The 287306-nt window shown below is 52.0% G+C and overlaps 1 protein-coding gene across 2 annotated transcripts; it reads left to right on the forward strand.

Annotated features, from left to right (window-relative positions):
- The first annotated feature begins 8608 nt into the window (after nucleotides 1-8608).
- On the forward strand, nucleotides 8609-174035 carry THOP1 (thimet oligopeptidase 1). Of its 2 annotated transcripts, none has more exons than XM_086947950.1 (13): nucleotides 8609-8783; nucleotides 14229-14432; nucleotides 52278-52426; nucleotides 91517-91624; nucleotides 111693-111795; nucleotides 113332-113492; nucleotides 113816-113951; nucleotides 120816-121182; nucleotides 126161-126362; nucleotides 140595-140781; nucleotides 141543-141671; nucleotides 160191-160327; nucleotides 173136-174035. In XM_086947950.1, the coding sequence occupies exons 2-13, from the start codon at nucleotides 14237-14239 to the stop codon at nucleotides 173292-173294; spliced, it is 2034 nt and encodes a 677-aa protein (XP_086804076.1). In that variant the 5' UTR covers nucleotides 8609-8783; nucleotides 14229-14236; the 3' UTR covers nucleotides 173295-174035. The 2 variants fall into 2 exon arrangements, with proteins under 2 accessions (XP_086804076.1, XP_086804075.1); XM_086947949.1 differs by lacking the exon at nucleotides 8609-8783 and adding an exon at nucleotides 9665-10459.
- The last annotated feature ends 113271 nt before the right edge of the window (nucleotides 174036-287306 follow it).

Below are 287306 nucleotides of genomic sequence, written 5' to 3' on the forward strand. Positions count from 1 at the left end.
AAGTACAGGAGAATTAGTGGCCGCGTACGCCGTGACCACTGAAACTGAAATTAAAGAAACACATCGTATTGACACCCTGTCTGCTCAAGCAGCAGAGCTCATCGCTCTGACCCGAGCTTGTATTCTAGCCAAGAACAGAAATGTTAACATATACACAGATTCCCGCTATGCCTTCGGAGTTGTACACGACTTCGGAGTCCTCTGGCAAGAACGAGGTTTTCTGACTTCTCATGGGGCCAAGATACAACATGGCCCCCTTATTCAAGCACTGTTAGAAGCAATACATTTGCCCTCGGGCATATCAGTCATGAAATGTAAGGCACATACCAAAGTCACAGATTCCGTTTCCCAGGGTAACGACCTGGCAGACCAGACAGCAAAACATACAGCATTGACTCACACCCAGACTACTGATGTGACAAAGACAATAGTACAAACACAGTGTATGACAGTTAGAGATCCCGCCCTAGACGTAATTGACATCCAGACACATGCTACTCCAGAGGAGATAAAGAAATGGACTGAACTAGGAGGGATTCAGACAGACCAAGGTTGGGTGACAAAGGGAAAATCTATATGGTTTCTCCCCGACTCAATGGTTCAAGTCATGATAAATACAGCACATAGTCCTGCCCATCTTGGAGAGAAAGCCATGTTAGACAGTTTACAGAATCTCTGGTACAACAAACACTTACGAGCAGCAGCAAAACAGAAAGTGCGTACTTGCATGATCTGTTGTCAGTTCAATCCAGGTAAAAGCGTCCCTGTTGAGCAAGGTGGATTTCATCCTCCCGATCACCCTTTTGAAGTCCTCCAGATGGATTATATCCAGATGAATAGCTGTAGAGGATTTAAGTATGTTCTTGTAATCGTTTGTGCTCTGTCCCGCTGGACCGAAGCATACCCAGTCCCAGACTACACTGCTCCGACCACTGCCAGACAGTTGGTTCGTGAATTCTTCCCACGGTACGGTTTGCCCCGTGTCGTGTATTCAGACAACGGACAGCCGTTCTCGTCCGAGCTGATGAGACAAGTTTCCCTCTTGCTAGGATATCAGTGGAGGTTCCACTGTGTCCGACATCCCGAAGCAGCTGGCCTTGTAGAAAGGCATAATCAGACACTAAAAATCCGTCTTGCCAAGATCTGTCAGGAAAAAGGGGTCGACTGGATAGTCGCCCTGCCCGTGGCACTATTCTACATGAGGATGGTCGCCCACTCAAGATCAGGGCTATCCCCGTACGAAGTGGTCTTTGGCAGACCGCCGAATATGTGGGGGACGCCCGTTCCGAAAAAGATCACTGATATTGATTGTAACATGTTGACAGATTACCTTGCCTCCTTGATGTCTGCACTCCAATCATGTCGTTCACAGGTTGCCGCAGCCTTCCCTGACAACACCGATGTAAAGGCGCATGAGGTCCGCCCAGGTGACCTGGTAGTCGTCCGGAATTTCGACCGGAAAAGTCCGCTGGAGCCCCGCTGGAAGTCTCCGAAGACCGTTCTGCTTACCACCAGGACCGCCGTGAAAATCGAGGGGAGAAAGGGGTGGGTCCACACGAGTCACATCAAGCTATGCAATGAACTAAAAAACGGACTGAAACAGGACTCTGACTCGTCCACCCCCACCAAAGACTGTGTTGAAGCACAAGACGTTACTGTGCCTAAAAGAGAAAAGACTCCTCAAGAACTTTACCGAATGAAGCTTCGATCTAGCAAGTCAGACAGTTTAATTGTTTAAGTCCTCCCTTAGGTGAATCGGTTAAATAGTTTCTGACATGTATCCCCTAGATCGAGTTAGAGAGAGAGAGGAAAAGAGAAGAACATATTGCAAATCACTTCGTAGTCACTGCATAGTGACACTAATAATAATGTTTATTCTGAGTATTCTAATTATTATTGCCAGCATTCTGCTTCCTATGTACTGGCCTATTTTCAGGCGTAAACAATCTGCTTACAATGTCTCTGCTGAACACACTTTTAGTGAACTTCCTGCACATGAACTCTCTTACAGACTTGCGCTGCGCAACAATACATTCATTAGTATGTTACACCATTCCCATCAGACAAATAATGCTACAGACTGTTGGATATGTGGCCGACTCCCTCCCTACCAGAATTACAAGGGAGCTCTGCCTCTCTTTCCGTACCCATTCACTCACAATGGCTCCTGTGGAGCATGGTTTAAAATAATTAATTCTTTAGATCCTGATATTGCTGTTTTCGATGGGGGCTGGGTTTGGGGAAACTTGAACTTAGTCCTGCTCAACGTCTGTTATCCTGATCAAGAAGGACTTCCCACTCGAATAGGAACTGATCTAGAAAATGAAGTATATGGATTAGGTAATTACACAATTAGCCTTATGATCCTCACTGTTGAATCTGAAACTGCTCCAGTTCTGCCCCATATGTTAGTGTTACCAGTCACAGGTGAATTATGTGTTAGCAAGAAAGGTTCAGTACACGTAGGTCATAGTAAATGCACTACTGTGGTCGAGTTCAGTGACCATGGTAAATCGTCCTTTAAAGCTATCAGTCATTCCTACTTTGTTTGTGGTCATACCGCATACATACGTTTGCCTCCAGATTGGGACGGTACCTGTTACATTGCATTCCTTCTGCCACCTGTTTTCCTAGCTCCTCCTGATTACCATAGAAACACGAATCTAGCACCGAATAGACCCAAAAGAGATATTCCCCTTGTCGACTACACAGAAACGGCATGGGAACAGTACACTGATTTCAATAAAGGATTCTTTTTCTTCCTAGGACCTGTCCAAAACAGTAAATTAATACGCAGATTAACGAGAACACTTGAAGCAGTAGTGAACGAAACTGCCTCCGCTCTAGGTAACCTAACAGAGGAGCAGTCCGCTATACGGACTGTTGTCCTTCAAAATCGTCTTGTGATTGACGTCATCTTGGCAGATAGAGGTGGAGCTTGTAAGGTCATCGGGTCAAGTTGCTGTGTTTTCATCCCACAAAACGCACCATCTGTCTATCAAGCTATCACCCGTTTACATAAAATTGCAAATCAGATACATCAGAATCCAGGCACCTGGACTTGGTCCGGTTGGTTCTGGACTACGTTGACAGCTTGGGGATGGAAGATCTTATCCTTCCTAGGCATTGGTCTTGTTATAGTATTCAGTTGTTGCCTATGCCTGCAGTGTGGGCCAGCGATATGTGGACTGTGTGCCACATCCTGCATTGAGCATTCCAGTTGCCTCTCAAACAGTCAAAGAAAGAAAGACGAACATATAATGTTACAAGAACAAACCGATCGATTTATGAGGATCGATATATCATGAAGGGTCCGTAGGGAACAAGGAGGGAATGAGGTAATATAAATTTTATGGTCATGTTGTGTTCCCTAGCGAGTACCCCACCGACTCCATGTACGAGTTAAAAGTGCATGTAACTTCCCTCCTGTACCAGCTATGAAGACGCAAATACATTTGCGTCCAACGTTAACTTGTCCTCTTTCAGACCCACCATGAATGGGTTTGATGGTCCGTTCCTAAGTATGCTATGCCAACGTCTTTTTGAAGTGTACTCCTACGTTTTTCAGCCTGGCTGAAAGTAGGCCCTGAATCTCTGCCACCGAGCCTCTTTTCTGGCTTCTGACTGCGAGGGCCTCTGCCCAAGCAGCCCCCGTACCCGTGAACTCTGACTTACTTCTAGCGCGGCCCTCCGTGCTCAGCTCAGCCTGCTGCCTGCCAAGATTGACTATAACCTTCGAGTTATCTGTTTTCCTCCCCGAAGATACATTCCAGCCTACTAGCTTCAGTAAACATCCTTCCTCAGCTACAGGGCTAAAGGGCCGACCTGTCTTTATGCAAGTAATTCATAGCCTCTGTTGCCATGCTTCCATGGAAGGCCCCATGCCCCCATGCTTCTCATACAGACACTCAGGCGCTTATACACGCACTCACAGCAAGTATAGAATAGCTTCTGCTCTAGAGACCTTTCTGCCCAGATAGCTTAGTTCCTAAACACCAGATATCAGATATGATAGAAGCACAAGTTGATCTGACATGCCAGACTTCTGTCTCTTTCCGCCAGTGTAAATGTCAAGTCCCCTGCACCCCGTCTATCACACGTCATGCAGCTGCGCGCGCATCCAAGCTTCCGGTTTCCGCTGACATTGCAACATTCTGTTAGCACCACCCCTTGGTGCCACCCACTTGCGTCACCTATCAGTGACGTTTCTAGCACACACGCCTAGTTACGCCTAGTTTACGCCTCTTGATGATGTACTAGCACCACGTGTATACTGTTATCTTGTCTTCTCTCAGCTGTCACGCCTCTTACATTGAACATTATGATGTAAATCAAGTATATAAGCTATGTATTGTCAATAAACGACGGCGCGCTCATCTATCCCTTCTGACACCCTGTGTGGTGGTCAGAACATGATATCCTGATTCCTTTATGAGGAATAAAACCCTTAGAAACTCTTACACCACGGACTCTGTTTTCCTTCATTTCGATTGAGTTATTATTGATTAAGTACTTACCTGCATAGAAATTAAGAGAGTAAATTAATTATTTACATCAGGGGGGGGGTGTCTGACCCTGGTCAGGGGGGTGTCTGACCCTGGTCAGGTGTCTGACCCTGGTGGGGGGGTGTCTGACCCTGGTGTCTGACCCTGGTGGGGGGTGTCGGACTCTGGTGTGGTGTCTGACCCTGGTGGGGGGGGTCTGACCCTGGTGTGGTGTCTGACCTGGGTGGGGGGGGGGTCTGACTCTGGTGTGGTGTCTTACCCTGGTGGGGGGGGGGTGTCTGACTCTGGTGGGGGGTGTCTGACTCTGGTGGGGGGTGTCTGACTCTGGTGGGGGGTGTCTGACTCTGGTGGGGGGTGTCTGACTCTGGTGGGGGGTGTCTGACTCTGGTGGGGGGTGTCTGACCAGGCTGGTCGGGGGGGGGGTGTCTGACCAGGCTGGTCGGGGGGGGGGTGTCTGACCAGGCTGGTCGGGTGGGGGTGTCTGACCAGGCTGGTCGGGTGGGGGTGTCTGACCAGGCTGGTCGGGTGGGGGTGTCTGACCAGGCTGGTCGGGTGGGGGTGTCTGACCAGGCTGGTCGGGGGGGGGGGGGGTGTCTGACCAGGCTGGTCGGGGGGGGGGGTGTCTGACCAGGCTGGTCGGGGGGGGGGGGGTGTCTGACCAGGCTGGTCGGGGGGGGGGGGGTGTCTGACCAGGCTGGTCGGGGGGGGGGGTGTCTGACCAGGCTGGTCGGGGGGGGTGTCTGACCAGGCTGGTCGGGGGGGGTGTCTGACCAGGCTGGTCGGGGGGGGTGTCTGACCAGGCTGGTCGGGGGGGGGGTGTCTGACCAGGCTGGTCGGGGGGGGGGGGGTGTCTGACCAGGCTGGTCGGGGGGGGGGGGTGTCTGACCAGGCTGGTCGGGGGGGGGGGGGTGTCTGACCAGGCTGGTCGGGGGGGGTGTCTGACCAGGCTGGTCGGGGGGGGGTGTCTGACCAGGCTGGTCGGGGGGGGTGTCTGACCCTGGTCAGGGGGGTGTCTGACCCTGGGGGGTGTCTGACTCTGGTGTCTGACCCTGGTGGGGGGTGTCGGACCCTGGTGTGGTGTCTGACCCTGGTGGGGGGGGGTCTGACCCTGGTGTGGTGTCTGACCCGGGTGGGGGGGGGGTCTGACTCTGGTGTGGTGTCTTACCCTGGTGGGGGGGGGGGTGTCTTACCCTGGTGGGGGGTGTCTTACCCTGGTGGGGGGGGGTGTCTGACTCTGGTGGGGGGTGTCGGACTCTGGTGGGGGGTGTCGGACTCTGGTGGGGGGTGTCGGACTCTGGTGGGGGGTGTCGGACTCTGGTGGGGGGTGTCGGACTCTGGTGGGGGGTGTCGGACTCTGGTGGGGGGTGTCGGACTCTGGTGGGGGGTGTCGGACTCTGGTGGGGGGTGTCGGACTCTGGTGGGGGGTGTCGGACCCTGGTGGGGGGTGTCGGACCCTGGTGGGGGGTGTCGGACTCTGGTGTGGTGTCTGACCCTGGTGGGGGGGGGGTCTGACCCTGGTGTGGTGTCTGACCCGGGTGGGGAGGGGTCTGACTCTGGTGTGGTGTCTTACCCTGGTGGGGGGGGGTGTCTGACCCTGGTGTGGTGTCTGACCCGGGTGGGGAGGGGTCTGACTCTGGTGTGGTGTCTTACCCTGGTGGGGGGGGGGTGTCTTACCTGGTGGGGGGGGGTGTCTTACCCTGGTGGGGGGGGGTGTCTTACCCTGGTGGGGGGGGGTGTCTTACCCTGGTGGGGGGGGTGTCTGACTCTGGTGGGGGGTGTCTGACTCTGGTGGGGGGTGTCTGACTCTGGTGGGGGGTGTCTGACTCTGGTGGGGGGTGTCTGACTCTGGTGGGGGGTGTCTGACTCTGGTGGGGGGTGTCTGACTCTGGTGGGGGGTGTCTGACTCTGGTGGGGGGGGGTGTCTGACTCTGGTGGGGGGGGGTGTCTGACTCTGGTGGGGGGGGTGTCTGACTCTGGTGGGGGGGGTGTCTGACTCTGGTGGGGGGGGGGTGTCTGACTCTGGTGGGGGGGGGTGTCTGACTCTGGTGGGGGGGGGGTGTCTGACTCTGGTGGGGGGGGGTGTCTGACTCTGGTGGGGGGGGGTGTCTGACTCTGGTGGGGGGGGGGTGTCTGACTCTGGTGGGGGGGGGGTGTCTGACTCTGGTGGGGGGGGGTGTCTGACTCTGGTGGGGGGGGGGTGTCTGACTCTGGTGGGGGGGGGGTGTCTGACTCTGGTGGGGGGGGGTGTCTGACTCTGGTGGGGGGGGGGGGTGTCTGACTCTGGTGGGGGGGGGTCTGACTCTGGTGGGGGGGGGTGTCTGACTCTGGTGGGGGGGGGGTGTCTGACTCTGGTGGTGGGGGGGGTGTCTGACTCTGGTGGGGGGGGGTGTCTGACTCTGGTGGGGGGGGGGGTGTCTGACTCTGGTGGGGGGGGTGTCTGACTCTGGTGGGGGGGGGTGTCTGACTCTGGTGGGGGGGGGTGTCTGACTCTGGTGGGGGGGGGGTGTCTGACTCTGGTGGGGGGGGGTGTCTGACTCTGGTGGGGGGGGGGGGGTGTCTGACTCTGGTGGGGGGGGTGTCTGACTCTGGTGGGGGGGGTGTCTGACTCTGGTGTGGGGGGTGTCTGACTCTGGTGGGGGGTGTCTGACTCTGGTGGGGGGTGTCTGACTCTGGTGGTGGTGGGGGGTCTGACTCTGGTGGTGGTGGGGGGTCTGACCCTGGTGGGGGGGGGGTCTGACCCTGGTGGGGGGGGGGTCTGACCCTGGTGGGGGGGGGGGTTCTGACTCTGGTGGGGGGGGGGTTCTGACTCTGGTGGGGTGTCTGACCCTGGTGGGGGGTGTCTGACTCTGGTGTGGTGTCTGACCCTGGTGGGGGGGGGGTGTCTGACCCTGGTGGTGGTGGGGGGTCTGACCCTGGTGGGGGGGGGGGTCTGACCCTGGTGGTGGTGGGGGGGTCTGACCCTGATGGGGGGGTCTGACCCTGGTGGTGGTGGGGGGTCTGACCCTGGTGGTGGTGGGGGGTCTGACCCTGGTGGGGGGGGGTCTGACCCTGGTGGGGGGGTCTGACTCTGGTGGGGGGGGGTCTGACCCTGGTGGTGGTGGGGGGTCTGACCTGGTGGTGGGGGGTCTGACCTGGTGGGGGGGGGTCTGACTCTGGTGTGGTGTCTGACCCTGGTGGGGGGGTGTCTGACTCTGGTGTCTGACCCTGGTGGGGGGTGTCTGACTCTGGTGTCTGACCCTGGTGGGGGGGGGGTCTGACTCTGGTGTGGTATCTGATCCAGGTGGGGGGGGTCTGACTCTGGTGTGGTGTCTTACCCTGGTGGGGGGGGGTGTCTGACTCTGGTGGGGTGTCTGACCCTGGTGGGGGGTGTCTGACTCTGGTGGGGGGTGTCTGACCCTGGTGGGGGGGGGGGTGTCTGACCCTGGTGTGGTGTCTGACCCTGGTGGGGGGGTCTGACCCTGGTGGTGGTGGGGGGTCTGACCCTGGTGGTGGTGGGGGGTCTGACCCTGGGGGGGGGGTCTGACCCTGGGGGTGGGGGGGGGTTCTGACCCTGGTGGGGGGGGGGGGGTTCTGACTCTGGTGGGGGGGGGTTCTGACTCTGGTGGGGTGTCTGACCCTGGTGTGGGGGGGGGTGTCTGACCCTGGTGGTGGTGGGGGGTCTGACCCTGGTGACCCTGGTGGTGGTGGGGGGTCTGACCCTGGTGGGGGGGTCTGACCTGGTGGGGGGGGGTCTGACCCTGGTGGGGGGGGGGGGTCTGACCCTGGTGGGGGGGGGGTCTGACCCTGGTGGGGGGGGTCTGACCCTGGTGGGGGGGGGTCTGACCCTGGTGGGGGGGGGGGGGTCTGACCCTGCTGGGGATCAGTGAAGGTCTGTTTTGGGCTCTGCCTGGAGCTGCAGGGGGGTCGGTGTACACACGAGGGCTGTCTATAGCCCCTCACCACATGGGAATCTTCATTAAGGCGCTAGAGGGGGCTCAGACTCCTCCACATACCCTCCCCCTGAAGCTCCCTCCTCCCCCCAGACCCCAGCCCCTCACCAGAGTCCTCCGCACGGTCCACGCTCCTTCTGATCTGCGCCTGCGCACAACCAACCGACGTGCTGCATCACCGGAAGGGTGCGTCACCGGCCCGGACGGTCACGTGATCTTCTCGACACAGAGCAGAAGTGAGCAGGACACTGACGAAGGACCACTCTACTGCGGCCGCCATTGAACAGTGGATGACCCGGCATGACAGATCGGAACTGGAAAATACTTATTTTTATTTACTAAAAGTACGGTAGGTCGATGGCAAAGACGCGTGGATTAAGAGTAGTTTGATCCCCGTGCGTCAACAGTTCTTATAGTTAAAAGAAAAGAACTGAGAGCTAAAAGACAGGAACTGACACCTTGCGGCGGCCATGTTGGATCGGGTTCTCATTGTGCGCATGCACGCCTGTGGGTCTCGTGGCGGCCATGATGGATCGGGAACCCGGAAAGGGGAAAGTGTTCCTGTTTATTTGGGATTGCACTCAAACCATACCTTGCCACGTTAGGAAACCACCCCAAGCGTCTGCCGTACGAAGAACTGCCCCCCCCCCCGGGAGGTGGGGGGCTGAGAGTGGGATTAGATGGAGGGAGGGCAATAAACAATGTATCTGTCAGCAGAGGACAGCTCCACTATCCCAGCGTGCCCCGCGCGGGGAGGGCCGGCTCATTGTTTTCATTCCGGCAGAGGGCGCGTGCGGGGCCGAGGAGAGAGAGAGAGAGAGAAAGAGACAGACAGACAGGTGAGGAGAGGGACAGAGGGGGGAGAGCCAGATCCAGAGGAGAGAGAGACAGGGGAGGAGAGAGAGAGAGCCAGGTGAGGAGAGGGACAGAGCCAGGTGAGGAGAGGGACAGAGGGGAGAGAGAGAGAGAGAGAGAGACAGGTGAGGAGAGGGACAGAGGGGAGAGAGCCAGATCCAGGGGAGAGAGAGAGAGAGCAGAGGAAAGAGAGAGAGACAGACAGGTGAGGAGAGGGACAGAGGGGAGAGAGAAAGAGAGAGAGAGAGAGACAGACAGTTGAGGGGAGGGACAGAGGGGGGAGAGCCAGATCCAGAGGAGAGAGAGAGAGACAGCAGAGGAGAGAGAGAGACAGACAGGGGAGGAGAGGGACAGAGGGGAGAGGGCCAGATCCAGAGGAGAGAGAGAGAGAGAGAGAGACAGACAGGGGAGGAGAGGGACAAAGGGGAGAGGGCCAGATCCAGAGACAGAGGGGGAGAGGAGAGAGAGAGAGACGGGAGGAGAGCGAGAGAGAGAGACAGAGGAGGGAGCGATCCTATAAAGGAGGCACATAGGAGAGGGGGACTAAGGAGAGAGAGAGCCAGGGGAGAGGGACAGATCCAGAAGAGAGAGAGAGACTGGGTGACTGAGGAGAGAGATCTAGAGGGACAGAGGGAGAGTAAAAGAGGGCCAAAGGAAAGCGAGATCTAGGGGAAGAGAGGGACAGAGGAGAGAGATCTAGAGGAAGAGGGACTGAGGAGAGAGTAAAAGAGGGTCAGGAAAGAGAGATCTAGAGGAAGAGAGGGACAGAGGAGGAAGAGGGACTGAGGAGAGAGAGATCTAGAGGAACAGAGGAGGAAGAGGGACTGAGGAGAGAGATCTAGAGGGACAGGAAAGAGAGATCTAGAGGAACAGAGGGACAGAGGAGGAAGAGGGACTGAGGAGAGAGATCTAGAGGGACAGGAAAGAGAGATCTAGAGGAACAGAGGGACAGAGGAGGAAGAGGGACTGAGGAGAGGGGTGCGAGAGGCAGGCGTCCACCCGGCTGTGGTGCTGAGAGCAGGGGAGAGTGACAGCAGCAGGACAGGACCAAGAGAGACACCAGTGGAAAGGATCGGGCAGAGGGAGACTGATCCATAGTGACCCTGACCGCAGCACGGACACTGGACGTGACTGAGTGCAGGAGCTCCAGGCAGCGGATGGCACCCACAGGTACCCGGGGAGGGCATGCCAGCTGGGAGGAATGGTGATGGGTGAGACACTACATTTGGGCTGGGGAGTCAGAGCCATAGTGGAGATTCGAGGTGGTGCGAGGGGCCAGGGATTCCCTGCTTGCCAAGCTCCTGGTCCTGCACACTGATGCAGCCTACAAATGACCTCCAAGCAAACCAGGATAGTCTTTGAAGACTATGGGGTGTGAGCTACTTACAGGGCTTCAGCTTTCCCCTGTCCACCCACAGGGCTCTGATAGCATGAGAGGGGCATGCTGGATGTGCAGGGCTATATAAAACGGATTTATATAGGCTTGGTCTAGTCGGGTGATCATTGGGCCACGAAGCGCGTGGGGTATTTCTATGAGGAGCGGTCATGAATCCGCGACTGATCTCCCGAGCATTCAGGCCTTGCTCTGGGCATTGTGCTAAGATGGAAAGCTCACCATGGCACAGGAGGGCAATGGTTGTAAATGGCAGATTGGCCTGTGACTCCTTTCTCAGACACCTCTGCAGTTGTCGAGGTTGAAAGGATCTAGTCCAGCAGGTTGTTGAAATATTAGCCACGCCGTGGTGGTCCTGTCCATTTGTCCTCCCTACCTAGAGTTCACCCCTGCCATATGTTTCCTCTGTGTATCTATTATATCTCCTTCAATGCACTTACAGGTCTGTTAAAATGTATACTACAGTATTCAGAGCTGATATGTTTCCAAATGTTACCGCCTGACTGAGGGCTAGATGTGTGGAATAGATATTCACTTAAAGTGGCCGAAAAGTGCACACCAACTTTTATTAAATCCATTCTGTTTTTGAGAACCAACATAAATAGGTTGAATTGCAAAATCCCAATTTGTACTCGCTGTAGTAGTAGTAATTCTTTATTTAGATATAAAACATATCTTTAAAAGATTGTGCAAATCACAGTATGTACAGCTTTATAAATAAAACATGATAAAAGAATAAAATGTGACCGTAAGCATGCTAGTTAAAACATTTCAGTTCATGAGTTGGCCCACCCGGGCATTGCACGTTCTATTAAAGTGCATGTTCGATCTTGGCACTCGGCAGTACAGTCTCAGCAATGTCCATTTTATCTAGGGTGCGATAAGCGTGCTGAATGAATTTGGACAAGTTTATGTTTAAGACAGTATTATCTGGAGACAGAGCGGCGATGAAAGCATGCCTACAGGTCCGAATTCCCACTCGCTGAAAATGTTACCTTCCTCGTGAAAATGTGGTAGGTTGCCAATTGTGACCCAACGTGAATCATAGCCACCAAAAGTCTGCAGTACACCTCATCTGTGTTTACTTTTAAATAAAGCATAACAAAATATAACCTGTTTTTCTTAAAAAGAGCCAGGTTCTGTCTGCTCTACCTTTTGGACCCAGCCTTTGGAATTCAGTTCCACCAGAAATAAGCAAGCCATTGCGTCTGAAATTTAAAACAGCTTTAGAAATTGCTGCATACTACTGGAACGAACCAAACAAGACCTGCTTTATTTGTCCCTCAAATCCCCTAATATGCATATTTAGGGTCATATATGCTTTGCTGCCTTTTGTTTTGTTTATTTACATTCAAGATGAACTCCCTGCTGTCCTTTTCACAATATGGTGTCTGGATCTATGTTACAATTACTTACTTTTGTTTACGATAACTGCTGTTCTGTGCATTATGCTATCGCTGAAAACTGTCCTTTTGCACTGCATTGTTTTTCAAAATGTCATACTTGTTAAATAGAAAAAAATAGTTGATCACAGCCACCACCCTCACTTGCAAAACGCTGCTCTACGAGAAGATTCGTACAACGCTCTCTGTGACCTGCCCCTAGTAACTCTTCAATGATCAGACTAGAACATTTGCATCACCCATCTCTCCTAACAAACAAGTTAGTTCTTCAGTAATGCCTTATCTGGTAGAGACAGAATCTAGTCCCACATTCCTTACCTTTGAATTTACCAGGTGTCAGACTGAATCTGAAAGATTTTTCTTCAAGCAATTCCCTTGTATGCCGGTAGGGGGTCAGTCAGCTCTGTGTGATGTCGTCGGTGTTGTCCCCAGCATTGTGTCGTCCACATCACCTATACAGATGCCACCTCGGCACGCTGACAGCAGTTACTTTTCACATTCGCGACTTTCCATGCCAGGAGCATGAAGTGCACTAACATTAGTGTGTTTCCAAACAACTAAGGCCCTGAAGGTAACATCCCTGACCCTCTGAACCTGTTTGCAGTGCGGGACCCCTTTCAGACTATCTGAAGAACCCAGCAGTCTGATGTGATGTTTTGCCAGTGGTGTAGGAGATGGCTGATCCTGCCACTAACTAGTTTCCCGTGATCTTGAAGGGACAGACTAGGAGGCTCAGGCGCCAAGGGGGTGGTGGGCTAGCCCGACCTCTGGCTGCCCAACCCACAGGGTCGGGACGAGCTGTGCCCTCAACAGTGCAGAGGTTGCTGAATTTACGCCGCCTTGTAGCTGGGGTATGGGTGGCGCGGCTGAAAGCCCCTTCCCTAGCCATGAAATGTGCGAAAAGCAGACAGGGGACGTATGGCCATTGAGAGACCCAAGGACTTGGCCATAGCCTGTGAATCCTTAAAGTGATCTAGGGCCATGTCTAATTTGTCTCTGAAGACACAGGTGCCATCAAAGGGCATGTCCACGCCGGAAGCCTGGACATCCCCTGAAAAGCCAGTCGTTCTTTGGCAGGTGTGGCGTCAAACAGCCACCGTCTATGACATCGCTCTGCACAGCGAGTCGGTTGTGACAAGACCACAACAAATGGCGAATTTTGCCTCATCCCATTTGTCTGAGACTGCTTGGGAGAGGATGGCCCAGGCCTCCTCCGCAACCTGTGGTGGCATTTGCACAGCCGTTTCCCACAGGGGGTGGGAATAACTGCTCATTAGGCATGCAGTGTTCACCGACCACAATGCAAAGCTGGCGGAAGAAACACATTCTTACCCTATTATCCAGCCTCTTGGATTCCCTGTCCGGGGGTGCCGAAGTGAACGCGTCTTATGAGGTAGAGGTTTGGACAACCGAGATCTTGGGGGGTAGGGTGGTTAGTGAGGAAATTTGTGTCACCCGGTGCAGGAATCGTGGAGGGCAATTGTCCTATTCACCGGAGCGTCTGGCTGGGATTGGACCAAGTTCCCAGAAGGACATCAGCCAGGCCTCATTAAATGGCAGGAGAGGTTCCGAGGAGGAGACACCCAGCTGCAGGACCTTCGTCAAGATGTTCGTCTTTACTTCCACCGAAGGGAGCTGAAGGTCCAGGACCTCAGCTGCCATTCTCACCACCATAGCACATGAAGCTTCCTCCTCCATAGCCACAGTAGGGGGAGAAAGTAGACCAGAATCTGAAGAGGTATCTAGGCCACTGGCTTCACCCAGTTCCTGATAAGTCCATTTAATGACATACTCATTTGGTGTTTTTTTTTTCTCATACATGAACTTTGCCTAACCCTGATGTATGCTTTGTGTCAAATACGATCATTATCTTTATGGCGCAGATGCCACTGTAAGGGGTTAGCGAGTGGAGAAGAGGACTTAGCAAGTCCCAAGCAATCGGGCCATTGTCACGAGAAGGAGGACTGTGACATGATCTTTCTAAATGTTAAGATTTGGTGGGTCGGTCACGTCAGTCCTTACCATTGACCCACTGAATATGGGAGCAAGCACTTGAAACATGTGTTCAGTGTTCCTTGGGTTTCATCTTCAGTGGTGTATAACCTTCTTGTTTGCAGCCTCCTCATTTATTTGTTGTCCACAGGTGACGCCATGAATAACCAGGCTGCTAAGGGGCAAGTGAATCGCCTGCGCTGGGACTTGACGACCGAGCAGATCACCGCTATGACTGCTGACCTTATTGAGAAAACAAAGAGCGTCTACGACACAGTGGGTTCGCAGGATCTGGAGGCCGTCTCGGTGGAGAGCACTCTGAAGGTGCTGGCTGACGTGGAGGCGGAGTACACAGGTAGGGTTCTGACAGCTTCTGGTTCAAGCTTCAGACCTTGTCGGGTATGTGTTGGGTTTAAAGAGGACAGTGGTGGTTGTGTGGCATTTTAAGGTGCTGGCTGATGCGGTGGTGTAGTAAGAGCGTAGTTTTTCAATTCAATTTCAATTTCAAAGTTACTTTATTCGAGTTTTTCTCATAAAAGCACTTACAATCACAAATATAAAAACATTCATCAAGAAAGCACTTCAGTTAAATAAAACTTTGATAACAATCTGATAGTTTAAAACGTAAATATCGTTTACAGAATGTAAATTTACACATAAAAATACAGATAAAAATTATCAAGTAAAAAACGAGCATTTGATACAATAAAATACAATCAATTGCCTAAAAACCTCTGTCTGATGGCCCATGCCCATCCCAGGAATTTTGCTGTAGCTATTACTAAAGGCAATAAAGTGCTAGTACGTATGATTCTTAGAGCTACAACACTACTGGTGGTGCCTAGGTTCTTGCACAGTGGTGATAGCCAAATACGCCTGGGTTCTGCGTAGGTCTGCAAGCAAATAAGAAGTGACCAGTTGTTTATGGGTTTGGTTGGGGGTGCACGTAGTAAAAAGAGTCCAGAGAGAATGATGTTTGTGTGCAAAAAGTGTCTTCTTTATTCAAGTTTTCTTATCAAAAAGCTCCACATTTATCAACATACATCAGCCTGATGTATGTTGATAAATGTGGAGCATTTTGATAGCCCATAAACATTTGAGTGATCTGGAGCTCTGTCGCGTCACTCAGCAGCTGACGCAGGGGTTGCTTGCACGAAATTCTTTAATTACTGCTGAACTGGGACTACGGTGCGGCATCTGAGGACCCGCTGCTGCTTTTTGCTCTTGGTGGAAGAAGTGACCAGTTGTTTCCTTGAGAGCTCCACAGGCTGGACAATTGCTGATAAAGGAATCCCCCCCCCCCCACCCCCACCTGCCTGTCAGAGATCTAAGGGGAAGGGCACCCGCTCTGAGCTGGAAAAGGAGCTTCCTGTCCCTTGGTGTAGATCTGGCGTCCCAGTAAAGTTCTAGGCTAGGATTTAGCTTCGCTTCTAGGAAGCCTCCAGCCATGGACGCTGCTACTGATACCTCTCCAATTCTGAGCGGCCACCCTCTCCTAGTAGATCTCTTTTAGGACTTTTTTAGTTGGAATTGAGGCTCCCATCGAGCCTTCCCAAAGCATTTGAAGACCAAGATCACCCAGCATTACTCTAAAAACATTCAGCCAGGCAATTTTGTGGAACACGTTCGCTTTAATTATGTCTAGAAACCCCTCAGCATAATGTAAAAGCTCAGGTGTAGTCCAGAGCCTCCGCCAATATAAAATTGGACGGAGCCTGACCAGATCTACAACAGCCTTCCTACCCAGATCGTACCTGAGTGGAAGCAATGGAGTACTTTTAGGGACACCAGTAATAGAGCGGTAGAACTTATTTTCCGATAGCTGTAATGACTGGATCTTCTCAAAGCCCCACAGCTCAGCACCGTATAGTGCAGAGCCGAGGACCTTGGCCTCATACACCTGCAGTGCCGGTTTAATTGGTTTAGTCTTAGATTTTCTGTGCTCTGAACCAAGAACACCAGCCAATTGTCTATGTCTTAAAACTACGGTGTCTATATGCTGGGACCACCTAAGACCATTAGTTACATGGATACCCAGATACGTAAAGGCATTAACTATCTCTAGTGGGCGATCATTCATGACTAGCTTAGATCTAAAACTTCGATGGGGATAAAAAACCATAAGCTTAGTTTTGGCCACATTAACTTCTAAGCCGTGCTCCCCACAAAATTGGTCAAAAATAGATAGTGCACGCTGTAGACCACTCGGGGTCTTTGATAAAATCAGAGTGTCGTCTGCAAACATTAAAATCGGTATCTTAGTACCAGCTAATGAAGGTGCATCCGCATTTGCAGACAACATGCGAGCCACGACTCCGTTAATGTACAGAGTAAAGAGCGTGGGAGCCATTGAACACCCTTGCCGAACTCCCCGCTCCACCGGGAAGTCTGCGGTAACCATTCACTGCCCCCCCCCCACTGAATCTTGGCAAAGTTTGCTTCATGGAGGCGCATTAACATTGTCAAGAGTTCTTCTGGTAGACCCAGGTTCTTCAATACCGACCGCAGCTTAGACCTAGGAACCAGGTCAAAGGCAGCCCGCAAATCTACAAAAGCCGCGTACAGGCTGCCCTTGCCCAGCAACACAGTTCTCCACTGTAATAAAGTAAATCGGAAAACCTGGTCCACCGTACTGGTGGATTTGGGAAACCCCGCTTGAAATGGAGACGGGGCGTTCTTCTCCTCAGCCCAGTCCAGAAGCCTATTGACAACCATCCTCCCAACCACCTTTTGAATGGTGTCAATTAGGCTTATGAGCCTATAGTTCCCTGGTTGAGAACGGTCTCCTTTCTGAAATACGGGTATTATAACTGCTCCTTGCCAAGATGTCGGTATATGTGCACCCTGTGCCACTGCATCAACAAAGAGAGAGATATACTTACTCCAGCGTGCTTTATCATTAGTAAAGAATAAAGAGATCCGCCGGCACCCCGTCTAAACCTGGGGCTCTACCACCAGTCACTGTACTAAGGGCTATCATTACTTCCTTACTACTGAAAGAGTTTTCTTTATAATAAACAGGGCTGAAGTCAGCCATCAAGATGCCAGACTGACTTTCAGCATACTGGGGCTTAAAATAGTTAACCCAGCCCTCCTCCGGTACATTGTTATTGGGAGGGTCGGGTACCCCCCCCCCCGCCCCACATTACAATATTCCAAAAGGGCCTGGAGTCTTTTTTTTCCACTTGCATCCTTTAGCTCTTGCCAGTGGAGCTCGTCCCACAATTTCTTAGCTTTAGATATACTATCCTTATATTCTTTTCTGGCGATGCGAATAGCCGTCAATTCTCTCCCCTTGATCGCAATACCTAGAGCTAGACAGGCTTTCCTACACTGGGTATTATACCACTTTGCCGGCCTGGGGATTTCCTTTCTACTCCTCTTTACCGATTTCAAAAAATGATTCCTGATAACAGAGAAAAGGTTGTCATGGATTTTAGTTACATTGTTCATACCTGGTACGGTAGTATTAGCTTGTTCCATAGCCGTTATGGCTCTATCCACCTCAGCATTAATATTATCCATAGACTGTTGGTTGGTCACAACATGTGGCCATTTTAACCTACGCATATCGTTTGTCGGAACAATCAAAGGGACGCTAACCACCTCGATAATCAGGGTCGCATTATCAGATGTCCACCATTTGTGCTCTACACACAGCGGATTGTGATCACTTTCGATCCTCCATTTGACTTCCATGTCACAGACTAATTTCCAAAGGTTCATACTGCACAAAACATAATCAATTCTGCTCCTATGGCGCCCATTGTCGAAAGTACATGCCCCGGTCTTGTCGCTCATGGTCCTCCCGTTTAGTGCCCTTAAACCCCTTTCATAGCAAATAGCATTTAAACAGATAATATCCCCGGACCAGCGAGTAACAGGCTTCAAATCTAGTTTGGGGACTCCCCATTGCCTGTCCTCTTCGTCCTCAGCAAAATCGTCACAGATGGCCAAAGGTTCGAAGGTGAGGTTCAAGTCACCAGCTATAATAATATTGTTATCCAAAGAATGGGTTTCAAGAAGGGAACCCAGAGCCGCTAGAACTTCTGACCTCCCTCCCTTGTTACCCCTGGCATAGACATTGTAGATATCAAACCAACCCAGAGGGCCCAAGTCCACTCTGATAAGTTGGATATCATTACTTCCAATGTCTACCGCCTTGACAGTTGGTGACAAACTCTGCCGGACCCATATGGTCAAGCCACCCATGGGTCGCCCCTTGGGACCTTTTATTGCTGGAACAAAATAGTTCAAGTATCCCTGAGCAAAAGAGGGTGGGCACAGCCACGTCTCCTGGAAAATGCACACGACAAAGCTATTAACAAAGTTGAGCCAATCCTGGGATTCCTGCTTGGATTCCATGAGACTAACTTGCCCACACATCCCTAATGCTGTCAAATGATCTTGGGGGAGTGACTACTGGGGGAATAGTAAGAGCAATGGTATTAGAGATGGCTGCTACAGAGTCAATGTTACCATTCGCCATGTCAGCCAGAGGTAAAGGATAAACAGGCCAGGTGTCGATTCCGTCCTGTAGTTGACAACTAGGTGAGTCGCAGTCGTTGAGGCCCGAAAGAGCATTAAATCTGTTTGTGACCTCAACATCTGGGATATCTCCTGGGCCACCTCTCACCCAGGATCCATTAGGTTTCATAGGTATGGTGTTCCACCCGCCTGTTCCCCTGGGAAACCAAGGGTTATTAACAGGAATCCTATTCATATGATTCCTGTTGCTAGAGGTACCCTGGTTTCCTGGTCTGTAAAAAAACCCAAGGGGCAATATTTCAATGCCATGTCCCCCCATCATTGTGCTTCGCTCTGCCTCCCTAAGGATCCTAGCTACTGGTCGCCCTCTCTAGTCTTCCTAGAGTGTCCCAACCATGCAACTCGGCGGGCCATAATTATGTTATGACCTACCATATGGCCACCTTCAGTGTTTTGTGAAAGCCAGTATGTGACCTTGTTTTTCAGTTGGAGAAAGTCCTCTCTTTCTCCTTGGCGGAGAGGGGGGACATTGCTTAAAATTATCACTAGAGGAGTACTTTGTGGGGGTAAATCTAGGACGGATCGATTACCTGTACCCCGGGTCAACTTGTTGGAATGAATAGGGCCAGTCGCCAGTAGAGCTGGTTGTACACCAATCTCCTAGTGCGACTGCTGATTCCCCGTGAGGCACTGACTTCCCTCAGTGCCCAGGGCTATAACCTTTGGGTCTGTCGGTCTGTTATCACTATTAATCACGGGGCCTTTGACTGTTGGAAATGTAGATTCAGATGAAACTAATTCTGGGGGATCGTTATTATCTAACTGTTCACTTGCATGTATAGTGTCAACTCCCACCTTTTTGTTATCAGTTAGAGAATGTAACATTTTAGAATTGTTAGCGGTGATTTGTTCAAGCTTACCTAAATTGGCGTTGATTGTTTTCAATCTCTCTATAAGAGGGAGTATTAGGGAATCTAATTATCTGTTCTACCTGCCCTATCAATGTCCCCTCTCCTTGTGCGGCAGTTGTCGGTCTTATCATAGGATGTAATTGGCCGGTTTTTGGCAGGAAGGCTATACATTTATTCTTCTGTGCAAGAGTGTCGGTGTGTATATGGGTCTGAACACCCAGAGGTTTGGCCCTTTATTCACTAATTTGGGAATTTTTGCTCGTTTACCTTTCTGTCCCCCACCCCCCCCTCGCTTTCTTTTTCCTGTCGGTATATTACTTAGGGATGTCAAATCAGTTATATGACAAGCGGGTTTAATCGGGGGGGGGGGTATCTTGCAAGGGACAGGTTCCTCCTGGATAGCACTACCTATCTTTCAGTTCTGTGTGCTATTCCCCAGAGAGATGTTACTAAGTGAATCAGGCCCTATACTAACCTCTGGTAGTCCCAAGTCACTTAGACGTTGACTTAAACGGTTCTCAGGGGTTGTACAGAGCTGGATTAATCCCAGGGAGGACCGTTTAGAGAATATTTCAGTCGAGAGTCTTTTTTCAACGTCAACTATCTCTTGGTCCAGGGCAGCTGAGACCCGAGTGATGTAATTGTCTAGGGTTCCCATAAGACTTCCACTGATGGATTTAGAACCTGGCTTCCCCATTTTATCCAGCTGTGCGGCCATGTTTTAAGAACAATTCTCTAAGGGATAAAAAAGACAAAATGCAAAAATAATAAATGAAACAACAAGTGTGAGAAGTTGGCCTGATATGTAGTGTTTCCAATTCTGGAACCACTGGGTATCAGTCCAAACAAACCCCAAAGATGTCTGGTTGTAAGTCAACCTTGTTAGACAAGCTATCCTAGTGGTAGCATGGACTAAGCAGCCTAAAGGCTAAACTTAAGAGGTCGTGTTAAGCGAGCTGTTTTACCACATACAATCCTGTAATCAAATGAAAGGACACCACACAAGTATATATTGTAAAAATATATGTATTTATTTCTAAATTACTCCCCAGTACTCTTTATGAGGAAAGGGGCACAAGCGTTAAATCAAAAGCACTGTTAAACATATAAAGTTGGCACAATTATGGCTGAGGGCGGGGGGCCACTCAGACCATATACTAAAAAAATGGTATAAGTAACACTTATCGAATATTGGTTAGGCCTAGGGCCTAGAGATTCGCTGGGAGCAGTCAGGACAAGCAATGAAGAAGTCGGGAGTAGCCCACAGGATACGGGTGCAGCACGGAAAGTGCGGCGCGCACCAATGTAAAGTCAATGGTGCGTAAAAGTTAGTTAAAGTGAATTAAATGATACTTCCGCTGAACCTAGGAACACAAAACTTCAGACACAGACCCTAGAGGTGTGTGCCAGTGTAAGGACACCGGCGTTGCAAAGTTACCTCACCCACAGGCCGTGGATGCAGAGGGTCGAAGTGGCGTCGGGTTCTGTCACGCAGGTTCTTGGTGCTTGGAGCTGTTGCAGCTGCAGGCGCTGTGAAGCAGAAGTGTCCGGTGCGATCCAAGGGTGGATCGAAGTAGAAAGGTACCTGAAAGCAGAGGGGACAGAGCCTGGGTCACTCAGCAGTGACCAGGGTGGAACCAGGACGGAACCAGGCAATGTCGGGCGCAATCAGGCGGTTGTCGATAGGCTTCTCTCCGCTGTCACGTGGGCTCTGGGGCATCTGCGACGTCCAGGAGCAGGTCACGATCTGTCCCACGTAGGCTCTCGCCGTCAGCACCGTCGGCTTGAAGATTGTAGCAAACAGCACTTGGCAAAAGCAATCCACGCGGAACCGGGAGATTGCTTATCACTCGAACCAGGAGGGTCAGAGTGGGTGCTCCTTTTCACGGGAGCTGGTGCAGATCTGGAGCAACCAGAAAAGCAGGTCGGATTTCAAGTTTCGTCGGCCCAGGGGCCACAAGCCAGCTGGCAAGTGACCGGGCCAACGCGTCGAGCACACACAGGCAGAAGGGCCCCACGCAGCACTCGTCGAGTGTGGAGGGGTGAGCTTTGGTGCAAGTGGAGCTCGGGGCTGGGGCTTCTCAAACCCCGGTGTACAGCTTCGAGGGTCACTCGTGGGCTGCACGGTCAGCGTCTCGTGGCCTTTTCAAGATGGCGTGCCCCACGCTTCCGGTCGCCTCCACGGGTCTCAGCTCTGCAGGGACTGTGGATCGGGCAGGTAGAAGGCAGGCAAGCTTGATCTCGTCGATCTCTGTCGCTCGAGTTCCGGCGGGAACTGCAACAAAGCAAGGGTCGAGGGCTGGATGGTGCCTGTTTGCACAGGGTGGTCACTCCTTGACCACAAGGGAGATTCTTCAGTCTTCTCACGTCGTGTAGAAAGTCGAAGGGTCCAGATTTCGTTTCTTATGTTTCTTCAGGATGATCTGAAGTCCGTTGGGACTGCTCCCCCTCTTATTCGAATCTAGGGGGTTGGACATCCTGCTAGGTCCCCTCCTATGGGTGGGACCCAGGAAGGGGGTGGTTACACCCCTCTCCTTTGATCCTGGCCGCGCTGGGACAGGGGCTGGGAGGCCCCAGAACCGGTTTGGCCGGATCCTGCAAGGGGCAGCCTTGTGCTCCCCAGGCAGTGTCTGGTTTCTTTGAAACCTCCCTACTCCAATCCACTATCTCCTGTCTGGGGTGGTTTGACACCGCCCTGTGACAGGAAACTCTTTGTCCAGGCCTCCTCTGCCGGGTTTCGGTCAGCAGCAGGAGGCCAGACCCGTGTCTGTGGCAGGGGCATCCATTTTGTGGATCTGAGGCTCATTTTAAATCAACCGCGTTTCAGTAAAGTAACATGTCTTCTCCCTCTAGAAGGGTGGAATGCTATCCCCGTCGCCAGAACTGGCGAGGGGATAGTATTCCAATTCGTATGACACCTTACACGACATGTTTTGATAAAGCCAAACCAAAGTTGCTATATAACCGCGAGGATTATAATGCGCTTAAGAGTATATGGTATGGCATTATCCCGGATCAGCTTAGGGAGTTGTTCCCGACAGCTGCAGACAGGCTCAGCTCATGCCAGAGCACCATCTCACATAAAACCACGCACTCTGCCTCCAGGATTGATGAGGCCTTCCATAGGAGTGACTCACAGGCTATATATGTGTCCAGATATAGGTTTAGATATAGGTATACTATATCTAAGCAAGGGGTGAATACACCCACTTGCCCCAGCTGAGTGTTCAGCCAGTTGTGTCAATTTAGATAGCCAGCCAGGGGTGGCAAAAGATATGCTGCAGCCCCTGGTAGGCCTTGGATGCACCTATGCCCTGGGCACCTATAGTGCACTGTACAGGGGCTGATAAGGTGACCCAAGCCAATCTAGTTATGCACCTAGGGTACATGGAGTCCATTTTACAGAGAGAGCAGATAGCCTGGGGCCCTGATTAGCAGGGACCCAGGCCAACTAAGTCGAAAACCAGCTAAACACAGGGCAAAAAAATCTGGGGTAACCATAGTCAGGTAGCCACCTTCCTACATAACCCCCCCCCAAACGAAAGGAGATAAGGCTATCCTTGGCCAGGTAAGCCTTTATTGCCTGAGTGGCCATATAAGGAAGTACCTGCACTAGCATGGGTACCCCCTGTCTCATGGTCCACTAAGCAGTCCCTCACCCTAGGGGTATTAGAGGGTCTCCACCATAGGGAATCACTACCTTGGGTGTGTTTATGCAAAGTTAAAGGCTGGTTTGGATATGGAGTATTGAAGGGAGGCTCCACTATTTTTGGGCTCAACTTCCTCCAATTATCTTCCACCATATGTGCCTTTCTTTCTTCAACTGAGTTGCACTGAGCTCTCAGGGTCAACCTCTGGCTACCTAAAGCTGGAGGCTGGGTCCCTCTGTTTGGCTTGCTGGAGGGACAGTTCAGGTTTGGGCCCTTTGGGTCCCAGGTTTGGCTGTGCCCAACAGAATCCATCTGTGGGAGGTCCCTAACTATTTTTAAGGGGGCTCCCTCAGGAGTTTTTAAAGTTTTCACCTTACTAGGCCTACTAGTTTTGGTGCCCCTAATCTGTTGATGGGGGTGCTTTATTTGACAGGGGGCCCTCTGGGTCTCACTGTCCTTCTTGTCCTCTGCAGCCCTGGGCTGACTAAGGCAAGGTAGAGAGGGGCAGGTTACCTGCTCCAGACTGGATCCCACCTGAGAAGGGTCCACTGCCATCAGAGGCTCTGTCAGGCCAGGCCTAACAACCTCTGGGGCAGTTCCTTCATCAGGGGTAAGATCAGTTCCCTGAGGAGGCTGATCCTGTCCTACTGTCTGGTGAGGGGGAGATTTCTCTTCCTCCTCCATGCTCTCAGTTTGGGTGGAGTGATCCATCATTTCAGGCTTCACAACACACATATCTGTTTGAGTTTGGGCTGTGGCCATCACAGCCCCACCAACCTTTTCAGGAGGAGACTCAGTTTGGGTTTCTGCTGTTATCATAACAGCTTTGCTATTCTGTTTGGGAAGAGCTTCTGGTAAAGATGGGGCAGAGAGTTGCTCAGCCCTACCAACCTTTTCAGGGAGGACATCTTGGATTGGGGCCATAGCCAGTACAGCCCCACTAACCTTTCCATTGGAATTTACCATTCTAGAATGGATTTCCTGTTCAACCTCAGCCCAGGCTGAGATTTCCAAATCATTACCCAGTAGACAGTCTACAGGCAAGTTTGGTGACACTGCCACTCTCTTTGGGCCAATGACACCTCCCCAGCTGAGACTTACTACTGCCATGGGATGATTGGTTTGGATGCCATCAATGTTTGTTACCTGGTATGTGGCACCTGGTAAAAGTTGCTTAGAGGGGACTATACAGTCAGCCACCATGGTGATGCTAGCCCCTGTGTCTCTAAAAGCTTCAACTTTCAAACCATTGATGATGGGTTCCTGTCTATATTTGCTCAAGGTATTTGGGCAAACAGAGAAGTTGGCAAACCCCATGCCAGTCTCGTAGACAAGATCATTTGGGGATGGAGACCTGGATAGGCCAGGGTCCCCTTGGGCTCCAAAAGTAAACCCACCCAGATTCCTGGGTGTGCTCCCACTTCCTGGGGGATTACTGCTGACAGTAACAGGAGGTGTTGGAGCTGGCTTTGGAGGTATGTTTTCTTTATTGCCATTCTTGGGACAACAGCTGTCTGTTTTGTAATGCCCAACCTGTTTACAGGCATGGCAATAAGGCTTTTTCTCTGTTGAAGAAGTGTCTTGGGACCCACCCCCCTTCTTGGAGTTTTGGGGCCCTGGGGAAGTGTTTTCTTTACTTTTATCCCCACCCTTATCTTGAGGCTTGGTAGACTCCTTCTTCTGGTTATTGTCCTGATTCTTAGGCCTAATCCTGGTTCTGACCCACTTATCTGCCCTCTTTCCCAATTCTTGGGGAGAGGTCAAATCTGAGTCCACCAGGTGCTGGTGTAAGAGCTGGTTCTGACAATTACTAAGGATCTGCTCCCTCATAATCAAATTATACAATCCTGTGAAGTCATGTACTTTGCTGCCATTCAGCCAACCCTCCAGAGCCTTAGTTGCACAATCAACAAAATCAGTCCAGTCCTGAGTCTGTGTCTTCTGGGTATCTCTGAACTTTAACCTGTACTGTTCAGTGGTTAAGCCAAACCCATCTATCAGAACACTCTTCAGGACTTTGTAATTGCTGGCATCCTCATGTCTGACAGTGAGGAGCCTATCCCTCCCTTTCTCTGAAAAGGAGTACCATAAGATTGCTGCCCACTGTTCCTCAGGAACCTGCTGTACCATGCAGGCTCTCTCCAGAGCAGTCATCCATTTGTGGATGTCATCCCCTTCCTGATAGGGGGGCACAATCTTTGTCAGGTTTCTACTATCATAGGACCTGGGTTTCTCTTTAGGAATTTTGCTGCCACCAGTGGCATCTAAGCCACTTATTTTTTTCTCCCTTGCCAAGGTAAGTTTAGCTTGTTCCAAGGTAAGCTTAGCTTGAGCCAGGGCTACCTCTTCCCTCTCTATCTGGAGTTGGACAGCCCTCATTCTGGCCCTATGCTCTTTTCTCTGGGAGGAAGTCATTCCTCTTTGAGATTCTCTTGAGGCACTAGAAAGGTGAGAGTCCCCTGATAGAGATCTCTCCCTTCTATTACCTGGGAGAATTAGGTTATGAGATCTGGGGTGGTGCTGGCCCCCCCCATTCCCATGTAGGTCCAAGTTGGCCTGGTTAAGGCTGGCAACCTGTACCTGGTTTCCCCTCTGATCCTGATCTTCAGGCTCTTCTAAATCAGAGCCTTCCTCTTCCTCTTCCTCCTCTACTACATCATCATCTGGAAGACCCTCATTCTCAGGGGAGTTTATCCCTTCACCTGATTCTAAGGGAGCCTGACTCACCTTATCTAGGTCATCCTTTTCTAGGAGAGCTATTAGGGAAGGAATGGTAGGGCCTCTGCCCTTTTTTAGCCCCCTGGCTGTGCACAAGGCACTCAGGTCTTTGTGGCTAAGGTTGTCATATCTGGATGTTGTCCCTATAGGATCAACTTCTACAGGAGCAGAGCCTGAGGCTCTACCTGTATCAGACATGACTGCTAGTGAGGTGTAAGTGGTGCACTTACCTACACTAAGTGGTTTCCTACTGTACCTTGCTAGTGAGTTGTAGTCAGGGTGTGCTACTCCCTTTAATCTACAACTACTAAGTTCAGTAGAACTTAATATGCTAAGCTTTTGATTTATATGTACCTAGAGGTACTTGATGTGATCTTTCAATTTGATAAAGATTGCAATGGTAAAACAAACAGCAAGCTCAAATCCGCACCGCTGCACACCAATGTGAGAAGTTGGCCTGATATGTAGTGTTTCCAATTCTGGAACCACTGGGTATCAGTCCAAACAAACCCCAAAGATGTCTGGTTGTAAGTCAACCTTGTTAGACAAGCTATCCTAGTGGTAGCATGGACTAAGCAGCCTAAAGGCTAAACTTAAGAGGTCGTGTTAAGCGAGCTGTTTTACCACATACAATCCTGTAATCAAATGAAAGGACACCACACAAGTATATATTGTAAAAATATATGTATTTATTTCTAAATTACTCCCCAGTACTCTTTATGAGGAAAGGGGCACAAGCGTTAAATCAAAAGCACTGTTAAACATATAAAGTTGGCACAATTATGGCTGAGGGCGGGGGGCCACTCAGACCATATACTAAAAAAATGGTATAAGTAACACTTATCGAATATTGGTTAGGCCTAGGGCCTAGAGATTCGCTGGGAGCAGTCAGGACAAGCAATGAAGAAGTCGGGAGTAGCCCACAGGATACGGGTGCAGCACGGAAAGTGCGGCGCGCACCAATGTAAAGTCAATGGTGCGTAAAAGTTAGTTAAAGTGAATTAAATGATACTTCCGCTGAACCTAGGAACACAAAACTTCAGACACAGACCCTAGAGGTGTGTGCCAGTGTAAGGACACCGGCGTTGCAAAGTTACCTCACCCACAGGCCGTGGATGCAGAGGGTCGAAGTGGCGTCGGGTTCTGTCACGCAGGTTCTTGGTGCTTGGAGCTGTTGCAGCTGCAGGCGCTGTGAAGCAGAAGTGTCCGGTGCGATCCAAGGGTGGATCGAAGTAGAAAGGTACCTGAAAGCAGAGGGGACAGAGCCTGGGTCACTCAGCAGTGACCAGGGTGGAACCAGGACGGAACCAGGCAATGTCGGGCGCAATCAGGCGGTTGTCGATAGGCTTCTCTCCGCTGTCACGTGGGCTCTGGGGCATCTGCGACGTCCAGGAGCAGGTCACGATCTGTCCCACGTAGGCTCTCGCCGTCAGCACCGTCGGCTTGAAGATTGTAGCAAACAGCACTTGGCAAAAGCAATCCACGCGGAACCGGGAGATTGCTTATCACTCGAACCAGGAGGGTCAGAGTGGGTGCTCCTTTTCACGGGAGCTGGTGCAGATCTGGAGCAACCAGAAAAGCAGGTCGGATTTCAAGTTTCGTCGGCCCAGGGGCCACAAGCCAGCTGGCAAGTGACCGGGCCAACGCGTCGAGCACACACAGGCAGAAGGGCCCCACGCAGCACTCGTCGAGTGTGGAGGGGTGAGCTTTGGTGCAAGTGGAGCTCGGGGCTGGGGCTTCTCAAACCCCGGTGTACAGCTTCGAGGGTCACTCGTGGGCTGCACGGTCAGCGTCTCGTGGCCTTTTCAAGATGGCGTGCCCCACGCTTCCGGTCGCCTCCACGGGTCTCAGCTCTGCAGGGACTGTGGATCGGGCAGGTAGAAGGCAGGCAAGCTTGATCTCGTCGATCTCTGTCGCTCGAGTTCCGGCGGGAACTGCAACAAAGCAAGGGTCGAGGGCTGGATGGTGCCTGTTTGCACAGGGTGGTCACTCCTTGACCACAAGGGAGATTCTTCAGTCTTCTCACGTCGTGTAGAAAGTCGAAGGGTCCAGATTTCGTTTCTTATGTTTCTTCAGGATGATCTGAAGTCCGTTGGGACTGCTCCCCCTCTTATTCGAATCTAGGGGGTTGGACATCCTGCTAGGTCCCCTCCTATGGGTGGGACCCAGGAAGGGGGTGGTTACACCCCTCTCCTTTGATCCTGGCCGCGCTGGGACAGGGGCTGGGAGGCCCCAGAACCGGTTTGGCCGGATCCTGCAAGGGGCAGCCTTGTGCTCCCCAGGCAGTGTCTGGTTTCTTTGAAACCTCCCTACTCCAATCCACTATCTCCTGTCTGGGGTGGTTTGACACCGCCCTGTGACAGGAAACTCTTTGTCCAGGCCTCCTCTGCCGGGTTTCGGTCAGCAGCAGGAGGCCAGACCCGTGTCTGTGGCAGGGGCATCCATTTTGTGGATCTGAGGCTCATTTTAAATCAACCGCGTTTCAGTAAAGTAACATGTCTTCTCCCTCTAGAAGGGTGGAATGCTATCCCCGTCGCCAGAACTGGCGAGGGGATAGTATTCCAATTCGTATGACACCTTACACGACATGTTTTGATAAAGCCAAACCAAAGTTGCTATATAACCGCGAGGATTATAATGCGCTTAAGAGTATATGGTATGGCATTATCCCGGATCAGCTTAGGGAGTTGTTCCCGACAGCTGCAGACAGGCTCAGCTCATGCCAGAGCACCATCTCACATAAAACCACGCACTCTGCCTCCAGGATTGATGAGGCCTTCCATAGGAGTGACTCACAGGCTATATATGTGTCCAGATATAGGTTTAGATATAGGTATACTATATCTAAGCAAGGGGTGAATACACCCACTTGCCCCAGCTGAGTGTTCAGCCAGTTGTGTCAATTTAGATAGCCAGCCAGGGGTGGCAAAAGATATGCTGCAGCCCCTGGTAGGCCTTGGATGCACCTATGCCCTGGGCACCTATAGTGCACTGTACAGGGGCTGATAAGGTGACCCAAGCCAATCTAGTTATGCACCTAGGGTACATGGAGTCCATTTTACAGAGAGAGCAGATAGCCTGGGGCCCTGATTAGCAGGGACCCAGGCCAACTAAGTCGAAAACCAGCTAAACACAGGGCAAAAAAATCTGGGGTAACCATAGTCAGGTAGCCACCTTCCTACAACAAGTTAGCCCTTAGTGATTGACAAGATGCCCAGTTCACCTATGAGTAGAAACGGGACCTTATGCAAGATCTTAGGGGGGTGGCCCAGCCCGGCCTCGTCAGGCCCCGGACGGCCCGCCCTTTGCCCGGGCTTCGTCCCGTGCTTCGTCCCGCGGTAGCGTTAGGGGCGTACCTCAAGTAGGAGGAGGAAGGGTCGGGAAGAGGCACCAGGTGCGCGAGGTTGACACAGCGCAAAGACCTCTGGGCCTCGCAGTCCCGCACCCCCGTGAGTGTCCAGATGGAGATAAGACAATAGGCAAACCAAACAGCAGCTCCAGGTATCGAAGTACAATGTAGACTTGTAATTCAGCTACAGTCCCGGTTGATGCAGGAGTGAGGGCTTTAAAAACACCAGTCAAAATTAATGCAAGTTCCACGACTACGTGCGGCTCCTGTGTAGCGGGGGCCGCAAGTCGTATTTAAGTTCGGCACGGAACCGCCAGTAAGAGCGTGGTGTTCTGCTAGAGCCCTGGTCAAGCTTCGGAAAGCATAGGACATGTGTTTTACACAAGAGGATGGCATTTGTGTGTGGCAACTGAAGGTGATGTCGAACATGAAATTAGATTACTCTAGTAGGATTCTTCTTGGCTTACAACCTCACTACAGAAGATTACTGGAGGTCCAGGGCTTGTGTGTTGCAGCTTTGATACAGGTGACATTGAAGGGGAGTAAACGGGTAGGGTTCTTCCAAGCGCTGGTTCGAGCTTCAGAATGCAGTGTGTGTATTTTAAAGGGACACGCATGAGCACTTGTTTGTATGTGTATGTGTCGGCGGAAGGTGCTGAAACTCCATGTTCTACTTGCATCCATTCCAACGCTGCTGTTTCGGCTAGGACCTAATTGCAGCAAGGGAAGGGTCCTTTTATGAAACTTACATTGACATCTTTATTAACTTTTGGAAAACAATTAAAATGAACTTTAAAAAAAAAACTTGCTGTGTCTACTGCATGGGCTTTCAGCACGCCCATTCGTTTTGATTAGTTCCTTTGTTTTCGTTGGTGGATAGTGTACATTTGTCTATCCTTTTGCTGTTTTGGTCACGCCCTTGAGACTGGCCCTGTTACATGCATCACTTCACTATCGGCTATATAGGTTAGTTTAGCCTGGGCTCGAGGACTGCAAATCATGTACTTGCAAGAGGGGATGCTGTTTTTCATCCTATAACATTTTTGGTTTCATTCGCTCAAATGTCCAAACCTCAAATAATATATTTACTTAATGGAGTGTAGTTTAATAAGACGGCAGATAGTAAGATCAACCTATTTACATTGTGCACAGCACCACCTGAGCACCAGCGCAGCACCACCACGCCATCACTCAGCATCAGTGCAGCAAGCACCACCTCGCCCTCAGGGCAGCACCACCTCTGCATCAGCACAGCACCGCCAGTGCAGCATCAGTGCAGTAGCACCTCAGCATCAGTGCACCACCACCTCGGCACCAGCGCAACACCACACCGCCAATAAAGCGACACCTCAACATCCGCACAGCACCATCTGAGCATCAGCATAGCCCCACCTCTGCATCAGCACAGCACCGCCAGTGCAGCATCAGTGCAGTAGCACCTCGGCATCAGTGCACCACCACCTCAGCACCAGCGCAACACCACACCGCCAATGCAGCGACACCTCAACATCAGCACAGCACCATCTGAGCATCAGCATAGCCCCACCTCTGCATCAGCACAGCACCGCCAGTGCAGCATCAGTGCAGTAGCACCTCAGCATCAGTGCACCACCACCTCGGCACCAGCGCAACACCACACCGCCAATGCAGCGACACCTCAACATCAGCACAGCACCATCTGAGCATCAGCATAGCCCCACCTCTGCATCAGCACAGCACCGCCAGTGCAGCATCAGTGCAGTAGCACCTCAGCATCAGTGCACCACCACCTCGGCACCAGCGCAACACCACACCGCCAATGCAGCGACACCTCAACATCAGCACAGCACCATCTGAGCATCAGCATAGCCCCACCTCTGCATCAGCACAGCACCGCCAGTGCAGCATCAGTGCACCACCACCTCAGCACCAGCGCAACACCACACCGCCAATGCAGCGACACCTCAACATCAGCACAGCACCATCTGAGCATCAGCATAGCCCCACCTCTGCATCAGCACAACACCGCCAGTGCAGCATCAGTGCAGTAGCACCTCAGCATCAGTGCACCACCACCTCGGCACCAGCGCAACACCACACCGCCAATGCAGCGACACCTCAACATCAGCACAGCACCATCTGAGCATCAGCATAGCCCCACCTCTGCATCAGCACAGCACCGCCAGTGCAGCATCAGTGCAGTAGCACCTCAGCATCAGTGCACCACCACCTCGGCACCAGCGCAACACCACACCGCCAATGCAGCGACACCTCAACATCAGCACAGCACCATCTGAGCATCAGCATAGCCCCACCTCTGCATCAGCACAGCACCGCCAGTGCAGCATCAGTGCAGTAGCACCTCCGCATCAGTGCACCACCACCTCGGCACCAGCGCAACACCACACCGCCAATAAAGCGACACCTCAACATCCGCACAGCACCACCTCTGCATCAGCACAGCACCGCCAGTGCAGCATCAGTGCAGAAGCACCTCCGCATCAGTGCACCACCACCTCAGCACCAGCGCAACACCACACCGCCAATGCAGCGACACCTCAACATCAGCACAGCACCATCTGAGCATCAGCATAGCCCCACCTCTGCATCAGCACAGCACCGCCAGTGCAGCATCAGTGCAGTAGCACCTCCGCATCAGTGCACCACCACCTCGGCACCAGTGCAACACCACACCGCCAATGCAGCGACACCTCAACATCAGCACAGCACCATCTGAGCATCAGCATAGCCCCACCTCTGCATCAGCACAGCACCGCCAGTGCAGCATCAGTGCAGTAGCACCTCAGCATCAGTGCACCACCACCTCGGCACCAGCGCAACACCACACCGCCAATGCAGCGACACCTCAACATCAGCACAGCACCATCTGAGCATCAGCATAGCCCCACCTCTGCATCAGCACAGCACCGCCAGTGCAGCATCAGTGCAGTAGCACCTCCGCATCAGTGCACCACCACCTCGGCACCAGCGCAACACCACACCGCCAATAAAGCGACACCTCAACATCCGCACAGCACCACCTCTGCATCAGCACAGCACCGCCAGTGCAGCATCAGTGCAGAAGCACCTCCGCATCAGTGCACCACCACCTCAGCACCAGCGCAACACCACACCGCCAATGCAGCGACACCTCAACATCAGCACAGCACCATCTGAGCATCAGCATAGCCCCACCTCTGCATCAGCACAGCACCGCCAGTGCAGCATCAGTGCAGTAGCACCTCCGCATCAGTGCACCACCACCTCGGCACCAGTGCAACACCACACCGCCAATGCAGCGACACCTCAACATCAGCACAGCACCATCTGAGCATCAGCATAGCCCCACCTCTGCATCAGCACAGCACCGCCAGTGCAGCATCAGTGCAGTAGCACCTCCGCATCAGTGCACCACCACCTCAGCACCAGCGCAACACCACACCGCCAATAAAGCGACACCTCAACATCCGCACAGCACCACCTCTGCATCAGCACAGCACCGCCAGTGCAGCATCAGTGCAGAAGCACCTCCGCATCAGTGCACCACCACCTCAGCACCAGCGCAACACCACACCGCCAATGCAGCGACACCTCAACATCAGCACAGCACCATCTGAGCATCAGCATAGCCCCACCTCTGCATCAGCACAGCACCGCCAGTGCAGCATCAGTGCAGTAGCACCTCCGCATCAGTGCACCACCACCTCAGCACCAGCGCAACACCACACCGCCAATAAAGCGACACCTCAACATCCGCACAGCACCACCTCTGCATCAGCACAGCACCGCCAGTGCAGCATCAGTGCAGAAGCACCTCCGCATCAGTGCACCACCACCTCAGCACCAGCGCAACACCACACCGCCAATGCAGCGACACCTCAACATCAGCACAGCACCATCTGAGCATCAGCATAGCCCCACCTCTGCATCAGACACACCACTAGTGCAGCCCCATTTCAGCACCAGAGCAGCCCAACCTCAGCAGCAACTCGGCACCAACGCAGCACTATTTTAGCATCAGCATGGCATCGCCTCAGCACAGCACCAACTCAGAATCACTCGGCACACCTAGCTCGGCAGCCGCTGAGCACCAGTGCAGCACTACAACCTCAGCATGACTTGGCACCAGCACAGCATCACTCATCACAGCATCACTCAGCATCACTCCGCATCAGCTCTGTATCACTCCGCATCAGCTGAGCACCACCACAGCATCAGCACAGTACCAGCTGCTCATCAGAGCAGCACCACCAGTGCACCAGAGCAGCACAGCCTCAACATCAGCACAGCACCCCCTCCGCATCAGTGCACCTCAGCAGAAATTCAGCACTAACGCAGCACCAGTTCGTCATTAGTGCACCACCACTGCAGCATCTCCTCCACACAGCTGCAGCTGAGCATCACTGGGCATTTTTCAGTCCTCTTCTTAGGAATCTCTGAAGTTTCATTCATATGACAAACCAGAAGGACCTTTCATCTGAGACCAAGATGTCTATAGAATGAGGAGAAACCGACAGAAACCTCAGCAGACTTCCATCACCTGCTCAGCTGTCATCACACCAAGTTTCTGGGTTTATACAAGTGCGGTCTGAGGGCCCGAGGTGGGCAGTACCCATGCGGTGTAAATGCACCAGCCCGAGTTGCTGTGCGAGCTGTTGTGCCTCAGCATCTCTTGCTCGCTAGGTTAGTTGAAAGTGCACCTGGGGCGGCCGCGTATGACAATTCACTTTCATCCTGGGGCAAATTCTCGGAGTCTAATGATGTGCGGTTCTAATGGAAGTTTAGGAGAAATGGGTGTGGTGAAACTGGATTTGTGGACGACTTTCCATCAAGCCAGTTGACCCTTGTTTTTCGCTTTCGATGGCATTCACCAGGCTAGTGAACCGATCCTGATGAAATCTCTTCATGCTGAAAAACGCTGTGCATCAAGTTTGGTTTTATCCGATTTCTGCCACCCTCTCATCTTCTGGACTACCCCCCTTTCCTCTAGGTAGGGCTTGAAATCCATGCACAGCGGATTATGATCGCTTTCCATTCTTTTCACTACGGACATGTCTACCAGTTTGCTCCAAACCCTGATATCTATCAGGAAATAATCAATTCTACTGGATGCCCGCCCATTATCAAACGTGTTATTTCCAGCACGATCAGAGAATGCGCGACCATTTGCGGCTCTGAGCCCTCTAGCTAAACAGAGGCTCTTCACTTGAATAGCAACCGTACTCCATTTTTTAACTGCAGTAGTCTCAAGCTGGGGATACCCCATTTACAGTCCTCTTCCTCGGCAAGAAATTTATCCTCCTGGCCCAGGGGTTCAAAAGTAGTATTTAAATCCCCCCCAATGATAATGAACTGTTCTATGGGCAGGGATTCTAGCTCCTGTTCAAGGACCGTTACTACTTCTGAGGACTTTCCCCCTTTAACCTCCCTGGCATATATATTAACAAGCATTTACAATGCAATGGTTTCGCCTTTGGAAAAGTTTGAGCTATTGGCATTGTAAATGACAAAGTTTGTATTTATGTGTTGGTTTAAGAAATAGAGAAGTAAATGGCATTGTTATTTACATTGCCATTTGATTAATTTCTCTCAAATGTGAGACTTATTGTATCCTACGGACGAGTTTAGCAGACAGCAATTACTACCACACACACACCTAGAGCCACACACACACAATGCGGCCACACATACACACACACACACACACACTCAGATTTACACACACACAGACACCCAGAGAAACACACACACACCCAGAGTCTCCCCCCCACACACACACCTAGAGCCACATACACACACACACACCCAGAGCCACACACATACAGACACACATCCAGAGCCGCACAAACACACACCCCGAGAGCCATACACACACTCAGTCACACATAGACCCAGAGCTACACACACCCAGAGCCACACAAACACACACACCCAGAGCCACACAGACATCTAGAGCCACACATACACTTAGAGCCACATACACACACTCAGAGCTAGCCACACATACACACCCATAGCCAGCCACACACACACTCTAAGACTCACACACTCACCCAGAGCCACACACACACACATACACTCAGAGCCACACACACACACCCAGAGCCACACACACACCGATAGCCACACACACACCCACCCAGAGCCACACAGACTCACACACCTAGAGCCACACATGCGCCACATACACACACATTCAGAGCTACACAGACATACTCACACTAATAGCAAGCCATACACACCCAGAGCTACAAACACACACCTAGAGCCACACACACACCAGAGGCACACACACACCTCTAGAGTCACACACACAGACACACACCCAGAGCCACACACATATACACACCGAGAGCCACACACACACCCAGAGCCACACACACACACATACACCCAGAGCCATACAAACACACATACTCAGAGCTACACACTTACACCTAGAGCCACACTTACACCTAGAGCCGCACACACACTCAGAGCCACACACACACACTCAGAGCCAGCCACACACACACACCCAGAGCTAGCTACACACACACACACACTAAGAGCCACACACACACACCTAGAGACACACACACACACCCAGAGACAGCCACACACATACACACATACTAAGACCCACACATACCCCCAGAGCTACACACACACACACACACCCATAGCCACACATACAACCAGAGTCACACACACATACCCAGAGCCACACATACACATACCCCGAGCCAGCCACAAACACACACCTAGAGCCATACACACCCAGAGCTACACATACACTCAGAGCCACACACACACTCAGAGCCACACACACACCAAATGTGCAGCACGTATCGTTTTATAACTGCAGGGTGTTTGTGGAATGGTTGCACGTGTTCGAAGATTCTTCTTTATGTATTAATTGGCCGTCTTATCTAGCGCGAGCGGGACCCAGTAGGCCAGGGCTGAGCGCTGGACGTAGACTCACCCGGAGTCTGTGAGCGCTACAGGGGCGTGTGAGGGGAGGTGTGCGTGACGGGGCTCTCAGGGATTACACAACGGGGTACCTAAGAGAGAGGCCCACCAGAAGGGCCATCTGTGAGTGGGAAGATGGCTCTGAGATGTGGGAGGTGAGTGGTGCACTCGAGAGAGAATTCGTCTGGGTGGCTGAGACAGATGGACTGGGTCTTAATACTTCTCTCTGAAGTGGGCAATACAATAATAATCAGGATTTGGTAGCTCCTCTGGGCCCTGGTGCCACTGCCCCTGCTGCACAAACTAAAGCTGCACCCTATTGAGTGGAGTTCACGAGATGGGATTTCTTAGCGTGAAAATGTACCATTTGTCCACTCATTCAATTCATTCAAAATCTTTATTCGGTTATTTACAGAGAACAACCATAAAAGCACAATTTAATAGACATCATAAAAACTAAATGATTAAAAGCCACATTGTCCCTAGATGTAAAACACAATTAATCTAATATAGAATATATACAACAATATCAGACATTAACCCTCCACACTGATTCTAAATTTTAGGGCTAATTTTAAAAAACTGATCACAAATAAAGTGCATTCATTATTTAACAGCTGACGATAAAAAACTGCGGGTTTGATTTGGATAAAATTCAATCTTTTAAGAAGAGGCTTGAGGTAGACCCTCCGGGGAATATCATAAAAAGGGCAAAAAAATAAAAAGTGCACCAAATCCTGCGGAGACACACAGTCGCAGCCGCAGCAAGGTAGCACTTGGCCTTTATGGCTGCGTCTTGGGACAGCTAGCAGTAAATGAAAGAGGTCCAGCCGGAACCTAGTTAGCAAAAAGCGGTCAAAACTCGACATTGGCCAAGACAAGTAAGGTTCCATGCTTAGTGTGATTTGTAGAACAACATAATTTCTATTACTGCTTTTCTTTAGATCCGCCTCCTCCTGCTGGTGGAAGGGAGTCTTGCCGGTGGCAGTGGCAGGCTCTTTCCGCTCGCGCTGGCAACTTTTACAGCTCTCCCTGTTTAGCGCTGATTACAGCGTCTTTTAATGTTTAGGCACTAGCCTTTTTTAAAAACGTTTAAAACTGTTCTGTTGGACTGTAATTGCACTCACCTATCTGCCGACTCCCGCCCCGGTCCGCCGCGTCCATTTCTGGGCGTTTTTTTGCGGAGGGTGAGGAGGAGCCTAGCACTTCCGGGCTCGGGCGGATGGTCAGCGCTCTAGTTGCGCTGTAGGCTAATTGCATATAAACTTCCTGTTTGTTCAGTCGCGTTGTGGAAGGGAGTCTTGCCGGTGGCAGTGGCAGGCTCTTTCCGCTCGCGCTGGCAACTTTTACAGCTCTCCCTGTTTAGCGCTGATTACAGCGTCTTTTAATGTTTAGGCACTAGCCTTTTTTAAAAACGTTTAAAACTGTTCTGTTGGACTGTAATTGCACTCACCTATCTGCCGACTCCCGCCCCGGTCCGCCGCGTCCATTTCTGGGCGTTTGTTTGCGGAGGGTGAGGAGGAGCCTAGCACTTCCGGGCTCGGGCGGATGGTCAGCGCTCTAGTTGCGCTGTAGGCTAATTGCATATAAACTTCCTGTTTGTTCAGTCGCGTTGTGGAAGGGAGTCTTGCCGGTGGCAGTGGCAGGCTCTTTCCGCTCGCGCTGGCAACTTTTACAGCTCTCCCTGTTTAGCGCTGATTACAGCGTCTTTTAATGTTTAGGCACTAGCCTTTTTTAAAAACGTTTAAAACTGTTCTGTTGAACTGTAATTGCACTCACCTATCTGCCGACTCCCGCCCCGGTCCGCCGCGTCCATTTCTGGGCGTTTGTTTGCGGAGGGTGAGGAGGAGCCTAGCACTTCCGGGCTCGGGCGGATGGTCAGCGCTCTAGTTGCGCTGTAGGCTAATTGCATATAAACTTCCTGTTTGTTCAGTCGCGTTGTGGAAGGGAGTCTTGCCGGTGGCAGTGGCAGGCTCTTTCCGCTCGCGCTGGCAACTTTTACAGCTCTCCCTGTTTAGCGCTGATTACAGCGTCTTTTAATGTTTAGGCACTAGCCTTTTTTAAAAACGTTTAAAACTGTTCTGTTGGACTGTAATTGCACTCACCTATCTGCCGACTCCCGCCCCGGTCCGCCGAGTCCATTTCTGGGCGTTTGTTTGCGGAGGGTGAGGAGGAGCCTAGCACTTCCGGGCTCGGGCGGATGGTCAGCGCTCTAGTTGCCCCTACAGCCTATAAATGTGTATTGGTCAGCGACCGCGCAGCGGACGCGTGCAGCGGGCGCGCCGGAAGTGCGCCGAAGTCGAGCCAAAGTCAAGCCCGTCTGCGCCCGTCCGCGGCCGGACGGGGCGCGGGGCCAGATACCCTGGTCAAGCACAGCCCCCACCATTACGGTATGACAAACATACTCTGCTCAGTCTACGCCCTGCCCATATGTCATCTTGTTTACACACCATGGAGGCGCTATCAGTACACGATTGTTCAGTGTGCCATTTTACACCTAGCACCGGCTCTTCTGACACCCCCCATAAAAGTGTTTTAAAAGCTGCACTACTTAACTGTCGATCTCTAAGCAAACATAACATCCAAATTTATCACCTCCTTGAGGATGAAGCTCTTGAGATCCTATTTCTGACCGAAACCTGGCTTGGTGAGCACTCTGATCCCGATATCATCGAGGCGATGCCTCCAGGATACTCCCTCGCCAGGCTCGATAGGCAGGATGGTAGGGGAGGCGGAATAGCCATTGCCGTCAGAGCCCCCTTGGAATGCTCTTTATCGCCGGTGAATATTGATCACTGCGAAGCTGGATCTTTCACTATTATAGTGAGTCCTAAATATTCCCTATCTGGCATTCTTCTATACAGACCCCCGGGAAGACTGTTTGATTTTACGTGCAGCCTTATAGAGGCCAGAGCCCATCCTGCTTTAAGGAAATCTAGACTTTTGGTGCTAGGTGATATGAATATACACTTTGATGATGCTGGGGACAAAGACGCCATCAGCATACAAGCAGAATTACTGTCTCTGCAGCTAGATCTTAAACATCAAAGCCCCACTCATAGACAGGGTCACCTGCTCGATCCAGTATTTAGCAACTGGAACGGAGTAAAAGTGCTTCCTCCTGTTCCCGTGCCTTGGTCTGACCATTTTGTGATTCCCTTACACATATCAGCAACTGAAACTGCAGTCAAGAATGAAAACCTGCAGACCTATCGCTGTCGCAAATGGAAAAATTTTAATCCTAATACGTTTGCTGACAAGCTTGAACTGGCTGGACCCCCCAAAGGCTCCGACTGTGAGACCGCCTATACTTGTCTAAAAAATACTATCCTCACTGCCCTCGATGATACTGCTCCCATCCGAAGATCAGTGACCAACAAGAAATTGAGGAAACCTTCCCCATGGTTTACATCTGAACTTCAAGATGCCAAAACCGCCTGTAAAAAACTGGAACGAGATTGGCGTGTCAACTTCTGTCCCACTGCTAAAGACCACTATAAAAAAGAGCAAGCAAGATATTATAAATTAATCCGTTCCGCTAAAGCTCTACACTATAAGACCCGTATAGGTGAAGCAGAAAACTCCTCTAAGGAGCTTTTTAAAATTTTTAAGGAAATCTCGGTAGTCACCAACGAGAGCAATGCCCTTAATGACTCGGTGGCGAAATGCAATGATATTGCCAAATACTTTGCTAATAAAATCACTACCATCTACTCTAATTTCTCCACCGACATGCCATCAGGATCTGACTTTACTAAATCTGGAGCTCATCCATACTAAAAAATGCCTGACCAGTTTCTCTGTTCCTCACACTACTGCTCTTACCAGCATCTGTAGGAGCATTAAGTCTGGCTCTCCCCGGGACCCTGCCCCCCCCAGGATACTTACAGCCAGTCTGGAGGTCCTTGAGTGTCACTTCAGGCACATCCTCCAACTTTCCTTCTCTACGGCCACCCTACCTATGGAATGGAAAAAAGCTATTGTGCTGCCGATAAAGAAAAAACCCAACATCAGTCAGGACACTCTGGAAAACCTTCGGCCCATCTCGCTGCTACCTTACTTAGCGAAGGTGGCTGAGAAAATAGCTAATAGCCAACTTATGGCCCATCTAGAATCAAATGGTGCTTTTCACAGCTCCCAATCAGGATTCAGGGCAGGTTATTCTACCGAAACCGCCCTACTGAGAGCGACAGAAACCCTACGGGCAGGTGTAGATGCAGGACAGACCATGGCACTTATAATGCTAGACCTGAGTGTGGCGTTCGACACTGTAGCACACTCCATCTTGCTACAGTGTCTGAACAAAGCCGGGGTCACCAAGGAAGCATTGGGCTGGCTAAAGGCTTTTCTCACCAGCCGCTGCTTTCAGGTTCAGAGAGGTGCTTTTCTCTCTGACAGCATTGCCTTGGAACAGGGGGTGCCTCAGGGCTCTGCCCTGAGCCCCACCCTGTTCAACCTGTATATGGCCCCTCTGGCTGAAGTGGTTCAATCGTTCGGCATTGAATTAGTCTCATATGCCGACGATACCCAACTTCTCATCTCCCTATCCCAAGCCCCCTCTGTCTCTCCAGACAACTTCAAATCCTGCATGCAAGCTCTGGCAGGTTGGATGACCCAACACTGCCTGAAGCTCAATGGCTCGAAAACAGAGGTTCTTGTTATGGGAGGTAGGGATTCGAGCTGGACCAAGGAGTGGTGGCCTTCATGTCTGGGGCCGCTACCCACCCCCTGTGAAGCAGCCAAAAATCTGGGGATTTGGGTTGATCCTAAACTCTCCTACGACTGCCACGTGAACAGGGTGGTCGGTAAATGCTATGGGGTCTTGAAGACCCTTAACCGTACCCTGGATCTCCTCCCTCTTGAAGCAAGGCGCACTATGACACAGGCGCTCGTGACTTCTAGAATAGACTATGGGAATGTGCTTCTGCTCGGAACATCGCAAAATAACATCAGGAGACTTCAAGTCCTGCAGAACACAGCAGCACGTCTAGTCCTTAGACTTCCCAAGAGAGCTCCTTCCAAACCTTCTTTAGACACCCTCCACTGGCTACCCATAAAAAAGAGAATTCTCTTTAAAGCACTACTAATATGCTATAGGATCATCTCCCAAAAAGCTCCTTCCTATATGAAAGACTTAGCCATTCCTTATGAGCCCAATAGAACTCTTCGCTCCAGGGGAACTGGCTTGCTCACAGTACCCCGTATCAGGAAGGCCAGAATGGGTGGCCGCTCTTTTCGGGTTATGGCCGCCAGGGAATGGAATGCTCTCCCTATGGAGATCAGACTGGCGGACTCAGAGACTGCCTTCAGGAAAAGCTTAAAAACTCACCTGTTCTCCCTGTAACTCCATCTTGCACCTGACTTCTTTCCACAGCGCGGGGACACGCCGTGATGGCGTCACCAGGCGCTTTATAAACTCCTTTGTTGTTGTTGTAAGAGCTGCGAAAGAGAAAAGGTGTTTTTCACAGACTCTACATCAGTTACAGTGATGAAGTCGGGGTTTGAGAAAAGTTCAGGTCGTCCCAGTGCAGTGAAGCATTTTTTCTGGTATTTTAGCAACGGGATTTTTAACATGTTATCCCATGTCCATGCTTCTCTCAGGAGCTGGTGGTTTAACGCGAGGTCCTTATTTAGCCAGCATTTCAGCCAGAATGTTAAAGGCCGAAGTGCAATGATGTCACCTAAGTAATGGGAACCCAACTCTTCATGCACTATGAAATTAGCAGTTCCTCTCGGGACCCCCAGGAGCTGTTTCAGGAAATTATTTTCTGCTACCACCAGGTCCTTAACAGTTGTGTGCCCCCATAGCCCGCTTTCATAACAGCCTATTGCCACACTCTTAGCCTGATATACTTTTAACAGTGCGGCAATTGGCCGTTTCCACGTTTTCCTCGCAAAGTTAAAAATTGCCGCATTTGCCCGTGTTATCTCCTCTTTTTTCTTCTGTACAGCGGGCCCCAGTTCAGTTGGTTATCAAACATGACCCCTAAATATAAAAATGTTTTTGTCGTGGGAATCTTCTCCCCATTTACATGAAATGGGAACTCCTTGTATGTACTGTGCCTAAGTTCATGACAAAGGATTTTGAGTTATTAATGGATAGATCCCGGGTTTTCATAAAAGTAAAGAAGGTGTTGAGCAGCAGTTGGAGCCCTTTTCAATCAATCAATCAATCACAGCATTTATATAGCGCACCACTCACCCAAGAGGGTCTCAGGCGCTAGGGAAGGGGGGGTCCGCTACTGCTCGAACAGCCAGGTCTTGAGTTGCTTCCTGAAGGCGAGGTGGTCCTGGGTCAGGCGGAGGTGGGTCGGGAGGGAGTTCCATGTTTTGGCGGCGAGGTAGGAGAAGGACCGTCCTCCTGTGGTGGCTCTTCGGATGCGGGGGACGGCAGCGAGGGCGTGGCCGGTCGATCGAAGCTGGCGTTTGGGAGCGTAGAAGTTGAGGCGGCTGTTGAGGTATCCCGGGCCTTGGTTGTGTAGGGCTTTGTGTGCGTGGGTGAGGAGTCGGAAGGTGATTCTCTTGTTGACCGGGAGCCAGTGCAGGTCTCTCAGGTGTCCGGAGATGTGGCTGCGACGGGGGATGTCCAGGATGAGACGTGCTGAGGCGTTCTGGACCCGCTGGAGTCTCTTCTGGAGCTTGGCGGTGGTTCCGGCGTAGAGGGAGTTACCGTAGTCCAGACGGCTGGTGACGAGGGCCTGGGTGACCGTCTTCCTGGTCTCAGTGGGGATCCACCGGAAGATCTTACGTAGCATGCACAGGATGTTGAAGCACGACGAGGAGACGGCGTTGACTTGTCTGGTCATGGAGAGGGAGGAGTCCAGGATGAAGCCCAGGTTGCGTGCGTGGCCCGTTGGTTGGGGTGCGCTGTCCAGGGCGGGGGGCCACCAGGAATCGTCCCAGGCGGAGGGTGAGGATCCCAGGATGAGGACTTCCGTCTTGTCCGAGTTCAGTTTCAGGCGGCTGTTCTTCATCCATTCGGCTACCTCTTTCATCCCTTCGTGTAGGTTGTCTCTGGCGGTGGCAGGGTCGTTGGTGAGGGAGAGGATCAGCTGGGTGTCGTCGGCGTAGGAAATGATGTTGAGGTTGTGCTGGCGTGCGATGTCTGCGAGGGGGCCCATGAAGACGTTGAAGAGGGTTGGACTGAGCGATGACCCTTGTGGAACGCCGCAGATGACTTCGGTGGCTTCTGATCTGAACGGAGGGAGGCGGACTCTCTGTGTCCTTCCAGCGAGGAAGGAGATGATCCACTCCAGTGCCTTCTCCTGGACTCCGACGTTGCTGAGGCGCTGTACTAGGGTACGGTGGCAGACAGTGTCGAAGGCCGCGGAGAGGTCTAGGAGGACGAGGGCCGCTGTTTCTCCGTTGTCGAGCAGGGCTCGGATGTCATCGGTGGCTGCGATCAGGGCGGTCTCAGTGCTGTGGTTTGCCCGGAAGCCAGACTGCGAGGGGGTCGAGGGATCCGTTCGTCTCGAGGAAGGCGGCCAGTTGCTTGTTGACGGTCTTCTCGATGACTTTTGCAGGAAACGGGAGCAGCGAGATGGGGCGGTAGTTCTTGAGGTCGGTGGGGTCGGCTGAAGGCTTCTTGAGTAGGGCGCTGAGTTAGGCGTGCTTCCAGCTCTCCGGGAAGGTAGCGGTGTCGAAGGAGGTGTTGATGATGTCCCGCAGGTGGGGTGCGATGACAGCGTCGGCCTTGTAGAAGACGTGGTGAGGGTAGGGGTCGGTCGGAGATCCGGAGTGGATGGAGTTCATCGTGCGGATGGTGTCTTCGGTGTTGATCGGAGTCCAGGCGCGGAGGGTGGTGGTGGGGGGCGGGGGTTCGGTTGTGGCGTGCGTCGGTTGAGTGCTGAAGCTGTTGTGTATGTCTGCGATCTTGTTGTGGAAGTAGGAGGCGAGGGAGTTGCAGAGGTCTTGCGAAGGTGGATGTCGTGTTTCCGGCGTTGGGGTTTGAGAGCTCTTTGACGATGTTGAAAAGTTCCTTGTTGTTGTGTGCGTTGTTATCCAGTCGTTCCTTGAATGCGGTTTTCTTGGTGGCGCGGATGAGTTGGTGGTGCTTTCGGGTGGCGAGCTTGAGGGCAGCCATGTTGTCCGGAGTTGGGTCTCTGCGCCAGGTTCTCTCGAGGGCTCGGCAGTTCTTCTTGGAGTTTTTGAGTTCGTCGGTGAACCATAGGGCTTTCTTGCTGCCGGGTCTGCTTGGCCGGGTCTTCAGGGGGCCGAGGTCGTCTGCGCAATCGCTGATCCACTTGGTGAGGTTGGTGGCCGCCTGGCTTGGGTTCGGTGTGCTGGTGGGGGGGTTCAAGCTCAGGGAGGTCGCGAGTTGGTCGGCTGTGATCTTGTTCCAGCTTCTGCGTACAACCTGGTTCTGGTGGTGGTGGATCGTGGTCCTTCTGAAGCTGAAGTGGACGCAGCTGTGGTCCGACCAGTGGAGTCCGGTGGCGTGGCTGAAGGCGATGTCCTTGCTGGATGAGAAGACGGGGTCGAGTGTGTGACCGGCGTAGTGGGTGGGGGTGGTGACCAGCTGCTTGAGTCCCAGGTTTGCGAGGTTGTCCAGCAGGGTGGCAGTGTTGCGGTCGTTGTTGTTATCCAGGTGGAATTTGAGGTCCCCGAGGAGGATGTAGTCAGCGGAGCAGAGGGCGTGCGGGCTGATGAAGTCGGCGATGTCTTCGCTGAATTGTGTGCGTGGTCCTGGGGGTCTGTAGATGAGGGTGCCTCTGAGGGTGGTCTTGGGGTTGATGTGGACCTGGAAGTGCAGGTGTTCGGCGGTTGTGAGGGTGTCGTCGGTGTTGGTCGTGATGCGGATGGTGTTCCTGTGGATGATGGCGATGCCTCCTCCTGTGTTGTTGATGCGGTCCTTCGGATGATCTTGTAGCCGTCTGGGATGGCGATGGCGATGTCGGGCGCTGAAGAGGCGTTCATCCAGGTTTCCGTGAAGAAGGCGACGTCTGGGGCTGTGGTGTTGAGTAGGTTCCAGAGCTTGACGGCGTGTCTGTGGACGGAGCGGGTGTTGAGCAGGATGCATTTCAGGTGGCTGCTGCTGTTGCTCGTCTTGGTCTTGGTTGGTGCTGGAGTAGTGCAGGTCCGGATGCAGGTGAACTTGCAGGAGTTGCAGCGGAAGGGTCCGTGGGTGCGTCTCGGGGTGGCTCGGTAGCAACCCGAGATTCGGCCGGCGTTGAGTGTGTTGAGGGCGGCGTCGTCGTACGTCCGTCGGGTGGGATGGGGTCTGCGAGGGCCAGGACCCCTGGCCCTGGGCACGGTCCAGGCGCGGACGGGCGCAGACGGGCTTACCTTTGGCGCACCTTAGGTGCTCAGTCGGTGCTCCCGCTGCGCGCGGTCGCTGAGGGGGCGTCATAAGTGAGGAGCCGGGCGGGCGGGTCAGCTGGGTGGCGGGAGCGGGGCGGCCAATGGGCAGGAGGGGGGCGGAGACGCCGGGGGGGTAGTGGCGGGAAGGAGGGCGGCTTGAGGGAGCGCACAGGAGGGGGAGGGCAGCACAAGGGGTACAGAAGGAAAAAGGGGGTGGCAAGTTTAGCAGATGCGAGGGGGGGGAAAGGTTAAGAACCGGGGGGAAACAAAACGGCATCGTCCGCATAAAGTAAGACAGGTAACCCTTTACGTCCGACAAAGGGGTAATCAGCTCATGTTTTTAAAAGAGTGTTTTCCAGATTGTTGATGTATAGATTAAAAATAAACGGGGCCAGGATTCAGCCCTGTCTTACGCCCCGGTGCACTCCGAGTCCCCTGGTCACCTTCAGGTCCTGGGTGTATCGCTCATTAGCTCGAGTGTCCTGGTGTAAATCCGCCAGGAAATTGACCAGGGTCTGCTCCACCCCCATATCTCTCATGGCTTCCCATAGTTTGGCCCTGTTGACACAGTCGAAGGCTGAAGAGAGGTCCATAAAAGCCATGTGGACTGTGCCCTGACGTGCCATCGTATATTTTCCTAACACCATGTATAAGTTGAGACGCTGAGAGATGGTAGAGTGGCCTGGTCTAAAGCCATACTGAATTGGGGAGATTGTTATTTTCGTAACCTATTCAGGATTACACCACCTACTACTTTTACGACCGAGTCGATTAAGGATATTAGCCTGTAGAAGGATGTGCTGTTACGGTCCCCTTTTTTAAAAACGGGGACTATTGTTGACAACCTCCAGGACTTTGGGCATCCATGGTCAGCGGCTGCATTAAATACAGCAGAGAGAACGGGTGCCCAAAGTGATGTCCTTGATTTAAAAAGGTCCGGGGGCAGACTATCGGGCCCGGGTGCTTTCTTGCTGGTTAGGCCCATGATGCCCTTCTCCACCTCACAAGTGGTGAAGCGCAGGGGATTGATCCCTGGGACACCTTTGTCATATATAGGCTGTGGTATATCGCTATGAAACATACAGCTACAATGGGAGACCCAATCATCTTCTGATATGTTGGTGCCTAAAGGGGAGTCACCTGGGGAAACCCCAAAATTTGGTACTATTACCAAGTGTTTCGGGGTCTAGCAGATTTTCTCAAATGGACGCTTTTACTTCTGCTTTACGTTTAACCAAAGCCCTTTTATAGGCGAGCCGGGCTGCCCTAATGTTTACCGGGTCCCTTGGTCTGGTCTTTATGGCTGACTTTAGATCACAGCTTGCCTTAGAGCAAGCATGATCAAACCACTTTGGCACATTACAGATCCGGCCTGTACAGGGTGCTGTTAACATTCCCCCGACTTTAGTAACTATACCATTGAAGGCTAATAGAATTTCCTGTGCTGATGGTACGGGAGAAACACAGGTAGATAATTCAATGTTACATGTCCTATTAATCTTTCCATAAAGTTGGGCCGAGTTCACCGTTACCCACTTTGAAGGTCTATTATTGTCCGTGCATTTTAAAACTCCACTGTCTGGCCTTTCTTCTTGTACATTAAGGAGCGTCCCTCCTAAATAAATGCAAATAGGATTGTGGTCACTCAATGAGTTCTCTAGAATTTTAAAGCCAGATATACAGGGACTAAGATTGCTGGAGTGAAGTATGTGGACGATGTAAGAACCCCCCACACTGCCTTCAAAGGTGGGGATTTCATAGAAAGTGTGATCATCCACCTGGGCCATGGCAGTAAGTAAATCAAAATTGTCCATAAACGCATTCAACAAATTACCACGAGGGGTATGATCGAAGTGAAAGCCTTTGAGACTGTTACAACCCAGTAGACCTATTGGGGTGGATGCTGGGTTCCCACAGGGGTGTACATTTAAATCTCCTACGATGACAACCTGAGGTGGGAGTCTCACCATACTATCCCTAAAAAAGCAGTCTAAATCCGTGATCTTACAGCCCCCTTTAAGGTTAACAGCATTATAAAAATGAATCGGTGCTAGTGATTCTTTCCCTTTTTTGATTGTCACTATTTGAATGTCATTATCACTAATAGCAAATCTATTAACAGAGCATGTTAGTGCTAAATCAATATACACAACAAGACCCCCTTTAGCTCTACCACTCCTTGAGGGCTCGGCTGGCACAAAGAAGCTTTTGTATCCTTCTATAAATGCGTTGTTTCCTACCAGCCAAGTTTCTTGTAGGCAAATTATTGGATACGATTTTATAAAGGACACCCAAGATGGATCGTTGATTTTACTAGCTGTTCCATGAAATTACATTGTGCCTCGCTACTGTTGTTTCCTGTGGGGCAGGAGCTTCGCCCCTTAAGGCTTTGCTGTTGGAATTAACAGGGCTTGACTCCAGACTATCCACTACCACTGATCTTAGATCCATATTGCAGTTCCTGTTGCTTATGTGATTTTGAGTGTGTTTGTGGGAGCAGGGTGTTGACTGGTTCGTTATGTATCGGCAAGCCATTGGTTAACAACAGGTGAATGTAAATGTAAATGTCAAGGTACTTGTAGAGCGCACTGTCACCAAGCGGTTTCCTGGCGCTATTACTCATACCGCTGAGGAACCCATCCTGGCTTTCCCTGTGAAGTGTCCACTCCTGGGCACCCCCAGGGTGAAGCCAGGCATCCTAGCGCTGTTAGGGCCGGTGTGGAGGTTAAGCAAGCTATTGCCCAGAGTTGCAGCGTGGGGCCCATGATTAGAATAGGCACCGAGGCGAGAATTGCCAGGTCCGAGGAAATTGAGCCCAAGACCCGCCGAGGCGGGAATTGAACCCTGGTCCCGGGCCAGAGCTCTGCATCAGGGTCTGCCGCTCTAACCATTGAGCCACACTCCTCCACCAGGTGACCCTCGGTGACAATTATTTCTGTGAGTGTGTCCTTCGTCAGTTGGTTGGTAGTATCCCCTATGGCTGGGTTAGGTACCTCATTTTCCGGAGCCAACCCACTGATCTCTACACTTTGTCGGGGGTGTGGGAGGATATCTTTTACAGGTGTTAAGGGTATTTCATGAAGTCAATCCACTCCCTCGAGGCCTTCCTGCTGATAAAGGTGGGTACCCTGTACTGTTACTCTGCAGTAGACAGGCGGAGGGTTGACAGGCGGCAGTCCGTGTACAGGAGGTGAGCGGAGGGCTGCCATGGGCTAGATACTCTGCAGTAGACAGGCGGAGGGTTGACAGGCGGCAGTCCGTGTACAGGAGGTGAGCGGAGGACTGCCATGGGGCAGAGACTCTGCAGTAGACAGGCGGAGGGTTGAGAGGCGGCAGTCCGTGTACAGGAGGTGAGCGGAGGGCTGCCATGGGGCAGAGACTCTGCAGTAGACAGGCGGAGGGTTGACAGGCGGCGGTCCGTGTACAGGAGGTGAGCGGAGGGCTGCCATGGGGCAGAGACTCTGCAGTAGGCAGGCGGAGGGTTGACAGGCGGCAGTCCGTGTACAGGAGGTGAGCGGAGGGCTGCCATGGGCCAGATACTCTGCAGTAGGCAGGCGGAGGGTTGACAGGCGGCAGTCTGTGTACAGGAGGTGAGCGGAGGGCTGCCATGGGCCAGATACTCTGCAGTAGACAGGCGGAGGGTTGACAGGCGGCAGTCCGTGTACAGGAGGTGAGCGGAGGACTGCCATGGGGCAGAGACTCTGCAGTGGACAGGTGGAGGGTTGAGAGGCGGCAGTCCGTATACAGGAGGTGAGCGGAGGGCTGCCATGGGGCAGATACTCTGCAGTAGGCAGGCGGAGGGTTGACAGGCGGCAGTCCGTGTACAGGAGGTGAGCGGAGGGCTGCCATGGGGCAGAGACTCTGCAGTAGACAGGCGGAGGGTTGACAGGCGGCAGTCCGTGTACAGGAGGTGAGCGGAGGGCTGCCATGGGCCAGATACTCTGCAGTAGACAGGCGGAGGGTTGACAGGCGGCAGTCCGTATACAGGAGGCGAGCGGAGGGCTGCCATGGGGCAGAGACTCTGCAGTAGACAGGCGGAGGGTTGACAGGCGGCAGTCCGTGTACAGGAGGTGAGCGGAGGGCTGCCATGGGGCAGAGACTCTGCAGTAGACAGGCGGAGGGTTGACAGGCGGCAGTACGTGTACAGGAGGTGAGCGGAGGGCTGCCATGGGCCAGATACTCTGCAGTAGACAGGCGGAGGGTTGACAGGCGGCAGTCCGTGTACAGGAGGTGAGCGGAGGGCTGCCATGGGCCAGATACTCTGCAGTAGACAGGCGGAGGGTTGACAGGCGGCAGTCCGTATACAGGAGGCGAGCGGAGGGCTGCCATGGGGCAGAGACTCTGCAGTAGACAGGCGGAGGGTTGAGAGGCGGCAGTCCGTGTACAGGAGGTGAGCGGAGGGCTGCCATGGGGCAGAGACTCTGCAGTGGACAGGCGGAGGGTTGACAGGCGGCAGTCCGTGTACAGGAGGTGAGCGGAGGGCTGCCATGGGGCAGAGACTCTGCAGTAGACAGGCGGAGGGTTGACAGGCGGCAGTCCGTGTACAGGAGGCGAGCGGAGGTCTGCCATGGGGCAGAGACTCTGCAGTAGACAGGCGGAGGGTTGACAGGCGGCAGTCCGTGTACAGGAGGTGAGCGGAGGGCTGCCATGGGCCAGATACTCTGCAGTAGACAGGCGGAGGGTTGACAGGCGGCAGTCCGTATACAGGAGGTGAGCGGAGGGCTGCCATGGGGCAGAGACTCTGCAGTAGACAGGCGGAGGGTTGACAGGCGGCAGTCCGTGTACAGGAGGTGAGCGGAGGACTGCCATGGGGCAGAGACTCTGCAGTGGACAGGCGGAGGGTCGACAGGCGGCAGTCCGTGTACAGGAGGTGAGCGGAGGGCTGCCATGGGGCAGAGACTCTGCAGTAGACAGGCGGAGGGTTGACAGGCGGCAGTCCGTGTACAGGAGGTGAGCGGAGGGCTGCCATGGGGCAGAGACTCTGCAGTAGACAGGCGGAGGGTTGACAGGCGGCAGTCTGTGTACAGGAGGTGAGCGGAGGGCTGCCATGGGGCAGATACTCTGCAGTAGACAGGCGGAGGGTTGACAGGCGGCAGTACGTGTACAGGAGGTGAGCGGAGGGCTGCCATGGGGCAGAGACTCTGCAGTAGACAGGCGGAGGGTTGACAGGCGGCAGTCCGTGTACAGGAGGTGAGCGGAGGGCTGCCATGGGGCAGAAACTCTGCAGTAGACAGGCGGAGGGTTGACAGGCGGCAGTCCGTGTACAGGAGGTGAGCGGAGGGCTGCCATGGGGCAGAGACTCTGCCGTAGACAGGCGGAGGGTTGACAGGCGGCAGTCCGTATACAGGAGGTGAGCGGAGGGCTGCCATGGGCAGAGACTCTGCAGTAGACAGGCGGAGGGTTGACAGGCGGCAGTCCGTGTACAGGAGGTGAGCGGAGGGCTGCCATGGGGCAGAGACTCTGCCGTAGACAGGCGGAGGGTTGACAGGCGGCAGTCCGTGTACAGGAGGTGAGCGGAGGGCTGCCATGGGGCAGAGACTCTGCCGTAGACAGGCGGAGGGTTGACAGGCGGCAGTCCGTGTACAGGAGGTGAGCGGAGGGCTGCCATGGGGCCTCGAGGCCTTCCTGCTGATAAAGGTGGGTACCCTGTGCTGGGTGTCATAGTAATCAAGGTGCCCTTGTCCAGAGATGTAATGTAGGTACTTACTATCATATGCCATTTGATGTTGATCATGTGGGGTGCAGTACCTAGTTCTATGTGGGTATTATCGGTTAGGGATCCTTTGGGGCTTTGAGGAGGGATGATAAAAGTAGCTGAGATCTACAGTTTGTGTTCTACTTTCTAGATCACCGTCCCTCCATTCAATGATGTAGTCAACCACCCGCCGATCTTTGAAGTTTATAACGATGCAGTCACCCTCATAATCCTTTTTCCCCTGTCCCACCCAATTTATTCTTCTTACCTGCAGAATTTGAACACTTAGGGCTTGAGGGATAGGTCTATGTCTGGTTAGCCAATGACTAACTTTGTTTTTTAACTCTAGTTGGCCCTCTAGTTTCCCTATACCTAGAGTTGGAACTCCGAACATGATCACGGTGTAGGATAGGATTCCGGTGGCAGGTCAATACGTGGGAGTTTACTGCCTGGGACTGAGTTAGTGGGGTGATCCTGTCTACTGTTACTGCTGTCATTATTTAGGACCTCTGCAGCCCACTCGCTCTCACCCCCCCCCCAACTGTGGTGTCTGGCCCGATGTTACTTGGCTGCTCACTTGCAGTGGCTGTCACACCTGGGCTCAAACCCGGTGTCGCTGATAAGACCTTGGGTTTCTCCATGTGTCCCTTAACTGTTGTTTTCGATAGCTGTGAGGGTTTAGGCAATTTGCTCTTTTTTCAAACTTCTCTCGGGGGGCGGGGGGGGGGGAGCCCCGTGGTGGTTCAGGCTTTCTCGTTCGCCATAGTGAAGTACGACAATTGGTTTACGCCTCACCAGTTTCAAATGTCACCATCCGCCACTGGTAGGTATGCATGATTGGAGTAGAGTTGAACAGAATACATGTTCGGTTGGAGAGTGGGATTTACACACGATTGGCGGAGAGTGGAAGAGTACATGGTAAGGGTGGCATGGTCAGGGAGAGTAGCTGAGGGCTGAAGAGCTGCACTAGGACCACTGATCAGTGCAGACGTGTGGGCCTTCAGCTTTACTGCTGAATCCTCTGTGAATCTACTTCCTAGAAGCTTGTCGGTGGTAGGGGTGTTGGTGGCTTTCATTGGTGCACAGAAGGGATCTGCTAAGTGTTTGAGGCTTGAAAACGAGCCTGTGCATAACTTGGACCTCTGGCATTGTTTTGCAGTTCAGAGGAATATGTTGGATTTCCCTCAGCATGTCTCTCCCAAGAAGGACGTGCGTGCGGCGAGTACAGAGGCCGACAAAAGGCTCTCCGAGTTTGATGTGGAGATGAGTATGAGACCAGACGTATTCCAGCGGCTTGAGCGACTGCAAGTGAGTATAATCCATTCAAAGATCAAGAATAGGGAAAGCAGCAGCATAAGGCCTACAGCAGGTGAGCACAGGGAACACATCATGCGGGAGAGCACTCCTTGCAGGGATCACGCACATGGCATAGAGCAACCAGAGGGCCTGCAGAGAAGGAGCATAGAACCTATTCTAGGCATAATGCCCTCACGCTGCATAGTGTATAGGCCAATCAAGTAAGGCTTGCACAGTAAACACATGACCTTAACATGATGACAGGGCTTGTAAGGAATACTGGGCCTGCTGCAGCCACAAGGGAGCAAACACAAGGAGAGGATGGGCGGAGCGCTGAAACTTTTCAGACTCTCACCCCAGTCACAGATCTGGGTTTAATCCATCACCGTTCTTTAGCCCACTCTGCCACCTCAGTTCAGACACAGCAATATGCAAATCAGTCTGACCCTGTGCCTCATGGGAACAGTCCAGCCCGAACTGCCAAGCCAGGTCTTCCCTGGACCGGAAAACCACAAGGGACACAGATTTTTCTGAGGTTGCTGATCACAGGATCTGCAGACGGTGAGCTAAAGTGTACCTGTACGGGTGAGTGCTGTAGAAAAGGCTGAAACTGGTCTGGGGTTGTCTGTTCTCTTACAGAGGGGATTTTGCCTCACAGTTCAAAACTAACTATTCTATGAGAAACAATTTATTACTGAATAACGTAAAGGGGGGTGGGGCACTTTCTAGAATCGTGTAATGGGTGAAAAATAATTGTTTGGAATGCTACAAATAGTGATTGCCAGTAGTTTTGTTTATTTACAAGTATTTTTCTTATCACCCTTTGTGTGTTTGCTGTCACACCCACATGTGCCCGGGACTGTCCAGGTGTGGGCTCCTTGTTTGCTGTGCTGCTGCTTTCAGACTATGCCCAACGGATGAAACCTAACAAGGTCTGAACAGGTTCCTTTCTTCAGTGGGCCTTCCTCCCAGTTCGGGGCGAGCTGTTATCCACTGGTACAGTCAGTACCGATTGCCTTAGGTGGGTCCCTGTCCAGAGTGGCAGAGGATGAAAAATGCTGAATTCAAATGCTCCACCGAGCGATTGCCAGTGGCTTAGACTGTCTGCAAGCATTCTTCCCATTACCTTCCGTGCGCTTCATAGAACAGATGGACACGTGCTGCAGCAGGTGTGGGACCTCTACCAAGTGAGCATTGAGCCGGCTGGAGCTTAGCATAGGGCATGCATGTTGCACAGAACAATACAGGAGGTAGGTAAGAAGTACGGCCTACAGGAGCTAAGCATTGGGCTGGCAGAGGGCACAGCTGCTGCAGATGGTGAGAGGAGAGCCAGCATGGGGCAGAGACCCTGCAGTAGACAGGCGGAGGGTTGACAGGCGGCAGTCCGTGTACAGGAGGTGAGCGGAGGACTGCCATGGGCCAGAGACTCTGCAGTAGACAGGCGGAGGGTTGACAGGCGGCAGTCCGTGTACAGGAGGTGAGCGGAGGGCTGCCATGGGGCAGAGACTCTGCAGTAGACAGGCGAAGGGTTGACAGGTGGCAGTACGCGTACAGGAGGTGAGCGGAGGGCTGCCATGGGGCAGAGACTCTGCAGTAGACAGGCGGAGGGTTGACAGGCGGCAGTACGTGTACAGGAGGTGAGCGGAGGACTGCCATGGGGCAGAGACTCTGCAGTGGACAGGCGGAGGGTTGACAGGCGGCAGTCTGTGTACAGGAGGTGAGCGGAGGGCTGCCATGGGGCAGAGACTCTGCAGTAGACAGGCGGAGGGTTGACAGGCGGCAGTCCGTGTACAGGAGGTGAGCGGAGGACTGCCATGGGGCAGAGACTCTGCAGTGGACAGGCGGAGGGTTGACAGGCGGTAGTCCGTGTACAGGAGGTGAGCGGAGGGCTGCCATGGGGCAGAGACTCTGCAGTAGACAGGCGGAGGGTTGACAGGCGGCAGTCCGTGTACAGGAGGAGAGCGGAGGGCTGCCATGGGCCAGATACTCTGCAGTAGACAGGCGGAGGGTTGACAGGCGGCAGTCCGTGTACAGGAGGTGAGCGGAGGGCTGCCATGGGGCAGAGACTCTGCAGTAGACAGGCGGAGGGTTGACAGGCGGCAGTCCGTGTACAGGAGGTGAGCGGAGGGCTGCCATGGGGCAGAGACTCTGCAGTAGACAGGCGGAGGGTTGACAGGCGGCAGTCCGTATACAGGAGGTGAGCGGAGGGCTGCCATGGGGCAGATACTCTGCAGTAGGCAGGCGGAGGGTTGACAGGCGGCAGTCCGTGTACAGGAGGTGAGCGGAGGACTGCCATGGGGCAGAGACTCTGCAGTAGGCAGGCGGAGGGTTCACAGGCGGCAGTCCGTGTACAGGAGGCGAGCGCAGGGCTGCCATGTGGCAGAGACTCTGCAGTAGACAGGCGGAGGGTTGACAGGCGGCAGTCTGTGTACAGGAGGTGAGCGGAGGACTGCCATGTGGCAGAGACTCTGCAGTAGACAGGCGGAGGGTTGACAGGTGGCAGTCCATGTACAGGAGGTGAGCGGAGGGCTGCCATGGGGCAGATACTCTGCAGTAGACAGGCGGAGGGTTGACAGGCGGCAGTACGTGTACAGGAGGTGAGCGGAGGACTGCCATGGGCCAGATACTCTGCAGTAGACAGGCGGAGGGTTGACAGGCGGCAGTCTGTGTACAGGAGGTGAGCGGAGGGCTGCCATGGGCCAGATACTCTGCAGTAGACAGGCGGAGGGTTGACAGGCGGCAGTCTGTGTACAGGAGGTGAGTGGAGGGCTGCCATGGGGCAGATACTCTGCAGTAGGCAGGCGGAGGGTTCACAGGCGGCAGTCAGTATACAGGAGGTGAGCGGAGGGCTGTCATGGGGCAGAGACTCTGCAGTAGACAGGCGGAGGGTTGACAGGCGGCAGTCTGTGTACAGGAGGTGAGCGGAGGGCTGCCATGGGCAGAGACTCTGCAGTAGACAGGCGGAAGGTTGACAGGCGGCAGTCCGTGTACAGGAGGTGAGCGGAGGGCTGCCATGGGGCAGAGACTCTGCAGTAGACAGGCGGAGGGTTGACAGGCGGCAGTCCGTGTACAGGAGGTGAGCGGAGGACTGCCATGGGGCAGAGACTCTGCAGTAGACAGGCGGAGGGTTGACAGGCGGCAGTCCATGTACAGGAGGTGAGCGGAGGGCTGCCATGGGGCAGATACTCTGCAGTAGACAGGCGGAGGGTTGACAGGCGGCAGTACGTGTACAGGAGGTGAGCGGAGGACTGCCATGGGCCAGATACTCTGCAGTAGACAGGCGGAGGGTTGACAGGCGGCAGTCTGTGTACAGGAGGTGAGCGGAGGGCTGCCATGGGGCAGAGACTCTGCAGTAGACAGGCGGAGGGTTGACAGGCGGCAGTCCGTATACAGGAGGTGAGCGGAGGGCTGCCATGGGCCAGATACTCTGCAGTAGATAGGCGGAGGGTTGACAGGCGGCAGTCCATGTACAGGAGGTGAGGGGAGGGCTGCCATGGGCCAGATACTCTGCAGTAGACAGGCGGAGGGTTGACAGGCGGCAGTCTGTGTACAGGAGGTGAGCGGAGGGCTGCCATGGGGCAGATACTCTGCAGTAGGCAGGCGGAGGGTTGACAGGCGGCAGTCCGTATACAGGAGGTGAGCGGAGGGCTGCCATGGGGCAGCGACTCTGCAGTAGACAGGCGGAGGGTTGACAGGCGGCAGTCCGTGTACAGGAGGTGAGCGGAGGGCTGCCATGGGGCAGAGACTCTGCAGTAGACAGGCGGAGGGTTGACAGGCGGCAGTCCGTGTACAGGAGGTGAGCGGAGGGCTGCCATGGGGCAGAGACTCTGCAGTAGACAGGCGGAGGGTTGACAGGCGGCAGTCCGTGTACAGGAGGTGAGCGGAGGGCTGCCATGGGGCAGAGACTCTGCAGTAGGCAGGCGGAGGGTTCACAGGCGGCAGTCCGTGTACAGGAGGCGAGCGCAGGGCTGCCATGGGGCAGAGACTCTGCAGTAGACAGGCGGAGGGTTGACAGGCGGCAGTCCGTGTACAGGAGGCGAGCGGAGGTCTGCCATGGGGCAGAGACTCTGCAGTAGACAGTCGGAGGGTTGACAGGCGGCAGTCCGTGTACAGGAGGTGAGCGGAGGGCTGCCATGGGGCAGAGACTCTGCAGTAGACAGGCGGAGGGTTGACAGGCGGCAGTCCGTGTACAGTAGGTGAGCGGAGGGCTGCCATGGGGCAGAGACTCTGCAGTGGACAGGCGGAGGGTTGACAGGCGGCAGTTCGTGTACAGGAGGTGAGTGGAGGGCTGCCATGGGCCAGAGACTCTGCAGTGGACAGGGGGGGGGGGGTTGACAGGCGGCAGTCTGTGTTCAGGAGGTGAGCGGAGGGCTGCCATGGGGCAGAGACTCTGCAGTAGACAGGCGGAGGGTTGACAGGCGGCAGTCCGTGTACAGGAGGTGAGCGGAGGGCTGCCATGGGCCAGATACTCTGCAGTAGACAGGCGGAGGGTTGACAGGCGGCAGTCCGTGTACAGGAGGTGAGCGGAGGGCTGCCATGGGCCAGATACTCTGCAGTAGACAGGCGGAGGGTTGACAGGCAGCAGTCCGTGTACAGGAGGTGAGCGCAGGGCTGCCATGGGGCAGAGACTCTGCAGTAGACAGGCGGAGGGTTGACAGGCGGCAGTCCGTGTATAGGAGGTGAGCGGAGGGCTGCCATGGGGCAGAGACTCTGCAGTAGACAGGCGGAGGGTTGACAGGCGGCAGTACGCGTACAGGAGGTGAGCGGAGGGCTGCCATGGGGCAGAGACTCTGCAGTAGACAGGCGGAGGGTTGACAGGCGGCAGTCCGTGTACAGGAGGTGAGCGGAGGGCTGCCATGGGGCAGAGACTCTGCAGTAGACAGGCGGAGGGTTGACAGGCGGCAGTCCTTGTACAGGAGGTGAGCGGAGGGCTGCCATGGGGCAGAGACTCTGCAGTAGACAGGCGGAGGGTTGACAGGCAGCAGTCCGTGTACAGGAGGTGAGCGGAGGGCTGCCATGGGGCAGAGACTCTGCAGTAGACAGGCGGAGGGTTGACAGGCAGCAGTCCGTGTACAGGAGGTGAGCGGAGGGCTGCCATGGGCCAGATACTCTGCAGTAGACAGGCGGAGGGTTGACAGGCAGCAGTCTGTGTACAGGAGGTGAGCGGAGGGCTGCCATGGGCCAGATACTCTGCAGTAGACAGGCGGAGGGTTGACAGGCGGCAGTCTGTGTACAGGAGGTGAGCGGAGGGCTGCCATGGGGCAGAGACTCTGCAGTAGACAAGCGGAGGGTTGACAGGCGGCAGTCCATGTACAGGAGGTGAGCGGAGGGCTGCCATGGGGCAGAGACTCTGCAGTAGACAGGCAGAGGGTTGACAGGCGGCAGTCCGTGTACAGGAGGTGAGCGGAGGGCTGCCATGGGGCAGAGACTCTGCCGTAGACAGGCGGAGGGTTGACAGGCGGCAGTCTGTGTACAGGAGGTGAGCGGAGGGCTGCCATGGGCCAGATACTCTGCAGTAGACAGGCGGAGGGTTGACAGGCGGCAGTCCGTGTACAGGAGGTGAGCGGAGGGCTGCCATGGGCCAGATACTCTGCAGTAGACAGGCGGAGGGTTGACAGGCGGCAGTCCGCGTACAGGAGGTGAGCGGAGGGCTGCCATGGGGCAGAGACTCTGCAGTGGACAGGCGGAGGGTTGACAGGCGGCAGTCCATGTACAGGAGGTGAGCAGAGGGCTGCCATGGGGCAGAGACTCTGCAGTAGACAAGCGGAGGGTTGACAGGCGGCAGTCCGTGTACAGGAGGTGAGCGGAGGTCTGCCATGGGGCAGAGACTCTGCAGTAGACAGGCGGAGGGTTGAGAGGCGGCAGTCCGTATACAGGAGGTGAGCAGAGGGCTGCCATGGAGCAGAGACTCTGCAGTAGAGAGGCGGAGGGTTGACAGGCGGCAGTCCGTATACAGGAGATGAGCGGAGGGCTGCCATGGGGGCAGAGACTCTGCAGTAGACAGGCGGAGGGTTGACAGGCGGCAGTCCGTGTACAGGAGGTGAGCGGAGGGCTGCCATGGGGCAGAGACTCTGCAGTAGACAGGCGGAGGGTTGACAGGCGGCAGTCCGTGTACAGGAGGTGAGCGGAGGGCTGCCATGGGGCAGAGACTCTGCAGTGGACAGGCGGAGGGTTGACAGGCGGCAGTACGTGTACAGGAGGTGAGCGGAGGGCTGCCATGGGCCAGATACTCAGCAGTAGATAGGCGGAGGGTTGACAGGCGGCAGTCCGTGTACAGGTGGTGAGCGGAGGGCTGCCATGGGCCAGAGACTCTGCAGTAGACAGGCGGAGGGTTGACAGGCGGCAGTCCGTGTACAGGAGGTGAGCGGAGGACTGCCATGGGCCAGAGACTCTGCAGTAGACAGGCGGAGGGTTGACAGGCGGCAGTCCATGTACAGGAGGTGAGCGGAGGGCTGCCATGGGGCTGATACTCTGCAGTGGACAGGCGGGGGGTTGACAGGCGGCAGTCCGTGTACAGGAGGTGAGCGGAGGACTGCCATGTGGCAGAGACTCTGCAGTAGACAGGCGGAGGGTTGACAGGCGGCAGCCCGTGTACAGGAGGTGAGCGGAGGACTGCCATGTGGCAGAGACTCTGCAGTAGGCAGGCCGAGGGTTGACAGGCGGCAGTCTGTGTACAGGAGGTGAGCGCAGGGCTGCCATGGGGCAGAGACTCTGCAGTAGACAGGCGGAGGGTTGACAGGCGGCAGTCCGTGTACAGGAGGTGAGCGGAGGGCTGCCATGGGCCAGATACTCTGCAGTAGACAGGCGGAGGGTTGACAGGCGGCAGTCCGTGTACAGGAGGTGAGCGGAGGGCTGCCATGGGGCAGAGACTCTGCAGTAGACAGGCGGAGGGTTGACAGGCGGCAGTCCGTATACAGGAGGTGAGCGGAGGGCTGCCATGGGGCAGAGACTCTGCAGTAGACAGGCGGAGGGTTGACAGGCGGCAGTCCGTATACAGGAGGTGAGCGGAGGGCTGCCATGGGGCAGAGACTCTGCAGTAGACAGGCGGAGGGTTGACAGGCAGCAGTCCGTGTACAGGAGGTGAGCGCAGGGCTGCCATGGGGCAGAGACTCTGCAGTAGACAGGCGGAGGGTTGACAGGCGGCAGTCCGTGTACAGGAGGTGAGCGGAGGGCTGCCATGGGGCAGAGACTCTGCAGTAGACAGGCGGAGGGTTGACAGGCGGCAGTACGCGTACAGGAGGTGAGCGGAGGGCTGCCATGGGGCAGAGACTCTGCAGTAGACAGGCGGAGGGTTGACAGGCGGCAGTCCGTATACAGGAGGTGAGCGGAGGGCTGCCATGGGGCAGAGACTCTGCAGTAGACAGGCGGAGGGTTGACAGGCGGCAGTCCTTGTACAGGAGGTGAGCGGAGGGCTGCCATGGGGCAGAGACTCTGCAGTAGACAGGCGGAGGGTTGACAGGCAGCAGTCCGTGTACAGGAGGTGAGCGGAGGGCTGCCATGGGGCAGAGACTCTGCAGTAGACAGGCGGAGGGTTGACAGGCGGCAGTCCGTGTACAGGAGGTGAGCGGAGGGCTGCCATGGGCCAGATACTCTGCAGTAGACAGGCGGAGGGTTGACAGGCAGCAGTCTGTGTACAGGAGGTGAGCGGAGGGCTGCCATGGGCCAGATACTCTGCAGTAGACAGGCGGAGGGTTGACAGGCGGCAGTCTGTGTACAGGAGGTGAGCGGAGGGCTGCCATGGGGCAGAGACTCTGCAGTAGACAAGCGGAGGGTTGACAGGCGGCAGTCCATGTACAGGAGGTGAGCGGAGGGCTGCCATGGGGCAGAGACTCTGCAGTAGACAGGCAGAGGGTTGACAGGCGGCAGTCCGTGTACAGGAGGTGAGCGGAGGGCTGCCATGGGGCAGAGACTCTGCCGTAGACAGGCGGAGGGTTGACAGGCGGCAGTCTGTGTACAGGAGGTGAGCGGAGGGCTGCCATGGGCCAGATACTCTGCAGTAGACAGGCGGAGGGTTGACAGGCGGCAGTCCGTGTACAGGAGGTGAGCGGAGGGCTGCCATGGGCCAGATACTCTGCAGTAGACAGGCGGAAGGTTGAGAGGCGGCAGTCCGTATACAGGAGGTGAGCAGAGGGCTGCCATGGAGCAGAGACTCTGCAGTAGAGAGGCGGAGGGTTGACAGGCGGCAGTCCGTATACAGGAGATGAGCGGAGGGCTGCCATGGGGGCAGAGACTCTGCAGTAGACAGGCGGAGGGTTGACAGGCGGCAGTCCGTGTACAGGAGGTGAGCGGAGGGCTGCCATGGGGCAGAGACTCTGCAGTAGACAGGCGGAGGGTTGACAGGCGGCAGTCCGTGTACAGGAGGTGAGCGGAGGGCTGCCATGGGGCAGAGACTCTGCAGTGGACAGGCGGAGGGTTGACAGGCGGCAGTACGTGTACAGGAGGTGAGCGGAGGGCTGCCATGGGCCAGATACTCAGCAGTAGATAGGCGGAGGGTTGACAGGCGGCAGTCCGTGTACAGGAGGTGAGCGGAGGGCTGCCATGGGCCAGAGACTCTGCAGTAGACAGGCGGAGGGTTGACAGGCGGCAGTCCGTGTACAGGAGGTGAGCGGAGGACTGCCATGGGCCAGAGACTCTGCAGTAGACAGGCGGAGGGTTGACAGGCGGCAGTCCGTGTACAGGAGGTGAGCGGAGGACTGCCATGGGGCAGAGACTCTGCAGTGGACAGGCGGAGGGTTGACAGGCGGCAGTCCGTATACATGAGGTGAGCGGAGGGCTGCCATGGGGCAGAGACTCTGCAGTAGACAGGCGGAGGGTTGACAGGCGGCAGTACGCGTACAGGAGGTGAGCGGAGGGCTGCCAAGGGGCAGAGACTCTGCAGTGGACAGGCGGAGGGTTGACAGGCGGCAGTCTGTGTACAGGAGGTGAGCGGAGGACTGCCATGGGGCAGAGACTCTGCAGTGGACAGGCGGAGGGTTGACAGGCGGCAGTCCGTATACAGGAGGTGAGCGGAGGGCTGCCATGGGGCAGATACTCTGCAGTAGACAGGGGGAGGGTTGACAGGTGGCAGTACGTGTACAGGAGGTGAGCAGAGGACTGCCATGGGGCTGATACTCTGCAGTGGACAGGCGGGGGGTTGACAGGCGGCAGTCCGTGTACAGGAGGTGAGCGGAGGACTGCCATGTGGCAGAGACTCTGCAGTAGACAGGCGGAGGGTTGACAGGCGGCAGTACGTGTACAGGTGGTGAACCGAGGGCTGCCATGGGGCTGATACTCTGCAGTGGGCAGGCGGAGGGTTGACAGGCGGCAGCCCGTGTACAGGAGGTGAGCGGAGGACTGCCATGTGGCAGAGACTCTGCAGAAGGCAGGCCGAGGGTTGACAGGCGGCAGTCTGTGTACAGGAGGTGAGCGCAGGGCTGCCATGGGGCAGAGACTCTGCAGTAGACAGGCGGAGGGTTGACAGGCGGCAGTCCGTGTACAGGAGGTGAGCGGAGGGCTGCCATGGGCCAGATACTCTGCAGTAGACAGGCGGAGGGTTGACAGGCGGCAGTCCGTGTACAGGAGGTGAGCGGAGGGCTGCCATGGGGCAGAGACTCTGCAGTAGACAGGCGGAGGGTTGACAGGCGGCAGTCCGTATACAGGAGGTGAGCGGAGGGCTGCCATGGGGCAGAGACTCTGCAGTAGACAGGCGGAGGGTTGACAGGCGGCAGTCCGTATACAGGAGGTGAGCGGAGGGCTGCCATGGGGCAGAGACTCTGCAGTAGACAGGCGGAGGGTTGACAGGCAGCAGTCCGTGTACAGGAGGTGAGCGCAGGGCTGCCATGGGGCAGAGATTCTGCAGTAGACAGGCGGAGGGTTGACAGGCGGCAGTCCGTGTACAGGAGGTGAGCGGAGGGCTGCCATGGGGCAGAGACTCTGCAGTAGACAGGCGGAGGGTTGACAGGCGGCAGTACGCGTACAGGAGGTGAGCGGAGGGCTGCCATGGGGCAGAGACTCTGCAGTAGACAGGCGGAGGGTTGACAGGCGGCAGTCCGTATACAGGAGGTGAGCGGAGGGCTGCCATGGGGCAGAGACTCTGCAGTAGACAGGCGGAGGGTTGACAGGCGGCAGTCCTTGTACAGGAGGTGAGCGGAGGGCTGCCATGGGGCAGAGACTCTGCAGTAGACAGGCGGAGGGTTGACAGGCAGCAGTCCGTGTACAGGAGGTGAGCGGAGGGCTGCCATGGGGCAGAGACTCTGCAGTAGACAGGCGGAGGGTTGACAGGCGGCAGTCCGTGTACAGGAGGTGAGCGGAGGGCTGCCATGGGCCAGATACTCTGCAGTAGACAGGCGGAGGGTTGACAGGCAGCAGTCTGTGTACAGGAGGTGAGCGGAGGGCTGCCATGGGCCAGATACTCTGCAGTAGACAGGCGGAGGGTTGACAGGCGGCAGTCTGTGTACAGGAGGTGAGCGGAGGGCTGCCATGGGGCAGAGACTCTGCAGTAGACAAGCGGAGGGTTGACAGGCGGCAGTCCATGTACAGGAGGTGAGCGGAGGGCTGCCATGGGGCAGAGACTCTGCAGTAGACAGGCAGAGGGTTGACAGGCGGCAGTCCGTGTACAGGAGGTGAGCGGAGGGCTGCCATGGGGCAGAGACTCTGCCGTAGACAGGCGGAGGGTTGACAGGCGGCAGTCTGTGTACAGGAGGTGAGCGGAGGGCTGCCATGGGCCAGATACTCTGCAGTAGACAGGCGGAGGGTTGACAGGCGGCAGTCCGTGTACAGGAGGTGAGCGGAGGGCTGCCATGGGGCAGAGACTCTGCAGTGGACAGGCGGAGGGTTGAGAGGCGGCAGTACGTGTACAGGAGGTGAGCGGAGGGCTGCCATGGGCCAGATACTCAGCAGTAGATAGGCGGAGGGTTGACAGGCGGCAGTCCGTGTACAGGAGGTGAGCGGAGGGCTGCCATGGGCCAGAGACTCTGCAGTAGACAGGCGGAGGGTTGACAGGCGGCAGTCCGTGTACAGGAGGTGAGCGGAGGACTGCCATGGGCCAGAGACTCTGCAGTAGACAGGCGGAGGGTTGACAGGCGGCAGTCGTGTACAGGAGGTGAGCGGAGGACTGCCATGGGGCAGAGACTCTGCAGTGGACAGGCGGAGGGTTGACAGGCGGCAGTCCGTATACAGGAGGTGAGCGGAGGGCTGCCATGGGGCAGAGACTCTGCAGTAGACAGGCGGAGGGTTGACAGGCGGCAGTACGCGTACAGGAGGTGAGCGGAGGGCTGCCAAGGGGCAGAGACTCTGCAGTGGACAGGCGGAGGGTTGACAGGCGGCAGTCTGTGTACAGGAGGTGAGCGGAGGACTGCCATGGGGCAGAGACTCTGCATTAGACAGACGGAGGGTTGACAGGCGGCAGTCCGTGTACAGGAGGTGAGCGGAAGGCTGCCATGGGGCAGATACTCTGCAGTAGACAGGGGGAGGGTTGACAGGTGGCAGTACGTGTACAGGAGGTGAGCAGAGGACTGCCATGGGGCTGATACTCTGCAGTGGACAGGCGGGGGGTTGACAGGCGGCAGTCCGTGTACAGGAGGTGAGCGGAGGACTGCCATGTGGCAGAGACTCTGCAGTAGACAGGCGGAGGGTTGACAGGCGGCAGTACGTGTACAGGTGGTGAACCGAGGGCTGCCATGGGGCTGATACTCTGCAGTGGGCAGGCGGAGGGTTGACAGGCGGCAGCCCGTGTACAGGAGGTGAGCGGAGGACTGCCATGTGGCAGAGACTCTGCAGTAGGCAGGCCGAGGGTTGACAGGCGGCAGTCTGTGTACAGGAGGTGAGCGCAGGGCTGCCATGGGGCAGAGACTCTGCAGTAGACAGGCGGAGGGTTGACAGGCGGCAGTCCGTGTACAGGAGGTGAGCGGAGGGCTGCCATGGGCCAGATACTCTGCAGTAGACAGGCGGAGGGTTGACAGGCGGCAGTCCGTGTACAGGAGGTGAGCGGAGGGCTGCCATGGGGCAGAGACTCTGCAGTAGACAGGCGGAGGGTTGACAGGCGGCAGTCCGTATACAGGAGGTGAGCGGAGGGCTGCCATGGGGCAGAGACTCTGCAGTAGACAGGCGGAGGGTTGACAGGCGGCAGTCCGTATACAGGAGGTGAGCGGAGGGCTGCCATGGGGCAGAGACTCTGCAGTAGACAGGCGGAGGGTTGACAGGCGGCAGTCCGTGTACAGGAGGTGAGCGGAGGGCTGCCATGGGCTAGATTCTCTGCAGTAGACAGGCGGAGGGTTGACAGGCGGCAGTCCGTATACAGGAGGTGAGCGGAGAGCTGCCATGGGGCAGAGACTCTGCAGTAGACAGGCGGAGGGTTGACAGGCGGCAGTCCGTATACAGGAGGTGAGCGGAGGGCTGCCATGGGCAGAGACTCTGCAGTAGACAGGCGGAGGGTTGACAGGCGGCAGTCCGTGTACAGTAGGTGAGCGGAGGGCTGCCATGGGCCAGAGACTCTGCAGTGGACAGGCGGAGGGTTGACAGGCGGCAGTCCGTGTATAGGAGATGAGCGGAGGGCTGCCATGGGGCAGAGACTCTGCAGTAGACAGGCGGAGGGTTGACAGGCGGCAGTCCGTGTACAGGAGGTGAGCGGAGGGCTGCCATGGGGCTGATACTCTGCAGTAGACAGGCGGAGGGTTGACAGGCGGCAGTCCTTGTACAGGAGGTTAGCGGAGGACTGCCATGTGGCAGATACTCTGCAGTAGACAAGCGGAGGGTTGACAGGCGGCAGTCCGTATATAGGAGGTGAGCGGAGGGCTGCCATGGGGCAGAGACTCTGCAGTAGACAGGCGGAGGGTTGACAGGCGGCAGTCTGTATACAGGAGGTGAGCGGAGGGCTGCCATGGGCCAGATACTCTGCAGTAGACAGGCGGAGGGTTGACAGGCGGCAGTCCGTGTACAGTAGGTGAGCGGAGGGCTGCCATGGGCCAGAGACTCTGCAGTAGACAGGCGGAGAGTTGACAGGCGGCAGTCCGTGTACAAGAGGTGAGCGGAGGACTGCCATGGGGCAGAGACTCTGCAGTGGACAGGCGGAGGGTTGACAGGCGGCAGTCCGTATACAGGAGGTGAGCGGAGGGCTGCCATGGGGCAGAGACTCTGCAGTGGACAGGCGGAGGGTTGACAGGCGGCAGTCTGTGTACAGGAGGTGAGCAGAGGTCTGCCATGGGGCTGATACTCTGCAGTAGACAGACGGAGGGTTGACAGGCCGCAGTCCGTGTACAGGAGGTGAGCGGAGGACTGCCATGGGGCAGATACTCTGCAGTAGACAGGGGGAGGGTTGACAGGTGGCAGTACGTGTACAGGAGGTGAGCGGAGGACTGCCTTGGGGCAGATACTCTGCAGTGGACAGGCGGGGGGTTGACAGGCGGCAGTCCGTGTACAGGAGGTGAGCGGAGGACTGCCATGTGGCAGAGACTCTGCAGTAGACAGGCGGAGGGTTGACAGGCGGCAGTACGTGTACAGGTGGTGAACGGAGGGCTGCCATGGGGCTGATACTCTGCAGTGGGCAGGCGGAGGGTTGACAGGCGGCAGTCCGTGTACAGGAGGTGAGCGGAGGACTGCCACGTGGCAGAGACTCTGCAGTAGGCAGGCGGAGGGTTGACAGGCGGCAGTCTGTGTACAGGAGGTGAGCGCAGGGCTGCCATGGGGCAGAGACTCTGAAGTAGACAGGCGGAGGGTTGACAGGCGGCAGTCCGTGTACAGGAGGTGAGCGGAGGGCTGCCATGGGCCAGATACTCTGCAGTAGACAGGCGGAGGGTTGACAGGCGGCAGTCCGTGTACAGGAGGTGAGCGGAGGGCTGCCATGGGGCAGAGACTCTGAAGTAGACAGGCGGAGGGTTGACAGGCGGCAGTCCGTGTACAGGAGGTGAGCGGAGGACTGCCATGGGGCAGAGACTCTGCAGTGGACAGGCGGAGGGTTGACAGGCGGCAGTCTGTGTACAGGAGGTGAGCAGAGGGCTGCCATGGGGCAGAGACTCTGCAGTAGACAGGCGGAGGGTTGACCGGCGGCAGTCCGTATACAGGAGGTGAGCGGAGGGCTGCCATGGGGCAGAGACTCTGCAGTAGACAGGCGGAGGGTTGACAGGCGGCAGTCCGTGTACAGTAGGTGAGCGGAGGGCTGCCATGGGCCAGATACTCTGCAGTAGACAGGCGGAGGGTTGACAGGCGGCAGTCCGTGTACAGGAGGTGAGCGGAGGGCTGCTATGGGGCAGAGACTCTGCAGTAGACAGGCGGAGGGTTGACAGGCGGCAGTCTGTGTATAGGAGGTGAGCGGAGGGCTGCCATGGGGCAGAGACTCTGCAGTAGACAGGCGGAGGGTTGACAGGCGGCAGTCCGTGTACAGGAGGTGAGCGGAGCGCTGCCATGGGCCAGATACTCTGCAGTAGGCAGGCGGAGGGTTGACAGGCGGCAGTCCGTGTACAGGAGGTGAGCGGAGGGCTGCCATGGGCTAGATACTCTGCAGTGGATAGGCGGAGGGTTGACAGGCGGCAGTCCATGTACAGGAGGTGAGCGGAGGGCTGCCATGGGCCAGATACTCTGCAGTAGACAGGCGGAGGGTTGACAGGCGGCAGTCCGTGTACAGGAGGTGAGCGGAGGGCTGCCATGGGGCAGAGACTCTGCAGTAGACAGGCTGAGGGTTGACAGGCAGCAGTACGTGTACAGGAGGTGAGCGGAGGGCTGCCATGGTGGCAGAGACTCTGCAGTAGACAGGCTGAGGGTTGACAGGCGGCAGTCCGTGTACAGGAGGTGAGCGGAGGGCTGCCATGGGGCAGATACTCTGCAGTGGACAGGCGGGGGGTTGACAGGCGGCAGTCCGTGTACAGGAGGTGAGCGGAGGACTGCCATGTGGCAGAGACTCTGCAGTAGACAGGCGGAGGGTTGACAGGCGGCAGTACGTGTACAGGTGGTGAACCGAGGGCTGCCATGGGGCTGATACTCTGCAGTGGGCAGGCGGAGGGTTGACAGGCGGCAGCCCGTGTACAGGAGGTGAGCGGAGGACTGCCATGTGGCAGAGACTCTGCAGTAGGCAGGCCGAGGGTTGACAGGCGGCAGTCTGTGTACAGGAGGTGAGCGCAGGGCTGCCATGGGGCAGAGACTCTGCAGTAGACAGGCGGAGGGTTGACAGGCGGCAGTCCGTGTACAGGAGGTGAGCGGAGGGCTGCCATGGGCCAGATACTCTGCAGTAGACAGGCGGAGGGTTGACAGGCGGCAGTCCGTGTACAGGAGGTGAGCGGAGGGCTGCCATGGGGCAGAGACTCTGCAGTAGACAGGCGGAGGGTTGACAGGCGGCAGTCCGTATACAGGAGGTGAGCGGAGGGCTGCCATGGGGCAGAGACTCTGCAGTAGACAGGCGGAGGGTTGACAGGCGGCAGTCCGTATACAGGAGGTGAGCGGAGGGCTGCCATGGGGCAGAGACTCTGCAGTAGACAGGCGGAGGGTTGACAGGCGGCAGTCCGTGTACAGGAGGTGAGCGGAGGGCTGCCATGGGCTAGATTCTCTGCAGTAGACAGGCGGAGGGTTGACAGGCGGCAGTCCGTATACAGGAGGTGAGCGGAGAGCTGCCATGGGGCAGAGACTCTGCAGTAGACAGGCGGAGGGTTGACAGGCGGCAGTCCGTATACAGGAGGTGAGCGGAGGGCTGCCATGGGCAGAGACTCTGCAGTAGACAGGCGGAGGGTTGACAGGCGGCAGTCCGTGTACAGTAGGTGAGCGGAGGGCTGCCATGGGCCAGAGACTCTGCAGTGGACAGGCGGAGGGTTGACAGGCGGCAGTCCGTGTATAGGAGATGAGCGGAGGGCTGCCATGGGGCAGAGACTCTGCAGTAGACAGGCGGAGGGTTGACAGGCGGCAGTCCGTGTACAGGAGGTGAGCGGAGGGCTGCCATGGGGCTGATACTCTGCAGTAGACAGGCGGAGGGTTGACAGGCGGCAGTCCTTGTACAGGAGGTTAGCGGAGGACTGCCATGTGGCAGATACTCTGCAGTAGACAAGCGGAGGGTTGACAGGCGGCAGTCCGTATATAGGAGGTGAGCGGAGGGCTGCCATGGGGCAGAGACTCTGCAGTAGACAGGCGGAGGGTTGACAGGCGGCAGTCTGTATACAGGAGGTGAGCGGAGGGCTGCCATGGGCCAGATACTCTGCAGTAGACAGGCGGAGGGTTGACAGGCGGCAGTCCGTGTACAGTAGGTGAGCGGAGGGCTGCCATGGGCCAGAGACTCTGCAGTAGACAGGCGGAGAGTTGACAGGCGGCAGTCCGTGTACAAGAGGTGAGCGGAGGACTGCCATGGGGCAGAGACTCTGCAGTGGACAGGCGGAGGGTTGACAGGCGGCAGTCCGTATACAGGAGGTGAGCGGAGGGCTGCCATGGGGCAGAGACTCTGCAGTGGACAGGCGGAGGGTTGACAGGCGGCAGTCTGTGTACAGGAGGTGAGCAGAGGTCTGCCATGGGGCTGATACTCTGCAGTAGACAGACGGAGGGTTGACAGGCCGCAGTCCGTGTACAGGAGGTGAGCGGAGGACTGCCATGGGGCAGATACTCTGCAGTAGACAGGGGGAGGGTTGACAGGTGGCAGTACGTGTACAGGAGGTGAGCGGAGGACTGCCTTGGGGCAGATACTCTGCAGTGGACAGGCGGGGGGTTGACAGGCGGCAGTCCGTGTACAGGAGGTGAGCGGAGGACTGCCATGTGGCAGAGACTCTGCAGTAGACAGGCGGAGGGTTGACAGGCGGCAGTACGTGTACAGGTGGTGAACGGAGGGCTGCCATGGGGCTGATACTCTGCAGTGGGCAGGCGGAGGGTTGACAGGCGGCAGTCCGTGTACAGGAGGTGAGCGGAGGACTGCCACGTGGCAGAGACTCTGCAGTAGGCAGGCGGAGGGTTGACAGGCGGCAGTCTGTGTACAGGAGGTGAGCGCAGGGCTGCCATGGGGCAGAGACTCTGAAGTAGACAGGCGGAGGGTTGACAGGCGGCAGTCCGTGTACAGGAGGTGAGCGGAGGGCTGCCATGGGCCAGATACTCTGCAGTAGACAGGCGGAGGGTTGACAGGCGGCAGTCCGTGTACAGGAGGTGAGCGGAGGGCTGCCATGGGGCAGAGACTCTGAAGTAGACAGGCGGAGGGTTGACAGGCGGCAGTCCGTGTACAGGAGGTGAGCGGAGGACTGCCATGGGGCAGAGACTCTGCAGTGGACAGGCGGAGGGTTGACAGGCGGCAGTCTGTGTACAGGAGGTGAGCAGAGGGCTGCCATGGGGCAGAGACTCTGCAGTAGACAGGCGGAGGGTTGACCGGCGGCAGTCCGTATACAGGAGGTGAGCGGAGGGCTGCCATGGGGCAGAGACTCTGCAGTAGACAGGCGGAGGGTTGACAGGCGGCAGTCCGTGTACAGTAGGTGAGCGGAGGGCTGCCATGGGCCAGATACTCTGCAGTAGACAGGCGGAGGGTTGACAGGCGGCAGTCCGTGTACAGGAGGTGAGCGGAGGGCTGCTATGGGGCAGAGACTCTGCAGTAGACAGGCGGAGGGTTGACAGGCGGCAGTCTGTGTATAGGAGGTGAGCGGAGGGCTGCCATGGGGCAGAGACTCTGCAGTAGACAGGCGGAGGGTTGACAGGCGGCAGTCCGTGTACAGGAGGTGAGCGGAGCGCTGCCATGGGCCAGATACTCTGCAGTAGGCAGGCGGAGGGTTGACAGGCGGCAGTCCGTGTACAGGAGGTGAGCGGAGGGCTGCCATGGGCTAGATACTCTGCAGTGGATAGGCGGAGGGTTGACAGGCGGCAGTCCATGTACAGGAGGTGAGCGGAGGGCTGCCATGGGCCAGATACTCTGCAGTAGACAGGCGGAGGGTTGACAGGCGGCAGTCTGTGTACAGGAGGTGAGCGGAGGGCTGCCATGGGGCAGAGACTCTGCAGTAGACAGGCGGAGGGTTGACAGGCGGCAGTCCGTATACAGGAGGTGAGCGGAGGGCTGCCATGGGGCAGAGACTCTGCAGTAGACAGGCGGAGGGTTGACAGGCGGCAGCCCGTGTACAGGAGGTGAGCGTAGGGCTGCCATGGGGCAGAGACTCTGCAGTAGACAGGCGGAGGGTTGACAGGCAGCAGTCTGTGTACAGGAGGTGAGCGGAGGGCTGCCATGGGGCAGAGACTCTGCAGTGGACAGGCGGAGGGTTGACAGGTGGCAGTCCGTGTACAGGAGGTGAGCGGAGGGCTGCCATGGGCCAGATACTCTGCAGTAGACAGGCGGAGGGTTGACAGGCGGCAGTCCGTGTACAGGAGGTGAGCGGAGGGCTGCCATGGGGCAGAGACTCTGCAGTAGACAGGCTGAGGGTTGACAGGCAGCAGTACGTGTACAGGAGGTGAGCGGAGGGCTGCCATGGTGGCAGAGACTCTGCAGTAGACAGGCTGAGGGTTGACAGGCGGCAGTCCGTGTACAGGAGGTGAGCGGAGGGCTGCCATGGGGCAGATACTCTGCAGTAGACAGGCGGAGGGTTGACAGGCGGCAGTCCGTGTACAGGAGGTGAGCGCAGGGCTGCCATGGGGCAGAGACTCTGCAGTAGACAGGCGGATGGTTGACAGGCGGCAGTCCGTGTACAGGAGGTGAGCGGAGGGCTGCCATGGGGCAGAGACTCTGCAGTAGACAGGCGGAGGGTTGACAGGCGGCAGTCCTTGTACAGGAGGTGAGCGGAGGGCTGCCATGGGCCAGATACTCTGCAGTAGACAGGCGGAGGGTTGACAGGCGGCAGTCTGTGTACAGGAGGTGAGCGGAGGGCTGCCATGGGGCAGAGACTCTGCAGTAGACAGGCGGAGGGTTGACAGGCGGCAGTCCGTATACAGGAGGTGAGCGGAGGGCTGCCATGGGGCAGAGACTCTGCAGTAGACAGGCGGAGGGTTGACAGGCGGCAGCCCGTGTACAGGAGGTGAGCGGAGGGCTGCCATGGGGCAGAGACTCTGCAGTAGACAGGCGGAGGGTTGACAGGCAGCAGTCTGTGTACAGGAGGTGAGCGGAGGGCTGCCATGGGGCAGAGACTCTGCAGTGGACAGGCGGAGGGTTGACAGGTGGCAGTCCGTGTACAGGAGGTGAGCGGAGGGCTGCCATGGGCCAGATACTCTGCAGTAGACAGGCGGAGGGTTGACAGGCGGCAGTCCGTGTACAGGAGGTGAGCGGAGGGCTGCCATGGGGCAGAGACTCTGCAGTAGACAGGCGGAGGGTTGACAGGCGGCAGTCCATGTACAGGAGGTGAGCGGAGGGCTGCCATGGGCCAGATACTCTGCAGTAGACAGGCGGAGGGTTGACAGGTGGCAGTCCGTGTACAGGAGGTGAGCGGAGGGCTGCCATGGGGCAGAGACTCTGCAGTAGACAGGCGGAGGGTTGACAGGCGGCAGTCCGTGTACAGGAGGTGAGCGGAGGGCTGCCATGGAGCAGAGACTCTGCAGTAGACAGGCGGAGGGTTGACAGGCGGCAGTCCGTGTATAGGAGGTGAGCGGAGGGCTGCCATGGGGCAGAGACTCTGCAGTAGACAGGCGGAGGGTTGACAGGCGGCAGTCCGTGTACAGGAGGTGAGCAGAGGGCTGCCATGGGGCAGAGACTCTGCAGTAGACAGGCTGAGGGTTGACAGGCAGCAGTCCGTGTACAGGAGGTGAGCGGAGGGCTGCCATGGTGGCAGAGACTCTGCAGTAGACAGGCTGAGGGTTGACAGGCGGCAGTCCGTGTACAGGAGGTGAGTGGAGGGCTGCCATGGGGCAGAGACTCTGCAGTGGAGAGGCGGAGGGTTGACAGGCGGCAGTCCGTGTACAGGAGGTGAGCGGAGGGCTGCCATGGGGCAGAGACTCTGCAGTAGACAGGCGGAGAGTTGACAGGCGGCAGTCCGTGTACAGGAGGTGAGCGGAGGGCTGCCATGGGGCAGAGACTCTGCAGTAGACAGGCGGAGGGTTGACAGGCGGCAGTCCGTGTACAGGAGGTGAGCGGAGGGCTGCCATGGGGCAGAGACTCTGCAGTAGACAGGCGGAGGGTTGACAGGCGGCAGTCTGTGTACAGGAGGTGAGCAGAGGGCTGCCATGGGGCAGAGACTCTGCAGTAGACAGGCTGAGGGTTGACAGGCAGCAGTACGTGTACAGGAGGTGAGCGGAGGGCTGCCATGGTGGCAGAGACTCTGCAGTAGACAGGCTGAGGGTTGACAGGCGGCAGTCCGTGTACAGGAGGTGAGCGGAGGGCTGCCATGGGGCAGATACTCTGCAGTAGACAGGCGGAGGGTTGACAGGCGGCAGTCCGTGTACAGGAGGTGAGCGCAGGGCTGCCATGGGGCAGAGACTCTGCAGTAGACAGGCGGAGGGTTGACAGGCGGCAGTCCGTGTACAGGAGGTGAGCGGAGGGCTGCCATGGGGCAGAGACTCTGCAGTAGACAGGCGGAGGGTTGACAGGCGGCAGTCCTTGTACAGGAGGTGAGCGGAGGGCTGCCATGGGCCAGATACTCTGCAGTAGACAGGCGGAGGGTTGACAGGCGGCAGTCCGTGTACAGGAGGTGAGCGGAGGGCTGCCATGGGGCAGATACTCTGCAGTAGACAGGCGGAGGGTTGACAGGCAGCAGTCCGTGTACAGGAGGTGAGTGGAGGGCTGCCATGGGGCAGAGACTCTGCAGTGGACAGGCGGAGGGTTGACAGGCGGCAGTCCGTGTACAGGAGGTGAGCGGAGGGCTGCCATGGGGCAGAGACTCTGCAGTAGACAGGCGGAGGGTTGACAGGCGGCAGTCCGTGTACAGGAGGTGAGCGGAGGGCTGCCATGGGGCAGAGACTCTGCAGTAGACAGGCGGAGGGTTGACAGGCGGCAGTCCGTGTACAGGAGGTGAGCGGAGGGCTGCCATGGGGCAGAGACTCTGCAGTAGACAGGCGGAGGGTTGACAGGCGGCAGTCCTTGTACAGGAGGTGAGCGGAGGGCTGCCATGGGCCAGATACTCTGCAGTAGACAGGCGGAGGGTTGACAGGCGGCAGTCCGTGTACAGGAGGTGAGCGGAGGGCTGCCATGGGGCAGATACTCTGCAGTAGACAGGCGGAGGGTTGACAGGCAGCAGTCCATGTACAGGAGGTGAGTGGAGGGCTGCCATGGGGCAGAGACTCTGCAGTGGAGAGGCGGAGGGTTGACAGGCGGCAGTCCGTGTACAGGAGGTGAGCGGAGGGCTGCCATGGGGCAGAGACTCTGCAGTAGACAGGCGGAGAGTTGACAGGCGGCAGTCCGTGTACAGGAGGTGAGCGGAGGGCTGCCATGGGGCAGAGACTCTGCAGTAGACAGGCGGAGGGTTGACAGGCGGCAGTCCGTGTACAGGAGGTGAGCGGAGGGCTGCCATGGGCCATATACTCAGCAGTAGACAGGCGGAGGGTTGACAGGCGGCAGTCCGTGTACAGGAGGTGAGCGGAGGGCTGCCATGGGGCAGAGACTCTGCCGTGGACAGGCGGAGGGTTGACAGGCGGCAGTCCGTGTACAGTAGGTGAGCGGAGGGCTACCATGGGGCAGAGACTCTGCAGTAGACAAACGGAGGGTTGACAGGCGGCAGTCTGTGTACAGGAGGTGAGCAGAGGGCTGCCATGGGGCAGAGACTCTGCAGTAGACAGGCGGTGGGTTGACAGGCGGCAGTCCTTGTACAGGAGGTGAGCGGAGGGCTGCCATGGGGCAGAGACTCTGCAGTAGACAGGCGGAGGGTTGACAGGCGGCAGTCTGTGTACAGGAGGTGAGCGGAGGGCTGCCATGGGGCAGAGACTCTGCAGTAGACAAGCGATGGGTTGACAGGCGGCAGTCTGTGTACCGGAGGTGAGCGGAGGGCTGCCATTGGGCAGAGACTCTGCAGTAGACAGGCGGAGGGTTGACAGGCGGCAGTCCGTGTACAGGAGGTGAGCGGAGGGCTGCCATGGGGCAGAGACTCTGCAGTAGACAGGCGGAGGGTTGACAGGCGGCAGTCCGTGTACAGGAGGTGAGCGGAGGGCTGCCATGGGGCAGAGACTCTGCAGTAGACAGGCGGAGGGTTGACAGGCGGCAGTCCGTATACAGGAGGTGAGCGGAGGGCTGCCATGGGACAGAGACTCTGCAGTAGACAGGCGGAGGGTTGACAGGCGGCAGTCCGTGTACAGGAGGTGAGCGGAGGGCTGCCATGGGGCAGAGACTCTGCAGTAGACAGGCGGAGGGTTGACAGGCAGCAGTCTGTGTACAGGAGGTGAGCGGAGGGCTGCCATGGGGCAGAGACTCTGCAGTAGACAGGCGGAAGGCTGACAGGCGGCAGTACGCGTACAGGAGATGAGCGGAGGGCTGCCATGGGGCAGAGACTCTGCAGTAGACAGGCGGAGGGTTGACAGGCGGCAGTCCGTGTACAGGAGGTGAGCGGAGGGCTGCCATGGGGCAGAGACTCTGCAGTAGACAGGCGGAGGGTTGACAGGCGGCAGTCCGTGTACAGGAGGTGAGCGGAGGGCTGCCATGGGGCAGAGACTCTGCAGTAGACAGGCGGAGGGTTGGCAGGCGGCAGTCCGTGTACAGGAGGTGAGCGGAGGGCTGCCATGGGGCAGAGACTCTGCAGTAGACAGGCGGAGGGTTGACAGGCGGCAGTCTGTGTACAGGAGGTGAGCGGAGGGCTGCCATGGGGCAGAGACTCTGCAGTAGACAGGCGGATGGTTGACAGGCGGCAGTCTGTACAGGCGGTGAGCGGAGGGCTGCCATGGGGCAGAGACTCTGCAGTAGACAGGCGGAGGGTTGACAGGCGGCAGTCCGTGTACAGGAGGTGGCGGAGGGCTGCCATGGGGCAGATACTCTGCAGTAGACAGGCGGAGGGTTGACAGGCAGCAGTCCGTGTACAGGAGGTGAGTGGAGGGCTGCCATGGGGCAGAGACTCTGCAGTGGACAGGTGGAGGGTTGACAGGCAGCAGTCCGTGTACAGGAGGTGAGTGGAGGGCTGCCATGGGGCAGAGACTCTGCAGTAGACAGGCGGAGGGTTGACAGGCGGCAGTCCGTGTACAGGAGGTGAGCGGAGGGCTGCCATGGGGCAGATACTCTGCAGTAGACAGGCGGAGGGTTGACAGGCGGCAGTCCGTGTACAGGAGGTGAGCGGAGGGCTGCCATGGGGCAGAGACTCTGCAGTAGACAGGCGGAGGGTTGACAGGCGGCAGTCCGTGTACAGGAGGTGAGCGGAGGGCTGCCATGGGGCAGAGACTCTGCAGTAGACAGGCGGAGGGTTGACAGGCGGCAGTCCTTGTACAGGAGGTGAGCGGAGGGCTGCCATGGGCCAGATACTCTGCAGTAGACAGGCGGAGGGTTGACAGGCAGCAGTCCGTGTACAGGAGGTGAGCGGAGGGCTGCAATGGGGCAGATACTCTGCAGTAGACAGGCGGAGGGTTGACAGGCAGCAGTCCGTGTACAGGAGGTGAGTGGAGGGCTGCCATGGGGCAGAGACCCTGCAGTGGACAGGCGGAGGGTTGACAGGCGGCAGTCCGTGTACAGGAGGTGAGCGGAGGGCTGCCATGGGGCAGAGACTCTGCAGTAGACAGGCGGAGAGTTGACAGGCGGCAGTCCGTGTACAGGAGGTGAGCGGAGGGCTGCCATGGGGCAGAGACTCTGCAGTAGACAGGCGGAGGGTTGACAGGCGGCAGTCCGTGTACAGGAGGTGAGCGGAGGACTGCCATGGGGCAGAGACTCTGCAGTAGACAGGCGGAGGGTTGACAGGCGGCAGTCCGTGTACAGGAGGTGAGCGGAGGGCTGCCATGGGCCAGATACTCAGCAGTAGACAGGCGGAGGGTTGACAGGCGGTAGTCCGTGTACAGGAGGTGAGCGGAGGGCTGCCATGGGGCAGAGACTCTGCAGTAGACAGGCGGGCGGTTGACAGGCGGCAGTCCTTGTACAGGAGGTGAGCGCAGGGCTGCCATGGGGCAGAGACTCTGCCGTGGACAGACGGAGGGTTGACAGGCGGCAGTCCGTGTACAGTAGGTGAGCCGAGGGCTGCCATGGGGCAGAGACTCTGCAGTAGACAAGCAGAGGGTTGACAGGCGGCAGTCTGTGTACAGGAGGTGAGCGGAGGGCTGCCATGGGGCAGAGACTCTGCAGTGGACAGGCGGAGGGTTGACAGGCGGCAGTCCGTGTACAGGAGGTGAGCGGAGGGCTGCCATGGGGCAGAGACTCTGCAGTAGACAGGCGGAGGGTTGACAGGCGGCAGTCTGTGTACAGGAGGTGAGCGGAGGGCTGCCATGGGGCAGAGACTCTGCAGTAGGCAGGCGGAGGGTTGACAGGCGGCAGTCTGTGTACAGGAGGTGAGCGGAGGGCTGCCATGGGGCAGAGACTCTGCAGTAGACAGGCGGAGGGTTGACAGGCGGCAGTCCGTATACAGGAGGTGAGCGGAGGGCTGCCATGGGGCAGATACTCTGCAGTAGACAGGCGGAGGGTTGACAGGCAGCAGTCCGTGTACAGGAGGTGAGCGGAGGGCTGCCATGGGCCAGATACTCTGCAGTAGACAGGCGGAGGGTTGACAGGCGGCAGTCCGTGTACAGGAGGTGAGCGGAGGACTGCCATGGGGCAGAGACTCTGCAGTAGACAGGCGGAGGGTTGACAGGCGGCAGTCCGTGTACAGGAGGTGAGCGGAGGGCTGCCATGGGGCAGAGACTCTGCAGTAGACAGGCGGAGGGTTGACAGGCGGCAGTCCGTGTACAGGAGGTGAGCGGAGGGCTGCCATGGGGCAGAGACTCTGCAGTAGACAGGCGGAGGGTTGACAGGCGGCAGTCTGTGTACAGGAGGTGAGCGGAGGGCTGCCATGGGGCAGAGACTCTGCAGTAGACAGGCGGAGGGTTGACAGGCGGCAGTCCGTGTACAGGAGGTGAGCGGAGGGCTGCCATGGGGCAGAGACTCTGCAGTAGACAGGCGGAGGGTTGACAGGCGGCAGTCTGTGTACAGGAGGTGAGCGGAGGGCTGCCATGGGGCAGAGACTCTGCAGTAGACAGGCGGAGGGTTGACAGGCGGCAGTCTGTGTACAGGAGATGAGCGGAGGGCTGCCATGGGGCAGAGACTCTGCAGTAGACAGGCCGAGGGTTGACAGGCGGCAGTCTGTGTACAGGAGATGAGCGGAGACTGCCATGGGGCAGAGACTCTGCAGTAGACAGGCGGAGGGTTGACAGGCGGCAGTCCGTGTACAGGAGGTGAGCGGAGGGCTGCCATGGGCCAGATACTCTGCAGTAGACAGGCGGAGGGTTGACAGGCGGCAGTCCGTGTACAGGAGGTGAGCGGAGGGCTGCCATGGGGCAGAGACTCTGCCGTGGACAGGCGGAGGGTTGACAGGCGGCAGTCCGTGTACAGGAGGTGAGCGGAGGGCTGCCATGGGGCAGAGACTCTGCAGTAGACAGGCGGAGGGTTGACAGGCGGCAGTCCGTGTACAGTAGGTGAGCGGAGGGCTGCCATGGGGCAGAGACTCTGCAGTAGACAGGCGGAGGGTTGACAGGCGGCAGTACGTGTACAGGTGGTGAACGGAGGGCTGCCATGGGGCAGAGACTCTGCAGTGGACAGGCGGAGGGTTGACAGGCGGCAGTCCGTGTACAGGAGGTAAGCGGAGGGCTGCCATGGGGCAGAGACTCTGCAGTAGACAGGCGGAGGGTTGACAGGCGGCAGTCTGTGTACAGGAGGTGAGCGGAGGGCTGCCATGGGGCAGAGACTCTGCAGTAGACAGGCGGAAGGCTGACAGGCGGCAGTACGCGTACAGGAGATGAGCGGAGGGCTGCCATGGGGCAGAGACTCTGCAGTAGACAGGCGGAGGGTTGACAGGCGGCAGTCCGTGTACAGGAGGTGAGCGGAGGGCTGCCATGGGGCAGAGACTCTGCAGTAGATAGGCGGAGGGTTGACAGGCGGCAGTCCGTGTACAGGAGGTGAGCGGAGGGCTGCCATGGGGCAGAGACTCTGCAGTAGACAGGCGGAGGGTTGGCAGGCGGCAGTCCGTGTACAGGAGGTGAGCGGAGGGCTGCCATGGGGCAGAGACTCTGCAGTAGACAGGCAGAGGGTTGACAGGCGGCAGTCTGTGTACAGGAGGTGAGCGGAGGGCTGCCATGGGGCAGAGACTCTGCAGTAGACAGGCGGATGGTTGACAGGCGGCAGTCTGTACAGGCGGTGAGCGGAGGGCTGCCATGGGGCAGAGACTCTGCAGTAGACAGGCGGAGGGTTGACAGGCGGCAGTCCATGTACAGGAGGTGAGCGGAGGGCTGCCATGGGGCAGATACTCTGCAGTAGACAGGCGGAGGGTTGACAGGCAGCAGTCCGTGTACAGGAGGTGAGTGGAGGGCTGCCATGGGGCAGAGACTCTGCAGTGGACAGGTGGAGGGTTGACAGGCGGCAGTCCGTGTACAGGAGGTGAGTGGAGGGCTGCCATGGGGCAGAGACTCTGCAGTGGACAGGCGGAGGGTTGACAGGCGGCAGTCCGTGTACAGGAGGTGAGCGGAGGGCTGCCATGGGGCAGATACTCTGCAGTAGACAGGCGGAGGGTTGACAGACAGCAGTCCGTGTACAGGAGGTGAGCGGAGGGCTGCCATGGGGCAGAGACTCTGCAGTAGACAGGCGGAGGGTTGACAGGCGGCAGTCCGTGTACAGGAGGTGAGCGGAGGGCTGCCATGGGGCAGAGACTCTGCAGTAGACAGGCGGAGGGTTGACAGGCGGCAGTCCTTGTACAGGAGGTGAGCGGAGGGCTGCCATGGGCCAGATACTCTGCAGTAGACAGGCGGAGGGTTGACAGGCGGCAGTCCGTGTACAGGAGGTGAGCGGAGGGCTGCCATGGGGCAGATACTCTGCAGTAGACAGGCGGAGGGTTGACAGGCAGCAGTCCGTGTACAGGAGGTGAGTGGAGGGCTGCCATGGGGCAGAGACCCTGCAGTGGACAGGCGGAGGGTTGACAGGCGGCAGTCCGTGTACAGGAGGTGAGCGGAGGGCTGCCATGGGGCAGAGACTCTGCAGTAGACAGGCGGAGGGTTGACAGGCGGCAGTCCGTGTACAGGAGGTGAGCGGAGGGCTGCCATGGGGCAGAGACTCAGCAGTAGACAGGCGGAGGGTTGACAGGCGGTAGTCCGTGTACAGGAGGTGAGCGGAGGGCTGCCATGGGGCAGAGACTCTGCAGTAGACAGGCGGACGGTTGACAGGCGGCAGTCCTTGTACAGGAGGTGAGCGCAGGGCTGCCATGGGGCAGAGACTCTGCCGTGGACAGACGGAGGGTTGACAGGCGGCAGTCCGTGTACAGTAGGTGAGCCGAGGGCTGCCATGGGGCAGAGACTCTGCAGTAGACAAGCGGAGGGTTGACAGGCGGCAGTCTGTGTACAGGAGGTGAGCGGAGGGCTGCCATGGGCCAGATACTCTGCAGTAGACAGGCGGAGGGTTGACAGGCGGCAGTCCGTGTACAGGAGGTGAGCGGAGGACTGCCATGGGGCAGAGACTCTGCAGTAGACAGGCGGAGGGTTGACAGGCGGCAGTCCGTGTACAGGAGGTGAGCGGAGGGCTGCCATGGGGCAGAGACTCTGCAGTAGACAGGCGGAGGGTTGACAGGCGGCAGTCCGTGTATAGGAGGTGAGCGGAGGGCTGCCATGGGGCAGAGACTCTGCAGTAGACAGGCGGAGGGTTGACAGGCGGCAGTCCTTTTACAGGAGGTGAGCGGAGGGCTGCCATGGGGCAGATACTCTGCAGTAGACAGGCGGAGGGTTGACAGGCGGCAGTCTGTGTACAGGAGATGAGCGGAGGGCTGCCATGGGGCAGAGACTCTGCAGTAGACAGGCGGAGGGTTGACAGGCGGCAGTCTGTGTACAGGAGATGAGCGGAGGGCTGCCATGGGGCAGAGACTCTGCAGTAGACAGGCCGAGGGTTGACAGGCGGCAGTACGTGTACAGGAGGTGAGCGGAGGGCTGCCATGGGGCAGAGACTCTGCCGTAGACAGGCGGAGGGTTGACAGGCGGCAGTCCGTGTACAGGAGATGAGCGGAGGGCTGCCATGGGGCAGAGACTCTGCAGTAGACAAGCGGAGGGTTGACAGGCGGCAGTCCGTGTACAGGAGGTGAGCGGAGGGCTGCCATGGGCCAGATACTCTGCAGTAGACAGGCGGAGGGTTGACAGGCGGCAGTCCGTGTACAGGAGGTGAGCGGAGGGCTGCCATAGGGCAGAGACTCTGCCGTGGACAGGCGGAGGGTTGACAGGCGGCAGTCCGTGTACAGGAGGTGAGCAGAGGGCTGCCATGGGGCAGAGACTCTGCAGTAGACAGGCGGAGGGTTGACAGGCGGCAGTCCGTGTACAGTAGGTGAGCGGAGGGCTGCCATGGGGCAGAGACTCTGCAGTAGACAGGCGGAGGGTTGACAGGCGGCAGTCTGTGTACAGGAGGTGAGCGGAGGGCTGCCATGGGCCAGATACTCAGCAGTAGACAGGCGGAGGGTTGACAGGCGGCAGTCCGTGTACAGGAGGTGAGCGGAGGGCTGCCATGGGGCAGAGGCTCTGCAGTAGACAGGCGGAGGGTTGACAGGCGGCAGTCCGTGTACAGGAGGTGAGCGGAGGGCTGCCATGGGGCAGAGGCTCTGCAGTAGACAGGCAGAGGGTTGACAGGCGGCAGTCCGTGTACAGGAGGTGAGCGGAAGGCTGCCATGGGGCAGAGACTCTGCAGTGGAGAGGCGGAGGGTTGACAGGCGGCAGTCCGTGTACAGGAGGTGAGCGGAGGGCTGCCATGGGGCAGAGACTCTGCAGTAGACAGGCGGAGGGTTGACAGGCGGCAGTCCGTGTACAGGAGGTGAGCGCAGGGCTGCCATGGGGCAGAGACTCTGCAGTAGACAGGCGGAGGGTTGACAGGCGGCAGTCCGTGTACAGGAGGTGAGCGCAGGGCTGCCATGGGGCAGATACTCAGCAGTAGACAGGCGGAGGGTTGACAGGCGGCAGTCCGTGTACAGGAGGTGAGCGGAGGGCTGCCATGGGGCAGAGGCTCTGCAGTAGACAGGCGGAGGGTTGACAGGCGGCAGTCCGTGTACAGGAGGTGAGCGGAGGGCTGCCATGGGGCAGAGACTCTGCAGTAGACAGGCGGAGGGTTGACAGGCGGCAGTCCGTATACAGGAGGTGAGCGGAGGGCTGCCATGGGGCAGAGACTCTGCAGTGGACAGGCGGAGGGTTGACAGGCGGCAGTCCGTATACAGGAGATGAGCGGAGGGCTGCCATGGGGCAGAGACTCTGCAGTAGACAGGCGGAGGGTTGACAGGCGGCAGTCCGTGTACAGTAGGTGAGCGGAGGGCTGCCATGGGCCAGATACTCTGCAGTAGACAGGCGGAGGGTTGACAGGCGGCAGTCCTTGTACAGGAGGTGAGCGGAGGGCTGCCATGGGGCAGAGACTCTGCAGTAGACAGGCGGAGGGTTGACAGGCGGCAGTCCGTGTACAGGAGGTGAGCGGAGGGCTGCCATGGGCCAGATACTCTGCAGTAGACAGGCGGAGGGTTGACAGGCAGCAGTCCGTGTACAGGAGGTGAGCGGAGGGCTGCCATGGGGCAGAGACTCTGCAGTAGACAGGCGGAGGGTTGACAGGCGGCAGTCCGTGTACAGGAGGTGAGCGGAGGACTGCCATGGGGCAGAGACTCTGCAGTAGACAGGCGGAGGGTTGAGAGGCGGCAGTCCGTGTACAGGAGGTGAGCGGAGGGCTGCCATGGGGCAGAGACTCTGCAGTAGACAGGCGGAGGGTTGACAGGCGGCGGTCCGTGTACAGGAGGTGAGCGGAGGGCTGCCATGGGCCAGATACTCTGCAGTAGACAGGCGGAGGGTTGACAGGCGGCAGTCCGTGTACAGGAGGTGAGCGGAGGGCTGCCATGGGCCAGATACTCTGCAGTAGACAGGCGGACGGTTGACAGGCGGCAGTCCTTGTACAGGAGGTGAGCGCAGGGCTGCCATGGGGCAGAGACTCTGCCGTGGACAGGCGGAGGGTTGACAGGCGGCAGTCCGTGTACAGGAGGTGAGCGGAGGGCTGCCATGGGCCAGATACTCTGCAGTGGACAGGCGGAGGGTTGACAGGCGGCAGTCCGTGTACAGGAGGTGAGCGGAGGGCTGCCATGGGGCAGAGACTCTGCAGTAGACAGGCGGAGGGTTGACAGGCGGCAGTCCGTGTACAGGAGGTGAGCGGAGGTCTGCCATGGGGCAGAGACTCTGCAGTAGACAGGCGGAGGGTTGACAGGCGGCAGTCCGTATACAGGAGGTGAGCGGAGGGCTGCCATGGGGCAGAGACTCTGCAGTAGACAGGCGGAGGGTTGACAGGCGGCAGTACGTGTACAGGAGGTGAGCGGAAGGCTGCCATGGGGCAGAGACTCTGCAGTGGACAGGCGGAGGGTTGACAGGCGGCAGTCCGTATACAGGAGGTGAGCGGAGGGCTGCCATGGGGCAGAGACTCTGCAGTAGACAGGCGGAGGGTTGACAGGCGGCAGTCCTTGTACAGGAGGTGAGCGGAGGGCTGCCATGGGGCAGAGACTCTGCAGTGGACAGGCGGAGGGTTGGCAGGCGGCAGTCCGTGTACAGGAGGTGAGCGGAGGGCTGCCATGGGGCAGAGACTCTGCAGTAGACAGGCGGAGGGTTGGCAGGCGGCAGTCCATGTACAGGAGGTGAGCGGAGGGCTGCCATGGGGCAGAGACTCTGCAGTAGACAGGCGGAGGGTTGACAGGCGGTAGTCCGTGTACAGGAGGTGAGCGGAGGGCTGCCATGGGGCAGAGACTCTGCAGTGGACAGGCGGAGGGTTGACAGGCGGCAGTCTGTGTACAGGAGGTGAGCGGAGGGCTGCCATGGGGCAGAGACTCTGCAGTAGACAGGCGGAAGGCTGACAGGCGGCAGTACGCGTACAGGAGGTGAGCGGAGGGCTGCCATGGGGCAGAGACTCTGCAGTGGACAGGCGGAGGGTTGACAGGCGGCAGTCCGTGTACAGGAGGTGAGCGGAGGGCTGCCATGGGGCAGAGACTCTGCAGTAGACAGGCGGAGGGTTGGCAGGCGGCAGTCCATGTACAGGAGGTGAGCGGAGGGCTGCCATGGGGCAGAGACTCTGCAGTAGACAGGCAGAGGGTTGACAGGCGGCAGTCCGTGTACAGGAGGTGAGCGGAGGGCTGCCATGGGGCAGAGACTCTGCCGTAGACAGGCGGAGGGTTGACAGGCGGCAGTCCGTGTACAGGAGGTGAGCGGAGGTCTGCCATGGGGCAGAGACTCTGCAGTAGACAGGCGGAGGGTTGAGAGGCGGCAGTCCGTATACAGGAGGTGAGCAGAGGGCTGCCATGGAGCAGAGACTCTGCAGTAGACAGGCGGAGAGTTGACAGGCGGCAGTCCGTGTACAGGAGGTGAGCGGAGGGCTGCCATGGGGCAGAGACTCTGCAGTAGGCAGGCGGGGGGTTGACAGGCGGCAGTCCGTGTACAGGAGGTGAGCGGAGGGCTGCCATGTGGCAGAGACTCTGCAGTAGACAGGCGGAGGGTTGACAGGCGGCAGTCCGTGTACAGGAGGTGAGCGGAGGGCTGCCATGGGGCAGAGACTCTGCCGTGGACAGGCGGAGGGTTGACAGGCGGCAGCCCGTGTACAGGAGGTGAGCGGAGGGCTGCCATGGGGCAGAGACTCTGCAGTAGACAGGCGGAGGGTTGACAGGCAGCAGTACGTGTACAGGTGGTGAACGGAGGGCTGCCATGGGGCAGAGACTCTGCAGTGGACAGGCGGAGGGTTGACAGGCGGCAGTCCGTGTACAGGAGGTGAGCGGAGGGCTGCCATGGGGCAGAGACTCTGCAGTAGACAGGCGGAGGGTTGACAGGCGGCAGTCCGTGTACAGGAGGTGAGCGGAGGGCTGCCATGGGCCAGATACTCTGCAGTGGACAGGCGGAGGGTTGACAGGCGGCAGTCCGTGTACAGGAGGTGAGCGGAGGGCTGCCATGGGGCAGAGACTCTGCAGTAGACAGGCGGAGGGTTGGCAGGCGGCAGTCCTTGTACAGGAGGTGAGCGGAGGGCTGCCATGGGGCAGAGACTCTGCAGTAGACAGGCGGAGGGTTGGCAGGCGGCAGTCCGTGTACAGGAGGTGAGCGGAGGGCTGCCATGGGGCAGATACTCTGCAGTAGACAGGGGGAGGGTTGACAGGCGGCAGTCCGTGTACACGAGGTGAGCGGAGGGCTGCCATGGGGCAGAGACTCTGCAGTGGACAGGCGGAGGGTTGACAGGCGGCAGTCCGTGTACAGGAGGTGAGCGGAGGTCTGCCATGGGGCAGAGACTCTGCAGTAGACAGGCCGAGGGTTGACAGGCGGCAGTCCGTGTACAGGAGGTGAGCGGAGGGCTGCCATGGGGCAGAGACTCTGCAGTAGACAGGCGGAGGGTTGACAGGCGGCAGTCCGTATACAGTAGGTGAGTGGAGGGCTGCCATGGGGCAGAGACTCTGCAGTAGACAGGCGGAGGGTTGACAGGCGGCAGTCTGTGTACAGGAGGTGAGCGGAGGGCTGCCATGGGGCAGAGACTCTGCAGTAGACAGGCGGAGGGTTGACAGGCAGCAGTACGTGTACAGGTGGTGAACGGAGGGCTGCCATGGGGCAGAGACTCTGCAGTGGACAGGCGGAGGGTTGACAGGCGGCAGTCCGTGTACAGGAGGTGAGCGGAGGGCTGCCATGGGGCAGAGACTCTGCAGTAGACAGGCGGAGGGTTGACAGGCGGCAGTCTGTGTACAGTAGGTGAGCGGAGGGCTGCCATGGGCCAGAGACTCTGCAGTAGACAGGCGGAGGGTTGACAGGCGGCAGTCTGTGTACAGTAGGTGAGCGGAGGGCTGCCATGGGCCAGAGACTCTGCAGTAGACAGGCGGAGAGTTGACAGGCGGCAGTCCGTGTACAGTAGGTGAGCGGAGGGCTGCCATGGGGCAGAGACTCTGCAGTAGGCAGGCGGAGGGTTGACAGGCGGCAGTCCGTGTACAGGAGGTGAGCGGAGGGCTGCCATGGGGCAGAGACTCTGCAGTAGACAGGCGGAAGGCTGACAGGCGGCAGTACGCGTACAGGAGGTGAGCGGAGGGCTGCCATGGGGCAGAGACTCTGCAGTGGACAGGCGGAGGGTTGACAGGCGGCAGTCCGTGTACAGGAGGTGAGCGGAGGGCTGCCATGGGGCAGATACTCTGCAGTAGACAGGGGGAGGGTTGACAGGCGGCAGTCCGTGTACACGAGGTGAGCGGAGGGCTGCCATGGGGCAGAGACTCTGCAGTGGACAGGCGGAGGGTTGACAGGCGGCAGTCCGTGTACAGTAGGTGAGCGGAGGGCTGCCATGGGGCAGAGACTCTGCAGTAGACAGGCGGAGGGTTGACAGGCGGCAGTCCGTGTACAGGAGGTGAGCGGAGGGCTGCCATGGGGCAGAGACTCTGCAGTAGACAGGCTGAGGGTTGACAGGCGGCAGTCCGTGTACAGGAGGTGAGCGGAGGGCTGCCATGGGCCAGATACTGTGCAGTAGACAGGCGGAGGGTTGGCAGGCGGCAGTCCATGTACAGGAGGTGAGCGGAGGGCTGCCATGGGGCAGAGTCTCTGCAGTGGACAGGCGGAGGGTTGACAGGCGGCAGTCCTTGTACAGGAGGTGAGCGGAGGGCTGCCATGGGGCAGAGACTCTGCAGTAGACAGGCGGAGGGTTGACAGGCGGCAGTCTGTGTACAGGAGGTGAGCGGAGACTGCCATGGGGCAGAGACTCTGCAGTAGACAGGCGGAGGGTTGACAGGCGGCAGTCTGTGTACAGGAGGTGAGCGGAGACTGCCATGGGGCAGAGACTCTGCAGTAGACAGGCGGAGGGTTGACAGGCGGCAGTCCGTGTACAGGAGGTGAGCGGAGGGCTGCCATGGGCCAGATACTCTGCAGTAGACAGGCGGAGGGTTGACAGGCGGCAGTCCGTGTACAGGAGGTGAGCGGAGGGCTGCCATGGGGCAGAGACTCTGCAGTAGACAGGCGGAGGGTTGACAGGCGGCAGTCTGTGTACAGGAGGTGAGCGGAGGGCTGCCATGGGGCAGAGACTCTGCAGTAGGCAGGCGGAGGGTTGACATGCGGCGTCAGCCCTACCGGATGTGAGTATAGTGCTAGCAGGAGTCAAGGATTAGAGATTGTTAGACAAATGCCTGAACTGGGTTCTTACATTAATCAAGATAGACAATTGTGTCCTCTGAGTATCCATAAAATGCTCCTACTGGTGTATATAACCACTGAGGCTGCACCCAGCTTTTTCAAACACACAAAATGTAACTCCCAACGCAGTTACAAATCTCTCAAGCTTTGATTCAGCATCTCCTAAAGAGTAATAAGCACCTTTGGTGTATGCTGTCATTGGTTAATCGCTACAGTTCCTAAATGATGTACTTGGAAGCTTTACGATATAGGATTATTTCCAGCTTGCTAAGAGAGTTTAGTGAGAGCTTAGTGTTTCAGTGGACCCAAGAATGCAAAGTTTAGAGGGGTGAGGAATCTAAAGAATGGAGTTCAAGTCAGTTGCTACGCTCAAATCTTCTTTTGTCGAGGCACATCATGTTTTAGGACGATGAAGCTCTGTCTCCATAAATAGGTACCTACCCGATTCAGGTCTGTCTCCAAAAGCAGTATATCCCACCTCCCTGGAGATCTGTCTCCATAAACCAGTTCTCTGTCCCCTCGGACGTCTGTCTCCATAAAGCTGCCTCCTGTCCCATGGACGTCTGTCTCAATAAAGCAGTATATCCCGCCTCCTTGGAGGTCTGTCTCCATAAACCAGTTCTCTGTCCCCTCAGACGTCTGTCTCCATAAAGCTGTCTCCTGTCCCATGGACGTCTGTCTCCATAAAGCAGTATATCCCACCTCCTTGGAGGTCTGTCTCCACAAACCAGCCTCCTGCCCCTATGTTGCCTTAAAGATCTGTCTCCATAAACCAGCACTGCTCTCTTCAAGTCTGCCTTCATAAACCAGTCCTTCCGCCTTGGCGGGCGGTTTCCCTACACTAGTCCTGTTAGGATAAACCAGATGTACAGTGCAACAATATTGCTGTGATTTAAAATAATGCTGTAATCAAAGCAGCGTTAAATTCTCTTCCAGATTCTCAGCCCAGTGGGCATTAACATGCCAGGCAAGCTGTGGACTGGCTTGAGACCACCTGGACCGGTGGGCGAGCGGGGTGAGGATTATCTAATCCACTGATATCTTAAGGCGGCGAATGATTCCAGGTTTCAGCTGAAGCAAAATGCTCCCCAGAAGTGACAGATGGAAAAGAGAGGTACCCAGAGGGGAACGCCAACCTCTTGAGACGGGGCAAGCACTGAAGAACGTTGGAGGCTGGAAGCACACTGTGCTTATCCGCAGTGCTCACGAGGCAGAAAGACCCACATGTTCCACATCACATAACTCTGCAAGCCTTGACTGCGAGGAGTTTGGACAGCCTATAAAAAACAACAAGCATTTGCAATACAACTGTCTCGGCTTTAGTTAAGCTTAAGCAATTCTGTTTGTAATTAGGTCGCTTTTAGCTTTGCTTTCATTATTGTTTTTTTAAACGTTTATGTACATACCATGCATATGTATGTATATGTATGTTTGCATTAATATTGGTATTTATATAGATATGCAGTTACAGGCCGTAACCTGGCATGAAGCAAAACAAGTGCCTTCAAAACGATTGCATAGGTTCTACTCGCGGCACTGTAACCGCTTCCTACCCAGTGCACACTACAGACAGTGCCCCGCCGCCCCTGGGGGATTTACACGTACAAGTTCCTTGTATGGCGCGGTTCTGCACACCTGGCTATTGCCACAGAGCAACAATTTAAGTAGAAAGACTACAAAGGGACGATCACCCGAGCAAGTGCCAGATTCCAGGTGGTAGGGAAACCATCCCTCCCTCCCCACACCCTCATGATTCATGCTGCTGCGTCCAAGTAGCTCAGATGACTAACTTCTTTCCTGGAAAAACAAAAGATAAGAGAAATGTTCTGTTCTTGCCGGGGCAGCACGGGTACACAGGAGTGCACGAGAGGCCTGCCCTGGGGCTTCACATAACGGCTCCAAGCCCCGTGACCGAGAATAAAACTGATGATCCCAGGGACACAATAGCCACCAAAGTGGAGGGAGATTCCGGCCTCCTCAACCTGCTCAGTTATCTGGTGGAGCCCTGCGCACTTCTAACAGTTACCTGTCTGACCCGGGCGGACCTACGGAAGCGGTGCAAACATTTTATTGTTTTAGTGCATGTGTTCTGTAGTGAACACAACCTTGCGTGTGTAGTGGGAAGGGACATTGAATGGTTAACACGGCAACGAGTGTGTGACTTAGGCCACATCAACCTGTCAAAGTTGTAAATCCCCCCCACACGTGTTAGTCCCACCTCAAGTCAAGCTTAAATGTCCGGGACAGAGCACTGGGCGCAGCAGGAAACCAAGATATTGACCACATCGAGGGCAGGCAAAAATATGGATTTCTGTTCTATTCAAGGGGGCGCAGCGTGCACTGTGTAACCAGGGGAGAGATGAGAGCGACCATTCAGGAACTGTAGTGCTCTGCAGCGCGCTATGGGTAAGTCAAGCCCTGGTGGCCATTAACGGGGTACGTCCAGTTTCATTTAGGGTGGAGTGTTTAAAAAAATGCAGCACGCTGAGACAGCATGTGAAAGGGGTTGTCCGAAAGTAAGGCACCACCAGACAGAGGCGCCTCCTGCAGCTTGTGGGTGGTCCATGAGAGGGAAGCTGCCGCCGCCCCCTCTCAGGCCTGCCTGTATCTAGGAAATTCCAGAGAATCTGTGGAATTTCCTAAAGAAGCAGGAAGGGGCCAGAAAGCATTCAGGCATCGTAAAGGGGCCTCAGTTTAGTTTAATGGTTGTAGCCAGGCCTGTGTCTGTACAAGAAACACAGTCAACCTATGAATGATCCAAGGCCCCAGTACACAAAACATTAAGCCCGGAGCAATCGTAAAGGCGTAGATCAAGCGCGTTCTGCCTACCAAGACCAGCAGGGAAACAGACTATCAGACACCAATCTGTCCCAGTAGGGTCACATCACACACAACGCCGCCAACTTCACAGAGAAAGAGCGTGTTATTCACCTGACGAGCACCAAAGCCCACTCAAAGAGGGGCATTAATCCCCACTGAGAGACAGACTCCTCCACTCCACTGGGTCTCTTTCAAAAGATGCCAGAGGCTGAAGCCAGCACCCACCAACCAGTGACCCACTTACCTTGACAATGCCATTGCAAGGTATTCATTCAACCTCCACGCAAAATCAGACGGCCATCAGATTCACCCCACGGAAAGACTCACCCCTCATTGAATGCTACTCCACAACATAACTGAAGTGTCATCCCCCATCATTCAGACTCACTCGTCACACCCTAACATCTGGTCATTTTGCCCCACAAGCCTACTGTTACTCCCACCTCACAAATGTGTAACAGCACTTGTATTAATAACTTCAGCCCACTAACAAACCACGACTCACAAAATATGAGAGAGACACCCCAACATGACAGAGGCCCTCCCACAAGACGGTCGCCTCAAACTCGCCTGTAATCACCCCAAAGTAATCACCATTACATGCAAGGCCTTAAAGCTACATGTTCAAGTAACTAGTTGTAGCTGAAATAAAATTACTAATACATCACCCAGGATACTACAAAAATAAGCCAGGGATTAGACCATCCATAAGGAGGAAGGTAAGCAAAGGAAACGCTACAGTCAATTCAAAATGTATTATTACTCAAAGGTTTTAAGGCGCCCCTCTCCCATCCAATTCTCTACGTCTGTGCCCACTGGACTCTTACCTTACTACATGCCCGTGGCAAGCGCCCTCTGATGCCCCGTGCTGTCCGCCTCTACTAAGGCTCGGAATAGAGCCGATGCTGCTCTCCTGGTGCTTGTGCTGCCGGCCATTTGGGTCGTTCAAGTGCCTAAAAGAGCGGAGAGGAAACAATGTCCACGCACCGCGCTCTCAGCTCAAGCTCTAATGTGGCGGCCGGCTCGCGGTGCCTCCTTACTAAGGATTCGGCCAGCGCTGCGTGACGTCAAAATGGGGCCGAACCTCCTTAACCAGCATTTCTTTGGCTGCAAGACCAGCAAAAGTTACCCACTATTAGGGTAGGGAGCCACGCAGTTGACGGACGATAGGTGGAGGCACAGCAGAAACTGTCATAGTCCCGTGCACGGTGGGCGAGGTAACAGGAGCAGGGAAGGAAAGGAAAACGGCAAACGGGAGGGGACATGAGGGAGAGGAGGAGGAGCAGTGACGTCGACTTTTCTCTTCCCCCGACTTCCTTGTGCTGTAAAAGGTTTCTAATCTTTATGGGGCAGGCCCCATAAAGCTAACAAATCTTTTACAGCAGAAGGAAGTCAAGGAACCCCGTCTGAAAAGGACAGGGCTAAAAGAGAAAGAAGAACGTCACTAGGACCTGGCAACCGTTTAGCATGAACGGTGGCGCCAGCCAATGGAAAAGAGGGGCGGGCTTAACCACGCTAGAGAGAAATACTCCGTCATTAAATCTCGCCAGCTCGACTGCGCATGTGCGCATTCTTTTGCAGGCCGAGACCTAAAAAGTGTTACAAATGCAAAGTTCAACAAACAGATGAAACCATAAAAATCAAGGTTATTTCTTGGAGCCTCTTAGCACCCAGGGAGTAGTGGTTCAGAAACTGGAAGAATTATAGCTAAATAAGAATGAAGACTAGAGGTGGATTTGGAAGTGTCACCCATCTGTTTAAGGTTGCATTAATATATGGAGTTAAACATGGAAGTGCGAAAGCTTACATGACAGCTGTGGGTGAGATAAAGTACACAACTAGAATGGAATCTGGTCAAAAACTACTTCCTGCTGCCCCTTTTCGGTCTCCGCTCTTCCCTTTTCGATGCCCATGAGATGTCCTGGGTGTCCCTCTGCAGGTAGATCTTGCCGCTCCATGTCTAGTGAGCTAAGGCAGCTGTCTGAATGATGTTGAGGCGGTTGTTCCGCTGCCACTTAGATTATGCCCTGGCTACAAGGGTTAAGGTTTAGGTTGAGCCCTGGAGGGGACAGGATGTTACGAGTTGGATATAGTGAGGAATGATTACATTGCTCAAATATTTTAGAAAAAATAATTTTGAAAACCTTAACTATGCACTCATGCAAGTTCCTTGGTTGTGGTCACTTACAGGAAAAGGTGTCTGCTGAGTCCCTGCAGCCAGAGATGAAGCGCTACTTGGAGCGGCTGATCAAACTGGGTAGAAGGAATGGTCTAAACCTCCCGCCTGAGACACAGCAGGTAAGACCAAATGAAATGTAAGCACTTCAGCTGGTGCCCTCCACGCCAGTCTGAGGCCGATTCACAGACCAGCTGCCTCCTTTGTCTATTCCAGCGAAGCTACCTGTTCAGTCACACGCCCTTTTTTAGGTCGAGCCTGGTCAGCGCTTGCGCAGCTCTGTGAGGCATGCTGTATTCAGATAGGGACTTGAAGCTCCGCCCTCATTTTTCATTGGCTTATGTCATTGTCCTTTGTAAACTGTGGCTTTTCATTGGGCTATAGGCTTCGTAGTCCCTCGTAAGTACTGCCTTGTCTCATCTTGTAACCTCCCATAAGGACTGGCCCTCTTACTTGTGTTGTTACTCGGTAGGCTTTAAAACAGCCTCTGAGCTCTATTTCTTTAAATGGTTTTCACCTACCTGCTGTTGCAGGCAAGACAGCCCTCTCCCAACAATTTTTTTTCCTTCTTATTTTGTATATATGTATAGCCTATGAAGGCTTGTACAAAATTATCTTTATTGCACCCAGCGCCATATATGACAATGTAAAAAGGATTCAGAGATTCCAATACGGCTGCCAAAATGAATTGAGTTAGTAACACTCTTTTAGTCCCACATTTATGTTGTTGGCTATGAACCGTAAGTCCTCTCTCATGCTTTATGTTTTGACTTACATTTTTTTGTATAAAGTTAAATCACTGATTGCGTGAATTTTGTGACATTGAGGAAGGCGTAGCCGAAACGCGGCTGTCCATTGATTTGTGTAACCCAATCAACCTTTAAAACGGACTTTGTCAGTGTGCGCCTCGATACATGACTTTTGGAAGAGGTCACATGCTGGGAATATACATATATATATGTATATAGGATCTGTGAGCAAGGGCGGATGCCCGAAACGCGTCGGATTTAGTGACTCTACTCTAATAAATATCTCTTTGCTGAAGAAATCCGCTGGATTTGCGTGGTCTCTACTATTGTGGTGGCGTTGTGGTGGGAGACTGCTGTTGATGTGTGTATATATATATATATATATATACATATATATATATATATATATATATATATATATATATATATATATATATATATTCACTGAAAAAACCATAGGTTTCAGTCACGTTATAGTTAGGAATTACCATTTAAAAAACCTTTGAAATTCACTGAAAAAACCATAGGTTACAGCCACGTTATAGTTAGGAATTACCATTTAAAAAACCTTTGAAATTCACGGAAAAAAACATAGGTTTCACACCAGTTATAGTTAGCTGGTCATTTTACTCATACAAAACCTTTGAAATTCCCCTGTTATAGTTAGTTCAGCTAACTATAACTCGCGCGCCCGCAATGCACTGCTGATGACGTCACATATTACATCACTCATGACATGGTCAGTGACATCACTCATGACATCACTGATGACATCTCAAATGACATCCCTGATGACATCATCCTTGTGGCAGACCTCCTCTCCTTTGATACACACGATCAAAAATAGAAAGTAACATTTTCAAAAAAATGGAGATACCAATTCCAGTTAGGCGTGTTTGCAGAGGGGGAACTAATTCCCCTAGCATACTGGGGGTCCCTGGGAGGCAACTAGCCCACCAGGAGCCTCCAGTATGCGCCAAGGGGCTGCGTTGCTTTGCCCCGGAGGGCGGCGGTCCCCGGGGCAGTGTGGGGGGGGGGGGGCATTGTGCACCCCCCACACTTCTTTATCACTATGCCCCCACAATTTGGTCCCCCTGGGGGGTAATTTTTAAATAAACATACCATGTTTTATAAAAACATTTTTGGCCTTGGGGGTCCTTGTGGGACCCCATGAGCAGGCCTAGGGGGTCAGGTTGCTTCTACCCTGCCCCCTTTTTGTGTTCTACACGTTTGTTTTTCTGCTTTCTTGTGCCTCAGTCTACTGAGGCACAAGATGGCTGCCATCAATTTCTGTTTTGGAGTGTTGACAGACAGTGGCAGCCAATCAGCATGAAGCTTGTGCATGGCAAGGTGCGCGCACGGTGCGGGCTTATAGATATATAATTGATTTCATCTTTAATTTTCTCAGCAACTACTGGAGGGATTTACACCATTTAAACAAAAGCGTGATCTGCGTACCAGACCCTACCATTTTCCCAAATTTGGTGTAATTCCGATCAGCAATTCGGGCTGTAGCCGTGTCTAATCGTCCTATGGAAATTAACATGGGGAAAACACGTTTTGGGACCCCCCTTTTTTCTCGGCCCCCGCTTGACGAATTTTCTCGAGACTTCCTATGGAAACTAGGTCCTAACTATAACTACCTACTGGCGACCGCCAGTAGGATGGATGGATGGATGGATGGATGGATGGATGGATGGATGGATGGGTGGGTGGGTGGGTGGGTGGGGGTGTGGGTGTGTGTGTGTGTGTGTATATGTATATGTATATGTATATGTATATGTATATATATATATATATATATATATATATATATATATATATATATATATATATATATATATATCAGACTGCAACTCTAGTTCCCAAGAATGGAACAGACGACCAAGACAAATCCAATATAAGGCAAGAAAGATTTTATTGAGGCAAACTTAGCAGCAAAGCGAACTGACGCGTTTCGGGCGGATGCCCTTGATCACAGTCAAATGCTTACCCACAATGCCTGGATTTTTAAAATGCTAGTGCACACCATGTGATTAAATTCGACATAGAAGAAATACTACTACATTTATATGGCACACCGGAGTACAGAGGTAAGTAATAACCACATCCTATGTTAATAACACACAGATACAAATTCTCAGCTGAATAAATTCATAGGTTATAGCAAGATTGTTTCTGCATAAATGCTTTAACACGGTCAAAACAGTATAATATTATCGATGCACATCTTGTGCAAATCATCGCAATATGTAAACATAACTGTGAGAAGGTGGCCTGATATGCAGTGGTCACTATTCTAGTGCCCACTATGTATCAGTCCAGCAACCCTTATTGATGATTGGTTGTAAGTCAACCTTATAGACCAGCTATCCTAGTAGCATGGATACGAGCAGTCTAAGGCTAAAGACTCGAGAGGGCGTGTTAAGCCAGCTGTTTACCACACATATACCCCTTGAATACCCAGTGAAAGGACACCACACAAGTGTTATGAAAATAAACAGTTATTTATTAAAGATCACAACAGCCCTGTACTCTTTATGAGGACAGGGTACTAAGCACAAACCAAAACTCTTACAAAAATACTTAAGTTAGCACAGTATATACAAATGCCCGAGGGGCACGGAAAACCATATACTCTAAAAGTGGAATGTGAAATTCCTAGCAGGTAAGTACAGTACTAATAGCTTTTGGAATCGCTAGGACTTGACTAGGGAATCGTTAGATTACGACTAGGAGGCCTAGGGGACTCGGGTGCAGTGTGTGCACTCTCACGCGAGATGCGGACAAAAGTCTATGGTAGCTAGGAAATAGAAAGTTAGAGTTCTCGGGCGAACCCGACCTGGTAGGGAGAAAACGAAGATAGATTCTGACCCTTGGATAGTGAGGCTATGCTGGGGCACCGAAATGCCGAAGTTACCTAGCCCAGGGGCTGCAGCTGCATAGGTCTGAAAAGACGTCGGGAATCCTCGTAGACGGACCAGGAGCCGGAAGAAAAGATGCTGGCCGGTGACCAGTGAAGAAAGTTCAGTTGGATCCAAGCCTGGATCTCGAAGATGGATGACACCTGAAAGCAGAGGGGACCAAGTTCGAGACTACTAGCCAGTAGTCAGTGGGCACCAGGAGGGCACCGGATGGTAGCCACCTCGACAAGGTGAGTGGGTGACGCTGGAGCTCGAAGATCTCACGGACCAGGAGGCGTTGTCGGCGACCAGGATGGAGGATCGAGCTGTCCCACGAAGATAGAAGCTGTCGGCGTCGCTGGACCCAGGATTGGGCAACAAAGCCTTGGCAAATTCAAGCCCACGCGGTGGACCTAAAATGGCGTCTGGAGTGGACCAGGAGGGTCCGGGGTGCCTCTCTTGAAAAAGGAAGCAAGAGCCAGCCTGGAGCAACCAGACCAGCAGAAGAGTTGTTGTCGGGCGTCGTTCGGAAGGCCACAAGCCAGCCGGCTAGTAGCCAAACAACGCGGTGCACAGCAAACAGCAGAAGGGCCCCACGCCGATCGTGGAGATGCAGGGAGGCTGACCTTGGGTGCTGGAGCTGCGCAGGGTCGGGGCTTCTCGGACCCCAAAGCACTCACCAGTGGAGGACACGGTGGGCTTGCAGTAAAGATGTCGTGCAGTCTTGGCGATCGTCGGTCCCTCGAGGTCTCGTCGCACTCACGGTTCTCAGCTTGGCTGTAGAGGTGAGTAGAGGTCAGAGGTGCCAGGGAAGCCGGGTCTCGTCGAGCTGGGTCGTCGGATTCGTGATGAAGGACTTGCAGCAGACCGCAGTGTTCTTTAGGATGGTGCCTGCGGATGCAGGGTGACTACTCCTTAGCCACAAGGGAGAATCTTGAAGAAGAAATCGTGAAGTCCTTTCGAAGAAAGTGGTATCTTGATTCCAAAGATGATCTAATTTGAACAGGGGGCCCGCTCCTATCTTTATACTAAAAAAGGGGGCTGACCCGGTGACTAGGTCCTGCCTATGGGTGGGACCAGGAGGGGGGTGGTTACACCCCTCTCCCCTGCCGGACTTCCCCAGGCCAGGGGCTGGTGTGCCCCTGGAACTGGTTCTGACTGGCCTATGCGTAGTGAGCACCGGGGTGCCACTCAGCAGTCACCTTCCTGAAAAGCCCTGCCTACCCAGGATACACAAAACCATGTCTGGGACGGTGCTAGCACCGCCCCGGACAGGAAACCCTTTGTCCAGGCCTCCCTCGCTGGGAGGACTCCCAGCAGCAGGAGGTCAGACTCGTGTCTGTGGTGGCAGCATCCATTTTGTGGAGCTGAGGCTTCAGTTAACTTTAACCGGGGTTCACAGTTACATACATGTCGTGTCCCTCTAGAAGGGTGGAATGCTAACCCCGTCGCCAGAATTGGCGAGGGGTTAGTATTCCAATTCGTATGACACCTTACTCGACATGTTTTGATAAAGCAATACCAAAGTTAGCATTTAACCGCGAGGATTATAATGCACTTAAGAGTATATGGTATGCGATATCATGGAACAGCTATTAGGTCTTGGTTCCGCAAGCGGCAGACAGGCTCAGCTCATGCCAGAGCACCATCTCACACGATTCCAAGCACTCTGCCTTCAGGATTGTCAAGGCCTGCCATAGGAGTGACTGATAGGAATCTGTGTGTCCATTTTAGGGTTAGGTATAGGTATACTACACCTACAGCAAAGGGTGATTACACGACTTTGCCCCAGCTGTCATGCAGCCAGTTGTGTCAAATTTAGGAGGCCAGCCAGGGGTGGCATAATACATGCTGCAGCCCCTGGCAGCCCTGGGTACACCTATGCCCTGAGTTACAGGGTCTGATAAGGTGGCCCAGTACCAATTGGTAGATGCACCTAGGGTACATGAGGTAATTTAGAAAGAGAACAGCCAGGCTGTGGGTCTGATTGGCAGGCCCACAGCCAGAGAAAGTCGTAAACCAGTGAAACAAAAGCAAAAAATCTGGGTGATCATAGGATTGCAGACCCTACTCTCCTACATGACCCCCCCCCAAACTTTGGGACAATAAGCTAACCTTGACCAGGTGAGTCTTCTTGTTCTAAGTGGAAATATCTGGAGAGCCCATCGGCATTGCCATGATCAGTACCAGGTCTATGTTCCACTGTAAAGTCCATCCCCTGTAGGGAAATGGACCACCTAAGCAGTTTGGGGTTTTCACCCTTCATCTGATTTAGCCACAAGAGGGGCTTATGGTCGGTCTGAATCTTGAAGTGAGTGCCAAACAAGTATGGCCTCAGCTTCTTCAGGGCCCAAACCACAGCAAAGGCCTCCCTCTCAATAGCTGACCAATTCTTCTCTCTGGGGGTCAGCCTTCTGCTGATAAAAGCAATGGGCTGATCCTGACCATCAAAATTCAGTTGAGATAGAACAGCTCCCACACCCAACTCAGAAGCATCTGTTTGGACAATGAATGGTTTGGAGTAGTCTGGACTCTTAAGGATAGGTGCTGTGCACATGGCCTGCTTTAGGTCATCGAATGCTTTTTGACAGCCTGCTGTCCACTGAACCTTTTTTGGCATTTTCTTACTTGTCAGTTCATTTAATGGTGTCACAATGGAACCATAGTTCCTGACAAACTTTCTGTAGTATCCAGTCAGGCCCAAGAAAGCTCGAACCTGAGTCTGGGTGGTTGGAGGAGCCCAGTCCCTGATTGACTGTATTTTGCTCTCCAGTGGCTGAACCTGGCCTCCACCTACAAGGTGGCCCAGGTATACAACCTGTGTCTGCCCTATCTGGCACTTGGTGGCCTTGATAGTGAGGCCTGCTGCTTGCAGAGCCTCTAACACTTTCCTCAGGTGGACCAGGTGATCCTCCCAGGTGGAGCTAAAGACAGCAATATCATCTAGATATGCTGCACAGAAGTCATCCAGCCCAGTAAGGACTTGATTCACCAACCTTTGGAAGGTGGCAGGTGCATTTTTCAGACCAAAGGGCATTACCACAAACTGATAATGCCCACCAGGGGTTGAAAATGCTGTCTTGGGCTTGGCATCCTCAGCTAACCTGATTTGCCAATACCCAGCTGTTAAGTCAAATGTACTTAAGTAGTTGGCAGAAGCCAATCTATCTATAAGTTCATCTGCCCTTGGTATTGGGTGGGCATCAGTCTTAGTGACTGCATTGAGACCCCTGTAGTCTACGCAAAACCTCATCTCTCTCTTACCATCTTGGGTGTGAGGCTTTGGCACTAGAACTACTGGACTAGCCCAGGGGCTATCTGAGGGTTCAATGACTCCCAACTCCAACATTTTCTGCACTTCAGTTTTTATGCAGTCTCTAACATGATCAGGCTGCCTGTAGATTTTACTCTTGACAGGTAGGCTGTCACCAGTGTCAACCTCATGGGTGCACCAATTGGTCTGACTGGGTGTCAGAGAGAACATACGTCTGAAAGACTGAAGAACCTGTTTACAGTCTTTCTGCTGATGTTCAGAGAGGCTGCCACAAAAGACAACACCATCTACTGACCCATCATCAGGATTCTGAGTGAGCAGGTCTGGGAGAGGGTCACTCTCCTCCTCCTGTCCCTCATCTATGGCCATGAGCAAGCTCATGTCCTTCCTGTCGACATATGCTTTGAGCCTGTTGACATGGAGTACCCTGTGGGGACTCCTGGGAGTTCCAAGGTCCACCAGGTAGGTGACCTCTCCCTTTTGCTCAAGAATTGTGTGGGGCCCAGACCATTTGTCTTTGAGTGCTGCTGGGGCCACTGGCTCCAACACCCACACCTTCTGTCCAGGCTGGTAAACAGTTAGGACAGCCTTTTGGTCATGCCAAGCTTTTTGAAGTTCTTGACTGGCCTTAAGGTTTTCAGATGCCTTCTCCATATACTCAGCCATCCTGGAGCGGAGACCAAGTACATAGTCCATTATGTTGGTTGCAGGCTTTTTGAGAGGTCTCTCCCATCCTTCCTTCACCAAACACAAGGGGCCTCTCACAGGATGCCCATACAAAAGTTCAAAAGGGCTGTAGCCAACCCCCTTTTGTGGGACCTCTCTGTAAGCAAACAGAAGGCAGGGCATCAGGACATCCCATCTACGCCTGAGTGTTTCAGGTAGTCCATGAATCATCCCTTTTAGGGTCCTGTTGAACCTTTCAACAAGCCCATTGCATTGTGGGTGATAGGGTGTAGTGAATTTGTAATTGACACCACACTCCTTCCACATAGCAGTTAAGTAGCTTGACATGAAGTTTGCACCTCTGTCAGAGACAACCTCCTTAGGGAAGCCCACTCTGGAGAACACTCCAACTAGGGCCCTTGCCACCACAGGTGCTGTGGTGGTCCTAAGTGGAATAGCTTCAGGATACCTGGTGGCATGATCCACTACCACCAGTATAAACTTGTGCCCTGATGCTGTCTGGGGTTCCATTGGACCAACAATGTCAATCCCCACTCTTTCAAAGGGCACCCCCACCACAGGCATTGGTATAAGGGGGGCCTTTGTTGTGCCACCTGACTTACCACTGGCTTGGCAAGTGACACAGGAGCGACAAAACTCCTTGGTATCCTCATTCATGTGAGGCCAGTGAAAGTGTGAGACAAGTCTGTCCCAAGTCTTTGTCTGGCCTAAGTGACCTGCTAAGGGAATCTCATGGGCCAAGGTAAGTAGGAAACCTCTCTGAGACAAGGGTACAACCAGCCTCCTGGTCATGCCAGGCTTGGGGTCTCTTGACTCAGTGTACAGGAGTCCATCTTCCCAGTATACCTTGTGGGTACCTGTGGCGTTCCCAGCAGCCTCAGCAGCAGCCTGCTGTCTGAGGGGTTCAAGAGAAGGGCAGTCTAACTGGTCCTTCCCCAGGTCTTCCCTTGAGGGTCCCCCTGAGCCCAAGAATTCAACTTGATCAAGTTCAAACTCCCTAGGCTCAGTTTCCCTCAATTCCTGTAGGTCAGCCTCCTCTGAGACTTGATCCACAACCTGGGGCAAGGGGGAAGGCACAGCCTTAACCCTACTGCTCTTTTTCTTGGAAGGTGCCTGGTCCATTGTTCCAGGATCCAGCACCTGTTCAGTGGGGCATTTTCTGGCCTGTGACCTGGTCACAGCAAACACATGTGCTGGCAAGCCTAACATTTCCAGATGAGTCCTCTGCTCCACTTCTGACCATTGTGATGACTCCAAATCATTGCCCAACAAACAATCCACTGGGAGGTCTGAACTAACTACAACCTTCTTTTGGCCAGTTACCCCTCCCCAGGAGAAAGCTACAATTGCCATACTGTGATTGGTAGTGACATTGCTTGCATTGGTCACCAGGAATTCTGTACCTGGCATGATCTGTCCAGGGTCCACAAAGCTAGGTGTCACCATTGTGACACTGGCACAAGTGTCCCTATAGGCCTGAGCCATTTTTCCATTAATAAAAGGTGTCTGTCTGTATTTGCCCAAAGTATTGGGACTGATGTCAGGGGACATATCCATATCCCCTGTACTGACAAGGACAGCTTGAGTAAGGGTGCCAACTAAGTTGTCACTCCCCTCAGAACCCAGGGTTAACCCTACTAAACCCTTGGGAGGTGCACTACCACTGCTGGCTGTACTAGGGGGCACAGGTGCCTTAGGGGCTGCAGTGGCAGGAGTCTGCCCTCCTCCTTTCTTGGTGCACTCACTAAACCAGTGAGTTTTACTTTTGCAGTATTGGCACCACCTTTTAGATTGGCCTTCTTTCTTCTTTTGGGGAGCCTGACCCCCACCCTCTTTGGGTTGTTGGGGACCTGTCGAAGACTTCTGGTCATTTTGTTCCCCTTTAGAATCCTTACCCTTCTGGTCTGCTTTCTTCTGACCACCTTGATTCTGGCCCTGGTTCTGTTTAACTCTTGTTCTAACCCATCTGTCTGCCTTCTTTCCCAATTCTTGGGGAGAGGTCAGATCTGAGTCAACAAGATGCTGATGCAACAACTGGTTCTGACAATTGTTTAAAATTTGTTCTCTCATCATCAAATTGTACAATCCTTTATAATCAGTAACCTTACTGCCCAGCAACCAGCCCTCAAAGCCTTAGTGGCACAATCTACAAAGTCAGCCCAATCTTGAGACTGAGTTTTCTGGGTATCCCTGAACAGCACCCTGTACTGCTCAGTGGTTAGGCCAAACCCTTCAACCAGTGCATTCTTCAAGACTTGGTAATCATTGGCATCCTCTACCCTTGTGGTGAGGAGCTTGTCTCTTCCTTTACCCTCAAAGGAGAGCCACAAGATAGCTGCCCACTGACTTGGGGGAACACCTTGCACAGTGCAGGCCCTCTCCAAAGCAGTAATCCATTTGTGGATGTCATCCCCTTGTTTAAAGGGGGGCACTATCTTACCAAGGTGTTTTGTATCAAAACTCCTTTCCCTATTGCTAGGTACAATGCTGCCACCAGTGGGGACTGCCCCACTCAATTGTTGCTCTCTAGCAAAGGCAAGCCTTTCTTTGGCCAGGGCAAGTTCTTCCCTTTCAATCCTCAGATTGGCTGCCTTTTCCTTTGCCTCATACACTCTCCTCTGGGGAGATGTCATTCCCCTTTGAGAGGAACGTTGAGAGCCATTGGTATGAAGGGATCTGTTAGAGCCTCTAGATAGAGACCTAACTCGTCAGTTCCCAATGTTAAGCTGACCTGAGAGTGGCCCCAGGGCTCCCCTAGAGTCCCTCTCATGTCTGCTTAAGTTGGTCCGGGTTAGTCTAACGACTTCTACCTGTCCCTGGTCTGCCTCACCCCTAGACTCCAAGTCATCATCCTCATCATCAGCATCATCTGCTTCCTGAAGGGGATGGTCTTGGCTATCAAAGGGACCCTGTAGGGAGGGCATGTTGCCTTCTGAAGTAGAAGGGTCTGGGTTACCAGCCCTTCTTGCATCATGAGTCTCTAAGAGACCAATCAGAAAAGCAGTTGTGGGGTTAGACCCCTGCTTAATCTTCCTAGAGGTACATACTTGTCGTAACTCCTGGAAGCTAAGCACAGCATATCTTGAAGGTATGACCTGTGGAGGGTCAACTGACACAAGGGGAGACTCAGTGTTTCCTCCTTTGTCTGACATGCTGATTCTAGTGTGGTGTAAGTGATGCACCTACCTACACTATGTGTTATCTACTGATCCCTTGCTAGAGTTGCAGCCAAGGTGTGCTAAGCCTTGAGGAGCTACAACAGCTGGTTCAGTAGAACTAGAGTATTCTAAGCTTTAGTTATATGTACCTAACAGTACTTATGTGATCTTTCAACAAGATATTCTTAGGATACGTGTGGTAAAACAACAGCAAGCTCAAATCCCAACCGCTGCTCACCAATGTGAGAAGGTGGCCTGATATGCAGTGGTCACTATTCTAGTGCCCACTATGTATCAGTCCAGCAACCCTTATTGATGATTGGTTGTAAGTCAACCTTATAGACCAGCTATCCTAGTAGCATGGATACGAGCAGTCTAAGGCTAAAGACTCGAGAGGGCGTGTTAAGCCAGCTGTTTACCACACATATACCCCTTGAATACCCAGTGAAAGGACACCACACAAGTGTTATGAAAATAAACAGTTATTTATTAAAGATCACAACAGCCCTGTACTCTTTATGAGGACAGGGTACTAAGCACAAACCAAAACTCTTACAAAAATACTTAAGTTAGCACAGTATATACAAATGCCCGAGGGGCACGGAAAACCATATACTCTAAAAGTGGAATGTGAAATTCCTAGCAGGTAAGTACAGTACTAATAGCTTTTGGAATCGCTAGGACTTGACTAGGGAATCGTTAGATTACGACTAGGAGGCCTAGGGGACTCGGGTGCAGTGTGTGCACTCTCACGCGAGATGCGGACAAAAGTCTATGGTAGCTAGGAAATAGAAAGTTAGAGTTCTCGGGCGAACCCGACCTGGTAGGGAGAAAACGAAGATAGATTCTGACCCTTGGATAGTGAGGCTATGCTGGGGCACCGAAATGCCGAAGTTACCTAGCCCAGGGGCTGCAGCTGCATAGGTCTGAAAAGACGTCGGGAATCCTCGTAGACGGACCAGGAGCCGGAAGAAAAGATGCTGGCCGGTGACCAGTGAAGAAAGTTCAGTTGGATCCAAGCCTGGATCTCGAAGATGGATGACACCTGAAAGCAGAGGGGACCAAGTTCGAGACTACTAGCCAGTAGTCAGTGGGCACCAGGAGGGCACCGGATGGTAGCCACCTCGACAAGGTGAGTGGGTGACGCTGGAGCTCGAAGATCTCACGGACCAGGAGGCGTTGTCGGCGACCAGGATGGAGGATCGAGCTGTCCCACGAAGATAGAAGCTGTCGGCGTCGCTGGACCCAGGATTGGGCAACAAAGCCTTGGCAAATTCAAGCCCACGCGGTGGACCTAAAATGGCGTCTGGAGTGGACCAGGAGGGTCCGGGGTGCCTCTCTTGAAAAAGGAAGCAAGAGCCAGCCTGGAGCAACCAGACCAGCAGAAGAGTTGTTGTCGGGCGTCGTTCGGAAGGCCACAAGCCAGCCGGCTAGTAGCCAAACAACGCGGTGCACAGCAAACAGCAGAAGGGCCCCACGCCGATCGTGGAGATGCAGGGAGGCTGACCTTGGGTGCTGGAGCTGCGCAGGGTCGGGGCTTCTCGGACCCCAAAGCACTCACCAGTGGAGGACACGGTGGGCTTGCAGTAAAGATGTCGTGCAGTCTTGGCGATCGTCGGTCCCTCGAGGTCTCGTCGCACTCACGGTTCTCAGCTTGGCTGTAGAGGTGAGTAGAGGTCAGAGGTGCCAGGGAAGCCGGGTCTCGTCGAGCTGGGTCGTCGGATTCGTAATGAAGGACTTGCAGCAGACCGCAGTGTTCTTTAGGATGGTGCCTGCGGATGCAGGGTGACTACTCCTTAGCCACAAGGGAGAATCTTGAAGAAGAAATCGTGAAGTCCTTTCGAAGAAAGTGGTATCTTGATTCCAAAGATGATCTAATTTGAACAGGGGGCCCGCTCCTATCTTTATACTAAAAAAGGGGGCTGACCCGGTGACTAGGTCCTGCCTATGGGTGGGACCAGGAGGGGGGTGGTTACACCCCTCTCCCCTGCCGGACTTCCCCAGGCCAGGGGCTGGTGTGCCCCTGGAACTGGTTCTGACTGGCCTATGCGTAGTGAGCACCGGGGTGCCACTCAGCAGTCACCTTCCTGAAAAGCCCTGCCTACCCAGGATACACAAAACCATGTCTGGGACGGTGCTAGCACCGCCCCGGACAGGAAACCCTTTGTCCAGGCCTCCCTCGCTGGGAGGACTCCCAGCAGCAGGAGGTCAGACTCGTGTCTGTGGTGGCAGCATCCATTTTGTGGAGCTGAGGCTTCAGTTAACTTTAACCGGGGTTCACAGTTACATACATGTCGTGTCCCTCTAGAAGGGTGGAATGCTAACCCCGTCGCCAGAATTGGCGAGGGGTTAGTATTCCAATTCGTATGACACCTTACTCGACATGTTTTGATAAAGCAATACCAAAGTTAGCATTTAACCGCGAGGATTATAATGCACTTAAGAGTATATGGTATGCGATATCATGGAACAGCTATTAGGTCTTGGTTCCGCAAGCGGCAGACAGGCTCAGCTCATGCCAGAGCACCATCTCACACGATTCCAAGCACTCTGCCTTCAGGATTGTCAAGGCCTGCCATAGGAGTGACTGATAGGAATCTGTGTGTCCATTTTAGGGTTAGGTATAGGTATACTACACCTACAGCAAAGGGTGATTACACGACTTTGCCCCAGCTGTCATGCAGCCAGTTGTGTCAAATTTAGGAGGCCAGCCAGGGGTGGCATAATACATGCTGCAGCCCCTGGCAGCCCTGGGTACACCTATGCCCTGAGTTACAGGGTCTGATAAGGTGGCCCAGTACCAATTGGTAGATGCACCTAGGGTACATGAGGTAATTTAGAAAGAGAACAGCCAGGCTGTGGGTCTGATTGGCAGGCCCACAGCCAGAGAAAGTCGTAAACCAGTGAAACAAAAGCAAAAAATCTGGGTGATCATAGGATTGCAGACCCTACTCTCCTACAATAACACACAGTGCAAAAAGACAATTTAGTTTAAAAGTATAATATAAATACTTAAAAACATTTTAAATACAAAATGAGTTATTATAAAAACTGTCCTTTAACGATGTGCAATCCTACGCAATGTAAACTTGACACTCTGTGCAAAAAATGCGAATAAATACTGTACTGTTAAGACCATGAACACTATTTACAATCCTGACTGGACATCTAAAATTGATGGCAACCCCTTCTGCTAGTAATAATGCTTCGGGGACATCTACTAATGATGGCAACCCCTCTGTTCTCAGATATCGCGCCTACGTCTAGTAAATATCTACTTTTTTATTTATTTATTTTTTTATTTTTTGAAAACCTTTATTGTGCATAAAAAGGAGAACAAATACGGGCCTACAACCATCAGGCCGGCCACGATACTTTGAGCACAGGTGCAAGCAATGCGGTTCCCCAGCGGCATCAGGCAGGAGAGCAACAATCAGTAGCAATTACACTGGATAAGTCATGTCGCCAAGGGGAGGAGCTTTGAAGGTTAATTTTTAAAGTTTTATGAACGAAATATAAATCAGTGAAGAATAGAAGCAAGGAGAACTGAGTCCGTACATTAACTTCACAACATGAGCAGGCAGCATCAGTAAAACAGCAGTGGTGAGAACACTCCGTCAATATGGCAGGCAGTGCAAAACAAGGGGGCTTCAGTCCACGGTTACGTGCCACCCACAACGCCACCCACTCCCTACTAACCCTAATCCCAGACCCAGAACAGAAACCAGAACAAGAAAGCGCAGAAGTTTAGAAAAATAAGGCCCATAGAACTAAATTAGAAAAATAAATCTACCCCCCCCCCACCCTACATCAATCCGGAGGCTACGGCCTACCCCCCCCGGCAAAGTGCCTGTCGCCCATTAAAGAACCCGAAATACAGACCAAGAATAGAAGAGAAAGAGAGAAACAATAATGAGAAAAATTTTCACTCTTGAAATATCGGGAGGAAGAAAGAACAAGCTATTCTACCACTCCCAAAAGAAATAGAAGCTCGGAGGAGGGCCAAGAACACTTAAATCCAGACTCTCAGCCCGCACCAGACCCACGCCCCAGTAATTATGACCCACCAACGTACAAGGCATTTGCATCCGTGGATGAAGAATGATAGCAGCAGTATAGTCACATAATGCTTCTAAGGAGTAAGGCAATTCGGGTACGAGTAGCAACAATTAAAAACCCCAGGGAAAATGTCCCCAGCAGCACTTATCATCGGATCGCCCGTCCACAGTATTCCCACCCCATGGGTATGTCCAACAATCGCACCCAGCAATTTCAACCTCATGCGGGAAAACATTACACAGTGCATAGTAACAATACCAAGTCATCAGTACAGTCCGGGTCTCCGCTAGCCAAACAGACAAAGTCAGCGCAAGGAATGCCGTCAACCCTGGCCCGAACGTCGAAAGCCTTCCAGAAGTGGCCACCGCTGAAAGCAAGCCGAGAGAAGAACAAAGGACCAAGATGGCCGTCCTCGATGAAGAAGAAGCAGTGGAGAACGAAATGGATGCTCCCAATCATCAAGAAGTCCAATGTCAAAAAGGATCAGCTTATCGAAGCAGACTGGAGGAGGCATTTTTCCCCCATGATGATAAGAGGCTCCGGGGGGAGATGTATCAAGGAGGACCAACAGCCAAGAAGTCAGTGAGTGATGCAGAGGCAGCAGCTGCAGAGGTAGAGCCCCAGGCTTAGGAATAAGGGGAAACAATGTGGCCGAGTCTCCAGCGACGGGCAGAGTCGAGTCATTGTATCCATGGATCGCCCTCTGTACCGGAGAAGTCTCCCGAAACACAGTGGCAACTTGGGGAGCATTTGTGGGCAGCAGGGGGTCTTGTCGTTTCAGGCGCCCCAGTGCAAACGCCACCTCGTCCATCTTGCGACCCAGCTGGCAAGTATTCCGCTGCCAGGCCGTCCGGAGGTCCGCAATTGCTTTGAGGAGAACGCTGTAGTCCAGGGTACGCAGCGGTCCCAGCCTCGGGTCGATGTCCGCAGTCCGCCGCGGTGGGCAAGAGCAGGCTGGACAGAGCACACATGGGACAGGGAAGCACCCCCATCCCCGTCCTCAGAGACCGGCGCCATCTTCGGTCCCTCAAGAGGACCCCAGCAGGAGAGAGCGGCGGCGTCCGTGACACACCGGATCAGGCGGGGGCGTAGGAGGCAGTACGGCTCACTGTGTAGAGCGGCTTCTCCACAGGTGCCCCCCTGCCACCGGACCCACAGGTCGCTCCACGGCCGTGAAGGCACCACAAAATGGTGCCGAGTCAGACCACCCACAGCACAACAAAGGAGGCGGCGGGGGTAGGGATCCCGCCCCGCCAGCACGCGTCGTCACCAGAGCAGGCGTCTCACCAGGTCGGGAGGGGGGCCACACCGTATCCCCATGTAAACGAAAGCGCCTCCTCACACACCGGCACCTCCATGATCCTCCCCCCGGACCTCGATGCAGCCAGTTCCGCAGCGGCGATAAGGGCAGGCTCCAGGGGTAATGACGGCAAACAGCTCGCGCGGCGAGTTAACCCTCAAACCAGCCAGCAGAGACCTCGGGAAAACGCGGTCACCAGCAGCGCGATCAATCCGTCGCATCACCGCAAGATTAGTCAGGATTTTAAAACAGGATACCGGTGCGGGAGTGAAAAATTCGCGGAGCTGGGAGCCTACACGTCCGTCCTGTCGGCCATCTTGGCTCCTCCCTCTAAATATCTACTTTTAAACTATTTGTGCCCCTAACACCTATGATAACGAGTGCAAAACTAGTATTGTAGACTGGTTTATCAATCCATATCTACATTCTCAACAGGTCAAAGAAAAATAAAGGTGAATGACGAAAAATTTAAAATAAACAGCAAAGGAAATAACATTTGGGCTATATAAAAGGATATTACAATGTGAGAGCGGCCTCTTAGGTTGATGGTGTTTGCATTAAATAGTTGAGGGCTAGGGTGCAAGTTTTTACTAATCATAATTAATTAGTCAACCCTATAAAAAGTAATACAAATCTTCTGTGGTGTTGAGCCCATTCGGCACCTTGGTATCCAGTTCAAGTATCATCTTGGACTCCAGTTGACGCAGCATCTTGTCTCTGTCCCCTCCCCTACGCAGTTGAGGGACAGACGTCAACACAAAGTAGCTGAGACACTCCAAGTTGTTGTTATGCACACTCCTGAAGTGCCTCGCCACTGGATACGCGTTGTCATTATTTACAATCGCCCGAAGATGCTGTAATATCCTGGCGTGCACTGCAAGCCGAGTACTCCCAACGTACCTCAGGCCGCATGTGCACGCCAGGACATAAACAGCATATTCTGTCCTGCAACTGTAATTGCCCTTGATCTGCAACGGCACCGGACTGAATGGGGTCATGTAGGTGCTGGTGTTAACACCAAATCTGCACGCCCGACAACTTGAGCACTTAAAGAACCCAAGTCGTGGTGGAAACCAGGATTTTTTCTTTAGTACTTCGGGAAATGAATTGGAGACATGACTACGTAAGGAGGGTCCCCTCCTAAACGTGATTTTGGGATTATCAGGTAATTCAGCAGCCAAAACACCATCAGTTTGGAGAGTAGGCCAACTTTTTGTCAGAATGGACCTAATCTTCCTATCCTGGCAGCTGAACGATGTTATAAACCTGATAGCCGAGTGCGCAGGTTCTTCCCTGTTCCTAGTGGTCTCGCTAGTTTGCTCTAACAGGGAATCCCTGGATCTTTGCTTCATTTTGCACACAACCCTTTTGAGAGTTTGATCGTTATATCCTCTAGCTTTAAATCTGTTAAGGGCTTCTGCTGTACATTTCTCCAATTCCTCTACACTGCTGCAAATTCTTTTCAAACGGAGCAATTCCCCGTAGGGGATATTGTCAATTGTATGTCGCGGGTGAGCACTACTCACGTGCAGGGTGGAATTACCCGCAGTGTCCTTTCTATAGAGGGTGGTTGCCAAATTGCCAGACCTTTTGTATACCCTGACATCCAAAAAGTCTACTGAGTTGTTACTGATGTGATGAGTAAACTTTAAATTATGATCATTGATGTTGAGTTTTTCAACAAAGTTCACGGCACTGGCTTCATCCCCCCCTCCAAATTAAAAACACATCATCAATGAATCGGGCCCACATTTGCACATGTTCTGAGACAATATCATGGTGGTCACCCATGAGGACCTGCGTCTCCCAATAGCCTACGTGCAAGCACGCATAGCTGGGGGAAAAGCAGGCCCCCATGGCCACACCCCTCTTCTGCAGATAGACATCCTTACCAAACATGAAGTAGTTATGGTGCAGGCTCCACGACACTAACTCTACCGCAAAAGCCACAGTTGATGAACAGAATGCAGAACAATGTCATACATTCACCCCAGAACAGAGATCTGGGCCTAAGTCCATCGTTTTTTTGCACTCCACACCACCCCAGTTCAGACATGGCCATATGCAAATCAGTCTGACCCTGTGCCTCATGGGAACAGTCCAGCCCGAACTGCCAAGCCAGGTCTTCCCTGGACCGGAAACAAGCTTCCAAATACCAGTTTCTGGCATTCCAGCCTGGCTTGCTTGAATCCAGTGGTGTGGAGAGCATGGGACTCACGTCTGAGCAGACTAACTCTACCAGCATCTTATTATGATTGTAACAGTCTGCCGGTCTAGTGCTCAAAAAGTATTCTAGTGCCTTGAGTCCAGTGGGATGTTCTATGCTCGTAAATAGAGCCTTGATGTCTAACGTTATCAGCAATGAGTTCTAAGTCCATGTGGTGTTTTTAATTTTGTTCAAGAAATGCCTGGTGACCTTGATGTATGTGGTCAGACTAGTAACCAGGGGTTACAGGAAATAGTCTGTATATTGAGCAAGGTGTTCCCCAACGCTATTAATAGCTGATATGATTGGCCGTCCTGGGACTGGTGATACTCCTTTGTGGACTTTGGGTATGAGATAAAACGGTGGCATGACTGGCAGCTCAACGTGTAGAAATTTGAATTCTTGGATGGAGATCAAATATTTTAATAGCATGGCACCTTTGTGTAATTTGAGGCGCTAAGTGCTGCTGCATGGTTTTTTCTTCCTGATTTATTCAATGTTTTGTTTGTTTTGTTTAGAAGCGTCCAATGCTGTGCTTTTGTGTTAATGGAGGCCACAGCCCTTTCTTTAGGCGAGCCGCGTCTAAAGAAAGGTCCGCAGCAGCTATTAAAGTGAAACCGCGGCATGGGGCACTTTTGCAAAAAAAAGCATTTGTCAGCTACTTTTTTTTTGCAAAAGTGCATCATATAGCGCTTTCACTTTAACGGCGGCCGCAGATCTTTCTTTAGACGCGACTCCTCTAAAGAAAGGGGCGTGGCCACCATTAAAGTGAAAGTGTGGCAGGGGGTGCTTTTACAATATAAGTATTTGCAATGCAATAAGTCTCGCATTGTGAGAGTTTAAGCTATTGTCATTTACAATGCCAATAGCTCAACAAATTCTCGTAAATGTGAGACCTATTGCATTGCAAATGCTTGTTGAATTTTCCTATTGACTAAAGGAGTCCAAGAAGTTGAACATTCTTCATTAATAAATAAAGAGGCTTGCAATCTATCAATGAGCAATTGTTTCGTAAGTTCTTTAAGCAAATCATAAAAAATGCTAGCTTTTTCGCAGTTATAAACACGAGATTGTGCAGCAGAACACCATGAATGGGTTTGAGGAAGAGTTTTGGCGCTAAGTAAAGAACTAACTTTGTTGTAGAATTTTATGGGGTAGAGCTGCAATGGGGTCCTGTCCAGGTCCAGTTGCCACTGGGCTGTTGCAGGAAAAGGCCTCCTGTATCTTGTTATGTCCCTGTAGTCTTAACAGGCGGTCAGCCTTTTGACCCGACCCTTGGAGTCCAGTTCTTTTCCCTGGGTCAGTACTGTAGGACTCCTTTCAGATCACATACAGCAGGTTCAGTCCTCTTCTGTTCTTCCTGAGGTTCAGGAGTGTTTTGAAGTGGGTGCCTGGAAAAAACACATTTAATGCCGGTCCCTAGCTTGTGTGTGTGTGTGGGGGGGGGGGGGGGGGATTTCTGGCATGCCTCAGCCAATGTGGTAAAATATCCCCAATTTGGAGCAGCCACGGTATCCCTCAGTATACCCAGAGACTGATGTGTGATAGAATAAAACGGGGTTTCCAATAAATAGAGAGTGGATACTCGCCTCACCTGGCCGATCATGGAGAACGGCTTTTACAGCACTCCCTTTCTATCCAGCATGTTGGTCATGTCTTGGCTCTCAGGACGAGGAACACCACAAGCTTCCCTCTATAGATGGTAACCCCTCATCCCACTATAGAAGAGGGTTGCCTCAACTCCCACCCATATGGATGAGTGATACAGTTTTTCCTCCCCAATCATCGATGACTTCTCTCGCCTCTCCTGGCCTACGATGAATGTGTGAAAGTTCTCTCCTTTATTTGTTTCAGAAAATTAAAGTGATCAAGAAAAAGCTCAGCAGCCTCTGCATTGACTTCAACAAGAATCTCAATGAAGACATCACCTTCCTGCCCTTCACCAGGGAGGAGCTGGGTATGAAACTGAGAGAGGGGGATGTCTGTATGGGGGCATCAGAGCAGACTGACCAGTGTTACTGGGGGGGAGGGGAGTGGTAGACTGAGACCGCAGAACAGACTGCAGAGTACAGCTACCCATGGAAGGTGTGGCCGGCAGCACCACAGACTGCATAGTACGGCTACCCATGGAAGGTGTGGCCGGCAGCACCACAGACTGCAAAGTACGGCTTCCAGTGGAAGGTCTGGTCGGCAGCACCACAGACTGCAGAGTACGGCTTCCAGTGGAAGGTGTGGTCGGCAGCACCACAGACTGCAGAGTACGGCTTCCAGTGGAAGGTCTGGTCGGCAGCACCACAGACTGCAGAGTACGGCTTCCAGTGGAAGGTGTGGTGGACAGCACCACAGACTGCAGAGTACGGCTTCCAGTGGAAGGTGTGGTGGACAGCACCACAGACTGCAGAGTACGGCTTCCAGTGGAAGGTGTGGTCGGCAGCACCACAGACTGCAGAGTACGGCTTCCAGTGGAAGGTGTGGTCGGCAGCACCACAGACTGCAGAGTACGGCTTCCAGTGGAAGGCAGAGTACGGCTTCCAGTGGAAGGTGTGGTGGGCAGCAGCACAGACTGCAGAGTACGGCTTCCAGTGGAAGGTGTGGTCGGCAGCAGCACAGACTGCAGAGTACGGCTTCCAGTGGAAGGTGTGGGGGGCAGCACCACAGACTGCAGAGTACGGCTACACGTCTGTTTAGTCATTGGAGTGTAATGAAGTTCAGGGCCCTGGGCCACTTGTAAATGAGTACTGAGCAGTAATTATGGACTCTGTCATGATCCAGGAAGAAAGCCTTGCATTGTAGCAGCGCCCGAAGTCCCTCTAGTTGAATTTGTGTGTCTTAGACTCGTGAGTGACCTGACTTCCTCACATGAGAATTAGTGTGCCCCTTACGGAAAGTCCCAGCGCCCCTGTAGCAGAGTCCTGTGCTACTGGATCAGAGCGCCCTCCTTAGTTAATGTAAACTTGTCATCGCTCTCTGTTCTTTCTATTGCAGGTTCAGACATTTGTGACTAGCCGTCCGGTATTTACTTAACGGGGAGTAATATATCTGATATACAGTGAAACCTGTGCCTTAAAATCCGAAGTCGTCCTAGGTTTTGATCGGCCACCCATCTGTCCATCGCTATGTTCAGAAGGGCCTTTTGTGGCGCTGGAGGTTCTTCGCACCTAAGCTGTTGGTGAAACCCTTAGATGCCCTCTTCTAACCCTCATGGTGCCAGAAAAATGTGGAACTCAAAGAAATACTATTTCTGCCCAGATCCGTACTCATTTCTTGTGGCTCTTTGGTTCATGCAGGATAATGTTATTGTTTACCCCCAGACGCTTTACCTTGGGCTGTGATGGTGCTTAGAACCAGTAAAGAATGTTGATTGAGAGAACTCTACTACTGCAAAGAATGCGTTACTGACTGACCTTTTAATCTTTTATCCTTTCACCTGCCCTCCCACCATTCTTCCTCCTTCTAACCCTGAACCCCCCCCCCCAACGTGCTACCCCTAAAGGAGGGCTCCCGGAGGACTTCCTGAACTCATTGGAGAAGACTGAGGACAACCGGCTGAAAGTCACTCTCAAATATCCCCACTATTTCCCACTAATGAAAAAGTGCAGTGTGCCAGAGACGCGGCGGAAAGTGGAGCTGGCCTTCAACTCCAGGTGCAAAGAGGTGAGTGGGGAGTGCTGATTTAGGCACTGAAGGTCATCTTCGACGGCCAGGGAGTGCTGCTTTAGGCACTGAAGGTCACATTCGAAGGCCAGGGAGTACTGCTTTAGGCAACGAAGGTCACCTTCAACAGGCTTCGGCCTGGCTTTTACCTTTGTTCTGAAGCCATCTTGTGAACGATGTTCTGTAAATCCATGTTTTTTCTTCTTCTGACCTCTCATTTTCATGCAACTGCCTGTTGGAAATAGCTTCTGCTCTCTAACTATGGCCTAAGCTCGTTTTTTTCTTACTCTTTATTTTCCCTTCTGCCGACGATCTCGTTTCAGGGAAACTGTTCCATTCTGAAGGAGCTTGTGGCCCTGAGGGCTCAGAAGTCCAGTCTGCTTGGTTTTGACACACATGCAGATTTCGTCCTCGAAATGAACATGGCGAAGTCCAGCAAAAACGTAGCCAACTTCCTATGTGGGTAACTACTAATACAAGCACAATCAGTGTATTTCTTCACTTATTCTTCCTCCCGCGCAGGTTAGCAGTGTGCAGAGCATTTCTGGCCTGATAAGTGCGTATAGGGAAGGTTTAAAGATACAATGGTATGTTAATGGGTGGCACGGTACTTCGGGGCCAGCATCATCTTCTTGTAGTTGGAAATACCCTTTATTAAGGCGGTGTGCACTCCAATGGGATTTAGATCCTTGATACCCCAATGTTGCGTTCGTTGACGGTGAGGTAGGAGTGTTTTCCCATTTCATAATAAATCATAGTCGCATGCCGTATTATATTTGACATTCACTTTTTATTTGAAGGTAAGTAACTTGATGAGTGATATCGGATTTGACAAACGGCCAACACGTGTTTCGCCCCTAGGGCTGATGTGCCTGGGGCTTTCTCAAGGCTTTGAGAAAACAATAGTGAATTCCTTAGCACATTTTCAATCAAGTTGTGGTTTCTGTTCTACTTACATCTGGCAGTGCCCCTGGTACACCACTGCCCTTAAGTGACTGTTTTATTTAACTATGTAAGGAGAAGATTGTCAAAGGGTGGAAACTCCTACCCGTAGTTGTTTAATTCCTACTTGCTTTATCCTTGTTTGAGCTGCGTTCACAGTCCGAAAAGCATGACCCAGTTAAGATCATTGCCTGGAGGAGGTATAGTCTGGCCAAGCCCATGCACATCTTCATCCAATGAACCATCCTCTCCACAGGCGTTTCCTCTACATGTTATGAAGGAGGGTTTAGTTGTTTCAATTTTGAGCACATTCTAGAATTTGAACAACTCAACTTCTTTCCATGACAATCCATACAAACACTACAAAACAGAAGAGAAGTCTTAATACATCAGAAAACAGTAAGACAAGGAGGCCGCAAACAGAACCCTGTGTCACGCCTGTAACCACAAATCAACTAGGAGAAACTAAAGGAAAAGACTAACCTTCCTACTGGTTACACCAAAATCTTGGTAGAAAGTAACAGCAAGGATACCTTACTTGGTCAGAAACTAGAACATATTTGGTGATGTAGCTGCGCACACCAGCAAAACAAACTGCTGATGAGGCATCAAGAAAATATTTACTTTAGAACCAAAGCAGGAAGTCCTTTGTGTCACGCTGCCTTTCGTAGACATGTAGTTGCCTTATTCACAGGAGCCCCTGTGTTGGGGTTGGACCAGGCCCCAAAGAAGCCATCCATGCGGGCTACATTACATGGGAGAAGCGGTTTTGAGGGGGTGACTCCTGACTGAAGCACCTCTGTCAAGACGTTAGGGCAGGTTAAGGTCCAGGACTTCGGCCGCCCTTCTCATCACTGTGAGAAGGTGGCCTGATATGCAGTGCTCACTATTCTAGTGAACACTATGTATCAGTCCAGCAACCCTTATTGATGATTGGTTGTAAGTCAACCTTATAGACCAGCTATCCTAGTAGCGTGGATACGAGCAGTCTAAGGCTAAAGACTCGAGAGGGCGTGTTAAACCAGCTGTTATACCACACATATACCCCTTGAATACCAAGTGAAAGGACACCACACAAGTGTTATGAAAATAAACAGTTATTTATTAAGAATCACAACAGCCCTGTACTCTTTATGAGGACAGGGTACTAAGCACACAACAAAACTCTTACGAAAATACTTAAGTTAGCACAGTATATACAAATGCCCGAGGGGCACGGAAAACCATATACTTGAAAAGTGGAATGCGAAATTACTAGCAGGTAAGTACAGTACTAATAGGCTTTGGAATCGCTAGGACTTGACTATAGAATCGTTAGATTACTTCTAGGAGACCCAGGGGACTCGGGTGCAGTGTGTGCACTCTCACGCGAGATGCGGGACAAAGTCTATGGTAGCTAGGAATTGCAAAGTTAGTGTTCTCGGGCGAACCCGACCTGGTAGGGAGAAAACGAAAGTGGATCCTGACCCTTGGATAGTGAGGCTATGCTGGGGCACCGAAATGCCGAAGTTACCTAGCCCAGGGGCTGCAGCTGCATAGGACTCAAAAGACGTCGGGAATCCTCGTTGCCGGACCAGGAGCCTGGAAGAAAGAAGTTGCTGGCAGGCGACCAGTGAAGAAAGTTCGATGGATCCAAGCCTGGATCGAAGGAAGATGACACCTGAAAGCAGAGGGGACCAAGTTCGAGACTACTAGCCAGTAGTCAGTGGGCACCAGGAGGGCACCGGATGGTAGCCACCTCGACTAGGCGAGTGGGTGATGCTGTGCTCGGAGATCTCACGGACCAGGAGGCGTTGTCGGCGACCAGGATGGAGGAGCGAGCTGTCCCACGAAGATAGAAGCTGTCGGCGTCGCTGGACCCAGGATTGGGCAACAAAGCCTTGGCAAATTCAAGCCCACGCGGTGGACCTAAAATGGCGTCTGGAGTGGACCAGGAGGGTCCGGGGTGCCTCTCTTGAAGAAGGAAGCAAGGGCCAGTCTGGAGCAACCAGACCAGCAGCAGTGATGTCGTCGGGCGTCGTTCAGAAGGCCACAAGCCAGCCGGCTAGTAGCCAAACAACGCGGTGCACAGCAAACAGCAGAAGGGCCCCACGCAGATCGTGGAGATGCAGGGAGGCTGATCTTGGGTGCTGGAGCTGCGAAGGGTTGGGGCTTCTCGGACCCCAAAGCACTCACCAGTGGAAGACTCGGTGGGCTTGTTACAAAGAAGTCGTGCAGTCTTGGCGATCGTCGGTCCCTCGAGGTCTCGTCGCACTCACAGTTCTCAGCTTTGCTGTAGAGGTGAGTAGAGGTCAGAGGTGCCAGGGAAGCCGGGTCTCGTCGAGCTGGGTCGTCGGATTCGTGAAGAAGGACTTGCAGCAGACCGCAGTGTTCTTAGGATGGTGCCTGCGGATGCAGGGTGACTACTCCTTAGCCACAAGGGAGAATCTTGAGGAAGAAATCTTGAAGTCCTTTCGCAGAAATTCGTGTCTTGATTCCAAAGATGATCTAATTTGAACAGGGGGCCCGCTCCCATCTTTATACTAAAAAAGGGGGCTGACCCGGTGACTAGGTCCTGCCTATGGGTGGGACTAGGAGGGGGGTGGTTACACCCCTCTGCCATGCCGGACTTTCCCCAGGCCAGGGGCTGGTGTGCCCCTGGAACTGGTTCTGACCGGCGTATGCGTAGTGAGCACCGGGGTGCCACTCAGCAGTCACCTTCCTGAAAAGCCCTGCTTACCCAGGGTACACAAAACCATGTCTGGGACGGTGCTAGCACCGCCCCGGACAGGAAACCCTTTGTCCAATCCTCCCTCGCTGGAAGGACTCCCAGCAGCAGGAGGTCAGACTCGTGTCTGTGGTGGCAGCATCCATTTTGTGGAGCTGAGGCTTCAGTTAACTTTAACCGGGGTTCACAGTTACATACATGTCGTGTCCCTCTAGAAGGGTGGAATGCTAACCCCGTCGCCAGAATTGGCGAGGGGTTAGTATTCCAATTCGTATGACACCTTACTCGACATGTTTTGATAAAGCAATACCAAAGCTAGCATTTAACCGCGAGGGTTATAATGCACTTAAGAGTATATGGTATGCAATATCATGGAACAGCTATTAGGACTTGGTTCCGCAAGCTGCAGACAGGCTCAGCTCATGCCAGAGCACCATCTCACACGATTCCAAGCACTCTGCCTTCAGGATTGTCAAGGCCTGCCATAGGAGTGACTGATAGGAATCTGTGTGTCCATTTTAGGGTTAGGTATAGGTATACTACACCTACAGCAAAGGGTGATTACACGACTTTGCCCCAGCTGTCATGCAGCCAGTTGTGTCAAATTTAGGAGGCCAGCCAGGGGTGGCATAATACATGCTGCAGCCCCTGGTAGCCCTGGGTACACCTATGCCCTGAGTTACAGGGTCTGATAAGGTGGCCCAGTACCAATTGGAAATGTACCTAGGGTACATGGAATCCATTTTAAAGAGAGAGCAGTAGGCCTGGGGTCCTGATTGGCAGGGTCCCAGGTCGACTATGTCAAAAACCAGCTAAAACACAGGGCAAAAAGTTGGGGGCAACCATAGTCAGGAGGTACCTTCCTACAATCACCATAGCAAATGAGGCTCCCTCCTCTATTGCCACAGTAGGAGGGCAGACCAAGCCAGTATCTGGGGAGCTGTTCTGCCCACTGGCTTTCGCCAATTCCTCACACCATGTGTCCTCATTGGGGTCAAGGGACTGGTATTGGTAAGGATCCAATGGCCCCCCAATATTTCCCAATGGCCAGCCCATAAGAATCAGGCTCGGGCTCAAGCCTAGAGGGAAGGGCTCCAGTCGCTGCCGGTATTGGGGGTTGGACGATGCCTATCCGGTTTGGGTCGGGGATGAAAATGGAGGTGGTGCCATGAGTGCTGGTGCCAGGGAAGGTCGAGGTGTTTCGACTGGCCCCATTTGGAGTCCATCTGTGGATCCATGGGCCCGACTGATGCCGAGTCAAACCTGACAGCAGAAGACCAGTAGGGGCCCCTTCCAAACCCATAGGGCCCGAAGTTGCTTCAGCGGGGACGGGCCACCCAAATATAATGGGCATGAGCTCATAAAATTCGCAGAGTTGGGAGGGTGCCTCTGATTCCTGGAAACATGGGGAGGTGCGGAGACAGCCCAGGGGCAGGCTCAACCACGGAGCCAGGCCTCGAGTGTCGACGCTTCTTGCTCTTTTTCTTTTTGTGGGAATTACCAGAATGTGACCACTTCAACTGTGACGAAGATCGATGGCTCTGCGACCGATCCCTGGACCTTCCTCTTGACCGGGCTCGAGACCATCGAAGAGCCGCATGCTGAGTGGCAAGGAGCTTGAGGGATTGCTCCCTAAGGCCTTGGGATGAATGGTGCAAAGTTGACGCAGGTCTTGGCATCGTGGTCGTGCTCAAGACATCAGAGAGCTGAGGGGTGGGTTCGTCACTGACATTTTTCAGTGACAGGCGTCACAGGGCTTGAATCCAGCCTTCCTCACTGACATTCCTGGCACACCAAGAGACAATGCCTCAAAATATTTTCACTAAAGGGTTAAAAAAAGATCAGTCAAAACGTGATTGGGGTAGATCTTTTCCAGGTTTGCGCTGACTGGCGTGAAAATAAAAGGGCTGATGTCAGCGCGCTGGGGGAGGGGGGTGCCTTTACCGCGTACATCACTTTGGGCACGAACAACGCCACCTACCGGCACACAGGGATACTGCTCATGAAACATTTCTGGCTCCAGTGTGACTCCTGGGAATAATTATAAGGTAAGGAATCTGCAGCTGGAAATCACTAACAGATTGTTAGCATTCTAACAGTTTTAAAGTTTTTTAAAAGGAACAAAAGTTTTAATCTTAGCATTGTTACGGGAAACATCACCTACACTGGACCTTCACATATGTGGTGCATCTCTGCAGTAGAACCAAGTAGGAGTGAGTTAAAGTGTCTATGACTTCCTTAGTCTATAAGTTTGCATCTCAAGGGTGTGCTCCTCTCAAGTCCTAAATGGGGCCTGGTGTATAGAGAGCCATTAGTGACAGGACTAGTAGAGCAGGAAGTAATACCAGATGATAGAAATAGGACGGATACAAGCTCTCCAGTTTACAAAACTAAGGATTGATATGAAAGGTCTTTTTCATTAGCGGTGCAGGGCTCTTCACACTAATACGGCCCATTTGTTGACTCAGTGCCTGAAGCTGAAGAGCACTGAACCTTCCTGCCATAATTTCTGAACAAATAACTTGCGAAGCTGCGTTTGTAACTAAACAGTTACTACTCAGCAGTAGGACGTTCACAAATGTCAGCTGAGGATTCATTTGTGGAAATGTAATCCATTTCCCTCCATCATCACAGACATAGGAGACTTGTTAAAAAATATGTGGGATTCATGGATGAAGATTTGGGACAAATGGATTATTAATTTCTCTTCCTCTATCTTTAGTGGCTCACAATATCGTTTACAAGATTATTATATTGTTAGAAAATGATCTCCTGCATTGCTTGACTCATTTATCAATATAGGGTTGATTTACCGTTTGGATGTTAGGAAGCCTTCAGCATGTGTGTCTGTATTGATATCCAAGGTTATTTCTTATTCATTCAGACGGATTTGTTTCATAATGGTGTGTTCAACGTTAATATGTTTGTGTTTTTATGTTTATGGTTTCATCAAAGCTTATAATCTGAAAAAGAAACGCATTACAAGTGCAACGTTTTAGGAGCCGCCACTGTAGGACCAGAGAGGGCGCGAACACTCGACAAGGAGTCAAAGACACAGGACAAGAAGAGCAGCAGCAGGGCCCTGAAATGAACCTGGCTAGCTGCCTTGGACATGGGCACAGAGCTCCAAGACTTCTCCCAAGAAGCCTACTCAACTATAGAAAAGGGACTAGAAGTGACTTGCCCTAGGAGCCTTCGGCGTAACCAGAGCACTACTGACCGCCAGGGCACCGCCGTCATAGACATGACTAGAAGCTAAGCTCTACAGAACCTGAAACCGAGCAACAGGACTAGAATTGAACTCTGTGAGGTTCAGGCTTAGAATAGGTCAAGAAGGGCCTCACATAGAAACAGAATTAGAGTTCAAGGTCTCTCAGTTCTAAGATGTTGAAATAGAACAGTAATACATTCATTAGAAGCCTATGACACAGGAGTAGGCGGAGATGGCCAACCAAAGTACTGGAAAAGCCACTCCTTGTTAAATGGGCAACCAAGAGACCCCAGTCATGCAAGAAAGACTGTATGTACTGCCTGGTGCCCAGAACATGTCTGAGTAGTGACACTGGCTGGCACCGATATTGTTAAAGCATGTAGTAATAATGGCTGGTGGCTGGTGGCTGGCAACCGCCCACACAAACACATTGTTTTACCTTCTGGTGCCTTTACCTTTGCAGGTGAACTGTCGCAGAAGCTGAAGCCCTTGGGCGAGCAGGAGCGGGCGGTCATCCTGGATCTGAAAAGGAAGGAGTGTGAAAAGCACGGCCTTGATTTTGACGGACAGATCTATGCCTGGGACATGCGCTACTACATGAACCAGGTGGAGGAGACCATGTACAGTGTGGACCAGAACGTGCTGAAGGAGTACTTCCCCCTGGAGGTGGTCACCTCCGGCCTGCTCAGCATCTACCAGGAGCTGCTGGGGTTGACTTTTCAGCTGGAGGAGAGCGCCCCTGTCTGGCATGAGGATGTAACACGGTACTCTGTGCGTGACTCTGCACAGGGGCAACTCATTGGGAACTTCTACCTAGATTTACATCCAAGGTGAGTATCCAGGCAATGTCTGCAGGATGCAGGGCCACCACGACCCTGCAGTCGGTGTTAGTGATACTGCAATCAGAGTTAGAGATGCTGCAGTCAGAGTTAGAGATGCTGCGGTCAGAGTTAGAGATGCTGCGGTCAGAGTTAGAGATGCTGCGGTCAGAGTTAGAGATGCTGCAGTTAGGGTTAGAGATGCTGCAGTCAGAGTTAGAGATACTATAATCGGAGTTAGTGATACTACAATCAGAGTTAGAGATGCTGCGGTCAGAGTTAGTGATACTGCAGTCAGAGTTAGAGATGCTGCGGTCAGAGTTAGAGATGCTGCAGTCAGGGTTAGAGATGCTGCGGTCAGAGTTAGAGATGCTGCGGTCAGAGTTAGAGATGCTGCGGTCAGAGTTAGAGATGCTGCGGTCAGGGTTAGAGATGCTGCGGTCAGGGTTAGAGATGCTGCGGTCAGGGTTAGAGATGCTGCGGTCAGGGTTAGAGATGCTGCGGTCAGGGTTAGAGATGCTGCGGTCAGGGTTAGAGATGCTGCGGTCAGGGTTAGAGATGCTGCGGTCAGGGTTAGAGATGCTGCGGTCAGGGTTAGAGATGCTGCGGTCAGAGTTAGAGATGCTGCGGTCAGAGTTAGAGATGCTGCGGTCAGGGTTAGAGATGCTGCGGTCAGGGTTAGAGATGCTGCGGTCAGGGTTAGAGATGCTGCGGTCAGGGTTAGAGATGCTGCGGTCAGGGTTAGAGATGCTGCGGTCAGAGTTAGAGATGCTGCGGTCAGAGTTAGAGATGCTGCGGTCAGAGTTAGAGATGCTGCGGTCAGAGTTAGAGATGCTGCTGTCAAAGTTGGAGATGCTGCAGTCCCTGTAAGAGATACTATAATCAGAGTTAGAGATACTACAATCAGAGTTAGAGAGGCTGCAATCAGAGTTAGAGATGCTGCAATCAGAGTTAGTGATACTGCAATCAGAGTTAGTGATACTGCAGTCAGAGTTAGTGATACTGCAGTCGGTGTGCGTGATACTGCAGTCGGTGTGCGTGATACTGCAGTCGGTGTGCGTGATACTGCAGTCGGTGTGCGTGATACTGCAGTCGGTGTGCGTGATACTGCAGTCGGTGTGCGTGATACTGCAGTCGGTGTGCGTGATACTGCAGTCGGTGTGCGTGATACTGCAGTCGGTGTGCGTGATACTGCAGTCGGTGTGCGTGATACTGCAGTCGGTGTTTGTGATACTGAAGTCGGTGTTTGTGATACTGAAGTCGGTGTTTGTGATACTGCAGTCGGTGTTTGTGATACTGTAGTCGGTGTTTGTGATACTGTAGTCGGTGTTTGTGATACTGAAGTCGGTGTTTGTGATACTGAAGTCGGTGTTTGTGATACTGAAGTCGGTGTTTGTGATACTGAAGTCGGTGTCTGTGATACTGCAGTCGGTTTCTGTGATACTGCAGTCGGTGTCTGTGATACTGCAGTCGGTGTCTGTGATACTGCAGTCGGTGTCTGTGATACTGCAGTCGGTGTCTGTGATACTGCAGTCGGTGTTTGTGATACTGAAGTCGGTGTTTGTGATACTGAAGTCGGTGTTTGTGATACTGAAGTCGGTGTTTGTGATACTGAAGTCGGTGTTTGTGATACTGAAGTCGGTGTTTGTGATACTGAAGTCGGTGTTTGTGATACTGAAGTCGGTGTTTGTGATACTAAAGTCGGTGTTTGTGATACTGAAGTCGGTGTCTGTGATACTGAAGTTGGTGTTCGTGATACTGGGGGTATTGCTAATACTGGGTGTTAGAACCTGGGGTAGCCTGGCCTAGGGCAAGACATACATTTCAGAGGCACAGTTTAAAGGTTGCAGACCACCCAACAGTAAAACCACGCAATAACACACAAAAAGATAACGCTATACCAAAATGTGGAAAAATAAGTACTGCTTTATTAAAATAATATTCTCTTTGTTTTCAAAATCTTACAATTTAGGCATTACAATTTGTCTTGAAAGCAATTACTATACTCTTGAACTCCTATTACAGTTTAGCAAACAGTATTTCCAGTACTATATATTTAGTCACACGCCATAACTCTGTCTGGCAGGTAACGCTTACACTTCCATAGGCTAGTTTAAATATGGCCTGTACTCTACAATTGGTCTCATAAATAGCAATAATACTTTTAACTGCTGCACCAGTTATCAACTAATTACAATAGTTCATTACATTCAAACATGCACCATAACCAAGGCTGGTAGGTAACCCTTCTATTTTCCTAAGACAGATTAACTGTGCATTGCGCTTTACTTTGCTTCACAGAAACCCTACTCCATCAGAGGGGGGCAAGCTGTCACCAACTGTCAAGAACCAGGGGTCTATGGAGACCTTTATATTCCTTGCACCCCACAGGTAACCAGGCTTCTGGAATCAGTCAGTTTGTAAAAGTTAGGCCACTCGTTTTCCAGGCCCTCCTCCCTCTTCCTCTCACTCAGTACTGCACCGTGTGGGGAGGAAGCTAGACGATCAGGAGGCCTAACCAGCTCTCCCTCGCCACCCCTCACTCTTCCCGGCTTACTTGTGCAGGCGGCCAGCAGGCGATTCTTCCGCTCACCAACAGTGTCTCCAAAACGCTCCTCCTCCGGTGATCAGCCTCCTCGCCCCCTCGCAGAGGAGCGGAGGCCCTCCCAGGTGCAACCCGGGCCGCTGTTACGGTGATTCCGCCACTCGAGCGGCGGCTCCTCACCAGCAAGGATCTGTCCCACGGCGCGCAGAACGGTCCCCAGCCACTCAACGAAGACGCCTCCTCTCGGCTCCCCTCAGCGGCGAAAGTCGTTTTCCACACACGACGGCTGTTCCGCGCATGCGCGGAGATATAGTGTCTCCGCACTGGGCCTGCTCGGCCCTAGGCCCCTCCTGCAAGGCAGTCCCCGATTCAGTGGGGGATTAGCGCTCTGGTGCCGGGCATGAGCACTACGCACTTTCTATCCTGATTCCACCGGGCGCTGACACAGAGCGCGGAAGGCACCCCCGGGGTCCCGTTCTCGGCGATGGCCTCACAAGACTGCCCAGGCGTAGATGGGACCTTTCTCCACTCTCCACTACCTTACAAGTTAAGAGGGCTCGGTTCGCTACCAGTCCTGTCACAGGTAAGAGGTGCCCAGCGCCACCCAGGCCAAAAGCTTACTCCTTGCCCTCAGAAGGGAGGGGGAATCAAAGGGGCTTCCACAGGATAACGCCACAGTGCACTTCTTCAGCACTAGAACACCAGCCCTCCTTACTGGTCAGTTAACGGGGCACAGGAGTCCTTTTCAGTTCAGTTCCTACCACTGGGCAGAGGACTGTGCTCCACAGCGCCGCAGTCTCCTTCTCCTGGTTACCCCCACTATTTTGAAGCTAGGGGTCAGTCAGGCGCCCAGGGTCTCCCTTAATCTTCCACAGCGGGGACAAGACAAGGATCCCAAAGGAGGAGTAGAGAAGTGGATTAATTAGGCTACTTCCCAGTCCAGGAGATCAACCCTCTCACTAGTCTCCCCCCACCTTCCAAGATAGCCTGTCCTCCAGCTGACTCTCACAGGTAGACAAAATGGCTGCCCCGCATTCCGCCTTATATAGGCTGACCCTCAGTGGTCCAGAATGGACCAGAAGGTTCTAGAACGCCCTATGCTAGGCTATGGCCAAGTTCTGAGTGTGACAGTTAGGGCAGTTGGTGGCCACCATTTTGTGTGGTTCCAACTTTTCCTGTCAGAACAGGCCTCTGGACCTGAGGTGAAAAATTATGAGGGACAAAAGAACACCTATCCCCCTGGCCAACACCTATAAAAAGTCAGTGGACAAAAATTATCAAGGGTATGAGGGGCAAAAAGGGGACAAAATAAATAATAAATAGGAGGGACTACGCCAAAAAGCCAGACAGGTCTAACACTGGGTTACTTATTACTGGGGAATCGCACGTGAAACCCACACTAGAAAGGGTTGTTACATGCAGAATTTGTTGCCACTGCACTGATTACCACACATGAATTGCAGGACTTATAATGCAAGAAGGGGAGTAAATTTATTGTTCATCCCAAAGTAGATGAAGCTTGTTATTGAGGCCTTTTTTGTTTACTCCCTTTATTATTAGGTTTAAAGAAACAATAAACCAAAACCAATGAATTCCTATAGCAATCCAACAAATTAAAAGCTGTCATTCACAGAAGGTAAAAGTAATAACAGTCTCTGCATTTCTGCAAACACATTACAACTACAAGCTATACAAACATGAAGGCTGCCACTTAGTCATCTGTTTAAGGTTATTATTATCGTGACTGGGACATTGTCTTCTTAGTATTTAATCACAAATGCTGTTGATTCTTTCTAATGTACCCTTTCTACCACACACTGTTGCGTGTGCCACTCACGCAGGACAACGGATAATGCATGTTTACCTTATGTTAACAGTGTCAGTCATGGTACAGTATTCCTGAAGAGTTTCAGACCCTGACATAAGAACAGCCTGAGTATCTACTTTCCAGTATGCTGATAACATCACCGGCCCCCTTAATTTGGGTCTGGCACACATTATATTCCCAAAAACCCTTGAACTCCTGCTTTGTGCTGTGTAACACTAAACACGTTGTCTGTCTTATTGCAACTGAGTGACCTGCCCTTCAGGATTCTTTTAGGGATGTTGGACCTATTGTTCCTTGTTTGGAGTTGGAGAGTGTCAAACTCCATTCAATTTTGCTAGTAGCAAATATTAAGATTTCTGGGCTCAACAAACCTATTGCAGTTTAAGAACAAGGGGCAGATGATATGCAGTTCATTGCTGGTTATAATGAAAACATGAGAAGCTTTTTAAGGGAAGGACTGTAGCCCAGATGTGTGAGAGGAACGAAAAGTAAGAGTTTAGAACCTCAGGTACTTTAGATTCCGGAAGACCAGATGGAGGTAATGATGAAATATGTTCTTGCGTGTCTGTGAGACGTAACATAGCCACATAGAACTCATCTGTCGTTCTTTTGTGCAGGGAAGGAAAATATGGACACGCCGCCTGCTTCGGCCTGCAGCCAGGGTGCTTGTTGCCAGACGGCACAAGACAAATGTCAGTAGCTGCCATGGTCGCCAACTTCACCAAACCAACACCGGATGCGCCTTCCCTTCTTCAGCACGACGAGGTGGAGACTTATTTCCATGAGTTCGGCCATGTGATGCACCAGCTGTGCTCCCAGGTAATGACAGGCCGTGCATGCACGAATTGTGCTCTGGCACCATGGAGTGCTTGGAAGCCCATGCTCAGCATGACTGGCTGCAGGAGGGAGCTGCATAGCTTCCCCCCCCCCACTCCCCATCTACGTGTGGCCATGCTCGCTCCTGCCCTGGAGCGTGGATAATAACTACAACTGGGGCTGCATGTTAAACTGATATCAAATAGCAAAGTATCATAAAATGCTTGTTCTAGTTGCAAGGAGACCCATGCTCTTGCGCAATGCTGAAGAATGCTCAAAAGAGGCAGAGATGAGTCTAGAAGATGTAGGCAAAGCATGGCAGGGAGTATGGCGATATTGGTGGACTCACAAACACATGAACGTTTTCTGCTCTCTGTGTAGAAGCCATTCAAAGCACCAAAAGTGCAATTACCAATTGACAAATTGAACCTAGATAATGCAAACAAAACCTTATTCACTCGGCCAAGAGCATGCTCCCCCACAAAGAGAGGCATCTTTACCTTTTATATTTAACTAGCGGTCCGTCCCGACGTTGTCCGGATATGAAATAGAATGTCTGCATGAAAGCCTGTTATTTGCAGTGAGTACACAAATGTAAATCGTCACGTATGCAGCATTAGGTAAGTATCACAAAAGGTAAGATGAGTCAGATGCCCTCTTTAACAGTGACCTTGCACGTCGTCTTTTACCGATTCAGTTTAGTTGTGCATATAGGGTAACGGTACTTGTCCATTGCTGTGCCACATGGGCGTCCGCTTGTGCAGCCAGTGTGAGGAACCGGCCTTGTGATATGTGCCTCAGCAGCGGTAACGTTTGCAGCCTGTGGGTGTTGTGGAGTCCGTTGGTGTGACAGTCCCCGACAGCGTCCTGATCGATGTTGTGCGCCTGGTGTTAAGTTCTTTATGCTGAGAGTTCAGTGTGTGACAGCGTGCACTCGACGCTGTGCCTGTGTGAAAGAGCAGTCTGTTGAATTTTTTGTATCCCCGCTGGTACGCTGACTCGCCTCAGCCCCCGCCTGAGCCCCGGAGCAATATGTTAAGATGTGTGGCGGCTCCACCCGCGAGTGTGTTTGTTCGCTGTAGTTGAGGCCACTGCAAAATGCGAAGTGTGTGAGCCGGGAACGTGTTTGCGCGCTGTCTTGCCAGTTAGACGACCCACATGGCGTCAACGGCGAACACACAGCAAATTGCCAAAAGCACTGCCCAGTGGTATTGTAACGGTAGTCGCCCCCAGAACGCTTCGCGCAAGCGGTAGAATACAGCTTGGTTTGAGGCGCACCCATCGCTGTATGCACACGCCCCCAGCACAACGCACACGCCCACAACGGAGTACTGTGAACGCTTATTTTACATGCCCCAGCTCAACGCACACGCCCACAACGGAGTACTGTGAACGCTTGTTTTCTAGGATTGCCACACCCCATTTTCCACGAATGCCGCGCCCATCGCTGTATGGCCACACCCCCAGCACAACGCACACGCCCACAAGGGAGTTCTGTGAACGCTTTGTTTTTCGGAATGCCGCGCCCATCGCTGTTTATGCATACCTCGCACATCGCCGTATGAACACACTCCCAGCACAACGCCCCGAGCAGAACGCCCACGCCCACAAGAGACTACTTTGCCCCTAAGTTTCTTTTACCTTTCTAATGTATATGGTGGGCAGCTGTATAGCCTATGTCCATCTGCTGAAACTGTCCTTTCCAATGCTGTATTGGGTGTTGTGATTGGCGCTGTGGTTCCTGAGATTACCCGCCTCAAAGGTTTGGGTTCTCTCTTTATAATATTAGTATGGAGTATAGATGTCTCACTTGCAGGCATCTGTAAGGTAGCAGCTTGTTCCCTGGTTCACACTTTCACTGTAACCCTCTATGCTAATATTCTTACAAACCAAGAGACAAGAGTGTTACAATTTTTGTATTTTTAAAGCACCCGATACCACCCATCTTTTGTGCTTTAGTGTGACATGGTCAGGAATGCATTCATGCTGCAAAAGGAAAACGTTACTTTTACCTGTTAAAATATATATGTGCTGCTTGGGAATATTCTAGATACCCATGCTCCCCTCCCAGCACTGCACTGAAGAGAAGTGCTAACCCTCGCATTGTCAAGGTGTGACTCAAGTACGGCATCTGCGTTGTGTGTAGTGTGCGCTTCAGGTTGGCCTTATCGTGCGTTGTATGGAGTCAGCCTGTTATTTATCATGGACGGACTAAAATCTGTATTCAAGTAAACACGGATTGTTCAGTGTTCAACCATTCATTACACGCTCACCAGGTAAATCTAGAATTGCCTCCAGCTGAAATAAGAAAAATGCTACTTACCCAGTATGCATCTGCTCTTGGCATGTAGAGCTGTAGATTCACATGCGCCCACCCGCCTCCATGGGTACCTTTATCTGTTGCAGTGACATCTCACTTAGATACATGCTTTCATGGACATCTCCTTTTACTACTCTTACTAACCCTCTGCGGGAAAACAATCTAACCGTGGAGTCAATGCCCATGCGCACTATCACCGAAAGGAGGAGTCACTTTACCTCGTGATTGGAAAGACTTCTTCGAAGAAAAACAAAGTGCAAACATCCGAGCCCAACACTAGATGGCGATCTATGCGCAGCATAAGATCTCCAGCTCATATGCCTCAAACATATTGCTACAGATAAGTAACTTCTCTTCCAGGGTATTCTCATCTACAGTCCTAAGCATTGAATCTATATTAAAAACAAAGCGCCAATTGTAACATCAAATAACAACAGGAATATTAAGTGGTTATTAAAGGGTTGGTTTTCGTATATAACACTGGGGTCCAGACTCAACTATACGAGCTGTTTGTATAAAATCTATAAGATCGAATCCCCCTTAGTGACTAAGATGAACTTTTTGCCCCTCCACTGTCAACTAATGGACCACTGGAGCCCTTTTTTATGAAAAAAGAGTGAAGGGGACTTATTTATAAACTCCTGCTACGTTGGTTCTGTAAAAAGTGCCGTCTGGCAAAAAAACATTTTAGTGGGAGTTGTAAAAAGGGGCATTCGGCTCGAAATTGCTTTGGCATGAAAGCATTCTAAAATAACACTGAGAGAAGCAAAAATAAGTTAGATCATGGAGAAGAACCAGGTCTTAAGTTTCCTTCGAAACAGAGGCTCAGATGTAATAAATCTAAGATCCATTGGTAGTTGATTCCAAAGTTTGGATGTGACCACAGCAAAGGGTTCTAGAAGCCTTTAAAATCCCCAGTGACCTACTCTGGATTCTGAGAGTGTTGCATGCCGAATCCTTTGCAGGGTGAGCACGCCCCCCCCTAAGGTCAGTAGCCCATTGGCTACTGACCCCGAGACCCCTAAAACAGCCCCATAGTAGAGTATTTAGGAGGCAGCCCTGAAACAAGAAACGACTACAAGAAAAGAAGAACCGAACAGCCGTGCCGAAGCTAAGTAGGGGAGTACGTCCACTGACTTGGACCCAGCCCTAACGGCCTGTCCCCACCTCGAACCTGCAGAAGTGAAACTCCGATGTGTCCTGCAGCCATTAGCCTCAAGAACCCCAAGAACCTGCCCTGCCTTCAAAAGAAAAGACTCTGTCTCCCTTGAACACCAGATTTGTTGACCAACAGACTCCACTCCGGCCAAATCCACAAGTCTGCACAACTAAGAACCCGACGCCTACGGCCCGAGTTTGACAGGCCCAACACTACGAGGAAGTCTCCCCGGTGATCCAGACCCGATATCTAGTGATCCCTGACCTGCTTCAAGCCTCCAGCCAACGCCTGCAGCCTAAATCTGGAAGGCTGCCCCAACCGCGACCAGGAGCTGATAAGATCCAACCCTAAAAGACACCCCTGCACCCGACGCCCCACGGCCTTGGGTGGCCCAACCCACGGTTCCTAACCAACCCTCAGCATCCCAACTTACCTCTTTAAGTGGTGGTCGCACCCAGAAGACCTTCGTCCCCGAGCTTGCTGTGTATTTGCAAATCAGAGACTCCCCATTGAAAGCTACAGGGTGCCGACTCCAAAACAGCACTTTGCACCCGGCCACCCCAGTGCTGCTCAGGGTGCATCTTTTGTGCTGGCCTAAACCCCCATTTGCCCCGAGTTTAGGCCCAGGAGCTTTGCTACCGCAACCTTGTGGCCTGCTCACCAGCAGCCACCAACCAGAGGCCCCCTATCCGCCATTGGATAACATTGGGCCGCAGCACTCTGCACCCGGCCGCCCTAGTGCCTCTGAGGGTGCAACAACAGAGCATCACTGACCCTGGGGGACCCCTGAGTCCACTCCCAGAATACCAACTCCCACAACCGAATACTTACCCATGAACCGATAACCCTATTTTCCTCCATAGGATAACAGTGACTGTTTTTTGTGAAAAGTTTCTAAGTGTGGAGTTGGGAAATCTATGAAACCCTTTAAAACTGTAACTAGATCACCAAAACACTTTTACTTACCTGTTTACTGGAAATGCCCCAGTGTAGTATCCAGGTTTACTACACTGTGTAAGAAAAGTAATCTGTAAAGTAATCTTGACATCCTATTGAAAAGTCATTACAAAGTATATATACAATATTTCAAGCATTGCATTACTAGTAATTCTACTGTAACTAAACCAAAATATATACACCTGCAATTTAAAATTGTTATATTACTGCAAAGTATTTAACTTACCTGAGCCATGCTTGCTTGGTTTTAGGAAATAAAATAACTAAAAGAATATTTTTATACAAACCAATTGGTTGAAAGTTCAATCTGAGTGTGTGAATTCATTTGCTGACTGAGTGTGTACAACACTATACTCTGATAAAGCCTTATTCCTCGACCACTCTACCACAAATCGAGAGTGAGGTTCTATCTAACTTTAACCTCTGCCTACCTTTGGGGTTCCACTGGACTGCATATACAGAGCCAGCTTCCTACAGACACCGAAAGCCCAGAAGAGGAAATTTGCTGCTATCCCTCGAAGGCATCACCATCAGATGATATCACTTCTACAACTGACTGGTTAAAAGGGCAGCAGACACCTTCGGAGTTCCCTCGAAGGGGAAAAAGATGACACATATTTCTTTCTGGAAACATTCGCCCCAGCCAATAAGGGGACTCGATACTTGCCAATGCTGCCAAGCATTTTCGATCAAGGCAAGGAGGCCTTTAAAAAACCAGCCCCAAGCAAAGGAATTACACCCAGGGTCGAGAACAAGTACAAAGCCTCCTCCAGGGACCCAACATATATACTGTGAAACACTGTACCGAACTCCATCATCAATGCCACAGCCAGGAGAAGGGCAAGTGCCATCTCTAACAGTGGACCACCACCAGAAAAGGAAAGCAAACAAATGGACATGGTGGGCAGGAAGATGGAGAAGGAGGCAGCGACACAGTGGCTCTTCGCGCCTTCTAATGCCCTACTAAACCGATACGGACACCAGCAATGGGATGAGATCGAAGAATTCATCAACAAACTCCCTGAGGAGGACAAAAGGAGAGGTAAATCTGTTGTCCAAGAAGGCAAAAACATCGCCAACACATGCCTTAAATCTGCACCAGAAGCAGCAGACAAATGTATGCAGGTGCAACCTTGAGAAGACCGGCCTGCCTAATAATTTCTGGATTTAAGCAGGAGGTTTAAACCTCCATCATTAACGGACCTTTCAGAGGGAAGGCACTGTTTGGAAAGGAGGTGGACGAACCACCCCAACAAATTAAAAAGGATAATGAGACTGCAAGAGCAATGGGAGCTCTACAGCAAAGAGGAACCTTCAAAAGAGGTGGGGTTAACAACAGAAAACCCACAGGAAGAGGAACATTCGCACAGGGTCCGCAAAGGTCATACCAACAACAAGGAAACCACCTGCAAACCCACCAAGGAAGAAGTAGTTCCTCAAATCAGACTCTAACAGTTAAATGCAGAAATCAAAGACCTTCTTAAAAAAAGCAATTGAATTCCAAGAGAAGAACTCTTCAAATTCACTGCTCTCTGAATTTCCTAGTTCCAAAACAGGATTTATCACTAAAACTAATCCTAGACCGAAGGTTCATAAATAAATTCATTTTAACACACTTCAAAATGACTACTCGACAAGAAATAATCCCACGACTTCAAAAAGGGGATTACGTGGCAACAACAGACCTCAAAGACGCCTATTTGCACATTCCGATGAACAAAAAAACACGGAAAATATCTCATGTTTCTGCACAAAGGAACACACTACCAGTTCAAGGTACAACCATTCGAGATAAAGTTGGCACCATGTGTTTTTACCAAGTGCCGAACTGCAGTCGCAGCCTACCTGAGAAGGGAGGGCATGTACGTCTACCCCTACCTGGAGGACTGGCTCATAAAGGCAAGCACAAAGCAAAGATGTCTCAGCCATGTTCAGCCATGAATCCACACGCTGCAAGAACTAGGATTCTCCATAAATCACAAAAGATACTCAACAATACAAGAAAAAGAAAAGATTTTCCTAGGTGCAAGACTAAAATCAAGTAATGCACAGGAAATGCCACCGCAAAACAGGATACAAGCTATCAAACAGGAAACCGCCCTCCACCAGAAGGGTCAATCTCTATCAGTGGGGAGAGTCATGAAACTCATGGGCATGATGGCATCGGGCATCCCACTCATCCCTCATGCCCGTCTATATAGTGCCCTTTCCATCAATGGCTCACCAACAACTGGTCCCAAGCCGTTGGGAGGAGCTAGGGGTTGTTACGCACAAGCTGCAAGCAGAAACACAATGGTGGACATCCAACAACATAGCACAGGGGAGACCTTTCTAATGCCCAACTCCTGTGACGATAACAACAGGCGCGTCCCTCAATGGACGGGAAGCACACTTCAAAAAACTGAAAGTAAGAGGCCAATGGAACAAACACATAAATTACTTGGAAATGAAAACAGTATTCCTAGCATTGAAGGCGTTCCAGAAACACATTCAAAAGAGAACTGTCCAGATTCAAACGGACAACACCACCACAGTGTTCTACCTCAACAAACAAGGAGGTACAAGATCGTTTCCGCTAAGCAAATTAGTACAAGAGATCTGGCATTGGGCAATACCTCAGGGTATCAATCTGCAAACAATACACCTACCAGGAGTATACAAAACAACAGCAGACCTGCGGAGCAGACAGAACAGCTGCTCCCACGAGTGGGAATTGAAGGACAAGACTGTACAATACATCTTCAAAATATGGGGAACACCAGTGATAGACCTGTTCGCAACAGTACAGAACAAGAAATGTTGGTCCTTTGCTTCGAGGTTTCCTCACCACCTGTCAAAAAGGAATGCCCTGTCACTAAATTGGTCAGGGACATTTGCATACGCGTTTTTCCAATACCCATAATCCAAAGAGTAATAGAAAAAGCAAAGCAACCTGGAACAAACCTAATTCTCATTGCTCCTCAATGGCCGAGACAGATATGGTACTCGACATTGCTAGAAATGTCCAAGTGACAAATAAGGATAAGATCGGACAAGGACATGTTGACAATGCAACAAGGCCAAATCTTTCATCCGGAACTAACGACGCTACACCTAGCGGCTTGGCACCTGAATAGGTAGAATTTGGTCACCTCAACCTGCCTCAGCAAACAATGGAAATTCTAAAAGAGGCAAGAAAGCAAACAACAAGAAAATGCTACGCAGGCAAATGGAAACGTCACACCACTTGGTGCACAGCCAACAATTAAATGAACTCAATCACAGCACAGGAAATGGTAATCATATATCTAACTCACCTCTTAGACAGCCACATCAACTGCTCAAGCATAAAGGTAGACGCTGCCATTGAGGCGAACACAATGGGAGAAATATGCACAAGTTTCTTCAAAAGACCTGTCTTAAAAAGATTCCTGGAAGGATCCAAACAAACTGCTCCACCCAGAACAGCCCCAGTCCCCATGTGGAGTCTGAATAGAGCGTCACACAAGACAAAACCATCGGAACCAATGCACAAAGCGGAACTCAAACACATCACCTTCAAGACGTCGTCCTCATCGCCATTACATCTTTACGAAGAGTGACCGAGTTACAGACATTAACATACAGGAACCATACATGCAAATCACCACGGACAAGGTTATTTTAAAAACAAACCCGCAATTCCTGCCAAAAGTAGTATCCAAATATCACTTCGATCAAAGTATTCTCCTCCCGGTTTTCTTCAAAAACCCACAAACAAGGGGAGAAAAAAGCCTCCGTACCCTGGATGTAAGGAGAGCACCACTGTACTACCTAAAAAAGACTGAACAAGTCCGCAAGACCAAGCGGTTGTTAATCACCTTTGCGCATACAAACACAGGAGCGGCAGTCACAAAAGGAACAATTTTACGATGGATGAAGTTGAAGTTTGGGGAATTTATAGAGCGCACGTATACCAGAAAGGTATAATGGCGCTAATGCAGTCCGGCACAGAACTAGGCAACAATTAGACCTCAAAAGCTCTGATGACTAACCAGGTCTTCAAACCTTTGCGGAACTCTGGGTATGATTGAGAGAATCGAAGGTTGTCATGGAGAGTGTTCCAAAATTGAGGGGCCAAAAAAGAAAAACTCGACCCCCCCCATGTTTCTTCCTGACAAAACGTGAAACCACTAAAAGGTTCTTGGAAGAGGACCGTAAATTTCTAGAAGGAGTGTAGGTTATGAGCCTAGATGCAACATACAGGGGAGCTAAGCCCGCCAATGATTTAAAAATAAGATACCCCAGTTTAAATTGGCATCTATGGGCAACCGGTAACCAATGCAGTTGCCTGAGAAGCGGAAGAGCATGGTGGAATCTAGACTGACTGTAAATCAGCCTAGCAGCCTGATTTTGAATAAGCTGTAGTCGGCGGAGTTCGTAAGCAGGGATGCCAATATAAAGAGAATTAGCATAATCGACCCGAGAAATGACCAGGGCAAGGAGAATAAACTTAAGAGCATCAGTGGTAAAAAAACGGGAAACACTACGAATAGTGTGGAGACATAAAAAACAGGAAGAGACAATCATGCTAATCTGCGAGTGCATTGAAAGGTCATCACTGATCTTTATGCCCAAACTTTTCACAGCTTTAGCCGCAGAGGGTCTGGTCCAAGAGAGGAAGGCCAGAAGTTGGGAGACCAGGGGTTGGGTGAGCCTCCGAACAGGACTAGCTCGGTCTTATCGGGATTTAACTTCAGATGGTTCATGCTCATCTAGTCCTTGATAAAAATCATAGTGTTATAAAATTGGGAAATAGAATCAGGAGAAGACGAAAAAGTGAATATAGGTTGAAGGTCATCAGCGTAATTAAACACTGTGACCTCCCGGTCACGTAAGGCAAAGATAAGAGGAAAGATGTAAAGATTGAAAAGAAGAGGGGAGAGAGCGGAACCTTGGGGAACACCACAAGTTACCGCTCGGGAGGTGGAAGAAAGAGGAGAGCTGTACCGCCTGTTGGCGGTTCTCCAAAAAGGAAGAGACCCAACTCAAGGTCACACCCGAAATGCCAGCACATTTGACACGGTCGACCAAAAGATGATGGTCGACCGTGTCAAAGGCAGCAGATAGATCTAGAAGTACAAGGGCCTGAGTAGATCCGTGGTCAGCACTCACTCTCAGTTCATCCAAGACTGAGAAGATAACTGATTCTGTAGAGTGGGTAGGACGAAACCCAGCCTGATAGGGGTCCAAGTAATTGGAGGCCTCAATGAAGGAACTAAGGCAATGAGTGACATGTCTCTCCAACACCTTGCCCAGGAAGGGAAGCAGGGAGATAGGGCGGAAATTAGATGGGACAGACGTGTGAGCCCCCCCCCCCCCTTTTTCAAAACAGGAACAATCTTAGCTGATTTGAAAAGATCAGGGACGACACCCAAAGCTAGAGATTTATTAATAAGGGCAAGAGGTAGATCGGTACAAACCGAGAAGATCTCCCGAAGAATGTGTGAGGGGCAACTGTCAGTGGGAGAGCCAGATTTCGTGGAACTCACCAAACTGAGAAAGTTCTCTGTCGAAATGGGTGAAAAATGTGTGATAAAATGAGTGGTGGAGGGAGGTGAAGGAGGATCAAAAAGGAAAGAAGGAGAAGATATATGAGATTTAATAGTAGAAATTTTAGTAAAAAAGTAGTCATGAAGAGAGTCACAGAGGTCCTGAGAGGGGAGAGGTTTAGCAGTGACTCGCTCAAGTTTAGACAGACTGTTTAGAATGGAAAATATTTCCTTTGGTTTATTAGGAGAAGATAAAATCATTGCAGAATAGTATTGAGTTTTTGCAGTGAGGATGTCATTTTTATATTCCCTAAGAATAGTGGAATAGATAATTTTATCAGCAAGATCGTAGCGCCAACGCCACTTACGCTCTGCCTGTCTGAGCTGAAGTTTCTTAGCTTGTAAGGAGGGAGAAAACCATCTTTGCGGATCATGTAGACGCTTAAGTCGAATCGATCTCCAGGGGACCAACTCGTCACAGGATGAGGTAAGCCAGGAATTAATAGCCAAAGCCTGGGCATGGAGGGAGAAATCTGAGTAATCCTCGTCAATCAGACTAGAGGAGGAGAGCGAGGCACACAAGGAATTGATGTTTACTCGCCCCCAATTTCGTACTTTAATGTTAGATGGTAAAGGAGTACTAGCCATAGGTTTTAGTGACAAAGAAAAAGAGACCAAATAATGATCAGACCACAAACAGGGAAGAACCGAGAGTAGAGAAATATCCAAATTAGCTGACTAAATTTGGTCCAAAATATGGCCAGACTTATGGGTAGGTGACTCAACCAAATGTATTAGATTCAAGTAGGTAAGTAAATCGAAAAACTCCTTAGAATAAGAGTCCTCCGAAGGTTCACCAGGCCAGTAGTTAAAGTCGCAGAGGATCACTATACACAAATTATTAACTGTCAGATTGGCGAGAATCTCCCCTATTAAGGTAGAAAAAGCGGGCATTGACTGGGGAGGGCGATAAAACAAGACACAAACCAGCGGAGGAGAGACAGACATGGTCTTCATGACCAAGTAATCTACCGCCGGAATCGTCGGAGAGGGCATTAAAGAAAATGACCATCTCGAGTGGATAATGGCAGCCACCCCACCCCCACTTTTACCAGACGCACGATCTGAGTGCAGAAGATAATAATTTTCAGGAATGGCCGCTAAAATATCAGGTGACGATGCGGGAGTAAGCCAAGTTTCGGTTAAAAATAAACAATCAGGCTGAACTTAGTCAAGAAAGCAAAAAGTCTCTAGCTGATGTTTAGCTAATGATCGAGTATTGAGCAGGCATGCCGAAAATACCACGGGGGGGCAAACCGAGGAAGGGACTGTTGGCAGTGCTTAATTTGTAAAAAAAGAAGTGCAGGTACTAAAATTTTTGCCAAGGAGGCCACAGCTCACTTCTTCCACCGGTGAGCCCCACTTTCAACACTCCTCAGTCTCTATCTTCTAACCTTTATCTGTTGTCTGTCCCCTACGTCTTTGCTCTAAGACTCTATCTTCTAACCTCTTTAATTGTTTTCTATCATCTTTGTCACACCTGGTGTGTCACCTTATTCCCTGCATTTCTGATTTGCCCTCTATTCATTTAACCTCTGCCCTTTTTCCTCTTCACTTTTATCCATGCTCTGCTCTCTCTCCCCTCAATCTTTGCTCTTTGCGATCACTCTTCTAGCAGGGATTAGCTGTGTCTCCGTTTTATCATTTGTCTACTTTTTTTTCCTCGGTCCTGTCCTCTACATCCTTTCGTCAGCCTGTACATGTCCCTGCTATTTTGAACTCTGCGTTTTTCTGTTGTCTTTCCTAAAGAAGAGGAAGATGACATGTGTTTTACTTTCTTACCTACACCAAATGCAAAAACAAAATGTACACCAAATGAAAATTCTTTTTTTGCATATATGAATCCGTTATTTGCAGAACAGGTAGGTGCTCGAGCACAGCAGGTGATGTCACTACTAGTGCTGCCTGTAATTAGTAGGTCCAGGGAAGGCGACGGCATTGGCATCCACGGCTCAGTTTGCTGTGACCCTGCCTGCTACAGCACAGGCATTGTCCCAGCCATAATGCTGCCAATGCTGGTAAGTATGGCTGTGGTGCCTACTGGACTCACGTACGCTCAGCAATTACCATGCTGGGGTGCAGCTCACAGATTCTACAGGTGACGCCATGGCGCACAAAAGTTACGTTGGGCCACAGCCGCATCGAGCATGTTGAGGATAGCAGCAATGCAGGGCTGCAGGGTATGCTACTCTGGATACACAGCAAGTGGAAGGTCCAAACTTACTTTAGTTTATTCTTCCTCAAGAGCCCTCACTCCCAAATTCCAAACGCGCTCTTGCAGCTTCCTTGCCTCAACTCCATCTTGAGCCAGCTACAATTATCCAATTGGATGCTTAGGCTCAGGCAGTGGCATGGTGCAGCAGACTCTGGGAATAGAATGCAAGACATAGTTTGTCGATAACTTCTTGGATTTGTGATCAGCGAGATGACATCATCACTAACTTGGTGATACACAATCATGCCTGTCTGGACAGGCATATGCTGGCCTGTCTATGAACATTTACCAGCCAGAAACCATGCAATGTATGTTATTCTTTTTATTTTGAATTTGAACAATTAATATTGAGACCACCACCTGCAGAGTCAGAAATTGTAGCCCCAGCCCTGTGAAAAAAGTGCAGGTGCTGAGCACCTGAAAGCTCCTGCTCAAATTAAGCACTGACTGTTGGTAGAGTCCCACTGTCTTTAAAGACAGGAGCCACCTCAGCTGCAGGTACCAGAAAGGGGGGGTCAGGAGAAGAAAAGAGACCCAGTGAAACAAGCTTGGCCTGTGTATGTTTAGAAATGGACCAGTTACCTTGGCACGTCAATAACTCAGAGGAGGTATAGGTGTATTTTGGGCAGCATCACGTGCCCCTTGCCCTGGTCGGCCGCGGACGGGTGCAGACGGGCTTGCCTTTGGCGCGCTGCCGGCGCGACCGCTGCGCATGTCCGCTGCCTAGCCTAAACTATCCAACTATGGTATGCGACCGCTAACAGGGAATTAGCAGAAGACCAACAGCTCACTCCACAAGAAAGAAAGGAGCGACTGGCATTTACGGCCAATGTGCCCTTAGATACTATACTTGCAGTAGCCACATGGGCATCACCACATACATTCACCAAGCATTACTGTGTGGACATACAAATGGGAATAAGGAATAATTGGACAGAAAGTACTCCAACACCTGTTTGCAAGATCTTCCTCTCACCACAGCACCCCCAGCAGGGGAGAAACCCCTACATAATCTGCACAGCACGTGAATCCAGAAAAGGATTAACGCTGCAAAACGAAATGGTTACTTACCAGTAGGAGTAGTTTTGCCATTTGAAGAGTTTTCTGGATTCACATGCGACCCATCAAACCTCCCCTACGAGGAGTACAAACAGGGGGGGGAGAAGTATGTGTGTGTGTATGTATATGTGTGTATATATATATATATAAATATATATATATATATATTTCAACAAGGTTTCCCCGATCCCGGGGAAGGATGGAGTCGCAGAACAAAACGGACTGTCAATCGCTTGATTTGTTACTCGTGATGTTTATTTTTCCATGGGGGGTCAAACAAAAAACAACCGACGCGTTTCGGAAGCGTCCGCTCCCTTGGTCACGGTCAGTTTAGTGCAGGGAACTCACTCATATATATATATTCAAACGAGCGCCTCTCTCACAGGCAAAGAGGTGAGCCGCACACACTCACGATGTAAAGGGACGACATCAAGTTTAATTGTTCCTTCAAACAAGCGCTGGCCCCTGATGCATTTTGGTCCAGATAAGAGAACTAGGATTACAGGTATGCAATTTATCCTTTTTCCTTTCAAGTAAATAATATTAACTTCTTCCAGTTGTTTTTTGACAATGGTTTGGTTTTGTAAAATGGACTGGCAGTGCCGCCACCGAGGGTCTTTACATTAAACTTCTCTGTCCCATTGGGTCCGTTACACGTCAGAATGTCCTTCTTCTACATAGCTCATTTGTCTCTGCACTAATACTATTTCCTCTGGTTTGTGCATTAACCTTCCATGGTAGTAATTCAACTACCTAAAGGTCTGTGCAGCGATATGGTCCGCCCACTCCCTCCTCTCTTCTCGGATGTCTGTGCAGTAAACCGTTTGGCGCCACTTGCTTTGACGCCGGTGCTGTAACACTGTCTGTGGGAGTTGCTTTCTGTACTCTCTTCCTGCACCCTTGTAGTGGTGTGTCCTAGAGTCTATGCATTAACTGTGTTTACCTTCCTCCCCAGACTGACTTTGCCATGTTTAGTGGCACACACGTGGAGCGAGATTTTGTGGAAGCCCCATCTCAGATGCTTGAAAACTGGGTTTGGGAGAAGGAGCCTCTGCAGAAAATGTCAAAACACTACAAGACTGGTGCTGCCATCCCGGAGGACCTACTAAGCAAAGTGATTAAATCTCGGCTCGCCAACACAGGTACCCTGTTTCTAACCTCACAAAATCTGTCCCACTAATACTGCTCTTCTGTGACGACCAACCCCTGAGTCATTACTATAGCCTACCACATAGACCCTCCCACTCACGACCGCCATCTCTCCCCATCTGTCCACCCCTCCAATGGCAATCAACGTTTTGGTTATACCCTCTAACCATTTCATATCTCACCCCTCTAGAGGCATCTCTTGCCTCATTCTCTCCCCCGTAGACAGTCTCTGATCCGTGTCAGACTGCACTCCTAGAGAGGCATCTTTTGCCTCATTCTCTCCACCGTGGAGACGGTTTCTCTCATCTGTGTCCTCTCTAAAGGCATCGCTTGCCTCATTCTCTCCTCCACAATGAAGAAGGTCTCTCTCTGATCTGTCAGATTCCACCCCTACAGGGGAAGCTCTTGCCTCAGACTCTCTCCCACCATGGAGTAGGCCTCTTTAACCTCTGGCGCATTGCACCCATTGATGCCATGGTTACTGCTCTGTAGCTCCTCCACCGTTCTGAGGCTTTGTCTAACCACTGTTAAACGGCACATCATTTTTAGCGTCTATTGATCTCTTTCTCCCATCTCTTGCCCTTTTCCTTCCCCCTCGCGACGCGTGGAGCAGGTGTCTTTGACCTGCAGCAAACCACATCCCTTTCATGTCATCTCTTGGCCCATCTGTCCTCCTCCTTGGTTCTGATTTCTTTCACTTGTGCCAGATTGCTCCCACCAATGGCTTTTCTTTCACCCACTCTCAATGGGGCAGGACTCTTCAACCTGCGGCAGATCGTGCTTTCAACAGTGGACCAGGTGCTGCACACAAAGACTAATGTTGATCCCGCAGAGGAGTACGCCCGCATCTGCCAGGAGGTCCTGGGCATTCCAGCATCACCAGGTAAGACATTTATTGAGCTGGCAATGCTGGTGGTGGGGCTTGTGGTGCCTGAGAGTCTTACACTACCACAGGTTGTATTTTCTCTTCCAAAGCGCAGCCAGAAATGTATACCAAGATCAGGTGTAATAAGGGTATTTTCCGAGTCCTAAGATGCTGATGATGTGATTTGTACCACTTGCTGGAGTTGGTTTGGCCTCAAGCAAAGGATGGTGATGGATTTTAATAAACTGAGATATGCAATGTCTGGCACGAGGAGCTTTTGCTAGACAACTAGGTCATTGGTCTTTTTAGGTCGAGGGACCTATAAGCTGCGCAAAGCGCAGCTTCCGGTCAGGAGATCTTATGTTTTGGAGTAGGGCAGTTTAAACCCACCTCTCTGCTCCATTTGCTTCCATTGGCTGGCTTCCTAAATGGAGGCCAGCCATTGGAAGAGAAGGGAGTCACTCCAAACAAGCCCCGTCTCTTTCGGATTCTGGGGCGTAAGTTTTGCTGTTCTTTAGCTCGTGACGTCGTCCGTCACTCAGGACAGCAAAACACGCCCCCGAATCCGAAAAAATTTCAGAAGCTTGAGGCCGCCATTTTCCTGCTGGTAAGGTTGAGGTAGGCTGCTCTCGCTTTCCTCCTACCCGCCGTCTTTTTTCCCGCCCCCTCCCGCTGTCCGTATCTTTGTTCCCCTCCCGCTGATGAGATCGTCTCGCTGTCCTCCCCGCCGCCCCCCTCCCGGCACTCAATAGAGCTCTTGAACACGCGTCTGAGCTGCTGATAGTCTGGTGTCTGCAGCCCGCCCGCACAGGATCTCAGCGTCGGGGAGGGGGGGAGCTAGACTGGAATGCGGGTAGCAGCTGGTATCCGGCGCTCTGTCAACATACATTGCCCCCTGCCTACCTCCTCCACTCCTGGCTCAGCTCCCCCTCGTCTCCGGGCTCCCATGCAGCGCCCTCAGTGTCTCATGCGGTCCACAGACAGCACTAAGCCTGTAATACTGTCTTCAGCAGACGTGAAGTCGGAATCTGAGCCTGAGACCATTGCGGAGGGGGGCGCTGCCGGTGGACCGTGTCCTGCTGATTTGAGAGCTGGGTTGGCCGGCTCACATGCACGCCATTACAGGCGTCTGGTACTGGAGCCAGCTTACAGGGGGCATTTCGCAAATCTTACTTCCTCACCTAGCGTACGGAGCTGAGGCGCTATTGGAAGCTGTGTAGCGTCTTTTTTTTTTTTTGCATTAAATGCCACACCCACACAGAGCTAGTCTAGGGATTTACGGAGACCTGTAAGGTTCGCACCTCCTCGGCAGACGAGTGCACATTAGCAAAGCATCTCTCGCTCTCGTGCATTTCTTGGCGAGACTGAAGGCAAGTGCGAAACCTTTGTTATTTAACAAACACGCCCCTTTTTCCCCCCCAAACTGGTTTGCTACTTAAATGCCCCCAAACTAGCATTTGGCAGCTCTTCTTGACACAACGCCACACCTGGACAGCAGCGACGCTCAAAGCTCCACCGCCTTTGCGTTACACACAGTAAGTTTACAATGTTTACTTGTGATCTCAGCGCAGGCTTCACCCCGCTGCAGCATTCGGGGGTCGGGGGGGACTGGGGGCCGTGTTTGTTTTTATTAATAATGTATCCCCGGCCCGTCACCCGGCACTCCTTCTTGTCACTTCCAGGCCCCCCTGGGCCCTGCCCCGTCACCCGGCACTCATTCTTTTTTTTTTTTTTTTTTAATTTTTGAAAACCTTTATTCGTGCATGTAAGAAGAACAAATACGGGCCTACAACCATCAGGCCGGCCACGATACTTTGAAGCACTGATACAAACATTACGGCCCCCCAGCGGCAACGGACAAAATAGCAACAGTTGATGGATGTTACACTGAGGAGAACCATGACCCCAGGGGAAAGGAGAAATGAAGGTTAATTAAAAAAAAATTTTTAAATAATTTTATCAGGAAAAAAGGCAGCGAAGAATAAGTCCCAAGGAGATTCGAGTCCAAACAGTATCTTCACATCACGGGAAGCGGCAGCATGTCGAAAAGCAACCATGGAATTAAAAACTCAGGCAGTGAGGTGGTGCTAATCAACAGCAGGATATTCACACGGCAAGTACGCACCCCGTCAGCGCCGCCTCCACTCGGTCAGCCCCAAACCCGGACCCAGAATCGAATCAAAGAAAAGCACAGAAGACATAAGAGAGAAATAAAGGCCCATAGAACTAATACGAAATACTAAATTACCCCCCACCCTACACCAATGCGGAGGCTATGGCCTGCCCCCCCCCCCCCCCAGCATAGTGCCTGTCGCCCAGTAAACCCGAAATATAGAAGAGAAAGAAGAGCAAGAGAAGAATTAAAAGGAGAAAAAAAAAACGTCAACACCTATGATATAGGGGGTGAGAAAAGAATAAACTATTCTGACCTAAACCCCCAAAAAGAATAAGGTGGGGAGGAGCCTACTTAGCATCAGAGCGCCCGGGACCCTCGGCCATCCACTGCGTCCCACACTGAAAACCTCCTACTCCGAAAGCAGCAGTGCTGTAGTAAATTGCAACAATAGAAGAGATGGAAGAAGTCATTTCACGATGTGTGCTCACAACATATACAAAAGCAGTTCCAATCCCTGTTCAGCCCACCCGGGAAGCCATAGCGTTATTAATTACCCTGATCACGGCATGGGAGCGGGCATATGACAAGGCCAGCCACTATTAGTAAAGCAGTCACACTGAGAACCCCGGGCCCGTACAGAACCGCCCTCCCATCTGCAAGGAACACAACAGAACAGAATAGTCACAAACTCAAATGGGAAAAAGGCTGCAATTGCAAAACAGTCAGCATAGCAAAACACAAAACAGTCCGGGTCTCCGCCAGCCGGTCAAGCAAGCCGAGGTGAGGGGCCCCTTCAACCCTGGCCAGAACGACGAAATCTCTCCAAGCATGACCATCTCAGCGGATACATGTCCGGCAGAACAAAGGAGCAAAATGGCCGCTCTCGACATGGAAGGAGCAGAAGAGAAGAAGACGAGTGTTTCCAGTCTCCCACAAATTCAGCGGCCAAAATGACGAACCCCCCCTGCCATGCAGGATGACACTCACTCCGGCAATGTAGAAAGAGGGCTCCGAAGGCAACACCCTCGAAGGGGGCAAACAACTGGGAGAGCGATAAGCGGAGCTCTGATAGCAGTAGTTCAGGCAGAGTCATAGTTCCCAGAGTGAGGGGAGACTTTGTAGCAGTAGCAGCGTCGGTAGGGAGGCACGCAACATTGTAGCAAGGGACATCTCGGTCTTCCGCTCGCACTTGCAGCAACACTGTATCCAATGTAGAAGCACACGTAGGCAGCAGGGAAACAGGCAGCCTCGGTCGCTTTGTGGAAGGCATAGCTTCCTCGATCTTACCTCCCAGCTCTTGAGCATTGCGCCGCCATGTTGCTCGTAGGTCTGCAAGGGCATCAAGGATATCGCCACAGGTCAGGTCACTCTGTAGCACCAGCCGATCCGCTTCGCACAGTGTCGCATTCGGACCATCGCCCGGGTCAAGTGCAGGCAGGTCCGCGCAAACTGGGGATAAGGGAACAGCCCTCTGTCCATGCTGGAGGGCAGGCGCCATTGCCATCTCTCCCGCGGATCCACACTGGAGGGAGGGGGGCGACTCCGTTATAGAAGAGCCATCGTCCCACCACGGAAGGGCACTCGGCTACCAGCGCGGGGGGCCATGCATAATGAGAGCCCTCTCGCCTCCCGTGGGTACTGATAGTGCACGATTAGAAGGACGCCGCAAGATGGAGTCCGCCCAGGATAGAAGCAGCGTAGGAGTGGAAAGCGAGGAACAAAGGGATCCCGTCTCCCAGGCACACACTCCTCAGCCAACTGGAGTCGCGCCTCAAAGGACAGGATAAACTCCGTCCATCTTCCGCAATCGGGTCAGTCCCAAACGCCGGCACCTCCACAGCCCGTCCTCCCGATTAAGAGCACCAGTGTCCTGCGGCGACAATCGGCACAAAGATCGTGGGCAGCCCCGTTGATCGGCTACTTCCCCGAGTCTTCGTCCAAAACGGCCGGCGGAGATCGCAAATGAAAGCGACTGTCATCAGCGCGTTCGTGTCATCATCTCAGCGCGGTGTAGGCAAGGATTAGTGCCAGGATATCAATGCGAAGCAGACGGCTTGGGGAGCCGGGCGCTCACACGTCCGTCCCGTCCGCCATCTTGGCTCCTCCCCCCCCGGCACTCATTCTTGTCACCCCCAGGCCCCCCCCCCCGGGAGCTGCCCCATCCCCCGGCGCTCCACAGTTTTAGGGTCCGAGTCCTTTGCTGCAAAGGCTCTTACGCTGCACCCTGTTTGAACATGGATGTAGGAAGTTCTGAAGAGTACTGAAGACCAAATTGTTCTGCTCTGTGTAGGAATCCTCAATCGTAAACTAATTGACGGTTTTTTTTCCCCGCTACCTGCTCATTCTCCTCTGTGTTTGACCCTTAGTCCTCTGAAATACGACCTTGGCAGCCGGATTGTCATACTAAAGAACCTATTATAAAATAAACCAAATAAATATTAGACGAGGGTTTATGTTCTGGTTTTCGAAATTTGTGTAGTCAATCCAGGTGAAGAAGAGTTGCACTTAAAGACTGAGTTGTTGAAATTCTTTCACATGTTGGAGGCTCCTCATACGAACTTTGGACATGATCTTTTGGTCAGCACCAGCCCATAGGCAGCCTAGGAATGGTATGGGCCAGTAGGACCAGATAAGAGGTGTGTTCGATCACGCCCTATCCCCTCAATGTTTCTTAAGATGGGTTCTGTGAGTAAAGGAAGTGATTGCTTTGGGAATAGTTATATTATGTATTTTCTGTGTCACTTACAATCTGTGTTTTTATAGTGAATTTCCTGATTTTACTTCAAGCGGAATTGTTGCTGTTTGTGGTAATTTAGATTAAATGTGTAAGTATGTTTTCAGGAATTTGAAGCCATAAATTACTATTTAAGTGGTAAAAAGAAGATAATCCGAGTCACAATAATAAAGTTAATGAGTTGTAAGCACTTTAGTATTAATTCAGACAGGAAAGTTCCTGGTACCTTATTCCAGTGCTGGGTTCAGATAAGGCCCATAAATAAACTGAGTAACGTAGTCTACCTATGCATTAATCTTCTGAGGAGCGCATTTCCGGTTGCTAGTGACACATTAAAGCAGTGTCCCCGTGCCATTTGGACACAGAAGAAGGAAGCAGCCGCAGGATCAATCTGTGGGCAGAGTGCCAGCCTTGTGAACTGCATAGTTCTGAGTCAATAAAGGGCTGCGTCAGCCTCTCATCTTTCTGAGGTCGATTCAACAAGTATCAAAGTGTAAAAGTCTCCCATTCAAGGACCTAGCTATAATTCAGTTTGTGATGCTCACACGGTAGATATGTCTTATAGTTATTAATATTTGAAAAGCCAAAAACATGGCCTGTTTTTAAATAAAGCTGCAGTGATTCTTTCTGATGGGCAAATATGTAGAGGACGAAACTGCGTAACCATATAGATATTGGTGTTTATATAGATCTTTCATTGATTGATTGTGTGGGTGTGGGTGGCTCTATGTGAATGACTATGTGTGGGTGGCTTTGTGTGTGTGGCTCTGTGTGGGTGCAAATGCAATAGGTCTTGCATTTGCGAGCGATTAAGCTATAGCTTTCTTGCCTTCTGCCCCCTGATTGCACTCGTTTTTCTTGCTTCTGCCCCCTGATTGCACTCGTTTGTCTTGCTTCTGCCCCCCCCCGATTGCACTCGTTTTTCTTGTCTTCTGCTCCACTGATTGCACTCGTTTTTCTTGCCTTCTGCTCCCCTGATTGCACTTGTTTTTCTTGCCTTCTGCCCCCCTGATTGCACTCGTTTTTCTTGCCTTCTGCCCCCTGATTGCACTCGTTTTTCTTGCTTCTGACCCCCCCTGATTGCACTCGTTTTTCTTGTCTTCTGCTCCGCACTCGTTTTTCTTGTCTTCTGCTCCGCACTCGTTTTTTCTTGTCTTCTGCCCCCCCTGATTGTACTAGTTTTTCTTGCCTTCTGCTCCCCTGATTGCACTCGTTTTTCTTGCTTCTGCCCCCCCTGATTGCACTCTTTTTTCTTGCCTTCTGCCCCTTGATTGCACTCGTTTTTCTTGCCTTCTGCCCCCTGATTGCACTCGTTTTTCTTGCTTCTGCCCCCCTGATTGCACTCGTTTTTCTTGTCTTCTGCTCCGCACTCGTTTTTCTTGTCTTCTGCTCCGCACTCGTTTTTCTTGTCTTCTGCTCCGCACTCATTTTTTCTTGTCTTCTGCTCCACTGATTGCACTCGTTTTTCTTGCCTTCTGCTCCCCCTGATTGCACTCGTTTTTCTTGCCTTCTGCCCCCTGATTGCACTCGTTTTTCTTGCCTTCTGTCCCCTGATTGCACTCGTTTATCTTGTCTTCTGCTCCGCACTCGTTTTTCTTGTCTTCTGCTCCGCACTCCTTTTTCTTGTCTTCTGCTCCGCACTCATTTTTTCTTGCCTTCTGCTCCACTGATTACACTCGTTTTTCTTGCCTTCTGCTCCCCTGATTGCACTCGTTTTTCTGGCCTTCTGCCCCTTGATTGCACTCGTTTTTAGGTTTCGCTGGGGGACGGAGCCGTTAGGCTCCGCCTCCAGAGAAATCTATTGATTACAGTAAGCACTCTGGAACACGCCCCCCTGTCCCATTGGCTAGCTCCATAAATGGAGCCTAGCCATTGGACGAGGGGCCTGTCCGTCAATGCCGGACCAGACACGGGGGCGTTCCCGAGATTCTTTGGCTTTTGCCGACGTCACGCGACGCCGGGAACGCCCCCGAATCTGGTCCGGCCGGGCCGTGCTTGCTGCTGTCCTGCCTTGTGTCCGGCCGGGCCGTGCTTGCTGCTGTCCTGCCTTGTGTCCCTCCTCCCGCCGTCCCCACGTTTCCCGCCTCCCTCCCGACGTCCGTGTCCTTTCCCGCCCCCCTCGTCCTCTTCCCCCCCCGTGCCCCCCCCCCCTTCCCTCACAAATTGTGGTATCCCGTCCCGCCCGGGGGTTTCTTCAGCCGGCCGGCCAATCCTAGCGCGGCCGGCCGGAAGTGCCCGCCCCCCCGCCGCCCAGGGGAAGAAGGAAGACGGCGGCCCACAAGAAGTATGGCGGCCCACGCGGGGCTCCCGTGGCCTGCCTGGAGGGAGCCCCGGAAGAAGCGGAGGACGTTGCCGGGCAGGTGTTGCCGAGTAGGACAGCTGCAGCCCCGCGCCTCCGCCCACGGTGAGTGCTGTGTTGCTCGGGTGTTCACGCCGCCCTGGGATAGGTTTTTATAGTTATTCATGCTTCCCTGTTTAAGATGCTCATTTGGCTTAGAATTGAGGGTTAGTTTATTTCTCATTGTGATGTGTCTGACCCCTTATAAACGTTGTTGTGCAATTCCATCCCTGCACGAAATAAATATGTAGACTATAAACTCGTGTGTGCGGTCGTTTAAGGCGACTCATTACCATGGGGTTTAACACATTTTATTGAAGGGCGGGTAGCAGGTGTTTTAAGCACTGTGTTTTGCTGGGCTGTTTGTTTCTAGTCAGTGCATTTATGTAGAAGTTCGTTTCATCCATTCGTGCTCTCCAATATTACTATCGGTTGTACAGCAGACGAGTGCCTTCTTGGGAACTAGTTCACATCTAAGTGTGTTTTTTGGAATCGTTGTTGTGGTCTAAGGTGTCCGCCCACAGTCGGCCCTATTCGTACACTGCACGTTAATCTGCTTAATTGCTCGTGGTCTTTCATCCTATTCATCTGGATAGTTTACTTTATGGTTAAGTTGTGTGCGTAGGCAGTGGTAGTGTTGCACACACACCGCTGTCAGAGATATGGAAGGAATCCTATGCCTTCAACTCTGGATGTGTGTAATCTACCTACCGATTAAGGGGAGGGCCAACTGCTTCCTGATTGTATTCAACTGTGCCTTTAGAATACAGGGGTTCACCAGCAACTCTTCAATTGGACGTTCATACACAATGCATTTCCCCCTGTACCCCAGGGATGATACTCAGTAACAGGTTCTCCAATGAGAAACGGCGCCCATTCAAGTGCAGCACGCACTCTTAGTATGATCGCTTTTATATTCGGCACCGCAGTGGAGCTTATTGTTGTATATTTATTTGACGTTACAAGCATTCCGTGGTGATATGTGGCAGGTTTCTATGTTTAAGTTAAGAACGCAGACTTCCCACCGGCAGTAAAGCACTTTGGTCGACGTGGCCTTTTTCGGAACGATACTGTGTATTCTATATATATATTTTCCTCACAGCAACATTAAAGGTTTCAGAAACGCCAATATTTTCGATACAACGTACTGCATAATGTTTCCTCATGCATGCATTGCATAGGCATCGCTAAGGTGTATGTTTTCGTTGAGGACCCCTGCACAAACTACTATCGCAGCTAAAACTCAGGGCCCCAGATTAAGAACACACTTCCGTGGAGGCGGCCACGCCATCTGCCTGCCTCTGGAGGAAGTAGCAGTGTGTGATTACAGAAGAAGCAACCAATCGGAGGCTGCCGTGCGGTGGAGATGGCCAATCAGAGGCCGCCGTGGGCTCTTCCGCATGTGCACGGTCTCGGGACACGTCAGCAGAGAGCAGCTCCTGCAGGCAGCAAATGATGACAAGGAGTCTAGCACGTGCATAGCACGCTGTGCTAGGCGCTAGCCACCCCAGGCTTATGTTAGTGCAGCGCTTTTCACAGCAGGCGTGGGCATTTTTATACTGCTGTAAATTACGGTTGTGTGATGAAAGTTCCGCAGCGAGTGCGTTCTTTCATAGCATCGATTGGTAAATAGTCCCCATAATATTAAAGTACATTTCGGAACGAACAAAACTGTGCACTGTATTCATTCAAGATGTAGATTTGTACCATTCTCTTTTCAGTAGTACTGGCGCGCGTTTATCCTTCAACGAAATACACATTTAATACAACGCAGCATGTCGACTGTTTGCAAAGGCAACTCAAACTCTGTTTTAGACGAGTGTGAATGTAGGAGTTAGGGGCTTCCTGGGCTCAACAGTCACCGTCTAGGTAGGAGTGATCAGAAGCAGTGGGTTGTGGTCACTTTAATCTTACTTGCAAACTGAGGCAAACCCGTTAACATAAATATAAAAACACAGATCAAATGTTGCTACTATACCACCTCCACACAATAACATAAACCACTACTACAAAAGGCAAACAATAATGCAACAGACTACAGCACAAGACAACACAATAGTGCAATTGCATTTTCTGCTAGTTTGTGTTGTGCTAGGGGTGGGTTTTGTTTATATTTTATTGTTGTTGAATTAATAAAATATACACCACAATAGGCATACCAGTTGGTATAGATAAGAGGCTTATGAGCTACCCGCTATAGACCTTATGTGGTCATCCATAGCATGATGGTGGCCATCCATACCAAAATGCAAATCATGGTATGCTGGACACCTGTAACATGATTGTCACCTTTTCTGGCATAATGCTGTCCCTGGGTTTATGATGTCAAGTCTTGTCTTAATTTCCTGTGCTCTGTAAATTTGGTACTGTTGCTTAGACCTCAATTACAAGTGGGCCGTACATTGCAATAAGCCTGGTAACAGTAGTTACTGGGTCCTTAGTAATTACACGTTTTTAGGTTTCGCTGGGTGACGGAGCCGTTAGGCTCCGCCTCCAGAGAAATCTATTGATTACAGTAAGCACTCTGGAACACGCCCCCCTGTCCCATTGGCTAGCTCCATAAATGGAGCCTAGCCATTGAACGAGGGGCCTGTCCGTCAATGCCGGACCAGACACGGGGGCGTTCCCGAGATTCTTTGGCTTTTGCCGACGTCACGCGACGCCGGGAACGCCCCCGAATCTGGTCCGGCCGGGCCGTGCTTGCTGCTGTCCTGCCTTGTGTCCGGCCGGGCCGTGCTTGCTGCTGTCCTGCCTTGTGTCCCTCCTCCCGCCGTCCCCACGTTTCCCGCCTCCCTCCCGACGTCCGTGTCCTTACCCGCCCCCCTCGTCCTCTCCCGCCCGCCCCCCTCGTCCTCTCAGGGGAAGAAGTGCCCGCCCCCCGCCGCCCAGGGGAAGAAGGAAGACGGCGGCCCACAAGAAGTATGGCGGCCCACGCGGGGCTCCCGTGGCCTGCCTGGAGGGAGCCCCGGAAGAAGCGGAGGACGTTGCCGGGCAGGTGTTGCCGAGTAGGACAGCTGCAGCCCCGCGCCTCCGCCCATGGTGAGTGCTGTGTTGCTCGGGTGTTCACGCCGCCCTGGGCCCTGCATGCTCACGGAGGACGCTGCTGGTGCCGTCGTTCCCTGGTGTGCATGGGGAGGCGGCACCCGCTGCAGACACTGCGCCTTGTGCATGTTTACGGGGATGCTCCGCTCTGGACTGGGCAAGCAGTGGCAAACGTGGGAGTGCCTCAGTCAAACCTTTTCCCTCCTTGGATGTGCGACGTGGGAGTGCGTTTGTCAAACCGTTCATCCCTGAATGTGTCTGCACTGCCTGTTCAAAAAATCTTTGACCATGTGAAAGAAACATGCCTCAGCTGGGCTTTCAAGCCTGCCTTCTAAGTCTAACAGGCCTGCTTATCTAAAGTACCCTTCTGTACCAGTTCACTTGCCTCTTCATAGGACCGTTTGCTATGCATATCTGCTTGTCAGACCTCCTGTAAGCAGGCCTGCTTATTTACTAACGTGGGCTTCTGTATATGTCCTCTTACCTGATGCCTATGAATCTTCCTGACTAATCTGCCCTTATGTGCATGTGAAATACGCATGTGAGTGCGCTCCAGAACAGATGTGTTCAGTAGTGTCGCGTTCCAGAACAGATGTGCATAGTAATGTCGTGTTCAGATGTTCACAGTAGTGTCGGGCGTGCCTTCGTGCGCCTGTCGATGTGATCAGTGGGTTGACAACATCCTGTGGATGTGATCTGTCATACACGCATGTGGGCGTGTCTGTCCAGCCCACCTATGTGGACCTTTAGCTGTCAAATGGCCTTGTACCAGTGTTTATCTGTCAGATCTGCGCCTGAGAAATTTACCGTTACATTTTTGATAAAGCCGCCTCTTTCAGGTATGCCTGCATTTTCCAGTCAAAATCTCCTAAAGCACCCGATGAATTTCCCTGTTGATTTCTCCAACATGCCTAGGAGAGTCTTGAACGAGAATATGTATTTACAGCAGCATAAAACATCGACGAAATGATATTTGCCATAAGGGTAACCGTCGGTGGAATACCAGCTTGCTGTTTTCCGTTATTTCCTTCCACATTTGCCTTCATTTATTTATTTGTCGCTATATTCGGTTCTCGGTTTGTAGGCGAATGGAATCCCATAAGGACGGCGAGCTGGAATATGCGCCTCTCGGGGCGATTACCACTTTGATGTGACTTGTTTGTTTATGGAGAGGCGCATCCCGCCCACCTGCTGCGGTGACGTGTGCACATCTGCCTTTCCCCACGTCATATTTACATCCTGTTTTCTTTAAGCAGCCCAGCATACTTTCTGTAAAACTGCAAGTGCACCCCCCGTGCATACTAGCAAATATCGAGTATCTTGGTTAGTTGCTCTTTTCTACTGGAAACTGAAGCACCCTGAAAGCCACCAGTGTTTAAGCGCACACTGCTGGAACATTTGTGTGCACAGCTTGCTTCTACGCCTTGGCATGCTGTTGCTGCCTGTATAATTTGCATATCATTAGTATGGGCACGAGTCACTGCAACAGATAAAACATCTTTACACTCATGTCTTACAATGGCTGGAACGCCTCATCCAGCTACAGTAAATCAGCCCCTTTGATGTCAGCCAGGGATCCTGGGATGGCATTCGAGCTTGAGCTTGTGACCTGGTAACCATAGAGACATTAACCCATTGGAATTATTTTGTCCTATGCTTTTCATGCACGGAGGACGTTAAACGGAAAAAAACGTTGTTCCTAATTCTTAGCGGCATCAAAGCAGACTTTGCTCCAGACCTTGTACTAAGTGGTGAAAAAATGATTTCTATGTGCGCTCTAAATGTTTTCTTCAGTATTCCTTTTCTTTGAAAAAGAACAAGCGATATGTGGTTGAATGAATAATACAGTCTGACTTAGTTTGCACCAGTCATTCTTTTTTTTTTTATTAAATCTTTTTAATATGCAGTTTCAGTTTGGGGTTTCTACTTCAAACTGTACTTGGATTTAAAAGGAACCTGTCTTGTATTGATTAATACATCATATGATTTTAAACCTTCACCATTTTGTGCAACAGGCAATACACTATTACCTTGCTTCATCAAAGAAACCTATAATGATTTTGTATGAGTTACGCAATGCATATAGCTATGAGGATCACCTTGCTACTAGTTCAGAGACAGTACAGAGAGGCATCAGAGACCATGAGACATTAGAAATCATAGGTGGTCATTCGCTAAAGCCAGGCATTATGTCTGATCGATCATTTGGCAGCACTAGAGAGTGGTGAGGGCGGGAAAATAGGTGGTAGGTGGGGAACACATTAAATAAACAAAAACGCATTTATCTGCATGGACATCCTCCGGCTTTTATCTTCTCGTCTCTTCCTCCAGCCCGGGACCCTCAACAACTCCCCTAATCAAACCTGGGGCTACTCTCATGCTGGTAATCAGCATGACCGCAGCACCAGGACTGGAGGGAGCGGCCTCTCTTAAGGCTGGCTCTTAAGACAGCTGGGTTAGAGGTTTCAAATGGTGTATATCTGGCTGGCCAAAGGGACTTGAGCACTTTAAAAAGTGCAGGCAGCGCACCCTTCTCCCTACTGCTGCCACTCTGCACGCCCAGCCCCATCTTGACGCTTGTTTTGGGACAGGTGGATGAAAAATAAAATGGTAATAAACTAACTTTATCGCCATTTTATTTTTCCTCTCTGGGGCTTTTTGGGGGCATTTTAGTTAGAGGGTGCTCATACGGAGGAGCCGCCCCACCTCTATATTGTTACTCGCCGTCCCTCCTCCCACTGTCCATGTTGATGATTGCCCCCCACTCACTGCCCATGTTGCTGCTTGCCCCATCTGCTGTCTATCTTGTTTCTAGTCCCCTAACACCCTTTGTTTTGCTTCTTGCCCCCTCCTTTGTTGCGTGTCCTCTTGTTGTGCCCTCTGCCCTCTGTTAGACTCGTTTTCCCTGATTTTTCTGCCCTTCTGTTCTCTGTTAGACTGTTTTTTCTGCCCTTCTGCCCTCTGTTAGACTTGTTTTTCTGCCCTTCTGCCCTTTGTTAGACTGCTTTTTGTGCCTTTCTGCCCTCTGCATCACCACATCATCAGTGCTACCCCAGCATCACTCAGCACCACCACATTATCACTCAGCACCACCACATTATCACTCAGCACCACCACTGCATCACTCAGCACCACCACATTATCAATCAGCACCACCACAGCACCACTCAGCACCACCACAGCATCACTCAGCACCACCACAGCATCACTCAGCACCACCACAGCATCACTCAGCACCACCACATTATCAATCAGCACCACCACAGCACCACTCAGCACCACCACAGCACCACTCAGCATCACCACATCATCACTCAGCGCTACCACAGCACCACTCAGCACCACCACAGCATCACTCAGCACAACCACAGCACCACTCAGCACCACCACAGCATCACTCAGCACCACCACATTATCAATCAGCACCACCACAGCACCACTCAGCACCACCACAGCACCACTCAGCACCACCACAGCATCACTCAGCACCACCACAGCATCACTCAGCACCATCACAGCACCACTCGGCACCACCAAAGCATCACTCAGCACCACCACAGCACCACTCAGCACCACTCCGCGCCACCACAGCATCACTCAGCGCCACCACAGCATCACTAAGCGCCACCAGAGCATCACTCAGCGCCACCACATTATCACTCAGCACCACCACAGCACCACTCAGCACCACCACAGCATCACTCAGCACCACCACAGCACCACCACAGCACCACTCAGCGCCACCACAGCACCACTCAGCACCACCACAGCATCACTCAGCACCACCACAGCATCACTCAGCACCACCACAGCATCACTCAGCACCACCACAGCATCACTCAGCACCACCACAGCATCACTCAGCACCACCACAGCACCACTCAGCACCACCCCAGCATCACTCAGCACCACCCCAGCATCACTCAGCACCATCACAGCAACACTCAGCAGCACCACTCAGCACCACCACAGCATCACTCAGCGCCACCACAGCATCACTCAGTGCCACCACAGCATCACTCAGCACCATCCCAGTATCACTCAGCACCATCACAGCACCACTCAGCAGCACCACTCAGCGCCACCCCAGCATCAATCTGCGCAACCGTTCAACAACTGGTTCAAATATGTTCTCTCAATGTTTCAAGCTTTATTACAAATGTCACAAAAAGATTTTAATATTTCACATCTGTTCTTGGATTTTCGTCACAATAAAATACACTGAACATAATCTTCACGCCATTGTAATTTGTAATATCAATACATCTAAGTCACGTAAATACAAAACATGTTGCATTACAAATGCTATAGGTGTCACATTTGCAAAAATTATAACTATTGGCATTGTAAATGACAAGTAAATGACAAAGCTATTAATTTCGCTATTTTCAAAACCAACACATAAATAAAAAAATTGTCATTAGAAGACCAATAGCTCAAACTTTCCTAATGCGAGACCTATTGCATTGCAAATGCTTGTCTTGCCTTCTGCTCCCCTGATTGCACTCGTTTTTCTTGCCTTCTGCTCCCTGATTGCACTTGTTTTTCTTGCCTTCTGCCCCCTGATTGCACTCTTTTTTTCTTGTCTTCTGCTCCACTGATTGCACTCGTTTGTCTTGCTTCTGCCCCCCTGATTGCACTCGTTTTTCTTGCCTTCTGCTCCCCTGATTGCACTTGTTTTTCTTGCCTTCTGCTCCCTGATTGCACTTGTTTTTCTTGCCTTCTGCCCCCTGATTGCACTCTTTTTTTCTTGTCTTCTGCTCCACTGATTGCACTCGTTTGTCTTGCTTCTGCCCCCCTGATTGCACTCGTTTTTCTTGCCTTCTGCTCCCCTGATTGCACTTGTTTTTCTTGCCTTCTGCTCCCTGATTGCACTTGTTTTTCTTGCCTTCTGCCCCCTGATTGCACTCTTTTTTTCTTGTCTTCTGCTCCACTGATTGCACTCGTTTGTCTTGCTTCTGCCCCCCTGATTGCACTCGTTTTTCTTGCCTTCTGCTCCCCTGATTGCACTTGTTTTTCTTGCCTTCTGCCCCCTGATTGCACTCGTTTTTCTTGCCTTCTGCCCCCTGATTGCACTTGTTTTTCTTGCCTTCTGCCCCCTGATTGCACTCGTTTTTCTTGCTTCTGCTCCCCTGATTGCACTCGTTTTTCTTGCCTTCTGCCCCCTGATTGCACTCTTTTTTTCTTGCCTTCTGCGCCCTGATTGCACTCGTTTGTCTTGCTTCTGCCCCCCCCCGATTGCACTCGTTTTTCTTGTCTTCTGCTCCACTGATTGCACTCGTTTTTCTTGCCTTCTGCTCCCCTGATTGCACTTGTTTTTCTTGCCTTCTGCTCCCCTGATTGCACTCGTTTTTCTTGTCTTCTGCTCCCCTGATTGCACTCGTTTTTCTTGCCTTCTGCTCCCTGATTGCACTTGTTTTTCTTGCCTTCTGCTCCCCTGATTGCACTCGTTTTTCTTGCTTCTGCCCCCCCTGATTGCACTCGTTTTTCTTGCTTCTGCCCCTCCTGATTGCACTCGTTTTTCTTGCTTCTGCCCCCCCTGATTGCACTCGTTTTTCTTGCCTTCTGCCCTCTGATTGCACTCTTTTTTTCTTGCCTTCTGCGCCCTGATTGCTCTCGTTTGTCTTGCTTCTGCCCCCCTGATTGCACTCGTTTGTCTTGCTTCTTCCCCCTGATTGCACTCGTTTTTCTTGCCTTCTGCTCCCCTGATTGCACTTGTTTTTCTTGCTTCTGCTCCCCTGATTGCACTTGTTTTTCTTGCCTTCTGCCCCCTGATTGCACTCGTTTTTCTTGCCTTCTGCTCCCTGATTGCACTTGTTTTTCTTGCCTTCTGCCCCCTGATTGCACTTGTTTTTCTTGCCTTCTGCCCCCTGATTGCACTCGTTTGTCTTGCTTCTGCCCCCCTGATTGCACTCGTTTTTCTTGTCTTCTGCTCCCCTGATTGCACTCGTTTTTCTTGCCTTCTGCTCCCTGATTGCACTTGTTTTTCTTGCCTTCTGCTCCCCTGATTGCACTCGTTTTTCTTGCTTCTGCCCCTCCTGATTGCACTCGTTTTTCTTGCTTCTGCCCCCCCTGATTGCACTCGTTTTTCTTGCCTTCTGCCCTCTGATTGCACTCTTTTTTTCTTGCCTTCTGCGCCCTGATTGCTCTCGTTTGTCTTGCTTCTGCCCCCCTGATTGCACTCGTTTGTCTTGCTTCTTCCCCCTGATTGCACTCGTTTTTCTTGCCTTCTGCTCCCCTGATTGCACTTGTTTTTCTTGCTTCTGCTCCCATGATTGCACTTGTTTTTCTTGCCTTCTGCTCCCTGATTGCACTTGTTTTTCTTGCCTTCTGCCCCCTGATTGCACTTGTTTTTCTTGCCTTCTGCCCCCTGATTGCACTCGTTTGTCTTGCTTCTGCCCCCCTGATTGCACTCGTTTTTCTTGTCTTCTGCTCCCCTGATTGCACTCGTTTTTCTTGCCTTCTGCTCCCTGATTGCACTTGTTTTTCTTGCCTTCTGCTCCCCTGATTGCACTCGTTTTTCTTGCTTCTGCCCCCCCTGATTGCACTCGTTTTTCTTGCTTCTGCCCCCCCTGATTGCACTCGTTTTTCTTGCCTTCTGCCCTCTGATTGCACTCTTTTTTTCTTGCCTTCTGCACCCTGATTGCACTCGTTTTTCTTGCCTTCTGCTCCCCTGATTGCACTTGTTTTTCTTGCCTTCTGCCCCCTGATTGCACTTGTTTTTCTTGCCTTCTGCCCCCCCTGATTGCACTCGTTTTTCTTGCCTTCTGCTCCCCTGATTGCACTTGTTTTTCTTGCCTTCTGCCCCCTGATTGCACTCGTTTTTCTTGCCTTCTGCCCCCTGATTGCACTTGTTTGTCTTGCTTCTGCCCCCCCCCCGATTGCACTCGTTTTTCTTGCCTTCTGCTCCCCTGATTGCACTCGTTTTTCTTGCCTTCTGCTCCCCTGATTGCACTTGTTTTTCTTGCCTTCTGCCCCCTGATTGCACTCGTTTGTCTTGCTTCTGCCCCCCTGATTGCACTCGTTTTTCCTGCCTTCTGCCCCCTGATTGCACTCGTTTGTCTTGCTTCTGCCCCCCGATTGCACTCGTTTTTCTTGCCTTCTGCTCCCTGATTGCACTCGTTTTACTTGCTTCTGCCCCCCCTGATTGCACTCGTTTTTCTTGCTTCTGCCCCCCCTGATTGCACTCGTTTTTCTTGCCTCTGCGCCCTGATTGCACACGTTTGTCTTGCTTCTGCCCCCCGATTGCACTCGTTTTTCTTGCCTTCTGCTCCCCGATTGCACTCGTTTTTCTTGCTTCTGCCCCCCCTGATTGCACTCGTTTTTCTTGTCTTCTGCCCCCTGATTGCACTCGTTTTTCTTGCTTCTGCCCCCCCTGATTGCACTCTTTTTTCTTGTCTTCTGCTCCACTGATTGCACTCGTTTTTCTTGCCTTCTGCCCCCTGATTGCACTCGTTTTTCTTGCCTTCTGCCCCCTGATTGCACTCGTTTTTCTTGTTTTGTAGGTGGCTCTATGTGTGGGTGGCTCTGTCTGTGTGAGTGTGGCTCTGTGTAGGTGGCTCTGTATAGGTGGCTCTATGTGTGTGTGGGTGGCTCTGTGTGAATGACTGTGTGTGGGGCTCTGTATGTGTGTGGGGGGGGCTCTGTATGTGTGTGTGTGGGGGGCTCTGTGTGTGTGTTTGGGGGGCTCTGTGTGGGTGTAAATGCAATAGGTCATGCATTTGTGAGCAATTAACCTATTGGCAATGTAAATGACAATGCCATTTATTTATGATTTTTTTTTAAAAAAAAGGTCATGAGCAATGCCAATAGCTCTACCTTTAATAATGCTGAGACCATTGCATTGTAAATGCTTGTTTTGAACAGCCAGTGGCTCCTTATCTCTCTGGTTGAGATATGTTCCACAGACTGGTGGTGCTACAGAGAAGGCCATGGACCTTGGGGTCTTTAATGGAGAAGGCCGGTTAAGGTTAGTAGTGCCTTGAAGTCTATCTGCTTTGTACCTGGTAACTGGTAAGCAGTGGGTAATCTTGGCCTGTTATAATGTTCTCTGTGACTTGCTGCAGTAGTTGTAGTTGTGTTGCGCCTTTACTCAGTAACCCAGGTGTGGGAGGACATCCCTTTCAGTCGGTGCTCTAAACATGAAGGCCATGGGTGGCAAGTCTTGTGAAAAGACTGGGGAGAGCAGTAACTTTGGTGATTGATATGTGGACCAGCTGACACATGCTCCTTCCTTGTATTGCATACACAATTGAGCCAACAAGCTTACCCAATGTGGCCTCACATCCCACTCGCTCTTCTTTGCAGGTACCAACATGCCAGCCAATTTTGGCCATCTGGCAGGAGGCTACGACGCACAGTATTATGGCTACCTCTGGAGCGAAGTGTATTCCATGGACATGTTTTACACTCGGTTCAAGCAGGAGGGCATCATGAACAGCAAGGTACGTAGTGCTGAGCGTGAGCAACATATGAGAATGCAAGAGTGTTGGGTGTGAGCACTGCAAAGGAAGGCCAAGAGAAGGTAGCACCAGGCGTGGCTATAACACGAAAACAAGTAAATCAGTCTTGCGTGCGAGCGTAGCATGGGTGTAGGTAATGTAGTCCTGGGTGTGAGTAGAGCATAGCATGGGTGTAGGTAATGTAGTCCTGGGTGTGAATACAACATGGGAAGCAGTAAGGCAGTGCAGGGTGTGAGTAGAGCATAGCATTGGAAGTGGTAAGGCAGTGCTGGGTGTGAGTAGAGCATAGCATGGGTGTAGGTAATGTAGTCCTGGGTGTGAGTACAACATGGGAAGCGGTAAGGCAGTGCTGGGTGTGAGTAGAGCATAGCATGGGAAGCGGTAAGGCAGTGCTGGGTGTGAGTAGAGCATAGCGTGGGAAGCGGTAAGGCAGTGCTGGGTGTGAGTAGAGCATAGCGTGGGAAGCGGTAAGGCAGTGCTGGGTGTGAGTAGAGCATAGCATGGGAAGCGGTAAGGCAGTGCTGGGTGTGAGTAGAGCGTAGCATGGAAGCGGTAAGGCAGTGCTGGGTGTGAGTAGAGCATAGCATGGGTGTAGGTAATGTAGTCCTGGGTGTAAGTACAACATGGGAAGCGGTAAGGCAGTGCTGGGTGTGAGTAGAGCATAGCATGGGAAGCGGTAAGGCAGTGCTGGGTGTGAGTAGAGCATAGCATGGGTGTAGGTAATGTAGTCCTGGGTGTGAGTAGAGCATAGCATGGGTGTAGGTAATGTAGTCCTGGGTGTGAGTACAACATGGGAAGCGCTAAGGCAGTGCTGGGTGTGAGTAGAGCATAGCATGGGAAGCGGTAAGGCAGTGCTGGGTGTGAGTAGAGCATAGCATGGGTGTAGGTAATGTAGTCCTTGGTGTGAGTAGAGCATAGCATGGGTGTAGGTAATATAGTCCTGGGTGTGAATACAACATGGGAAGCAGTAAGGCAGTGCTGGGTGTGAGAAGAGCATAGCGTGGGAAGCGGTAAGGCAGTTCTGGGTGTGAGTAGAGCATAGCATGGGAAGCGGTAAGGCAGTGCTGGGTGTGAGTAGAGCATAGCATGGGAAGCGGTAAGGCAGTGCTGGGTGTGAGTAGAGCGTAGCATGGAAGCGGTAAGGCAGTGCTGGGTGTGAGTAGAGCATAGCATGGGTGTAGGTAATGTAGTCCTGGGTGTAAGTACAACATGGGAAGCGGTAAGGCAGTGCTGGGTGTGAGTAGAGCATAGCATGGGAAGCGGTAAGGCAGTTGTGGGTGTGAGTAGAGCATAGCATGGGTGTAGGTAATGTAGTCCTGGGTGTAAGTACAACATGGGAAGCGGTAAGGCAGTGCTGGGTGTGAGTAGAGCATAGCATGGGAAGCGGTAAGGCAGTGCTGGGTGTGAGTAGAGCATAGCATGGGTGTAGATAATGTAGTCCTGGGTGTGAGTAGAGCATAGCATGGGTGTAGGTAATGTAGTCCTGGGTGTGAGTACAACATGGGAAGCGCTAAGGCAGTGCTGGGTGTGAGTAGAGCATAGCATGGGAAGCGGTAAGGCAGTGCTGTTTGTGAGTAGAGCATAGCATGGGAAGCGGTAAGGCAGTGCTGGGTGTGAGTAGAGCATAGCATGGGAAGCGGTAAGGCAGTGCTGGGTGTGAGTAGAGCATAGCATGGGAAGCGGTAAGGCAGTGCAGGGTGTGAGTAGAGCATAGCATGGGTGTAGGTAATGTAGTCCTGGGTGTGAGTAGAGCATAGCGTGGGTGTAGGTAATGTAGTCCTGGGTGTGAGTACAACATGGGAAGCGCTAAGGCAGTGCTGGGTGTGAGTAGAGCATAGCATGGGAAGCGGTAAGGCAGTGCTGGGTGTGAGTAGAGCATAGCATGGGAAGCAGTAAGGCAGTGCTGGGTGTGAGTAGAGCATAGCATGGGAAGCGGTTAGGCAGTGCTGGGTGTGAGTAGAGCATAGCAAGGAAGCGGTAAGGCAGTGCTGGCTGTGAGTAGAGCATAGCATCGGTGTAGGTAATGTAGTCCTGGGTTTGAGTAGAGCATAGCATGGGTGTAGGTAATGTAGTCCTGGGTGTGAGTACAACATGGGAAGCGCTAAGGCAGTGCTGGGTGTGAGTAGAGCATAGCATGGGAAGCGGTAAGGCAGTGCTGGGTGTGAGTAGAGCATAGCATGGGAAGCGGTAAGGCAGTGCTGGGTGTGAGTAGAGCATAGCATGGGAAGCGGTAAGGCAGTGCTGGGTGTGAGTAGAGCATAGCATGGGTGTAGGTAATGTAGTCCTGGGTGTGAGTACAACATGGGAAGCGCTAAGGCAGTGCTGGGTGTGAGTAGAGCATAGCATGGGAAGCGGTAAGGCAGTGCTGGGTGTGAGTAGAGCATAGCATGGGAAGCGGTTAGGCAGTGCTGGGTGTGAGTAGAGCATAGCAAGGAAGCGGTAAGGCAGTGCTGGGTGTGAGTAGAGCATAGCATGGGTGTAGGTAATGTAGTCCTGGGTGTGAGTAGAGCATAGCATGGGTGTAGGTAATGTAGTCCTGGGTGTGAGTACAACATGGGAAGCGGTAAGGCAGTGCTGGGTGTGAGTAGAGCATAGCAAGGAAGCGGTAAGGCAGTGCTGGGTGTGAGTAGAGCATAGCATGGGAAGCGGTAAGGCAGTGCTGGGTGTGAGTAGAGCATAGCATGGGAAGCGGTAAGGCAGTGCTGGGTGTGAGTAGAGCGTAGCATGGGAAGCGGTAAGGCAGTGCTGGGTGTGAGTAGAGCATAGCATGGGAAGCGGTAAGGCAGTGCTGGGTGTGAGTAGAGCATAGCATGGGAAGCGGTAAGGCAGTGCTGGGTGTGAGTAGAGCATAGCATGGGAAGCGGTAAGGCAGTGCTGGGTGTGAGTAGAGCATAGCATGGGTGTAGGTAATGTAGTCCTGGCTGTAAGTACAACATGGGTAGCGGTAAGGCAGTGCTTGGTGTGAGTAGAGCATAGCATTGGAAGTGGTAAGGCAGTGCTGGGTGTGAGTAGATCATAGCATGGGAAGCGGTAAGGTAGTGCTGGGTGTGAGTAGAGCATAGTATGGGAAGCGGTAAGGCAGTGCTGGGTTCGAGTAGAGCATAGCATGGGAACCGGTAAGGCAGTGCTGGGTGTGAGTAGAGCATAGCATGGGAAGCGGTAAGGCAGTGCTGGGTGTGAGTAGAGCATAGCATGGGTGTAGGTAATGTAGTCCTGGGTGTGAGTAGAGCATAGCATGGGTGTAGGTAATGTAGTCCTGGGTGTGAGTACAACATGGGAAGCGCTAAGGCAGTGCTGGGTGTGAGTAGAGCATAGCATGGGAAGCGGTAAGGCAGTGCTGGGTGTGAGTAGAGCATAGCATGGGAAGCGGTTAGGCAGTGCTGGGTGTGAGTAGAGCATATCAAGGAAGCGGTAAGGCAGTGCTGGGTGTGAGTAGAGCATAGCATGGGTGTAAGTAATGTAGTCCTGGGTGTGAGTAGAGCATAGCATGGGTGTAGGTAATGTAGTCCTGGGTGTAAGTACAACATGGGAAGCGGTAAGGCAGTGCTGGGTGTGAGTAGAGCATAGCATTGGAAGTGGTAAGGCAGTGCTGGGTGTGAGTAGAGCATAGAATGGGAAGCGGTAAGGCAGTGCTGGGTGTGAGTAGAGCATAGCATGGGAAGCGGTAAGGCAGTGCTGGGTGTGAGTAGAGCATAGCATGGGAAGCGGTAAGGCAGTGCTGGGTGTGAGTAGAGCATAGCATGGGAAGCGCTAAGGCAGTGCTGGGTGTGAGTAGAGCATAGCATGGGAAGCGGTAAGGCAGTGCTGGGTGTGAGTAGAGCATAGCATGGGAAGCGGTAAGGCAGTGCTGGGTGTGAGTAGAGCATAGCATGGGTGTAGGTAATGTAGTCCTGGGTGGTAGTACAACATGGGAAGCGGTAAGGCAGTGCTGGGTGTGAGTAGAGCATAGCATTGGAAGTGGTAAGGCAGTGCTGGGTGTGAGTAGAGCATAGCATGGGAAGCGGTAAGGCAGTGCTGGGTGTGAGTAGAGCGTAGCATGGGAAGCGGTAAGGCAGTGCTGGGTGTGAGTAGAGCGTAGCATGGGAAGCGGTAAGGCAGTTCTGGGTGTGAGTAGAGCGTAGCATGGGAAGCGGTAAGGCAGTGCTGGGTGTGAGTAGAGCATAGCATGGGAAGCGGTAAGGCAGTGCTGGGTGTGAGTAGAGCATAGCATGGGAAGCGGTAAGGCAGTGCTGGGTGTGAGTAGAGCATAGCATGGGAAGCGGTAAGGCAGTGCTGGGTGTGAGTAGAGCATAGCATGGGAAGCGGTAAGGCAGTGCTGGGTGTGAGTAGAGCATAGCATGGGTGTAGGTAATGTAGTCCTGGGTGTAAGTACAACATGGGAAGCGGTAAGGCAGTGCTGGGTGTGAGTAGAGCATAGCATGGGAAGCGGTAAGGCAGTGCTGGGTGTGAGTAGAGCATAGCATGGGTGTAGGTAATGTAGTCCTGGGTGTAAGTACAACATGGGAAGCGGTAAGGCAGTGCTGGGTGTGAGTAGAGCATAGCATGGGAAGCGGTAAGGCAGTGCTGGGTGTGAGTAGAGCATAGCATGGGTGTAGGTAATGTAGTCCTGGGTGTGAGTAGAGCATAGCATGGGTGTAGGTAATGTAGTCCTGGGTGTAAGTACAACATGGGAAGCGGTAAGGCAGTGCTGGGTGTGAGTAGAGCATAGCATTGGAAGTGGTAAGGCAGTGCTGGGTGTGAGTAGAGCATAGCATGGGAAGCAGTAAGGCAGTGCTGGGTGTGAGTAGAGCATAGCATGGGAAGCGGTAAGGCAGTGCTGGGTGTGAGTAGAGCATAGCATGGGAAGCGGTAAGGCAGTGCTGGGTGTGAGTAGAGCATAGCATGGGAAGCGGTAAGGCAGTGCTGGGTGTGAGTAGAGCATAGCATGGGAAGCGGTAAGGCAGTGCTGGGTGTGAGTAGAGCATAGCATGGGTGTAGGTAATGTAGTCCTGGGTGTAAGTACAACATGGGAAGCGGTAAGGCAGTGCTGGGTGTGAGTAGAGCATAGCATGGGAAGCGGTAAGGCAGTGCTGGGTGTGAGTAGAGCATAGCATGGGTGTAGGTAATGTAGTCCTGGGTGTAAGTACAACATGGGAAGCGGTAAGGCAGTGCTGGGTGTGAGTAGAGCATAGCATGGGAAGCGGTAAGGCAGTGCTGGGTGTGAGTAGAGCATAGCATTGGAAGTGGTAAGGCAGTGCTGGGTGTGAGTAGAGCATAGCATGGGAAGCGGTAAGGCAGTGCTGGGTGTGAGTAGAGCATAGTATGGGAAGCGGTAAGGCAGTGCTGGGTGTGAGTAGAGCATAGCATGGGAAGCGGTAAGGCAGTGCTGGGTGTGAGTAGAGCATAGCATGGGAAGCGGTAAGGCAGTGCTGGGTGTGAGTAGAGCATAGCATGGGTGTAGGTAATGTAGTCCTGGGTGTGAGTAGAGCATAGCATGGGTGTAGGTAATGTAGTCCTGGGTGTGAGTACAACATGGGAAGCGGTAAGGCAGTGCTGGGTGTGAGTAGAGCATAGCATGGGAAGCGGTAAGGCAGTGCTGGGTGTGAGTAGAGCATAGCATGGGAAGCGGTAAGGCAGTGCTGGGTGTGAGTAGAGCATAGCATGGGAAGCGGTAAGGCAGTGCTGGGTGTGAGTAGAGCATAGCATGGGTGTAGGTAATGTAGTCCTGGGTGTGAGTAGAGCATAGCATGGGTGTAGGTAATGTAGTCCTGGGTGTGAGTACAACATCGGAAGCGCTAAGGCAGTGCTGGGTGTGAGTAGAGCATAGCATGGGAAGCGGTAAGGCAGTGCTGGGTGTGAGTAGAGCATAGCATGGGAAGCGGTTAGGCAGTGCTGGGTGTGAGTAGAGCATAGCAAGGAAGCGGTAAGGCAGTGCTGGGTGTGAGTAGAGCATAGCATGGGTGTAGGTAATGTAGTCCTGGGTGTGAGTAGAGCATAGCATGGGTGTAGGTAATGTAGTCCTGGGTGTGAGTACAACATGGGAAGCGCTAAGGCAGTGCTGGGTGTGAGTAGAGCATAGCATGGGAAGCGGTAAGGCAGTGCTGGGTGTGAGTAGAGCATAGCATGGGAAGCAGTAAGGCAGTGCTGGGTGTGAGTAGAGCATAGCATGGGAAGCGGTTAGGCAGTGCTGGGTGTGAGTAGAGCATAGCAAGGAAGTGGTAAGGCAGTGCTGGGTGTGAGTAGAGCATAGCATCGGTGTAGGTAATCTAGTCCTGGGTTTGAGTAGAGCATAGCATGGGTGTAGGTAATGTAGTCCTGGGTGTGAGTACAACATGGGAAGCGCTAAGGCAGTGCTGGGTGTGTGTAGAGCATAGCATGGGAAGCGGTAAGGCAGTGCTGGGTGTGAGTAGAGCATAGCATGGGAAGCGGTAAGGCAGTGCTGGGTGTGAGTAGAGCATAGCATGGGAAGCGGTAAGGCAGTGCTGGGTGTGAGTAGAGCATAGCATGGGTGTAGGTAATGTAGTCCTGGGTGTGAGTAGAGCATAGCATGGGTGTAGGTAATGTAGTCCTGGGTGTGAGTACAACATGGGAAGCGCTAAGGCAGTGCTGGGTGTGAGTAGAGCATAGCATGGGAAGCGGTAAGGCAGTGCTGGGTGTGAGTAGAGCATAGCATGGGAAGCGGTTAGGCAGTGCTGGGTGTGAGTAGAGCATAGCAAGGAAGCGGTAAGGCAGTGCTGGGTGTGAGTAGAGCATAGCATGGGTGTAGGTAATGTAGTCCTGGGTGTGAGTAGAGCATAGCATGGGTGTAGGTAATGTAGTCCTGGGTGTGAGTACAACATGGGAAGCGGTAAGGCAGTGCTGGGTGTGAGTAGAGCATAGCATGGGAAGCGGTAAGGCAGTGCTGGGTGTGAGTAGAGCATAGCATGGGAAGCGGTAAGGCAGTGCTGGGTGTGAGTAGAGCATAGCATGGGAAGCGGTAAGGCAGTGCTGGGTGTGAGTAGAGCGTAGCATGGGAAGCGGTAAGGCAGTGCTGGGTGTGAGTAGAGCATAGCATGGGAAGCGGTAAGGCAGTGCTGGATGTGAGTAGAGCATAGCATGGGAAGCGGTAAGGCAGTGCTGGGTGTGAGTAGAGCATAGCATGGGAAGCGGTAAGGCAGTGCTGGGTGTGAGTAGAGCATAGCATGGGTGTAGGTAATGTAGTCCTGGGTGTAAGTACAACATGGGTAGCGGTAAGGCAGTGCTTGGTGTGAGTAGAGCATAGCATTGGAAGTGGTAAGGCAGTGCTGGGTGTGAGTAGATCATAGCATGGGAAGCGGTAAGGCAGTGCTGGGTGTGAGTAGAGCATAGTATGGGAAGCGGTAAGGCAGTGCTGGGTTCGAGTAGAGCATAGCATGGGAAGCGGTAAGGCAGTGCTGGGTGTGAGTAGAGCATAGCATGGGAAGCGGTAAGGCAGTGCTGGGTGCGAGTAGAGCATAGCATGGGTGTAGGTAATGTAGTCCTGGGTGTGAGTAGAGCATAGCATGGGTGTAGGTAATGTAGTCCTGGGTGTGAGTACAACATGGGAAGCGCTAAGGCAGTGCTGGGTGTGAGTAGAGCATAGCATGGGAAGCGGTAAGGCAGTGCTGGGTGTGAGTAGAGCATAGCATGGGAAGCGGTTAGGCAGTGCTGGGTGTGAGTAGAGCATATCAAGGAAGCGGTAAGGCAGTGCTGGGTGTGAGTAGAGCATAGCATGGGTGTAAGTAATGTAGTCCTGGGTGTGAGTAGAGCATAGCATGGGTGTAGGTAATGTAGTCCTGGGTGTAAGTACAACATGGGAAGCGGTAAGGCAGTGCTGGGTGTGAGTAGAGCATAGCATTGGAAGTGGTAAGGCAGTGCTGGGTGTGAGTAGAGCATAGAATGGGAAGCGGTAAGGCAGTGCTGGGTGTGAGTAGAGCATAGCATGGGAAGCGCTAAGGCAGTGCTGGGTGTGAGTAGAGCATAGCATGGGAAGCGGTAAGGCAGTGCTGGGTGTGAGTAGAGCATAGCATGGGAAGCGGTAAGGCAGTGCTGGGTGTGAGTAGAGCATAGCATGGGTGTAGGTAATGTAGTCCTGGGTGGTAGTACAACATGGGAAGCGGTAAGGCAGTGCTGGGTGTGAGTAGAGCATAGCATTGGAAGTGGTAAGGCAGTGCTGGGTGTGAGTAGAGCATAGCATGGGAAGCGGTAAGGCAGTGCTGGGTGTGAGTAGAGCGTAGCATGGGAAGCGGTAAGGCAGTGCTGGGTGTGAGTAGAGCGTAGCATGGGAAGCGGTAAGGCAGTTCTGGGTGTGAGTAGAGCGTAGCATGGGAAGCGGTAAGGCAGTGCTGGGTGTGAGTAGAGCATAGCATGGGAAGCGGTAAGGCAGTGCTGGGTGTGAGTAGAGCATAGCATGGGAAGCGGTAAGGCAGTGCTGGGTGTGAGTAGAGCATAGCATGGGAAGCGGTAAGGCAGTGCTGGGTGTGAGTAGAGCATAGCATGGGAAGCGGTAAGGCAGTGCTGGGTGTGAGTAGAGCATATCATGGGTGTAGGTAATGTAGTCCTGGGTGTAAGTACAACATGGGAAGCGGTAAGGCAGTGCTGGGTGTGAGTAGAGCATAGCATGGGAAGCGGTAAGGCAGTGCTGGGTGTGAGTAGAGCATAGCATGGGTGTAGGTAATGTAGTCCTGGGTGTAAGTACAACATGGGAAGCGGTAAGGCAGTGCTGGGTGTGAGTAGAGCATAGCATGGGAAGCGGTAAGGCAGTGCTGGGTGTGAGTAGAGCATAGCATGGGTGTAGGTAATGTAGTCCTGGGTGTGAGTAGAGCATAGCATGGGTGTAGGTAATGTAGTCCTGGGTGTAAGTACAACATGGGAAGCGGTAAGGCAGTGCTGGGTGTGAGTAGAGCATAGCATTGGAAGTGGTAAGGCAGTGCTGGGTGTGAGTAGAGCATAGCATGGGAAGCAGTAAGGCAGTGCTGGGTGTGAGTAGAGCATAGCATGGGAAGCGGTAAGGCAGTGCTGGGTGTGAGTAGAGCATAGCATGGGAAGCGGTAAGGCAGTGCTGGGTGTGAGTAGAGCATAGCATGGGAAGCGGTAAGGCAGTGCTGGGTGTGAGTAGAACACAGCATGGGTGTAGGTAATGTAGTCCTGGGTGTAATTACAACATGGGAAGCGGTAAGGCAGTGCTGGGTGTGAGTAGAGCATAGCATGGGAAGCGGTAAGGCAGTGCTGGGTGTGAGTAGAGCATAGCATGGGTGTAGGTAATGTAGTCCTGGGTGTAAGTACAACATGGGAAGCGGTAAGGCAGTGCTGGGTGTGAGTAGAGCATAGCATGGGAAGCGGTAAGGCAGTGCTGGGTGTGAGTAGAGCATAGCATTGGAAGTGGTAAGGCAGTGCTGGGTGTGAGTAGAGCATAGCATGGGAAGCGGTAAGGCAGTGCTGGGTGTGAGTAGAGCATAGTATGGGAAGCGGTAAGGCAGTGCTGGGTGTGAGTAGAGCATAGCATGGGTGTAGGTAATGTAGTCCTGGGTGTGAGTAGAGCATAGCATGGGTGTAGGTAATGTAGTCCTGGGTGTGAGTACAACATGGGAAGCGCTAAGGCAGTGCTGGGTGTGAGTAGAGCATAGCATGGGAAGCGGTAAGGCAGTGCTGGGTGTGAGTAGAGCATAGCATGGGAAGCGGTAAGGCAGTGCTGGGTGTGAGTAGAGCATAGCATGGGAAGCGGTAAGGCAGTGCTGGGTGTGAGTAGAGCATAGCATGGGTGTAGGTAATGTAGTCCTGGGTGTGAGTAGAGCATAGCATGGGTGTAGGTAATGTAGTCCTGGGTGTGAGTACAACATGGGAAGCGCTAAGGCAGTGCTGGGTGTGAGTAGAGCATAGCATGGGAAGCGGTAAGGCAGTGCTGGGTGTGAGTAGAGCATAGCATGGGAAGCGGTTAGGCAGTGCTGGGTGTGAGTAGAGCATAGCAAGGAAGCGGTAAGGCAGTGCTGGGTGTGAGTAGAGCATAGCATGGGTGTAGGTAATGTAGTCCTGGGTGTGAGTAGAGCATAGCATGGGTGTAGGTAATGTAGTCCTGGGTGTGAGTACAACATGGGAAGCAGTAAGGCAGTGCTGGGTGTGAGTAGAGCATAGCATGGGAAGCGATAAGGCAGTGCTGGGTGTGAGTAGAGCATAGCATGGGAAGCGGTAAGGCAGTGCTGGGTGTGAGTAGAGCGTAGCATGGGAAGCGGTAAGGCAGTGCTGGGTGTGAGTAGAGCGTAGCATGGGAAGCGGTAAGGCAGTGCTGGGTGTGAGTAGAGCATAGCATGGGAAGCGGTAAGGCAGTGCTGGGTGTGAGTAGAGCATAGCATGGGAAGCGGTAAGGCAGTGCTGGGTGTGAGTAGAGCATAGCATGGGAAGCGGTAAGGCAGTGCTGGGTGTGAGTAGAGCATAGCATGGGAAGCGGTAAGGCAGTGCTGGGTGTGAGTAGAGCATAGCATGGGAAGCGGTAAGGCAGTGCTGGGTGTGAGTAGAGCATAGCATGGGTGTAGGTAATGTAGTCCTGGGTGTGAGTACAACATGGGAAGCGGTAAGGCAGTGCTGGGTGTGAGTAGAGCATAGCATGGGAAGCGGTAAGGCAGTGCTGGGTGTGAGTAGAGCATAGCATGGGACGCGGTAAGGTAGTGCTGGGTGTGAGTAGAGCATAGCATGGGAAGCAGTAAGGCAGTGCTGGGTGTGAGTAGAGCATAGCATGGGAAGCGGTAAGCCAGTGCTGGGTGTGAGTAGAGCATAGCATGGGAAGCGGTAGGGCAGTGCTGGGTGTGAGTAGAGCATAGCATGGGAAGCGGTAAGGCAGTGCTGGGTGTGAGTAGAGCATAGCATGGGTGTAGGTAATGTAGTCCTGGGTGTAAGTACAACATGGGAAGCGGTAAGGCAGTGCTGGGTGTGAGTAGAGCATAGCATGGGAAGCGGTAAGGCAGTGCTGGGTGTGAGTAGAGCATAGTATGGGAAGCGGTAAGGCAGTGCTGGGTGTGAGTAGAGCATAGCATGGGAAGCGGTAAGGCAGTGCTGGGTGTGAGTAGAGCATAGCATGGGAAGCGGTAAGGCAGTGCTGGGTGTGAGTAGAGCATAGTATGGGAAGCGGTAAGGCAGTGCTGGGTGTGAGTAGAGCATAGCATGGGAAGCGGTAAGGCAGTGCTGGGTGTGAGTAGAGCATAGCATGGGAAGCGGTAAGGCAGTGCTGGGTGTGAGTAGAGCATAGTATGGGAAGCGGTAAGGCAGTGCTGGGTGTGAGTAGAGCATAGCATGGAAAGCGGTAAGGCAGTTCTGGGTGTGAGTAGAGCATAGCATGGGAAGCGGTAAGGCAGTGCTGGGTGTGAGTAGAGCATAGCATGGGAAGCGGGGGTAAGGCAGTGCTGGGTGTGAGTAGAGCATAGCATGGGAAGCGGTAAGGCAGTGCTGGGTGTGAGTAGAGCATAGCGTGGGAAGCGGTAAGGCAGTGCTGGGTGTGAGTAGAGCATAGCATTGGAAGCGGTAAGGCAGTGCTGGGTGTGAGTAGAGCATAGTATGGGAAGAGGTAAGGCAGTGCTGGGTGTGAGTAGAGCATAGCGTGGGAAGCGGTAAGGCAGTGCTGGGTGTGAGTAGAGCATAGCATGGGAAGCGGTAAGGCAGTGCTCGGTGTGAGTAGAGCATAGCATGGGAAGCGGTAAGGCAGTGCTGGGTGTGAGTAGAGCATAGCATGGGAAGCGGTAAGGTAGTGCTGGGTGTATACTGAGTAGTTATTTTTTCCATGTTTCTCTGTGGCACAGAACAGACCTTGAGCTCTTTAGAGCACTGTACAGTACACCATTTTTTTTTCCACCAGCTAAACCAGTTAGAAACTGAGTTATAGTTTTGGCTCAAACCTGACAAACCCCAGAGTTCCAGCCCTTACACCGCGTATGACATCACACAAGCCGCTCCCAATGAAATGTTTGGGTACCGAAGTATGACGTCACCCCTGACATCACTGATGGCATGACTCCTTGTGGGTTCTGTATTCAGCGAGTGTTTCAGGGGTTCTTTTTTTCCCGTTTTACCAAGTCGTGGTGATCAGTGGACACGACGGACTGCCATAGCGCCCATCTGCAATGTGTTTCTCTAGGAGCTCCTTGTTGTTTCAAAAACCTTGGTAAATTGGTATTTTAAGCTAGACGTGACGCAAGTTACGGTGTGTGCAGGAAGGGTAAGTGGCAAATGTCAGTATTGTTCCACCACTAGGGTTTCTGATTTCAGTTAAGAACGATCATAACCAATAAAACCCGAGTGAAACAAATATTTGCTTTTCAGTTCAAACCAAAACACTCTGCATTTTGAAGCACTTGTACCGCTCTGGCACCCTGTGTTGAAGCTGTGTAAGTGCAGTTCTGATCTCCTGGGCACTTTTCTATGAGTAATGCCACACTCCCAGCTGCCATCTTTGCCAGCCCTGGAGTGACGCACACATTGATTGTGTTCATCATGAAGTTAGGCTGAAGTAGCGTCATGACACATAAAAGTGCTATGAATGATGACACGTGCATAGATGCCATTACGTTTTTTTTCTTCTTTTTGCCAATGCTGCTTAGCATCAACAAAAAGCATTTATAAAGCCAATTTGTCTGCATTACTAAAGCCAAACACGAGACATCGTTTTGTGATACCAATGTTCTGTAGTCACATGCTGTGTGTGATGTTTGCCATCAGCAATGTTTGATGTTCTTTTCATAGTTGCATTTTTAATGAATTGTTGTAACCAGCACTATCAGCTTATTACTGCTCCGTTTCACAGACGCTCATGTGTTCCTCTGATTTCTAGGTTGGTGCCGATTACAGGACCTGCATCCTGAAACCAGGGGGTTCCTTGGATGCGGCAGACATGCTGCGCAATTTCCTGGGGCGTGACCCGAAGCAGGAGGCTTTCCTTCAGAGCAAAGGACTGAATGTTCCATCCAACACCACGCCATCTGCCTGCTGAGGGCCACCTGTCCTCTGGCCCAGCCTTCTCTCTGCACCACTATAGTGTGTCCCACTCAAGTACCCCAAATCCTGAACGCTTACCTCTAAACTGTCTTAGAGCCAACCGCACAACCTCAGCAGCACTAGAACCAAGAAAAGCCTGAAGGAGGCTCACCCACATCAGTGAAACAAGATACACGTCAGGTGAAGTCTCCATTCCCTCCAGTGGAACACGAATCGCACCAGCTGAAGTCCCATACCCACCAATGAAATTCGAACTGCACAAGCAAACATCCCAAAAACTACCACTGAAACCAGAGACGAACCAGCTGAAAACCGTAACACCACCAGTTACACGGGGCTGAACTGGGCGACTCCATACCATGTAAACACAGTGCTAAGCTATAAGGCAAGCAGAAGATTACCAGTTAAAGCACCACTGCTTGGTACTCAGGTGTGTGGCCCATGCTACTGACCCTCAACCACGTGCAGGTTTCACATGTTGGATGGTACCCTGAACATGTGGCCATCTTCATGAGGCGTCGCACACGGTCTCCGCTTCATTGCACCCACATGTTCATATCATACATCCATGATTGTGTGTTCATTAAGCGCTATGAGTTTTTGAAACTGCTTTGTGACAATTTGTTTTCTTGTTCAAATCAGAATCCTCATGTTTTAGGAATATAATATTTTAAATATTACTTGAAAAGGCCTGGCAAGAGGAAGTAAAATATGCAAATAAAGGTTACATCTGCAATGATGCTTCCTGTGTTCCTTGGAGGCTGAAGAGTTGGTAGACTGCATACTCAGAGTCTAGCATTGCAACACGTTCTAGTGTTCCCTCTTTGTGCAGGTCTCCACCAGGAGTCGTCGTACACAGTTGCAGCGCATGGCGTGTTCACCAGGTGGCAGGATGTGCAGTTCCCCACCAGGAGACAGCGTACACAGTTGCAGTGCATGCTGTGTTCACCAGATGGCAGTGTGTGCAGTTCTCCACCAGGAGTCGTCGTACACAGTTGCAGCGCATGGCGTGTTCACCAGGTGGCAGAGTGTGCAGGTCTCCACCAGGAGTCGTCGTACATAGTTGCAGCGCATGCTGAGTTCACCAGATGACAGTGTGTGCAGTTCTCCACCAGGAGTCGTCGTACACAGTTGCAGCGCATGGCATGTTCACCAGGTGGCAGTGTGTGCAGGTCTCCACCAGGAGTCATCGTACACAGTTGAAGCGCATGCTGTGTTCACCAGCTGGCAGTGTGTGCAGTTCTCCACCAGGAGACAGCGTACACAGTTGCAGTGCATGCTGTATTCACCAGGTGGCAGTGTGTGCAGTTCTCCACCAGGAGTCGTCGTACACAGTTGCAGTGCATGCTGTGTTCACCAGGTGGCATTGTGTGCAGTCCTCTACCAAGAGACAGCGTACACAGTTGCAGTGCATGCTGTATTCACCAGGTGGCAGTGTGTGCAGTTCTCCACCAGGAGTCGTCGTACACAGTTGCAGTGCATGCTGTGTTCACCAGGTGACATTGTGTGCAGTTCTCTACCAGGAGACAGCGTACACAGTTGCAGTGCATGCTGTGTTCACCAGGTGGCAGTGTGTGCAGTTCTCCACCAGGAGTCGTCGTACACAGTTGCAGCGCATGGCGTGTTCACCAGGTGGCAGAGTGTGCAGTTCTCCAGCAGGAGTAGTCGTACACAGTTGCAGCGCATGCTGTGTTCACCAGGTGGCAGTGTGTGCAGTTCTCCACCAGGAGTAGTCGTACACAGTTGCAGCGCATGCTGTGTTCACCAGGTGGCATTGTGTGCAGTTCTCTACCAGGAGTAGTCGTACACAGTTGCAGCGCATGGCGTGTTCACCAGGTGGCAGTGTGTGCAGGTCTCCACCAGGAGTAGTCGTACACAGTTGCAGCGCATGGCGTGTTCACCAGGTGGCAGTGTGTGCAGTTCTCTACCAGGAGACAGCATACACAGTTGCAGTGCATGCTGTGTTCACCAGGTGGCATTGTGTGCAGTTCTGTACCAGGAGTAGTCGTACACAGTTGCAGCGCATGCTGTGTTCACCAGGTGGCATTGTGTGCAGTTCTCTACCAGGAGACAGCGTACACAGTTGCAGTGCATGCTGTGTTCACCAGATGACAGTGTGTGCAGTTCTCCACCAGGAGTAGTCGTACACAGTTGCAGCGCATGGCGTGTTCACCAGGTGGCAGTGTGTGCAGTTCTCTTACCAGGCGACAGCATACACAGTTGCAGTGCATGCTATGTTCACCAGGTGGCATTGTGTGCAGTTCTCTACCAGGAGTAGTCGTACACAGTTGCAGCGCATGCTGTGTTCACCAGGTGGCATTGTGTGCAGTTCTCTACCAGGAGACAGCGTACACAGTTGCAGTGCATGCTGTGTTCACCAGGTGGCATTGTGTGCAGTCCTCTACCAAGAGACAGCGTACACAGTTGCAGTGCATGCTGTGTTCACCAGATGACAGTGTGTGCAGTTCTCCACCAGGAGTAGTCGTACACAGTTGCAGCGCATGGCGTGTTCACCAGGTGGCAGTGTGTGCAGGTCTCCACCAGGAGTTGTCGTACACAGTTGCAGCGCATGGCATGTTCACCAGGTGGCATTGTGTGCAGTTCTCTACCAGGAGACAGCGTACACAGTTGCAGTGCATGCTGTGTTCACCAGGTGGCAGTGTGTGCAGTTCTCCACCAGGAGTCGTCGTACACAGTTGCAGTGCATGCTGTGTTCACCAGGTGGCATTGTGTGCAGTTCTCTACCAGGAGACAGCGTACACAGTTGCAGTGCATGCTGTGTTCACCAGGTGGCAGTGTGTGCAGTTCTCCACCAGGATGCTTCCTGTGTTCCTTGGAGGCTGAAGAGTTGGTAGACTGCATACTCAGAGTCTAGCATTACAACACGTTCTAGTTTTCCCTCTTTGTGCAGGTCTCCACCAGGAGTCGTCGTACACAGTTGCAGCCCATGGCGTGTTCACCAGGTGGCATTGTGTGCAGTTCTCTACCAGTAGACAGCGTACACAGTTGCAGCGCATGGCGTATTCACCAGGTGGCAGTGTGTGCAGGTCTGCACCAGGAGTAGTCGTACACAGTTGCAGCGCATGGCGTGTTCACCAGGTGGCAGTGTGTGCAGGTCTCCACCAGGAGTAGTCGTACACAGTTGCAGCGCATGGCGTGTTCACCAGGTGGCAGTGTGTGCAGTTCCCCACCTGGAGACAGCGTACACAGTTGCAGCGCATGCTGTGTTCACCAGGTGGCAGTGTGTGCAGTTCTCTGCCAGGAGACAGCGTACACAGTTGCAGTGCTTGCTGTGTTCACCAGGTGACCATCTTGCCTTACACACGAGTGGTCGCTCCCCTCGCCTCCTCCTCACCTGATACTTCTGGTATCGTAGCGCTTAACTCTGCATTTGCAATTTGGACCGCTGGTGCGCACCTCTGGGCATTATCTTTGGCTGTGCATTATTTTGTATTACTCATCATAGCGCTTGGACTCTGTGTATTAGGCTGTGCATTATTTTGCATTGTTTTGACTATTATCATAGCGCTTTGACTCTGCGCTTCAATCCGCTTCCACTGCGGCTGTATCTTTAACTATATCTCGCCCTCATAGCGCCCCATTGCTCCCACTGCCTGTGCCCCAATCTCGCCCTGTCTTGCAGCGTTTGTTGTTGTTGCTGCCATTTTGTTTGTTGACCCGAGCCCTCCCTCCACCTCGCTCCCGCCTCCCAGCTGCCCCTCCCACGCTCCGCCCACTCCACTCTCCATTTATGACATATGGACCTACGTGCAGCGTCCATGCGCTGCGGCCGCGCCGAAGGTGCGCCAAAGGTAAGCCTGTCTACGCCCGTCCGCGCCTGGACCGCGCCCAGCCCCAGACCCCCTGGCCCCCGCATCACCCACCCCTCCCGCAGTACATACGACGCCTCCACCCTCTTAGCACTTAACCCCGGCCGACTCCCTAACTGCGCCCAAGCAGCACCAGGACACACCCATGGACCCTTCACCTGCCACTCCTGCAAATTCACCTGCATCAAGACCCACACCAAACCCACAAACACCAAACAGAGTTCCAACACCAACCACCTTAAATGCATCCTTCTCAACACCCGCTCGATTCACAAACACGCCATCGACCTTTAGAATCTACTCCACCATTTCTCCGGACATCGCCTTCCTAACAGAAACCTGGATGAATGCCTCTTCAGCTCCAGACATCACCATAGCCATCCCGGACGGCTACAAGATCATCCGTAAGGACCGCACCATCCAAACAGGAGGAGGCATCGCCATCGTCCACAAGAACACCATCCGCGTCTCAACCAGCTCAGAAGTCAACCTCGCTATCGCCGAACACCTTCACTTCCAGATCCACAACGACCCCAAGACCACACTCAGAGGCACCCTCCTCTACAGGCCACCAGGACCCCGTACAAAACTCAGCGAAGACATCACTGACTTCATCACCCCACACGCCCTCCCCTCGGAAGAATACATTCTACTGGGAGACCTCAATTTCCATCTGGAAAAGAGCAACAACAGTAACACTACCACCCTTCTGGACAATCTCGCCAATCTAGGACTCAAACAACTTGTTAACACCCCCACACACTATGCAGGACACACACTCGACCCTATCTTCACTTCCAGCAAGCATATCTCCACTCACACCACACCCCTCCACTGGACGGACCACAGTTGCATCCACTTCATTTACAATAAGACCACGATCCACAACCACCCTCAACCAACTCTGCGAAGAAATTGGAACAAAATCACCATCGACCAGATCTCCACATCGCTTCTTCAAAAACCTCCTGCCTATTCAACGAACCCTAACCAAGCCGCCATCAACCTCACACAATGGTTAACCCAAACCGCCGACAAACTAGCACCCTTGAAAAAACATCAAATCAAGCAAGGAAGCAAGAACGCCCCCTGATTCAACGATGACCTTAAGAAATCCAAGAAGTTCTGTCGTTCCCTTGAGAAAACTTGGAAAAAAGACCCAAACACTATCACCCAAGCCGCCTTCAAAAACGCCACCCGCAAACACCATCAACTAATCCGGTCAGCCAAGAAATCAGCACTCAAAGACCGACTAGACAACAACGCCCACAACAGCAAGGAACTTTTCAACATCATCAAAGAATTCACCAACCCCACCTCCAGCTCAAACAACATCACCCCCTCTTAAGCCCTCTGCGACTCCCTCGCCTCATTTTTCCATGACAAAATCGCCAACATTCATGACAGCTTTGACAACCAACCCGCAAACTAGTCCACCCCACTCATCTCCGAACCTGTACCTCCTCCAAATAACCTTTTCGACTGGAACCCAATCACCACAGAAGACACCATTCGCCTGATGAACTCCATCCACTCAGGATCCCCTACAGACCCATGCCCCCATCACATTTTCAACAAAACAGACTCCATCATCGCACCCCATCTCCGAGACGTCATCAACTGCTCCCTCAACTCCGCCACATTCCCAGAAAGCTGGAAACACGCCAAACTCAGCGCCCTTCTGAAGAAACCCACAGCTGACCCCACCGAACTCAAAAACTACCGCCCCATCTCGCTCCTCCCATTCCCTGCCAAAGTCATTGAGAAAGCCATCAACAATCAGCTCGCCGCCTTCCTCGAAACAAACAAATCACTCAACTCCTCACAGTCTGGCTTCCGAGCCAAACACAGCACCGAGACCGCCCTCATCGCAGCAACAGACGACATTCGAACACTACTGGACAACGGAGACACAGTCGCCCTCATCCTCCTTGACCTCTCTGCAGCCTTCGACACAGTTTGCCATAGCACCCTGATACAACGCCTCAGAAACATCGGAATTCAAGGAAAAGCATTGGACTGGATCATCTTGTTCCTCGCTGGAAGAACTCAGAGAGTCCGCCTCCCCCCTTTCAAGTCAGAGGCCACCGAAGTCATCTGCGGCGTCCCGCAAGGATCATCACTCAGCCCCACCCTCTTCAACGTCTACATGAGCCCCCTCGCAACCATCGCACGTCAACACAACCTCAACATCATCTCCTACGCTGATGACACTCAGCTGATCCTCTCACTCACCAAAGACCCAATCACCGCCAAAACCAACCTACATGAAGGGATGAAAGAAGTAGCCGAGTGGATGAAGCGCAGCCGTCTGAAACTGAACTCGGACAAAACGGAAGTCCTCATCTTAGGTGCATCCCCTTCCGCCTGGGACGAATCTTGGTGGCCAACGGCCCTAGGAAAAGCCCCCATACCTACGGACCACGCACGGAACCTGGGCATCATCCTGGACTCCTCACTCTCGATGACCAGACAAGTCAACGCCGTCTCATCATCATGCTTTAACATCCTACGCATGCTCAAAAAAACATTTCGCTGGATCCCCACCGAAACAAGAAAAACGGTCACCCACGCACTGGTTACAAGCCGTCTGGACTACGGAAACACCCTTTACGCGGTACCACCGCAAAACTGCAGAAAAAGCTCCATCGCATCCAAAATGCTTCAGCCAGACTCATACTAGACATCCCCCGCACAGACCACATTTCCGTTCACCTGAAAGACCTTCACTGGCTCCCCGTCAAGAGGATAACGTTCCGTCTCCTCACCCACGCACACAAAGCCCTATACGAACTTGGACCTGATTGTCTCAACACGCGCCTTTCCTTTTACACCCCCACCCGCGTTCGTCCAACCAAGCCCTCGCCGCTGTTCCGCGCATCCACAAAGCCACCATGGGGGGAAGGTCCATCTCCTACTTAGCGGCCAAAACCTGGAATTCCCTTCCCATCCACCTCCGCCTTACTCAAAACCACCTCGCCTTCAGAAAACAGCTTAAAACCTGGATATTCGATAAGTAAACCTCCCCCCCTTCCTCAACCGCCTTGAGACCCTCTGGGTATGTAGTGCGCTATATAAATTCTGACTTGACTTGACCAGATGACAGTGTGTGCAGTTCTCCACCAGGAGTCGTCGTACACAGTTGCAGCACATTCTGTGTTCACCAGGTGGCAGTGTGTGCAGGTCTCCACCAGGAGTCGTCGTACACAGTTGCAGCGCATGGCATGTTCACCAGGTGGCATTGTGTGCAGTTCTCTACCAGGAGACAGCGTACACAGTTGCAGTGCATGCTGTGTTCACCAGGTGGTAGTGTGTGCAGTTCTCCACCAGGAGTCGTCGTACACAGTTGCAGCGCATGCTGTGTTCACCAGGTGGCATTGTGTGCAGGTCTCCACCAGGAGTAGTCGTACACAGTTGCAGCGCATGACGTGTTCACCAGGTGGCAGTGTGTGCAGGTCTCCACCAGGAGTAGTCGTACACAGTTGCAGCGCATGGCGTGTTCACCAGGTGGCAGTGTGTGCAGTTCTCCACCAGGAGACAGCGTACACAGTTGCAGCGCATGCTGTGTTCACCAGGTGGCAGTGTGTGCAGTTCTCCACCAGGAGTCGTCGTACACAGTTGCAGCGCATGCTGTGTTCACCAGGTGGCATTGTGTGCAGTTCTCTACCAGGAGACAGCGTACACAGTTGCAGTGCATGCTGTGTTCACCAGATGAGTGTGTGCAGTTCTCCACCAGGAGTAGTCGTACACAGTTGCAGCGCATGCTGTGTTCACCTGGTGGCAGTGGGTGCAGGTCTCCACCAGGAGTAGTCGTACACAGTTGCAGCGCTTGGCGTGTTCACCAGGTGGCAGTGTGTGCAGTTCTCCACCAGGAGTCGTCGTACACAGTTGCAGCGCATGCTGTGTTCACCAGGTGGCAGTGCGCGCAGGTCTCCACCAGGAGTAGTCGTACACAGTTGCAGCGCATGGCGTGTTCACCAGGTGGCAGTGTGTGCAGTTCTCCACCAGGAGACAGCGTACACAGTTGCAGCGCATGCTGTGTTCACCAGGTGGCAGTGTGTGCAGTTCTCCACCAGGAGTCGTCGTACACAGTTGCAGCGCATGCTGTGATCACCAGGTGGCATTGTGTGCAGTTCTCTACCAGGAGACCGCGTACACAGTTGCAGTGCATGCTGTGTTCACCAGATGACAGTGTGTGCAGTTCTCCACCAGGAGTAGTCGTACACAGTTGCAGCGCATGCTGTGTTCACCAGGTGGCAGTGTGTGCAAGTCTCCACCAGGAGTAGTCGTACACAGTTGCAGCGCATGGCGTGTTCACCAGGTGGCAGTGTGTGCAGTTCTCCACCAGGAGACAGCGTACACAGTTGCAGTGCATGCTGTGTTCACCAGATGACAGTGTCTGCAGTTCTCCACCAGGAGTAGTCGTACACAGTTGCAGTGCATGCTGTGTTCACCAGGTGGCAGTGTGTGCAGTTCTCCACCAGGAGTCGTCGTACACAGTTGCAACGCATGCTGTGTTCACCAGGTGGCATTGTGTGCAGTTCTCTACCAGGAGACAGCGTACACAGTTGCAGTGCATGCTGTGTTCACCAGATGACAGTGTGTGCAGTTCTCCACCAGGAGTAGTCGTACACAGTTGCAGCGCTTGGCGTGTTCACCAGATGACAGTGTGTGCAGGTCTCCACCAGGAGTCGTCGTACACAGTTGCAGCACATGCTGTGTTCACCAGGTGGCAGTGTGTGCAGTTCTCCACCAGGAGTCGTCGTACACAGTTGTAGCGCATGCTGTGTTCACCAGGTGGCATTGTGTGCAGTGCTCTACCAGGAGACAGCGTACACAGTTGCAGTGCATGCTGTGTTCACCAGATGACAGTGTGTGCAGTTCTCCACCAGGAGTAGTCGTACACAGTTGCAGCGCATGCTGTGTTCACCAGGTGGCAGTGTGTGCAGGTCTCCACCAGGAGTAGTCGTACACAGTTGCAGCGCATGGCGTGTTCACCAGGTGGCAGTGTATGTAGGTCTCCACCAGGAGTCGTCGTACACAGTTGCAGCGCATGCTGTGTTCACCAGGTGGCAATATGTGCAGTTCTCCACCAGGAGTAGTCGTACACAGTTGCAGCGAATGCTGTGTTCACCAGCTGGCAGTGTGTGCAGGTCTCCAGAAGGAGACAACATACACAGTTGCAGCACATGCTGTGTTCACCAGGTGGCAGTGTGTGCATTTCTCCACCAGGATTCGTCGTACAAAGTTGCAGTGCATGCTGTGTTTACTAGGTGGCCGTGTGTGCAGTTGCCCCCTCTCCTTGTTTCATGGCATGAAGTTCTCCTCTGGGTGCTTGGGGCTGTATATGATTTCCCACAGTGAGTGGTGTTGTGCTCCAGTTACAGTGGCTTGAGTTCTCCAAGTGATACTGTTTGCAGTTCTTTAGCAGGCGGAGGTGTTGCCCGTTTTCCTCCAGTAGAGAGTGAGTGGAGTTTTGTGGTTGAACCTGTTGGATTCTCATCCTCTGTGTAACTATGCCGTTCAAGGCATATGAGCTGTAGATCATATGCTTTAGCATTGATCGCCATCTGGAGTTGGGCTCGGATGTTTGCACTTTGTTTTTCTTCAAAGAAGTCTTTGTAGTCACGAGGCTGATGACCCCTCCTTCCGGTAATAGTGCACATGGGCATCGACTCCATCCCCAGATTGTTTTTTTCCGCCATCAGGTTCGGATGTGTATTGGGCCGCTCCGGTTCGGGATTGTCTTCGAACCTTTTCCACGCACAATCCTTACCACTCGACGGTACTGTTTTCGATCGCGGTTTCCCTTTCGATGCACATCGTAAAATCCAACAATTTCGATCAGAGCGGACCTTGAGGCCTACCTGTGCCGACCACACCAGCAGTCCATGGAACTGACTCCATTTAAACAATGCCCCAGGTGTGGTGCTAAGTTCCCACACACGGACCTGCATGAGGTCTGTAACCTCTGCCTATCCCGCAGCACGAAGAAATCAACTGCAAGGCCTGTCGATCATTCCGATCGAAGAAAAAGATTTGTGACTGTCAGGCTAGACGTCACAAGATGAGACGCAACACTAGTCCGGTGCCAGACATCTTCAGAGAAGAGTCGGAATTCCAACCAGGTACTGAAGAAGAAGAAGAAGAACACATTTCGGTGTCTGAAGCCGACGACACCGACATGGAAGAGGACTCGAACATCACTCCAGCTCAACGAACAGTGAGTAACGAGCCCCAACTGCCCACAAAAACACCAAATATTCCGGTTACACCTTCGCCCTCAGGCTCAGGTCGACACTGTGATAACATTTCTGAAGCCCCGCCCTTGGGCCCAGCTATGAAACATAAGTACAAGTCTTCCGGCTCGGGATCGAGCCAACCCCACTTAAGTGCCAAACCCACATCTTCGGCACGGAAGCCGAAGACCAAGCCTGACGCTGTGCTGCCGGCACCGAAGACATCTTTGGCACCAAAAGAATTTGGTCCGAAACTACATAGAAACAAGGCTTCAGAGCCAACACTAGCCAAACTAAAAGCTTCGGAACCAACACCAGCTAAACCAACACCGGCTAAACTGAAAGCTTCGGAGCCGAAACAACCTAAAGAAAAACCTTTGGATCCCAAACCACGGAAAGTTAAAGCTTCGGAGTCGAAATATCCAGCACCGAAGGGCGCAGAGCCCAAAAAGCATGGAACTCCTCTTAAACCTTCTGAATATAAACAAAGGGACAAACATACTCCGTCCAAAGAACTTTCTCCACAAGATTCTTTGGATCCAAAACAAAAACAGTTACATATTGACCCTGAAACTGGAAAACTTTGAACAACATTTACTAAAAAACGGACGCTGGACCTCCCTGGAGACTACCATATACATCTTAAGAAAAAGAACATGGTTACTAACCCTTCTCCCCCTTACATACCTCCCTCTCCTTCACCCTTTAACAAAAAATGTACTGATTTCACTAGCAAACTCACCACCACCACGTTTCTCACCTGAGCCACTGGGTGATAATGATGGGGATGACAACGGGGATGGGGATCATAACGAGGACCGCATTCCACACGACACAGACCCCTGGGATGATTATGAGAAAGACCCAGATCATACTAATGACCCCGATCTATATCCCTCCAGACCATCACCACCCGATGACAATATTGGTTGCCCCAGTATTGGAACTTTCATAGATTCCCATGCTTTGTATCATTCCCTGGTCGACGGATTGGGAGCCTCAGTAAATAAAAAATACCATAGCAATAGGCACAAAAGAGAAAAATTAGGCCTAGGCCTCATCTCATTTTGTAGCATATCCACCTCTTTGTGTAAAAGAGCCCAAACTCTCCGCAACAACCAATCAGAATAGTGTCACCCCATAGAACCCTCCTGAGAGAGCCTCAGATTTTTCTACCGCACTTTGTGCTAGGGAGACTCCACTGAGCTCTGCTCAGTTTTTTCCCTTCAACTTGGATTTTTACATTTTCTTCAAATTCACAATGTCTGACAAGGAGAAGAAGGCATTATTTAGAGCTTGTGCTACTTGTTCTAAAAAGAAACTGTTTGTGGAGGACAAGCATGATGACTGTATTTACTGCTTGTACCCGGACCACAAGGCCACAGATTGTAAGATCTGTAGGACTTTCTCTACAAAGACCTTGAGAGACAGGGAGGGCCGCCTGTTAACTTGGCTGCAGAAGATTAAATCATGTAAGGAAGTTATTTCATCGGACGATGAGGACTCTTCATCAGCTGCATCCTCCAGAAGCTCCAGAAAGAGGGGTAGGTCATCCTCTTCTACTTCTACTCAGCCCCCTGTCAAAGCCTTACAAAAGACCTCTGATAGGTTTGAAAGGGCTAGTCCCATTAAATCTCCTCACTGAGGTGAAAAGGAGAGGCTGGGACAGGCTGCGGAGACAGACACAGCCAAGAAAGTGAATAAAGATGTTTCTGTTACTTCTCCACCATCTCAAAAGGAGAAGGAAGGCAAGAAACCTTCTACTGTTCCTCAGGAAGGAAAGCCTGACATGAAACAACGTTCGTCGACGACGAAATCAGCAGGTACGTCAACGACAACTTCAAAGAAAGACCTGAGTTCTCGCATAGCTCCGTCGACGGTACCGTCAACGTTGGCTTCGTCGACGACTGCAGCCTTGATAGCTTCGTCGACGTTTAAAGTGCCTGTTTCCTGCTCGTCGGCGATGGTGTCTACATTCTCGACGTCTACGATTATGACAGCAAAGGTAGTGTCGACACAGCGACGACGGCAGCTAGAATGGTGATGACGAGCTCATCGACGATCAATCCACCGTTGACGACGAAAACTCAGTCGACGAGATCCATTTCTCTGTCGGCTGTCCCGTCGACGGTTCTATCGACAACGATTACGCCGAAGTTTCCGTCGACGACGAGTCCGTCGACGAGGTCGTCGACGATCCAAAAATTCTGCATTTCCATACGAAGGCAACAAATAACCCCTGAGATGACCTCTCCTAGGCGGGTAACACCTTTGCCTCCCACTCTGCTTTTGGATGAGAAGTCTGACGACGAGGGTGATGATGGTCCTTATGGGGATGCCTACAGCCCATCGGACTTACAAGTATAGTGTCAAGATACAGATTCTGAGGAATATTACGAGGAAGAGCGCCAATATGTCCAACAAGACAGGCCTCCACAGAACTTACGTCGGGATATGGTGGCAATGCCGTCTTCTTTAATTTCAGATTTGCAGTTAATGTTGCAGGATTATAGGAATAGGTTTCCATCGCAAACTGCAGTACAACAGGAGCGTCCTCCTTCTCCATCTATTCCTACTACTCCTGCGGTGGCAGTGACACCTGTGGTTTCACGAGTTGCGGAACCAGAACCCAGAGAGAGTTACCAAGAGGTTGTGACCGTTCAGGATGACTATGTCTCACTCTCCTCTGATGAAAATCTTCAGGAAGATCCTCCTCATGATCCAGATAGAAGTTATGATGATGATGACCTTCAGGATCCGGGTGCACCAGTGCCGGATACTGCTACCACCCCTCCAGCTGACATTGGAGGTTTCCATAACCTTATGGAAACGGGGTCTAAGAGATTTGGCCTGCCGATTACTACTGTTCAGACAGACCGCTTCCTTTATGACTTTAAGGAACCTTACAGAAAGTCCATTCGGTCAATCCCAATAATAGAGCATGTATGGTCAGAAGGTATTAAAGTCATGCAAAATCCTGCAACAGTCATCCCTGTTCTTCCCCGGCTGGAGAAGAAGTATAAAGCGCCAGAGGGCAGTCCAGCTTGCCTACTTGGACAACCAAAACCGGATTCCGTCATTTCCCAAGCGGCGCAAAGCAAGTCTAAAAATCCATTGACACCATTTACAACACCGCCAGACAAAGAGGGGAAACGTCTGGACAATGTGGGCAAAAGATTCTCTATCATGGCCAGCCTCCTAGTTCGAGCTTCTAATGCTCTTGCCATCTTGGGCAGGTATGATTGCCAGATGTGGTGCGATTTATCCCCGTTTGTGTATCAGCTTCCAGAGGCAGCAAAAGATGAGGCCAGGAAGATTCTGATGGAAGGAGAGCGTTCCTCTTCGGAGGTGATAGATTGTACTATGGACATAGCTACTACTGCTTTTCGTGCCCTGGCGGGTTCAGCTGTGTTAAGGCGCATGGGCTGGCTGCGGGCAACCTGGTTTCCCCAGGAGGTCCAGAACAAGATCTTAGATTTGCCATACGATGGAGAAATGCTTTTCGGAAAGCATGTGGATGAAGCCCTTCAAGGCATCAAAAAAGACACGGACATGGCAAAGTCCTTGGGGTCTTTGAATTACCGCAAAGTTCCATTCAAAGGTGCAAGAGGGAGAGGTTTTCCTCATACAGAGGTGGCAACCAACAGCGGTACTCTTCATACTCGCAATCCTCCCAATCTTACAAACCCCAATAATCCAGTCAATGCCAAGGCCAGTCGGCGTCTTTCTCTCGCCAATCACAGAGAGGGCGTCAAGGTCGTCAAGGACGGGATAACTCCAAACGTCAATAGCGGCCTCACGGCTCTTTCTACTGTTCCTACCCCTCCGATGACATCAGTGGGGGGCAGGATTTCTCATTGTCTTAGCAGTTGGAAGGTTATTACATCAGACCAGTGGGTCCTGAATATCGTTCAGAGTGGCCACACGTTGGAATTTCAACATCTTCCTCCAAACAGAGCTCCAGGCGCCAACGAGTCGAAACATCTGGGACTGCTACGTCTCGAAGCCCACCAGCTTTTCATCAAGGGGGCAATAGAACCTGTACCTCTCTCACAAAGGGGGTAAGGGTTTTATTCCAGGTTCTTCCTGGTTCGCAAAACAACAGAAAAATGGCGCCCCATATTCGATCTACGGGAGCTCAACACATGCCTCATCAAGCTATCCTTCAGGATGGTCACTCTTCTGGATATTCTTCGTCTGCTAAATCCAGGAGACTACATGGCGACTCTGGATTTAGAGGATGCTTATTTCCATGTGCCGATCCATCCAGCTCACAAACAATACTTGCGTTTCACAGTAGGCAAGAGCCATTTTCAGTTCAAAGTATTTCCTTTTGGTCTCCGGTCTGCACCAAGGATATTTACAAAGGTGTTGGCTCCGGTGGCAGCATTCCTCAGGAAACAATCTCCGGAGGTTTTTCCCTACCTGGACGACTGGCTGGTCAAGGCTCCATCTTTCCAGGGAACTTCCAAGGCCATTACGACCTGCATCCAACTGTTCAACCACCTGGGCCTTCAGCTCATCAAGGACAAATCGGTTCTTCAACCATCCAGGTCAGCAAGGTTTCTGGGATGCATTCTGGACACAAAACGCTGCAAGGCTTACCCAATGGAGGAACATCAAAACAAATTGATGCTATCGGCTCACCTCTTACTAAAGAGGAAATCCCTGTCAGTACGGCTCTACAAGTCCCTGCTCGGATCGATCTCATCCTGCATACCATTGATTCCACATTGCAGGCTGCGAATGCGTCCACTGCAAGAGCAGCTCGACAAGCAATGGTACCAGGCGGAGGGCTCTTTCGACGGCAGGATTACGGTAACACCAGCAATGAAAAGAGCATGCGACTGGTGGTTGGTGAAAGACAACATCACAAAGGGATTAACATTCACGCTTCCTCCGTCTCCCATGGTTCTCACCACGGACGCCTCGTTAGAAGGCTCGGGAGCGGTTCTCCAAGAGCTGCACGTGAGCGTTCACTGGGATCCAGTTCAACGCAAGTGCCACATCAACCTGACTCAAAGCCATTCGATTAGCCTTGCAGGCTTTTCTGCCACGAATTCAGAATCGTTCAGTGCTGGTCCGGACGGACAACACAACGGCCATGCACTATATCAACAAGCAGGGCGGGACAAGATCCCAGATTCTCTCCAAAGAAGCTCAACTGGTTTGGGACTGAGCGATTTTTCACAATATTGCTCTGACAGCAGAACACCTCACAGGTTCGCTCAATATAACAGCGGATGCGCTGAGTCGTCAGAAATCGATCAGTCACGAATGGGAGTTAGACCAAACCATTCTGGAGGAGGTGTTCTCGGTCTGGGGAACCCCGACCATAGACCTGTTTGCAACTCCGGAGAACACCAAATGCCGATTCTATGCAAGCAGGGATCACCATCCGGGGTCCTTGGGGAACGCGCTTTCGATTGCCTGGTACGGCGCATTTTTTTACGCTTTTCCTCCGATACCCCTAATCCCGAGGTTGATCAAGAAATTTAAGGCGGAGCCGTGCAGAATGATCTTGATTGCACCGGCGTGGCCCCGACAGTTCTGGTACACAGAACTCCTCCTGCTTTTCTCAGGACCATCCAATTCGCCTGCAACTGGTTCCTTCTCTGTTGACGAGGTCTCAGGGTCAAGTGCTCCATCCGGACCCGAGCTTCACTTGACAGCGTGGCTCCTGAGTACAGGGAATTCCAGAATCTCCGCATCAGATTTTGACATGTATCCTGTCGCTGGCTAAATCTGGGTTGACTCATTCTTCTGTTAAAGTTCATCTGGCAGCCATCTCAAGATTCAGACGGACGTCTTCAGGTCCTTCGCTTTGGTCCGCTAGGATTGTCAAGCAGTTCTTGAAAGGCCTGTTCAGGGTTTTTCCTCCAGTCCGTCTTCCTACACCAGTCTGGCAACTTAATTTGGTCTTGGCTCAGCTAATGAGAGCACCGTTTGAACCCATTCACAAAACGGACCTTAAATTCCTATCTTGGAAGCTAGCTCTTCTGTTGGCATTGACATCGGCCAGAAGGATTAGCGAGCTCCAGGCACTGACAATCGTGGAGCCTTTCCTACATTCAAGCGGGATGTCCTGATCCTAAGGACGAATCCAAAGTTCATCCCGAAGGCTCCGTCTGAATTTCATCTGAATGAACCATTGATTTTGAAGTCTTTTTTCCTGCGACCTACTACTCCAGCAGAGAGGTCCTTACATTCTTTGGACGTTCAGAGGTGTCTAAAGTTCTATTTGGAGCGCACAAAAACTTTTAGGAAATCCTCACAACTGTTCGTCTCCTACAGTGCCCCGCGGAAGGGATTTCCGCTGTCCAAACACAGCATTTCTCGCTGGATCTCCAGTGCTATTCAGTTCTGCCATCAAGAAGCGGCAAGCCGCTCGAAAGAAGAGTCCATGCACATTCCACAAGATCAGTGGCATCGTCAGTGGCTCTATTTTCAGGAGTCCTTATCAAGGACATCTGCAGGGCATCGACGTGGAGCAGTACGCATACCTTCACGAAGCACTACTGCCTGGATTCTTCTACGAAGAATGACGCAGCTGTTGGACAGGCAGTCCTGAGGAATCTTTTTCAATGAGAGGTGAGCTTTCCCTACAATCCCTCCTTCCTGTGTTGCACATTTTGTATCACTTGTGATAGTCCTTGCTAAGATAACAAGTATATATATATTTGGTTTTCCAATGTGAGTATCTATGTGGCAAGGTGGTGATATTCTTATAACAAAATGTGCTTTTTGGGCTTACTGCTAGCTACTCTGATACAAAGCATGGGAATCTATGAAAGTTCCAATACTGGGGCAAGAAAACAAGTTACTTACCTGTAACTTTGGTTCCCCAGTATTGGTAACTTTATTAGATTCCCATGCGCCCACCCTTCTCCCCTGGGAAAGCTCAGCCTTTTTACTGAGATAGTGGCTGTTGCACAACGGCTACGAAAATCTGAGGCTCTGAGGCTATTCTGATTGGTTGTTGCGGAGAGTTTGGGCTCTTTTACACAAAGAGGTAGATAGGCTACAAAATGAGTTTAGGCCTAGGCCTCATTTTTTTCTTTTGTGCCTATTGCTATGGTATTTTTTATTTACCGAGGCTCCCAATCCGACGACGGGGGAATGATACAAAGCATGGGAATCTATGAAAGTTACCAATACTGGGGAACCAAAGTTACAGGTAAGTAACTTGTTTTCTTTTGCACAGCTTATTATTAGAGCTGCTCAGTACCACAGGGTTGAACTTCATACTGATCCCTTAAAGGAGGATTTCTTAGTGGAAACTTTCGTTCCCTCCCAAAAAAACACTAATACTTTGCCCATGCTCAAAGGTATGAGAAAACACGACAGCGAGGTATTCAAAGACCCTGTTAGAGCTAGAATACTTACGCCAAGGGTAGACAAGAAATATAAAGCCGCTCATACAGACCCAATTTACATATGGGGTCAGTTACCATTAGATTCTCTTGCTGTTTCAAATGCACGAAAAAGAGCAAATACTCAAACTACTGGTGACGCCTCTCCTCCTGACAAGGAGTTAAAGCTTATAGATGCATCAGGGGAAAGAATCACATCACAAGCTGCAAATCATTGGTGTATTGCCAATGCACAAGCTCTCTTGGCGCGGTATGATAGAGCTCACTATGACGAGCCAGAAAACCTAATGCAGCATGTAAAAGATCAATACAAGGCTAAAGCTCACAACCTCATTCAAGATGGTAAGCTCATTACAAAGCGGTACAAAAGGGGGTGGTAATGGACGGAGCATCTGAACCAATCAAACACTCACACCCAGTCAACAGATCTGGGTTTAATCCATCACCGTTCTTTAGCCCACTCTGCCACCCCAGTTCAGACATGGCCATATGCAAATCAGTCTGACCCTCTGCCTCATGGGAACAGTCCAGCCCGAACTGCCAAACCATGCCTTCCCTAGACCGGAAACAAGCTTCCTAGGACCGGTTTCTGGCATTACAGCCGTCTTCAGCCAGGCTTGCTTGAATCCAGTGGCAAAGTGAGCAAGGGACTCACGTCTGAGCATACCCTGCCAACTTATGGCGGCCAAAAGCGGTACAAAAGGGGGTGGTGATGGATGGAGCATCTGAACCAATCAAACACTCACCCCAGTCAACAGATCTGGGTTTAATCCATCACTGTTCTTTAGCCCACTCTACCACCCCAGTTCAGACATGGCCATATGCAAATCAGTCTGACCCTGGGCCTCATGGGAACAGTCCAGCCCGAACATGATCTCTTTTTTTCTGGATTTAATTGAAGGCAGTTTCCAGCCATCCAGTCAGAGATCGCCTTCATGCCGATGGCAAACGGATTTTCGCTTGCTCTGGGTTTTCTCCAATAGTGAACATAAGCTGCGTGTCATCTGCGTATGAGATGATCTCGAAGCCCAGCTGTTTGACTATCCTAGTCAGGGGGGCCATATATGTGTTAAAAAGGGTAGGACTCAGACAGGAGCCTTGCGGGACACACTTCTCCAGAGACATTTTAGCCGAGGAATAGGGGCCTAAGTTGACTGTTTGAGTTCTCTCAGACAGAAAATGTTGTAACCACTGCAGGGCTGTCCCTTTGATACCACAAGTGGATAGTCTCTCTGCCAGCTTTATGTGAGAGATGGTATCAAAAGCTGCGGAGAGATCTAGGAGAATCCGTATCGCCGAGCCCCCCGAATCTATTGTCTGTCTGAGGGAATCTGTCACTGCTAGTATGGCGGTTTCTGTGCTGAAACCTGGTCAAAAACCCAATTGCGATGGGTCCAGGATTTCATTTAGTTCCAGGTAGGAGCTTAGTTGTCTATTGATAATGCTTTCTAGCAGTTTTCCCAAGAAATGAAATGAAATTAAATTAAATTTGATTTATAAAGAGCATGGCTGCCCGTGAGCGTCCCAGCGCTGCAGAACCAAGAGCAAAAAACTGAGGGAGGTACTGTTAATTAGGGCTCAATGGGAAAAAGAAAAGTTTTAAGAAGCTTTCGAAACTTCAGATGGTTAAGTTCCGTTCGAATCATGGCGGGAAGAGAATTCCAAAGTGTTGCCGTGTTGACCGAGAATCGACGTCCCCCAGAGTGTGCCTTCCTCACTCTGGGGACAGTGGGCAAGTTTGCAAGATGAGAACAGAGAGTCCGAGAGGACTTGTAGGGACGAATAAGATTCCTAAGGATAGGGGGTCCCTTCCCCTGAAGTAGCTTGTGGGTTATACACAGGGATTTGAATTTTATTCTTTCACGGATCGGCAGCCAGTGAAGAGATCTCAGTGCCGGCTTGGCCGAAGATCTTATTGAGGAGCCGGTAAGCATCCTGGCTGCTGAATTCTGAACGCGTTGGAGCGTGTTGATGGTAGCTTCGGGTGCTGCCAGGAACAGGGCATTACTGTAATCCAGTCGAGATAATATTAGTCCCTGGATTAACAGCTTCCTAGACTGAAAAGGCAAGAGTGAAAGAACTTTCCGCACAGACCGAAGTAGGCCATAGCAAATACCTGCTGTTTTCTTTGCTTGCGTCCTGAAGGTCAGGTCTTGCTCGAACCATACCCCTAGGCTTTTGATTTCATCTTTGGGGGCAGGGATATCACCAATGCAGGAAGGCCAGATGGACTTGGGTAAAGATGTTAGTTGGTGGCCCAGGAACATTAACTCTGTTTTTGCCCCGTTCAATTTGAGCCGGGAGTTGGTCATCCAAGAATGTATTCCTGAGAGACAGGCAAATAGATTTTCCGAGCACCTCTCTTGTTGAGATAGGGAGATGACTAGTTGGGTGTCGTCTGCGTAAGTAACTATTTTGATCCCAAGAGGATTAACCACATCCTCCAGTGGGGCCATATAAACGTTGAAAAGGGTAGGGCTCAATGAAGAGCCCTGAGGTACTCCGCACTGGAGGGGGATAGATTTAGAGAGTGCGCAGCCTTCCCAGATCTGAAAAGATTGATTGCTCAGAAAAGATGAAACCCATTGCAATGCCATGCCTGATACTCCCACTTTAGCAAGGCGCTGTAATAAAATTCCATGGTCCACCGTATCGAAAGCTGCACTTAGATCCAGGAGGATCCCAACAGCAGATCCCCCTGAATCCAAGATGCACCTTGTCTCTTCCGCTACCGCGATCAGGGCAGAGTCAGTGCCCTGACCCGGGCGAAAGCCTGTTTGGGAATTACGCAGCAGTTTGTCGTTTTCCAAAAAGGAGGAGAGTTGCTGGTTGACCTTTCTTTCCGGGATTTTACTGAGGCCTGGTAACCATGATATTGGGCGGAAGTTGGCTAGATCAGAAGGATCAAGCCCTGTTTTTTTTAAGAGGGCCTTTACCCTGGCCTGCTTCCAGCTAGGGGGGACCACACCACGGGTGAGGGAGGCATTTACAAGTTCAGTGGCTAAGGGGGCAATTACATCTGAAATCAGCTTAAGGATATGCATAGGCGGGGGATCAGCCGGGGAGCCAGTTTTCATAGAGGACAGGGTTTTGCCGAAGTCTTCCCTGGATATATGGGTAAAGGAATCCAGTAAGGGGCCAGGAAAAGGGGCAGCGTGTTCATAGGAATCTGGAATTGGCTCACTATGTGGTAAACTGTCTAAGATTTTTTGAATTTTAGTGTCAAAAAAGTCAGCTAATTGGTTACATCTTAGTACAGAGCTCTCATGCCTAATTGGGGGAGAGGGTACCTTAAGAAGTTCTTTGACTATTTTGAAAGTTTACCCGCAAGAGTTGGAAGATGTTTTAATTCTCTCTTCGAAAAAGGCCACCTGGGCCTTTTTCTGGGCGGCTTTGTAGAGCCTCATAGCGGATCGATATGCCGCTTTATCATTAGACGCCCAGTCTTTACGCCATATGCGTTCAAGTTTTTTGCAAGTTTTTCTGAGGTTTCTGAGTTCCATTGTGTACCAAGGTGATTTAAAAACACTACTCTTCTTTGTTAGAATTTTTCTGGGTAGTACCACATCTAAAGAGTTAAGCCAACTTCGAAAGTTTGCATCCGCCACTAAAGGGTCTGGCTCCGGCAGGGGGGCTGTTTGTTCGAGAGTCCGGGTCAGACTCTCCACCGAAAGTTTAGACCAGGCCCTCTCTAAGGTGCGAGACAGTGAAACGCGCGGTAGGTCCGTATGAGTTTTCCAAGCAAACCGGACTATGTTGGAGGTCACCAAAATGTTGGAGGGAAAATTAATTATGGGTCTGGAAGGGGGGAGCTAGCGCAGGGCTCAGTGCCTGCACCGGGGAGATGGTGAGAAAGAGAGCAAGGGACCTGATGGGACAGCATAATTTGTTACCGGAGCTCCTGGAACGCTTGCTCTAAAAACAGGAAAAAATGGATATATGAGCCTTGGAGACTGTTTCTGAAAGTTGTACAAGTTTTATTAGAAGACACAGCTTCTAGAAATATTCAATAATATCATGAAAACCACATAGTACTTGGTCCTGCTCCTAGCATTCTCTTGAAAGTCGCATGGATCATTTTGAATTTACAAAATACAGTTTACAGCTGCTATGAGAGAGAGAGACTATACTTTAAGAACACTTGTGAGCTTTGAGGCAGGTTGCATAGAAAAGGTTAAGCACATATTATTGGTAACACTCACCACTGTATACTACAGATATCCTACAAGTACAAGTTAAACACCTTAAATGCAGTGAAGATAAAACAAGGTCAGAGAAAACATAACATTTCAAATAGCGAAATATAACTTTAAATGCAAAAAGGAAAAAGTATTTCATACAGCAGAATATACAATAGAGCAGCAGAACCCAAGTACATGAAACGGGTTTCTCGAGTAACCCCTGGGAAAAACTCCTGTCCGACACCCAAGTGCCGACGAGGAGTAGTTCAACGATATTCCTGTTGATCTCCTTTTTATATTGTTCGGGTGTGAGAAGCCTATGGTCACGCCATCTCACGTCACCTCAAACCACATACCCTTCCATCGTCACTTACTGGCCTGCCTGGTACCTTTCCCATCCATAAGTGCAAAATGTGGCCCCTTTCTCGTAATTGTGGCACGTACTCCAGTCTAGACTGAGTTCCTGCCATTCTGACTGGAAGTTTGTCATTAATTTATCATGGACGACAGAAATGTGTTATTATTGCTTCGAAGGATTCTATTCAAGCGTTTATGTGCCAGTCTGTGATACTAATTTGCCACATTTATCCTCATTTATCGGACAACTTGAAGTAGCTGTGGTGGGAACTTCCCTTTTCTCCGTTCACAGCTATTAGGTGGGGGGCTTGGGGTGTGTTGCAAGATGAAGGAGGAACTTGAATTTTAATGATCGTGAACCTAGCATAGCATACAGTGGGGTGGGGGCCTAGAAGGAGAGCAAGGCTTCGCAGAGAAGTGGAGCTGGGACCTGCTTTCTGCTTCTGCTTAAGCTGAAAGAAAATGGCAGTGCTCAGGCCAACGTAACTGAGGCTTTTAACACTCAAGCAGCAGGGCCTACGCAGGGTTCATGCTGAGCAAGTGATAAGAGTGTCCTTGGATAACTATGCAGTGAAATTTTCTCCCTCCGTCAACTAGAAGATGATCGGACCATGGCAGTGGGATGGGGGGACTGGACTCCAACTGTGAGATATTAGAAAATATTGGGTCAAGTAAATGTCCTTTGGAGTGAGTGGCCTCTTTATTAATCAGATTCAGCTCGAAAGATTTAAGATCGAGCTTGAGATTAACTGCCACCTTATCCTCAGGGTCATCAAAGTGTAAATTAAAATCACCCAATATTATAAAATTAGGGGCAGAAGCCGCTGCGGCTATTGTGGTATCAAGAAGTGATCCTATGAATTGTTTTATACCTCCCGGAGGACGATAGATGAGAAGACCTGACAGAGAGTTATTAGGAGTAATTTGAATAGTGACATGGCTACTTTCTGAGTCGGCTATGCCGCTATTTTCAATCCTGCAGGTAAACCAGTCTTTGTAGACTATGGCAAGCCTGCCTCCCTTCCCATGCGATCTATGTTGGCATTGGATAAGAAAGCCGTCCGGAACAGCGCTAGAAATATCAAAATCTGAGTTGGGCGATAGCCACGTCTCTGTAAGAAATAGTATGTCAAAATTCCTATCATGGATCATCAGGTTAAGTTCTACGGCGTGTTTAGGTAGTGACCTGCAATTGAGAAGTGCCATACTAAGGTGACTCAAAGCCTGTTCACCAGTATTCTTTCCCCGGGTGGTTATAGGACACAACTTACATTGCTTGAATTGCCTATCCGACCTCTCAAGCTGACCACACAATGGGTCTACCTTTTGTCTTAGCTGTAAGAGCTCGTCCCTGGTGTATATCATACAATATTGTGGAGAAATGGGCAGGGATTTAGGCCCTGGGCTCGGTCTGGCGCGGACGGGCGCAGACTGGGCTTGCCTCTGGCACGCCTCCGGGGCGCCATCGGCGCGCCCGCCCGCTGCGCGGCCGGGAGGTGACGTTCATTTTATAGTAACTGGGCCGTCAATCGCCCGAGCACTAGTGCGCTAACCGCAAAACGTCTGCCTGTTCTAAGATGGCGCCCAAAGTCTGCGCCCGTGGGGTAGCTGCCTGGGACCGAGCAGAGCCCTCAATCGGCCCCGGTTGCCAAGAGAGCAAGGAGGAGGAACCCACAAATTCGAAGGCAAGTCTCAGCACAGTAAATGATTTTTAGAATAAAATGAAATAAAAGCACCCAAGTGCGTGAATTAAAAATTACGAGCAGCCAAGGGGCTGGAACAAGGTGTGTGTGCGCGTGTGTGTGCCCGGACTCCCGGCTTCTGCCTCAGGAGCCCTAGGTTCTCAGGTGGTAATAGGGAAATAGGCGGGTAGTTGCTAAGGATTGATGGGGCCGCTATAGGTTTCTTTAATAAAGGGTGAACAGACTCATCTTTCCATGCAAGGGGAATGGTACCAGTTGTTATAGAGCAGTTAAAAATATCGCTAATTGCAGGAGCACACCTCGTGGTTAGGAAAGCCATGATTTTTTGAGGACACAACTCATTCGGTGACCCAGATTTTACATTGGAAAGGCCTTTTAAGACCGCTTCAATAGTGGTCGGTTCAAAGCTCTCCAAGGAGCTGTTAGTTACCTTTCCCCTGTCCTTGAGTTTGGACAGAGGTTCAGATACTGAGGGGGCTATCAATGGAAAGTTATCGTAGATTCCGGATATCTTATCCTGAAAATAGGTCGCCATGGAGTTGCATAGATCTGGAGACTTCGAGGGAGACTGGCTACAAGCTTTCGGGGATGTAAAATCTTTGACTATGCTAAACAGAGTTTTCGAGGAATTGCTGGCTTGTTCTATCTGTTTGATAATGAACGTACGTCACGCTGCTTTTAGATTCAAATGGTATCTGGCCAGAGACTGTCTACACAGTAATCTGTTTTGATGGACCTTACTTGCCTGCCAGGTTCTTTCCAACCACCTACATTTGGCTTTTTCCATCTTAAGCTCCTCAATAGGCTCGACTCCCTGGTAGGGAGTCGAGATATGCCGTTGAGCGGATTCATGTTTTTTGGGTATAGTCTCGTCAAAAGCAGATTCTAGTGCAGCGTTGAAGGCCTCAAACTTTTTTGGTGCCTCCATAAAGTTGTTTCCTGGTTCCAGGGAGTAAACCTCATTGAAAGCTTCTACTGTAAGATTACGCCATGGCCTGCGCTGTTCTGGTGTTTTCCTGATATATGGTTCCACATTCCTTTGCCGCGCCAAAATGAATAAAGAAGGTGATCATCGAATGATCAGTCAAAGTCAGGGGGTCAGGGAGGTCGCAGCTCAGTTGGTCATAGTTGGTGAACACTAAATCTAATAAGTGACCAGCTCAGTGTCTAGGGCCTTCCACTTTTTGTGTAAGTCCCATTAGTTCCAAGGAGGAAGTCCTTTCGTCGCTCCTTTTATAGGGGTCGTTCAAAGACAACTGCGTCAGAAAATGGTGAACAACCTTTACAACGCAACTTTTACCACGCAGTGCCTTTACAACGCGGTATTTACAACGCAAACCATTACAAAGCATTGCACTGGGGGGCGCTCTAGGATGGGAAGTAAGTTTAATTTACTATCCAACACCTTCCCTAGTGTCCACGGGGACTGGTGTTGGAATATTAAATTAAACTTTTCACTATCCAGCACCCCAAAGCGCTATGCGTTTTAAAGGTTTTCGTTGTAAAAACCTCGTTGTAAAGGCATGCGTGGTAAAAGCATGCGTTGTAATGTCATACATCCTCTGAAAATACCTCATCCTCCTACAAAAGTCCCAATCAATCTTCATCATCCAGAAGATATTTTCGGGGAGGAAATAATAATAAGGGAAGAGGCAGAGGTAACTCCACCCGCACTTCTCCTGCCACCAAACAGTGATTTCCCTTCACTACCCCTCGGGGCACGTCTCTCACAGTTCCATCACAACAGACAAGTGGGTAAGAAAAATTATCCAATATGGTTATTGCCTGAAACTTACCTCCACTCCACCCAATATCCCTCCCAAACATTTTGCGATATCCTCAGAACAACTCACCCTCCTAAAAGAAAAATAAGTTCTCTCCCTGTCATAAAAACATGCAATAGAACCAGTCCCCTTGACTCATCAAAGCACAGGGGTTTACTCTATTTTCAAATTCTAAAAAAGGACGGCTCCCTCGGACAAATATTGGACATCAGGCAGCTAAATCTCTACATTCAATCAGATAATTTCCACATGGTTACCCTCCAGCAGGTGCTCCCATTGCTTCAGCAAGGCGACTTCCTTTCCACTTTGGATTTAAAAGACGCCTACTTCCACATTCCCATTCACCCCGCTCACAGGAAATATCTCAGGTTTGTGGTAGATGGTCCTCCCATTCGGGGTGACCACAGCACCCAGAGTTTTCACTAAGTGCCTAGCAGTAGTTGCAGCCCACTTAAGAAGACAGCACATTCATGTGTTTTGTTATTTGGATGATTGGCTCATAAAAGTCAAATCACAACATACCCACAAAACAATTCAGCTGCTTCACCGCTTGGGATTCACAGTAAACCTCACCAAATCCCACCTACAACCGTCCAACACACAAGTTTAACTAGGAGCTACAATAGACACTTGCAAAGTTTTAGCATACCCCAACCCAGTCAGGATCGCAACATACAGGCACTAATATCAACATTTCAACCCCAACACTCATTACCAGCTCGAGTGTTCGTGCAGTTAATCGGAATGATGGCCTCTTGCATTCTCATCGTCCCTTATGCAAGACTCCAAATGCGTCCCTTACAGTAGTGTTTGGCACGTCAGTGGAACCAGGTTCAAGGCCAGTTAACAGATCTGGTGTTGGTAGACAGCCGCACCGATCGCTCTTTGCAGTCGTGGAACACACAAAACCTTTCCAAAGGGCGGCCGTTCCTCAAGCCGATTCTACAGATTGTGCTAACAGCAGACGCATCGCTCACCAGCTGGGGAGCTCCTGTACAAAATCATACCATTCGGGGCCTGTGCTCTCCACAACAAAACCGTTCCGCTTAAACCACCTGGTACTTCTGGCAATTTTTCTAGCATTAAAAGCCTATCTGATAGAGACATCTAGCCGGAGATTCCTTAACTTAGAATATCACCAGGCATCAGACTGGATCCGGAATTTTTTTTGCAGCAGCACCTCTGCGCGCCGGGGGACGGTGCCACACAACCCCGCCCTGACATCGTCCATGTACGTGACGTCAGCGAGGTCATATAAGTCCCTCCCGGCGCGCTGACGTCCAATTCCTTCTTTTCCGCCTGCAAAACGGATCCGGAGTAAGCGGTTCTTCTGGCCTGTTTTCAGACCCCTTTTGGCGCTTTGCGTCTGGAACAGTGTGTGATGCCTTCGGGCTTTTAAACTTGTACTTCCTGTTCACGGCAAATGTCCACGACGGACCCACATCTTATCTGTATGTGGTGTCTGGGCTAACACCACGGCTCGACGGACTGTGACGCCTGCCAACACCTCAAGCCGAAGTCCCGGCGGGAGCGCCGGATGAAGCTTCTTTGGGCTCGCCTGTCCCGGTCGGAGTCGTCTCGTCTCCCGGCCTCTTCATCGCCGGCAGGCCCCTCTGGTTTCTAGTTGCGCCGTCGATCGCCCCCTGGGGCCCGGGGACATCCTTCTCCCCCTTATTGGCAAGTCGCGACGCATGTTGCAAGGTCCTCGATCTCACTTTCATCTGTTGTCGGGGGCACTGGTTCCCGGAACCCTCCGGACGTGAGCCCCCGACAATCGCCCCCTCTCTATCCGCCATATCCGGGTGCGGGGGTGACTCGGACCCAGATGGAGGCCTATGCAGCGGCTCTGCAGGCCTCACTTGGGTCCTCTCCTGTCCCTGGGGCGTCCTCGGGGCATCAGCTACTTACGGGTTCCCCAACGGACTCTCCGGTGGGTTCGCCCCCGGCGCCAAAGGAGCCCTTGCCCTCCAGGGACGTCGGAGATATGGTGTCATCAGGGAGTGGCCTGACTGGATCCCCCTCTTCCACCCATATGGTGTCGTCAGGGTGCGGCCCAGCTGTGTCCCCCTCTGCGACCCATAGCACCCCTGCCGCGCTGCATAGTCCCGTGGGGCTCCCTGTGACCTCGCAGGTGGTTGCTGGTGTTCGAAGCCTTGCTTCAAGCACACCTCGGCCTTCTGGGCAGGCGGCTGCCTGTCCGGAGCCGGGGTTGGCGCCAGAACTCGCCTTCCCGGCTCCGACTCCACTTCTTACTTCGGGGCTGGATCCTGTTGTAGTTGAGGCTGAGTCGGCGCTGGTGCGGCTCTGGCACCATCTCCTTCTTCGGAAGCAGAGCTTGCCATGGATTCAACGCAGGAGGTGGTCGACTCGGCGCCGGATAGAGTCGAGTTGGCACCGGACGAGGCACTATCGGCGCTGACTAAAGTCGTTTTGGCGCCATATCGACGCTGGGTTGTTGACTCTTCTACGGAGGCTTCTGGAGAGAGTTTGGCATCGCTCTCACACCCGGCGACGCCGGAGGTATTCTTGCCTGTGCCCCCCCATAGAATTTGTGTACCCGGCAGGATCCCCGCCTCCTCAGGAGCCCCTGGACCTGGCAGGCTTCCGCCACAAGAGTCCCATCAGAACCCCCATTCGTCAATGGGGCTCCCTTCCATTGGGCATTGGTCGCACCCTCCGTGTCTTGGTAGGCTTAGTTTACAGCCCTCACCTACAGATGAGCTGCTGTCCCCTCCACGGAGGGCTACCTAGGCCGGTGCTGCTTTTCTGAGGGTAGTCTCCTTGGCCACTCGTATTCTGAACATGCGACCCCCTTCAGTCCCCTTGCCTCTGGACCCTCTGCTTGATGTCCTTCACCATGGGTCAGGGAATGTGGAGCTGCTTCTGCCCTTTGAAGCTTCTCTTTATGATGCCCTTTTGGTCACCTGGGTTGGGCCAGCTTCCAGTGGCGCGTTCTGTCTTGCACTGCCGCCGTCCTGCTCCGCATGATCGGTTTGCTTATTTGTCCACCCTGACGTGCAGGGGCTTGTTTTGCAAATGACCTTCCTTTCCTTGCCTCGGTTAATGCTTCCTCCCTCCGGGGAGGCCAGATGGCTTGAGTTGTGGGGTCGGAACATCTTTGCCTCCACTAGTGCTACACTACGGTCACTAAATACAGTATGTGTTCTGGCTCAGGCTACCTCTGCCCTGTGGGACTATGCTGAGTCTCTGCTTTCCACCACCTCTGAAGGCGCTCGAGGTGACCGCCTTCATCTTCTCCGGGATGGTCGTGACCTTGCTAAATTTACGATCCGCTCGGCCTTGGATACTGCTGATTCCTTAGGCCGGGCTATGGCTGGATCGGTTGCCTTGTGGCGCCATGCTTGGTTGCAGGATAGCGTCTTCCCAGAGAATATCCGGGAGCGACTTGTTGATCTACTCTTTGATGGGGTTTTATTGTTTGATGCTCACGCCGAATTGGCTGTTCAGTGCCTACTTGCGGGCTTTCGCCCTCCTCCTTAGGCCTGGATTACTCAGGCGTCTGTTCTGGAGTGGTACCTTTTCATTTAGCATCCTTTAGATGCGTTATGTGGTTTAAGCTGGCAGTAAGCCTCAGGTCTTCTTTTCGCATGTTCTGAGGTAGTTACCCTTTCTTTTAACATCCTTTGGATGCATTATGCGTTTTGAGATGGCAGTTAGCCTACTGTGGCGGTGTTCCACAGATTGTTGTTTCTGGCCCTCTGACTGTGGCTGAGGTGTTCCCCGTTGTTTGGGGTGTACCATACTCCAAGTGGGGTACTTGTATGCTATGATATAGCTCTGCTTTACATCAACTGGGCCTAGAGATCCCTAGGGCTCTATGCGTCATCTTGTGCTCTTATCTTCCGTTGTATGGTGCTCAATGTTGTGCCTTGGCTCCATCTTCTATACGTCATGGGTTGTCTTGCTTTTGCCTCATTCTCCTCCTTGGGAGGTTTTTCATGGTGTTTATCACGCTTCAAATGCGGCTACCGCCTGCCATTAATGCACTGCGTGTGCTCCTATAACAACCATGTTGCCTGGTCGTGGCTCGTTTACCCGTCTTTGATATATATATATATATATATATATATGTATATATATATATATATATATATATTGCCATGTGTACTCTTCTTCCAACATCTTCACTTCTCTTTGCGGCTGTGAGGGCTGGTTCAATGTCTCCATGTGTCCGGGAGCTTTTCAGTGATGCAAGCGGGATTGCCAATGGGATCCCTTTTTGCCTTCCACTTCCTGGGGTGGTTCCCCAGCTTTACAGTGCTCCCTTCTTCGTGTTCAGATAATGAACAATATCTCTCTTTCTGGACAAGGGTACGTTACTCCAAGTCGGAGGGTGTGGTCTAGAATTCTGAGATTCTTCCTCCATTTCTACGCCTTGGTACTTGGTGCCTCTGCTGCCACTTCCTTCGGATGTGCCCCCCTTTCATTAGGGTCTACACCCTGCATATCTGTATTTCGTGAGTTCATTCTCACCTTAGTCTTCAAGCTGCCTGGTCGGGCAGTCCTATGCTTATTTTAGCTACGCCACCTTGTTGTCTCTGTGGCTGTCTGCTCGGTGCATGTTTCGGTGGTGGCCCGCATCAGCGTGCTTCAGATTGTTACTGTTCGCCCCTGTCCCTCCTTTGGTGACTGGGTGTGCACTTGACGTGTTTCTTGTTCCCGCCTGTACTTCTAAGACATTGCTCAGTGTCTACCTCTTGCCCTTTGGTTCCTGGCTGTAGCCTCGCCGGCCTTCCGTTGGCTAGCCTGGTAGGCTCTCGTTGCATCTCTTCATGTTTTCCTCAACTTTTGGTTGGTGTCCACATAGTGCGCCATTAGGCTGAGAGTGGTCCTTCTTCCTCCTTCGTTCGGGACCCTCTCTCTCTTTTCTTCTGGTATATAGCTGGTGCAGTTTCTACATCTCATACTTATACGGGTATGGTGTAGCACTGTTCTGGCATTTTTGGGACACTCTGCCTCTTTTTATCTTTTTGCTCTTCCGAGCTAATTGGGTTGCTGTCTGGCTGTTCCGCTACAGCCTTCCACATTGCCCGTCACTCTGTTGCCGGCTTAGTGCTTGGGCACTTTCTGTTGTTCTGTTGCAGACCCACCTCCCCCTTGGGGTATGGCTGTGGTATCTATTCTAAGTTAAGGAATCTGCGGCTAGATGTCTCTATCAGATGTACACGTTACTTACCTTTGGTAACGATGTATCTGGTAGAGGCGATGTCTAGCAGCAGATTCTTTAACGCCCACCCATCCTCCCCGTTCTGCGAGGACCTTGCCGAGTGGGTTTCTCCACTTGCCTCTTTCGGTTGCCATTGGTTTTTCTCTCTCGGGTGCTCACATTGTTGTGCCCCTTTGAGAATTATCATATGTGGCTAACTCCCTCCAAGGGGCTTCTTTCCTGTAAAATGGTGCCTTTTGATTCATCTTCATCAGGAGATTCATCTTTTTCTTCTTTTCTTCTCCTGCTGCCTTCCCTCCCTTCCACCTTCTCTATTGACTCAGGGCTCTTGTCTCTTCTATAGTCGACTTCTTTGGGGATCTGTTGAGCTCTGTTTCAGACCTCCATTACTATAGGGGAAGTTCCAGTCTTTTCATACCTTCCTGCAGTGGACTGTTGTTCTTTCTGTGCTCCGTTCTTGCTGGACGGCACAGTTCTGCATGGTAATAACAGTCTATTTCTGTCTGTTAAGATATTCTTCCCTTGTTGCACTTGAGGAAGGGTCTTCGCTTCGCGGGGTTCTTTCTCGCAGCTTTTTTACTTATATGTCGACAGTGTTTGAATCTGTCTTTTACGATGATGTCTTGCACCATCCTCCTTCTTTATTTCACAGATTTTTCATCCCTCGCACACTGTTCACTTTCACAGTTGTTGTTGGTGGCTTCGCGTTGTGCTGCGGAAAAGTTTCTCAGAAGAAAACTGACATCAGCACGCCGGGAGGGACTTATATGACCTCGCTGACGTCACGTGCGTGGACGACGTCAGGGCAGGGTCGTGTGGCACTGTCCCCCGGTGCGCAGAGGTGCTGCTGCTGCAAAAAATTCCAGATCCAGTCTGACGCCTGGGGATATTCTAAGTTAAGGAATCTGCGGCTAGACAACGTCTCTATCAGATACATCATTACCGAAGGTAAGCATTTCGTTCTTCATGTCCATCTGATCCACAAAGCTGTCCTAGTCCGTATGAAAAATATGACAGCAATGTATTACATACAAAAGAAGGGAGCTACACACTCCCTACAGCTCTCGCAACTAGCTCAAAGCATATGGAAATGAGCTATTTCTCAAAACATATATCTCCTTGCAGAACACCTCCCAGGAGTACACAATCACATTGCACATCTGCTCAGTCATCAACAACAACAGATCCACGAACAGGAGTTACATCCTCAAGTTTCTCTTCCATTCCTTCAAATGTGGGGCTGCACAGAAATAGATCTGTTCGCCACACACGAGAACGCATAATGCCCAAACTTCGAGTCCAGGTATCCACACCCATTGTCCAAAGGCAATGCGCTATGGATGAACTGGTCAGGAGCATTTTCTTACGCTTTTCCACCTTTCCCGCTCATTCCGTTAGTGGTTCGGAAGCTCCAACAGCATTCACTCAAAATGATCCTGGTTGCTCCCACCTGGGCTCGACAACCTTGGTTCACAACCCTGTTGGAACGATCTGTAGTTCCTCATCAAAAACTACACCTCTCACACAAACTTCTCACTCAGAACCATGGAGAGATAAGACATCCAGATCCCAATCAACTCAACCTTGCGATCTGGCACCTAAAATCATAGAGTTTGGCTACCTTAACCTCCCGCCAGACTTTATGAAAATCTTTAAAGAGCTAGACATCCTACCACCAGAGCATGCTACACAGCTAAGTCAAAACGATTTGTGATTTACTGTACAAATAGTCAAATTAATCCACTAGATGCTTCCATTCAAAACATCATTTGCTATCTCTTACACCTACAACGCTGTAACTTAGCATGCAAATCTATACATTTGCATCTCACTGCAACAGCTGCTTATCTACAAAACAGACATTTGTCTTTGTTTAACGTGCCTGTTATCAAGTCATTTATGGAAGGACTCAAAAGAATCCTTCCCCCTAGAGTTCCACCGTCTCCAGTTTGGAACCTTAATGTTGTCCTTACAAGACTCATGGGTCCACCATTTGAACCTATGCACAAATGTGAACTACAGTTACTCACATGGAAGGTAGCCTTCCTTATAGCCATCACATCTCTTAGAAGAGTTGGTGAGCTCCAGCCACTAATCATACAAGAACCATTTTTGCAAATTCATCACAACAACGTGGTTCTTAGGACTAAATTTGTACCTTCAGTAGTTTCTGCCTTTCACCTCAATCAGTCTGTTGAACTACCAGTGTTTTTCCCTCAACCAGACTCAGTGGCAGAACGTGCTCTTCACACACTAGATGTCAAAGAGCAATGCTTTGTTACAATGAACGAAAAAAATCTTCTAGGAAAACCAAACAACTCTTTGTTGCTTTTTCCCCACCACATAGAGGCAATCCCATTTCAAAAACTGGTATTGCACGATGGATAGTTATATGCACCCAGCTATGCTACATTAAAGCTAAACGCACATTAGCTATTCCCCCTAGAGCGCATTCCACACACAAGCTAGAGGCTTCTATGACATTCTTAGGGAATATACCCTTAGATGACATCTGCAAAGCTGCTTCTTGGTCTACACCTCACACATTCACAAAGCACTACTGTGTAGATGTGCACACAAAACAACAAGCTAGTGTGGGCCAGGCTGCCTTAAGAACACTTTTTCAAAATACTGTAACAGATCTAGGTTAGCCACCGCTACAAAAATAACTGCTGTAAAGTCTATGTTAAAGCATATGATCTACAGCACATATGCCTCGAACGGAAAATGCTACTTACCCAATATGCACCTGTTCTTGGCATGTAGAGCTGTAGATGCATATGCGCCCACCCGCCTACCTTTATTTGCTGCAGTGTTATCTTACTTAGATACAACACACATGGACATATCTTTCTATTCTTACTAACTCCATCATCACCCTTTATGGCAAAAACAATCTGGAGATGGAGTTGATGCCCATGCGCACTATTACCAGAAGGCGAAGTAACCAACCTCGTGACTACAAAGACTTCTTTGAAGAAAAACAAAGTGCAAACATCTGAGCCCAACACCAGATGGTGATCAATGCTAAAGCATATGAAGCTACAGTTCTACATGCCAAGAACAGATGCATACTGGGTAAGTAGCATTTTCCTTCTAGTGGTTGGGTGCTGGCTCTTCTTTGAATTTTGCTTAGTAGTGATTGACACAGCTAAGCGTAAAGAGCTTACGCCCTCAAGTAAGCTGCATTTTCAGGTTATTTATTTCTTCCGTCCTGTTTGTATCGAATTTCGAGAAGCTCTGAAGACTTGGTATTCACAACCAAAATCTGAGGCTCCCTGTGGCTTGAACATCGAGGTTACAAGCAGACGCCACAACTTCATATTATCTGTATTTGCATAACGTGTCTTCGGCACAGCAGAGAATTTTTGTTGATGGAAAAATCCACTTTTAGTCTTTTCCAAAATGGCAAGGCTAGTTGGCAGCTCATGTCAGACACCTGGCGTGAAATACCTTTTCCTGTCAAACACAAGCCAACAAGTAGCTCTTGATGGAGGCCAAAGCAAAGACACTCCAGAGGAGAAGGCAGAGGCGAAGGATCAACCAATCAATCAGGTGGCTGGTAAAGCGGGACGACTCACCCGTACGGGTCTCAAGACGCTGGGATGGGGGAGGTGCTGGTCCTTTGAAGGAGCTGTGGTTCAGTCGAAGAGCCAAGTTTTGGGGGCATATGTATCAGATGATTTTGTATTCGCAAATGCTGCGATTCGCCAAAAAACAGCGGTTGCAAATACAAAATCGCAAAACGCGATGCATGAGCCTTTTTCGCATCTCATTATTAAGGAATCGCTAATTTTGCGATTCCTTAATTTTGCGTAAGCATTTAAGGAATCGTAAATTGCGATTCCTTAAATGCTATGTAAAAAGAACCCAAGTTGTGCGATTTCTGCTTAAGAAATCGCAAATTACCACCAACTTCAAGTTGCACTTTTTGGCGTTTTTCAAAGTGCCATGTGATGCACAAACATGGCCTTAGGGCATGTATGCACGCCATATGCGCACACATGCTCATTTCAGGGGTGCATCAGGGTGTCCTTATGACACTCTTGAAATTATTCTCAATTTGCGATTCTCTAATTGCGAATCGCAAATTGAGAATGACTCCCCATTCATTCCTATGGGCCTCCTGGCCCATCGGAATGAATGGGAAGGTATTCCTTAATTGCAATTCCTCAATTTGTTAATCGCAATTAAGAAATACCAAGGAATCGGAAAATATTTGCGAATTTTTAAATACATCCTGTTTTGCGATTCTCAAATAGCAATTCTCAAAATATTGCTATTTGAGAATCGCAATAACGGATTTTGATACATATGCCCCTTGGTGTCTTTCCTAAACTGAGACAGTGACTGTGATTACCTGAAGTAGAGAGGCAGGGTGCTCCAGGTCTTTGCTGCGAGGTAGGAGAAGGATCTTCCACAGACTGTGGTCTTACGGATATGTGGGATGGTAGTCAGGGCCAGTTGGGTGGAGCGGAGGTCTCTGGTGGGCATGTGGATTGTGAGGCGGTGGTTGAGGTACGCAGGTCCCGTGTATGGATTTGATGAACCATGCAGGGATAGCTTCAGGGTTCAATAGGTCTCCTGTGTCCACCATAAGTAACTGAAACGTAATATATCTCCAGAAAGAATAGTGATTTGCAAGAAACAGCCAGGGGGACTGGAGTTTGTTCCACTGAAAAGGGTATCGCGAGGCCTGTCAGGATCACTCAGCATGCCCAGAAAGTTTGTTGAACAGGAGTCTGTAAAGCTTATAAATTTGAACCAACTGCCCAGAAAAAAGCCTATTTATATATTGAAAAGGCTGCTTAAAAAACTGCAGAGATTTGAACCTCCTGGTTCGCCCCAATGGGTCTCGAGAATGCGTGATCCAGAGAGCACTGCAAATGAGGGAACACTTGATATCAACACATGTTGAGGACCCAAACTCTTTGGAGGCTGAAATGATTTTAGTCACTGAAAAAGAGATCAAATCCTATTCCAATCCAAAATCTCATCACACCTAAAAACAAGCATTTGGAAGATGGCGGCGGAGTAGGACGCCTTTCTGTGCCGCTCCGGCGCTGATCCAGCAAAGCATCTAAAAGCACGATCTTGGGGGTGCCCACGCGCCCCGACAGCGGCGGGGAAGACCGCCTGACGGAGCGGCAGACTTTGGTGGGGTCGCCGGGGCGGTGTGATCCCGGGAGCGCCTTAGAGATCGAACGTAACCCGCGGCCTGTGAGACCCCGGGCTCTCCGGACATCGAGGCCCGGCGCGGTCGTAGGGCGGGGCCCTAAATCCGCCTGCAGGCATTGGAGTAGACGGAAGGCTGATCGGAACTGCGCCTGGGCGACGGAGGTCCTGACGGCGGAACCCAGATCATACCCCACCACACCTGGGGGAGATGGGGCGCCGGCCCCTGGCACTGCAGTGGCGCTCGGACTAGCAGCAACTCTCTACTATCTACGCCGCCCGCCCCTCCTTTCGCGGTTGGCGCCTGCGGCCTGATTGGACTTTCGAGGCCCGCCATTACACCACTCCACGAGGCGCGGGGCCTGGGTGCTGTGCAAAGCCGTGACTACGACGGAGCACAGGAGTGACTCTCCCGTTGGCTGGTGGTGCGACACGTGTTGGGTGGAGGCCTGGAGGGCTAAGGCATACGGACACCAGCTCTCGGGGTTTCCCGCCTTGGGCACCGGAGACACCCACGGATCGAGTACCTGTGTGCGGGGGACTGGACATACTTGGTGGCGCCGGCGAGCGCCCTCCCGAGCACTTGGACCGCCTGCAGGCCTCGCTACTTTCCGCAGCCACGTGGCGCCGGCACAAGGCGCTGTGAGTCGCCATGTCTACTTTGCCGCGCAAACGGAACCAGGGGAAGGACAACGCCTCGAAATCCTCCCAACAACCGGCCTCCCCTGGAGCGAGTGGGTCGTCGAAGCCCTCGGATGAAGACGCCCCAGCGACGAAGGCTTTCATGTCGGAGTTGTTTGCCTCAATCAAGGAGGACATATCCGAGCTCAGGGCGCAACTCGCCTCCGACTTGCGGGAGGTGCGGAGAGACGTGGACAGCATAGGCGAGAGGGTGGCGACCCTGGAAGACAAGGATCTGAGTGTGGCCACCGATATTCATATGCTCCAGCAGGACATCATCCGCCTCACCGAGCAAAATTTGGACCTACAACTACACACGGAAGACCTTGAAAACCGCTCCCGTAGAAACAACATCCGAATACGGGCGGTGCCGTGGGACGGTGAGGCGGGGGATCTACGGGGATACGTCCAGGAGTTGTTTCTCCAGGTCCTTGATGAGGCAGACACAAAAGAGATACAGATGGACAGTGTGCACCGGGTGGGATTGCCACGTCGCGGGGGGACCTCCCCCTGACATCCTGGTGTGCGTCCACGATTTCCAGCTTAAGGAAAGGATTCTTTGGAAAGCCCGGACCATCGAGTCGCTGCAATTCCGGGGTCATCGGCCACAACTATATCAGGACTTGGCTGCTTCCACCTTGCAAAAGCGGAGGGAATTCTGACCTGTCACATCGTTTCTGAGAGAGAGGGGCATCGCCTATTCCTGGGGACACCCTTTCAGGATCATCTTCAGGTGGCAGAACCGCCTAGCTCAAATCCGCACGCTCCAGGCGGCAAAAGAGCTTTTGGGACTGGAGGATGTGCCGTCCTCGCAGGCCGCGGCGGCCTCCCCGTCTCGACGGCGCAGCCGTTCGAACTCATGGCACAGGGTAGGGCGTTCCCCCGCCGGTTCCCCTGCCAGACAGCGCCCGGACCTTTCTGCCAGCCTGCAGGAACGGGGAGCAGCAGTCGCTTCGGTGGCCTCGGCCACGTTGGCCGACTCGCAGCATAGCTCTGGGGCGGCGTGATCCCCGAGGAATGGCGGATCGGCGCCGGAGAGGCTCAGGCCTTCTGATCGAGGGTTCTGAAAGTACTCTGGTAGGAGACGACCTCGATTGTGGCCAAGGGGAATAGTGGTTTCATTCCTCCGGCCTGTCTTTGGATTGGTGGCCTCCTACGGACTTCGGCCTACTGATCTCGATGAGTATTGTTACTGCACTTTTTTTTCTGATTTTGTACAATGTTCTGTATTGTTTAGGGGGGGGTTCGGTTGGGGGTTCTTGGGGATGGGGGGGGGGGACCCGTGACGGGAGGCCATTGGGGGTGAATGCGGAGTGTGTGTGGTTGAGTGCGTACTTTGCTGCAGTGGGAATGATTCAGCGACTATTCTGGAAACGTTTGGGTGCACGTTGCCGGGGGGAGGGGAGGAATGCGGAATGGGCGCCAATTGTATTACCGACAGCGGGGTCTGTGTTTTGTGTTTGCCATGCCAATTAGTATAGGTACATGGAATGTCAAGGGCTTGAACTCTCCTCAGAAGCGACAGAAGGTCCTGAAATATGTGGTGGACCATCACCTTGATGTGGTAGGGTTGCAAGAAACTCACTTGGCGCGAAAGGATGAAATGCGGCTCCGCCATAGGGCGTACCCCATTGTGTACAGGTCCTCAGCTGTCACGAAGCATCGGGGGGTGGCTTTACTGTTCAAAGCAGCGTTGCACTTTCAACCAATGGGGGTCCGCAGCGACAGGGAGGGACGATGGCTGATGGTCAAAGGGCACATTCAGGGTAGGCTATGTACGTTTGTTGTGCTCTACCTGCCTAATGCAGGTCAGAATAAGTTCATGCAGGAGTTACTGGTTAAGGTGGGGGACTTTGCAGAAGGTCTCGTGTTCATGTTGGGTGATTATAATTTGGTTTGGGACAGAGATATGGATAGCTCGGGGGGAGGCGGGCGGACACAGGGGTCTTTTCTGAGGCTACGCAGCGTGGGGTGGAGGAGATGGGTCTAGTTGATGGATGGAGGTTTTTTCACCCTGATATGAAGGACTATACGTTCTTTTCCCATGTGCACCACTCCTACTCCCGTTTGGATTACGTCTTCCTTAGTCAATCCCTTAGAGGGAACATTCTAGATGCCGCCATTCTCCCGATCTCTGTGTCGGACCACAGCCTCATGGTGCTCACGCTTCGTTGGTCACCTCCTAACACCGCGAACCGGAAGTGGTACTTCCCGGCTTCGGTAGCCAGGGACGAGGTGTCCCATCAAGCCTTACGTTTGGCCATTCGTGACTTTTTTGCTTGCAACCCCCCGTCGGACACATCCCTGATGACCACGTGGGACGCCTTTAAGTCGACGATCAGGGGGACATGCCTGGGCCTCAATTCGCAATTGAACGCTCTACGTAGGAAGGAGAGGGAGGCGCTAGAGGCCGAGGTGCTTGCGCTTGAGAGGGTGCACAAAGCTAATCCCTCGAGAATAACCCTGCGTCCCCTGACGGCGGTTAGGGGCAAGCTGAAGGCACATTATACGAATAGGGCCGAGCTCACCCTCCTGAGGCTGGGACGGCACTCCTACTCCAGTGGTAACAAGATTGGCAGGCACTTGGCCCGACAACTGAGGGACAAGAGGGAGCGTGAGTACATGGGTGGGATTAGAGATCCCGCGGGTGCGCTCCATCATTGTGACGGGGAGAAGGCGGACGTCTTTGGCCGCTTTTACGCCGCTTTGTACAAGGGGGAAGAGCTGGATACTGCTAAACAACGGGAGTTCCTGCAGCGCTTATCGCTTCCGCAGATCTCCGGGGCCTGGAATGATTTACTCGATGCTCCGATCACGAGGGAGGAGGTCCTCTCTGCCATCAAAAACTTGAAATTACACAAAGCCCCCGGACCCGATGGGTTCACTGCAGTTTTCTATCAGACCTATGCGACTGAGGTGTGTGACTTCCTGGTCGCCCTCTTTAACGATATGGTTGGACCTGGGGTCAATACCGGGACCCTCGCGGAGGCAGTGATCACAGTCCTGCCAAAGCCAGGGAAGGACCCGGAGCAATGTGCCTCATACCGCCCCATAGCCTTACTCAATATCGACGCGAAGCTTTACTCGGCTATTTTAGCAAGTCGTCTACAGGATCTGCTGCCGACGATTATCCACGCGGACCAATCCGGCTTCATTAAAGGCCGCCAGACGCACGATAATACTAGGAGGATAATCCACCTTATTGAGAAGGCGGACAAGTTCCGCATCCCGGCGGTCTTGGTGGGTCTGGACGCAGAGAAGGCCTTCGACCGAGTGGACTGGGGCTTCTTATTCCACACATTACAGGCGTTTGGTTTCTCCGATCGATTCATCGCTATGGTGAGAGCCAACTTCTGCAGCCCACGCTCGAGGGTGGCAGTGAACGGCCACCTATCGGCCTTCTTCCGGCACTCACGAGGCACCAGGCAGGGATGGCCCCTCTCGCCCTTGTTGTTTGCGCTCAGCATTGAGCCCCTGGCGATGGCGGTTCGGGAGCACGAGGGGGTGAAGGGCATCCCATTCACAGGGGAACAGCACAAAATCACCCTTTTTGCGGATGACGTCCTGCTATCAGTGGCCAACCCCGCTAACTCTCTTCCGTGTGTTCGAGATATATTGCTGGAATTTGAAGCAGTGGCCGGCTTCAAAGTTAATTACGGCAAGTCGTATGTCCTGAACCTGACCCTATCTCAGGCCGAGGTGGCACGGGTGAGAGCGACGACACCACTGGCCTGGGCCTCGGGCTCCATTCTATACCTGGGAGTTCATCTCACCCCTACGGTGGGCGGCTTATTCGCAGCCAACTTCCCGCCCCTCTTGGCCAAGTCGCGGGCGGAGCTGGAGAAATGGAAACCCAAATTCCTATCCTGGCTGGGGCGGGTGCACGCTATCAAAATGGTCCTTCTCCCCAAGTATCTGTACCTGTTCCAGGCCCTACCGATCCCACTGAACTCCTCCTTTTTTAGCCACCTTAAATCGATGATGTTGAAATTTGTCTGGCAGGGTGGTCGGGCGCGCCTTTCGTTTACACTCCTGCGACGTCCGCGGAATGACGGGGGGGTCGGTCTTCCGGATTTCCACCTCTATTACAAAGCTGCCCAACTCAGAGTCATGGTGGAATGGTCCCAGCAGTTTTCCGACAAACACTGGCTGCATATGGACCGGAGTGTGGCGGGCCGGTCCATCTGGGATCTGGCCTGGAAGCCGAAGCGGGACCGCCCGGCAAACGCGTATATTAGCACCCCCACGGGGACTACGCTGAAAGTCTGGGATACCCTGGCGGGGGACGAGAGGTGGACGACCTTTCCGTCCCCATTCACTCCATTGCATTTCAATCCGGAGTTTCCACCGGCACTCACCGAGGGCCCCTTTGACGCCTGGAGGGAGGGGGGATGCCGGGCGCTACTTCACCTGTTCCACGGCCCGATCCCCTGACGTTTGGGAACTGCGTGCGGGACTACCAAGTGCAGCCGGTGGAACGATACAGGCATTTACAATTGCTCCACTGGGCCACGTCACCGGGTGTGCGGGAGGCTGCGACGAGACCTCTGTCCGACTTTGAGGCCTTTCTCCTGAAGACATCCACCATGAAGGGGGCCATCTCCTTTCTCTACCAGCTGCTGCTTCGTTCGGCCCTTTCCCCAGACCGCGCTACATGGAGCAATGGGAGGAGATGGTAGGGAGGGATATCACTGACGGAGAGTGGTCAGCACTTTGGAAAGACATGACACAATTTAATCACTCCATACTCCTGAGGGAGGCGCATTTTAAAACCCTTACGCAGTGGTACATGGTCCCGGCTCGACTTCATCGCATCTACCCGGCTGTCACGGACAGGTGCTGGAGGGGCTGCGGCCTCTTGGGGGACTTCCGCCACATTTGGTGGGACTGCCCAATCATCAAACCCTTCTGGGTCGAGATCTTGTCCCATATTAAAGACATCCTGAAGTACCCTGTCGACGACTCCCCGGAGTTCGTGCTACTGGGTTTGAGAGGCCCTGGCCTTGAACACCAGACACGAGCTGACAAAAAGATCCTTTGGCTGTGTCTCGGCGCGGCCAAACTCACGTTGGCTTCGGCCTGGAAGCGGAAGGAGGCCCCGGCGATCTCCCTTTGGCACGCTAGGTAGTGGAGGCTCCTGAGTGTCGAGAGAATGGCGGACATATTCCTAGGCAACTACAAAAATTTCAAACACGTGTGGGGCCCCTTGGTGTCCTTTCTCTCTAATGGTTTGCCCTCGGCAGTTTGCCCGGCATCACTGAGGAATTTACATCTATTTCAGCTCTAGAGTGTGCCTGTTGGATGAATGGGGGAGGTGAGCGGCACCGTCACGGGAGGGGGGGGGGAGGGAGTTGTGGGGGACTGGGGTTGGGTGCTACTTTGGCACAGTTATATCGATGAGATGAGGCTCACCTAGAGGACAGGGCGATTCTGGACTCCTTGTCAGTGCAGTACCGCAAGCTGCTCCTAGAGGTCCCTAGTGAGCATGATAAACTTTGAAGATCTGGTAAATCCACCCTGCCCACAATGCATTGCATGGAAGACAGTACCACAAGTACATTCAAATGGCTATGTCCATATATATAATTAGTAGCTTTGAAATGTGTGTGAGAAGTTGGCCTGGTATATGATGTTCACTATTCTAGTGAGCACCTTGTACCAGTCCAAACAACTCTCATGGTGATGGTTGTAAAGTCAACCTTATAGACCAGCTATCCTAGAGGTAGCGTGGACAGAACAGTCTTAGGCTAAAAGACTCTTGAGGGCACGTAAAGCCAGCTGTTTTACCATATGTAACCCTTGAATACCAAATGAAAGGACACCACACAGGATATATATAAAATATATATGTATTTATTCACTAGCACACTCCTCTGAACTCTTTATGAGGTCAGTGGCAAAAGCACATAACAAGTTACTCTTAGAAACACTTTAAATAGCACAGTTTACAGTTAGGCCCCAGGGGCGCGTAAAACCATATACTAAGTAAGTGGTATAAGAACCACGACTTGGGAAAGGAAGAGGCCTAGGGCCTAGGGAATCGCTGGGGATGCACTATCTGACCCTTAGGTTAGGAGTAGGAGGCCCACAGGCGGCGCGTGCAGTGTCAGTACACTCATGCGAGAGTCAATAGAAAGTCAATGGGAACTTAAAAGGTAAGTAAATGAAGATTTAGGACACTTCCGGTCTAACTAGGAAGATAGAACTAATGAAACTAGACACTAGGATAGTCAATCTCTACAGGAGCACTGAAGTACTCGCGTTACCTCACCCAGAGCCTGCGGGTGCATAGGTGTCAAAGTGTGTCAGGTTTTCTCGTTGTTTCCTATGGAGCCTTGGAAGAAGATGCTGCAGGCGACCAGGAGGAAGATGTCTGGGTGTATCCAAGGGTGGATCGGAGTTGAAGAAGACCTGAAAGCAGAGGGGACAGAGTCTAGGTCACTAGCCACGTCGTCGAGGAGCAATCAGGTGCTGTCATGAAGCTTGTTGTTGCATCCACGCGGACCAGGAGGCGTCGAGGACCACCAGGTGCTGGAGAGGAGCTGTCCCACGAAGGTTCTCGCAGATGGAGGGGTCGACTTCAAGATCGGAGCCAACAAGCCTAAGCAAAGGCAACACACGCAGGATACACAAAAGCCTTCTGGTGCGGACCAGGAGGGTCTGAGGTGCCTCACCTTTTCAGGGAAGCAAGGGCCATTCTGGAGCAACAAGACCAGCGATGGATTTTCAAAGGATCGTTGTCACAGGGCTACTAGCCAACTGGCCAGCAACCGGGACAACGTGTCGAGCAGAAAACAAGCAGAAGGGCCCCACGCAGATCTCGTGGAGTGTGGAGGGCTGATCTTTGGTGCAAGTGGTGCTCGGTGTTGGGGTGTCTCAGTCCCCAGTGCACAGCTTCGAGGAGGCCTCAGGAGCTGCGCTGTTAGCAAGTTGAAGACTTACCAAGTTGTCTGCTTCCATGGGTTCCAACACCTTCCACGGGGCTCAGCTGTGCTGGAGTCATGCAGTGGGGTCAGAGAGGTCCGGGAGTCGAGGTCTTGTCAGGCTCTGTGCTCGGGTTCCGGCGGGAACGGGGACAAAGCAAGCTGTCGAGTTGCTGGATGGTGCCTGGTTGCCCAGGGTGGTCACTCCTTGGCCACAAGGGAGATTTCTTCAGTCTTCAGCTCAGGTGAATGTCGAAGGGTCCAGAGTTTCATTTCAGTTCGATTCCTGGATTAATCTAAAGTCTCCTGGGTCAGCTCCTACCTTTATACAACTAAAGGGGGCTGGTTTAGTTTCTAGGTCCCTCCTGTGGGTGGGACCAGGAAGTGGAGTGGTTACACCCCCTCTCCCTTGTTCAGTTCCGCACCAGAGCTGGGGTTGGAGTGCCCCAGCAACCGGTTTGAACGGAGGTATGCATGGAGCACCTAGTGTGCCTCAGGCAGTGTTTCAATCTATTCAGCCCTCCCTGTCCCTATACACATCCTCCTGTCTGGGGTAGTGCTCGCACCTCCCCAAGCAGGAAACCTATTGTCCAAACCTCCGTGACTGGAAGAACTCCCAGCAGCAGGAGGTCAGACTTGTGTCTGTGGCAGCAGCATCCATTTTGTGATGCCAGGGCTCTGGGTAACTTTAACCGGTATCGTTGGACTTAACATATCTTCTCCCTCTAGAAGGGTGGAATGCTACCCCCGTCGCCAGAATTGGCGAGGGTGTAGTATTCCAAAGCGTATGACACCTTACACGACATGTTTGGATAAAGCCAAATCAAAGTTAGCATCTAACCGCGAGGATTATAATGCACTTAAGAGTATATGGTATGGCAATATCATAGAACAGCTATAAGGACATGGTTCCGAAAGCTGCAGACAGGCTCAGTTCATGCCAGAGCACCATCTCACACGTAACCAAGCACTCTGCCTTCAGGATTGTTAAGGCCTGCCATAGGAGTGACTTATAGGTTACTATATGTCTATATGTAAGTGGGTATAGGAATACTACACCTAAGCAAGGGGTGATTACACGACCTTGCCCCAGCTGAGTGATCAGCCAGTTGTTTCTATTTGAGTGGCCAGCCAGCGGTGGCATAATACATGCTGCAGCCCCTGGTAGGCCTTGGATGCCCCGATGCCCTGGGTACCTATAGTACACTGTACAGGGGCTCATAAGGTGACCCAATATCCAATTGGAGATGTATCTAGGGTACATGGATTCCATTTTAAAGTGAGAGCAGGTAGCCTGGGGCCCTGATTAGCAGGATCTCAGGCCAACTAAGTCGAAAACCAGCTAAACACTAGGCAAAAAATCTGGGGTAACCATAGTCCGGTATCCACCTTCCTACAATGTGACAAAACAGTTATTATATTAAAGAGAAATTTATAGAAGGTCTAACATAAATGTGTAGGTGCAGTACCGCCAGCAGCGCCTAGAGGTCCCTAGTGAGCACGATAAACTTTGAAGATATGGTAAATTCACCCTACCCATAATACATTGCATGGGCTTCGATTGAAATTCCATAGAGCATATTATCAAGCACATTATCGCCGCTTTATCAGCAGTTTTCTGCCGATAATAGCGGCGATAATTTTATCGCCGGTCTTGAATGAATGAATGAATGAAGCAATACTTGTATAGCGCTATCTACCCGGAGGCCTCGTAGCGCTTATGACAGAAACTCAATTAGCAAGGGCTCAGGGCAGGTCAACAGAATGTAGTATACAAGTTTGTTTTTAAAGTTTTCCTAAAGGAGAGATGGTTTAAAGTTTCCTGCAGAGGCAGAGGAAGAATGTTCCATAGCTTTGCCGCAGTGTGTGAGAAGGAGCGGCCACCCCATCGAGCCTTCTTGACTCTGATGGGAGTAGCCAACTGGGAGGAGCTGGACCGAAGAGAACGAGATGGAGCATAGGGAGTGACCAGGGACTGAAGAATTGCAGGGCCAGTGCGATGGAAGGCCTTGTGTAAAATACACATGGCCTTAAATTGTATTCTTCCAGCTATAGGAAGCCAGTGAAGTTCCCTCAAAGCATTCCTCGCTGACTGCCAGCGGGGAAGGTTGTAGAGTAAACGGGCTGCACTGTTTTGGGCGACTTGGAGCCTATGGATGGTATAGGCAGGAGCTCCCATATAGAGGACATTCCCGTAATCCAGGCGAGATAGTATAAGGGCCTGGATCAGGATCCTCCTTGCCTGAAATGGGAGCAGAGGGAGCACCCTCCGTAGCATCCTCATCCACCCAAAACAGGTAGCCGCAGTCTTCGTAGCTTGTACCGAAAAGTTCAGGTCGGTATCAAGCCAAATCCCTAGGCTTTTTATTTGGGGTTTGGGCGTAGGGGGTGGGCCTAGACATGGAGGCCAGGAGGATGCAAAGCCCGAGGGGGAGGAATTGCCCAGCAAGATGACGTCTGTCTTCTCCCCGTTGAGTTTTAAACATGAGGATTGCATCCATCTGGAAACCGCCTCCAGACAGGAGCCTAAGGTGCTGGACGATCCCTCCTGGTGGTCTAAGGAGACCACCAGTTGGGTGTCGTCTGCGTAGGTGACAATACGCACACCAAAGGGATGGACTATCCTGTCTAGGGGCTCCATGTAGACATTAAACAGAGTGGGGCTCAGGGAGGAGCCCTGAGGAACCCCACATCTGAGAGGGTGTTTAGGGGATGTCACCTCGCCCTCGAAGACCTGAAAGAAGCGGTCAGCCAGGAAGGATGTCAGCCATTCTAAGGCTGCGCCCGACACACCCATGTCCGCCAGGCGTTGTAAAAGCGTGACATGGTTGACTGTGTCGAACGCAGCACTTAGATCTAATAAGATAATGGCGACCTTTCCACCCTGGTCCAACACAGTTCTAGCTTCCTCCGTTACCGCTAGGAGAGCGGTTTCGGTTCCATGTCGAGGGCGGAACCCTGTTTGGGAGGCACGCAGGAGCCCGTTTGATTCCAAATGGCTCATCAGGATGTTGTTCACGTGCCTCTCCAGAAGTTTACTCAGCCAAGGGAGCAAAGAGATAGGGCGATAGTTCGCCAGGTTGTCCTGGTCCAGGTTGGGCTTCTTCAACAGAGCCCTCACCATTGCGCACTTCCATGACGGGGGTACGGATTTTGTGGTGATGGAGGTGTTGAGGACGTCCAGTATAACCGGGCGGATTATGTCCACTACCTTCAGAAGGGTCTGGGGGGATGCTGAGTCACTGGGTGAACCAGAGGTAATTTGAGAAATAAGTCTGTCCAGCGTAGGCATATCTAAAAGAGGAATGGTATTTAGCTGGCAAGGAGTAGCAGTGGACAGGAAAGTAGGGGAAGAGGGGTCCGGGGTGCTATCGGCTTCTCCAAAAGAACAGTATATAGTCTGAATCTTTTGGGAGAAAAAGTTCGCCAAGTTGATGCAGCGATCCTGGGCACCCTCCACGGAGGGGCATTCAGTTGGGGGAGAGATAAGGGTTTTTACGATTTTAAAGATTTTCCTTTGTGCATTAGCGGCAGCCTCGATTTTGCTGCCGTAATAGGAGGCTTGTGCTGTTTTTTACTCCAGTTTATAGAGCCTGATGGCCGCTCTATAACTAGCCTTCTTGTCTTGGGAGTAATCTTGTCTCCAGGCTCTTTCATATTTCCGACAGAGTTGTTTCCTAGATTTAAGGTTAGGAGTGAACCAAGGAGCAGGTCTCAGTCTTTTAGTGGCATTGGTAACTCGCACAGGGAGGACCATGTCCAGAGAGGAAGAGATCCAGCTTTCGAAATTATTGGCTGCGATATTGGCATTCGGGGCTTTTCTCGGGGGGTCTCTGGCCAGTGCAGTTTCCCATTCAGAGAGGGGGAGTGAAGACCACTTCCTACCTCGCTGTTTAGCAAGATGACAAGTGGGGATGGGAGAATATGTATGCCAGATAAAAGGAACCAAAAAGTGGTCGGTCCATGGTAACGGAATCGGGGTTAGCACTGTAAGATCGTCGCTGTTGCTATAAATGTGATCCAGAAGATGGCCTCTATTGTGGGTTATATGAAATCCTTTTTGATGAAGATCCAGTGCTAAAAGGTTAGAGCGGAGCGTATTGGCTGCTGTATTGTGAGGGTCATCAAGATGCAGATTAAGGTCCCCCAGTAGAGTGAAGTTAGGTGAAGACAGCACAATGCTAGCAGCAAGATCAGTTATTTGAGCGATGGAGTTTTTTAAAGCACCAGGAGGGCGATAGGCTAATATTCCTGAAAAGGTAGTAGTAGGGGAGAATTCCAACGAAAAATGAACACTTTCGCAGGTAGGTGAGGTGGTAGGGGTAATACGGCATTTGTAATTGTCTCGATAGACAATAGCCAGTCCCCCGCCCCTCCCAGTCTGACGATCCAGCCTCTTGAGCGTAAAGCCCTGGGGAATGGCCCACCCAATCGCTGGATCGTTGTCTAAGTGAAGCCAAGTTTCCGTTAGGAAAAGTGCGTGGGGGTTGAGCTCTTCAATCATTGTATGTAATTCCGTGTGGTGTTTACATACGGATCTGCAATTTAGGAGATACAATCTCCATTCCAGAGCTGAGGGATTCCAATTACAGTTCCTACAGAGATAATTGATATCAGACGGATGAAACAAATGGGCACAATGAGAGCGTAAGGGAGGGCGTAAGGCAAGCAATGAGGAGACATCATAAGTGTAGGAGGGGAGAGTCATGGCGAACCAGTCTACCTGCCGGTCCGCCGGAGCGACAGGACGCGGACTGGCGCAGACTGGCTTCTCTCTGGCGCCTCTTCGGCGCGTCTACGGCGCTACCGCTGCGCGAGTAATTGAGAGCTAAGTAGGTTAGGCGGAGTGGGAGACAAGCGCGTCAACCCACCAAATATGGCCGCCTCCGATGGAGCAACCAGGAAGTTGTGTCGCTTGCCTCCCTCCACAAACAAACAGCACAGGTAGCTGCGGTGGACCGGGGAGTGAGCGAGCACAGCAAGTAAGTAAATTACACAAGTACAGTTTAAAAGTCAGTAATCAAGCTAAAATAATGGCTAGCAGGAATACAAGAAGAAAAACGCTTGTAGCAGTCCTGCTTGCTACCAAGCGCCAGCGCTACTAGAATCTCAGTCCATGATAAAAGAATTGTTGTATTAATTCCGGATTAGGTTCTACTCAATGTGGAGCTGAAGAAGGGAAATTTATAGAAGGTCTAACATAGATGTGTAGGTGCAGTACCACAAGTTGCGCCAAGAGGTCCCTAGTGAGCATGATAAACTTTGAAGATATGGTAAATCCACCCTAACCATAATGCACTGCATGGAGCCCAGTACCACAGTCCATTCACTATATGTCAATCAATCAATCAAGACACTTATAAAGTGCACTACATACCCTTTAGGGTCTCAAGGCGCTGGGTGGGGGAGGGTTGCTGCTACTGATTGAAGAGCCAGGTCTTGAGGAGTCTTCTGAAGGCCAGTAGGTCTTGGGTCTGCCGTAGTTTTGGGGGGAGGGTGTTCCAGGTCTTGGCGGCGAGGTGGGAGAAGGATCTGCCGCCGCCGGTCGTTCTTTGGATGCGAGGGACGGTGGCGAGGGTGAGGGTGTAGAAGCTGAGTCATCAGTTGAGGTATGCTGGGCCGGTGTTGTAGAGAGCTTTGTGCGCGTGGAGGAGGAGCTTGAAGGTGACCCTCTTGTTGATGGGGAGCCAGTGCAGGTCTCTCAGGTGGGGGGTGATGTGGCTGCGGCGGGGGATGTCGAGGGTCAGGCGTGCTGAGGCGTTCTGGATGCGTTGCAGCCGTCTTAGGAGCTTGGCTGACGTTCCTGCGTAGGATGCGTTTCCGTAGTCCAGCCTGCAGGTGACGAGGGCCTGGGTGACTGTTTTTCTCCTTTCGATGGGGATCCACTTGAAGATCCTGCGGAGCATTCGGAAGGTGTTGGAGCAGGATGAGAAGACTGCAATGACCTGCTTAGTCATGGAGAGGGTGACGTCGAGGATGGCCCCTAGGTTGCGTGCGTGGTCGGTGGGTATCGGTGATGTTCTCAGTGTTGTCGGCCACCAGGAGTCTTCCCAGGCTGAGGGCAGGGGCCAAGGATGAGGACCTCCGATTTGTCTGAGTTCAGCTTCAGTCGGCTGTTCTTCATCCATTCAGCGACGTCCTTCATTCCTTCGTGGAGGTTGGCTTTGGCGGTGTGAGGGTCTTTAGTGAGGGAGATGATCAGCTGGGTGTCGTCGGAGATGATGTTGAAGTCGTGCTGTTGGGCGACGTGGGCGAGGGGTGCCATGTAGATGTTGAACAGCGTCGGGCTGAGGGAAGAGCCCTAGGGTACGCCGCAGATGATCTTGGTGGCTTTGGAGCGGAAGGGGGGGAGGCGGACGCTCTGAGTTCTGACGGAGCGGAACGATGTGGTCCAGTCCAGGGCCTTCTCTTGGATTCCGGCGTTGTGTAAGCGTGTTCGTAGTGTGTTGTGGCAGACCGTGTTGAAGGCGGCTGACAGATCCAGGAGGATGAGGTCCGCTGTTTCTCTGTTGTCAAGCAGGTTCCTGATGTCATTGATGGCGGCGATGAGGGCGGTTTCGGTGTTGTGGTTGCTGCGGAAACCAGACTGGGATGTGTCCAAGATGTTGTTCTCCTCGAGGTAGTGGGTCAGTTGTTTGTTGACGATTTTCTCGGTGACCGTCGCCGGGAATGGAAGCAGGGAGATGGGTCGGAAGTTCTTGAGGTCCTTGAAGTCCGCCTTGGGTTTCTTGAGTAAGGCGTTGATCTCTGCATGATTCTAGCTCTCTGGGAAGGTTGCTGTCTCGAAGGAGATGTTGATTATTCTCCGGATATGAGGTGTGATGGCTTTGCTGGGTTTGTTGAATATGTGGTAAGGGCATGGGTCTAATGGTGATCCGGAGTAAATGGTGTTCATGATTTTGCTGGTGTCCTTGTCGATGACGCTGGTCCAGGATCACAGGTGGTTGGTGCGGGTGATGTTCATGGGGGTTGTGGTTGTCAGGGTGGTCGTGGCGATGAAGCTGTTGTAGATGTCGGCGATCTTGTGGTGGAAGAAAGTGGCCAGTGAGTCGCACAGGTCTTGCGAAGGCGGGATGTCGTTGGTGTTGGAGCTGGGGTTGGAGAGTTCCTTCACGATGTTGAAGAGCTCTTTGCTGTTGTGTACGTTGTTATCTAGGCGGTCTTTGAAGGAGGCCCACTTGGTGGCTCTGATGAGTTGATCGTGTCTGCGGGTGGCGTTCTTGTGGGCTGTGTAGCTGTCCAGTGATCGTTCACGGAGCCAGTTCTTCTCCAATTTGCGGCATGTTCGTTTGGAGGCCTGGAGGTCTTCGGTGAACCAGGTAGCTTTCTTGCTGGTGCTGCTGTTGGAGGGTGACTTGAGTGGGGCGAGAGTGTTGGCACAGTCGTCGATCCATTATCTGAGGTTGCGGGCGGCGGTGTTGGGATTGGTGGAGTCGGCGGGCGGGTTCTGGGTGAGAGTGGCGGTTAGCTGGTCTTTGGTGACTTTGCTCCAGCAGCGTCGAGGCCTCTGTTGAGTGCGGTGGTGCATGGTGGGCTTTCTGAAGGTGAAGTGGATGCAGTGGCGGTCTGTCCAGTGGGGTTCGGTGGTGTAGTTTAAGGAGACGTGGGGGCTTGCGGTGAAGATGGGGCCGAGCGTGTGACCGGCGGCATGGGTGGGTGTTGTCACGAGCTGTCCGAGTCCGAGGTTGGCGAGATTGTCGATCAGGGTGGTGGAGTTGGCGTTGTTGTTGTTCTCGAGGTGGAAGTTCAGGTCTCCTAGGAGGATGTAGTCAGTGGAGGTGAGGGCGTGCATGCTGATGAAGACGGCGATGGAGTCGCTGAACTGCGGTCGGGTCCGGGGTCTGTAGATGAGGGTTCCTCTGAGGGTGGTGTTGGGGTCGCTGTCGATCTGGAAGTGCATGTGTTCAGCGGTGCTGAGGGTGTCGTCGGTGTTGGTCGAGACTCTGAGAGTGTTTATGTGGATGGTGGCGATTCCTCCTCCTACTCCATTGGAACGGTCTCTGCGGGTGATCTTGTAGCCTTCCGGGATGGCTTTGGCTATTTCGGGTGCTGAGGCGGGGGCCAGCCAGGTCTCTGTCAGGAAGGCGATGTCCGGGGTGGTGGAGTCGAGAAGGTCCCAGAGTTCGACGGAGTGTTTGCGGGAGGAGCGGGTGTTGAGGAGGATGCAGTTGAGGTAGTTGGGTATCTTGGTTGGCGGTTTGGCTGGCTGGATGCTGGTGAAGCTGCAGCTCCGGCAGGTGAAGTGTCCTTGGGTGCGCTTCGGGGTGGCCCGATAGCAGGTGTGTTCTCGGCCGGTGTTGAGTGCGTGGAGGGTGCTGGCATCGTAGCTCAGTCGGGTGATGTTGCATTCGCGGGGGCCAGGGGTTCTGGCGCTGGGCGCGGTCCAGGCGCTGTCCAGGTTGAGCGTGGTCCAGGCGCATCTTCGGTGCGCCAGCGGCACGGCCGTGCTCTGTCTGTCATAGATGGGGAGGTGGTAGGGAGGTGCAGCTGGGAGGAATGGAGCAGTGAGGCCAATGGGGGACGAGGGGGGCGGGGCCAAGGGGGCAACAGGAGCAAAATACAGAGACAGAGAAACCAGCACAAAATGCAGAAAAGCAACAGCAGTGAATAAGGGCACGATACAGTACAATACCTGGCAACAGAGTGCAACGGAAGACAGGCAAGGTGCGCAGAGACTCACCTACAGCTCAGCACTGGGCCACCAGGGATGAGGCGCAGGTGGAATACTCCGGGTGGAGGAGGGCTTCGAAATTCCAACAGTGGCTGAGAGCAGGGACACGGCGCAGTTAGATGGTGCTGTGCGGCGTGGGAAGCGACCTGCCTGCAGGCAGGGTCAAGGGTCGCACAAGGGGTACAGAAGGCAAAAAAGGGCAACAAGCAGAGGAAGACGGGAACAGAAGACCGGGGGCCGTGAGGGGGACAGCTGGCAAGGGCACAGAGACAACAAGCAGAGGGGCAAACTTTCCAGCAGCAGCAGCGGGCAGGAGAACACAGGCGGAGCTGTGTGGTGGGGGAGCGACCTACCTGGCTACCTACTCCCAAACACTTACCCGCTCAACTGCATTGCCAGACAACCGCTTTTCTGTTCTTGTCCGAACGTGCCACAGTCCGGATCTCCCGGATCAGTCTGCCCAGAACCACACAAGGAGCAAGAATTTAAAGTGCGCGCACACTGCCTGGACCGTCGGCTCAGGGGCAGCTGGGCTTTACCTTCCGGAGCGTCGAACAGTCTCAATTAGTAGCTTTGAAATGTGAAAAATAAGTTTTATATTAATTCCGGATTAGTGTGTACTCTATGTGGAGCTGATGAAGGGAAATTTATAGAAGTTCTAACATAGATGTGTAGGTGCAGTACCGCTAGTTGTCCCTAGAGGTCCCTAGTGAGCACGATAAACCTTGAAGATATGGTAAATCCACCCTACCCATAATGCATTGCATGGAAGACAGTACGGCAGTACATTCAATATATACAATATATATATATATTCAATATATACAACATGCAGAAAACTGGCCAAAATAGCAAGATGTTCAACACCAGGCTGTGCGGCAGATGAATCCCTGATGCACTTCATTTGGAACTGTGGTGGAGCACAACGCACGTGGAGGGCCATGGGACAGCTTGTAAAAGAATCAACAGGACAGGCATCCCTGTCCTATTAACTTATTCTCTATGGTTTGGGCATGAATTGCAATACAAATAAAGAAAGGACACTATGGAGAATAATAAACTGCGTAAAAGAGGCAATGTGGGAAAACAGAAACCTTTCCTTGTACAAACACCAAGCAATCACGGAAAAAGAATGCCAAAAACTTGTCTTCAATAAAATGCTCTCTTACATGCGCATAGACACCCAAAGATTTGGGCAAGAGTGGGCAAAGGAAACCTAGAAAATCAGAAATTGGTCTGGATGGGTTCAATGAATAATCTTGATGGAGAACCACCAAGGGTAGCCTGCGTGCTTATCTGTGAGAATGGTTAAATGCACAGCACCCAAATATAAGGGATTGCTTAAAATGTAAACCTGACAAATAATTTTAAATAAAGTACATTTTTACAAAAAATAATGCATTGCATGGAACACAATAGCACAGTCCATTCAATATATACAATTAGTAGCTTTGAAATATGACAAAATATTTTTTATATTAATTCTGGATTAGGTGCACTCTATGTGGAGCTGATGAAGAGAAATATATAGAAGGTCTAACATAGATGTGTAGGTGCAGTACCACAAGTTGTGCCTAGTGGTCCCTAGTGAGCATGATACACTCTGAAGATATGGTAAATCCACCCTACCCATAATGCATTGCATGGAAGACAGTACATTGCTAGATTTAATATGTACAATTAGTGGGTTTGAAATGTGACAAAAGAAATTTTAATTTAATTCTGGATTAGGTTGTACTCAATGTGGAGCTGATGAAGGGAAATGTATAGAAGTTCTAACATAGATGTGTTGGTGCAGTACCGCAAGTTGCGCCTAGAGGTCCCTAGTGAGCATGATAAACTTTGAAGATATGGTAAATCCACCCTACCCATAATGCATTCCATGGAAGACAGTACAACAGTTCATTCAATATATACAGGGGTATATTACCAAGCAATAGCAATAATTATCGCCATTGCTTGGTTAGAGACAAAAATGTACCGCTGAGCTGCGGCGATTTTTATTGCAGATAAACCTTGGTATTACCAAGGTTTATCGCAAATGCGATAAAAATCGGCCGCAATGTATGAATATTGCTGAAAAGTCAGCGATATTCATGCATTACCGAGCTAATGCTCTTAGCCATGTTATCCACCTCCCATTGGATAACATGGCTAAGAACAGCTCAGGGCAGGTGTTAGCTTTTGGAGATATTCGCGCTTAGCTCGAATATCTCCAAAAGTTGGTAATAGGAGATAGCGATGTTAGCGACTGATTCCAGTCGCTAACATCTTGGCACGCCCACTTTGCATGTCATTAGTGATAAATATCACTGACATGCAAAGTGGGGCCCAAGATGGTCGCTATCTCCTACTAGCTGTCGCTAACTGGTGTTAGCGACAGCTAGGTAATAGGGAGATAATTTTATCTCCGCTTTCTTGGCTTTTAAAGCCAAAAAAGCGGAGATAAACCCCCTTGATAATATACCCCACAATTAGTAGGTTTGAAATGCGACTAAAGAATTGTTATAATAATTCTGGATTAGGATGTACTCTATGTGGAGCTGATGAAGGAAAATGTATAGATGGTCTAATATAGATGTGTAGGTGCAGTACCGCAAACTGTGCCTAGAGGCCCCTAGTGAGCATGACAAACTTTGAAGATATGGTAAATCCACCCTACCCATAATGCATTGTATGTAAGACAGTACCACAGTACATTCAATATATGCAATTGGTAGCTTTGAAATGCGACAAAAGAATTGTTATATTAACTCTGGATTAGGATGCACTCTATGTGGAGCTGATGAAGGAACTTTTATAGAAGGTCTAACATAGATGTGTAGGTGCAGTACCACAAGTTACTCCTAGAGGTCCCCTAGCGAGCATGATATACTTTAAAGCTATGGTAAATCCAGCCTACCCATAATGCATTGCATGAAAAACAGTACCACAGTCCATTCAATATATACAATTAGTAGCTTTGAAATATGACAACAATTCTTTTTATATTAATGCCAGATTAGGATGCACTCTATGTGGAGCTGACGGAGAGAAATATATAGAAGGTCTAACATAGATGTGTAGGTGCAGTAATGCAAGTTGCGCCTAGAGGTCTCTAGTGAGTACGATAAACTTTGACAAGATTCTAAATTCCCCCTGCCTATAATGCATTGGATGAAACACAGTACAACAGTACATTCGGTATATACAATTAGTAGGCTTGAAATGTGACAAAAGAATTGTTAATTTAATTCTGGATTAGGTTGTACTCTATGTGGAGCTGATGAAGGAAAATGTATTGAAGTTCTAACATAGATGTGTAGGTGCAGTACCACAAGTTACTCCTAGAGGTCTCTAGTGAGCATGATAAACTTTGAAGATATGGTAAATCCACCCTACCCATAATGCATTGCATGGAACACAGTACCACAGTCCATGCAATATATAATATTAGTATCTTTTAAATATTGCAAAATCGTTTTTATATTAATGCCAGATTAGGTTGTACTCAATGTGGAGCTGATGGAGGGAAATATATAGAAGGTCCAACATAGATGTGTAGGTGCAGTAAAACCCTCCAGTATTCTGGCATTTCCCAAATAATTGCAAAATCGGCAGTTAAGTAAAAATGCAGTGATTTTTATAAAACTTCTCGCGAAATTTGGACGTTTGGTCTTTTCTTGGAAGGAGGCCCCTTTTAGGTGCCTGTGCTAACAGGACAGCTGTCTGCCGTATCAATATGTGTTGCCAATTTGTTAGGCCTTTGCATGCATCAGCAGATAGTCGTTTCAACAATGTCTAATGTTTCAGGAGCTGGGGGAGGGTTTCAGGAGCTGGGGGGGGGGGTCTCTTTTTAGCAGATCTCGCCGGCCCTGCTGGAATGTTGGCCCCACGTGTGTATTCCTGCAAATCGCCCTCGTGGGGAGCAGGGGGCGGCTTCACTCCTAGAAGTAACCCCCACGCCCCTCCCACCCATGGTGAATCTTTGAGCATCCTGTGGGGGAGCAGGCGAAGGGGAAGGGGGGCCGATGTGACCAGCGACAACTGCGGACATTTAAATAAAGAAAAAACAGCGAGAGACAGAAAGATGAGCGGCGCGGAGAGGGGGAGCTGCGAATGAGACGTGAGGATGAGGATTGGAATTGGAAGAGGAAGAGAGGGAGCGGGAGAAAGAGTGAAGGGGCACGAACGGGGGAGGGCTGGATGATGTAGAGGCGAGGGGAAGAGAGATTGGAGGAGGGGGAAAGGTGAAGAGACAAGAAGGAGAGATGTGAAGGAAGAGTGAAGGAGCTAGAAAGGGGAAGGTTGAAAAGAAATGGAAGGTGTGAGTGTGAGTTGGTGAGGGTGGGAAGGAAGATAGAGATGGCAAAGGAGAGATGAGATAGAAGAATTAGGTGTGCGAAAGAAGGCCAAGGCTAAAGAGGGGCGAGAAGGGAGAGGTGGGCAGAACGAGGATGAGATGGGGAAGAGAGGAGCAGAAGAGATGGGAGAAGAAGGGAGAAAGAGTACAAGATGTAGAGAGAATAGAGATACGAGGAGAATGAGTAAAAGTTTCCCCAAGCACAAATAGAGGGCGGCGGTGAGAGCTTGAGAGCAGAAGTGGGGGAGGGAGGCAAAGAAGAAGGAAGCGGAGGAGAGGTGGGGAGATGGAATATTAACGAGAGACAAAGATAGAAGAGATGGGAAGACAAATGAGAAGTGCAGGAAGTGAATGTGCGAGAGAGGCAGGAAGGACAAACTGAAAGCAGGAGGGAAAGGCATGAAAGGAAGAGCTTGCACTGAAATGAACTGAGGCAGACAATTAGAGTGAAAAAGAGAGAAAAAACTACGAAGAAGAGAACAGAGCGAGTAAGGAGGAAAGAGGATTTGAAAGAGAATGATAAGGAGAAGAAGCACTGGAGTGGGAATTATAGGGATGAGAAGTGATGAAAGCAAGAACAAAACTGAAAACGAGAAAAGAGAAAGGGGAGGAAGGAAATAAAGAGAAGAGAAAGGGATGGGGCAATGAAAACAGAGTAAAGGAAGAGGAACGACAAGGACTGAGAAAAATAACAGAAAAGCAAGAAAATGAAGGGAGAGAGAAGGAATGAGTCAACGCTTGAAATGGAAATGGAATTATTTTTGGTCTGTGTTGAAAGTGCAGCTGTTTACAATGTCATTATGTGTGCCTTATTGGATAGGCCCTTGCAGGCATCAGGGTGTCAATACTCAGCTCCCACAATTCCAAGGAAAGGGAGGACGGGCGGCGGCCATTGAACCTTGTAGCTGCATGACGAAAGGTTTCCTGTCTGTGCTGAGTGCACTGTTCAAAGTAACCGACAAGAAAACTACAATTATCAGGCTACATGAACTATCGATTTCTTTGGAGATGGCAACCAGTGCAGGAAAGTAGGGGGAACACACCTGATCTCACTTCCGGCAGCTAATTTCCCAGAGAAAAATGCTGTCTGAAAATTCAGCAGCGCCTGCAAGCTGTTTGTATTCGGCTGGGTGCAGCACCGTGCAGGCAGTAGGAGGGCTTGGAGCAAAAGTTATCGTACCTCTATTAAAATCCCCTCGAAATTGTAGGGCACTCAATGGTCTCTACAACAGGTATCTTAACCCTGTAAAGTAGTTTAAAATGCAGCCTCTATGTAACCAATTGAGTAACCTTTAAAAGATTTACTGTCACATTTGTCATCTGTTACCAATATCTTTGTAGCAAATAAAAAAACATATTATGTTGCTACCAATGTTGCTGGGCATCAGTGGCACCCACAATTGGCAAAAGAGGCTGCCTGAGGAAGAGGTGTCCTGCCTCTCGGATCCGTAGGCAGCGATGCTCCAACAGGGGTGCATACATGGCACTAGAACATCCCAGGGATAAATAGAGCTCGCTCCCAGGAGGTTAGGACTGGTGCTGTGCTTCCCTAGAGCTACAGACACTTTAAACATGCCTATTTCAAAGTGGAATACTCTGCTAAAACAGCTTCCATTGATTTCAGGTTGAAAATGAATGATTATGAGTAAAATAAAGTGCCGCGAAAATGCCGCTAAATTTCCATATTTGTGCCGCTAAATTTCCACATTTGTGCCGCTAAATTTGCTTATCCAAGCCGCAATATCCTGGGGGGTCTGCCTAGTGAGCAGGATAAACTTTGAAGAGATTGTAAATCCACCACATCCATAATGCGTTGCATAGAAGACAGTACCGCGGTACATTCAATATATACAAGTAGTAGACTTGATATGTGACAAAAGAATTAATGTAATTCTGGATTAGGTTGTACTCTATGTGGAGCTGATGAAGGGAAGTATATAGAAGGTCTGATAAAGATGTGTAGGTGCAGTACCGCAAGCTGTGTCTAGAGGTCCCTAGTGAGCATGATAAACTTTGAAGATATGGTAAATCCACCCTAACCATAATGCATTGCATGGAACACAGTACCACAGTCCAATCAATACATGCAATTAGTAGCTGGAAGCCCTTTTTAACCCCCCCGGAATCCCACCTCCAACATCAGGGGGGACTCGCACCCCGTCATTTGAGTGCATCCCCGTTTTGAGTCGCAGAGTCCCTTGCCCCATCAGACTTGGAACTGTCTTTCCCGGTTTCGCATTCGGGATTCTTTGTTTAATTAGGTCCACGCCCCCACAGTTCCTGCCAGAGCGCTCCTCGACTGCACCTCGGCTCACTTCTGCCTTAAAGCGAGTGGCAGACAGGGGGTCACTGCATCCTTGGCAAAACTAGTGATTTTCGGAACACTGACTTTGAACTTTGCTTGAACTTGTGTGGGCCACAGAGGGCTTATAATCACAGAGCCACAATGCTGCCCTAAGCACAGGGAAAACGTGCCCGGTTAAGATGGCAAAACCAACGCTCCAGTATGGGGAGTTGCCATTAAAATCGAAATAGATGAAGAGTACAGAGGTACTAAGGAGCTAGAGTAGGTAGTAAAGGAAATTCTTGAAAAAGTATTTAAATGTACTACCAAAGATCTGAAATGTGTACAGCAAAACAAAGATAGAGGTTTCTTTGAAGTTACTTTTTTCACAGAGCTGAAATATGAATTTTTTTACAGGTTGTGTCAATCATGTGTGCACATGAGAACCTCAAGGGGGTCAAAATTACTGCTATGGCAGCAGCAAAGGAGGTGCCAGTGATTGTCCATATGTACAATGCCCATGTGTCTACATGGGAGATTGAATGTTTTTTAAATAGGTTTTGCGCAAAGGCGAGGGGAGGTATATTACAGAGAAATACGTTTGGAATCTGGAATGGCAAAAGAAAGATTTTTGTGATACTTAAACCAATCCCTGCAGAAGGAGTGATCCACCTCCCACAAACTTTTGCATTGGGCCCAAACAGAGGCTTTTAAAACTACCCAAGCCAACCACAATATTGTAGGAACAGTTTAAGTTTTTGCCACCTCAAAGAAGAATGCAAAAGTGAGGGTTGCAAGTTCTGTGGGGACATAGCCCACAAACACACCGAATGTAATGCCCCCAAATCATGTAACCTATGTGGATCCAAAGAGCACCTTTATAGAGCATGCCCAAAGCAAAGATTCTCATATGCGGCATCAGCAGTTGCCAAACACCAGCCAGAGGATAGTAAACTTTACGCCGCAGTACTGGCACCATTAATCTTTAAGACAGTTAGTGATGGAGGCCCCGGGGAAACACCCAACACAGAAAAGCAAGTAATACAGGATGCACCTACCCCTACCCCTACCCTACAGACAGAACAGGAACAAACCAAGGAAAGTACACAGGTAGTAGAGGAAACTCAAAGGACAGAAATAGTAGAAAGTGATAAGAAAGTTAAAGGGATGTCAGACATAGACTCACAAGCGGAAGACCGGGAAATAGATTCAGATTGTACTCTTATCCCTACAGATATATATAACATGATCAAAGAAGCCGAGGACAGGGCACAGGAAAAAATGGAAAGAGAAGAACAGACCTCCTTAGAGGAGGAAACAAAAACCACTGAGGGCCAAATGCAGATGGTTAAAAAAAGAAATAAAATTAAAATTAAAAAACAAACGGCGGCCCCAAGTGGTCCGGCCGCAACAGAACAAAAGGAAACTAGGAAGAAAACTCTACCAAGAGAGAACTGCTCAGGGTCCAGGTATAGTGTACTAGGGGACCTCTCAGACTCAGAAGACCTAGGATATAGCTTATTCTCACAAGAGGTAGGAGTAACCCCCCGCAAAGACCTTTTTCTACAGTCCCCATACTTAGGGGGAGCAGAAGAAATTGGCGGGCACGAAACGCAAAATAATGAGAGTAATCAACAGATATGTGACAGCATCTGGTCGCCATTGAGCTTTGAAAATGTTCATGTTTAACATGTATTGTATACCGTGCAAAGTAATCACCATTGCAAATATAATGTTTAACATCATATCATGACATGCCCGAGGAACGGGCTCACAAGAGAAAAGAGCTACAGTGTTTGAGCTCTGCAAGGTACAAAAAGGGGACATTACATGTTTACAGGAATGTGCAATTCCCCACTCCACGGACTACAGTCACATATCCAAATATTGGGAAGAAGGCCCCTCCAAATGGTCTGGGGGTGGAAACAAGAATGCTGGAATAGGCATTCTCATAAAAAACAAAGAAATGTCAATCCTTGATACTAAAATCATACAGCCAGGCAGGGCTATGATGGTCACCATACAATACAGAAACATCACTTTTAAGGTCTGTAATATTTATGCACCAACCGACAAGAATGAAAGAATGACCCTGTTTGAAACACTCCTACTTTTCATTGCAGGGGCAACCCCAATTGTGTTAACAGGGGATTTCAACTGCATCATAAACCCCACAGACAGATGTGGGAAGAAAAATTGTTACAAAATTGATAAGACTGCAAAATGTCTGAAAAACATGTGTAAAGATTTGCAACTGTCAGATACAGGGGCAAAAGCAGGGTCAAAACAAAGGTTCCCCTGGGAAGCAGAAAGTGGCAAAGTCAAATCAAGAATTGATTTCATTTTCACCTCCAAAAATATTAAAATAAGGAATTATGAAACAAACGAGAGTAGTATGTCAGACCACAAAATCTTGAAAGCAACCGTTGAAATCTCAAACATGTGTCAAATGGGAAGGGGTGTGTGGAAAATGAACATCTTATTATTACAAGATGAAAATGTATGTCAAAGTTACAGTGATAAGTACAACAACTTAAAAGCCAGGAAGGAAAGTTTCCCATCCTTAGCAGAATGGTGGGAAGAGGTAAAAAAAAAAAAAACACAACTTTTTTTCAGAAAACAGAGCATGATCAAAAGCAAGGAAAAGTTTCAAAAATTTGATGAAATGCAACAAAGAATGATCACGCTAGAAAACCTGGAAAGGGGTGGAATGGAAGTAGGGGAGGAAAGACAAAAAACAAAAACAGAACTGAAAGAATGGCTGAAACAACGAGGGAAAGAACACATCTTTAACTCCAGGGTTAAGATCTTTGAGGAAGATGAAAAGTGCTCAAGGTTCTTTATCAAAAAGGCACAGCAAGTGCAAAGTGTAATGAATGAACTGAAAGACACAAATGGACAAACACAAAAGGGCACAGAGAAAGTAGGGTAAATAACAACAGCCTTTTTTTCCCAATTGTACAAAAAAGTGCCATCAGATATAAGTGCATGTGAATATTTTTTAGGGTCTTTGCAGAGATCTTTATCCCAAGAGGAACAAGGGGGCATATTATCAAGGGGGTTTATCTCGCTTTTTTGGCTTTAAAAGCCAAGAAAGCGGAGATAAAATTATCTCCCTATTACCTAGCTGTCGCTAACACCAGTTAGTGACAGCTAGTAGGAGATAGCGACCATCGTGGGCCCCGCTTTGCATGTCAGTGATGTTTATAACTAATGACATGCAAAGTGGGCGTGCCAAGATGTTAGCGACTGGAAACAGTCGCTAACATCGCTATCTCCTATTACCAACTTTTGGAGATATTTGCGCTAAGCGCGAATATCTTCAAAAGCTAACACCTGCCCCTGAGCAGTTCTTAGCCATGTTATCCAATGGTAGGTGGATAACATGGCTAAGAGCATTAGCTCGGTAATGCATGAATATCGCAGACTTTTCAGCGATATTCATGCATTTCGGCCGATAAAAATCGCCGCAGCTCGGCGATAAAAATATCGCCGCTAAACCAACATAGCGATAATTATCGCTAGTTGTTGGTAATATGCACCAAGATGTTCTAACCAACCCCATTTCAAGAGAAGAACTCTTTCAAATCATTCAGGAAACCCCAAAAGAATCTGCCCCTGGGCAAGACGGCCTTCCATGGGAGTTTTACAAAGCTTTCTGGGGGCTTATCGTGAAGGATTTTTGGAGTCTGTTGAAAGAATGTTTGAAAAAAAATGTTTTATCCCCTCCTTTCCACAGGGCATCATCAAACTGCTGGAAAAAAGGGGGACAAGCTGGACATCCACAATTGGAGGCGAATCACCCTCTTGAATGTGGACAGTAAGATCCTAAGTAAAGTCCTGGCAGGAAGATGCAGGAAGGTGCTGGCCTCCATCGTGCACCCAGACCAAACATGTGCGGTCCCAGGAAGGAAAATCTGGGCCAGCCTGACCATTTTTAGAGACACTTCGTGGTTAGCAAAAGACAGGGGGAACCCTCTCGCTTTCTTAGCCCTTGATTTCCAGAAAGCCTTTGACTCCCTAAGCCATGAATACCTTTTTAAAGTTCTCAGGAAAATGGGATTCCCAGAAGGCTTCATCAAAACTATTGGCTTAATATACACAAGATGTGAAAGCCAGGGCCTCATAAATGGTACGCTATCTGAGGGATTCCACATTGAATCAGGGGTAGGACAGGGATGCCCCTTATCACCGGCGCTCTTTGTATGTGCAATTGAACCTCTCCTATGTGCCATCAGGAAAGACAAGTGCATAGCTGGCCCTCTTGTACCGGGCAGCAAAGGTGAACAGGTCAAATGTGTATCATATATGGACGATGTCACCATTGTTTGCACTGACGCTAGATCCAAAAAACCCACTTGCCTTATAACCCAACTCTTTTCCCTAGCAGCCGGGCTACAGGTGAATGTAGAGAAAACACACTGCATGATGGTGGGACAATTGGACAACCTGTCTCAGCTCCCAGTGAAACCTTCCAAAGACCCAGTGAAAATACTGGGGATTCTTTTTTCCCAGGACATGAAGGGAGAAATAAACTGGGAGAAGATCCAGACAAAGCTCAAGCAGAAAATGGCGCTCTGGACGACAAGGAAACTTTCCCTGGAAGATTTGTCTGGACCTCAAGGACGCCTATCTATCTGTCCCTATTTTTCCTCCTCATCTGAGGTTTCTGCAGTTCCAGTGGAAAGACCGGTGGTACGAATATTTGGTCCTTCCTTTCTGTCTTTCCTCAGCTCCATGGTGTTTCACCAAGGTGTTGAAACCAGTGGTAGCCTACCTCAGAGAGCAGGGGTTATGCATGATAGTGTATTTAGACGATGTACTGATCATGGCGCAGACGCAAGATATGGCAGCACAACATCTGCGCATGACCATTGTTACGCTGCAGAATCTCGGGTTTGTGGTCAACGAAACCAAATCCGTGCTGTGTCCGTCACAACAAGTGGAATTTCTGAATTTCGTCATAGACTCACGAGCAGCTCAGTTGAGCCTTCCCCGGTCCAAATTGCGCAACGCACAGAAGGAGCTTCGCTCTCTGTTGTCCAAGCAGGTAGTCTCGTTGAGAACGATCGCCAGGATAGTAGGTCTTCTGGCATCATCTATTCAGGTGATCTTCCCGGGGCCCCTCCATTATCGAGCCCTTCAGAGATTAAAGATTCAACATCTACAGACGGGTCTCTCATACACGGACCTGGTTCCTCTGTCACCGGAGGTTCGCCAAGAGCTTCAGTGGTGGCTCAGACACGTAGAAGCATGGAACGGTCGGGCCATCTTCGGCTCCCTTCCAGAGGTGATCATAGAATCCGACGCCAGCCGTTGGGGCTGTGGGGCGCATTGCGGAAATATTTCCACAGGAGGATGGTGGTCCCTCCAAGAGTTAGATCTCCATATCAATTGTCTATAGCTGCTCACCGGCTCTTTCGCGATCAAGACTCTATTGCCTAAGAAGGTCTCATGTTGCATCCTTCTATGGATGGACAACATTTCAGCAGTTCGCTATATCAACAAACTGGGAGGTACAAGATCCTCCATGTTAGTAGAGATAGCAAAGGATTTCTGGCACTATTGCCTAAGTCACCAGATATCAGTCATAGCAGAATATATTCTGGGACAATCGGACGTGGCACGGACTGGCATTCATGCCACCTCAGGGACTACAGCGACTGGCAACTCCAACCACAGGTAGTTCAGTGGTTACAGGCGATCTGGGGTTCTTGCCAGATCGACCTCTTTGGGTCCAGATTAAATCGCCAGATGTCTCAGTTTTTCAGCTGGAGACCGGATCCGTTAGCCCTGGCAATGGATGCTTTCACTCAGAACTTGGCTGAGTCTCTGAATTATGCCTTTCCCCCGTTCATCTTGATTCCACGAGTGTACTCGCAGATAATGCGCCAGGGGGCGGAGATTATCTTAGTGACTCCCCTCTGGAAGTCGCAACCTTGGTTCCTGAGCCTGCTGGAGATGAGTTGCAACTTCCCCAGGAAAATTCCGGAGTCCCTGATGATACTCCAGGGCCCTCATGGAGAGACGCATCCGATGGTAATGTCGGGGCGTCTGTCCCTGATGGCCTGGAGACTTTCTGGCAACGTTGGCAAATGCCAGGATTTTCGGAGTAGGGTTCAGCCTTTATCAACCAAGCTTGGGCTGCTTCCACCAGAAAGAGATACTCTTCAGCTTGGAAATGCTGGGTTCGTTGGTGCGTGGAACAACACGTGGATCCCGTGGGGGCGGGATTACCCTGAATTGTGAACTTCCTTTCTCTGAAAGCCTCGGAGGGTTTAGCATACCGGTCGGTTAATAATTTCCGTTCCGCGATTTCGGCGGGCCATTCTCAGATCGACGGTAAACCTGTGGGAATGCACCCTCTTGTTTGTAAGCTTCTGAAGGGTATTAGAGTAACAAATCCACCTAAGCCCAAATATACCTCCTTATGGGATGTTTCTCTTGTTCTTTCCCTGTTCAATGTTTGGCCCCAAAATGACACATTAACAAGCAAACAACTCTCAGCCAATTTGGCGATGCTGTTATGTCTTGCGGCATGTAGATGGTCTTCGGATGTCAAGGCCTTGGACATTACAGGTAGAGTAATTACTCCGGAAGGGGTCTCTTTTAATATTACTGCCAGAACCAAAACGATGTCCAGAAGTGTTGATTACCATGCTTTTCCTAGCAGTGTTAAACTTTGTGTGGTGCAGTGCCTTAAGGCTTATGAGGAATGTCCGAGGTCTTTTTGGATTCCAGATGTAACGCAATTATTGATTGCTCTGCAAAAGCCGTTCAAACCTGTTACTGCGGCTACTATAGCCAAATGGTTAAAATAGGGAATGCAGGAAGCGGGTATTGATACCCAGGTTTTTGGAGCGCACTATGTTCGGGGTGCCATGGCCTCTAAGAGTTTTATGTTAGGGTCTACTGTTCAGGACATTATGCATTCAGCGGATTGGTCCTCAGAATCTACTTTCAAGCAGTTTTATTACAAACCGGTGGGTGATATTTCCTCTGTAGTGTTTCATGAGCGTTAAACTAGCATAATACGAAGCCTCCGGTCCTGTAATAGAATACAAAATTAGCTAGCTATCGCGCTAAGAATTTTCAATTCTATTAAGGACACGGAGGCGAGGATTATCCCACCCGGTTATATTACATGCATTGTAATATTTGGCCCACCCATGATATATAGTCTGGTTTTGCAGATTTTACGGGCGTTCTTTCTCATTCTTCCAGGTTCTGAGAAGAAGATGGACTGAATATGTTTCCTGTTGAAAGGGAATTCTTTCCAGTTGACTGTTCTTCCACGTTGGAGGATGTTTATGTTGGACTTACGTTATTTATGGACTTACTGTTCAAAGCAAAGGAAGAGGAGGATATCCGGTATTGACTGGCTCTTATGGGCGTTTTCAGGAAGGGATGTGGTGTTTGCATCATGGTAAATGTAGTATTGATGTGTTATACAATGGTTTCATTGGCTGCTGTGTGTAGCATTAAAATGAAAGAGAAGCACAATCCTCGCCTCCGTGTCCTTAATAGAATTGAAAATTCTTGGCGCGATAGCTACCTAATTTTTTGTCCACCCTACCCATAATGCATTTCATGGAAGACAGTACCATAGTAGATTTAATATATACAATTAGTTGGTTTGAAATGTGACAAAAGAATTGTTAATTTAATTCTGGATTAGGTTGAACTCTATGTGGAACTGATGTAGGTAAATGTATAGCACAGGGACTGGGGGACTTCTTCTGCAACGTGGTGAAAACAATGTATAGAGACATCTCCAGCACGGCATCAGTGAACGGCTGGATTACCGACCCTTTCCAGGTCTTATCAGGGGTGAGGCAGGGATGCCTGCTCTCCCCCTCCTGTTCATCTGCGTAATTGAACTCCTCGCGGAACGCATCAGGCAGAACAGGAACATCAGAGGAGTAAAGGCACCGGGAAGCGGAGGAAATGGAGAGGTGAAGTGCTCCCTCTACATGGACGATGTCTCAGTATTCTGCGCAGACGGACCGTCCATAAGAGAACTGGAAAGGACTTGTATCAAGTTTGGGAAGGCATCAGGAGCGAAGATCAACAGCGCCAAGCCGGAAACCCTACTCTTCAGACACTGGACCCCCCACCAAGACCCACTGCCATTCCCCATCAAGCAGGACTTCCTGAAGATCCTCTGAGTCTGGTTCGGCGGAGAAGGTGCAGCAGAGAAGACCTGGGAGGAAAGACTGGCAAAGATGAGGCAGATGCTGGGACTCTGGAGCCTCCGGAAGCAGATGATCGAAGGGAAGTTTTTGGTCCTGCGGAACGAGACCCTGCCAGTGCTCAAGTACGTCGCTCAAGTGTGGCCAGTGCAGACCAGAACGGCCAAGGCCATCACAAGAATGATCTTCTACTTCATCTGGAGCTCGAAGGTGGACAGAGTGAAGAGGGCGGTGATGTTCAAGACCCACAACAAGGGAGGCAAGGGAGTGCCGGACATTGCCACCATCCTGAGGGGAACCTTCGTGTGCAACTACGTGAGGACCACCCTGAGGGCTGAAGACAAGAGCCAAGCCGGCTTCCTGATGGCACGCCTCTTCCTGCTGCCATCGTGGAGACACCTGGGACGGGCAGAGTGGCTGATGACCGTCCCGTACAACTGGGAGACCCCATGGTACTACAAAGAAGTGGAGAAGTTTGTAAAGGAGTTCGGCTGGAGGCAAGTAGCCCCGCCAAGTGGATCCCCTGACTTGTCCAACGACAGATACGTGCCAGAGACATCAGCGAACCGATCGGCGCCCTCCCCTCAGCCACAGCGGACCAAGTGTGGGGAAACGTCGCATCCAAACGCCTGACAAACCAGCACAGAGACACCGCCTGGATGGCCATCCAAGGAGGAATCCCCGTGAGAGCCTTCATGCACGCAAGAGGACTCAACCGATACAAGTCCTGCCCAAGAGGGTGCACCATGGACGAGACAACATACCATCTCTTCTGGGTGTGCAAGTACGCACAGGACCTGATGAAGGTCCTAGGCACGGAGCTTAGGGCCTGGATACCTACGACCGGCATAACTGCGGACTCTGTGATGTATAGACTGTTCCCAGGGACACATGCACTAGGTGACCTCCAGGGCTGCTGGAGGCTCCTGTGCTGTTTCAAAGATGTTCTTTTGTTTTCCAGAAACTGCCTGGTATTAGGGAAGAAGGACTGACCGGTTGCACACCTATAGAACCATAGGTGCGTCTCCCATGGCACCAGTGTATTTGCTGTACCAGCTAAAGTTTTTTTCAAAAAATTCCAATCAAACGTTATATCTTGTTCAAAATGAATTGTATTTCACATTGTTTTTAGTTATCACAATGTTTCTTCATTCATCATTTGTAGCAACATAATCCAATGCATTTCGGTGAATAGGTTCACCTTCGTCAGGGATTTTCGGGACGTTCAGAAAAACGTGTTCAGGAGTAGGTCCTACACGTTTTTCTGAACACGTTTTTCTGAACGTCCCGAAAATCCCTGACGAAGGTGAACCTATTCACCGAAATGCATTGGATTATGTTGCTACAAATGATGAATGAAGAAACATTGTGATAACTAAAAACAATGTGAAATACAATTCATTTTGAACAAGATATAACGTTTGATTGGAATTTTTTGAAAAAAACTTTAGCTGGTACAGCAAATACACTGGTGCCATGGGAGACGCACCTATGGTTCTATAGGTGTGCAACCGGTCAGTATTAACTCTTCACACTCCAGGAGGGGAGTGATTTCCATGAGCACAGTAAAAGTTATTTACAAACTAAGGCGGTGCACAGTCCCTATATCCACAAGATTAGGGAAGAAGGAGACATCGACCCTGGTGTGCCGTAAGATGATCCACAGCCTCCTGCGCGACTACGCAGCACTGGACGGATCAGATGAGGACAGCGACGACGAAACCTGAGGACCCAATGGGGGAGACCCTGGAAGGCTCAGGCAACGACAGCGGCCCCAAAGGGGTCCCCCTGCCCTTTCACGGGGTGGAGGCCCTGGAAGGGCCAATAACCAGTCTTTTTTCTATTCTTTTCCTTCAATCCAGGAACCAGTTTGGCGACAGGAGGGAGGAGAGAGCGGATGAAGACAGGTGGAGTAAATGTAATAATTTACTGTATGTATTTTATTAACATGGCCTTTTCCCTTCACAGGTAAAAGGTCAATGGGATAGCTTGCGCACTTGTTGCAAAGGTTGTTACCAATGAATTACGAATAAATAGGGTGTTGTGGAAGGTGACGTTTGATGTATCTGAACCAGAAACGACACCCTAACAAGTAGGAAGAAAAAATAATCAACAATGCATTGTATGTAAGACAGTAACCACAGTACATTCAATATATACAATTAGAAGCTTTGAAATTCGACAAAAGAATTGTTATATTAATTCTGGATTAGGTTGCACTCTATGTGGAGCAGATGAAGGAAAATGAATAGAAGGTCTAACATAGATGTGGATGTGTAGGTGCAGTACCGCAAGTTGCGCCTAGAGGTCCCTAGTGAGCATGATAAACTTTGAAAAGATTGTAAATCCACTCTACCCATAATGCATTGTATATAAGACAGTACCACAGTACATTCAATATATACAATTAGTAGCTTGGAAATGTGACAAAAGAATTAATATATTAATTCTGGATTAGGATGCACTCTATGTGGAGCAGATAAAGAGAAATTTACAGAAGGTCTAACATAGATGTGTAGGTGCAGTAGGTGTCCCTAGGGGCATATGATCAAGGACTGGTGTTAAAATTATTGTCAGGAAACTGCTGTTAAAACGATGATAATGGGCTTGATAATACGCCCTTGTTAATTCCCATAGAACCAGTGTACTGATGTTAACATGGGCTTCTATGGGAACATGGGCTTCTATGGGAATTAACAAAAGTGTATTAACAAGCCCATTTTTGCTTTGAAATGGGACAAAAGAATTATTATATTAATTCTGGATTAGATTGTATTCTATGTGGTGCTGATGATGAGAAATTATTAGAAGGTCTAATATACATTTGAGATGTGTTAGCAAGTAAAGTAATCTTTGCTAGCCTTGTTTAAGGCCAAGTGAGTGTCTGGTTTAAAGGTCTTTAAAAAAATAGTGCCTCAAGATTGTAATTAAAACCTAGGGTGTAAGAACACATGTATTGGCGGATGTCCTTATGGGAGGTTACAAAAAGAGACAGGGAGTTACTATGGAGTAACTAGAAGCTTAATAACCAATGAAAAGCCACCTTTTACAAAGGACAGGGACAGGAGCCAATTTAAAAGATGGAGGGGAAGTAGGGGGAGCTTTATTCACATATCCTGAATACAGCATGCCTCGAAGAGATAGCGCAAGTGCTGCATAGGTGAGACCTAAAAAGGAACTTCTTGTCTGAGGACGGACGTGACATCAGGCTGAAACTGAATGAGCTCCGTCGACTCTCCCACATTTCCAACAGATTGTGGATGTGTTCAGTCAAGGGCAGAACCAGCTAAGATATCTCAAAGATGTGTTGTGAAGGATCCATGGCAAGAGAGGTTTCCAACTTCACCTTCATAAATCTCCTTTCTGTCTTTGTACATCTCTGCATTTAATTAAGCTCTTCTGCAAACTTCCAGGATTCAGAACAGGACACTTGAAAAATCTAATAAACCAGAACAAACCCGGCCAGCGTATGCCAACACTATCCACCTTCGAGTTGTTAACCTACCAAGAGGTCCTACAAATGAAAACACAAACGCCTCACTACTCAACTTCTTTGTTGCCCTCGTCTTCTCTCTTTGGATCTGTGAACCTCCACGCATTCCAGGCAACATGACCGACCTGATCACGTGCATGCCCACAGGTGCCGACCTTTCCTAAAAGCCCACTAAACCATGCAGATCACTATACCATTGTGAGAAGTTGGCCTGATGTATGATGTCCACAGTTCTGTGGGCACCTTGTATCAGTCCAAACAACCCTTACGGTGGTGGTTGTAAAGGCAACCTTATAGACAAGCTATCCTAGTGGTAGCATGGACAAAGCAGTCTTAGGCTAAACTCAAGAGGCCATGTGAAGCCAGCTGTTTTACCATATGCAATCCTGTAATATCAAATGAAAGGACACCACACAAGTATATATTATAAAAATATATGTATTTATTACTAGAATAATCCTCTGTACTCTTTATGAGTGCAGAGGCACAAGCGTTTAAACAAAAGCACAATTAAACATTCAAAAGTTGCACAATTTTGGATAGGCCCGGTGGCCACTCAAACCATATACTAAAATAGTGGTATAAGTACCACCTCTCGAACAATGGTAAGGCCTAGGGCGTTGTGAATCACTGGGACTACTCGAGAATAGCAGTGATGAAGTCGGGAGAGGCCCGCGGGACACGGGAGCAGTGCCTAAAGCACAAGCATGCATCAATGCAAAGTCAATGGCGCGTAAAAGTTATCGAGTTACTGTTTTGGAAGTCTTCCGACAGGAATAGAATTACCCCACTTTAAACTAGGACACTAGAGGTGTAAACCACTACAGGAGCACCGGTGTTAGTTCGTTACCTCACCCACAGGAAGCGGGTGCATAGGTGCCAAAGTGTGTCGGGTTTCGTCGTGGAGATCTATGGAGCCTGGAGATGAAGAGGCTGCAGGCGGCCAGGAGAGAAGAGTCCGGTTGGATCCAAGGGTGGATCGAAGATGTAAAGTACCTGAAAGCAGAGGGGACAGAGTCTGGGTCACTAGCCAGTGACCAGGATGGAACCAGGAAGGAACCAGGCGATGTCGGGCGCAATCAGGTGGTTGTCATGAAGCTTGTCTCCGCTGCCACATGGACTCTGGGGCATCGAGGATGACCAGGAGTGGATCACGAGCTGTCCCACAAAGGCTCTCGCTGTCAGCGGTGTCAGCTTCCGGATCAGAGTTAACAGGCCTTGGCAAATGCAACCCACGCACAATTCGAAGATCGCTTCTTACTCGGACCAGCAAGGTCAGATCGGTGGCTCCTTTTCAGGGGAGCGAGGGCCAATCTGGAACAACCAGACCAGCAGAGTAAACTCAAAGGTTCGTTGGTATTGGGGCCACTAGCCAACGGGCAAGTGACCGGTCCAATGCATCAAGCAGGAAAATGCAAAAGGGCCCCACGCAGCACTCGATGAGTGTGGAGGGGAGATCTTCGGTGCACAAGCTGCTCAGGGCAGGGGCTTTTCAAACCCCAATGTACAGCTTCGAGGGTGTCTCAGGAGCTGCACGGTCAGCACATTGCAGTCTTTCCAAGATGGCCGGCTCCACGCTTCACGTCGCCTCCACGGGTCTCAGATTCGCAGGGTCTGTGGATCCGGCTGTTAGAAATCAGGGAAGCTGGGTATTGTTGATCTCTGTTGCTCGAGTTCCAGCGGAAACTGCAACAAAGCAAACCATTGGGCGCTGGATGGTGCCTGTTTGCACAGGGTGGTCACTCCTTGACCACAAGGGAGATTCTTCAGTCTTCCACATCGAGCGGGATGTCGAAGGGTCCAGAGTTCTGTATCAAAGTTTCAGTCAGGATAATCTGATGCTCCTGGGCACAGCTCCTACCTTTATTCCAAATCAAGGGGATGGGTTACCTGCTAGGTCCCTCCTATGGGGGGGACCAGGGAAGGGGGTGGTTACACCCCTTTCCCTTTGTCCAGTTTCGCGCCAGAGCTGGGACTGGAGTGTCCCAGCACCGGTTTGAACTGGGCTATGCATGGGAAGCCTTGTGCTCCCCAGGCAGTGTCTAGTTTCATTCAACCCTCCCTGCTACAATCCACTATCTCCTGTCTGAGGAGGTGTAACACTTCCTTGTGACAGGAAGCCTATTGTCCAGGCCTCCCCTTCTGGGGATTCGGTCAGCAGCAGGAGGTCAGACTCGTGTCTGTGGCAGCAGCATCCATTTTGTGATGCTGGGGCTCTGGTTAGATTTAACCGCATTTAAGTAAAGTAACATGTCTTCTCCCTCTAGAAGGGTGGACTGCTACCCCCGTCACCAGAACTGGTGAGGGGGTAGTATTCCAAAGTGTATGACACCTTACACAACATGTTTTGATAAAGCCAAACCAAAGTTAGCATTAACCGCGAGGATTATAATGCACTTAAGAGTATATGGTATGGCAATATCTTAGAACAGCTAAGGGACTTGGTTCCGAACACTGCAGACAGGCTCAGCTCATGCTAGAGCACCATCTCACATAAAACCAAGCACTCTGCCTCCAGGATTGTTAAGGCCTGCCTTAGGAGTGACTTATAGGTATATATGTGTCCAGATATAGGTTTAGAAATAGGTATACTATATCTAAGCAAGGGGTGATTACACCACCTTGCTCCAGCTGAGTGATCAGCCAGTTGTGTCAATTTTAGATAGCCAGCCAGGGGTGGCAAAAGATATGCTGCAGCCCCTGGTAGGCCTTGGATGCACCTATGCCCCGGGTACCTATAGTACACTGTACAGGGGCTGATAAGGTGTCCAGTACCAAATTGGTTATGTACCTAAAGTACATGTATGTGAATTTAGAGAGAGAACAGCAGGCTGTGGGTCTGATTAGCAGGCCCACAGCCACATTGTGTCGAAAACCAGTGAAGCAAAAAGCAAAAATCTGGGGTGACCATAGGAAAGCAGACCCTACTCTCCTACAATCATCCTATTCTTTTTTTGATAATCTAGTATTATCGATTTTATAAATTGCAGCAAAAGAAAACAATACCAGCTCTTAGTACAGTGATCATTGCATAACAGTGACAAAAAATTAATACCCCAGCATGTTCAGTCTTCTACCACCCGACCCATTTGCCCCACACTCTTTGAAACTTTTTGGGGCAGCCCTGGGCCGCTTACATTAGTCGCTCCTGCGCTGCGCAGCAATCCACCCCCCAGGAGCTGCCTGGTCCAGCCTGATAGCTGCAATATCCTGTTTAGCTAGCCACCATCAATGCCATATTTAAACAAAGCTTCTCGGCTCTGGCCCCGTCCAATCCCTCGGTAACACCCAGGAGTATGTTCATCGGGCTCAGGGGGACCTCCCAAACCAGGACCTCCGTACGTTCCCCCGTCACTAACTCCCAGTAGCGCCTGATTGTAGGACAAAGCCTGGGAGCATCTACAGCGGGGACAGGAAGTATCAGGTCGGAGGCCAGCGCGATGAAGACGCAATGGCGTGAGGTAGGCCGTGTGTAACTAGCATGTTTAAACTAACCGGAGCTGCGCTGAAGCTGTGACTGTTTTGGGGGCCATCAGCGCATACCTCCAATCACCATCGTCCAGAGATCCAAGCCAGCCCACCCACTTGTCCCGGAGATGGGAGAGTGAGTTGGGGTGTTATTTGTGAGGGAACGATAGATGCGGGAAATCCCCTCTTTCCCCAGATTACCAGTCATGACCTGGGCTTCATGTGGGCTATATTTGGGTAAGGAGGTCCCTTCTGAGATGTGGGCGTGGAAGGTGTGGCGTAGCTTTAGGTAGTGGTGAAACTGGGAGGTGTGGAAAGAGAACCGAGCCTGCAGATCCGGTAAATCGCGTGTGTGGCTCCCACCCCAGACATCCCCAAGCTGTGAAATCCCAATGTGATCCCAAGCTCTGAAGCCAGAAAGAGCGGCAACGTCCCTGAGCCACGTTCTGCACCACAGTGGGGTATGTCGGGTTAATTTGCTCGACCAGTGGGTGTGGCGCAGGGAGGCTCGCCAGGTCAAAAGCACTCGCGGTGACCTCAGGCAGAGCGTGGGATATAGCGGTTCCGTATAGCATCCCCTGAATGTTAGAGAAACCCAAGTTATGCAGCTCCAGGCGGTATGCCGGCTCCGTCCAGCCACCATTAAACCAGTCATGCACGGTAAGGAGCCAAGTCGCCTAATAATATAAATACAGGTTCGTCATTCCCAACCCACCGTCAAAGGGCGATATCCTGCAATGGGTGAGGGCCAGCCTCGGTCTCCGGCCTCCCCACATGAATTTAGTGGCCATACCGTCCATCTCCCGGAACCAGGACTGTGAGAAGGAAAGGGGTGTGTTCTGAAGAATATAGAGAAATCTGGGCAAACCATCATTTTAAAAAGGGCTATTCTGCCCATAGGGTCCAGTGGTAGCGCTTGCCATTTAAGGAGGTCGGCACATACCCGTTTCACCAGAGGAGTGATGTTGAGAGACCAGGCGAGGTCGGGAAGGAGGGCCACCCAGATCCCCAAATACTTGAACGACTGTCACCAAAGAGGAATCGACGACTGCCAATCAAAGCACTCTCTCGATAGATGGAGGGAGGTCAGGACCGATTTGGCCGCGTTCAGTCGGAAACCAGAGACTGGTTCAAAGAGGCGCACCCGAGACATCGAGACATCGGGCCCCAATCGAGCTGGGACTGACAAAAATATCAGAACGTCATCAGCGTAAAAGGAAATCTTGTCCTCTGCCAGACCAGGCCATTGCCATTCCGTGAGAAGTGGATTGGTGCAGATAAGAGAAGCAAAGGGCTCCATCACTAACGCAAAGAGGAGAGGCGAAAGGGGGTAACCCTGCCTCCTGCCCCGCCCAATGGGGAAGGGGTGTGAAAGGGCGCCATTGACCATCACCTGGGCTTGCGGATTGCAGTAGAGTGTCCTGACCAAGTTGCAAAAGGGGGTCCCATATCCCTTCTCCAACAACACTGCCTCCAGATATCGCCAATCAGCTGAATCAAGTGCTTTCTCAAAGGCCACGAGGAGCAAAAAGAGATTGGGGTCTGTAGTTGTTGATTCACCAAAGCGAGGTGGAGCTGTCTGAGGCAGTGCCTGGTTCACCGGGAGGGCATGAATCCACCTTGGTCCATCTGGACCAGCTTATCCAGATAAGGACGTATGCGGTTCGCCAGAACAGAGGCAAATATTTTGAGTTCCGAATTAATGAGGGAGATGGGACGATAATCAGAGCAGTGGGCAGAGGGAGGCTGAGACGAAGGAATCGCTACAATAGTGGCCAGGTCCGTCTCAGGACGGAAGGAGCCGTGATACATTGCTAGGAGGTGGGGAACCAACGTATCCTGGTACGACGCGTAAAATTCGTGCTGGAGTCAGTCTGGTCCAGGTGTCTTACCCACGGCCATGCGGGAGATAGCACCATTCATTTCTTCCTGATTAATCAGGAGATCTAGGTCCTGTGTCTCAGTGTCACTGAGCCACGGGAGGGGGAACTTTACCGCCCTATTCTTGATCGACCACATTCCACTCACCCACAGGGACCAACCAAACTACACTTTGAATGAGTGAATTGATGCTGCGGTTCTTGTTGCTGAATGGCTGGTCCCCTCCTCCACCTCACACATTCAACGTGGTGGTGAGCAGCTTCAAACGCCACTTAAGCTAACCTCAGCATGCATGCTCCGTGCAAGAATGCCCCCCGAAAGATACACTCTGTCTCAGGAACTCTGAGGCCTGGAGTCTGCCATCCACATACAAAGGAGGAATGGCAAAGAAGACATCCCCGGTACAACCTGCCAGAACTCAAAAACCACAGGTCCACACATTGAAAGTCCACCTTAACAGCCAAAACCCAGTCACCATGCATTTTCTCTCACTCCAGCTTCCACCAGAAGCCCTCACTTTGAGAACCTTCAGGCTAGTATAAAAGTTAAGCAGCATGCATCAGGAGTCAAATCTCCTTTTACAGAGGTCATGGTTCCTCCCCAAATTCCTTCTTGTCCTGGTCCCATGACTCCCCTATGATGAGTCAACACTCCCCTTGTTTGTCTTCTTCTGTTGGGCCAGGAGTCTTTGTGTACGTTCCTGATCGCTCCACACTTTGATCATGAAACTCGCACTGAATACCACATCTACAGACGCGGAATAATTATCGCTTCTAGTAAACGCTTCTGGTGATTCTTCTAACTACTGGACTATTTTTTCAGAATTCTTCCTTTTTTGAAAACTCTATAATCCTGACACATTTCTAATTCATTCCAAGGTTTAATTTGAAATTTGTTGGAAAGGTCTGGTCTGCTGGGTTCTTTACATAGTATCCCTCTTCGTTATGGTTGTAAATTGCGTCTTGTCTCTTACCAAAAATCCTTTCCAGGTCAAAGGCGTCAAAGAATTTGAAAAGAGCGCAGCCTGAGTGTTCAGTGCTTTGCCACCCTTCCTGATTGCTCAGCAGGTCGGTCGCTCTGCAAGACTCTGCTTGTCTGCTCGCCTCCAGTTCTTCTGGTACTGAAAATCTTGGACCCTGAGCTGGCTTCCAGTTTGAAATCCTTGTGCTTCTCTTACCAGCTTTTCTCCTTCCATTAGGCTAAAGCTGCCTCGAGAAGTAATACCTGTCCAGATGCTTTTTCTCCTGGTTGACTCTTTGTTTTTCTCTATAGGACTGGCTTTTTTCAAACCTAGGGGCATATTATCAACAACTAGCGATATTTATCGGTAAATGGGCTTAGCAATATTTTTTTTTATCGCCGCGCATCGCCCGAATTTATCGCAGAGATAACGTGTTATTCGCAACGTTTATCCCTAAAGCGATAAAATATCCGGCAATAACAGCGAAATGTGTGAATATCACTGGAAATTCAGCGATATTCAGGCATTAACACTAATGGGGTCTTAACCTGAATATCCACCTTCCATTGGATATACAGGTTAAGAAGTGGTCAGTGCAGGCGTTAGGTTTTGGCGATATTCGCGCTTAGCGCACATTTTTTCACCGCTACGCCAGCGTTGATAATAGGCGATAGCGATGTTAGCGACTGCTTTCATTTGCTAACAGGTTGGGTCCGCCCACTTTGCATGTCATTAGCGATAAATATCGCTGACATGCAAAGCGGGCCCCAAACCGGTCGCTATCGCCTACAAGCTGTCGCTAACTGTGTCAGAGAGTAGGGTCTGCTTCCTATGGTCATGGTCACCCCCACTTTTTGCTGTGATTCTCTGGTTTTTCGACTTTAGTGTGGTTGTGGGCCTACTATTCAGACCCACGGCCCAGCTGTTCTCTCTCTAAATTGATACCATGTACTTTAGGTACATACCTGATTGGGTATTGGGTCACCTTTGTGAGCCCCTGTATAGTGTACCATAGGTACCCAGGGCATAGGTGCATCCAAGGCCTACCAGGGGCTGCAACATGTATTATGCCACCCCTGGCTGGCCATCCAAACTGATCACTCAGCTTGGGTAAGGTGGTGTATTCACCGGTGAACAACCTTTACAACAAAACTTTTACAACGCACTACCATTACAACGCAACCATTACAACGTAAACCATTACAACGCATTGCGCTGGGGGGCGCTCTAGGATAGGGGATAAGTTTAATTTACTATCCAACACCTTCCCTAGTGTCCACGGGGACTGGAGTTGGAATAGTAAATTAAACTTTTCACTATCCAGCACCCCAAAGGGCTATGCGTTGTAAAGGTTTGCGATGTAAAAACCACGTTGTAAAGGCATGCGTGGTAAAAGTATGCGTTGTAACGTCATACATCCGTAATCACCCCATACTTAGATATAGTATATCTATATCTACCTTATATATAGACACATAGTAACCTATAAGTCACTCCCTTTGCAGGCTTTAACGATCCTGGAGGCAGAGTGCTTGGTTTTGTGTGAGAGGGTGCCCTAGCATGAGCTGAGCCCCTCTGCAGCTTTCGGAACCATGTCCTTATAGCTGTTCTATGATATAGCTATACCATATACTCTTAAGTACATTATAATCCTCGTGGTTAATGCTAACTTTGGTTTGCCTTTATCAAAACATGTCGTGTAAGGTGTCAAACACTTTGGAATACTACCCCCTCGCCACGGGGGTAGCAGTCCACCCTTCTAGAGGGAGAAGACATGTTACTTTACTACTACCCCCCCCCCCCGCCACTCTTCCTTTGGCCTCCTGCAGCACTTCTTTGCAGCTCTCCATTGAAAGCATCGACGAAATCCGACCCGAAAAGACACCTATGCACCCGGCTTCCCTGGGTGAGGTAACTCGAGTACTCCGGTGCTCCCGTGGGTGTTGACTCTCGAAGTGTCCCTGTTTAAAGGGGTTTTACCGAAGTCTATCCGGAAGTGTCTTAAAACTGTAACTTAGTAACTTCTTTGTTCTCCATTATAAGTCAATGGTAACTCGCGACTGTGTTTAGACACTGCAGGCGTCTCCCGTGGGTCTCCTACTTCCTAACCTTTGGTTGTCTAGTGTAGCCCCAGTGATTCCCTAGGCTCTAGTTTTATTCACTATTTCTGAAGTGGCTCTTATACCACTTACTTAGTATATGGTTTGTGAGGCCCCTACGGCAGAACTGTATTTGTGCAACTTATCGTATGCTAATTGAGTAACTTGTGATGTACTTTTACCTCTGACCTCATAAAGAGTGCAGAGGGGTTGTGTTAGAAATAAACGGTACAAAAGGGGGTGGTGATGGACGGAGCATGGGGTGGCAGAGTGGGCTAAAGAACGGTAATGGATTAAACCCAGATATTTTTGACTGGGTGTGAGTGTTTGATTGATTCAGATGTCCATCACCACCCCCTTTTGTGCCGCTTTGTTAGAAATAAATACATATATATTTGATATATACCTTGTGTGGTGTCCTTTCATTTGGGACTCAAGGGATTATAATTGTTAAAACAAACAGCTTCACATGCTCTCTGAAGTCCTAGCCTGATGACTGCTGGTCCATGCTACCACTAGGATAGCTTTCTATAAGGTTGACTTTACAACCACCATCAATAAGGGTCGATTAGACTTGTGCAAGGTGCCCACTAGAATAGTGGACATCATATACCAGGCTAACTTCTCACAAGCTGCTGTTAGCAACAGCTTGCTAAGAGGGCGATAAAGTTATTGCCGCTTTTTAGCCGAAAACGGCCGCAAAAGTGGCAATAATTTCATATCGCGCGCCTTGATAATATGCTCCCTAGTTTTCTATCTCATCTTGCAAACACCAGTGGCCTACCCAGGGTGGCAAACAACAACTGCAGGCTCTATCAGCGACAACAAAAGACCAAGGCACTTCTAGCAAGACCATCTCTTGGCACTTGGAGTCATCCTCACCAACCATTGGTCAAGGGGTTCTCAGAACCTTTTCAGACTCCATAGACAGACATTGACCACCTCATGGAATGCCGGTCCATTATTCAAACTTCGAACACCCTGCCTCTAGCCAACCGCGGCATGATGATCTATTCCCGGGGTCTCCAACCGGTCGATCGCGAGCTACCAGTAGCTCGCGGAGACCCCGGGAGTGGCTCGTCTAGCCCTTCACTGATTGGGCATAATGTGTGGATGGGGCGGGCAAAAAGGATGACGTGATGACGCTCCTCTCCTGGAGCTTCCGACTTCTCTCGTGAGTCTGACGTCATTGCCTACTGAAAACGCGCTGGCATTGCACTGTCTGCCATTGTGCGACGGGTGCCAGCGCGAAGCAGTAGGAGACGTGACTTTCACTGCCAGAAGCAGCCACTACAGGTAAGCTCGTTTTTTCGTTCCCCCCCCTGATTGTGCCGTTTTTCGTGCCTTTATTGTTAAAATCTGCAGATTATGCAGCAGTTGGAGTGTGTGGCAAACGTACACTTCGGCCCCTCCCGCTGACCCCCGCTCGGGCTGCTCTGCTGCCCGCTCCCTCCCTTCCCAGTATCCAGGGCCCCTCCCGCTGACCCCTGCTCGGGCTGCTCTGCTGCCCGCTCCCTCCCTTCCCAGTATCCAGGGCCCCTCCCGCTGACCCCCGCTCGGGCTGCTCTGCTGCCCGCTCCCTCCCTTCCCAGTATCCAGGGCCCCTCCCGCTGACCCCCGCTCGGGCTGCTCTGCTGCCCGCTCCCTCCCTTCCCAGTATCCAGGGCCCCTCCCGCTGACCCCCGCTCGGGCTGCTCTGCTGCCCGCTCCCTCCCTTCCCAGTATCCAGGGCCCCTCCCGCTGACCCCCGCTCGGGCTGCTCTGCTGCCCGCTCCCTCCCTTCCCAGTATCCAGGGCCCCTCCCGCTGACCCCCGCTCGGGCTGCTCTGCTGCCCGCTCCCTCCCTTCCCAGTATCCAGGGCCCCTCCCGCTGACCCCCGCTCGGGCTGCTCTGCTGCCCGCTCCCTCCCTTCCCAGTATCCAGGGCCCCTCCCGCTGACCCCCGCTCGGGCTGCTCTCCTGCCCCGCTCCCTCCCTTCCCAGTATCCAGGGCCCCCCTCCCTCTGCCCAGCCCGGGCTGCTGTTTTGGCCTCCTCCTTGCCTCCGCTCCTCTTCCCTTCCCGGGCTGCTGTTCCCTCGCACTCCTCCCAGCGACGGAGATAGTCTAAAACTCTGCAGTTTATTACTTGTAGTCACATTGTTCACAGAGCCGCCTGTAAAGTATGGCGCTGTTGAATCAGAAAGATATTCAGTAGATTGCATGTTTTCCATATTACGTACCCCTAATGAGGAAGGCTTGAGTGAAATGTATTTTTGTTTGCGAAGCTTCCTTACAAAACGAACTGAGGATTGTAACAAGGTACACATCAATTTCATTCCTCTTCTTATTATGGCTTGAATTTAGAACTGCCCATTTTCTTCCTTCACTCTGTTTTTTTCACAACATGTGGTTTTCTTCTCGTCTCGTCCTCCAGCTGTGAAGTTTGTTCACCTTTCCCCCTGTAATCTTGACCGTACCCCTAATGAGGAAGGCTTGAGTGAAATGCATTTTTGTTTGCGAGTCGTATTGTTACTTTATAGTACTGCGCATTTATTAAGTACTTTGCAAGTTGGCGCCATAAAGTTATCCTCCTTTGTAATGCATGCCCTCGATTGCACAGTTTATATCGAAATAGTGAGTGGTAAAAGCTTCTGAGCATTGGGTAGTTTGTGGTATGTTTGCCGTGTTCAAAGTAGCATGTGTATTTAGGTATGTTACTTACACACGCAAGCTATAAACCAAATGTATTAATTGTCTGAGTGAGACATTGAGTCCAGAATCCTGGGGCAGGCAATCCATTATTGGATGCCGCGCGTGGGTGATGGCCAGGAATGTCAGCTTGGGTGTCACAGCATGAGCTGTCCTGCGGGCTATAAAGCCAAGATTTGATAAAGGTGCCCTTTGACAAATCGGAGTTGCCCGAGATGCAGCTGGGATGAGGGTGAGCTAAAACGAAGTGGGCTAAGAGATGAAAAGCAAGAAGGAGATGTAGGAAAGGAATAGGGCAGCAGAGGCACATAAGAAAAAATGTCAGTGAAAAAGTTGGCGACTGAGAAAAGTAGATGAAGAAACAAAATGGAAACATAATAGGGAGTGAGATTTTATAGGCAGAGTGGGAAAAGGTGGAACCGCTGTTGGTGTAATATGGACAGAGTTAAAATAAAAGCGTAAGAGGAGAGAGAGAGAGGGCAAGGAAGAGTGGGAAGAAGTAAAAAATGGAAAGGGCGGGAGCAAAGGGGAGTGCAAAGAGTGACAATGAGAGGAGAGTGACAGGGATGGAGGTCAGAGAGAGGAGGGAAGGGCAAAAGGGAGTGGAAAGAGTGACAGCAAGAAGAGAGTGACACGGATGGAGATGAAGAGCGTGAGATGAGATTCATAAGGGCCAAATGAGCGTGGAAAGCGTGGCAATGACAGGAGAGTGACAGAGAGAGAGGTTCACAGAGAGGACGGGGATGGCAAAGGGGAGTGGAAAGAGTGACAGCAAGGAGAGAGTGAAAGGATGAACATGAAAAAGGGTGCAATTCAGTCAGAGCTGTATGGGAGGGAAACAGGAGGTAGAATGAGTGATGGGGAGACCCAAAGGTGAGGGGGAAGTGCAGAGGGCAGCTGAGGAGAGGGTGGCGGAGATGGTGAAGGGTGTGAGACACAAAGACACAGAAACACAGAAATGAGTTGGATGCAGAAAAGGAAGGTGGACATTTTTTAACACAAAAAGACTACTTGCTGGGACAAGCACTCACTATTTCCTCATCCAGGCAGTGAGTCTCATGGAAGCTCCCAGAAAGGGGAAGGTGTGATCAGGGGGGTGCTTGTGAGGTGGCACCGGGGCCAGTATGTCTGCCTTCGGGTTTTATGTGAATCAGTTCCACATTGAAGGAAAGATCTCTTTCCATGTATGTTTGTTAATTGAGCCACATTTCAATGAATACTTCAATGACCACTATTACTGGAAGGTCTTATTTTTGGACCTTAATTTTGGACCTATTAATTGAAATGACTTGAAGCGTCACAAATCCAAAGTCATTCCTTTTGGTGTTCTAGGGAACTCTTAAGTCAGGCCTTTCTTGGGTATTTTGTTCAAACCACAGTATGGGCTCTGATTAAATTAGGCTTAAAGTCAACTAAACTGGGCCTGGGGGGTCTCTTGGAAAAATGTGCGAGTTGATTCGGGTTCAGTAGCTCACGACGATTTTCACTGGCCAGAAGTAGCTCTGACTACACAAAAGGTTGGAGACCCCTGATCTATTCTCATAACCAACACCAACAAACCACCCGCAAACTGATTCACCAATAGGCAGTCTGACAGCAAATCACTAAACTCGGCCCAAACCCACAAATCTATTGTCTATTCAATTCACCTTCCTTCAAAAACATATCACATTGAAGCAAAACACAGGGTGCTCGCTCTGTGCTGCGCATGGTCACACCTGACATCCTCGGCCCTGGTCCTCCTCCGTCCCGATGGTGTCAGCATCTTGCTTAAAGATGTCCCCGACTCCAGGTGTTCGCTTGCGAAGGCATCAGTCTCACAGCTGCGCGCCGCCGTACCAAGGGCCTCAAGGCGCCCGTGCACGCGCTGCGGGCATCGAAGACCCAAACCCAGCAGTGCACCCTTTCCAAATATCCAGGAGGTGGAGAGAGGGAAGGCAGCATATATTTATAAAAACAGAACACCACTAGCTTGGGAATAACCCAAAGAAATGGAAACACAAGGAAGCTTTCTGCATCATCGACACAACCAGAACACAGCATGGTGTGTTTCCACGCGGTGGTCTGCCCTGCTGCTCCTGATATTCAGAAAGACCCTCAAAATATATTCAAGTAGCCTTCTGTGCCCTGATCAGGTTTGACCCTTTACCCACTGGGTCAACTGAGGTCTCCCTCCTCCCGCTGCAGCCGGTGACCCCCTCGGGTGCCTGCCGAGTCCACTCCAAAGTCGAAGAAATACCTACTTCTCAATAACAAGCATTTGCAATGCAATAGGTCTCACAGTCGCGAGCCTTTGAGCCATTGGCACTGTGAATGACACTGCTCTGCCTTTTATCAAAAGTTAAAAGGCAGTGTCATTTACAATACCGCCAGCCTAAAGTCCCGCATTGCAGAGCGCGGTGTCCGTGAAGCGGGCGCTAGTACTTCTCAAAGTGTAAAAAAATGAAATAAAAAGAGTGCGGTGACCACGAAGTGAGCGCCGCGCTCATTAGGAAAGATTAAAAAAATAAATAAATACACAGAGCGCGGTATCCCTAACGCAAGTGCCGTGCTTAACAGTACACTTTTAAAAATCAAATTTCAACTGAGCGCAGAGTCCGTGAAGCGGGCCCGGCTCTCAGCTTGCAAACAGCACCCACCATGACCCCCATCAGTGTCAACAGACCAAGGAGCGCTTCCCCACTTAAAATGCAGACCGCTCCTAGACAAAGAGAACATTACTCAAATCTAACATTACTGTCCAATGCTTTTTTATGGAATACGTTATCTTTCTCTTTTGAAAATAGCTTGTTTAGGCCTTTTCACGGTAATAAAATATGTTTTAATTTGCACTTTTCCATGTCCTACACTGGAATAGCACGCACCATGCTTTATGGACACTTAATGCTAATGTAGGGATGACATTCATATTTAAACGGAGAGTTTAGCCTGTCAAATGGGGTTATTTTGGCCGGTGACATTTACAGGGAAGGGGCTGGCGGCAGGCCTGCACTCGTGTTTGGCTTTGTTAGTCACTTTAGAGGTGGCACGATGATTGCTGCAGCGCACGAGTGACATTTAACTTACAGGCCTGGGGTAAAGTTTGTACTTATAGGTGATTTAAAAATGCCAATAAGGTGTATACCAATTGAACTGGTTTTTAGGGGTCAGAGTGCATACACCGCGCTCTGGACAGCAGTGATCCAGTGTCCAGAGTCCAACACCCAGCAGACAAATCTAGCAAAAAGGCACCTTTTCTTACACAGATTATACACCAATGTATGCAGCATCAAGATGCAGAAAGGCCAGTAGGGCCATTATACAAGTAAATGAATTAAGTTAGGGAGAACTACACCCATTTGCACCGTGAACTAGAGGGGAAAGGGTTGAAACATCAGATGAATGGACCCAGTGAATGTTCACACTTACAGCTGACAGAGAAGGAGCTCCGTCCCAGCGGGGCTCTGAGCAGACTTGGGCTTCATGGGTGGGAAATGTTAGCCACGCCCACGCTAATGACGAAACCCCAGAGTCCTTGAGACGAGGCTCTGGTCACAGCTCACCTCTCAGGAATGACGGGTGAAGGGAGTCAGACCATGTTACAAATGCCACATACAGCCGGCCAGCAGCAATCACCCCAAAGACTGCAGACACTGCAAGAGGGTCCACACGAGCGGCGGAGGGGTCTCCACACAGGCGGACAGACAGACAGACACCAGCCCTGGGTTTAGCATGAATGCGGTCCCTGTGGATTGGGAAACTGTACTTTTGTGCCCGGTGATGCCGCCCAAAGATCAAAAAAGCGAAATATAACGTGGAGAGTGCAAACTGCATGAATACCGTAAATTGACACCACTTCCGATTCATGACAGCGGGATTCCAAGAATGCTCCTGTTGCCGTGAAGCAGGGAGGGCGCATTCTAGCCTCACACACCCTGCCTTTTCCTTCTTCTGTTCACATATTATTAATGAATGTCGCTTTCTTGTCACGAGCGTACACTGGCCGCCATGCGGCTGATTGCTGGGAGTCTCTTTCACCCTTTCCTCAAGGAAACCTGCAGAATCTATAACTAATCTATATCTCTTACAGATATATCGTTACGGCATCTGACGCTGTAGAAAAAGTAGCGTTAATGAACAAGTTACTTACCTTCGGTAACGATATATCTGTAAGAGACATAGATTAGTTATAGATTCCTTACCGTGTGAATTACCTCCAGGCGTCAGACTGGGGGCATATTAGCAAGAACCTCGTTAAAATTATTGCCGATTAAGCAGCGGTTTCCTGCCGCTAAAACAGCGATAATGGGCTTGCTAATATGTGTTATAGAATTCCAATAGAAGCTCAGGTTTGATGTCCTGCACATCTAACTTGGGCTTCAATTGGAATTCTATAACGCATATTAGCAAGCCCATTATCGCCATTTTAGTGGCAGGACGGTGATAATTTTAACGAGGTTCTTGCTAATATGCCCCTGGATCTGGAGAATTTTTCGTCCCCAGTACCCCTGAGCATCAAAAGGTGGCGTCGGTCGGCTCCACGTTCATCGTTGGCATCATGGTCACAGGAATGACATTGCGGTAGCTACTTAGATGCCGCCCTCGCGCGCTGACGTAATTTCTTTTACACAACATTTCACGCCAGAAGCACAGAGCCATGCAAGACACTGACCACTGGTGCACAAAACTAGGGCCCTGAAAGAGAGTCCCTATCCCTAGAAGTCAGTTCGCAGAACAGGGAGGATAGGTGGGGCGGTAAGAAATCTATAACTAATCTATGTCTCTTACAGATATGTCATCACCGAAGATAAGTAACTTGTTCATCTGAAAGAGACAATTAGTTATAGATTCCGTACCTTAGAATAGATACCCCAGCAACACCAACCCCGGAGGTGGGTCTGCGAACCAAGTTCACACCAGAAAGTCCTGGAGAACAAAACAGCCAAAAAAGCTGTCTCTCCGGACTTGGCTGTCCAGGCAGTAGTGTCCCGTGAACGTGTGCAGCGATGCCCACGTAGCTGCCTGACAGATGTCATTTAGGGGGACTCCCCGACCCAAAGCAGTAGTAGCTGCCGTTGCCCTGGTGGAATGGGCGTGCAGTCCCACTGGAAGCTCCTTCTTTGCCAAAGAATAGCAGGCTTTGATGCAAGGAACAACCCACCTGGAGATGGTCTGTTTGTGCACGGCCCAACCTTTCTTAGCGCCCATGTAACCAACAAAGAGCTGGTCGTCCACCCGGACTTGTTTTGTGCGATCCAAGTAGAAAGAAAGCACAGGTTTTGGATCCAGACGGTGGAGCCTCTCTTAGTCCTTAGAAGGATGCAGAGGTGAAAAAAAGGTGGGCAAAGTGATGGTTTGGCCAATGTGAAAAGAAGTAACCACCTTGGAAAGAAAGGAAGGTCTGGTTCTTAGGACGACCTTGTCCAGATGAACCGCCAAAAATGGGGGCTTTGAAGAAAGAGCTTGGAGCTCACTCACCCTGCGAGCAGAGGTGATGGCAACCAGAAAAGCAGTCTTTGAAGCAAGAAAGCTGAGAGGACAGTTATGAAGCGGCTCAAACGGAGCGCACATAAGGTAAGTAAGAACCAAGTTCAAGTCCCACTGAGGAATTACGAAGGGAACAGGTGGAAAAAAGATGAGTAATGCCCTTAAGGAAGCGATTTACTACAGGGGACTTGAAAAGAGAAGGCTGGTCAGGAAGCTGAAGAAATGCCAAAATGATTGAGAGGCAGCCCTTGATAATGCCCAGAGCGGAGCCCTGCTGGGCCAAAGAAAAAAGGAACAACAGAACCTCTGAAAGAGGAGCAGAAAGGTGATCCACAGCCATTGCTGTGCACCATGCCACAAATTCGTTCCATCTACAGGCGTATACCTTCTTAGTGGAGGGATACCTGGCTGCCAAGATAACATCACCGACTTTGGAAGGAAGGTCGAAAGCTGTCGACTGTCACGCTCAATCTCCATGCAAGGAGGTGGAGACTGGACAGGTTCAGGTGGCAGACCGGCCCCCGCTGCTGTGACAGAAGAGCCTCAAGAAGAGTCAGTCAGATCAGAGAATTGATAGACATGTGTAACAGCTCAGGATACCAGACTCTTCGTGCCCAATCCGGAGCCACAAGGATGACTTGGGCCGGGTCGCACTTGATCTTCTTCAGCACTCTGGGCAGAAGTGGTATTGGCGGAAAGGCGTATAGAAGACCCCGCAACTTCACTTGCGACGAAAAGCGTCGCCTAGCGACTGTCGCCTTGGAAATTCCAAAGTGCAGAATTGCTGACATTGCGCGTTCTCATCGGTGACAAATAGATCTAAACAAGGCTCTCCCCACTGCTGAAAGAGACCTTGCGCCACCTCCCGGTGAAGACGTAATTCGTGATCCATCATGCACCTGCAGCTGAGTTAATGCGCCCTGACATTCAGAGAACCCGCCAGGTGTTGAACCACCAGGGATATGCCCTGATGTTCCAGCCTCTGATCTCCGCCTCTCCCATGTGGCCACCCCACCCCAGAAGTGATGAGTCCATCACCACTGTATACTCTGGTTGGGAAGGGAGCGGTATCTAGAGTTGACCTAATCCTGGTTCGTTAGCCGTTACTGCAATTAAAATGCAGTTCCCTCCGAGATCTGGACTCAATTGGACAATCCCCCTGATGCTGCACCCACTGGAACTTTAGGTCCAACTGCAGAGCCTGCAAATGCCACCTGGCATGATCCACAAACAGGATGCAGGAGGCCATGAGACCCAGCAGCCTCAGGGTCATCCTGAATGAAACCCGGGATAGAGGCTGAAAGATCAGAATCAGAGCCCGAATATCCCAGACTCGCTGCTCAGGAGGATTAGTCCAAAACGGCGTTGTGTCCAGAACCGCTCTGATGAAGAGGAGCTTCTGAGAGTGAGTCAGGTGTGACTTATGCATGTTTATAGCGAACCCCGGCGATTGCAGGTGGTCTGCCGTAGTCTGGAGGTGGGAGACGACTGCCTGGGGCGAGTCCGCCTTTAACAGCCAGTCGTCGAGATAGGGGAAGACTGGAACCCCTGAACTGCTCAGATGAGCTGCGACCACCGCTATCACCTTTGTGAACACCTGAGGGGAGCTGGTAAGGCCAAAGGGGAGCACGATAAACTGAAAGTGCTGGTGGCCCACCGTGAACCGCAGGTAATGCCGGCAGGATGGGGATGTGAAAGTAAGCGTCCTGCAAGTCCAACGCTACCATCCAGTCTCCAAGGTCGAGGGCCAACAGGCCCTGAGCTAGCATCAACATTTTAAACTTCTCCTTCCGGAGGAAGCGGTTGACGATCCTGAGATCCAAGATAGGATGCAGGCCTTTGTCCTTCTTGGGCACCAGAAAGTAGTGGGACCAGCAACCACGACCTACTTCTGGGGCAGCATCTCGCTTGATGGCTCCCTTGGCCAAGAGAGCCGTAACTTCCTGTTGGAGGAGGGCCAGCTGATCCTCCCACATTCAATGGTACTGAGGTGGCATGGCCGGCAGGGTAGTCTCGAAGGGGAGGGAGTAGTCCCTTCGGACTATCTGCAAAACCCACCTGTCCAACGTGATGGTACGCCAGTGGGGGAGGTGATGGCAAATCCTGCCGCCCACTGGCGATTGGTTTTCCTCAAAGGTCGGACTAGGAGGGTTTGGAGGCTGCTGCAGAGGGGGCGGTGGTGGACTGGCCCGCTTGCGGGCCCCAAGACCTACGGCGGTGGGTCGTACGTCCCCGGATGGGATGAGCAGCTTGCACCGGCCTGTGGCTCTGGGTGGAACGGGGCAGGGCACCCCTTTCACAGAGTGGGTGTAACGGCCCAAGAGACATGCAGTGTTTACTGACTGCAGTCCCAAGCTGGAGAAAGAAAACATCTTCTTCCCAAGATGGTCCAGCTTTGTTGATTCCCTATCAGGTGGTGTGGTAGGGAATGTGCCTTTGGACATTGAGGCTTGGACCACCAAGCTCTCAGGGGTGGGGTGTTGGGAGAGGAAAGTGGGATCGCCTGGAGCCGAGCGGTGGCGTCGGGCGATCATCCTATCCACAGGAGCCCCTGTGTTGGGCATCGACCAGGTGCCCAAAAGGATGTCAATCAGGGCTTCATTGATCAGCAGCAGGGGCACGGAAGAGCTCACTGTCAGTTGAAGCACCTCTGTCAGGAGGTTAGTCCTGACTGCCACCGTAGGCAGGTCGAGGTTGAGAGCCTCAGCCGCCCTACGCAACACCACTGCGTAAGACACTCCCTTGTTCGTGGCCACGGTAGGAGGAGACAACATGCCAAGGTCTGGGGAGGTATCCAGAGCACTGGCTTCCCCAACTCCTCTCTCCATTCCGGAGCATACTCCAACTGGTCAGTTAAAGGGTCCCCAGACCTCTCCCAGTCCTCCTCACCCTCCTCTGGTTGGCAACTGTACAAAAGTACCCGCCGCCGCCGGATCCGGTGTTGGTCGATGCCGGTCCGGCTCTGTGTCCACGTTGGGGTGGAGGCCGGCTGGGAACACAACCGGCGTCGGCTGCGGACGTGGTGCCTGTGAAATCTGGTGGCAGGCCTGGATCCGAGCCGGTGTCGAATCAGCCATGTTCGTGGGGCCCAAAGGCGCGCCAGCGAAGTCGGGCTGTCCAAAGATGGCATGCATCGCTTGGTAAAAGCTTCGAAGCTGGGCAGGGGTCGCTCCGGGACCTGGAAAGGGAGGGAAACTCGGAGTCGACCCTTTGGGCTCTGCACGTGGAGCCGCTGGAGGGGCACCACCCACATCCCTGGTCACATCGGCGGACGGACGGGGAGAAGTCGAAGAGCGCCAATGCTTTTTGGACTTCTTCTTGTGCTTCGACTGAGGAGTGCAAAGACTTCGAGGACGAGCGGTGGTGGTGGTGGCTCCACCACCGGTTCCTTGACCTCCTGAACGACTGGGACCTTGAACGGCGTGGGGCAGACTGCCGGGCCTTGAGAAGCTTTTGGGACTGCTCCCCCAAAGACTTCGGATTCATGGTCCAGCAGTCGGAACACAACTTGCGATCGTGGTCGCGTTTGAGGTACCACAGGCACACGCAGTGCCGATCCGTCAACAACATCAGTTTTCGTCAGGAACCGCAAGCCTTGAAACCGAGTATCCCTAAAATGCACTAGGAATCAATAGACTCAAAGATGGTGTCGATAAAACTCGCACAAAGTGACTGGAGGTACCGCTCTCTCTGGATCTGAGCTGCTGGAGCGGAAAAAGAAAGAACTGACATCATAGTGCGAGCCTAAGTAGCTGCCGCAACGGCATCCCGGCGACCACAACGCCAATGACGAACGTAGAGCTGACCGTAGGCCAGGAGACATGTGCACTACATTAGGAGCCACTGGTGAATAGCTTAACTGAAGGCCTTGAAGGGGGAGCACTTATGTTGCTGTATTAGAGGACACTGGCTGAATCTAAGGTTCAGTGATCTAATGAGTTAAACTCTGCACGAGGCAGGAAACATGGCTATTTTCCTTTGACCTCTTGCCCTCCCACTCCTTCAAGAGACTACAGGCCACGTGAGACAGACAACCCGGGGTCAGCAGCAGCGCCACGCTCATTATTAAGGTTAGAGTAAAAAAAAACAACACAACCAAACACAGTGTCCCTGAAGCGCCCAGTAATAAAGTAAAAATAAAGACAAAATTAAACCGAGCATGCACTGCGCTCAGTATTACATTAAAAAAATAAAAAAATAAACAGAGAGCTGAGTCCCTGAAGTGGGAGACGCGATCGACATTAAAGTTTCAGAAATAAAATGTAAACTGAGTGCGGTGTCCGTAAAGGAGGCGCCACATTCAGTACCTAAATACCAAAAAAGCAGTCGCCATTGTTCCCAGTTTCGGTAAATAAAATAGTGCTCACCCACTTATAATGCAGACTGTGTAACAAAACAAGTAGAAGGTCCAGTCGTTATGGGTGGTAACAAATGGAGACAAGGCGGTAATAAGGAGGGACTAACAAGCCTTATAATGAATCAGATGTCAGCATTTATGAAGAACAATGCACAAGCCAATTAAAAATATGGGCAGAGTGGGCGGGGCTTCCACTGCATACTCTATTACAGCATGCTTCGCTAGGCTCAACCTAAAAAAAGAGTGCCTTCTTTTCAAGGTTCAACCTGGTGGCCACAAGTCAACACTGATCACCGGTTGACCCCACAGTATTGGGGGGGTGTCCATGTCCCTCTGAGCTTAGGAGATGGGTGTCATGAGCAAGCTATAAGACCGTGTGCGCGCACAGGTCATGCACAGCTAGGCAGGCACTATGCATCCTTCTCATCCTGTACAAAAAAGTGGGACCGACTCCAAGAGACAATCACTCTTGCCTTAGAGAGAAGGATCAGTGGAACCAAAACTCCAGGTCGCGAAAAGCCAACCACTGACTGCAAAAAAGTCTGGCTTTTAACTGTTATTAATGTATGGGCATACTGTTGGTGGCGGCAGCTCAGCTGCAAAAGCACCCAGCACCAGGGCGACTGGACATCCAGCAGGCACAGTCACAGCACGGTTGTGACGGTATGTGCTTGGGCCACAGATACTAAGGAGTTACGTTTCGGTTGGGTATTTTATTCTTTCGGGTATTCTTCATAACTTCCTCGATGGAATACAGCCTGCATGTTTCATCATTTTGGGTTCTTTATAATTACTTCTCCATATATTTATTTCTTCATTTTTGCAATCTTCATGATAGCAGGGATCCTGTTTTCATTACTGATGGGAGAATCTCTGAGTCGACGCCCTCAGCTGTCCTACTCCAAAAACATGGGCCCGCAGAAGAACGCTCATCTGATAGGTCCTGGAAGGGCTTTAAGTGGGCTGGCTCTTGCAAGTGCTGAGCACCGGCAGTTCTGAAAAGCAGGTGCTCAGACGGGTGCCTATCGGGCTCTCCGTTTTTGCCCTCAACCTCGGGGTGAAAAAAAATTCTTAACTCTGCATCGGTACCACCCTTCACTGACTTTGAAGTAATTTCAAAGAGACTCGGGACACCCCCGCGCCGCACGGCCCTCCAGCTGTGTCTGTGCCCCCTCGCTGCTGCTCGTTTTGCCGTTTTGCCCTCCTGTGCCCTGATTATTGCTTTGTTGTTGTTTTTGCAGTTTACCCTGTTGTATTTTGTTAAATCTGTACCTCTGTCTCTTGGTTCGTTGCCTCCCCTGGTGTAACCCCCGCTCCCCGCCACCGTGACATCGCGGCCCGCCCCCTTTTGTTCTGTGTCCTCCCCGCTCCCGCCTCCCAGCTGCTCCTCCCTCCCACTTGGCCTTAAATGGAGACCGCGCGGTGCAGGTGAGTGTGGCCTGTCCTCAGGACACCCCCGCACCGCACGGCCCTCCAGCTGTGTATGTGCCCCCTCGCTGCTGCTCGTTGTGCCGTTTTGCCCTCCTGTGCCCTGATTATTGCTTTGTTGTTGTTTTTGCAGTTTACCCTGTTGTGTTTTGTTAAATCTGTACCTCTGTCTCTTGGTTCATTACCTCCACTGGTGTAGCCCCCGCTCCCCGCTTCCCGCCGCCGTGACATCGCGGCCCGCCCCCTTTTCTTCTGTGTCCTCCCCGCTCCCGCCTCCCAGCTGCTCCTCCCTCCCACTTCGCCTTAAATGGAGACCGCGTGGACGCGCCGATTGTGCGCCGAAGGCGCACCAAAGGCAAGCCCGTCTGCGCCCGTCCGTGCCTGGACCGCGCCCAGTGCCAGGACCCCACGACGGACCTACGACGGCGCCACCCTCTACACACTTAATGACGGCCGGTACACCGCCTGCTACCAAGCCACCCTGAAACGCACCCACGGACCCTTCGCCTGCCAAGCCTGCCGATTCACCTGCCTCCAGACCTGCACCACACCCGCCAAGCCGATCACCAGCAGCAACCACCTCAAGTGCATCCTGCTCAACAACCGCTCCGTCCACAGACACCCCGTGGAACTCTGGAACCTGCTCGACACAACATCACCAGACGTTGCCTTCCTCACGGAAACCTGGATGAACGCCCCCTCAGCGCCCAACATCGCCATCGCCATCCCGGACGGATACAAGATCACCCGGAGGGACCACGTCAACCAGACAGGAGGAGGCATCGCCATCGTACACAAGAACACCATCCGTATCATGACCAACTCCGACGACACCCTCACCGCCGCCGAACACCTCCACTTCCAGATACACACCGACCTCAAGATGACCCTCAGAGGCACCCTCATCTACAGAACCCCGGGACCACGCACACAATTCAGCGAAAAAATCGCAGACTTCATCAGCCCGCACGCCATGCCCTCCGCTGACTACATCTTCCTAGGGGACCTCAACTTCCACCTGGAGAATGACAAAGACAGCAACACCACCACCCTGCTGGACAACCTCGCCAACCTCGGACTCAAGCAACTGGTGGACACCCCCACCCACTACGCCGAACACACGCTTGACCCAGTCTTCTCCTCCAGCAAATACATCTCCTTCAGCCACTCCACCGGACTTCATTGGACTGACCACAGCTGCGTCCACTTCAGCTTCAGAAGGAGCACGACCCACCACCACCCGCAACAGGCTCCTCGCAGGAGCAGGAACAAGATCACCGCCGACCATCTCACTACCTCCCTCAGCCAGAACCCGCCCGCCAGCACAACAGACCCCAACGAAGCAGCCAGCAACCTCACACAGTGGATTACCAACTGCGCAGACGACCTCGCACCACTGAAGACCCCTCCCAGCAGACCCGGCAGCAAGAAAGCCTCTTGGTTCACCAACGAACTTAAGAACTCCAAGAAGAACTGCCGCACCCGCAAGAAAGCCTGGCGCAACAACCAGACCACAGACAACATGACTGCCCTCAAGCACGCCACCCGCAAACACCACCAGCTGATCCGCACCACCAAGAAGACAGCCTTCAAAGAACGACTGAACAACAACGCTCACAACAGCAAGGAACTCTTCAGCATCGTCAAAGAGCTCTCCAACCCCAGCGCCGGAAACAACGACATCACTCCCTTGCAAGACCTCTGCGACTCACTCGCCTCGTTCTTCCACAGCAAGATCGCCGACATACACAACAGCTTCGGCACACAGACCATGCACCCAACCTCCGAACCAACGCCCCCCACCACCACTCTCTGCGCCTGGACCCCGGTCAGCACTGAAGACACCACCCGCACAATGGACACCATCCACTCCGGATCACCAACCAACCCCTGCCCCCACCACTTCTTCAACAAGGCCGATTCCATCATCGCACCCCAACTCCGGGACATCATCAACACCTCCTTCAACACCGCCACCTTCCCGGAGAGCTGGAAGCACGCAGAGCTCAGCACCCTCCTGAAGATACCAACAGCGGCCCCCACCGACCTCAAAAACTTCCGCCCCATCTCGCTCCTCCCTTTTCCCGCCAAAGTCATCGAGAAGACCGTCAACAGACAGCTTGCCGCCTTCCTCGAGATGAACGGATCCCTCGACCTCTCGCAGTCCGGTTTCCGAGCCACCCACAGCACCGAGACCGCCCTCATCGCAGCCACTGACGACATCAGATCCTGCTCGACAATGGGGAAACAGCGGCCCTCATCCTCCTGGACCTCTCTGCAGCGTTCAACACTGTCTGTCACCGCACCCTAGTGCAGCGCCTCTGCAACATCGGAATTCAAGACAGGGCACTGGAGTGGATCATCTCGTTTCTCACCAGAAGAACCCAGAGAGTCCGCCTCCCCCATTCAGATCCGAGGCCACCGAAGTCATCTGCGGTGTACCACAAGGATCATCACTCAGCCCAACCCTCTTCAACGTCTACATGAGCCCCCTTGCAGCCATCGCACGCCAACACAACCTCAACATCATCGAAATGACACACAGCTCTGCGTGCCATGCCAGCAAAGCACAGCCAGCCACCCCTACAGCCGGCTTTACAGCCCCAAGCAAGAGCGCTCTATACCCCTTGAGTGGGCACATCAACGAGAGAGGATGTTTCCCGGTAATATCTAAGAAGAGCCTTAGATATTGCAAGTGCACAGGGAAGTCTTGACGAGGACATGGGCTGGACATTGTTGATTATGAATTCCCCGCTGCATGATGGCTTCACCGTACCCAAATCGTTTGGTACCAAACGCCTTGTCTTGATCAACTCACACTGATGCCAGTGCTGGATTTGTTAAGCAAGGCAACCAGAGGGCACCTTAGAGATGCCCCTTGAAGACCTACCAAATACTAGTGTGGTCTTGAACAGCCGGCCACCATGGACAGGCTTCTGACCTCCTGAGGTGAAACCCTTAACTCGCAGACCAGGAACTAAGCCTGCTCTGGGCGCAGGTGTTGACACCTCCTCCACGCAAGAGGTGCATTCCAGGGCGGGAAGTTTCAAAAGTCCTGCTGCCTTTGTTATGTGACCCGACCTTTCCAGAGAGTGAAGATACCCACCCCCTGTCCTTCTCCCACTTTTGGCTGTAAGACAGGCGGGAACATTAGTAAGATTAGGAGGCGTGCCCACATTCAGTAGCACCATCCCGACGGTGCTGCCATATTCCTCCATCTTGCTTTGGACAGAATTAGCATTCTAGGATCATGGCTATGGCCACTTCCAACAGGAAGTGTTGATACAGAGGGTGTTGCCACCCTAAAGGAAGGTAGCCATCAGCTACTAGCTGTCACTCCCCTTAAACGCCCCTTAATTAAGCATTTAAGTGTCACACGTGAGCCCAAGAACTTAGATTCGATGGATCAAGAGAAGAAGGATAAAGAAGAGTCACTGCCCGGGGAGAGCTGCCGCAGACCTGTGGACCCTGCCTGTCCTAAGCCCTCTCTCGACAATCATGACAGTTCAGATGACCACTGCATAAGGACCAGCAGCCTTCGAGGGACATTAGGACCCCTGAGACCCACTTCGTGAGTGGCCCGGCTGCCTTGATTTTGCCCCTCAGAGCTGTCTGTCCCTGACCGCGAGGAGCATCTTTATGCATCCAGCCCAGCCGACCTAACCACTCTGCCCAGTCCAGGTCCAGACGAACCAGGTGTGCCCCCTTGCTCCGAGACCCCTTGCGACCCATGCCCCCTTTGGGAGCTCTCTGACTTGCCCACCTGTGCAGCCAGTTTTTGGGTGGACCCTCTTCTCTGTAGCGCATCCAGCTACCAACTTCCCCAGCACCCTGCTCTCGATAAAATCCGGGCAGTTCCCGAAGTCTGTGGGTGGTAATTTGGACCTTGGCCCTCTACCGCTCCGAACCCTGAAGTTCAATTTGTGTATATAAAAGGGGTTTTTCTAATTTGGTCTTGGATTTATTCTTTGAGTGTGTGTCCCATTTATTGCCTCTGTGAGTACAACAGATGGCTAGAACTCCCTCTGTGAGCCTCACTTCTCGCCCACACTACCACTAAAGAGAACGCCGGTACGATCTGCTTCAGCCTCTGTGAGCCAATTGGGACCTCACTGCACTCTGCAGAGCGTATTTCAGGTCTTCAGCCTCGTGCTCCTGGTCTTCAGCCTCCTGCACCTGGTCTTCAGCCTCCCTGCACCTGGTCTTCAGCTTCCTGCTGCTGGTCTTCAGCCTCCTGCTCCTGGTCTTCAGCCTCCTGCTCCTGTGCTTCAGCTTCCTGCACATGGGCTCCAGCTTCCTTCTCCTGGTCTGCAGCTTCCTGCTCCTGGTCTCCAGCTTCCTGCTCCTGGTCTTCAGCCTCCTGCTCCTGGTCTTCAGCCTCCTGCTCCTGGTCTTCAGCTTCCTGCTCCTGGTCTTCAGCCTCCTGCTGCTGGTCTTCAGCCTCCTGCACCTGGTCTTCAGCCTCCTGGGCTTCAGCTTCCTGCACCTGGGCTCCAGCTTCCTGCTCCTGGTCTTCAGCCTCCTGCTCCTGGTCTTCAGCCTCCTGCTCCTGGGCTTCAGCTTCCTGCACATGGGCTCCAGCTTCCTTCTCCTGGTCTGCAGCTTCCTGCTCCTGGGCTTCAGCCTCCTGCTCATGGGCTCCAGCCTCCTGCACCTGGTCTTCAGCCTCCTGCTCCTGGTCTTCAGCCTCCTGCTACTGGTCTTCAGCCTCCTGCTCCTGGTCTTCAGCCTCCTGCTCCTGGTCTTCCTTCCTGCTCCTGGGCTTCAGCCTCCTGCTCCTGGTCTTCAGCCTCCTGCTCCTGGTCTTCCTTCCTGCTCCTGGGCTTCAGCCTCCTGCTCCTGGTCTTCAGCCTCCTGCTCCTGGTCTTCAGCCTCCTGCTCCTGGTCTTCAGCCTCCTGCTCCTGGTCTTCCTTCCTGCTCCTGGGCTTCAGCCTCCTGCTCCTGAGCTTCAGCCTCCTGCTCCTGGTCTTCAGCCTCCTGCTCCTGGTCTTCAGCCTCCTGCTCCTGGTCTTCCTTCCTGCTCCTGGGCTTCAGCCTCCTGCTCCTGGTCTTCAGCCTCCTGCTCCTGGTCTTCAGCCTCCTGCTCCTGGTCTTCAGCTTCCTGCTCCTGGTCTTCAGCCTCCTGCTGCTGGTCTTCAGCCTCCTGCACCTGGTCTTCAGCCTCCTGGGCTTCAGCTTCCTGCACCTGGGCTCCAGCTTCCTGCTCCTGGTCTTCAGCCTCCTGCTCCTGGTCTTCAGCCTCCTGCTCCTGGTCTTCAGCCTCCTGCTCCTGGTCTTCCTTCCTGCACATGGGCTCCAGCTTCCTGCTCCTGGTCTGCAGCTTCCTGCTCCTGGTCTCCAGCTTCCTGCTCCTGGTCTTCAGCTTCCTGCTCCTGGTCTTCAGCCTCCTGCTGCTGGTCTTCAGCTTCCTGCTCCTGGTCTTCAGCCTCCTGGGCTTCAGCTTCCTGCACCTGGGCTCCAGCTTCCTGCTCCTGGTCTTCAGCCTCCTGCTCCTGGTCTCCAGCTTCCTGCTCCTGGTCTCCAGCTTCCTGGTCTTCAGCTTCCTGCTCCTGGTCTTCAGCCTCCTGCTCCTGGTCTTCCTTCCTGCACATGGGCTCCAGCTTCCTGCTCCTGGTCTGCAGCTTCCTGCTCCTGGTCTCCAGCTTCCTGCTCCTGGTCTTCAGCTTCCTGCTCCTGGTCTTCAGCCTCCTGCTGCTGGTCTTCAGCTTCCTGCTCCTGGTCTTCAGCCTCCTGGGCTTCAGCTTCCTGCACCTGGGCTCCAGCTTCCTGCTCCTGGTCTTCAGCCTCCTGCTCCTGGTCTCCAGCTTCCTGCTCCTGGTCTCCAGCTTCCTGCTCCTGGTCTTCAGCCTCCTGCTCCTGGTCTTCAGCCTCCTGCTCCTGGTCTTCAGCCTCCTGCTCCTGGTCTTCAGCCTCCTGCTCCTGGTCTTCAGCCTCCTGCTCCTGGTCTTCAGCTCCTTGCAGGAGGCTCCTTGTGGAGTGGGACCCTTCCACGCTTGGGAGCATGGGATTTGGAGTGCCATCTTTGCTTTGTTGCCTCGGTCTGTGCAGCGTTGCAGCCCTTCAGAACCCTGTGTGTTCAGGAAAACTACTGTGAGGCCAAGATCAATATCTCATGTTGATTATTTGAAAACATGAATGGTCTGAGCTGAGATTTTGTTTCTGTTACATTGGAGATATTTGGGGGCCTCGTGGCCCTGTCAGAAGGTTGTGTTGTATCCAATGATGTTCCCTTTTACCAGATGTTTTTGTAGCTGGTGAGGGGGTGCCCAGTGGCTGCTTCCCAGGCCTTGGCACTACAGTATCCCTTTTACACACAGGCGAGGCGGGCTTTGGACTATAGCGCCAACACCCTGCGCAGTCAACCGCAGGCGCCACCACCGACCTCCCAGGCTTGGCGAGTTCACAAACCACATTCCTGATGGTTCTCCTGCCGCATAATTACCAGGAGCAGCCTGGGCACGCCGCAGCTCTTCCACAGCCCTTTCCCCTGAAGCTATGACTTCTGAATGCAGCCCAACACGCCTGGCTGAGGCAGGAGTCTTCCAGCTCCTCCAGCTCACACTGTGTTCTTCCGGCTCCTCCAGCTCACACTGTGTTCTTCCAGCTCCTCCAGCTCACACTGTGCTCTTCCAGCTCCTCCAGCTCACACTGTGCTCTTCCAGCTCCTCCAGCTCACACCGTGTTCTTCCAGCTCCTCCAGCTCACACTGTGTTCTTCCAGCTCCTCCAGCTCACACTGTGCTCTTCCAGCTCCTCCAGCTCACACTGTGTTCTTCCAGCTCCTCCAGCTCACACTGTGTTCTTCCAGCTCCTCCAGCTCACACCGTGTTCTTCCAGCTCCTCCAGCTCACACTGTGTTCTTCCAGCTCCTCCAGCCCACACTGTGTTCTTCCAGCTCCTCCAGCCCACACTGTGTTCTTCCAGCTCCTCCAGCTCACACTGTGTTCTTCCAGCTCCTCCAGCGAACACTGTGCTCTTCCAGCTCCTCCAGCGAACACTGTGCTCTTCCAGCTCCTCCAGCTCACACGTGTTCTTCCAGCTCCTCCAGCCCACACTGTGTTCTTCCAGCTCCTCCAGCTCAGACCGTGTTCTTCCAGCTCCTCCAGCTCACACTGTGTTCTTCCAGCTCCTCCAGCTCACACCGTGTTCTTCCAGCTCCTCCAGCTCACACCGTGTTCTTCCAGCTCCTCCAGCTCACACCGTGTTCTTCCAGCTCCTCCAGCTCACACTGTGCTCTTCCAGCTCCTCCAGCTCACACTGTGCTCTTCCAGCTAACACTGTGTTCTTCCAGCTCCTCCAGCTCACACTGTGCTCTTCCAGCTCCTCCAGCTCACACCGTGTTCTTCCAGCTCCTCCAGCTCACACCGTGTTCTTCCAGCTCCTCCAGCTCACACCGTGTTCTTCCAGCTCCTCCAGCTCACACCGTGTTCTTCCAGCTCCTCCAGCGCACACCGTGTTCTTCCAGCTCCTCCAGCTCACACTGTGTTCTTCCAGCTCCTCCAGCTCACACTGTGTTCTTCCAGCTCCTCCAGCTCACACTGTGTTCTTCCAGCTCCTCCAGCTCACACTGTGCTCTTCCAGCTCCTCCAGCTCACACCGTGCTCTTCCAGCTCCTCCAGCTCACACCGTGCTCTTCCAGCTCCTCCAGCTCACACCGTGCTCTTCCAGCTCCTCCAGCGAACACTGTGCTCTTCCAGCTCCTCCAGCGAACACTGTGCTCTTCCAGCTCCTCCAGCTCACACCGTGTTCTTCCAGCTCCTCCAGCTCACACCGTGTTCTTCCAGCTCCTCCAGCTCACACTGTGCTCTTCCAGCTCCTCCAGCTCACACTGTGTTCTTCCAGCTCCTCCAGCTCACACTGTGCTCTTCCAGCTCCTCCAGCTCACACTGTGCTCTTCCAGCTCCTCCAGCTCACACTGTGCTCTTCCAGCTCCTCCAGCTCACACTGTGTTCTTCCAGCTCCTCCAGCTCACACTGTGCTCTCCCAGCTCCTCCAGCTCACACTGTGCTCTTCCAGCTCCTCCAGCTCACACTGTGCTCTTCCAGCTCCTCCAGCTCACACTGTGCTCTTCCAGCTCCTCCAGCTCACACTGTGCTCTTCCAGCTCCTCCAGCTCACACCGTGTTCTTCCAGCTCCTCAAGCTCACACTGTGCTCTTCCAGCTCCTCCAGCTCACACTGTGTTCTTCCAGCTCCTCCAGCTCACACTGTGCTCTTCCAGCTCCTCCAGCGAACACTGTGCTCTTCCAGCTCCTCCAGCTCACACTGTGTTCTTCCAGCTCCTCCAGCGAACACTGTGTTCTTCCAGCTCCTCCAGCGAACACTGTGTTCTTCCAGCTCCTCCAGCTCACACTGTGCTCTTCCAGCTTCTCCAGCTCACACTGTGTTCTTCCAGCTCCTCCAGCTCACACTGTGTTCTTCCAGCTCCTCCAGCTCACACTGTGTTCTTCCGGCTCCTCCAGCGAACACTGTGTTCTTCCAGCTCCTCCAGCTCACACTGTGTTCTTCCAGCTCCTCCAGCTCACACTGTGTTCTTCCAGCTCCTCCAGCTCACACCGTGTTCTTCCAGCTCCTCCAGCTCACACTGTGTTCTTCCAGTTCCTCCAGCTCACACCGTGTTCTTCCAGCTCCTCCAGCTCACACCGTGTTCTTCCAGCTCCTCCAGCTCACACTGTGTTCTTCCAGCTCCTCCAGCTCACACTGTGTTCTTCCGGCTCCTCCAGCTCACACCGTGTTCTTCCAGCTCCTCCAGCTCACACCGTGTCCTTCCAGCTCCTCCAGCTCACACTGTGTTCTTCCAGCACCTCCAGCTCACACCGTGTTCTTCCAGCTCCTCCAGCTCACACCGTGTTCTTCCAGCTCCTCCAGCTCACACTGTGTTCTTCCAGCTCCTCCAGCTCACACCGTGTTCTTCCAGTTCCAGCTCCTCCAGCTCACACTGTGTTCTTCCAGCTCCTCCAGCTCACACTGTGTTCTTCCAGCTCCTCCAGCTCACACTGTGTTCTTCCAGCTCCTCCAGCTCACACTGTGTTCTTCCAGCTCCTCCAGCTAACACCGTGTTCTTCCAGCTCCTCCAGCTCACACCGTGTTCTTCCAGCTCCTCCAGCTCACACTGTGTTCTTCCAGCTCCTCCAGCTCACACTGTGCTCTTCTAGCTCCTCCAGCTCACACCGTGTTCTTCCAGCACCTCCAGCTCACACTGTGTTCTTCCAGCTCCTCCAGCTCACACTGTGTTCTTCCGGCTCCTCCAGCGAACACTGTGTTCTTCCAGCTCCTCCAGCTCACACTGTGTTCATCCAGCTCCTCCAGCTCACACTGTGTTCTTCCAGCTCCCCCAGCTCACACCCTGTTCTTCCAGCTCCTCCAGCTCACACCGTGTTCTTCCAGCTCCTCCAGCTCACACTGTGTTCTTCCAGCTCCTCCAGCGTACACTGTGTTCTTCCAGCTCCTCCAGCTCACACTGTGTTCTTCCAGCTCCTCCAGCTCACACTGTGTTCTTCCAGCTCCTTCAGCTCACACCGTGTTCTTCCAGCTGCTCCAGCTCACACCGTGTTCTTCCAGCTCCTCCAGCTCACACTGTGTTCTTCCAGCTCCTCCAGCTCACACTGTGTTCTTCCGGCTCCTCCATCTCACACCGTGTTCTTCCAGCTCCTCCAGCTCACACCGTGTTCTTCCAGCTCCTCCAGCTCACACTGTGTTCTTCCGGCTCCTCCAGCTCACACTGTGTTCTTCCAGCTCCTCCAGCTCACACTGTGTTCTTCCAGCTCCTCCAGCGAACACTGTGTTCTTCCAGCTCCTCCAGCTCACACTGTGTTCTTCCAGCTCCTCCAGCTCACACTGTGTTCTTCCAGCTCCTCCAGCTCACACCGTGTTCTTCCAGCTCCTCCAGCTCACACCGTGTTCTTCCATCTCCTCCAGCTCACACGTGTTCTTCCAGCTCCTCCAGCTCACACCGTGTTCTTCCAGCTCCTCCAGCTCACACTGTGCTCTTCCAGCTCCTCCAGCTCACAGCTCCTCCAGCTCACACTGTGTTCTTCCAGCTCCTACAGCTCACACTGTGTTCTTCCAGCTCCTCCAGCTCACACCGTGTTCTTCCAGCTCCTCCAGCTCACACTGTGTTCTTCCAGCTCCTCCAGCTCACACGTGTTCTTCCAGCTCCTCCAGCTCACACGTGTTCTTCCAGCTCCACCAGCTCACACGTGTTCTTCCAGCTCCTCCAGCTCACACTGTGTTCTTCCAGCTCCTCCAGCTCACACCGTGTTCTTCCAGTTCCAGCTCCTCCAACTCACACTGTGTTCTTCCAGCTCCTCCAGCTCACACTGTGTTCTTCCAGCTCCTCCAGCTCACACTGTGTTCTTCCAGCTCCTCCAGCTCACACTGTGTTCTTCCAGCTCCTCCAGCTCACACCGTGTTCTTCCAGCTCCTCCAGCTCACACTGTGTTCTTCCAGCTCCTCCAGATCACACTGTGTTCTTCCAGCTCCTCCAGCTCACACTGTGTTCTTCCAGCTCCTCCAGCTCACACCGTGTTCTTCCAGCTCCTCCAGCTCACACTGTGTTCTTCCAGCTCCTCCAGCTCACACTGTGTTCTTCCGGCTCCTCCAGCGAACACTGTGTTCTTCCAGCTCCTCCAGCTCACACTGTGTTCTTCCAGCTCCTCCAGCTCACACTGTGTTCTTCCAGCTCCTCCAGCTCACACAGTGTTCTTCCAGCTCCTCCAGCTCACACCGTGTTCTTCCAGCTCCTCCAGCTCACACTGTGTTCTTCCGGCTCCTCCAGCGAACACTGTGTTCTTCCAGCTCCTCCAGCTCACACTGTGTTCTTCCAGCTCCTCCAGCTCACACTGTGTTCTTCCAGCTCCTCCAGCTCACACCGTGTTCTTCCAGCTCCTCCAGCTCACACCGTGTTCTTCCAGCTCCTCCAGCTCACAATGTGTTCTTCCAGCTCCTCCAGCTCACACTGTGTTCTTCCAGCTCCTCCAGCTCACACTGTGTACTTCCAGCTCCTCCAGCTCACACCGTGTCCTTCCAGCTCCTCCAGCTCACACTGTGTTCTTCCAGCTCCTCCAGCTCACACTGTGTTCTTCCAGCTCCTCCAGCTCACACCGTGTTCTTCCAGCTCCTCCAGCTCACACCGTGTTCTTCCAGCTCCTCCAGCTCACACTGTGTTCTTCCAGCTCCTCCAGCTCACACTGTGTTCTTCCGGCTCCTCCAGCTCACACCGTGTTCTTCCAGCTCCTCCAGCTCACACCGTGTTCTTCCGGCTCCTCCAGCTCACACTGTGTTCTTCCGGCTCCTCCAGCTCACACTGTGTTCTTCCAGCTCCTCCAGCTCACACTGTGTTCTTCCAGCTCCTCCAGCGAACACTGTGTTCTTCCAGCTCCTCCAGCTCACACTGTGTTCTTCCAGCTCCTCCAGCTCACACTGTGTTCTTCCAGCTCCTCCAGCTCACACCGTGTTCTTCCAGCTCCTCCAGCTCACACCGTGTTCTTCCAGCTCCTCCAGCTCACACGTGTTCTTCCAGCTCCTCCAGCTCACACCGTGTTCTTCCAGCTCCTCCAGCTCACACTGTGCTCTTCCAGCTCCTCCAGCTCACAGCTCCTCCAGCTCACACTGTGTTCTTCCAGCTCCTCCAGCTCACACTGTGTTCTTCCAGCTCCTCCAGCTCACACCGTGTTCTTCCAGCTCCTCCAGCTCACACTGTGTTCTTCCAGCTCCTCCAGCTCACACGTGTTCTTCCAGCTCCTCCAGCTCACACGTGTTCTTCCAGCTCCTCCAGCTCACACTGTGTTCTTCCAGCTCCTCCAGCTCACACTGTGTTCTTCCAGCTCACACTGTGTTCTTCCAGCTCCTCCAGCTCACACCGTGTTCTTCCAGCTCCTCCAGCTCACACTGTGTTCTTCCAGCTCCTCCAGCTCACACTGTGTTCGTCCAGCTCCTCCAGCTAACACCGTGTTCTTCCAGCTCCTCCAGCTCACACCTTGTTCTTCCAGCTCCTCCAGCTCACACCGTGTTCTTCCAGCTCCTCCAACTCACACTGTGTTCTTCCAGCTCCTCCAGCTCACACTGTGTTCTTCCGGCTCCTCCATCTCACACTGTGTTCTTCCAGCTCCTCCAGCTCACACCGTGTTCTTCCGGCTCCTCCAGCTCACACCGTGTTCTTCCAGCTCCTCCAGCTCACACCGTGTTCTTCCGGCTCCTCCAGCTCACACAGTGTTCTTCCGGCTCCTCCAGCTCACACTGTGTTCTTCCGGCTCCTCCAGCGTACACTGTGTTCTTCCGGCTCCTCCAGCTCACACTGTGTTCTTCCGGCTACTCCAGCGAACACTGTGTTCTTCCAGCTCCTCCAGCTCACACCGTGTTCTTCCAGCTCCTCCAGCTCACACTGTGTTCTTCCGGCTCCTCCAGCTCACACTGTGTTCTTCCAGCTCCTCCAGCTCACACTGTGTTCTTCCAGCTCCTCCAGCTAACACCGTGTTCTTCCAGCTCCTCCAGCTCACACTGTGTTCTTCCAGCTCCTCCAGCTCACACCGTGTTCTTCCAGCTCCTCCAGCTCACACTGTGTTCTTCCAGCTCCTCCAGCTCACACCGTGTTCTTCCAGCTCCTCCAGCTCACACTGTGTTCTTCCAGCTCCTCCAGCTCACACCGTGTTCTTCCAGCTCCTCCAGCGAACACCGTGTTCTTCCAGCTCCTCCAGCGAACACCGTGTTCTTCCAGCTCCTCCAGCTCACACTGTGTTCTTCCAGCTCCTCCAGCTCACACTGTGCTCTTCCAGCTCCTCCAGCGAACACCGTGTTCTTCCAGCTCCTCCAGCTCACACCGTGTTCTTCCAGCTCCTCCAGCTAACACCGTGTTCTTCCAGCTCCACCAGCTCACACGTGTTCTTCCAGCTCCACCAGCTCACACTGTGTTCTTCCAGCTCCTCCAGCTCACACGTGTTCTTCCAGCTCCTCCAGCTCACACGTGTTCTTCCAGCTCCTCCAGCTCACACCGTGTTCTTCCAGCTCCTCCAGCGAACACTGTGTTCTTCCAGCTCCTCCAGCTCACACTGTGTTCTTCCAGCTCCTCCAGCTCACACTGTGTTCTTCCAGCTCCTCCAGCTCACACCGTGTTCTTCCAGCTCCTCCAGCTCACACCGTGTTCTTCCAGCTCCTCCAGCTCACACCGTGTTCTTCCAGCTCCTCCAGCTCAAACCGTGTTCTTCCAGGTCCTCCAGCTCACACCGTGTTCTTCCAGCTCCTCCAGCTCACACTGTGTTCTTCCAGCTCCTCCAGCTCACACTGTGTTCTTCCAGCTCCTCCAGCTCACACCGTGTTCTTCCAGCTCCTCCAGCTCACACCGTGTTCTTCCAGCTCCACCAGCTCACACGTGTTCTTCCGGCTCCTCCAGCTCACACTGTGTTCTTCCGGCTCCTCCAGCTCACACCGTGTTCTTCCGGCTCATCCAGCTCACACCGTGTTCTTCCAGCTCCTCCAGCTCACACTGTGTTCTTCCAGCTCCTCCAGCTCACACTGTGTTCTTCCAGCTCCTCCAGCTCACACTGTGTTCTTCCAGCTCCTCCAGCTCACACCGTGTTCTTCCAGCTCCTCCAGCTCACACTGTGTTCTTCCAGCTCCTCCAGCTCACACCGTGTTCTTCCAGCTCCTCCAGCTCACACTGTGTTCTTCCAGCTCCTCCAGCTCACACTGTGTTCTTCCAGCTCCTCCAGCTCACACCGTGTTCTTCCAGCTCCTCCAGCTCACACCGTGTTCTTCCGGCTCCTCCAGCTCACACTGTGTTCTTCCAGCTCCTCCAGCTCACACTGTGTTCTTCCGGCTCCTCCAGCTCACACTGTGTTCTTCCAGCTCCTCCAGCGAACACTGTGTTCTTCCAGCTCCTCCAGCGGACACTGTGTTCTTCCAGCTCCTCCAGCTCACACTGTGTTCTTCCAGCTCCTCCAGCTCACACTGTGTTCTTCCGGCTCCTCCAGCTCACACTGTGTTCTTCCAGCTCCTCCAGTTAACACCGTGTTCTTCCAGCTCCTCCAGCTCACACTGTGTTCTTCCAGCTCCTCCAGCTCACACTGTGTTCTTCCGGCTCCTCTAGCTCACACTGTGTTCTTCCAGCTCCTCCAGCTCACACCGTGTTCTTCCAGCTCCTCCAGCTCACACTGTGTTCTTCCAGCTCCTCCAGCTCACACTGTGTTCCTCCAGCTCCTCCAGCTCACACTGTGTTATTCCAGCTCCTCCAGCTCACACGTGTTCTTCCAGCTCCTCCTGCTCACACGTGTTCTTCCAGCTCCACCAGCTCACACGTGTTCTTCCAGCTCCTCCAGCTCACACTGTGTTCTTCCGGCTCCTCCAGCTCACACATGTTCTTCCAGCTCCTCCAGCTCACACTGTGATCTTCAAGCTCCTCCAGCTCACACGTGTTCTTCCAGCTCCTCCAGCTCACACTGTGTTCTTCCAGCTCCTCCAGCTAACACCGTGTTCTTCCAGCTCCTCCAGCTAACACCGTGTTCTTCCAGCTCCTCCAGCTCACACGTGTTCTTCCAGCTCCTCCAGCTCACACTGTGTTCTTCCAGCTCCTCCAGCGAACACCGTGTTCTTCCAGCTCCTCCAGCTCACACCGTGTTCTTCCAGCTCCTCCAGCTAACACCGTGTTCTTCCAGCTCCTCCAGCTCACACTGTGTTCTTTCAGCTCCTCCAGCTCACACTGTTTTCTTCCAGCTCCTCCAGCTCACACTGTGTTCTTCCAGCTCCTCCAGCTCACACTGTGTTCTTCCAGCTCCTCCAGCTCACACCGTGTTCTTCCAGCTCCTCCAGCTCACACCGTGTTCTTCCAGCTCCTCCAGCTCACACTGTGTTCTTCCAGCTCCTCCAGCTCACACCGTGTTCTTCCAGCTCCTCCAGCTCACACTGTGTTCTTCCGGCTCCTCCAGCTCACACTGTGTTCTTCCAGCTCCTCCAGCGAACACTGTGTTCTTCCAGCTCCTCCAGCTCACACTGTGTTCTTCCAGCTCCTCCAGCTCACACCGTGTTCTTCCAGCTCCTCCAGCGAACACCGTGTTCTTCCAGCTCCTCCAGCTCACACCGTGTTCTTCCAGCTCCTCCAGCTCACACTGTGTTCTTCCGGCTCCTCCAGCTCACACTGTGCTCTTCCAGCTCCTCCAGCTCACACTGTGTTCTTCCAGCTCCTCCAGCTCACACTGTGTTCTTCCAGCTCCTCCAGCTCACACCGTGTTCTTCCAGCTCCTCCAGCTCACACCGTGTTCTTCCGGCTCCTCCAGCTCACACTGTGTTCTTCCAGCTCCTCCAGCTCACACTGTGTTCTTCCGGCTCCTCCAGCTCACACTGTGTTCTTCCAGCTCCTCCAGCGAACACTGTGTTCTTCCAGCTCCTCCAGCGGACACTGTGTTCTTCCAGCTCCTCCAGCTCACACTGTGTTCTTCCAGCTCCTCCAGCTCACACTGTGTTCTTCCGGCTCCTCCAGCTCACACTGTGTTCTTCCAGCTCCTCCAGTTAACACCGTGTTCTTCCAGCTCCTCCAGCTCACACTGTGTTCTTCCAGCTCCTCCAGCTCACACTGTGTTCTTCCGGCTCCTCTAGCTCACACTGTGTTCTTCCAGCTCCTCCAGCTCACACCGTGTTCTTCCAGCTCCTCCAGCTCACACTGTGTTCTTCCAGCTCCTCCAGCTCACACTGTGTTCCTCCAGCTCCTCCAGCTCACACTGTGTTATTCCAGCTCCTCCAGCTCACACGTGTTCTTCCAGCTCCTCCTGCTCACACGTGTTCTTCCAGCTCCACCAGCTCACACGTGTTCTTCCAGCTCCTCCAGCTCACACTGTGTTCTTCCGGCTCCTCCAGCTCACACATGTTCTTCCAGCTCCTCCAGCTCACACTGTGATCTTCAAGCTCCTCCAGCTCACACGTGTTCTTCCAGCTCCTCCAGCTCACACTGTGTTCTTCCAGCTCCTCCAGCTAACACCGTGTTCTTCCAGCTCCTCCAGCTAACACCGTGTTCTTCCAGCTCCTCCAGCTCACACCGTGTTCTTCCAGCTCCTCCAGCTCACACTGTGTTCTTCCAGCTCCTCCAGCGAACACCGTGTTCTTCCAGCTCCTCCAGCTCACACCGTGTTCTTCCAGCTCCTCCAGCTAACACCGTGTTCTTCCAGCTCCTCCAGCTCACACTGTGTTCTTTCAGCTCCTCCAGCTCACACTGTTTTCTTCCAGCTCCTCCAGCTCACACTGTGTTCTTCCAGCTCCTCCAGCTCACACTGTGTTCTTCCAGCTCCTCCAGCTCACACCGTGTTCTTCCAGCTCCTCCAGCTCACACCGTGTTCTTCCAGCTCCTCCAGCTCACACTGTGTTCTTCCAGCTCCTCCAGCTCACACCGTGTTCTTCCAGCTCCTCCAGCTCACACTGTGTTCTTCCGGCTCCTCCAGCTCACACTGTGTTCTTCCAGCTCCTCCAGCGAACACTGTGTTCTTCCAGCTCCTCCAGCTCACACTGTGTTCTTCCAGCTCCTCCAGCTCACACCGTGTTCTTCCAGCTCCTCCAGCGAACACCGTGTTCTTCCAGCTCCTCCAGCTCACACCGTGTTCTTCCAGCTCCTCCAGCTCACACTGTGTTCTTCCGGCTCCTCCAGCTCACACTGTGCTCTTCCAGCTCCTCCAGCTCACACTGTGTTCTTCCAGCTCCTCCAGCTCACACCGTGTTCTTCCAGCTCCTCCAACTCACACTGTGTTCTTCCAGCTCCTCCAGCTCACACCGTGTTCTTCCAGCTCCTCCAGCTCACACCGTGTTCTTCCAGCTCCTCCAGCTCACACGTGTTCTTCCAGCTCCTCCAGCTCACACCGTGTTCTTCCGGCTCCTCCAGCTCACACCGTGTTCTTCCAGCTCCTCCAGCTCACACTGTGTTCTTCCAGCTCCTCCAGCGCACACTTTGTTCTTCCAGCTCCTCCAGCGCACACTGTGTTCTTCCAGCTCCTCCAGCGCACACTGTGTTCTTCCAGCTCCTCCAGCGCACACTGTGTTCTTCCAGCTCCTCCAGCGAACACTGTGTTCTTCCAGCTCCTTCCACTTAAAACATTCTCGGATTCAAGATCATGAGGACATTTCATTCCACAGATGTATTTATCCAAATATCGCTCCAATGCAAGGTGGAAAACGGTTTAAAGTTTGCACAACCATACTATTTTATTCTGAAATGTGCTCTTCCAGTATAAAAACAAGCACTGGCAAAGCCAATAGGTCTTGACTATGCAAGAGCTATTGTCTTTGCCAATATATTTTAGCAATGTTGCACACCAGAGTTACTGCTGTTCGGCATGGCTAAACGTTGCTGGGGCAAAGGAGAGTGGTGTGGAGTGGAGTGTCGTAAAGTGGAGGAGAGTGAAGTGCTTTGGAGTGGTGTACAGTAGAGTTGAGTGGTGTGAAGTGTCATGGCGTAGCGTACAGTGTCATGGAGGTAGTAGAGTGTAAGGGCGCAGAGGTGAGTGGCGTAGAGTACAGTGGCAAAGTTGAGCCGTGTATTGCAGATTGGAGTGGCTATGAGTGTCATGGAGTGGTGTAGAGAAAAGTGGAGCAGTATAGTGGGTGCTGCGTAGAGTAGAGTGGCATAGAGCGGAATAGATTGTCGTGGAGTGGCATAGAGTGGAGTGGCATAGAGTGGAGTGGCATAGAGTGGAGCGGCATAGAGTGGAGCGGCATAGAGTGGAGCGGCATAGAGTGGAGCAGCATAGAGTGGAGTGGCATAGAGTGGAGCGGCATAGAGTGGAGCGGCATAGAGTGGAGAGGCATAGAGTGGAGCGGCATAGAGTGGAGTGGCATAGAGTGGAGCGGCATAGAGTGGAGGGGCATAGAGTGGAGCGGCATAGAGTGGAGAGGCATAGAGTGGAGCGGCATAGAGTGGAGTGGCATAGAGTGGAGCGGTATAGAGTGGAGCGGCATAGAGTGGAGCGGCATAGAGTGGAGTGGAATAGAGTGGAGCGGCATAGAGTGGAGTGGCATAGAGTGGAGGGGCATAGAGTGGAGCGGCATAGAGTGGAGCGGCATAGAGTGGAGTGGCATAGAGTGGAGCGGCATAGAGTGAAGCGGCATAGAGTGGAGCGGCATAGAGTGGAGCGGCATAGAGTGGAGTGGCATAGAGTAGAGCGGCATAGAGTGGAGCGGCATAGAGTGGAACGGCATAGAGTGGAGTGGAATAGAGTGGAGCGGCATAGAGTGGAGCGGCATAGAGTGGAGCGGCATAGAGTGGAGCGGCATAGAGTGGAGTGGCATAGAGTGGAGCGGCATAGAGTGGAGTGGCATAGAGTGGAGCGGCATAGAGTGGAGCAGAGTAGAGTGGCATAGAGCGGAATAGATTGTCGTGGCGTGGCGTACAGTGGAGTAGTGTGTGGTAGAACAGAGTGTAGTAAAGTGGCATGTAGTGGCATAGAGGGAGTTGTGTACAGTGGAGTGGTGTCACAGAATGGCATAGAGAACAGTGGCGTAGAGTGGAACAGAGTTCAATGGAGTCGAGCATCACAGAGCAGGGTATCGTGGAGGGGAGTGTCATACAGTGGATTGTCGTACAATGGAGTATAGACGTCTAGATTGAAGCGGCGCAAAGTACAGTGGTGCAGAGTAGATTGGCTTAAAGTGCAGTGGCTTAGAGTGGATCGGTTTTGAGTAAAGTGGTGCAGAGTAGATTGCAGTGGCATAGATTGCAATGATTTAGAGTGGAGCAGCATAGAGTGGAGCGGCATAGAGTGGAGTGGCATAGAGTGGAGCGGCATAGAGTGGAGTGGCATAGAGTGGAGCGGCATAGAGTGGAGCGGCATAGAGTGGAGTGGCATAGAGTGGAGTGGCATAGAGTGGAGCGGCATAGAGTGGAGCGGCATAGAGTGAAGCGGCATAGAGTGGAGCGGCATAGAGTGGAGTGCTATAGAGTGGAGCAGCATAGAGTGGAGCGGCATAGAGTGGAGCGGCATAGAGTGGAGTGGAATAGAGTGGAGCGGCATAGAGTGGAGCGGCATAGAGTGGAGCGGCATAGAGTGGAGCGGCATAGAGTGAAGCGGCATAGAGTGGAGCGGCATAGAGTGGAGCGGCATAGATTGCAATGATTTAGAGTGGAGCAGCATAGAGTGGAGTGGCATAGAGTGGAGTGGCATAGAGTGGAGTGGCATAGAGTGAAGTGACATAGAGTGGAGTGGCATAGAGTGGAGCATCATAGAGTGAAGTGGAATAGAGTGGAGTGGCATAGAGTGAAGTGGCATAGAGTGGAGTGGCATAGAGTGGAGCGGCATAGAGTGGAGCGGCATAGAGTGGAGCGGCATAGAGTGGAATGGCATAGAGTGGAGCGGAATAGAGTGGAGCGGCATAGAGTGGAGCGGCATAGAGTGGAGCGGCATAGAGTGGAGCGGCATAGAGTGGAGTGGCATAGATTGGAGCGGCATAGAGTGGAGCGGCATAGAGTGGAGCGGCATAGAGTGGAGCGGCATAGAGTGGAGCAGAGTAGAGTGACATAGAGCGGAGTAGATTGTCGTGGAGTGGCGTACAGTGCAGTAGTGTGTGGTAGAACAGAGTGTAGTAAAGTGGCATGGAGTGGCATAGAGGGAGTTGTGTACAGTGGAGTGGTGTCACAGAATGGCATAGAGAACAGTGGCGTAGAGTGGAACAGAGTTCAATGGAGTCGAGCATCACAGAGCAGGGTATCGTGGAGGGGAGTGTCATACAGTGGATTGTCGTACAATGGAGTATAGACGTCTAGATTGGAGTGGCGCAAAGTACAGTGGTGCAGAGTAGATTGGCTTAAAGTGCAGTGGCTTAGAGTGGATCGGTTTTGAGTAAAGTGGTGCAGAGTAGATTGCAGTGGCATAGATTGCAATGATTTAGAGTGGAGCAGCATAGAGTGGAGCGGCATAGAGTGGAGCAGCATAGAGTGGAGTGGCATAGAGTGGAGCGGCATAGAGTGGAGCGGCATAGAGTGGAGTGGCATAGAGTGGAGCGGCATAGAGTGGAGTGGCATAGAGTGGAGTGGCATAGAGTGGAGCGGCATAGAGTGGAGCGGCATAGAGTGGAGTGGCATAGAGTGGAGCGGCATAGAGTGGAGCGGCATAGAGTGGAGAGGCATAGAGTGGAGCGGCATAGAGTGGAGCGGCATAGAGTGGAGCGGCATAGAGTGGAGTGGCATAGAGTAGAGCGGCATAGAGTGGAGCGGCATAGAGTGGAGCGGCATAGAGTGGAGTGGCATAGAGTGGAGCGGCATAGAGTGGAACGGCATAGAGTGGAGCGGCATAGAGTGGAGCGGCACAGAGTGGAGCGGAATATAGTGGAGTGGCATAGAGTGGAGCGGCATAGAGTGGAGCGGCATAGAGTGGAGCGGCATAGAGTGGAGCGGCATAGAGTGAAGTGACATAGAGTGAAGTGGAATAGAGTGGAGTGGCATAGAGTGAAGCGGCATAGAGTGGAGCGGCATAGAGTGGAGCGGCATAGATTGCAATGATTTAGAGTGGAGCAGCATAGAGTGGAGTGGCATAGAGTGGAGTGGCATAGAGTGGAGCGGCATAGAGTGGAGCGGCATAGAGTGGAGCGGCATAGAGTGAAGTGGAATAGAGTGGAGTGGCATAGAGTGAAGTGGCATAGAGTGGAGCGGCATAGAGTGGAGCGGCATAGAGTGGAGTGGCATAGAGTGGAGCAGCATAGAGTGGAGCAGCATAGAGTGGAGCGGCATAGAGTGGAGCGGCATAGAGTGGAGCGGCATAGAGTGAAGTGACATAGAGTGGAGTGGCATAGAGTGGTGCATCATAGAGTGAAGTGGAATAGAGTGGAGTGGCATAGAGTGAAGTGGCATAGAGTGGAGCGGCATAGAGTGGAGCGGCATAGAGTGGAGCGGCATAGAGTGGAGCGGCATAGAGTGGAGTGGCATAGAGTGGAGCGGCATAGAGTGGAGTGGCATAGAGTGGAGCGGCATAGAGTGGAGCGGCATAGAGTGGAGCGGCATAGAGTGGAGCGGCATAGAGTGGAGGGGCATAGAGTGGAGCGGCATAGAGTGGAGCGGCATAGAGTGGAGTGGCATAGAGTGGAGTGGTGCAGATGTGTAGAGTGCAGTCATGCAGGGTCGTAGAGTGGTGCAGAGAGCAGTGACGTAAAGTACAGTGGTGCAGAGTAGAATAGAGTACGTAAAGTACAGTGGTGCAGAGTAGGATAGAGTGCCATAGAGTAGTATGCTGTAGAGTAAAGAGTCACAGAGTGCAGAGGTGCAAAGTAGTTGGTGTGGAGTACA

This window comes from Lissotriton vulgaris, unplaced genomic scaffold, assembly GCF_964263255.1.
Source record: "Lissotriton vulgaris unplaced genomic scaffold, aLisVul1.2 SCAFFOLD_2196, whole genome shotgun sequence".
Lineage (NCBI taxonomy): Eukaryota > Metazoa > Chordata > Amphibia > Caudata > Salamandridae > Lissotriton > Lissotriton vulgaris.

What these genes read in the sequence shown, in the direction of transcription:
- THOP1 (XM_086947949.1), top strand. An exon ending in CGTGGAGGCGGAGTACACAG is followed by an intron (nt 14,433 to 52,277) that starts GTAGGGTTCTGA and finishes ATTGTTTTGCAG; the next exon opens with TTCAGAGGAATATGTTGGAT. An exon ending in TCAACTCCAGGTGCAAAGAG is followed by an intron (nt 113,493 to 113,815) that starts GTGAGTGGGGAG and finishes ATCTCGTTTCAG; the next exon opens with GGAAACTGTTCCATTCTGAA.